Genomic DNA, 246838 nt, shown 5'->3' with positions numbered 1-246838 from the left:
AACACCCTGTATTTTATATCACTATTGAAAAGTACCGTTACCGTACTTCAATTTTTAGATAACATTCCCTATGTCTAAATTTATAAGTTTCCGAGATATTTTCATTTTTCAATGGACCAGTAGCGTGGCCACCCAAATCACCAGAATTTAATAAACTGGACTGATTTTTTTGGGGTTACGTTAATAATGAAGTTTATAAAATACCACCAACAACAAGGGATGAGATCAAAAATAGAATACAAAATGTATTTCGATGTGTTAATTTACAAATGCTCCGTAGAGTAAGTAGCTCATTCAATGATCGTTTTTAGGCGTACATAAATGTGTCAGGAGATAATTTTGAACACCTTATGTAATTAAATATTAAAAATATTTTATTAAAAGTAGCTTCTAATTTTTTCAAACATGTTTTTTTGCAAAATGTATTACTGATAAATTATGTTTCGTCCTTTATTTGTTACATTGTTACATTTACATACAAAAGTAGTGTTTAATTGTCTTCACAAAATATTGTATTTTGTGTTTGTGTGTTTTTTTGTAAAATTTATTACTAATTTTCTTTGTTTATTTGTTGCATTTACATAAAAAGATAGTTTTTAATTGTTTCAAAAATGTTGCATGTAGTGGTTGTGTTTTTGTTTGTAAAATGTATTACTAATAAATTATTTTTATTTCTTTATTTGCTACAGTGTTACATTGATTACCGGATTGATAATCGGTAATCTTCAATTGTCAATTCAGTCATGGCTTACTTCAAATTTAGATAAATTTAAACACCTAAAATAATTTGCTCTAAAAAATGAAAATATCTCGAAAACTAATAAATTTGGGCATAGGGAATGTTATATAAAAATTAAAGTACGGTAATGTTACTTTTCAATAATGATATAAAATACAGGTTGTTCCATTTAACATTACTGAGAAAATAATGTACTTGCGTTTTGACTCACCCTGTATTTGATATAAAGAAAATTAGCAATATCAATAATTCTTAAAAATTTTGACAATAAATAAAAAATATGGCATTAATAAACCATTGCTGTTGTGCTTATTTTTATTTATACAGGGAGTTGAACTTGTTACGATTTTCATACAAAATTGGTTATAACTTTGTAAATACCCTGTATAACATAACAAACCTTTATATTTTTGTGATGGAGAAGTTAACAGAATTTCGAATATAAAATAAAATATAGGGTGTTCCATTTAAAAAAACATAAGTTAGGTCTGCCACTGTGTTATCGAACACCTTGTAATATTCTAACTAATTTTGTAATGTGAAGCTCAAGGGTGGCTAAAATTTTTGTTATTAACTTTTATTGCTATCTATTACTATAGCGGAGCTATTGAGCTTTACCCTACTAATCAATCACCCTGTATACATATACAGAGTGTCCCCGATAAGAGTGCGTTCCTTTAAGGTATGGATATATTACACAATGTAGAACAAAAAAGTTCTATAATATTTTTTTCTAAAGTTAAAAGTTTACAAAAAAAATTACATTGTTCGCCATATAAGCGAACTTTTATTTTCATAAAATTAACTAATTTGGCATCACTGTACAAGAACTGTTTGTGATTTAGTTTATTGACACCACAAATGTAGGTCAGACAGGTACACCTGCAAAATAATTGTACCACCCCATGTTTGAAAATCCAACAAAACAAGAATTTGTTTAGGATGAACAACTATTTTTGAATTGTGATTGTCTATGCTTAGATTTTTGTATACATAGTTGTCAGATTTCAATTTGCATACTAAAATGTATTTTGGTTTTTTAGCCAAACGGTTGCATTTAGAAAAAAATGTTATAAGACTTTTTTGCTCTACATGGTGCCTTCTACCTATACGTTGTTCTGAAGGTATTTCCTTGTGGCATTTTTATAATCAACTATTTATAATGGGAAATAAGCCATAATTTTACCAAAAAAAGATTTTATTAACGTTTCGAAGCCCAAATCGGGTTTCGTTGTCAAAATACAAAATACTACTAAAATAAACAAAAATGTTGTTGATAAGTAAAAAAAATCTTCTAATAATTTATTTAATCTGACTCATTTATATTGGCAAGATTTTATTAACGATTTATTTTATTGATAAACAATAAATGAGTCAGATTAAATAAATCATTAGAAGAATTTTTTTACTTAGCAACAACATTTTCGTTTATTTTAGTAGTATTTTGTATTTTGACAACGAAACCCGATTTGGACTTCGAAACGTTAATAAAATCTTTTTTTTTTCGTAAAATTGTGGCTTATTTCCCATTATAAATAGTTGATTCTACCTATACCTTTAAGGAACGCACTATTTTCGGGGACAGCCTGTATTGTAAATAGTGTTTGGGAAATGCAACAACCCTGGCGTAAACCTTTGTTCATCTTGAACTTGAACACTAACTAACAATAAGCAACAAAACCTGATGACCGATGAAATATTAGAAATGAAAACTTTGAAAAGACAGCACAAGGATAAAGATAACAGTGAATATAAAGAAAATCACAAACAAATGAGAAAGATAGCGTAGACAAAGGAGATGTTTACAAAAACATGTGAAGGAATAAAAGGCTTACAGAAAAAACATGATGACAAACTTCTCCATCAGAAAATAAGGAAATTGTTGGAAATAGAAATAAAGGACAATGATAAACATATAATATAGAAAATCTATTCTCAGACAACAGGGGACCAGATATCGACAGACGTTTAAAAATTGATAATAATTTACCCATTCGTAACATTAAAAATAAAATATGCATTAAAAAACATGAAAACTGGAAAAGTACCTGAAACCGATAAAATTCGTAGTGAAATTATAAAGCTCTTAGATGCCCTTACAAAATATTGTAGCTTGTCTCAATAATCACTTGAGAGCAAAAAAAAATCGACTCCCTCGATGAATTGTAGTTTATGCTTAGTAATTTCATGTTATTTCTTTGTATTAAAACAACTAATGCAAAAAAAATGTTGTCTATTAGAGAGCTTCCAAAAAATAATTGTGTTGTGCAAATTGACAATGTGTTGTAAAATTTGTTTTCTTCTTCGTGGCGTAGGGAATGCAGCAAACATTGTAACGGACAAGTAAAATTTAATAAAAAATTTTGTCCTGGTAAAAGGTATATTAGATTAAAAAGCCCCTATAGGGCTTCAAACATATAAACAAAACGTTTTCGCTCTGTAACAAGAGCATCATCAGTGTTACAAGCACATGGTGAGCCACCCAAAAATACAAAGGTTGAAACCTTTTACAAATAGACTAAAAGTCTTATATAAATATAAACATCCTAAAATCCAAAGGATGGATAAAATTCCTATGGATGCGGCTTTAGGGCAACATATGACTCACACAGGTGGTAAGTGGGTCAATTAATTAGGTCATTGTGTTATAAGAGGTGACAGGCAACTTGTCACCTCTTATAACACAATGACCTAATTAATTGACCCACTTACCACCTGTGGGAGTCATATGTTGCCCTAAAGCCGCATCCATAGGAATTTTATCCATCCTTTGGATTTTAGGATGTTTATATTTATATAAGACTTTTAGACCTTTGTATTTTTGGGTGGCTCACCATGTGCTTGTAACACTGATGATGCTCTTGTTACAGAGCGAAAACGTTTTGTTTATATGTTTGTAGCCCTATAGGGGCTTTTTAAACTAATATACCTTTTACCAGGACAAAAAAAATTTATTAAATTTTACTTGTAATTTAATGGTATACAGCCAGCTACAGGAATTTCTTCCTTGTGGATTGTAACGGACATGTTCTACGCAATTTAGACCTCTATGAATTTGCCGGTGGTCGTCTCAGTCGCTTTTCAAACGTTTACCTGTGTGCACACTTCGAAGAGCAGTAAGTGAATATTTTACAAAATGGATACTTCAGCATTGAAGGCGGTCCAGGTAATTGCATAACTACTAGAGGGATATAGCCAGACGACTCTCGCCCGTCACCTCCTTATGACGAAGCCGGCAGTCTCAAGGGCTTACCGTCACACAGTGGTTCCAAATGCTGAAAACGTGGTCATGAGGCGAAAATAAAAGTCCCTATCTAGGTGTTTTCATGTTTACAGTTGTTTTCTCATACTATCGTACAGCCATAATGTGCAGGTATAAGGATCAGACAGGATGTATTTTGGTTCATAGCTCAGGAACAAGTGAGCCATGTCCGAGGTTATTTTGGCCGGCAGAGAAAGTGAAAAAGAACGCGTATATTGAAAATGCTGTAAAACGTTTTGCAGTTTATCAATTTTATCGCTGTAAAGATTTTTCTTTTTTAAGTATGTAGTTATATAAGATGTAAGTTAACTTAAGATTTAGTAACAATAAATGCCCTAAATTTGTTAATGCATAAATAGTGAAAATATACTTGAAATAATCAAAATGTTGTAAAGATACACTAAAAAAGTACAAAATTCTGCATAATTCTGCGACTAATGCTTATTAATCTTAAAATATATAGTAAGGAGATACAGAATCACTTTGGTATAGCTGCCTATGCATTGCTAGCAGTTGTTTGAATACAAAAGTGGGAAATGACGCATATTACATGATTCTAGCGATTCTTGACTATGTATGGGCGGTTGTACATAAGTAATTGGTTCTGAATATTGCCCTTAATAAAGAAAATGTATTGGTAATGATCAATTTTAAAAGCCCCTATAATATAAAATTTTAAAGAAATATGCGTTTAAAATATAATTATTGAATTTCTTTCGGTCATATTGGATCTGCCATTTTGTTTAAAAAAAAAGGTATGTTAGATTTGTAATTAGCGCCCTTAAACTACCAAATTAGACAAAAAAATTGGGTTTTGATTGATATTTTCAATTTCTTTCCGCCATGTTGGATCCCCCATTTAGTTTTTTTCAGAAAAAAAATGTCAGATTCGTAATCAGCGATGCCAAAAACCCTTAAGAACGAAAGTAATTCCGAAGTGTATAAACAATAATATGCTTTAAAGGTTCATGTCCACGTTTTCGGCATTTGGAACCACTGTGCGTCGACACCAGATTCGAGTCGTCTACTGTAGCTACGACTGACTTTTGAGGTGTGGATATTCTTCCGCATTCTAAAAATTCCACGGACTGACTAAGTTAGAAATGAAGAAGTTTTAAGATGTATTCACAGAGATAATAATTTAAAAATAAAAATCGACCTGTTTCGGGATTTATGTCCAAAATCACCTATTCACGAAAAAATGAATTGGTTTCTTTCATTTGCACCATACTGTATATTGACCTCACTATACACTTTCCCAGTGACAGTTATCTTGTGTTCCAATCCAGGCTTCTGCCATAACGTTTATCGTTGATGTGATACCGTTTGAAGTACAATTATCGGGTGCTGGAACTTTTCCAACATCGCCTACTAGCTTTTGCCAATTTCTTTAACAAGCAACTGCACTATCAACTGTACTATAAATATATTTGACTCCAACAGAAAAACTATACATTATGGGGTATGATTTATTGGCGTATGATTTGGTATGTAATACAAATATAAATATGTTCCCAGTAAATTAAAGTAAAAGTTATATATCAGATCAGATTAGAATATATATGAATATTGCTCTACGAAAATATAAATATCATACATAGTTCTCTTTACAAATGATGCGAGATAAAATTATGATGCACATATTTGCCAAAAGAAACAATACCGTACAAAACCAATTAGTAAAGCTAATTTCCTTATTTTTCTCACATTATTTGACCTTTTGTTAACATTCTTTAATGTTTGCTGCCACGTGTGCAGGTGAGCTGTACGCCACGACACCGTCCAAGATGGCCGCTGCGTTTGGTTCATTGATGTCATGTACTCAATCCAACATGGCGGCAGTTAGCTGTCAACAGAATAGGGCTCTCAGTTGGTTTTTACATTCACCAAACTCTTATTTTATGTTTACTAAGGAGGTAAAACTTCTCTTGTAGGTAGATACAAAGTATGTCAGTTTGAAGCCAAGATAAAGACACCATTATAGTCTAATTGTATTCTTTTAACATCGACTTATTGTCGACATTTTTGTAGCCGAAATGGCTTAATTTTTGTAATGTTAAGATCATTCGACCTAACTATGTAGCTAGTTCCAACTACTTTGGATCTGAAGTTTCAACCTGATGATGGACTGATTAGTCCGAAAACGTTTGTTTTGTACTAGTGATGTACCCACTTTAATCCAACTTGGAACCTTTTTGAAAAAACTTTAATAAAATTATATACCATCTACCTCCAAGAGAAGTTTTACTTAATAAATTTTTTATTATGGTATACAGCCAATGAGAGGAATTTTTCCTTTTATCTTATTTTATGCTCGGTTTGCATTATTTCAGTACTACAACATTAAATGGCAGCTAAAAAAATGTGAATAGGTACTGGATCCGGTTCTACTGTTCAATCCGACGCAACTGGAATCATGCAGAAGGCTTATCCATTGCTGGTAAAAACGTTATACATTCAACACATGTTACTGTTTCATGTGGATAAGTTTTTTTAACGTATTCATGGCGAAAAAGTTAAATAAAGAACAGAATCTATAGTTTGTCACTTAAAACAGAGAACTGCTTTCTTCTTGAAATGATTTTTACTGTGATATTGACATTTCAAGAGCTTTTTCGACCACTGGACTAGCCTTCTACTGGAATAATGTGAACAGGGCTTTAAGTTTTATTGACTAGTACTTAATATAATTTTTATGTTACGTTCTATTTATTTTGGCAAATACGCTATATTAGCAAATAAAAATTGATATCACTACAGTTAAATACTGTTCAAACAATACTTAAAACGTTGAAAACTAGAAATCATTCGAGATATTGATGTCTTTAAGCGTTTGTTAAATGTTATATTGCTTATAGCAATTGTAATAAGATCTAAAAAATTCTAACAATATTTTAAGTCTACGCAGTGCCTATTCCTATGGCGACACCAGCTACAAACGATATCATAAATATATGCACTTCTCGCAGCTGGCAATTTTCACCAGAGTACCATCGCTTCGCTTTCTTCTGTCCCTTTTTAGCAATGTCCTTTGCTTGGTCTAACTTTCTATCAACAAACCGTTCACCCTATAAAAAGTCTTCATTATATTTTTTGCTGTTCTATACTGATCCGCAAAAATAACCGGACCTATACCTCTACACTTCTCCAAGAAATTAACGCAAATTCCTAAATATGTTGTCCGATTTGAGTGATTTTTTAATATGTTATAGCCTTATTTATTAACAATATCGCTGTAATAATACTGTTGCTAGAAAGGTAAACTGTCATTGTATATCGAGTGTACCAATCAAACTGTATTTTTTTCTCAAAGTTCGCAACAGCCTGTGGAATATCCTAGCATTTAAAAAATACTGAAATTAAAACCCAACTACAGCCTCAGATTTTCTTAAAATTTTGTTTTTTGACTCAGTCGCTTATGTTGGATAATAAAAAAGTTAGGTACTTTAACAACTAGCGATGTTTTTCATCAATATGTCCTCATTTTCTGTTCAGTTTAATAAACAAGCCTACAGTAGGCTATCAGAAATTAAGAATTTGATAAATGTCAAACATTATCAAAGAGCACAAATTGTAATAGATAACGAACCCAGTCCAGAAATTGAAATCAGAAGAGGAGTTCGGCAGGGATGTATTATGTCTCCATTACTCTTTAATGCATATAGTGAAGCCATTTTTGAAGAAGCATTGCTATCTCAAAGTGAAGGAATAATAATTAACGGAAGATCTATTAACAACATAAGATATGCAGATGACACCGTGATTATGGCAAGCTCTGCTGAACAACTCCAATTACTACTAAACAAAACAAACAATTTCTGTGAAGAATATGGACTAAAAATGAATATAAAAAAGACCAAATACATGATAATAACTAAGAAAACAAACATACAAACAAGCATACATTTGGGAAATGTACCGATAGAAAGGGTTGATAAATACAAATACCTAGGAACCTGGATTTCAGAGAAAAATGATCAAACAACAGAAATAAGGACCAGGATAGAAATAGCAAGAAATGCGTTTGTAAAAATGAAAACAGTTCTCTGCAACAAAGACCTTAGCTTAGAACTGAGAGTAAGAGCTTTGAGATGCTACGTGTTCTCAATACTACAATATGGACTTGAAAGCTGGACATTAAAGCAAGAACACATAAATAAGCTACAGTTATTTGAAATGTGGTGTTAGAGAAGGATGCTTAGAATAGCATTGACACAGAAGAAAACGAACACGGAAGTATTGCGAGAAATGGGTAAAGAATGCGAAATAATAAACACAATAAAAATAAGAAAGTTACAATATCTGGGACACGTAATGAGGGGGCCGCGATATGAAATGCTAAGACTGATAATACAGGGAAAAATAAGAGGCGGAAGGAGTATAGGAAGAAGAAGAGTGTCATGGTTAAAGAATTTAAGGGACTGGTTTAGATGCAGTTCTATAGAACTCTTTAGAGCAGCGGTGGATAGAGTAAAGATAGTGATGATGATATCCAACCTCCGATTAGGAGACGGCACTTGAAGAAGAATACCTTTCACTGTTTAAAGAACTTCCACGTAAAGGAACAAGATCTGTCCTTGCTGTTAAAAAATTCCTCCCCAAACCGTTATAGACCTCCATTATAAAGTCGTTCTGTATGTTACACTTGGCATAACGCTCATTTGGTCTTGGATTACTCTTAAACGTCGATCGGAACTATAGAAGCAAAATCTGAATTCATCTGTAACAGAAAGTTTTCCAGTCGTCATTATTCCAGTTTACATGTACTCTGGCTTATTGCAATCTAGCTTTGCGGTGGTTTGCAGTTGGGCCTGTAGCTGATCTTCGAATACGCAAGTTATGTGCTACAAGACGTCTCCTAACGGAATCAATGCTGGATTCGATATTATGAACTGCACTAAGTATGAACAACAAAAAAAAATACGGACTTAATTGAAACATTAAATAATAAATCTACTAATTTTCACAACAAAGCAGACACTTTTGACTGCTAAAAATTTGACACTTTTTATCAAATTGTTAATTGCTCATAGCCTACTTTAGGCTTGTTTATTAAACTAATAGACCAGGGCGCATCTGTAAAAATATTAGTACATTTGGACGTTGAGAGGTGACTCAAATTTTTTTGCAGAAATTGCTTGAAAATAACTCAAATAATAATATTGGAGTTATCCTCCCTCTCAAAAAGGTCCGAAATGGTGTTTAAATAATCAAAATGTCAAAAAATGAAGGAAAAATTCGATTTCTTTCTTCGTTTTTTGATTATAACTTTAAAAGTATTCATTTCCGAGAAAACTTGTACGGACATAAAAGTTGCGTAATTAAATTTCATACAATATAAAATTGTAAAAATTGAAAAAAAAACATACAAAAACAAGTATTCGGATTTTACGTTTTTCAACCATTTATGCTACACTTAGAACCTTCATATTTCACCCAGAAAAACTATATGATACAGTAAAATAATACTGTAAATTTCATTAAGATCGGTTCAATAGATTTTGCAATCCAGCTTTCGCAAAAAAATTCATTTCTTCAAAATGTTACAGGACTGAAAATAAAGCAGATAGCAAGTTGAATTTTTTTTTGCTTATAGAAGTGTAATGTACCTTTCATTAACAATTTGCAAAACTAAAATCGATTAACTACCACGGCGTCAGGATTTTTTTTAAATAAACATTAATTATTGGTGCTACGCGCAGGACAGCGGATAGTTTGCTCTGATTGGGCATTCCAATAACCTTTGATAATTATTAATACATTTTAATTTTTATTACATTTCGATATAAATAAATAAATTTGTTTATTGCAAAATAAAAACACATACTCTATCCTTTGAAATAACACTTTTTTAGCAAAAACTTTCTTTGTCCATATATTTTAACTTAGAGAATAAAAGTTTATTATTTTTAAACATATGCAATTGTTTAAACAATATTTCACAAACAATAATAAAATTAGTTTGATTTTTGTGGAATTAAAATATTAAAATACAACAAAATATAGAGTAAGAAAATAATATATTATATAAAGATTGGAAGAAATTTTGGTGGAAATCAACTTGTGTGAATCGAACACCGCTGTCCTGCGCGCAGCACCAAAAATTATTTATTTCAAAAATTTTTGTGACGCCGTGGTAATTAATCGATTTTAATTTTGAAAATTTGCAAATTAAAGGTACAGTACACTTATATAAGCAAAAAAAAAATTCAACTTGCTATCTGCTTTATTTTCAGTCCTGTAACATTTTGAAAAAATGAATTTTTTTTGCGAAAGCTGGATTGCAAAATTTATTTTGCCAAATCTATTGAACCGATCTTAATGAAATTTACAGTATTATATTACTGTATCATAAAGTTTTTCTGGGTGAAATATGAAGGGCCTAAGTGTAGCATAAATGGTTGAAAAATGTAAAATGCAAATACTTGTTTTTGTATGTTTTTTTTTCGCAATTATTGCTATTTTGCAACAAGGGTGACTATTTCTTAAATTTTTAACTAATTCTATATTGTAGGAAATTTAATTACGCAACTTTTATGTCAGTACAACTTTCCTCAGAAATGAATAGTTTTAAAGTTATAATCAAAAAACCAATAAAAAAATCGAATTTTTCCTTCATATTTTGACATTTTAATTATTTAAACAATGTTCCGGACCATTTTGAGTGGGAGGATAACTCAAATATTATTATTTGAGTTATTTTCAAGCAATTTCTGCAAAAAAATTGAGTCACCTCTCAACGTCCATCTTAAAACAGATGCGCCCTGAACTATAAGCAGAAAATGAGGATGTATTGATGAAAAACATGTCTAGTTGTTAAAGTACCTAACCTTTATTGTCCAACACAAGCGAATGAATCTAAAAAAAGAATGTTGAGAAAATCTGAGGCTATAGTTGGGTTTTAATTTCAGTATTTTATAAATGCTAGAATATTCCACAGGCTGGTGCGAACTTTTAGAAACACAGTTTGATTGGTACACCCGGTATACAATGACAATTTACCTGTCTAGCAACAATATTATTACAGGGATATTGTTAAAGAATAAAGCTATTATAACATATTAAAAAAATCACTCAAATCGGACAACAGATTTAGTAAATTTGCGTTAATTTCTTGGAGAAGTGTACATTCGTGTTGACACGGTTATTTTTGCGGGACAGTTTTTTAAGAAATTGAAAATAATTACAAAGTGTTATTGCTAACGGGTGTTTATTTATTATTCAAAACAATAATAATATAGCATGAAAAGAAAATAGGAACATTAAAAATGGTTTTAATGGTTTAAATTCTAATTTAAAAGTATGAAGTAAAGTATTTTGTAAACTAATTAATGTCATTCCGCCTATATCAACTTTTTAAACATTTTACAGTCTTTCTCAGGTGATATGTACAGTCGGTGATCAAATTATTAAAGCACATTGGTAAAATTGAACTTGTTGCTTCAAAATGACTTTATAACTACCACAAGAGATACATACAGTTGTAGACTGACGACATTGCTGGTAAAGCACAACTCGGAGACAATTTTTTGTCAGTGTTGAGACATTGGTGAATTTACTCTATAAATGCGTTGTATGCGTAGTCCTCCTCCCCGTGGTGCACCCTGGGTAACGCTAAATGGACTAGACCCTATTGGACACAGTAAATGTTCCTCAGAAAATACCATCAATTTATGACCTCTGACTTTTCAGATCTATTGTGGTCCTCTAAGATTAGATTACATTCTCTAGCCTGACTCTTTTTAAAAGATCTAATAACTTCGAGACTAAACCTTCCTTATAGCTCTTTGCTGGTGGCTTTTATTCGCCTAATGCAAAAATCCGCACGTTTGCCAGACTGTCACAATGACACAAAATGTGCTCTGCCGTTTCTTCCTCTAGGTGATACAATCTACACAGGAAATCATCTGAAAAACCCATCAACTTTAACAACCTATTCAGCTTACAGTGTCCTATTAGCAGACCAATGACTGTTTTCCTGTTTTTGTTTGTAAGGTCTGCCATAAATTTTGGCGACTGTTCTATAATAAACTGTTTCGACTTGCTTTGTCCAGATGACTTCTTTCACTATTCCAGAGGTCCTAATTTATTTAGAACAGTTGGTTGATTGATATCTTAATAGAATTTTGATATAGGAATGAAACAGAAAATTTATATAAAACTTGCCAATAAGTTAACGGGTAATCACGTGTGTATAACATAATAAACTACTAAAGACATATTGTGTAGTAGTTACAAAATCTTTTTCAAACAAAAACTTCCATTCTACCCCACATCTCTATCATTTGACCACCCTCTGCAGATAAGACTTGCACAGTATATAAGCAAATTTGTAACAACATAAACTAAGAGTACAATAAAACTAAATCAAAATAGGAAAATAAAACTGTTCTTCTTGTAATTTATATTTGAGCTTCTTCAATTTGAGGCTAAACCAATTAGAAAACCACCAACAAATCCAGAAGAAAAAGGAGTGTTATTTCTAGCAAAATGCTTTACCTAAAATAACACATGAAAGAGATAAGTAAAATCATGAAAACCAAAATTAACCAACAGTATACAGAATGATTAATGACTAGTATTTTATCTATGGATTCTACAGATGAAAAATTAAAATTTTTGCTTAATAACTGGTGATCAAACATTAATATGTATGTAGTTATTATGTAAATAAATAAGTCAGTATGTTTTAAGTTATTTGCAATTGAATTCAGTACCTGTTAATTATAGTTGAATATAGTTAATTATAGTTGATATACAATGTAGGTTGATTGTATGATTATGAGTTATGTTACATTATTTTTGTTAAGAAGTATAATAATGATAAGAATAATGAATAAGATAATTGAGTTATCCATCAACAATGAGTTTATTTAAGTCATTTCTAAATATTGAATAGGTTATGGTCCCAGGAGACTCACAAGAGGATTTTCGAAATTTGAAGGTAAGACCTTATTAAATGAAAAGAAAGTATTATCAGTGATTGAAAGTTTAGACCCAACAGAGAGAGACAGAGAGAGAGAGAGAAAAGTTTACAGATGATGCAAAAGCAAAGTAAATTATAGTTCAGTGTGTTACAGATAAGTATTTAGGCCTTATAAAAGATGCCAATAATACCACTAACGCTGAAAACACCCAAGGAGATTTTTGAGAGAAAAACTATATTCACCCAGCTTGCATTAAAAAAGAAGCTGTTGACTTTTAAAAAAATGTAAAAGAGATCAAAATTTGCAAGACCATTTTATGAATTTTGACAGAATTAATAGAGAACTGAAAGGTGTTTGTAGTAAGATAGATAAGAATCAGACAAAGTATATTCTCCTCCCTTAACCCTTAATGAAGAGTAAGCATCAGTAATTACTGCCATATAAACATTAAACACTGAGGTCACTATGGATTTTGTTAAATTTAGATTATTGGCAGTGGTGTCATGGCAAAATTAGCAGTGCCGGAACGCACTGCTAATTTTTGTTTACAAAACCTAAATTCTCTATTTATTTTCTTTTCTTTTCTTAACCAGTGTGGGAACCGCGTTCCCACGCGTTCCCACACCATGACACCACTGATTATTGGATGAAAAGCTGATGAAATTTGATAAAAACAAATCACCTAATATAAGCCATTGAAAAACAATTCTTGTGACAAGGATCTGGGTGAAGTGAAGACTTTTTAAGAATGACAATATCAAGAGAAAGTGGTACTCTGGTATTAGAACAGTCCAAAATGATATTAAAAGGTATTTAATTCATTTGGTAGGAGTGATTCTAAATGTGCTGCATCACGAATGGAAACAAATTTTTATATAGATAACCCTCTAGAAATAATTTATTGATGTTAACTGATAAGCAACTACCTCTAGACCTGATATGTTCGCTGTTTCATATTTCAGTATAGTACTTGGTAAACCAACACAACAAACTTTGAAAGCAGTTAAAAGAGCACCGTGCTATCTGAAAGAGGCACTATGAACGCTCTTTGAAGTGCAAAATCTGAACACATATCTGCAGCTACTTTAGCTCAAAAATTGATATATTTGAAATGGATTTTATCTGATTTTAATGTACCGGGTGTCCCAATAAGAATGGCTCTCGGCCATATCTCAGGAACCGTTTATAGTACAGCTTTGAGAAAAAAAAAATTTATATTAAAAGTTGTCTCGGGAAAAGCCTGGAAGTTATTTTCATAATTGTAGGTTCACCGCTAGAGGGCGTAATTGAATATCAAAAATTAAAAAATCTAACTTTTACAAAATTTGCCTAATGAAAGTGTACTGGAAATCCGATCATCGTATTCTTCATAAAATTCTGCGCATATTTGATTTCACAAGTTTAAGTCTACCTTTGCAAATAAGAGGTAGGGGTGAGTGGGAACCTTGTTATGAAAAAATGGCTGTAAGTCCGGTTCTGCTAAATTGAATTTTGCAAACTTGGTCTTGTTGAAAACAAATCTTTTCCGTCAATGTAAAAGTTATAATTTCGAACCAGCCTAATAAGTAATATGACAGCTAGGAGGCGTTATTTAATTTTTTTCAGAAATCTAGTTTTCTTTGGAAAATATTAAATACAAGTATGCATTTTTAGCAGGTAGCAGGTAGGAACTCCTGTTGGATAGTCCTATCAGGGAAATTTAATCAATCCCTGCCTTCTGCAGATTCCAGGTGTTTCCTGACCCGGGAAACTAGTACCTGCTAAGGGTCCCCTGTCCAGGGTCACGGATGAAGCCCACAACGGCATCCAGGGCGGAGAAGAAGGTCTTCACAACGGTCTGGATGACGGAGGTGGCAGCCCCCTGGTTTTAGGGCTTGTATAAAATCGAACCTGGAAATCGGCAGCTGGTTTTTCAGTATCTGTATTGAGTGGAAGTCATTTAGGCCAGAACGGTCAATACAGAATAGTACTCGGTGCGGTGGCAACCACTTAAACAGAGTGTACACAGCGGTGTAGAAAGCCAAGGGAATGACTACTACACTTTTTTTCCCAGGTTAATCAATATGGCTGAGGAAATAAACGATGGCCCCGAGTACGGGCGCTTCTTAAATGGGGCAGGGGTGCGAAGAATCTCCCGCTTGGCCAAATTTGATATACAGAGAAGTTGTAGAATAGGCACATGGAATGTGCGGAGTTTATATGAACCAGGAAAAACACACAATGCCATAAATGAGATGAAAAGGCTGCAAATATCAATTCTGGGTATCAGTGAAATGCGATGGCCCGGATCTGGCCAATGCCATGTGGATGATCATGAAGTATATTATGCAGGAGAAGAGAGTAATTACCATCGTCATGGTGTAGGCTTCATAGTCTCAAACGAGGTTAGCAAATGTGTTAGGGCCGTATGCCAGGTATCTGAACGAGTCATAATGATTCAGTTGAACGCGAAACCCAGAAACATAAATTTAATACAAGTGTATGCACCGACAGCGAAAAGTGAACTGGAAGAACTTGATAAGTTCTACGCCGATGTAAAAACTGTTACCGACCAACTCAAGACTAGAGATCTCACCATTCTGATGGGTGACCTTAATGCTAAGATAGGAAAAGGCAGACAAAGTAATATTATTGGCTGTTATGGGCTGGGCAATAGAAATGAAAGGGGAGACTATTTCGCAGATTTTTGCAAAGAACATAATCTATGTATAATGAATACCTTTTTCAAATGACCTAAAAGGAGATTATATACGTGGAAATCTCCAGCAGATACCCCCAATAATATCGTAAGAAACCAAATTGACTACATAACCATCAGTGAGCGTTACAGAAATGCAGTAAAGTCTGTAAAAACCTATCCTGGCGCCGATGTGCCATCTGATCACAATCTATTGTTAGCCGAAATAAAATTAAAACTTAAACGGATAAAACAACCACGATCCTCTAACAAACTGGATACCGATTTTATTAGAAACAACAGTCAGGGGATTTCAAACAATTTAGAGAGCAATTTTGAGAATAGCGAACAACAAGAATCCATCGAGGATCATTGGAACCAAATCAAAACGATTATAAGCAACTCAACTCCAAACTTCAAAGAGAAAAATCAAAAGAAGCAACAGTGGATGAACGATGAGATTTTGAATTTGATGGAAAAAAGACGCAAATTTAAGAATCAAAACATCGAAATGTATAAACGCGTTAATAAAGAGATAAGGACTAAAATAAGAGCGGCAAAAGAAACATACTTTGAAAAAAAAATGTTTAGAAATTGAAGAGTTGCAGAGAAAACATGATTCATTTAATATGTATAAAAAAATAAAAGAACTCACCGGTCAGAACAAAAAACATGCAAATAACATCGTTGATAGAGACGGAAAACTGATTATCACTGATTTGGATAAAATAGACAGATGGAAAGAGTACATTGAGGAACTGTTTAATGATGAAAGGCCCGAGCTTGAAATTAACGAAGTAGTTACAGGACCTGACATAACTATGGACGAAATTGAACAAGCAATAAGATTAGCAAAGACCAAAAAAGCGACGGGACCAGACGAAATACCGAATGAAATAATAAAGCTCTTCGAAAATTCAGGTAAAAGATCTCTCCTTCGTCTTTTTAATAAAGTTTATCAAACTGGCTATATACCAACGGATTGGCTGCTGTCGACTTTTGTGACGATACCTAAAAAAGCAAACGCGAAAAGATGTAGTGACTACCGAACCATTAGCTTGATGAGTCATGTTTTAAAGATATTTCTACGAATTTTGCACTCTAGGATGTACCAAAAAATAGAAGAACAGCTTGGTGATACACAGTTTGGACTCCGCAATAACCTTGGGACCAGAGAAGCACTGTTTAGTATTCAGGTTATGGTACAGAGATGCAGAGATGTCGGACATCCGGATTATATGTGTTTCATTGACTTTGAGAAGGCCTTTGATCGGGTAAAACATACGGAAACTATTCTTCAGAAAGTGGGTATTGATGATAAAGACCTACGCATTATCAAAAATCTTTACTGGCATCAACGTGCAAACATCAGGATTGGCTGAGACACGTCTGAAGAACTTCAAATACGAAGAGGAGTAAGGCAGGGCTGCATTCTGTCCCCACTAATATTTAACATCTATTCTGAGTTTGTTTTCAATAAAGCAGTGGATAATGCTCAATGTGGTATCAAAATGAATGGCGTCAATATTAATAATTTGAGATATGCGGATGACACGGTGTTAATTGCGAGCAATTATGAAGAACTTCAACATCTGATTAATAGGATTACCACAACGTGTGATGAATATGGACTCAAGCTAAACACCGCAAAGACCAAGGTGATGGTTGTCAGTAAGACGCCAATACAACCGGAAGTAGTATCAGCTTATGGTGAACAATTTGAGAGAACTAACAGTATCACCTACCTTGGTTGTAATCTAAATGAGAACTGGGACATGAGCAAAGAAATTAGAATACGTATAGAGAAGGCCAGAGCTGCATTCTTTAAGATAAAGAAACTTTTATGTGGAAACAACATTACTTTGAATCTTAAAATTAGATTAGTGAGATGTTATGTGTTCTCTACTCTTTTGTACGGTGTCGAAGGTTGGACTTTAACAGATACTCTTCTCAAGAAATTGGAAGCCTTTGAAATTTGGGTATACCGAAGAATCCTACGAATAAGTTGGGTGGATAGAGTTCGTAACGAAGTTGTTTTGCACCGGATGGGAAAAGTCACACAAGTCGTCAGAACAGTTAAAAATCGAAAACTTGAATATTTTGGCCATGTTATGCGACACCCAGAGAGATATAATATACTCCATTTAATAATACAAGGCAAGGTAGACGGAAGAAGAGGGCCAGGTCGAAGAAGAACGTCATGGCTTAAAAACCCGAGAGAATGGTATAACAGATCCTCTGCATCCCTTTTCCGAGCTGCCGTTAACAAAATTGCTATAGCCAATTTGATAGCCAACGTTCGATAATCGAGCACGGCACATGAAGAAGATGCATTTTTAATCCTGTATCATAAAATTAGATTAAATTAGCAATAGAATAGCGAAAACCGCATGTCGATACCTTTTTTCTATCTCGAGATATCTTAAGACGCGTGTAAATTTTAAACATAACTGTTACTGTCACTGGTAAACTAAGTTAAGGAAAAGTAGTGTGCTATGGAAAATACAAAGAAACATTTTCCAGATGTTAACGTATATATATAATTAATTAAAACAACAATCAGACAAACAACACAAAATATAACAAAGAAATAAACACAGCTACTTAGTGACGACCTAAATGTTCAAATTGTTGCCCATCATTTTCGATCAAGCATTTAAATACTACATTATAGACTAAGAGCCGCTATAGGTGAAATTTCTTAATCATTTTAGGCACGACGGGACCCTATAACTTAAATAGTAGAACCTAAAAGAAAAGGTTTGAACACTGTGCCGTCACTTTTCAGTGGCACATGCGTCGACAGTGGCGCATCAAACTTTTCACTTATGGACGGGATACATAAATTAAAAAATACCTTCCCTCACTACCAGGATTCAATTTTTTTCATTTATTTAAGTTCTATGTGATTGAGACATAAGATTCATCGTAATTTTAACCCACCACCCCCTTCCCCCTGCCCCCACCATCAAAAACTTTATTTTTCGATTTTATTTTTTTTTGGTGGGATGCAATCAATTTTAAAATTTCACAAAATTCACACGCATAGTTAAGGCTTTTATAAAACACGTCAATTTTTTATAGACCTGTAGGTTATGTTTACATAACCTCAAAAAAATTTTTAAATTTTTTTTTGGAAAAAAATATATACCTTTTTTTTGGGGATAGCTACAGATCTAATTTTTTCTTAGTCTTGTGTATTTTATCAAACACTATATTTTTAAATTTTTTCAGATTTTTCTGTAACGCTGGTCACCTTCAAAAATCCAAAAAACTGTTTTTTAAGGGGGTTTTGGGGGGTTTGAACGAGTTTCTCCCATTTTTAAATATTCTAAAGGACTCACTTACTTCAAGTTACATATATCCTATAAAATCGAAATTGATTTGATATATTATGAAGTCTATAAAATAGGGAAAATCCCCCAAAACCCCCCAAAAAGCAGTTTTTCGGATTCTTGAATGTGGCGAGCATTACGGAAAAATCTAAAAAAAATTAAAAATATAGTGTTTGATAAAACACACAAGATTAAGAAAAAATTAGACCTGCAGCTATTCCCCAAAAAAAGTTATACGCTTTTTTCAAAAAAAAAATTGTTTTTAAATTTTTTAAGGTTATGTACACTCTACCTACGGGTCTGTAAAAAATAGATATGTTTTATAAAAGCCTCAACTATGCGTGTGAATTTTTTGAAATCTTAAAATTCATTGCATCCCAGCAAAAAAAAATAAAAACGAAAAATGAAGTTTTTGATGGTGGGGGCAGGGTGAAGGGGGTGGTGGGTTAAAATTACGCTGAATCTTATGTGTTAATCACATAGAACTTAAAAAAAAATAAAAAAAATTGAATTCTGTTATTAAGGGAGGGTACCTTTAAATTTATTTATCCCGTCCATAAGTGGAAAGTTTGATGCGCCACTGTCGACGCATGTGCCACTGAAAAGTGACGGCACAGTATTCAAACCTTTTCTTTTAGGTTCTACTATTTAAGTTATAGGGTCCCATCGTGCCTAAAATGATTAAGAAATTTCACCTATAGCGGCTCTTAGTCTATTACTCGAGAAATCATTTCGAGAGCAGAAATTGAGACTTATGTTCAGTCTACTCTAGAAAGAGTAAATGCTTGCATCGAAAATGATGGGCAACAATTTGAACATTTAGGTCATCACTAAATAGTTGTTTTTATTTCTTTGTTATATTTTATAGTGTTGTTTGTCTTATTGTTGCTTTAATTAATAGGGCTTTTCAACGCTTCTCATTTGTTTCGAGCCTCTGTCATAAAATCGTATAATTCGTGTATAATATTAATGCACCACATATGACAGAGGTTCGAAAGAAATGAGAAGCGTTGGAAAGCCCTATATTATATACGTTGATATCTGGAAAATGTTTCTTTGTTTTTTTCCATAGCACACTACTTTTCCTTAACTTCATTTACCGGTGACAGTAACAGTTACGTTTTTAAATTTACACGTTTCATAAGATATCTCGAGATAGAAAAAAGCTATCAACATGCGGTTTTCGCTATTCTGTTGCTAATTTGGTCTATTTTGGTAATATAGGATTAAAAATGCATACTTGTATTTAATATTTTCCAAAGAAAACTAGATTTCTGAAAAAAATTAAATAACACCTCCTAGCTGTCATATTACTTATTAGGCTGGTTCGAAATTATAACTTTTACATTGACGAAAAAGATTTGTTTTCAACAATACCAAGTTTGCAAAATTCAATTTAGCAGAACCGGACTTACAGCCATTTTTTCATAACAAGGTTCTCACTCACCCCTACCTCTTATTTGCAAAGGTAGACTTAAACTTGTGAAATCAAATATGCGCAGAATTTTATGAATACGATGATCGGATTTCCAGTACACTTTCATTAGGCAAATTTTGTAAAATTTAGATTTTTTAATTTTTGATATTCAATTACGCCCTCTAGCGGTGAACCTACAATTATGAAAATAATTTCCAGGCTTTTCCCCTAGACAACTTTTAATATAAATTTTTTTTTCTCAAAGCTGTACTATAAACGGTTCCTGAGATATGGCCGAGAGCCATTCTTATTGGGGCACCCGGTACAGTGTAAATCAAAACTTATGAGTACAGTAGTAACGTGTCAGTCTTTTGAAAATTGTAAGTGTGCGAAGCACATAATTAATTAAAATTTGAAAGTCTGAATATGAAAGAAATGATGGTCAGTTTGTCTTATCAGAACTTCAAAATCTTAACACATTACAGTAACTTGTTGATTTTTAAGACAGTATATTTTTGCCAATCCTGGACTTTTAGATAACAACTCTCGCTAAAAGTTGCAGTAAATAGGTATGAAAAAAGGAAATTGTAGATAAAAAGGAAATTTTGGTAACTGCAAAATATACAACTGGTATGAATTCATATCAACAAAAGATTCTGTAAGAGGAAAGGTTTTTATAGTGCAGTCATTGAAGCTTTTTAGCTCAGAAATTTTTTACTATGAACCGATTTACATGAAATTTTGGAATTAGGCTTATCCTACCCTTAACTTCAAAAGTGATATTGACCCGAACTCCGTTTTCACCCTGGGTTGGTTGCCACCCCTTTACGCTGGTGGAATTTTTTTTCAAAATAACCTCAGATATAGATAGAAGACCTAATTTTAAGCAACAAATGTTGTATAAAGTTTTTTCCAAAACCCAATACTTTTCAAGTTATTGGCAATTGAAAATTCGGAATTTTCTCACGATTTTCAACAGTTTTTTGCAAATATCTCCAAAAGTACCTATGCATTTTAACGATAATGTTATACTGAACAAAAAAATGCTTGTAGCAGGTAAAAAAATGAACAAATTGGTTTTTTAAAGAGTGTTCTGAGTGCAATATTAAGCGAGATATTGAAGATCAAAGCCGTTTTTTATTTTGTGTGAAATTTAATCGATGTATTCATAGTATTCAATGCCATCGAACGGAGAGCGAATAAATTTTATGCTTGCTAATGAGAAAAGATTTTATAGTGCTTAAAATAAGCTTTAAAATGAGCACTGTTAAAAGTCTTTTGTAAGTAAAATGAGTGAGATGTAATGAAAAAAACAGAAACATCTAATGGTTTTTTTTTAAATCAATGGATTTGATAAGTGCCATTTCCACCAAAATTAAAATTAGTGGTATTCCGTCTAGAATCAACGTTAATATAAAGAGTTTGATGGATTCTAGCAGTTTCGTTGCTTTGGGACACATATTTTTTGAAAAAAAAATCACGATTTTAAGAAAAAAAAAATTTCGAATTTTTAAAAAAACCACCTTCTTTTCATAATATCTCAAAAATTATGAAAGATACGTAAAAAAGTGTAATAATAAAAAAATAGGTTTTTTTTGACAAAAATTTTGGTTTGTTTGTTTTTCCTCTCACACAAAAATTGACGAAGATATGATTGATTAAAGAGCGCGCGGTAGCGCAACCACAGTCTCTCTCGAGCCCTTTAACCCTTCACCGTTTCAAAATAAAAGGTTTTTCACTACATATTATACAGAAAAAAGTTGTAGCTCTTTTAATTACCTTCAAAATGGTTTTTTATAAGTTGTGATAGCTTCAAAATTGAAGTAGTTATGGCCCAGAAACTAAATCATACATATTCAATGTTTTAATTTAGGAGTAGTTTTAAGGGTTAAAGAACTTGAGCATATGATTTTCCAGCATAGCTTTTTCGAGAACGTGGAACGATATTTAAATCCTTTTTAGTTTATTAAAAGAAATTTTTTATACAATTTTTAATCGATGGGTTGATTTTAAGGGTTGAAAGGGGTTAACAATTAAATAATTACGATAGAGAACGTAAAATATTATTTACTCTATATTAAGTCTTCTTGTCAAACCAAATTAATTTTTTGTAATTTTTTTCTATTAAGGGGTTGTTTTTAAGGATTGAAAGGGGGTTCACAATATGATAATTAAGATAGAGAACGTAAAATATCATTTTTACTCTATATTTAAATATTTTTATGTCATACTAAATTAATTTTTTGTAAATTTTTTCAATTTAGGGGTTGTTTGCAAGGGTTGTAAAGGTTTTCAAGGGGATGAAAATGAGTTTAACATGAGGTTATTGTGTTAGAAAACACTTCACAATGTCACTCAAATAAAAAACGGAGTTCAGGTCAATATCACTTTTGAAGTTAAGGGTAAAAAAGCCTAATTCCAAAATCTCATGTAAATCGGTTCATAGTAAAAAATTTCGGAGTTAAAAACCTATTTTAGGCTTCAATGACTGCACTATTATGCTTCAATAAGAATCTGTTACACATATTGCAAGACCAAGAGGGCGATGGGAGGATGATGTGGATCAGGACGCAAGAAATCTCCTTGGCAATCGATGCTCGAGTAGAATGGCTACAAACTGAAAAAGTGGAGAGGTTTATTAAGGGAGGCCAAGGCTCAAAGGGTACCCCCCGTTAAGATACGCAAAATGCCCTCACTCTCAGAATTCAATTTTTTAAATTTTTTTTTACGTTCTGTGCAATTAAAAAATGAGATAACGCAGATTTTTAGCTCGTCACCCCCCTTACCCCTCCCCCCACAGCCAAAAACGTAGATTTTTAGTTTTAATTTTTTTTAGTTCGGTTACAATTGATTTAAAAATTTCAAAAAATTCACACATGTAGCTGAGGCTTTTATAAAACATGTCTATTTTTTATGGATCCTTAGGTCGAGTGTACATAACCTCAAATTTTTTTAAAACTATTTTAAAACCTATAACTTTTTTTGGAGGGGGCTGCAGGTCCAATTTTTTGTTGGATTTTGTGTATTTTAACAAAAGCTATGTCCATGATTTTTTTCAGATTTTTCCGTCAGGTGCGCCATCTTGAAAAATCCGGAAAACTGTTTTTTTTAGGGGGTTTTTAGGGATTTTCTCCATTTTATAGACTGCAACATAGATCAACTCAAGGTTTTGATAATAGATTATGTATATGTAATTTGAAATAAATGAGTATTTTAGGATTATCAAAAATTGGGCGAAACACCTTTAACCCTTAAACGTTCAAGGGTGGGCAAAAAATGTCCACCTAATGCGTACTCCCTTGTAACATATTTATTACGTGTTTAAAAATTTTTCAAAAATTATTTATTGTTAAAAATACAACCCTTTATCGAATATTAATTCGGTTTTACCGATATTTTTGAAAATAAAAGTAATATCTTGAGTTAAATTATGGGTGGGCATAAAAAGTACACCCTTGGTAAAACTTGTTACTAAAGGTTTCTCTATAATTTCTCGTTGGTAGGAACATAATCCATATAATTATCGACGTATAATTACATTATCGACATAATTATCAGCCAATGAGGAGGCTGAAAGGAAGAATGTGGAGAAAATCGACAAATCTGAATTAATGGCTTTTACTGGTATGTTAATTTTGATGTACATTATAATTTTGTTGTAAGGTTTGTAAATTGTTTATATTAATATTTTAGAAGATGCCGTGTTTATTAAGCATATGATTCTTAAGCTTAATCCATTTCCAACAGCTCTCAATAAATATATTAGCTATTTTCGAGGTGGACATTTTTTACCCACCCTTGGGCGTACATGGAACCTAAAAAAGGTTGGGCGTTTAAGGGTTAAACCCCCCAAAAACCATGTTTTTTTAAGTTATGTAAGGGTTTTTGCGGTCTTAATGATATTTTTTGAGATCGATACAGCCTGAATATTTTTTTTTTCATTTTTTTACGTTATAGGTATGTGATTAAAAAATAAGACTAATCGCATTTTTAGCCCACCACCCCCTCCCCCTGCCCCACAAAAACGTCAATTTGTCTATTTTTTTTTTGTTTAAAGTTGCAATTAATTTAAAAATTTATTTTTTATAGACCCGTGTAGGTCGAGTGTACAATACATATAACCTCAAAATTGTACATCTCTCTCTCGCGGACGGCCGCTTCAATACATTCTTAGCTCTCATTTGTAATTATTAAAAATAATAGTTAGTAATAAAATAATGACAAAAATTTCTTTAGACTATTGGAGGGGGGCTTTAAACTTTGAGTTGGTCACTTTATGACTTTCATAATAATAATTTTTAATTGAGTTATTAAGCCTTGAAAATGGCCATTTTCGCGTTTTTCAAATTTGAAATTGCATGTAACTCGACAACAGTCAATTTTATAGAAAAATCACAGGATACCTTTTTTGCTCAGCTTGATCCAGATAATCTAAAACAAATTTGTCCGAAGTGAAAAAATTGATTTTTTGAATTCGTTTAAAAAAATGTTTAAACAAATTTCCGACCGCGGTACTGCCTGGCATCTTGTGGATTTGTTATAAGGACCTGTTTTTGAGTAAGTTTGTGCAAAAAAATTAATCGGAATAATTTACCTAACGGGACAAGCATACAGCGTGGGCTATTTGCATTATGAGCCAAACGTAGATGGTTTGTAAAATACACAAAACAAAAAAAAAATTAGCAGCCATCGCCAAAAAAAGTTATACGTACCTATTAAAAAACAAAAAAAAAATGAGCTTATAATATGTACACTCGACCTTCGGGTTCATAAAAATATATGTTCTGCAAAAGCCTCAGCTGTGCGTGTGAATTTTTTGTAATTTATTATTTAATAATTACTAACTATTCTAAATGCGAAATAACCCACAATTTAACTAAAAAATTATTTTATTAACGTTTCGACGTCCACTACGGACGTCGTTGTCAAAATACAAAATATTAATAAATTAAACAAAAATGTTGCTTGGTAAAAAAATCTTCTAATAATTTAATTTAATCTGACTTATTTATATAGATCGTCCCAAACCATTTTTTCAGTGCGTCACAGATTATCGAATTCTCTCTATCGCATTACAGATAGAGAAAAAAACCATTTTTTAGTTAAATTATGGCTTATTTCCCATTTAGAATAGTTAATTATAAAAATGCCACAAAGAAATAGCTTCAGTCAGAACAACATTTATAATTTAATTGCAAACCAACTTAAAAAAAATAAAATCGAAAAATTGACATTTTTGGCTGTGGGGGAGGGGGAATAGGGGAAGTGGGCTAAAATTGCGGTGAGTCCTAATTTTTTAAAATCATATAGAACGTAAAAAAATAAAAAAAAATATTCAGTCTGTATCGACCTCAAAAAATATAATTAGACCCGCAAAAATCCTTAAAAAATTTAAACATGGTTTTTGGGGGGTTTAAAAGTGTTTCGCCCAATTTTTGAATATCCTAATATACTCAGTTATTTCAAATTATACATAATCTATTAACAAAACCTTGAGTTAATCTATGTTGCAGTCTATAAAATGGAGAAAATCCCCAAAACCCCCCTAAAAAACAGTTTTCCGGATTTTTCAAGATGGCGCACCTGACGGAAAAATCTGAAAAAAATCAGAGAGATACCTTTTGATAAAAGACACAAAATTAAAAAAAAAAAAAATTGGACCTGCAGCCCCCTAAAAAAAAAGTTATAGGTTTTAAAAAAGTTAAAAAAAATTTGAGGTTATGTATACTCGACCTAAGGATCTATAAAAAATGGACATGTTTTGTAAAAGCCTCAGCTACATGTGTGAATTTTTTGAAATTTTTAAATCAATTGCAACCCAACTAAAAAAAATTAAATCTAAAAATCTACGTTTTTGGTTGTGGGGGAAGGGGTAGGGGGGTGGCGAGCTAAAAATCCGCGTTATCTCATTTTTTAATTGCACAGAACGTAAAAAAAATTAAAAAAATTGAATTCTGAGAGTAAGGGCATTTTGCCTATCTTAACGGGGGTACCCTTTGGCCTATAGAGCCATATGTTCATTTTAGGATCCATCGGATGGATGGAAATTTTCTGTCAAAAAAAAAAACAGTAAGAAAGGTTCCATTTGGATAATCTTATAATTTAAACACGCAGTTACGAAGAAAACAGAAGATCGCTTGCATCAAAAATATTGAAGATATTAAAACTGATCTAGCTACTTCTTTTTCTATAAAAAAAAACAAATCATTACTCAGTGACTATTACATACTCCAATGACTGTATTCAAGAACATACTGCTTAAGAGACACCTTTCGTTTTGTATGAATATTTGTTGATTTAAGAAAAAACAATTGAAAAGAACAACAATACTGAAACACATATTAAATATATCCCCAGTTGTTCAGCACAATATTAACATTTTCCACTACACCCTTATGATCACATCCTCAATAAGCAAGTTTAAATACAATTGAATGGATCCGCCAAATACGGTTGTAAGGGCCACATTATTCTTTGTTAAAATTATAATAATTGTTAACTTATACATTTTAAGGGTTTAAACAGTACCTACACAATACAGTTTGTTACAGACTGTAGTACAATTCCTTAATATGTATAAAGTACCCCGTACAAACCTTATGGAAATTAGGTCCCAGTGGATTTCGTTCATACTTTGGGAAAATACTCTTTGAAGCATCCTGATAAATAGTTCTCATGGGCACAACTCAATCGTATGAAGGATTTTCAAGATATAGAGGCACAAACTCGGAAAATTATAAGATTTACTGGGTATTCCAATTCTCTGAGTTACTGGCTATCTGGCAACATGTAGAAGTTTGGATCAAGGAAAAGTACTAGTAGTCTAAGATTTTTTTCCTGGCTATCCAATGGCGACCTTTACTTTGACTTTGACTTTCAACGGATGTCATCTTCTGAGTTTCGAGGGTTTTCGGCATTTAATTGATGCAAATGAATTACTGGAGGGTTTTTTGAGGTGGCTAAACACGAATATGCCACCAGAACCGACTCCCGGAGCATCTGGTTTTCAAGGTCAATGAAAGGCGCTCCTGGAGTTTCGAGGGTCTTTGGCACTACATTAATGCAAACGGATTAGTTATAGGTTTTTGGGATTGCTGAACACGAATATGTGATCAGCGCAGACACAGGAGCACCTGGTGCTTAAGACAGGTTATCTTCTGGAGTTAAAAACCTAAGAGTAATCCATTTGATTCCTCCGAAACTCCAGAAGATAACCTGTCTTAGGCACCTGGTACTACTGTGTCTGTGCTGATCACGTATTTGTGTTCAGCAACCCCAAAACCCCATAACTAATCCGTTTGCATTAATGTAGTACCAAAGACCCTCGAAACTCTAGGAGCCCCTTTCATTGACCTTGGAAACCAGGTGCTCCGGGAGTTGGTTCTGGTGGCATATTCGTGTTTAGCGACCTTAAAAAACCCACTAGTAATTCATTTGCATCAATTAAATGCTGAAAACCATCGAAACTCTAGAAGATGATGTCCCTTGCAGTGGCCCTGGTCACCACGTCCTCCGGAGGTCAATTCTGATGGCATATTCGTGTTTAGCGATCCCAAAAACCCATGAGTAATCTATTTATATCAATTTAATTCCAAAAACCCTCGAAACTCTAGAAGATGACGTCCGTTGAAGATCAAGGTCAAAGTAAAGGTCGCCATCGGATAGCCAGGAAAAAATCTTAGACTACTAGTACTTTTCCTTGATCCAAACTTCTACATGTTGCCAGATAACCAGTAACTCAGGGAATTGGAATACCCAGTAAATCTTATACTTTTCCAAGTTTGTGCCTCTATATCTTGAAAATCCTTCATACGATTGAGTTGTGCACATGAGAACTTTTTATCAGGATGCTTCAAAGAGTATGTTCTCAAAGTATGAACGAAATCCACTGGGACCTAATTTCCATAAGGTTTGTGCGGGGTACTTTGCCATTATTATAATTTTAGCACTTTTTGTTCAATTTCTTAAAAATTAATAATATGTAGCTTACAATGTTATTCAGAGGACCAATTCAATTTTTATCTATATTTTTTGTTAATTTAACCTATTATCCCTGTATTTGTACAAAATTTACCTTATCCATCCAGGATACTGCTTCTCCAGTTAGTTGTTCTTCTACTTTATCTGCAACTTGATCTAGGTTTCTATTAACTTTGTCCCAATTGACTTTAATGTAACCCTTTTCATTAGCTATTTGAAGAAGAATAATTCCTCCACCTAATGCCATTGCAGCAGTTTTTCCTACTCTCATAGATAAGAATCCGGTTACCCTACACATGAAAAATACTGTCAAATACTACAGATTTGAGTCTTTATATTGCAGTAGACAAACCAAATAGAAAATAACTAAAGCTATGTCTAATTTGAAGTGTCAATTTAAATTATATACAGTTAAATTTCCAAAAATACAAGGGATTTAGAGCCAGACTGGAACATGCGGGAGAAATGGTAGAAGATATAGCTATACAAACAGAGTTAAACAATAAATGCATACTGTCCCTGACACCATTTCTCATCATAACACATTGGTTCAGGAAGAAAATAAACAATACAAAAAAAAAGGTATTAGGTGGAACTTTGCATAACCAGTTGAACGACTTGAAGTTCGTTGATGACATTTATCTCTTAACCAAACATAGCACCCATATGCAGAAGTTGATCGACAAGCTGGTAAAATACTCCAACATAATGGGCCTTAAGATAAATACAGAAAAAATGACGATCTTAAAAAACAACAGCCAAGAAACTAAAATTAAAATAAACGGATGACAAAGAGAGGAAATAGATAATTATACATATCTGGGATCAATCATGGCTGTAGTGCATCAGATGTAGTAAAGGCACAACATGCATAATATGCATGTTGTGCATAGTATGCAGTTATAATATTATTATAACTCCTTAAAGAAAACCTGGTGATATATTTAACAGAATTAACCACAATCAAAATATTTAACAGTTATATTGTATGGTGCAAAATCTTGGAAACAGGAAGAACCAACTACAAAAAATTACAAACCTCTATAAATAAATGGTTGAGAAAAATCCTAAAAATATACTGGTCGGATACAATAACAAACATAGAACTATGGAGAAGAACAAAACAAGATAAAATAACAGTCACAATTATTAAAAGAAGGAAATGGAAATGGATTGGACATACTCTAGGGAAGGCCCAAAATAATATAACCAGACAGACACTCGAATACTAACCAGATGGAAGAAAAAGAGGAAGACCTGATAATAGCTGGAGAAGAACTGTAACAAGAGATCATGAAAGAATTGGCCCAAGATGAACAGAGGTCAAACAGAGAGCGCAAAATAGAGAGGAATGAAAAAACTCGTAGAGGAAATTTTAAAAGAATAAAACAGAAGAGGATGCACTGATTCAGCCAATCAGACATCTTTAACTTTTGGCTAAGAAACACAAGAGCGCCAATACTCCAAATTTATTCATAAACAAAATTAAGTCTGACCTCAGATCATTTAGTCTAAGTTTTCATTCTGTTGAAAGAAAAGTAAAATGTTGGAAGAATTACAGACAGGGCTGTATTGTAACCACTGCTGTTTAATATAATATAGAGAAGCCATCTTCCAATAAGCTTTAGGCGAGTGAAAGGATGAGATGATCATAAATGGTGAAATCCTTAATAATGTAAGATATGCTGATGGCACTGTCATATTTACTTCAACTCTACAAAGTCTGACAAACATACTGGAACAGCTGAACGAAAAGTATACCATATATGGTATTAAAATGAAGGGGAAAGAAAGCAAAATTCATGGTCATTACAAAACATTCAAAAGACAATGAGACAATATCTAGACAGAAAGGGTAGACAAAAAATACAAATATCCAGGAACATTGGTTAGTCAAAATGCTGAACAGACACAAAAGATTAAAAGCTGTAGAGAAATAACAAGGCCACAATTTGTGAAAATGAAACATCTATTATGTAGTAGAGACCTAAACATGAATCTAAGGATAAGGCTGTTGCGCTGCTAGGTTTTTACAACTTTGCACTACGGATCTGAGGCCTGGACATTGAAGCAATTAGAGATTAAGAAATTGGAAGCTTTTGAGTGTTGGTGTTATCGAAGAATGCTACGAGTATCATGGTTAGACAAAATTCGCAATATTGAAGTCCTTGATAGGATTAATAAGACTTTATGCAGGGCAGATCAACAACAGATGCAATTTTCATTGTAAGGCAACTGATGGAAAATACAGGAATAAAGAGACCAACGCTCATATGGTATTCATTGATCTTGAGAAAGCATATGATAGAGTTCCTCGAGAGATTCTGTGGTGGGCACTCAATAAGAAAGGAGTCTCTACGAATATGTAAAGATTGTGAGAGATATGTATGAGGGAGTAATGACTAGTGTTAGGATAGGTGTGGGAGAGACTGATAAATTTCAGGTGAAAGTAGGATTGCACCAAGGCTCGGTGCTTAGTCCTTACTTATTCTCATTAGTTTTGGACCAGATAACAGCGAAACTACAGGGTAGTATTCCATGGTGCCTAATGTATGCTGATGATGTAGTGTTAAGAGGAAATAGTGAAAGAGACTTAGAACAAAAACTGGAACAGTGGAGACAAGCTCTGGAGGAAAAAGGTTTAAAACTTAGTAGGACAAAAACAGAGTATTTGGAATGTTCATTTAAAGATGGAGTTACTACAAATAAAATGGTATCTTTGGATGGTGAAATGATTGTGAAAAGCAATAGTTTTAAGTACCTAGGATCAGTATTACAGAGTAATGGAGAAATAGATGGAGATGCATGCAGTAGAATTAGGGCTGGATGGATGAAGTGGAAAGAAGCGAGTGGTGTGTTGTGTGACAGAAAAATTCCAATGAAGCTGAAGGGAAAATTCTATAAAACAGCCATAAGACCGGCTATGATGCACGGAACTGAATGTTGGGCAGTGAAAAAGAAAGAGGAACAACGAATGCATGTGGAGGAAATGAGAATGCTTAGATGGATGAGTGGAGTGACAAAGAAGGATAAAATTAGAAATGAGTATATTACGGGAAGTCTAGGTGTGGCACCAATTGATGCCAAAATGAGAGAGCATAGGTTAAGAGGTTTGGTCATGTTCAACGTCGAGACGTTAATCACCCAATACGAAGAATAGCTGAAGTGCAGAATCCTGGAAGGAGTAGGAGAGGAAGACCAAAGAAGACCTGGGGGGAGACGATAAGGCAGGACATGTTGGTAAAGAGGATTAACATTGATATGACCCAAGATAGAATTGTGTGGAGAAATGCAATTAGGGAAGCCGACCCCGCATAGGGATAAGGCAAAGAGAATGATGATGATGATGATAGGATTAATAAGAGGGAAGAAATATATGATATACAATTAATAAGGATGATGCAGCCAAAGAAGATCTGGAGAAAATAGGAGTGAGACAATGGGAATTAGTGGCACAGGACCGACAAACATAGAAGGCAACAGTAAACGCAGCAAAGACTCACGAAGAGTTGTAACACCATTGATGATGATGAAGAAGAAATGTATAGAGTATAGACAATTAAAAAGTGGAAGCTTGAATATTTTGATCATATAGTAAAAGGATCTGGTTATAGCCGTGTTTGATTATAGCCGTGTTTGGTCTGCCGCGTTTGATCATAAAGGCAAAATAAAAGGTAAAAGATATGTAGAAAGAAGACGAACCCCTTGGGTATGAAATCTAAGGGATCTAACCAACTATTTAGAGCAGCTGTAAGTAAAATAAGAATTGTCATATTGATATCCAACCTTCGATAGAAGATGAAACCTTAAGAATAATAAGAAGAATTAAAATTTAAACAGCAGATTAATATCCTGTCATACTTATATTAAGGAAATCTACCGCCATAAAATTCGTAAGTCAATAAGAATTTACATGAGATATCAATCATGTGATGCAAAGTAATATAAATAGAACATTAGTAATAAAGTTTTTATGTCTAGACTTGAATAACTTCTGTAACCACAATAGAGATAGATTTTTAAACTATATTCCTAATAACTACACTGAAGAATAAGTACTGTATGATAGAGGAGGATGCTTACCATCCAGAGGAGGCCCCCAAGATTATTTGCTTAGTAGCAGAGCTCTTGCTAACATCTCCTATAAATCTTTTTATAGCAGATTTGGCTCCTTCTACATCGTCCATGGCTTTCTTGCTTCTATCGCTGGAAGAGGGATTCTCTTTTTTTATTATAACTGGCATATCTTATAAAGGATTATTTCTAGTTTGACATAATCTTTTCAGGCAATGTTTACAAGTCATAAAAATGACAGCGCGATGTTGCCGATTTCGTTTCCGCAGAAATCGTTAAAGAATATTTTTTCAAAATATAAAAATAAGTACTTAATTTAATCAATATAATTTGTTAATAAATTATGTCTAAGCAGAAATGCATTCCAAATTAGTAAAAAGATAATATTTTAACAACTGGAATTTCAAAACTCATGAAAATGAGCACCCAGTGTTGCCAGTCTTTCCAATTTATACCAAAAATAACTCCTTTTTTGTAGGTCAAATAATTATTTCACAATTAATTAATTATTTTTGGGCATGACGCTAGCCGACAAAAAAATGCAAATTACTTATTTTTCTAATAAAAATTAATGTAATAGATACGAAGGGGGGTATGCGGTTTGAATGTTTGAAATCAAAATATCAAACACATTTTTGTGATTTTTTTTTAAACTGGTAGAATTATTTTATTTTTAAATTAAATAAACATATTCAGTACAATTCAAGGAATACTCATAAAAATAATTCACGGCAAAATATTGAAAAATAAGCAAATTTTTACAGACACCTCAAAAAAATGGATTTTGAGTTTTGAGGTGGACATCAGAACTCGTCAGTGGATCATGTGAAACAACAATTTAAAAAGATTTTATTAGCTTATCATTTTCTCGAGGTAACGTTGTCGATCTTTTTAGTTTTACCGATTTTTAGTTTTTGGTATCACTCGGAGTCAAAATAACGAAATTTTTATAACAAAATTTTTATACCAAAAAGGCCTTCGACAGAGTCAATTTCGACATTTTGCTTGCAAAACTACTAAATTTAGGATTTTCTAATGAGGCCATAGAATAATGTATATAAGTTTTTTAAAGGATCGAAAACAAAGGGTGAAACTATTTAATTTCCTATCTGAATCATTTGAGGTTTTATCAGGTGTCCCCCAAGGAGTGTTCACCATTACTATTTAATCTCTTTATAAATGATATTTCCGATAATCTTGAATCATCAGTTTTACTTTTTGCAGATGACTTAAAGTTATATAGATGTATAAAATCTGTAGCTGACATACATACAGGGTGAGTCATGAGGAACTGTACATACTCCTACCTCGTATAGAGGCCCCTATGGGAAATAACAAATGACCATTAAAAAGCGTCTGCTCCCATTTTTTAATAATATACAGGGCGAGTTTCGCATTTTGACATAAATTTGTATTCGTCATAATTTTTGAACGGTCAGATCGATGTGTCTCTTATTTTGGTGAATCGTTACACTATTACCACCTAATCAACTGATTTATTCAAACTAGAAAAAAATCAGGTCCGGCTTTAAAAAATTAGTTCGTTTAGGTCTTAGAAAAAATTTCACCCTGTATACGCTTTTTGAAAACTCTAATATGAATTTTACAAATTAGACGAATAGGCAAATAAAATGGCGTATTTATTTTTTCCCCACATGATTACTTAATTTTTTATAAAAAAATCAAATTTGACTATGCATTAAAAGTTTGGTAAAGTGAACCATAGATTTAAAAAAAAATAACTTTTATTACAAAAATTAATAGTAGTTGTAATCGCGCGTTATCTAAACGCGCGTTAAGCGCGTGTCATGTCCGTTTTCTCGTCTTAATATCAAATACCTATCCACTGATTAGCAAACGTGCAAACGCCTTCTAATATTATAATTTGTACCGGTAAATTTTTTAAGTCCCGACAAGAAAAATCAAGGAAAGTTTCAAATCTGGACAGAATATTACAATCCAACAATTTTTCACCCCTAGAGAAAGTTAAACAACTTACGGATACTGCAAAAGAGGTATTCGATATTATATTGTTTAAAAATACAATAAAGCTTTTTTACTGAAGGGGAGCTACACTATAATATATCTCATAATTATATCTCATATCTCTCACTATAGTAATGAATAAGCCTGTATACACGGAACCATAATATATGCAGGCTTACTCATTACTATAGTGAACAATATGAGATGTAATATATGAGATGTAATATATGAGATATCAGGGCCGCCGCGAAACTGTTGGCCGCCCGTGTGCAACTTAATATTTGCCGCCTCCCTTCCAACACTTTAGTCGTTTGAACATAGGAACTTTGTTTTTAAACCAAGAGGATTGATTCAAATTTACCGCGCTGTAATGCTTGTTTGTAATTGGTTCAACCGCAGGCATGTTTACTCCACTGTTATAAAATTTTGACACTAATGAAATTTATCAAATTTTGACATTATTGACATTTCATAGGTTAATTAAGTTATATCAGCGATTTTTTGTGTTTTTTGTGTTATTCCTTTAATTTTTAGATTTTTAGTCTGCCTTTATATAAAAAGCAGTTGTTTTTAAAACTATTTAGCGACGTATTAGTAGGTATAATATAATACTTATGGATAACCGTCAAAGGGCGATATGATCAGCCAAAAAAGAAGATGTATTTGGTGATTTTTCTCATGACTTTCTTGGGTGTGAATCTGTCTTTTTAGTTTACTCCTCCTGTTTAAAAAATAAACATAGTAAATGTGGAGGAGACCGTAACGCGTATATGAATAATAGGGCTTTTCATTCACAGTCATTTTTTTCGAGCTTCTGTCAAATGTCGTATAATCCGTGTATATTAATATTATACATAGATTATACAACATATGACAGAAGCTCGAAACAAATGACAATCGATGAAAAGCCCCATTGCTCGGATCTCGACGTTACTTTTAGGCCTGGATCCCGCGTACCAAAAAAAGTTATTATTATTATGTCAATAATAATATACAGAAATGCAATCTTGCACTAATACCTACATGTGAAGTTTTTTTACAAGACTACTTATAACATTCGGCATGCTTAATTGTTTACTAATACATATATTTAAATACATATAGGTCTGGATCCCGCGTATGAAAAAAAAGTTGATTAATAGCAAGCTGAAAATTTGTTAATAGCTTAAGGGTGTCTAGTCGGACAAACTTTGATATACGGAAACACTGGAACAGGGGAAGTTTTAATTGTGGAACAGGTTAAAAATTTGGAACGGTCAGACCACAAAAACGGCACATGTATTTTGTCCGACAGAACAGACTTAAACTCTCCGAACAGAGATTAAAGTCTCATGCAAAAATCAGACTGCTATTTATCACCAAATGGGCGTTTTAATGAGTGGAACATGTAGAATATGTCAAATGACAGGAATTATAACAGGTGATAAATAGCAGTCTGATTTTTGCATGAGAATTTAATCTCTGTTCGAAGAGTTTAAGTCTGTTCTGTCGGACAAAATAAATGTGCCGTTTTTGTGGTCTGACCATTCCAAATTTTTAATTTGTTCCACAATTAAAACTGCCCCTGTTAGAGTGTTCCCATATATCGAAGTTTATCCGACTAGACACCCTTAAGCTATTCACAAATTCTCAGCTTGCTATTAATCAACTTTTTTTCATACGGGGGATCCAGACCTAATACACATTTGAAATACAGTAGTCTGCAAAAGAAACGGGCACACTACTATTATGTATATTACATACAAAATCGTTTATCAAAAGCTCATCGTTTCTCAACTTGGACTGAACTATAACCCATCTATTACCATACATAAGCATAAAGGAACAATATTATAATACAACCATCGAGTAATAAAAAAATAATTTTTTATTACTTAATGAGAGCAGGTTAACAAGCACTCTCCTAACAAATCATAAATGTTCAGAATTTGAAAAAAAGCGTATATGGACCACGTAGATAAAAATATCTTAAAGTCCGAAAGTCGCCAGCCACTTTGAATTAAAAAGCATTCCCGGAACTACTTGCGGCATTTTTGTTTAGATTGTTTGGAATATTAGAGTTTATAGAAATATCTGGATCATTACTATTTAATTTTTTTAATTTATTTTCGTTTTAAAAAAATTATTATCATCAGTGGCCTGCTTTTGGCCGCCCCTAGTCGGCCGCCCGTGTGCGATGCACACTTTGCACACATGGTAGCGGCGGCCCTGTGAGATATAATATACAGGGTGGAAGGCACTTATGGAATAAAATTATTTCTGTCCTTGTTTCAAAAAATTATAAAAAATGCTGAAACCCGTCGATTTTTAAATAAAAATGTGCATTTTTTAAACATAAATTTAAATGTACAGGGTGATCCTTGCAAGTCTAACAGAGTCCATAAGCTTTATTTTTAATGAAACACCCTGTATATTCTTATATTTTTAAAAGCTGCTTAATAACCTGATTTCAACAAACTATATCATGTAGGGTGTATTACGAATAATACAGGGTGAAATTTTGAAATTAAAGAGTAAGGAAACCACTTATGGAATAAAATTGATTGTCTTTATTTTAAAAAATTATAAAAAATACTGGGACATGTCAAATTTTAAATTCTATGGGCACTTTACAAACATAAATTAAAATATACAGAGTGATTCACGCAAATACAGCGTAGGTAGTCCATGATCTTTAGCTTTAATGGATCATCCTATATATTTTTATATTTTTAGAATCTGCTAAACAACCTCATATCAAAAAAGTGTATACCTATTATGTAGGGCCTATTATAAATAATACAAGGTGAAATTTTAAAATTTTTTGTAATTTTCGGCAAGATATAAAATACCTACATAAAATTTTAAAATTAATAATTTATCATGCTTTAAATAATGGTATATATTTTAAATTAGCTAAATAAAGGCATAAATTTTCTAAACTAAGTAATAAATCTATTGGGATTTGTATTTAATGTCTTGACAAAATTTATAAATAATTTCAAAATTTCACCTTGTATTATTCATAATGGACCCTACATAAAACACTTTTTTTATATGAGGTTGTTTAGCAGATTCTAAAAATATAAAATGTACAGGGCGATCCATTAAAAATAAAGATCATGGACTATGCTGTACTTGCGTGAATCACCCTGTATATTTAAATTTATGTTTGTAAAGCGCCCATTTAAATTTAAAAGTTGACGTGTCTCAGTATTTTTTATAATTTTTCAAAATAAGGACACAAACAATTTTATTCCATCAGTGGTTTCCATACTTGTTAATTTCAAAATTTCACCCTGTATTATTCATAATACACCCTACATCATATAGTTCGTTGAAATCAAGTTGTTAAGCAGCTTTTAAAAATATAAGAATATAAAAGGTGTTCCATTAAAAATAAAGCATATGGACTCTGCTAGACTTGCAAGGATCACCCTGTATATTTAAATTTATGTTTAAAAAGTGCACATTTTTATTTAAAAATCGACGGGTCTCAGCGTTTTTTATAATTTTTTGATACAAGGACAGAAATAATTTTATTCCATAAGTGCCTTCCACACTATACCGGGTGTCCACTTATATTTTCCCCCATTTTAACTGCCTATAACTTCTAAACGGCTTAAGATAGAAATGTGCGGTTTTCGATGAAATGTTTTATTTTAGTAAAAGTTTTGTCTGAATGGATTGAATTTTTTATATCACTTTCAAATACGAAAAGAAAAATGGCGGATTTTTGAAAAAAACGTTGTTGACTTTTTTTTAATGGAACACCCAGTATATCATTTTTTTGTAAATTGAAAGAAAGGTCATTCACCTATCCAGCGATATAAAGTTTTTCAAAATCGGTTGTCAAATCACTGAGTATTTAATTTTTAAAATGAGCGGTGCAACGTGGATATCACATACCTAAATAACATAACTAAGCAAAATGATATTATGTTATGTGATTTCCACATTGCATCTTTCATTTTAAAAATTATTTGCTCAGTCAATTGACAACCGATTTTAAAAAATTTAATATCGCTGGATAGGTAAATGACCGTTTTTTCAAATTACAAAAAAATATACTGGGTGTTTCAATAAAAAAAGTCAACAACGTTTTTTTTTTCCAAAAATCCGCCATTTTTTATTTAAAAGCGACATAAAAAATGGTCATTTACCTAAAAACTTGAAAAAAACGGTCATTTCTCTATCCAACGATATAAATTTTTTTAAAATCGGTGGTCAAATGACTGAGCAATTCATTTTTAAAATGAGAGATGCAATGTGGAAATCACATAACATAATATCAATTTGCTTAGTTATGTTATTTAGGTATGTGATATCCACGTTGCACCTCTCATTTTAAAAATTAATTACTCAGTGATTTGACAACCGATTTTGAAACACTATATCGCTGGATAGGTGAATGACCTTTCTTTCAATTTACAAAAAAATATACTGGGTGTTCCATTAAAAAAAGTCAACAACGTTTTTTTCAAAAATCCGCCATTTTTCTTTTCGTATTTGAAAGCGATATAAAAAATTCAGTCCATTCAGACAAAGCTTTTACTAAAATAAAACATTTCAGCGAAAACCGCATATTTCTCTCTTGAGCCGTTTAGAAGTTATAGGCAGTTAAAATGGGGGAAAATATAAGTGGACACCCGGTATTATAGTATAGCTCTCCGTCAGTAACAAGCCTTATAGTAGTAATTATTGGATTACTGAAGGGGAGCTACACTATATTATATCTCATAATTATATCTCATATCGCTCACTATAGTAATGAATGAGCCTGTATACACGGAACCATAATATATATGCAGGCTTACTCATTATTAGTGAACAATATGAGATGTAATAATATATGAGATGTAATATATGAGATATAATATATATTATAGTATAGCTCTCTGTCAGTAACAAGCCTTATAGTAGTAATTATTATTGGATGCTATTAGATAGCACTAAATATAAAATAAGATTTTAATTATTTTTTCAGTAATAACACAATATTTGATTTTTGAGATTTCTGTAGGTGTTCATGAAAATTTTAAAATAAAAATTGTATAAAAATAAATATCTCGTTAAAATAAATATTTCTTATTTGCCAAATCTTCGGTTCGGCGCCCTTTTGGGCACCCGCGTGCGTCGCACGCATTGCGCGCTCGATTACGGGGGCCCTGAAATTGGTGCTATAAATATTAAACCAAGTAAATTGAACATATTGTAAGGTACCTGTAAATATTTTTAAATGAATAATAAAATTATGAAAATATCCACTTTAACAGCAATAAAGAAGACTGTTAAAACTTACCTTTAAGAAAATCTACGTAGAACTAAGAGTATAAATCTCCTATTCTGCTGGTCTGCATCAGCAACTGGCGTTTCTCTGCATCGTTTCAACCCTAGTTCGCGTGAATCACTCCGGATATCTTCTTATCCCGGCGGCGACCAACTCATTCTGACATTCTGACATATATACACACCATCACAAAACAGTTTCTATTAGGTTTCCATTAAGTTGTCTAAAGGAAAAATGTTGATGATTCCTAATCAATAGTTGTGCTGTTGTTATATAAGTTCCCTGCATGTTAGCGATTACATTTTTCGTCTCCTCTTGGTTGGCCTTTTTTTATCCTACTTCTTCATTTCCGCTTTCTTTTTAATGTCGAAATTTCTCTTTTAGACAACTTTTTGGAATTACCTGCCGGATCAGCCTTTAACAACTTATCCAAGAGTTTCAAAAGACTCACAGATTAGTCACCCTTATTGACCACTTAGAAACTGTCAATGATTCACTCTTATATCTCACAATTATCTCAAAATATCTTACTCTGTGGAGTCCCTACCTTTAATAAATATTTCAATATTTGATCTTAAATTATTATATCATTGTTATTATATCATTATTATATAATATCATATGTTAAATTATTATATCAGTAATTTTGTATTTCATTTTATATTATTTAAACTTTTATCTATCTCACATCTCCACCACAAATGAGTATACTCCTACCTTTACCGATAATAACGACCCGACATTAAGGGCACTGCATTGGACACTGTAACAAAGAGAATATTTGTAAGTAGGTACATACAGAGATAGGGTAGCGGGTAGACTCTCTTTACTATACCAGTAAAGACAGGTATGCTTCAGGGATGCGCCCCTGCCCTTGCGTACGCGAGCTCGACTTTTTCTCCCAATCCTCTTCCGGGAGAGAAGCGGATCCTAGTCCCTATATCCTACCCACCAACCCAAACCTACCCAAATCCTTCCCTCCTCAACCCGCACTGGACCAGCGTGAGGAGATAACGGTCCAAACCTTCAAGTCAATGGATAGCACAAAAAAGAAAAGGCCCCCAGTCCCCAGCACTTCCCAAAGTCTTGATCAAGGCAGCGATCAAACAACAGACGGAAGAGGGGGTGCCAAGAATCCCTGGGCAGGACCCGGCTGCCACAAGATGACAATTTGGCTATGTTCTTACAATATTCGAACATTGACGGACGAAAATAGATTCCCAGAAATAGAAAATGAACCAAAGGATATAAAATGCGATATCCTGGGTATATGCGAAACCAGAAGAAAAAGTTATGAGTATGTAATACTAAAAAGTGGCACACTTTTATGCATAAAGGTGGCGAATACACTGGAGTGGGATTCTTGGTAAAACAAAGCCTCACACAGTGTATCGAAGAATTCAAGCCCATATCAGACAGAGTAGCATATCTTATCATCAGAATTAATAAAAGAACCACGCTGAAAGTGATCCAAGTATACGCCCCAACCCAAAACCACGATGAAGAAGTAGTAGAAATATTTTATGATGAAATAAGAACAGCTATAGAAACAAATAAAGCAAACTACGAAATACTATTAGGAGATTTTAATGCTAAATTGGGCAAAAAAGAAGAAGATTATGAATATTTAATTGGCAATTATGGCTACGGGAAAAGAAACGATAGAGGAGAAATGCTTCTCAATTTCATGAATGAACATAACATGTACTCAATGAACTCCTTTTTCAATAAAAAACCAAGCAGAAAATGGACATGGATGAGCCCCGATAAAAAGACAAAGAATGAAATAGATTATATCTTAACGAAAAATAGAAACCTAGTAAAAGAGGTATCGGTATTAAATCAGTCGATATAGTTTCTGGACACCCTGTATAGATGTGTAAATATTTTCTTATTAAAATGCATATAAAACGGTTACTTATTTTGTCTTGAAAAATAATAGGTAATTGTACTTGTTTTTTGTTACATAAACTACTAATCAGTTGTTGCTCTAAATTATAAAAATTAGAAAAATTTCCATTGGATTGACCCTCCAGAAAACTTTTTACCTACGAGCGGTTAGGATAGCCGATTAGCTGTTTATAACAATGTTTTTATAACAGGCTAATGGGTGGCAATATGTAAAGAAATTTGCAGACAAATGAAATTATTTTATGACCTGTGTCGGCAAAATATTGAATTCGTCCTCATAACAAAGTAATAAAGTGTATTACATGACAAACCTTAAAAATATAATAAACAGCACTATAGGCGCCTTCGAGGCCTTTGTCGACAATCCACAATAGCAGACATAATTTAAATTTTTAGGAAATTGTAGGTAAAAATTTATTCGTTGACATGAATATTCTATAAAGCGGTACTATCTTACTAAATCTTATTCCAATAAACGGATAAATTTATTAAGGAGTAAATGGAAACGTTTCGGGACCTTCGGGAATTTTTATTCCATATACCGGGATATTCCTATAAGCGGTACTCTAATAAGCGGGTTTGACTGTAATTAGAAATCTTTACTGGAATCAGAGCACAAATCTCAGAGTTAAAGGTGAACACACCGAATGTGTGAAGATCATACGTGGAGTGAGGCAAGTCTGTATTTTGTCTCCTCTAATCTTTAATCTCTACTCTGAAAGAATATTTATCGAAGCTTTGCACGAAACTGAAAAAGGTATTCTACTAAATGGGTACCGGCTAAACAACATCAGATATGCAGATGACATCATAGTATTTATGGACTTTAAAAAGGGGTGAACCCTGTAGTTGGCTGTATACCTTCAATATAACAACGTGGAATGAAGTAAACACTTCTGTTGTATGTAGGCATATGAATTTATTAAAAATTCTTAAAATTTATCCACAAAAGAGTGGAAGTACAAAACGTTTTCGGTCAAACTGACCATCATCAGTGTAAACCTGGAAATAAGTGAACCACTACGATAAAAAGCAAAAGGGTGAAATTTTGACAGTTGAAAAAATAAGAAAGTGTGGTTACTTACGTCCAGTGTACAAGTAATTGTAACTAGCCACTTCATTAGGTGTAAAAACCTCTAAATTACATTATCGTTACATTCTATATTAAAAAGTAGTCGAAATAAAGTCGATGTCTTAAGATTTTAAAGATCACATGCACATGTGAACACAAGTACCTTGTGCAATTTTCGAGCAAGGATGAAATACATTCACATGTGATCTTTAAAATCTTAAGACATCGACTTTATGTCGACTACTTTTTAATATAGAATGTAACGTTAATGTAATTTAGAGGTTTTTACACCTAATGAAGTGGCTAGTTACAATTACTTGTACACTGGACGTAAGTAACCACACTTTCTTATTTTTTCAACTGTCAAAATTTCACCCTTTTGCTTTTTAATCTTAGTGGTTCACTTATTTCCAGGTTTGATGATGGTCAGTTTGACCGAAAACGTTTTGTACTTCTACTCCCTTGTGGATAAATTTTAAGAATTTTTAATAAATTCATATGCCTACATACAACAGAAGTGTTTTACTTCTTTCCACGTTGTTATTTATGGACAACCTAGAAGACCTTATGAATAAAATCACGAATTACAGTCAACAATATGGACTCAATACTCAATATAAACGTAAAGAACACAAAACTTATGATCATTAGCAAGAAAAAGGTAACAGAAGGTCAACTCTATGTCGACCAAACCCCTTTAGAAAGAGTGAAGCACTACAACCCAGGCAACCAAATAACGTTTACAAAACGTTGAAAAGACGTCATAGTTATCACCAAACCACGTCAGTTTATCACATTTTTTCGACGTCGAAAGTCACGTGAATATTTTCCACGATAACTGACGTCATTTTTATCACGTTTTAGATATGTGATATCAAAAACGTAGTTTTTGTCGTTCTTTTTAAATTATTTTTCATTTTATGGTTTTAAAAATACACAATAATAATTATTCGTATGGGCATTGTTGGTATTGCAATTTTTCATTTAACTGTTTTAAATTTACCTTATAGGTTAAAAGTAAAACCAAATGAAAGACCTTATAAAAAATGCATAGAATTACAATCAAATTACAATACCCTCAATGCAACATTATATAATTTTAACTTTTTATATAGGTATACTTACTGTGTCAAAACTGAAAAAACATATAAACTAATAAATAATTTATTAACAAATTATCCAGCATAATATCTTAATTTAACGTAATGCTGTCCATTAATTCAAAAAGAATCGTGAACAACACACACAATAATTAATTCATTAACAGAAAATAAACACCAAAACAGCAAAAGTCTTATTTTACTTGTATTTTACCATACAAAGCACGTAAACAATAAATGAAGTTTGGAGTCAATGTCATGTCAATATACAACATTATACATTATAAGCATTAACTAACTGTTTAACCTCCTCTTATTTTTGTGACGTCCGACTTGAGCTGTCTGAAATGAAAACGTGTTTTAAAACGTATTTTAACGTCATTAATCTTACGTATTGAAAATCACCTACAAAAGACGTTTATACGACGTAATGTTCAAACACGTGTATATATTCAACCAAAAACTGACGTTTTCTTGACGTTATTGACGTCACTTGGTTGCCTGGGAACTACCTCGGCACCATAATAAATGAAGAATGGACCAACAACCAAGAGATAAGAGCGCGCATCGGAAAAGCTAGATCAACCTTCAACCGTATGATGGCCTTTTTCAAGAGCCACAACCTTTCTCTTGGTATAAAAGTAAGAATGCTGAGATGCTACGTCTACTCTGTTCTTTTTTATGTTGTTGAATCGTGGACCTTGAACGAAGATATGTGCAGAAAATTGGAAGCATTTTAGATATGGTTAGGTATATAGGAGAATACTTAAAATCCCCTGGACTGACCGAGTCACATTTGAGGAGCTCCTCAGCTCCTTTTCGCCTCCTGGTAGAAGTTTCTTACATTTTTATTATATAATAATAAATATGTATATAAATGTAATATAACATATATGTTCATATTATAGAAGAAAATGGCTAGATTATGTAGAAGATATAATATAACAATGAATGTTCAGTGCAAGGACAGGAAGAAATGGAAGAGAGTCACGGCGCGGCGGTAGCAAAAAGACACAGCAACCTGTAAACGGCTGTAATCCACATCACCCAAGAATAGGATTTTGAACGCCATATGGCGTTAGCTATAATCCCTAGGGATTGTAATTGTTATGTTTAAGGAATGAATGAAACAAACACTAAAATGCAAACTGAAAGAAAAAGAGACGTCCCTTGAAAAGATAGAGCTAATTTTAATGTCGAAACTAGCAACAAACGTAAAATAACTGGAATGGACAATAATAATAATAGTAACATAAGTTATTAGGTAGGTATAGATACAAGAAAAACGTCAGAGAAGTTATTACTCAAGAAAATTGTTAAGAAAATGAACATCCTGTACATATAATTACCTAAAATCAAATATTTTAATAACAACTTACCTACCTTTTAAAAAATCAGATGTATGTAGATGTATTTGGAAAGCTAGATACTATTATTAATGCTATTTCACTACATTATAATATGTAGTTATATTATATTTTATATTATAACTATTGTATTTTTCGACCCGTATAACGACCAAATTTACTCATTTATTGTCTTATCATTAAGAAACAATCACAATATTATTGTCTTTTTACAGCGTACACCACAATCTTTTTAAAACAACCGGGTTCGTGTGAAAATTTTAAATTAAATATCAACTACCGACACGGCACAAAAGGAAATCTGTAACAAGCTAGAACAAGCTAGAGCGGCCATACTTGCTCCTTGCCCAATCACTCTGAGCCCGAGGGTCAGTTTCGTTGATTGTTGATGCTTAATTGTTTTCCAGTGGTTACTTGTTTTTTTGTATAATTTTTTCAGATGCATTTTTGTATTGTTTATGCCGATTTAAGCGAGTTATTTGGTAGTGTCAGAATATATTCGAAATATATTGCAGGAAAGATAGATGGCGCTAGATTTCTCAGATATGCAATTTACACAAAAAAAAATATTAAAATAATAACATCTTAATTTTGTTTTTAATATTTTCCTATGTAATTAAAAATATAATAAATGTAAATAAAAATATAAAATTAACAATTCTTAAAACAAAAATGTTTTAGTCTTGATTTTTTCGGATGTTGGCAACCAGTATATCGTTTTTGTTCTTCAGTGTGTCATAGAATGTTAGTTAGCTTAATTTTTGATACAGAATCCTTGTGTTTGTATCAATCGCCTGTTCAGCTATTTTAGTTTTAATTTTCTACGCTTATTGTAAAGTCTTCTTTGACTCGCTTCTTCTTGATGTGCCTATCCGTGACGAATGTTGGCGATCACCATGGCAATTTTTATCTTACCTGAAGCAGTCCGGAAAAGCTGGACAATATGTTGTGTTGAATTAGCTTCTAAGGTTCTACAACCAGGATGTTCTTCTTCTTCCTGGACCCCACTTTCTAAATATTTTTCCTTGCAGGATGGATTGTAGGAGGAATTTCACATAATGGGTCCGAAGTAGGTATTGTAACTTTCGAGATTTGATGGTGGTCAGTATCTCTCGGTTCTTCTTCTTTCTTCTGAGGAGCTCCTCAAATGTGACTCGGCCAGTCCAGGGAATTTTAAGTATCCTATATACCTAACCATATCTAAAATGCTTACAATTTTCTGCACATATCTTCGTTCAAGGTCCACGATTCAACAACATAAAAAAGAACAGAGTAGACGTAGCATCTCAGCATTCTTACTTTTATACCAAGAGAAAGGTTGTGGCTCTTGAAAAAGGCCATCATACGGTTGAAGGTTGATCTAGCTTTTCCGATGCGCGCTCTTATCTCTTGGTTGTTGGTCCATTCTTCATTTATTATGGTGCCGAGGTAGTTCCCAGGCAACCAAGTGACGTCAATAACGTCGAGTAAACGTCAGTTTTTGGTTGAATATATACACGTGTTTGAACATTACGTCGTATAAACGTCTTTTGTAGGTGATTTTAAATACTTAAGATTAATGACGTTAAAATACGTTTTCATTTCAGACAGCTCAAGTCGGACGTCACAAAAATAGGAGGAGGTTAAACAATTAGTTACTAATGCTTATAATGTATAATGTTGTATATTGACATGACATTGACTCCAAACTTCATTTATTGTTTACGTGCTTTGTATGGTAAAATACAAGTAAAATAAGACTTTTGCTGTTTTGGTGTTTATTTTCTGTTAATGAATTAATTATTGTGTGTGTTGTTCACGATTCTTTTTGAATTAATGGACAGCGTTACGTTAAATTAAGATATTATGCTGGATAATTTGTTAATAAATTATTTATTAGTTTATATGTTTTTTCAGTTTTGACACAGTAAGTATACCTATATAAAAAGTTAAAATTCTATAATGTTGCATTGAGGGTATTGTAATTTGATTGTAATTCTATGCATTTTTTATAAGGTCTTTCATTTGGTTTTACTTTTAACCTATAAGGTAAATTTAAAACAGTTAAATGAAAAATTGCAATACCAACAATGCCCATACGAATAATTATTATTGTGTATTTTTAAAACCATAAAATGAAAAATAATTTAAAAAGAACGACAAAAACTACGTTTTTGATATCACATATCTAAAACGTGATAAAAATGACGTCAGTTATCGTGGAACATATTCACGTGACTTTCGACGTCGAAAAAACGTGATAAACTGACGTGGTTTGGTGATAACTATGACGTCTTTTCAACGTTTTGTAAACGTTATTTGGTTGCCTGGGTTGTATAGTGCTTCACTCCTTCTAAAGGGGTTTGGTCGACATAGAGTTGACCTTCTGTTACCTTTTTCTTGCTAATGATCATAAGTTTTGTGTTCCTTACGTTTATATTGAGTATTGAGTCCATATTGTTGAGTGTAATTCGTGATTTTATTCATAAGGTCTTCTAGGTTGTCCATAAATAACAATGTGGAAAGAAGTAAAACACTTCTGTTGTATGTAGGCATATGAATTTATTAAAAATTCTTAAAATTTATCCACAAGGGAGTAGAAGTACAAAACGTTTTCGGTCAAACTGACCATCATCAAACCTGGAAATAAGTGAACCACTAAGATTAAAAAGCAAAAGGGTGAAATTTTGACAGTTGAAAAAATAAGAAAGTGTGGTTACTTACGTCCAGTGTACAAGTAATTGTAACTAGCCACTTCATTAGGTGTAAAAACCTCTAAATTACATTAACGTTACATTCTATATTAAAAAGTAGTCGACATAAAGTCGATGTCTTAAGATTTTAAAGATCACATGTGAATGTATTTCATCCTTGCTCGAAAATTGCACAAGGTACTTGTGTTCACATGTGCATGTGATCTTTAAAATCTTTAGACATCGACTTTATTTCGACTACTTTTTAATATAGAATGTAACGACAATGTAATTTAGAGGTTTTTACACCTAATGAAGTGGCTAGTTACAATTACTTGTACACTGGACGTAAGTAACCACACTTTCTTATTTTTTCAACTGTCAAAATTTCACCCTTTTGCTTTTTATCGTAGTGGTTCACTTATTTCCAGGTTTACACTGATGATGGTCAGTTTGACCGAAAACGTTTTGTACTTCCACTCTTTTGTGGATAAATTTTAAGAATTTTTAATAAATTCATATGCCTACATACAACAGAAGTGTTTACTTCATTCCACGTTGTTATATTGAAGGTATACAGCCAACTACAGGGTTCACACCTTTTTAAAGTCCATAAATACTATGATGTCATCTGCATATCTGATGTTGTTTAGCCGGTACCCATTTAGTAGAATACCTTTTTCAGTTTCGTGCAAAGCTTCGATAAATATTCTTTCAGAGTAGAGATTAAAGATTAGAGGAGACAAAATACAGACTTGCCTCACTCCATGTATGATCTTCACACATTCGGTGTGTTCACCTTTAACTCTGAGATTTGTGCTCTGATTCCAGTAAAGATTTCTAATTACAGTCAAACCCGCTTATTAGAGTACCGCTTATAGGAATATCCCGGTATATGGAATAAAAATTCCCGAAGGTCCCGAAACGTTTCCATTTACTCCTTAATAAATTTATCCGTTTATTGGAATATGATTTAGTAAGATAGTACCGCTTTATAGAATATTCTTCATGTCAACGAATAAATTTTTACCTACAATTTCCTAAAAATTTAAATTATGTCTGCTATTATGGATTGTCGACAAAGGCCTCGAAGGCCTATAGTGCTGTTTAATATATTTTTAGGGTTTGTCATGTAATACACTTTATTACTTTGTTATGAGGACGAATTCAATCGTTTGCCGACACAGGTCATAAAATAATTTCATTTGTCTGCAAATTTCTTTACATATTGCCACCCATTAGCCTGTTATAAAAACATTGTTATAAACAGCTAATCGGCTATCCTAACCGCTCGTAGGTAAAAAGTTTTCTGGAGGGTCAATCCAATGGAAATTTTTCTAATTTTTATAATTTAGAGCAACAACTGATTAGTAGTTTATGTAAGAAAAAACAAGTACAATTACCTATTATTTTTCAAGACAAAATAAGTAACCGTTTTATATGCATTTTAATAAGAAATATTTACACATCTATACAGGGTGTCCAGAAACTCTATCGACAAACGAAGACAGGCGATTCCTCAGATAATTTTAAGATATTTTAACCCAATTCACCTAGTCCGAAAATGCTTCCTAAGGGAGCTAGAGCTCTTTGAAGATAACGTCTTGTAATTAGTTTTTCTTAAATAACTACAGAACGCTTCTATTGAGGAAAACGATTGGTACACCTATTTATCTCTCAGAGATACATCGACTTCATGCATTGCGAATTTCTAATACCGGTCATAGACGTCCGTCTTGGGTAGGGCAACAGGTACTTTATCGCATAACTTTTTTTATCTTTAAGTTTTAAGCATATTTGACTCTGGATTAATAAATTGTGAGGTGTTCTACAACTAAAAGGTGCTCTTGTTTTAGGTCGATAGGATACACCGTTTTCTAGAAAAATCGATTTAAAAATTTTTCTTTTTTTGAATTTCCAAAAAAAAATAAAAAAAAACTCGTTAGAAATCCGAAAACTGGTACGTTTATTTATATTTCAGAGATAAATCGATTTCAATAATTGTGAATTGCTAGTACGGGTCATATGCGTCCGTTTTGAGTAGATCAACGGTTATTTTATCGCATAACATTATTGCCTTTAATTTTTAAGCATTTTTGACTCTAGATTATTAAGTTATGAGATATTCCAGTACTTAAAGTTACTCTTGCTTTAAGTCGGTAAAATACACCATTTTTTTTTTTAAACTTTTCAATTTTTATTCAATTTCAAAAAACGAGAAATTTTCAATTCGATTTTTCTAGAAAACCGTGTGTCCTACCGACTTAAATCAAAAGTACCTTTTAGTACTAAAATACCTCACAATTTAATAATCCAGTATGAAATAGGCTTAAAAGATAAAAAAGACAAAAAAGTTTTGTGATAAAATAACCGTTGCCCTACCCAAAACGGACGCCTATGATCGGTACTAGAAATTGTCAATTAATGGAATCGATTTATCTCTGGAAGGTAAATATACGCACGGATTTTCGTTTTTCTAAATTGAAGCGTTCTGGGGGTATTTAAGAAAAACTAATTACCAGACGCCATCTTCAAATAGCTCTAGCTCCCTTAGGAAGCATTTTCGGACTAGACGAATTGAGCTAAATTGTCTTAAAATTATCTGAAGAATCTCCTGTCTTCCTTTGTCGGTAGAGTTTCTCTACACCCTGTATATTGTATACATTTCATATTAATTCCTGTATGCATCCACATTATACAGGGTGTTTCATTAATAATTGTCCATATAGTAACTGGAGAAACCTTAGCACAAAATACGAAGATTTAACCTAAAACACTTAAATAAAATGTGGTTCCTTACTGAGTTACAGGGTGTTTTATCTAAAAATTTAAAAAATAATTTTTGCTCAGCATTTTAAAACTATTCGTCGTATCGTTTTCATACTTGGCAGGAAGTATAAATACTGTACAAGCTACTAAATTATAATAAAAAAACGTTTCTAGCTACTACCAGAGGCGTACGACAGCGGATAGTGAATGGTTGACCCTTCTCAAATTCTACGCCACTGGAGGAATTACTATTTTAGTGCCATTTTTAGATTCTCTAATACTTTCTACGTAAATAATATACTCTTCATTGGTAACGATGAAGTTATTAGTTTTCGAGATATTTGAAGTTAAATATGAAACGGCACAGTTATTTTAATTAATTTATGATATGATTCATATGATAAAAATTTAAAAATTATTTGTACCCAGTACTTCAAAACTATTTGGCGTATCCTTATCATACTTGGCAGAAAGTGTAGGCACTGTACACCCTACTAAATTAAGATAAATAAACGTTTCTAGCTACTACCAGAGGCGTACGACAGGGGATAGTGGCTGGTTGACCCTTCCCAAATTCTAGGCAACTGGCGAAATTGCTATTTTGGTGTAATTTTTTGATTTTCCAATACTTTTTATGTAAATAATATACTCTTCATTCGTAACGATAAAATGATTAGTTTTCGAGATATTTGAAATTAAAAATGAAGCGACACAATACATTAATCAAAATAACTGTGTCGTTTCATTTTTAACTTCAAAGATCTCGAAAACTAATGGCTTTATCGTTACGAATGAAGAGTATATTATTTTCATAGAAAGTATTGGAGAATCCAAAAATTGAACTAAAATAGCAATTCCGCCAGTGGCGTAGAATTTGGAAAGGTTCAACCATTCACTTTCCCCCGTCGTACGCCTCTGGTAATAGCCAGAAACGTTTGTTTAACGTAATTTAGTAGTTTGTACAGTACCTATACTTTCTGCCAAGTATGAAAAAGATACGTCAAATAGTTTTAAAATGCTGAGCAAAAATAGTTTTTAAATTTTTAGATAAAACACCCTGTAACTCAGTAAGGAACCACATTTTATTTAAGCGTTTTAGGTTAAATCTTCGTATTTTGTGCTAAGGTTTCTACAGTTACTATATGAACAATTATTAATGAAACACCCTGTATAATTCAATTTGGTTTTTAATAAATAAGTACTTAATACATAGTTACACTACTGTATTCTTCTTCTTCTTGTGCCACTCCTATCGGAGATTGGAAATCATCAAGGCTACCCTGACTTTGTTTACAGCTGACCTAAAAAGTTCATTAGTGGTGCAGCCAAACCACTCTCTCAAATTCCGCATCCACGACATTCTTCTACGGCCTGGATTCCGTTTTCCTTCTATTTTTCCTTGCATTATATTTTGAAGTAATGCGTATTTATGACCTCTCATCAGGTGACCCAAATACTCGAGTTTTCTTCGTTTTATCGTTAATAAAATTTCTGGGTCTCTACCTATCCTCTAATACTACTGTATTATTGACATCAAAAGTCCTAAAACCATATAAATATACATGTTAACATAGTATGTACTATCATTACGTATATTCGGTACATTTATTTCGGCTAGCCACCAACGATCGGTTATTAGAATATTCCGGTTATAAGAACATTTTTTCTTGGCACGAAGGCTATTCCAATAACCGGGTTCGACTGTATTTTCAGTTCTTGGTTGTTAATTCCTGCTTGTTTTAGTATTTGCATCATCTTGTCGTGCTGTACTCTATCAAACGCTTTCTCGTAATCAACCAGACATGCTTGTTTTTTGTGTTTTTTATTATTAATAGTATATATATATATATATATATATATATATATATATATATATATATATATATATATATATATATATATATATATATATATATATCAATTTACAAATTATTGGGTTAACAGCTGAAATGGAAGACTCAGTGTACTCTTTTCTACGATTCCAATATTTCGTTAACAGTCGTTAACATCATCAGGGACGTTGAAATAATATTAAAGGTATAATAGTGAAACTGGGTATTAAAAAATAACTCACCAGTTTGAGATTTTAGTCAACGATGTTATAAATGTGTAAAAAAGCGGCATTAACAAAAAGAATTGCAGTGAATGTTATTAAAAATTAAAAATATAACAAATAAAAAAGATAAAAATGGAACTATAATATAAATAACTATGCTAAAAACCACTAATTATTAAAATCTTTTAAATTTGTCGCACAGAAAGGTATTAGAGACAATTATGTCAATATACTGTCAATTATGACAGAAATAGGTAGTATATTATGAACTAGAATCTAAACTAAAATCTTTATTGACATTTAAGTTTTTATCAAGTTCAAGAAGGAAAGAATATATCTCTGTTAATTGCTTAATATCTGTTCTTTTATTAATTGTTTGTTCATTCTGATAAATAAATGCCATTTCAAGAAAATTTCTTTTGTGATAGTTCTTTTCATTTGTTAAAATTTTTACAGATTCAAAGTCCATATTATGGCTTTCATTTACAACATGTGTAGCTAAAGAGCACCTGTCTGGATATAATCTACAATCACTTTTAAAATGTTGTAAATGAAAGCCATAATATGGACTTTGAATCTGTAAAAATTTTAACAAATGAAAAGAACTATCACAAAAGAAATTTTCTTGAAATGGCATTTATTTATCAGAATGAACAAACAATTAATAAAAGAACAGATATTAAGCAATTAACAGAGATATATTCTTTCCTTCTTGAACTTGATAAAAACTTAAATGTCAATAAAGATTTTAGTTTAGATTCTAGTTCATAATATACTACCTATTTCTGTCATAATTGACAGTATATTGACATAATTGTCTCTAATACCTTTCTGTGCGACAAATTTAAAAGATTTTAATAATTAGTGGTTTTTAGCATAGTTATTTATATTATAGTTCCATTTTTATCTTTTTTATTTGTTATATTTTTAATTTTTAATAACATTCACTGCAATTCTTTTTGTTAATGCCGCTTTTTTACACATTTATAACATCGTTGACTAAAATCTCAAACTGGTGAGTTATTTTTTAATACCCAGTTTCACTATTATACCTTTAATATTATTTCAACGTCCCTGATGATGTTAACGACTGTTAACGAAATATTGGAATCGTAGAAAAGAGTACACTGAGTCTTCCATTTCAGCTGTTAACCCAATAATTTGTAAATTGATAATTACTAATCAGCTGTGATCATTTCTAGATATATATATATATATATATATATATATATATATATATATATATATATATATATATATATATGTAGTTAATATAATATAGTTTCTGTTCTCTTCGTTTATTTTCATTTTAATATTTTCTATCTCTTTCGTCTAACTCTTTGCCGGTTTCTTTAGTTTTCCTTAGGTGCCTTCCATTGGTTCCATTCCGTTATACCCTATGAATTTTGAAGATTTGATGTATAATAATAGTGGACTCAAACTGTCTTCTTGCTCTATCCCTTTTTTGATTTCAAAACTTTTCGGTATATTTCTATTTACGTGAATTTCTGCAAACGCTCTGTTTCTCCTGTGACTCCTCATGTAGTTATCTCCAATTTTTACGACAATTTGATTCCAGAACAAATTTTTAATCACATGAATACCTTTTAATGGCATAAATATCTGTATTAATTTTACATGCTGTTCTTTATCGAATGCTTTATCGAAGTCCACAAAGCAAGCAAATACATATCTTTGACCACTGCATTTTTAAATAGAGTTCCTCCCTGGTTCCCAAAGCATTTCTAAAACAAAATTTGGATCATCGAGATTTTTGCATTTGCGTCTAATTCTGTTGTGAAATATTCTTGGGAAAATCTTAGGAATGTGGCTCATTAGGCTAATTTTAATCGATATTTAGAGCATTGTCTTGCATTGTGTTTTTGTGTATTGCAACAAGGATGGACTTGATCCATTCTGTGGGAATCACTCGAGTGTTATACAGGGTGTTAGTAAATAAGTATGAAAAATTTTAAGGGCTAATTCTACATGAAAAATTAATGCCAGTTTGCTCTATAAACATATGTCCGCAAATGCTTAGTTTCGGAGATACGGGGTGTTGAAATTTTTATTTCAAACTGCCAATTTATTTATTTCTCTAAGACCAGTTGAGCTATGAAAATGAAATTTGGTGAGTTTTAGGAGGTAGTTATTACGAATTTTATGACATACAATTAAGAATTTTGTATTTATCATTGGCGCGCCTACGGGCAATGGTCTGAATTATTTTAAAGAAAAAAATAGTACGCCACTGAGATATTTCGAATTAAAAATTATTTTTAAATTCCACGTCTAATTTATGATAAAAAACCTTTCTTGCCTTTTTTCATATGATGCACCGTTTTTATGCAGAAAAATAAAACATCTTGGCGCATATTTTTCATTTCTTAATACATCATCAAGAACTATCCAATATAATAATACTAAACTAGAACAATAACAGAAAATATTACTAATAAGATTTCAACTAGGTGCAAAGCTGCAAGAAATGTTTAAAATGATCTCCTTTACAGATAACAGAAGAATTTTATATTCATCATTGGCGCGCGTACGGGTAATGGTCTGAATTTTTTGAAGAAAAAAATAGTACGCCACTGAGATATGTCAAACTAAAAATCATTTTTGAATTCCTCGTTCAATTTGCGACAAAAAATCTCTCTTTCCTTTTTTTCATACGAGGCGCCGTTTTTATACAAAAAAATAAAACATCTTAACACTTACCAAGTATTTGAGGTAGTTTCCATATGCATAGAAACTTAGTTCAAATACTTTGTAAACGTTAAGATGTTTATTTTTTTTGCATAAAAACGGCGCCGCATATGAAAAAAAGGCAAGAAAGATTTTTTGTCGTCAATTGAACGAGGAATTCAAAAATGATTTTTAGTTTGACATATCTCAGTGGCGTACTATTTTTTTCTTCAAAAAATTCAGACCATTACCCGTACGCGCGCCAATGATGAATACAAAATTCTTAATTGTATGTCATAAAATTCGTAATAACTACCTCCTAAAACTCACCAAATTTCATTTTCATAGCTCAACTGGTCTTAGAGAAATAAATAAATTGGCAGTTTGAAATAAAAATTTCAACACCCCGTATCTCCGAAACTAAGCATTTGCGGACATATGTTTCTCGAGCAAACTGGCATTAATTTTTCATGTAGAATTAGCCCTTAAAATTGTTCATACTCATTTACTAACACCCTGTATATTGCATTAAAAAGCTTTACTACCACTTTTATATGTCAGCTTCGTGTATTAACTTCAGCAGCTCAGTTGGTGTGTCATCTGGACCAACTGTATTATTATTAAGGGAAAGTGGGGGAATGGTGCGCAGCTGGTAATCGTGAGCTGCATTGTATTTCAAATTCTGTGGATGATTTTAAGAACTCAACAAGTCCTACACCTTTTGGATTATCTCGTGAACGGTTGACGCCATTATCTTTAGTCGAATGTTGCACGTGGACTAAGTGAGATCCGATTATTGAAAATCCCAAGAATTCTTTTAGTTTTTCTGCTCCAAAAATTAAGACGCCAAGTTCGTAGGTTTTATTAAGTTGCTTTGAGGTTACTATTGATTTAAATCATGTTGTTTTCCGTACATTTTGGTGCATCTGTTGGTTTATATGATTTAGTAGTTTTTTTGTTTGTGACGACGTTTGCTATTTAAGGCGTAAAGGGGGTAATAGTGCGCAGGAGTGTGCATGATTCCCCCACAAACAATGAAGTGGTAAATAATGAAGTTACCATTTTCCTTTCCAGAGGCCACAAAACTACACTAGAAAATCTATGACTCTTACATATTATACTAACGAAGATTAAAGAATCCTCTGTATGCAATCAGAAATGACGGCAAAAAGAAGGGAAACGATAAAAGCTTTCGACATTCAAGATCGACTTCAATAAAAAGACGAACGGGTTTATATACAGGGTGTCTGCGTAACTTGGAACCATATGGGAAACTTTTTTAATATCAATTTTACGAAAAAAAGTTATTCTTTATAAAGTGCTGTGCATAGTCTAAAACCTAAGACGCAATCATCAGATATCAAATTTTGTCAACAGTATACGAGGTATGTCAAAAAATATGAATTTGGCTCAAGAGCAAACTACCTTTTTATTTCAAAATATCAAAAAATTTTATTATGAAAAGTTATTTATAATTAAAAACCATATTCAAATATGCAATAACAGCCTTCTACTTGAAAATAAAATTTCTGAAATTTTCCCAAATTACCGATTCCGAACATCATTTTTATTTATTAGACATGTAATAACCCTTTTATTAATAATTTTAGGAAAAAAAGTTGTTCCTCATAAAAATCTGTACATGGTCTAAACCTCAAGATGCAACCATCAGTTATCCAAGTTTGTTAATTTTATACGAGGTGTGTCAAATAATATGAATTTAGATAGAATTTAAAAAGAATTCTTTCTAAATTCATATTATTTGACACACCTCGTATAAAATTAACAAATTTGGATAACTGATGGTTGCCTCTTGAGGTTTAGACCATGTACAGATTTTTATGAAGAATATCTTTTTTTCCTAAAATTATTAATAAAAGAGTTATTACATGTCTAATAAATAAAAATGATGATCGGAATCGGTGATTTAAGGAAAATTTCAGAAATTTTATTTTCAAGTAGAAGGCTGTTATTGCATATTTGAATATGGTTTTTAATTACAAATAACTTTTTATAATAAATTTTTTTGATATATTGAAATATAAAGGTAGTTTGCTCTTGAGCGAAATTCATATATTTTGACAAACCTCGTATACTGTTGACAAAATTTGATATCTGATGATTGCATCTTAGGTTTTAGACTATGCATAGCACTTTATAAAGAATGACTTTTTTTCGTAAAATTGATATTAAAAAAGTTTCCCATATGGTTCCAAGTTACGCAGACACCCTGTACCTAAAGGAGTTACATATGTAGGCTCTGTCTGTTGATGGTGGAAGAACTATCATGGCCGTTTATTGCATGAGTGCTGGAGAAAATTATATTCCACTCATATTGATCTATCACGAGTTAAACCAGAAATTAAAATAAAATCTCGAACAATCGAAAAAACTCACCAGTGAAGATAAAATTGGAGAACGCCAATGAAAAAAGATGATTAAGGGACGTGAATCTCAAGAGAAGACAGGAACAGAAGCAGCAAGAAAGGGAACTGTTCAAAAATGATTTGTTAAAAAATTGCTAGATATCTCGCCAGACAGAAAAAAACTTGAAGGCAAACAAAACAAGAAGAGAGTGCAAAAGGAGCTAACACCTGAGTAGTCTGATGTAACAGACACTGATTTGTCAGATATTATCGATGAAGACAAATTATATGATATACAATTAAGTTTCATTGCACCACCAGAAAACCAGTTGAACCTAGAAACATGTATTTGCTGGAAAACAGAAAAGAACAATGTTTAAAGAATTTTATAAAAACATTATTCAGTGCGCACCATTTGCCAATCCGTGCGCATGATTACCCTCATGGATGAGGAATCGTGCGCAAAGGCCCTTCTTTTCGTTTTTTAATATTTTTCTTTAGTACTTTGTATTTCTCTAAAACCTATTTTAAAAATTCAAAGTAGAATAATTAGAGCTTACTGTAACATACTAGCCGTTTTCTGCTTAAGTGCGCACCATTCCCCCACTTTCCCTTACCCAGATTTAGCTATACGGCTCTCACTCCCTCTAAGGGGAAAATTGACTCATCCCATATACCTACGGTATCAAAATGATTGAGGTCTGGTGGGACTCCTTCCGTTTGATCCAGCCCTAGGTGACTTTGTTATGCTGGAGTATCCCCCAAAAATTTTCGTACACATCTGGCCGTCGAGAGTGGTACAGCTCTCTTCATGGTCCTACAAAGATGATCATTTGGAACCAGCATTTTGATGTTTTCGAGGAGGTTCTTCGGAATGACTCCAATAGTAGACATAATAACAGGTATTGTCTGGGTGCTTTGCATTCTCCATTGTCTTCGTATTTGAATTTCCAGATCTCTGTACTTGGCAGTCTTTTCAGTACGTACATTTATTGTTGTTAGGTAGTGCCACATCAATTAGTATTGTTTGTCTTATTAATTTATGAACTAGTACGAGATCTGATCTATTATGTGCCACTGTTTGATCTGTGAGTACAGTGCAATCCCAGTATAGCTTGTAATTGTCATTCTCAAGCATACTCTCAGGAAAATATTGTAAGGAAAGAATTTCAAACAGACGCTCCCCACGCCTAGAAATTTCCATTCGTTCCAGAGAACGGTAGGCGTGCCGACAGAGCATGGACGAGTGGTAGAGATGAGAGTGGATTGTTCCAGAATAACGGCTAGAGTATATAACGACACGAATTTTGTAAATACAGTTAGTTTAAGCTAGAGATTTGTAAAGAAAACTTATATACATAAATTAATAAAGTCGTATATAAACACGAACGCTCGTTTGAATATTACAGTATTGATAGTATGGGAGATGGTCCGTGTGGAGGAGTCCCAGCCTGAAAGCTATCTCTTGGTGAAGGATCTTTACTACTGAGTCATTACGTTCCTTGTATGCAGTTGCAGCAAATTCCTGGAATCCCCCTGTCAGATGTTGGGCTTGACATCCATAACGGCATTTGTCGTTTTTGACCTGAGTCTTTGACGATATATTTCAGGTAATTTTTGGTTGGTATAACGTGATCCTTAAGGAATATCTAGTAATAGAGAGATATCGCAAATGCATTTTTATCGCACACTAATAGCGGAATACGCTATTTTGACATATACGCAAGCGCAGAGTGAATGTTACGCTAATACCGGATAACGTGTGCCGCTATTTAGGTTGAAATAAGGGACTGTAATAACGTTAACGCTAATTTGACATTTGGGATGAAACATAAAAATAATTTATAGAATACAAATTTTATAAACTAAAATCTGTGAATCATCTTGTTTTTTTTGTGTTGAGAATCACGTTGCGTTCTTATTTTGTCTACAATAGACTACTTTTTGTGGTTAGGATATTAGTTATTCAGATATTTGATATTATTTTGATACTGATTATTTATATTTATTGTTGGTTAAATCATTAAAATTAAAATGCATGTCAACCTGCTCAATATCCAAATTCATTTTTCAATAAAAAAACAATTAGAGTATTCCTCAACATGAATTTCTAGGTTACATTTTAATCCCAAAAGTCAGTTGTCATAATAACGTTAAACCCCGCCCCCCCAGAACATTTGCGATAACTCTCTTGATGCCTGTGTTGGAATAGACCGTTATCCCTTATTTACGTCTTGACAGGCTAATAACGTTTGCCTTTGCAATATCTCTCTAATAACCTCCTGTTTAAGGGATCGTCTTTCCTGATGTCAACTAATAGTTCGACGCTGTATTGTCGATATAGTCTTGGTTGACCTCATTGGGATGTCGCCCGTACAGAGGTTTACCCATCTAGGTGCGCATTTTTTCGTCCTTAGCAAGGTGGTTTATGCGCATATTATTATTATTATTATCTACCTGTATTATATTATATAAGAAGTATATTGGATAATAACAGAATCTTAACAATGGTAGGATCGCCATATGGTGGTTGGGGTTATTTACCCCCGACGAGGGGGTTGATTTGTAAAACACTATTTATCAAACATGTATTTATTTGCCAACACTAAATATACCAGTGACGAGTTGGTGGGCAAAGTCTATATTCTAACTTGATGTCTAAATAATGAATGATGAATAAAGTATGATCTGTGCAATACTTTCTCCGTATCTATAAATAAACTCGAAATTGTTTTGTTATGATTTTGACGACACGATTGTGACCGTGAAATACTCATAATATCAACATCGCTGACTGAGGTGTTCTCGAACCGATTGGCCTACATTGTGAAATAAATGTCACCTATAAACAATACTGTTTGTTTAAGGCCTTTAAAAATTAAATCGATATGAATTGCTCTTATTTTTGAATGCTAATATAAATCCTGGACAATGGTATTTCATGAAAAATAAAACAAAAAATATATTAAACAATTTATTTAAAAAGGTTTTTATGAAAAAAGCAAATACAGACCAATTTTTACACGTAACTACAGTTTGAAGAGATCTAACCTAGATGAGTTTTCGGCACATTAAATAAAAAATTATCAGTAATGTTAGATACTATTTTTCTAAAGGATTTTGTACAATTCCTTCAAAGATTATATTTTTAGTGTCTCTGTGATAGATCATAAAAACAAACGGTCTGTCAGCCGCAACTGTCACTGGCTGCATCAGGGGAATTATCATGGCACTGGAGGATGCTGCGGCAGTTGTTCCTTTTTCGTCTACTGTGATTTTGGTCTTGTGTAACAGGTTGTTTATCATACCATGGTGGCCTTCTATCATTTTGGTTAAGTTAGCGCGGGAACCAAATATTTCTCGGATTTTAAGCTGAAAGCAGAACATTTTTTAGTAAAATATGTAAAAAATAGTTTTGGTTAATATTTATCATATTTAATAATGACAATCACCAATAGCAATAAAATAGAACGAGAAGTTGAAACGCGGATAATGGCGGGAAGCAGATCTTTCTTTGCAATGCAACACCTAATGAAGTCAAATGTTCTCTCGCGAAGTCCGGATATATAAGACCATATATGACCAGCAGTCGCGTATCGAAGCGAAACATGGACGCTAGCAAAAAGAGAAGTAAATAAGTTGCTGGTGTAGGAACGTAAAATCCTTCGAGATATATATATACTCGTATAGTCCTTACAGGGCAGCGTGATAAAACGAATGTAGGTGATGACTAAATATCGAGCTAGAGTCTCTTCGGAAAGGAAAATATAGTCCGATATATAAATGCCAAGTTGTTCTGAAGCTATTTCCTTGTGGCATTTTTATGATTAACTATTTTGAATGGGAAATAAGCCACAATTAAATTGAAAAAATAATTTTATTAACGTTTCGACGCCCAAATCGGGTGTCGTTGTCAAAATACAAAATACTACTAAATTAAACAAAAATTTTGTTGCTAAGTAAAAAATTCTTCTAATAATTTATTTAATCTGACTCATTTATATTGGCAATTCAGACATATATTATACATTTTAAAGTAGAAGACTTTAAAATGATATTGCCAATATTTATGAGTTGCGTTCCTGGGACGACTTTACTGAAAGATAGTTCATTCGATTACATGAAATCAACCCTAACTCAAGAATATCCGTCACAAAAAAATCATAGCATGTGATCTGTCTCTAAAAAGACAACCAAATGCAACGATGACAGTAAAATTCTCGCGTTAGAGATTCCATAGTAAATCACAAGGGAAAACCAGGAAAAAACCTCGTGATACTATCCCGACGTCGTAAGTATTTGGTCTTACATTTAATTTACTCTCAAAAAAATTAATACCAAATTCTGACTTTAATATGTTTAAATTATAAATAATATTAATAATACATAGATATATAAGTAATACTAAAATATAAAATATGTACTAACTCGATATGATATTGGCTTACTAATCTTGGTATTTTCTTTCTACTGACTTCCTCTTTCAGTATGGGTAACCACATCCTACTGCATTCTACCGAGGAATTTGTGACACAATTGGTTTCATTTAGCATAATTAGAGCTGCTTCTTTGATTTTTCTCTTTTTACTATCTGATTCTTTCAGGGCTATACTTGAATCTCTTCACTGAACTCTATGTTCATTATCCCATGCGTGTTAACATATTTGAGATCTATCAAATTCTCTATTTTAATATAAGACTGATGTTCACTTATTCTAACGGTTAATGGTCTTGATGTTTCACCTAAATAAAATTGTTCGCATTCACAAGGTATTTTATAAATGCAATTCTTTGTTCTTTCTTGTTCATTGTTAGGTTTAGTGTTAGATAGAATAGATCTCAATGTGTTTGTTGTTTTGATGGAATTATATTTATAATTTTTATAGCAATGGGCTCTTCTTTATCTCCATTATTGGCTAATATATTTATGAAGGATTTAAAATTTAAAACCCACAGTATGGTGGAGATATGTAGATGATGTGTTTTCAATATGGCCTCATAGATCAGAATTGTTGGATACGTTCCTGAATATTATAAACGATCAAGAAGAGACAATAAAATTTACAATGGAAAAGGAATACAATAACACCCTGCCTTTCCTCGATGTTTAAGTCTCAAAGAAGGATACTGGACATGAGACTCAAGCGTATAGAAAACCAACACACACCAACAGATATCTCAATTACAAATCAAATCACAACATCAACGTTAAAAAGGGAATCATTAAATCCTTATATGATAGAACTAAAATTACTTGTTCTAACGAAAATTCATTTTTAGAAGAAAAACAATTGTTAACATCTGTTTTATTAAAAAATGATTATCCTTTATCGTTTATAAATAAGGAATGGTCAAGATTGGATCGAATGGAATAGAAAAACTTAGAACGGGATCCCACAACATTCACAAGAAATAATACGAGGAAAATATTAATACCATATATAAAAGGACTATCCGAGAAACTTAAAACAATAGGAAATAAATTCAACATTTCAACAACATTCAAAACAACAAACACATTGAGATCTATTCTATCTAAAACTAAACCTAACAATGAACAAGAAAGAACAAAGAATTGCATTTATAAAATACTTTGTGAATGCGAACAATTTTATTTAGGTGAAACATCAAGACCATTAACCGTTAGAATAAGTGAACATCAGTCTTATATTAAAATAGAGAATTTGATAGATCTCAAATATGTCAACACGCATGGGATAATGAACATGGAGTTCAGTGAAGAGATTCAAGTATAGCCCTGAAAGAATCAGATAGTAAAAAGAGAAAAATCAAAGAAGCGGCTCTAATTATGCTAAATGAAACCAATTGTGTCACAGATTCCTCGGTAGAATGCAGTAGGATGTGGTTACCCATACTGAAAGAGGAAGTCAATAGAAAGAAAATACCAAGATTAGTAAGTCAATAACATATCGAGTTAGTACATATTTTATATTTTAGTATTACTTATATATCTATGTATTATTAATATTATTTATAATTTAAACATATTAAAGTCAGAATTTGGTATTAGTTTTTTTGAGAGTAAATTAAATGTAAGACCAAATACTTACGACGTCGGGATAGTATCACGAGGTTTTTTCCTGGTTTTCCCTTGTGATTTACTATGTGCTTTACTGTCATCGTTGCATTTGGTTGTCTTTTTAAAGACAGATCACATGCTATGATTTTTTTGTGACGGATATTCTTGAGTTGGGGTTGATTTCATGTAATCGAATGAACTATCTTTCAGTAAAGTCGTCCCAGGAACGCAACTCATAAATATTGGCATTATCATTTTAAAGTCTTCTACTTGAAAATGTATATGTCTGAATTGCGAATATAAATGAGTCAGATTGAATAAATTATTAGAAGAATTTTTTACTTAGCGTTAACGACCCGTTACTTGTTAACGACACCCGATTTGGGCGTCGAAACGTTAATACAATTATTTTTTCAATTTAATTGTGGCTTATTTCCCATATAAATAGTTAATCATAAATGCCAATAGACTAAGATGGGCAAGCCATGTGATACGCAGTAATGACAGTCGCCTTAAAAACAATGTATTTTGGCAAAGACCAGATGGGAGAAGATTAGTAGGACGACCTAGAAAAAGGTGGAAAGATGCAGTCAGAGAAGATCTGGAGAAAATGGGAGTGAGACAATGGGAATAGTGGCACAGGACCGACAAACGTGGAAGCTAATAGTAAACGCGACAAAGATTCACAAAGAGTTGTAACGCCATTGATGATCATAATATTTATTCATGACAGCAATACTATCTTTTTAATAATTATTGTTATACACTTTTAAGAAAAGCAGAAAAAAGTAAAATAATGTCAAGGAATTATAAATATTAAATGTATATTTAATGCATGTGAACCCCCTCGCGAGTGATCTATTTAACACAGTAGGTGAGGTGCGCCGCTTAAAAAAATTTAAAAAAACGGACCTGATAAGCAGGTTTAACTAAGTGTACTCAGAATAACAAACAAATAACGGTTTTAAATAAATAGGTTAATTATGTAAAGGAAATAATTCACTGGAAATATTTCCTACATGTCCAATGTAAATATCCGACCATTTACTTATTGTCCTTCAATATTATATATGTGACAGATTGTAAATATACTGGGAGTTAATAAAAAAAATGTATATTTAGTTTTCGGCATTAAATGCTAGTAATTTATCTCAAGAGAATTATCTCAATAAATATTCCGAATATAACTTTCAAGTAGAATTTTGGACTATTACAATAAAACATCAAATGAATAGGTAAAATGCTTGCAGAAAATTAAAAGACCAGCCTTGAAAACCACAAAATATTAGGAGTTAAAGATATTAAATGCTCACGTACTTAAAAACGCAGACGGAAAAATTTCTGATCACGAACAACAGTGCAAAGAATGAGAGATGATACATCAGCATCAGTGTTCTTTTTGACGATGTTTTTCGAGAAAATGCTACACATACACATACTACCTGTGACAACCAGTTAGACAGACGTCCTAGTATACTGAAGTCAGAAATCAGAAAAGCAATACGGCAAGCCAAAATTAATAAAGCATCTGGACCAGATCAAATCCCTGCTGAGCTACTTAAACTTTTGGGAAAACTACTCTCTTTAACAAAATTTACAGTGAAAGAAAAATGCCAGATTATTGGTTGGAGTCACTGTTTATAACCAAAGAAAAGCAGGCCCATCAAATGCAGCGATTTTAGTCTAATCAGTTTATGAGCCACACTCTCAAGATACTTTTATGACTTATAAATGTAGAACCGAGTTTCCTTTTGTGCATAAGTATAATAGTCTAGTCGCAACATAGGGGGTCCCGTGGACACTTTTAGTTCGCCGCGATTTGATGATGGTATTATAGGTTTTTTGAGTCGCAGAATCCAATGGAAGTGGCCTGGAAGCCCAAATGTGGTGCGTTTAATTGTTATTAACAAATTATGGTAAAATTAGATGTTTTTCAGGAATTATTAGAAGCCCTGTAAATAAATTGATAGTGTTAAGGTCTTCTCTGGTGTATTTTTGGTTGCTGAATCGAATCCGACTAGTCGCGATTACTCAAAATATGTTCTTATTTTGTTAATAACAAAATAATAGTTTATTCGCCAAAAAGCTCGAAATGCGCTATCTACAGCAAGTTTGTAGTCTATTTTATAGTATTTTGATATGCTAAATCGATTGCCGCTAGTCGTGATAGCTTAAACCACGCTCCGACTTTGTTATTAATAAATTATTGCAAAAATAACGGTACGTTTATACTACGTTCACTCACGGTTTTAGCCAGGGGTGGGCAAATACTTTTAAGCGCGGGCCAAAATGAAATTTTAAAAATATGTCCCGGGCCGGAGCAGTGGCGGATCTAGACATTTGCCTTGGGAGGGGAAATTTGCCTTAGGGGGAACTTCCAATGAAACACCAACCAAAAGACATAAAAAAGATAAACCCAAACCACATAAAAGACATAACCTAATAACTTACATAGATACATATTAAATTCCATTAATTTTCCTAACTAGCGTGTTTATTGGGTTGAATTTGTCTGTCTGTGGTTAAAGTTTCATATCAGCTAATATATTTTTTTGTTTCAACAATTTTTTATTCATTAATTTTGGACCTTGTTAGGGGAGGAAATTTCTCCTTTTTTCCTCCCCGTAGATCCGCCACTGTGCCGGAGGACTATACCCATTGTGTACGCTAATGTTTTTGGTTTTTCTCCGCCAAGAAATTTTTTTGACAAAAATACTATAAGTATCATTTTAAAGCATTTGGAGAAAGACATTTGATTGTTAATAATAATAAATTGTCTTAACGACGTTCTACACCTTCGTTGCGGGGTATGCCTCTCAGAGGAAAGGGGGGAAACTTATATGCAAGCAAAAGTTGGTAACAATGCATTTATAGCAGAATACTCAAATCATATGTTTCAGTATTGAATACTTTATAAAAATAAATTCTAATAAATGACGGAAATTACGGAATTAATTACGGAATTAATTATAATAAATAAATTAAAAATAAATGGTACGGTAAACAATTCTAATTTTTTAATATGTTATTCCTTACAAAAAAACCTTTAATTTAAACACAAATAATTAAAAATCGTAAATTTGGGTCAAAAGTTATTAACTTTTTAAAAATTCCCATAAGAGCCCATGTTAAAACTTAACTTTGACCCTTAATAGTAATTAAACGGCACGGTAAAACAATTTTTAAAAAATCAAGTCTTAGTTTTTTGAAGTAAACTATAACATACTAAAATTTCATGCAAATCCTTAATTCTTTGCCGAAGGTGTAGAACGTCGTTAAGCCATAACAAGGATATAGATAAAATTAACTTCAGAAATTCTATCAAGCATAGAGTAATCAAGAGCAGCCTTTTTGAAGATGCGGATATTTCTGAGTAACCAAAGATTAAATCTGCAAATCTAATATCGGATGGTAAAATGTTATGGCAAGTCAACCATTATAGATGAAATTCAAAGGAGACAACTGATCTGGTATGGTCATGTACGACGTCAATGGACGACTACAGGCTGCCAAAACAAATTTTAAAATGGACGCCAAGGGAAAGAAGGAAGAGAGGAACGCCGAAGCAATCCTGGCTAGGCGGCATTCAGAAGATAATGTTGGAAAGGAACCTTAGCCCTGACGAATCCAACGACGGACGAAGCTGGAAACTGGCAACCGGAAGACGGAGAACGCTATAAAAAACCGGGATAATAATAAAAAATATTATGTCCACTCTCTTCTTCTTTGTTGTATTGTTAATGCTGACTTAATGAAAAAGCTGCAAGCTTTAGAGGTGTGGCTTTTTAGGGGAATTATGAAAATACTATGGACCGATCATATTACGAACGAAATGGTGTTGCACAGAATAGAAAAGAAACATAGAACTTTTGACCATCATTAAAAGGAGAAAGACATAATTTGAAATTAAAAATAACACTAAATTTTCTCTTTTTTTCACCTCTGTGATAAACATTATAGAAGTTTTTAGGGACTTTCGGCCCTCGGTAATGATGTAATATTTCATTCTGCGTTTAAATTTTTCAAAAATACTTATTAGCTTTTTCAGGATTCGAAAAAATGAATGCATTACGGTCTTAAAAAAAAATTGCTTGCGGGATTTCTCAATGGGCCGGATAAAGTAAGCAAAAGGGCCGGATCCGGCCCGCGGGCCGACTTTTGCCCACCCCTGGTTTTAGCTCTAAATTTTAAAAAACCTGTTGGATTGACATGAAATTTGGCATACACGTAGCTAACCTGTCAAACAAAACAAGTGATATTGTGCCGATTTCCGCTTTTACCCTGGGGGTGAGTGTCACCCCTTTTCGGGGGTGAAAGAAGAAACCTTTAATATAAGTCCGGAAGTGGATAAACTGATTAATTCTAAGCAAAGTCTGTTCCATACAGTTTTTTCACTAAGTCAATACTTTTCGAGTTATTTGGTTTTTTTTGTTGAAAAATGAACATATTCACTCGCAAATAACTCGAAAAGTATTGACTTAGTGAAAAAACTGTATGAAACAAACGTTGCTTAGAATTAATCAGTTTATCCAATTCCGGACTTATTTTAAAGGTTTCTTCTTTCACCCACGAAACGGGGTGAAACTAACCCCCATGGTAAAAGCACACATCGGAACAATATCACTTGTTTTGTTTGACATGTTAGCTACGTGCATGCCAAATTTCATGTCATTCCAATTGGTTTTTTAAAATTTAGAGCAAAAACCGTGAATAAACGTACTATAAACCGTTATTTTTGCAATAATTTATTAATAATAAAGTCGGAACGTGGTTTAAGCTATCACGACTAGAGACAATCGATTTAGCGTATAAAATTACTATGAAAAGACTACAAACTTGCTGTAGATAACGCATTTTGAGCTTTTCGGCGAATAAACAATTATTTTGTTATTAACAAAAATAAGAACACATTTTGAGTAATCGCGACTAGTCGCATTCGATTCAGCGACCAAAAATACACCAGAGAAGACCTTAACACTATCAATTTATTTACAGGGTTTCTAATAATTCCAGAAAAACACCTAATTTTACCATAATTTGGTAATAACAATTACTTACTTACTTTCCGTGTCCGGAACACCAATAACTTTAAATTCTGTATTTCCAATGGTTGGCCACATAGATGGCCCTGTCATTTGCTATAATTAAGTCTTGTTCTGTGCAGGTCTCTCTCATCTCTGTGCATGATAGTAGATGCCGGCTGGTCTGAACCGCGACACAGTCGCAGGTATCGTCCTCCTGGTATCCCCATTTTTTCAGGTTACTAGCACAACGTGAAACGCCGGTTCTTAGTCTGTTTAGCGCTTTCCAAGTCGGATACGGTAAATTGTGTCCAGCAGCCATTTCCTCCGAGGGAGGAAAATGTGTCGCAGTAGTTGACGCTTGCCATAGGTGTATTCGGCGCGTCTCTGGCGCTTCGGGGATGGATCTTGATGTTTTCAGGAAGCTTTTCCGAGATCTTAGTCTGCTTGGCTGAGTTTGGTGGTCATATAAGGGGTGTCTTCGGTCCGTCTCCTGCTTTTTCCGTTCTACCTCTGACGTGACCTTTCTCCTGATTGGTGGTGGAGCAATTCCAGCAATGGGGTATACCTCTTCGATAGGTGTCGGTTTCAGGCAACCCGATATTATACGGACCGTTTCATTTAGAGCCACGTCGACGTTCTTTGCGTGAGCAGAGTTTGCCCATACTGGTGCTCCAAACTCCGCGGCCGAAAAACATAATGCCAAGGCAGAAGTGCGGAGAGTGTGTGGTTGTGCTCCCCATTTTGTATTAGTTAGCTTGCGGATGATATTATTTCTGGCACTTACTTTCTTCTTAACATCTTGACAGTGGTATCGGTAAGACAGAGTTCTATCCAGACGGACGCCAAGGTATTTTGGCGTCTTGTTGTGTTCCAGCATCTGACCACGCCATTCCACCTCCAGCGACCTTCGGGCATGCTTGTAATAACAATTAAACGCACCACATTTTGGCTTCCAGACCACTTCCATTGGATTCAGCGACCCAAAAAACCTATAATACCACCATCAAATCGTGGCGAACTAAAAGTGTCCACGGGACCCCCTATGTTGCGACTAGACTATAATGGGTAATAAGCAATTTTTATTTAGAAATGGTCTAGCAACTAGAAAGGCACTATCTTTTATGCGCATTCTCTTACAAAGCCGACAGTTCAGAAATACGTTTATGTTTGTTTCATGGACTTCGAGAAGTCATTCGACCACGTGCGCAAGACGATACACTTTTTGATTGCCCGTGGGCAGCAGGGCTTTTGACCACTACGATATAAGACTGCTAAAATAATTATGTTACAATTACGTAGACTCTATCCAAATTGGAGATAGTCGTATTAGAAAACTACTAATCAAACGTGGAGTACGACAGGGTTGTATTTTGTCACCCAGTCGTTTTAATCTATACTCTGAAGAAATCTTTAGGGAAGATTTGGAGGAAAGAAAAGAGAGTAAGACTATGTAGAAAAGTAATCAACAATATCAGATATGCTAAGGATACAGCCGTTCTTGCAGACAATTTATAAGATGTCAAGACATTAGTAAATCTAGTCAGTGAATCAAGTTATCGGAGAAACCTTAAAATGTTACAGGTCAGATAGTAATAACGGAGCAAAGTAGAATAATGGCCATTGTTAATTCTCATTAGTTGTTAAAAAACTCTTTTATGCATAAATGTACTTACAGGTTTTAAAAATTCAACCAAATCTGCTGAATACTCGAAGCTAAATGTTGGTAGTTCTAGAACAATCTCGGATTGATTTAGACTCTCCAAAATGCTCGACAGTCTAAAGTGAGGTAAATCCCGAATCACACTCCTTACATTTGAATCTGAAGATGGTAAGATCAGTAGCATGGAGAATTTATCCTGAAAATTAAAATACGGTTAATATTATATACAATAAATTATAATGAGTCATCGAAATAAAAACGTACCCAATTCAACATATAAAAACATAACCTAATTGAAGATACAATTATTATTTAATTTCACGAGACGGGCAACTGAATATAGACTCGGTAATAAAATATTGTTTCAAAGAAGTTCATGAGTTCGAGTACCTATGTATTACTATATAATAGTGATGTTGATTATAGTTACTGTCGAGTATTCGTTACAAATCGTTACTTTTGTATAAAGTAATCATTTACAGTATTCGTTACTTTGATTACTATGATTACTTTTGTTACTTTTGTATTTGAGTACCGGTAATCATATCGAGAATCGTATTTCTCAGTAGGTAGGTATTTTGTATAAAGTAATCATTTTTTACAGTATTCGTTACTTTGATTACTATGATTACTTTTGTTACTTTTGTATTTGAGTACCGGTAATCATATCGAGAATCGTATTTCTCAGTAGGTAGGTATTTTGTATAGGTATTGCGATATAACAACGACCTTCACCGATATGTTTAAGGAATAAAAATGATTTGATTACTATGATTACTTTTGTTACTTTTGTATTTGAGTACCGGTAATCATATCGAGAATCGTATTTCTCAGTAGGTAGGTATTTTGTATAGGTCTTCCGATATAACAACTACAATAATCGAAGTCGTTACTCGCTTTGATACGATTGGTACAAAATAACGAAGTAATCAGAGTAATAAAAGTAATCAAAGTAGATATAATAGTCGTTACTCGCTCTAATACGATTGGTATGAAGTAACGAAGTAATCAGAGTAATCAAAGTAACGATTTGCCTCTCTGTATAGTAATCGTTACTTTCGGTTTTCGTAAGTAACGAGTACTTTGTAACGAATAGATACTTTTTCAACATCACTACTATATAACAAAAGAGAAGAAAACGTAGAAATTGAACAGCGGATCAAATACACCTTCAGGACTGCAAAGTTGAAGCCTTAAGTAATGGCAATGGCAATCTAGCATACGGCTCCTTAGGGTAAGAACAGAACAAGTGGGTCGCGGTGGAGGTGGAGGTCGCGGTCGATGTCGATATCAATGTAAAACAAACACATTGTAGTGAATGGAAGAGAACAGAGCAGGTAAGTCGCGGTGGAGGTTTAGCGCGATGCCATCCAGGAGGTTTACATCGATGCTTTTGAAAATAAAATGAGTTTGTTTTACATGGATGCCCACTGCGCGTCCTACAAGGATGCTTCCCTGTGATTGGTCCGTTCGAAGCCAAGTTGTCATTACCTGCGCTATCTCAGTTGATACTTTTTATATAATCCCTTTTTTGTATTCAGTTTATTTTTGAATTTATAAAGTAATTAAATTCAGTAAATTTTTGAAATATGGAGGATCTGATTATTTACAGCTGACATTTCATCACTATCATCACTTGACTGACACAACATCGCAAAAGCAAAGTCTTTTTGTCATTCAAATTTCATTAAACTACTTCATTTGATAGTGGTTCTAGCTCGACTGACAGCGCAGGTGACATCCTTGCTATGTGCTGTCGACATCGACCGCGACTTAACTAGTGGCATCCACCGCGACCTACACCTCCACCGCGACCGACTTGTTCTGTTCTTACCCTTACAGTAGTGAAACCTGCATGATAAAAAAACAGGAAAATATGTTGAATATTTAAGAGCGAACAGTTTTGAAACAAATCGTGGGAATTAACAGATGAAGGATGCCCTTGGTGGAGAAAAACAGATACAGAAACTAGAGAGTTATACGAAAAACCTGAAATTAGCCAGATTATGATAGCAAAAGCACGAAAGATGAGCAAAAGACCCCATTTCGAGAGAACTAGGGAGAGGAGAAGGGGAAGATCACGAAAAGCCACGGAAGTGGCTTTAAGCTTATAAGAAGGATTTACAAGAAAAAAATAAAGGTAACGAACAGGAAAATTGAGCCATGGACATAGTAAAGTGGAGAAAAATAGTTTAGAAACTTTAGAAACCTTTATTGACGCTCTCTATGACTTCATTCATGATTAGATTAAATAGCATAGGACTTAGTGAATCTCCCTGTCTTATTCTATTGCCTGTATCTAGAGGTTTCGTAAGTTTTCCATTTATCCTTACTTCCATCTTACTGTTTTGATAGACGTTTTCAGTTCTTTTTATAATATCCAGAGGGATCTCTTGTACTCTAATGTAATCTGTGTAATATACATCGCACCTACGCTAAAATGTCACAACTCAAAAAAAATTAAAACGGCTTTATTGCACCAACAGTTTAATAAAACTACATCTATCTCAAAAAGTGTTACGTTTATAGTTCAAGTATTTGTCGTAGATGACACTAGAGTCATTATATGATTAAACAAAATCAACGGTGCACCGAAAATAAACAGTGTCATATATCGACTTGTGCAAGGCATTTGTCCATCTAAGATGTGTATAAAGCGTGGTTTGTAGAGTTAAGACAGTATATGTGATTAATTTATCTAAAACAATCTGCTTATGTGCTCAAGAAAAGTGACACATTTATCACTTATTTTCATTTCTTTTTACAGTATTTTTTGTTTAATGTTGTTACTTGTATTTAAAGTAACATCATTAAAAGTCTGTTAACCAGATAATAATAATAATAATATTTTATTGTGTACTGCAAGAGCCACTTTTGATAAATAATATTTCGTAAATTTTTCATTATTTTATCTGTATAGTGTAACAACTCAAAAAAAATTATTTTTTTAAAATATTTTTAGCAGAATTAATACACTATTTTGTAGTGCTTCAAAAACCTTTGTAACTGACTAAAATAGTTATTATACTAATTTTAATATTTTTGAATTAAACCCGGAAAAGTTTCAGCAAAAATTTTAAACGTTGTTTTCTCGATACTTTGTTTTTTGACTTATGCCACTGTTTGAGTGGAGGTGCGACATAACCACTGTAATCTGTTTTATGACGAACATTGCATCTGACACGACCTTCTGTTAAACGTCCACTATACTGCTCGCGAAGTCGATCGAAGTTCAGCGAGTACGAGCGTGTAGACAGGCACCTCATGCGACTTCGCTGTGCCTGGCCTACTTCCATTCTGTGGCGGTTTTTGCAACCAAGTCAAAGGAATCGAAGTCCTTATCGCCCGGCGTGGATGTGTTCCTCGCGAAGTAGAACGAGTGTGTAGTAACGGGTACTTCGGACTTCGGCCAACTTTCCCGAAGTAACTTCGCGAGAGTGTGGTGCTCGCTTTACGAAAACCTTGTTGAACATTGGCTATGTTTATGAGTTGTTTATTCGTTGTTACAAAATTTTAGTTGTTAAGTTTCAGGGCACTGTTCAGCAATTTGATACCTCTGTAGTTTTCAGGTTGTTTCTAATCATTTTTTTTTAATAATAAGATTAGACCCTCCAAAAAATGGAAATCAGGAATTGTACAACTGGCCCATGGACTCGAGTATAGTGGAGGGAAGTCGTTGAAAATCTCCAAACCATAGCCCTATAAGGCCTGTTGTGCTGTATAATATGTAAATCTTAAGTAAATATCTAAACTTACGTGCATAGAAATCGACCCACTTAAAAATTTGGTCATTTTTGATGTCTCATATTTCCTAAACCTGTTGACCGATTTAAGTGATTTTTTGAACATGTTATAGCCTGATTCTTTAAAAATACCACTGGAATAATATTGTTGCTAAACAGGTCAATTTTAATTGTATATCGGGTGTACAAATCAAACTGTGTTTTTTCTCAAAGTTCGCATCACCCTGTGGAATATTCTAGCACTTATAAAATACTGAAATTAAAACCCAACTATAGCCTCAGGTTTTCTTAACATTACGTTTTTTGATTCATTCGTTTATGTTGGGTAATAAAAAGTTAGGTACTTTAACAATGTAGACACGTTCTTCATCAATACACAGTGTTTTTAAATAAGTGCGACAAACTTTAAGGGCCAATTCTGCATGAAAAATTAATGATAGTTGGCTTTATAAACGTATGTCCACAAATGTTTCGTTTCCGAGATACGGGATCTTGAATATTTTCTTACAAACTGACGATTAATTTTTTCATTTAAAACCAGTTGAGATTTGCAAATGAAATTTGGTAGGTTTTAAGAGATAGTTATTGCGGATTTTTTGATATAAAATTAAGAATTTTATATTCACCATTAGCGTGCATACGGGTAATATGATCGGTCATATTACACGTATGCGCGCTAATAGTGAATATTAAATTCTTAACTGTATGTCAAAAAATGTGCAATAAGTATCTTAAAACCCACCAAATTTCATTGGCATATCTCAACCGGTTTTAAAGCAATAAAATAAATCGTCAGTTTTTAAGAAAAAATTTAACATCCCGTATCTCTGAAAGGAAACATTTGCGGACATACGTTTATAAATCCAACTGTCATTATTTTTTCATGCAGAATTATCCCTTAAAGTTTGTCGCACTTATTTAGAAACACCGTGTATTGATGAAGAACATGTGTAGTTGTTAAAGTACCTAACTTTTTTATTACCCAACATAAACGAATGAATCAAAAAACAGAATGTCAATGAAACCTGGGGCTATAGTTGGGTTTTAATTTAAGTATTTTATAAATGCTAGAATATTCCACAGGGTGATGCGAACTTTGACAAAAAAACACAGTTTGATTGGTACACCCGGTATACAATGAAAATTTACCTGTTTAGCAACAATATTATTAGAGTGGTATTGTTAAAGAATCACGCTATAACATGTTTAAAAAATCACTTAAATCGGCCAACAGGTTTAGGAAATATGAGACATCAAAAATGACCAAATTTTTAAGTGGGCCGATTTCTATGCACATAAATTTAGTTCAAGATGGAATTTTATTGGAAGTGGGATATAATATATCAAAAATTTATAAAGAATGTGAAAGATATGGAAAAAAGAAATGAAAAATCTGAATACTGGAAAATATGAGAAATATAAAGTATCTTATGCAAAATATACTGAAAGCATGGTGAAAAATAAATGAAAAATACGAAAAATATGAAAATCTGACAAATATCAAACATGCAAAAAATAAGAAAAGTAATAAAAATACGAACAATATTAAAAATATGAAAAACAAATAAAAAGTATTAAAAATATGAGAAAAATGTGGGAAATTTATGAAGAGTATGAAAATGTATGAAAAACATAATTTGTTCGATGGCTCTACTCATATATTATTATTTTATACGCTGTATATAAGAAATACATTACCTGATAAGGAATATCCACAACATTGGCTCGCAAACGGGTGATGTAATTGTAATTGAAATTATGTGAAATGTGCATCATGTCAACATAAACACATCCCCTAGGAGTGTGGAAACATTTTCGTACACTTCTTTTATCAAAAGCATATTTCCACTGTGCTTTAAAGAACAGGGCGTTTGACAGCACCACGTAACAATCAGGAACTATCCCCTCTGAAAAAATTGTTAATGTTCATTTAAACTGTAATTATTGAATGTCACGACAACAACTATAAATTATTAGATCATAATATGTTTCAGGAATATTAAGCTTGATAGCTACCTATTCTCATGGATTTTGAACGAAGATATGTATCGAAAATTGGGAGCATTTGAGATGTGGCTATATCGAAGAATTCTTAAAATCCCATGGACTGATCGGGTCACAAATGAGGAGGTCCTTAGGAGAATGGGGCAGAACCGAGAGGTACTAACCACCATCAAATCCCAAAGTTGGAATACCTTGGACACATTATGCGAAATGAATCCAGATATGCCTTCCTACAAGCCATCCTGCAAGGAAAAATATTTGGAAAGCGAGGTCCAGAAAGAAGAAGAACATCCTGGCTAAAGAACGTCAGAACCTGGTGTAACACAATATCTGTGCACCTTTTCCGCGTTGCTGCAGATAAAGTGAAGATTTCCATGATGATCGCTAGCATTCGTCACTGATAGGCACATCAAGAAGAAGAAGCTTAAAAAGAATTCCAAGAAAAACTACACTTCTCCACGAAACACAATCGCAGGCAACCAAGAGACGTCATATAACGTCGAGGAAACGTCAGTTTTTGGTTGAATATACACACGTGGTTAAACATTACGTCATATAGACGTCTTTTGTAGGTGATTTTAAATACGTAATATTAATGACGTTAAAATATTTTAGACAGCCTAAGTCTGACGCCACAAAATTGGGAGGAGCTTAAAGCTTGTTTGTATTGACTCCAAACCATTTCGTGTATAACGTTAAATAATGTTCATAAGAAATTTATCATTTATTGTTTACGTGGTTTGTGTCTTGTGTGATAAAATAAGATTTTTATTTAGATATTTAGTGAAAGAAATGTGAGATTTTTATTCGTTTTTGCAGTGAGTTAGTTTAATGCAGTGATTCTTCTTCACAACTATTTGAGGTTATGGTTATTTATTTTTTATGTTTATTTTCTGTTAATGAACTAATAATTATGTGCATGCTGGATAATTTGTTAATAAATTATTTATTAGTTTATATTATGTTGTTTCAGTTTTGACACAATAAGTAGATATATATATATATATATATATATATATATATATATATATATATATATATATATATATATATATATATATATATATATATATATATATATATATATATATATATATAAGTATTAAAGACGTGATTTTACCGATGTATAAAAGTCGTCATCTTTTTGACGTTTGAAAATCGTCAGAATTATGACGTCAAATCGATGAAACAAATACACGTGATTTTCAACGTTAGTATTACATCATAGAAACACGTAAATTGGTCATTTTTATGACGTTTTATTTACGTTATAAAAACGTCGTTTGGTTGCCTGGGATTTGGCTTCTTAAATGGACTGGGAACCCGGGACGCACTCTTTGCACTAAATGTATTATTTCAGAAATGCCGAGATAAAAGGAAGACGTATTTGCTGCATTTATTGATTATGAAAAGGCATTTGATAGAGTACAGTATCACAAATTAATTAAAATATTGATGGATAAAGGAGTTGTTAGCCAATACCTACGAATCATAGAAAAATTATACTGAAGCTTAACAGAAATATGTAAAATGCAAAGAGGTGCCAGACACTGTTGTTCAATTTATATTCAGGTAGAATGTTTAAAGAAGCGCTGCATAATTTGGAATGGGGCTTGAAAGTTAATGGAATTCTGATAAATACAATCAGATATGCAGATGATACAGTTATTTTAAGTGATGATATGAATGAATTACAATGCCTTTTAAATGCCATTGACACAGTGGGAAGAGATTTTGACCTAAACATGAACTGTTCAAAAACAAAATGCATGGTGTTTAGCCGTTTGGCATATCAAGATTCACGGTTATATGTTGATGGTCATATAATCAAAAGAGAATACAGTGTTTAAATATCTTTGATGCCATATTACTAAATAACTAGATCCAGATAAAGAGATAAAATCTAGAATAGAGATAGATCGCACAACATTTTTAAAAATGAGGTAATTCTTCTGTAATGATAACTTGCAGCTTCAGCTTCGAAAGCGCATGATTAAATGTTACATTTGGTCAGTCCTCTTGTAAGGTGTCGAAGTATGGGTATTAAGAATATCCGCCATTAATCGTTTGGAGGCCTTTGAAATGTGGCTGCACAGACGTACACTAAAAATACCATGGACGGCTATACTGACAAATGTGGCAGTCCTTAAGAGAGCAATTGCTACTCGCTAGCTGCTTCATAACATCAAATGTAGAAAGATGGCCTATTTTGGACACGTAGTAAGGGGGGAACCGATATAATATTCTTCAACTTATTATGATGGGTAAAATCGAAGGATGCAGATGAATTGGTAGAAAATAGGCCACTTGGTTGAAGAATATCGGGGAGTGGATAGGAATAAAGAAAGCAGAGCAACTATTTAGAACAGCTCGAGACAGAAACAGTTTCGCCATGTTAATCGACAACGTCAAGGGGACTTGATAGGGGCACGTTAACCTTTAACTACACGCGCTGGCGTATTTTATACGCCAGATATAAGAATTCTACTGCAAATATTTAAAAATTTAATTTTTGACCTAGTTTATCTACACTTAGGTGCAAAAAATCGATCCACTGAATATTTGGTCAATTTTGATGTCTCGAATTTCCTAAACCTGTTGTCCGATTTAAGTGATTTTTTTACCATGTTATAGCCTTATTCATTAACAATATCGCTGTAATAATATTGTTGATAGACAGTCAAACTGTCATTGTATACCGGGTGTACGAATCAAACTGTGTTTTTTTCTCAAAGTTCGCATCAGCCTGTGGACTATTCTAGCATTTATAAAATACTGAAATTAAAAACTTCAGGTATAAAAACTATAGCCTCAGGTTTTCTTAACATTCTGTTTTTAGATGCATTCGCTTATGTTGGATAATAAAAAATTTAGGTAATTTAACAACTGGCTATGTCCGTCATCAGTACAGGGTGTTTCGAAATAAGTGCGGCAAACTTTAAGGGGTAATTGTACACATGAAAATAATGACAGTTTGCTTTATAACCATATGTCCGCAAACGCTTCGTTTCCGAGATACGGGATGTTCAATTTTTTTTACAAACTGACGATTTATTTATTGCTTTATAACCAGTTGAGATATGCAAATCAAATTTGGTGGGTTTTAAGACATAGTTATTGCACATTTTTTGACATACAATTAAGAATTTTATATTCACCATTGGCGTGTATTCGGGTAATATGATCGGTCAAATACCCGTTTGCGCGCTAATGGTGAATATTAAATTCTTAATTGTATGTCGAAAAATGTGCAATAACTACGTCTTAAAACCCACCAAATTTGATTTGCATATCTCAACTGGTTTTAAAGCAATAAATAAATCGTCAGTTTGTAAAAAAATTGAACATCCCGAAAACGAAATTTACCCCTTAAAGTTTGCCGCACTTTTTTCGAAACACCCTGTACTGATGACGAACATGGCCAGTTGTTAAAGTTCCCAACTTTTTTATTATCCAACATAAGCGAATGAATCAAAAAACAGAATGTTAAGAAAACCTGAGGCTATAGTTGGTTTTTAATTTCAGTATTTTATAAAAGCTAGAATAGTCCACAGGGTGATGCGAACTTTGAGAAAAAAACTACAGTTTGATTCGTACACCCGGTATACAATTACAGTTTACCTGTCTAGTAACAATATTATTACAGCGATATTGTTAATGAATAAGGCTATAAATAACATGGTAAAAAAATCACTTAAATCGGAAAACATGTTTAGGAAATTCGAGACATCAAAAATTACCAAATTTTCAGTGGATAGATTTTTTTGCACCCGAGTGTGTGTAACCTATCCCTAGAATGTGCTTTACAATTGGTTTTAGTTTCGTTATAATCGGTGTTCTGAGAAGGTCGTAATTACCAGTTTATTATTTATTTCCGGTGATGTGCCAAATGTGCCACGATTGTGGTAATGTAAGGACATCTTTTAATTGTTTTTTTAGTCATCATGGCACAAAATATATTTTTTTTTATAAATAATATTTTTTCTCATGTAAAATATCATTCGTTGTGGAGAGGTAAAGAGTAGAAAAAAGACAACATATTATTTGATGAGAACGGCGGAAGAAATATCGTAAAAGGACTCCATGTGGAGGTGAACAGTAGAATAAAAGAGGACTTCTACTAAAAAACTGGATGATAAGAAAATAAAGTCCAGAACAAGGCGTAAAAGTGTACCGGGGTGTTTTAAAGAGTCCAGATTATAAACATAGTTGTGACATTTTCATTAATAACAATACTTACGTGGTGAGATGACATCGGTTATTTCGCCATGAGTGGAGTCAGATATCCATCCATTAATGACCCTAGCAGCATAATCTGAATTTGAAAAATCTAAGCTTTTCAGGTAAGCGTTGTAATACTTTATAACGACATTCTTATAATTATCAACCAGTCGATGTTTTTCAGAGACAAATATGGCATTATGGCTTTCTAGGACACTATTTGGCGTAGATCTTTCCTAAAATGAATTTAATGCTTTTATAATGGTCGTTTTTTAGAGGTAAATATCATATGATAACACTTTTTTAACTGGCGGTCAATTTGACAGCTGTCAAGTGATTTATTTTTAGTGAAAAGGCAGTTTATGTTTCCTCTAGATTCAGAGGCGATACACAATCTCCAGACAGCTGTTTCTGCCTTACGGCGTCCTCAGTGGAGCTGGGCGCACACTAAAGTGCATCGAAAAATGCGAAAAAAAAATTTTTTTGCGATAGAAAAGTAATACCTCACAAAAGTTGCCCAATCAACTGTAAGTATTTTGGTAAAATTTTTTCGAAATTGAAAAATAACTTCTGGCCCCCAAGACAATTAAAAATTTTGAAAAAATGTTAAGGACGAAAAAAATTTTATTTCGAAACGAAAATGTAATACCTCACTAAAGTTGTCTAACACACTATATAGTATTTTAGTAAAATTGCGTTGAAATAAAAAAATATTTTCTGCCTCCCACGGCAACTAAATATTGATACATTAATATGCGAATTTCTATTGTAAGGGAAATGTAATACCTTTCGGTTTAAATTGGAAAATAGTTTCTGGTTTCGCAAGGCAATTAAAAATTTTACTTAAGAAAAGTATACTAAAACATTTTTTTTATAACAAAATAGCCTAACTTATCGTCTCCCTGACGTCACCCAAGCTTTTAATACTAAAATAAATATAAAGCAAAGTACAAAATTAGGTATATAAATATTACAAAAAAAATATGGTAAAAGCATTCTATTTGAAGATGTCTTCCGATTTAGCATTAAAGTGAGGAATAGTTTTTCTTTAATCAATTCGAGTTTTTATAAATCCATACCTCGAATACGCTCCACAAACTGCTAGAGAAGCTTGTGTGACAAGCTTGGCACATCGTTCTACACATTGTTTGTGGCAGTGATATTTCTCAATCTCAATGTTAAAATGGTCTAAATTAGGATTCTTAATAAAATCTTGCAGATTGTCACTCGAAAATCTAGAGAATATAGGTGGTTCTGTAAGGTGATATTCTTGTTAGTTAATTAACTCGAAGTAGTCATTTGAATCAAAATTTTTATAGGAGAAAGTTTGAAGACCCTCACGTTTTTTGATTTGGTCACTGGCAAACTTCTTTTGATGTCCAAGGGGTAGATCATTTGAATGTCGCAGACATACAAACCACTGAAACGGTTTTTTGAGATGTTCTTCTAATAGGCGTATTACATCACCCTTAACTCTAGTATTTACGACTAGTACATGTGACGAGTTTCGTCACATGCAATAGCTGGATTTGATACTTTCTGGTATACCAGACAGAGGATACCCATATCCGAAATACTTGCACCCTGGCTCATGCACAAGTGTTATGTGTTCTTCCACGATCGATTGACCATAAAACTCGGTACTGTTTTTTACTTGAGCTAAATTTTTGTCTTTGCGTCGGTAACTTTCTTCTTTTACCGTTGTTCTCTCTGATTATATTTGTTTTTGTTTTCTCTATCAATCGAGCTTTTCACCATTTTTCTGGGATCTCTTTGATTTAATAGAAATTCGCGCTCATCCAGAAGCACTTTTTGATAATTGCTACAAAAACAATTAATCAGAGTGTCACATTTGCATGCTGCAAGATCGAAACATGTATTTTTACTTTTGTTCTTAAAGCAGTTAATTTTTATTTTTGTAAAATTCACTGTTTTGCCTGCTCTTAAATGGTTTCATAAGTTTCATATATTTGTCATGATAGGCTTTTAAAAGCTGAATAATTCTTGTAGAATAATTCTATGTTAAATTATTGGAATTAGAGCCTTTTCCATATTTCCTCCAATTTAATTGCAACCTGTTCGGCAATACCAGAAAATTCTGGCTCTTTCTTGCTAAGTTTTTTATCCTCTTGCAACCACAAAACTTCATCGCTTGTTTGTAATTCAGTAAAACATTTTCAGGTATATTTGGCGGTTGCCCAAAAATGGGGCGGTTCACAACACATCTTGATTTTATTCCCCATGGTCCTGGTTTATCTATTTTAAAAATCTTTAATTTACAAACAACAATAATAACAAAGTAAGGCATCGCACCCAACATAAGTGAAAATTACACGCACGGACTCACGAAGAGGGGCATTTCAAAGGGGTTGGGGAGACTGAAAAAACAAATAAAATTTTAAAATATCGTTTAAATTTGTAGTTGACAACATTTTAAATTTTCTTTAATTAATCATTGATCTTAGATCGAGTTAGCACACATTTTATTCCAAATATGTGATGTATCGAGCTCTCGGATTATCAAATCACGAGATTAACCGCGTAGTGTAAAATAATATAAATTGAAATTTTCATAAAAATCAGATATTTAATAAAATTCAATGTCGTTATGGGGTGGGGAGGGGGGCAGAAAATTCGCTTAGAAAAAAAATTAAAAATACTAATATGCTGAAAAATAACACTTAACAACTTTTTCACGCTATTAGATATAATATTTCCAACTTTTATTTTTTCGATGCACTCTAGTGCACACCTCTGAATCAAAACGAAACCAAACTGTCTATTAAAATAAAATTTCAAGAATAGTTTAAAAAATACCCTATTAGGACACTGCAACGACATCTCTAAAATAAAAGAAAAAAGCCCCAGATACAAAATTCACTATTAAAATAAAAATTAAAATATTAAATAATTATTTAAATCTGAAACTTTTCTTATTGGAACCCCTTTCTGATAACATCCTTAATCTCTGACTTTTACGATTACTTATACGACAAGAGACGACGAATAAAGAAAGCGAAAAGGACTCTAACAATATGCAGTCACATTCTGCTTTCATTTTATGAAAAGACAGTTTATGTTTTCTTTTGATTCAGAAGCGATACACAATCTCCAGACAACTGTTTCTGCCTTACGGTATCCCCAGTGGAGCTGCGTGCACACCTCTGAATCAAAATAAAACCAAACTGCCTATTTAAGTAAAATTTCAAAAATAGTTTAAAATCCACTATTATGACGCTGCAGCGACATCTCTTAAAGAAAAGAGAAAAGTCCCATATACAGAATTCACTAGATTTCTTTTTAGTTTGGTTTGGCATTTCAACATGAATAGACTGACACTGAACAACGCTTCCAAATTGTGCAAATTTATTTTGAAAATCATGGTTCTCTTCGAAATACGTATCACGCACTATGTCCATTTTATGGGCAACATAATGATCCATCAGAGCAGTTAATTTGATTAACCATGGAACGTTTTTTCACCACGTTTAATCTAAATGATAATACGCATCTACAGAGATGTCCTACAGTGCATACAGAAGAAGTTGTTGCTGCTGTTGAGCTTAGCATAGAGAAAGACCCGAATCAGTCTATCTGCCATCGTGCACAGCAGTTGGATATATGTGTCCATCCACTTTATGAAAGATTTTGCGGGAAGATCTTGGTTTGCGTGCTTAAAAATTCCAATTCGTGCAAGAATTGAAACTACACGATCACCTAGCAAGGCGTAGATGTGGTGAATGGGCCATAAGAGATTGCCGTTGATCCTGATTTTCATAAGTGAATTTTGTTCAGCGATAAAGCTCTCTTTTGGTTAAATGGTTACGTGAATAAACAAAACTGCCGTACTTGGAGTAAATATAATCCTCAAGTGTGTGTTGAGACATCATTACATCCAGAAAAACTCACTGTTTGGTGTGCTTTATGAGCGGGTGGAATCATTGGTCCGTACTTCTTCAAAAACGATGCTGGCCAGAACGTTACAGTCAATGATGAGCGCTATAGACCCATGATTACTGATTTTTTCATTATTCAATTGAACAACGATAATATGCCGGATCTGTGATTTCGAGAAAACGGCGCAACATGTCACATAGTTCGGGCCACAATTGATTTATTGAAGGAAACGTTTGGTAACCGCATTGCTTCATGTTTTGGACCCGATGCATCAATAAATAATCGAAAAATATTCTATCGATGCATCTCAGCTTGCCTATCCGAATCGTCATCATTTATGTACTTGTATACTGGGTAAATACAGTGTATAAACAAAATAAACGGTTTCGTTTTGATTTAAATCGAGTCTCTTGCCCTCTGACACCGTGTTTCGGGGTCTACCCTTTATCAAAGAGGTTTCGCAAGAAGACTGATCTGAATCAAAACTCACCGAGAAGATGGTGTAAATATTCACATATTTACACCGGAGTATGGTTAGACTGACCTCTAACGGGGAACGATGAAATAGATAAAAATGAATGTCGACGACGGTTCCAGCAAGCTGTTAGCCCAGACAAATAAATATCAAACGGACGAAACTTAGGAAAAATATTCCTGCGATGCATCTCAGCTTGCCTATCCGAATCGTCATCATTTTTGTACGTGTATACTGGGTACAGTGTAAAAACAAAATAAACGAAATAAAATAAGTTATCAATCAAGTAGCACAGAAAACGACAATAAATATCGTTCCCATACCACCAGATTGACAACAGGTGGAACTTTCTCTGGTTACTACCCCCGTGATTTTCAAAATATATAAATCATACGGGTGCCGAGACCAAATTAAGATGAGGGAATTTTAAATAATTTACGTCCCATCTGCTCAGCGTGGTAAAAGTTCCAACGAGAAAGATTCCTTAGTACTCCACAAAAGAGTAAATGAATTTTAAAATGTTGAATGGGTTGCATGTGAGAGTTCAATATAAATGAAGTAAAAGACAGATGTACTCTCAATCATTTATTGTAACTTCCGACGACCGGTTTCGCTCTTTAAAGTATGTAGAGCATCTTCAGGTCAACGGTTACAAGTCACTAAATGATTCGGATACAAGGAGCTACTACCTCAGTATTCATTAACATGATGTTTTGGCTTAAGTTATGCTAACGGGATATGGTGGAATAGACGGAGAATGTTGCAAAGGTAAACAAGTTTATGGGATTTGGGAATTCTTGACGGTGAAGAGATAGTTGTTGAAAGACAACCAACAAATATGTGCCTGTTATTATGTTTGTGAAGTAAACTATAGTGAATGTCATATATATAATTTTTTAAAATGTGATGGTTTTAATGGTTTTAAAGATTTTTATTTCTATTTATTAAGAGATTTTGTTTTTATTTATTAAAAGACTTCTATTTATTAGTGTATGTTTTAGTGTAAGATTAACAACGTTTGAATCAAGACGGGTCGAATGTGTAATATGTATGTTAGATGTGGATGTGCAGCTGTAACCTAAATTGTTAAGGTCAGTACTTCTTGATGTTTCTAATGAAAGGAGTAGTGGTCGTACAAGGGATTACCAATCAGAAAGCTTAAAAGTTGTAGCTAAAATATTAAATTAGCAGTCATATAATAAAAACAGTAATAAATGTGAATTGATAGACAACAATGTAGGTACATGAAACTGAGATATAAATTAAAGGGTGGAGAATTAGAGTAGAAAGAAAGAAAGATAGAAATTAAAAATTCAGTTGAAAGTAATTGATTGTAAATTGAGACTATGTTTGAATGATATAAGCAGTGAAGAAATATTAATAAACTATTGAATCAGATAAAAGAAATGAATAGTAATAAATTATATTTTGGGGGTATACCTACATTGTATTTTAAAATTCGTCAATAAATAAATAAGTAGATTCACATCAAAATTAAAATAAAACAAAACACAGGACACAAGACGATACAACAAATAATGTGGGAATTTAAGATTGGTCAGGAGCACTGCATTTAATTTATTTAATTTATTTTATTTTATTTAAATTAATTTTAAAATGTATAAACATTTTTAATTTCTTTGCAATCCGTAAATGCAGGATATCCGAGGCATTTCTTTCTTTGCAATTCGGAACGGCCCAAAGCGAAATACCTGGTTAAATTGGACAGAAGAGGATATGGGACTACTGATAAGGGGAAAAAATCCCCGAAACCGGTATAGACTCTTCTTGCACTCTCCGATTTAACTAGAGTATAATGTTGCTGCATTTTCGGATTGCAAAGAAATTAAAAATGTTTATACATTTTTAATTCATTTACTCTTTTGTGGAGTACTAATGAATCATTCTCGTTGGAACTTTTACCACGCTGAGCAGATGGAACGTGGATTATTTAAAATTCCTCCATCTTAATTTCGTCTCGGCACCCGTATGATTTATAATTTTTGAAAATCACGGGGGTAGTAACCAGAGAAAGTTCCACCTGTTGTCATTCTGTTGGCATAGGAACGATATTTATTGTCGTCTTCTGTGCTACTTGATTGATAACTTATTTTGTTTCTCGGTAGATGTTTCTAGGATATCCGCTGCATTTCTTTCTTTGCAATTCGGAACGGCCCAAAGCGAAGTACCTGGTTAAATTGGAGATAAGAGGATATGGGACTACTGATGAGGGGAAAAATCCCCGAAACCGGTATAGACTCTTCTTGCACTCTCCGATTTAACTAGAGTATAATGCTACTGCATTTTCGGATTGCAAAGAAATTAAAAATGTTTATACATTTTTAATTCATTTACTCTTTTGTGGAGTACTAATGAATCTTTCGCGTTGGAACTTTTACCACGTTGAGCAGATGGAACGTGGATTATTTAAAATTCCCCCATCTTAATTTCGTCTCGGCACCCGTATGATTTATAATTTTTGAAAATCACGGGGGTAGTAACCAGAGAAAGTTCCACCTGTTGTCATTCTGTTGGCATAGGAACGATATTTATTGTCGTTTTCTGTGCTACTTGATTGATAACTTATTTTGTTTCTCGGTAGATGACTCTAGGATAAAACAAAGCGAAGTACCTGGTTAAATTGGAGAGAAGAGGATATGGGACTACTGATGAGGGGAAAAATCCCCGAAACCGGTATAGACTCCTCCTGACTCTCCGATTTAACTAGAATATAATGCTGCTGCATTTTCGGATTGCAAAGAAATTGAAAGTGTTTATACATTTTTACAAAATAAACGGTTTCGTTTTGATTCAAATCGAGTCTCTTGCCATCCTCTGACACCGTGTTTCGGGGTCTACCACTTATCGAAGAGGCTTCGCAAGACGACTGGTCTGAATCAAGACTCACCGAGAAGATGGTGTAAATATTCAAATATTTACACCGGAGTACGGTTAGGCTGACCTCTAACGTGGAACGATGAGATGAATAAAAATGAATATCGACGACGATTCAAGCAAGCTGTTAGCCAAGATATATAAATATAAAACGGACGACACTTAGGAAAAATATTCCATCGATGCATCTCAGCTTGTCTATCCGAATCGTCATCATTTTTGTACTTGTATACTGGGTACAGTGTAAAAATAAAATAAACGAAATAAAATAAGTTATCAATCAATTAGCACAGAAAACGACAATAAATATCGTTCCTATATTACCAGATTAACAACATTTGGAACTTTCTCTGGTTATTACCCCCCGTGATTTTCAAAAATTATATATTATACGGGTGCCGAGACGAAATTAAGGTGAATGAATTTTAAATAATTCACGTCCCATCTGCTCAACGTGGTAAACGTTCCAACGAGAAAGATTCCTTAGTACTCCACAAAAGAGTAAATGAATTTTAAAATGTTGAATGGGTTGCATGTGAGAGTTCATTATAAATGAAGTAAAAGACAGACGTACTCTCAATCATTTATTGTAACTTCCGACGACCGGTTTCGCTCTTTAAAGTATGTAGAGCATCTTCAGGTCAACGGTTACAAGTCACTAAATGATTCGGATACAAGGAGCTACTACCCCAGTATTCATTAACATGATGTTTTGGCTTAAGTTATGCTAACGGGATATGGTGGAATAGACGGAGAATGTTGCAAAGGTAAACAAGTTTATGGGATTTGGGAATTCTTGAGGATGAAGAGATAGTTGTTGAAAGACAACTAACAAATCTGTGCCTGTTATTATGTTTGTGAAGTAAACTATAGTGAATGTCATATATATAATTTTTTTAAATGTGATGGTTTTAATGGTTTTAAAGATTTTTATTTCTATTTATTAAGAGATTTTGTTTTTATTTATATTTATTAAAAGACTTCTATTTATTAGTGTATGTGTTAATGTAAGATTGACAACATTTGGATCAAGACGGGTCGAATGTGTAATATGTACGTTAGATGTGGATGTGCATCTGTAACCTAAATTGTTAAGGTCAGTACTTCTTGATGTTTTTAATGAAAGGAGTAGTGGTCGTACAAGGGATTACCAATCAGAAAGCTTAAAAGTTGTAGCTAAAATATTAAATTAGCTGTCATACAATAAAAACAGTAATAAATGTGAATTGATAGACAACAATGTAGGTACATGAAACTGAGATATAAATTAAAGGGTAGAGAATTAGAGTAGAAAGAAAGAAAGATAGAAATTAAAGATTCAGTTGAAAGTAATTGATTGTCAATTGAGACTATGTTTGAATGATATAAGCAGTGAAGAAATAATAGGTTTGTTCTAGCAAACAGTCAAACTAGTCAGAAACCGTCAACAAACAGTTGGTCAGTGAGAAAACATAATACAGTCACCAGTGCTATGACTGATGTTAGAACAAACCTATTAATAAACTATTGAATCAGATAAAAGAAATGAATAGTAATAAATTATATTTTGAGGGTATACCTACATTGTGTTTTAAAATTCGTCAATAAATAAATAAGTAAATTCACATCAAAATTAAAATAAAACAAAACACAGGACACAAGACGATACAACAAATAATGTGGGAATTTAAGATTGGTCAGGAACACTGCATTTAATTTATTTAACTTATTTTATTTTATTTTATTTAATTTTAAAATGAAAATTAAATTTTCAATTTCTTTACAATCCGAACATGCAGGATATCCGCGGCATTTCTTTCTTTGCAATTCGGAACGTTCAAAGCGAAGTACCTGGTTAAATTGGAGAGAAGAGGATATGGGACTACTGATGACGGGAAAAAATCCCCGAAACCAGTATAGACTCTTCCTGCACTCTCCGATTTAACTAGAGTATAATGCTGCTGCATTTTCGGATTGCAAAGAAATTGAAAATGTTTATACATCTTTAATTCATTTACTCTTTTGTGGATTACTAAGGAATCTTTCTCGTTGGAACTTTTACCACGCTGAGCAGATGAAACATGTGTTATTTAAAATTCCCTCATCTTAATTTCGTCTCGGCACCCGTATGATTTATAATTTTTGAAAATCACAGGGGGTGGTAACCAGAGAAAGTTCCACCTGTTGTCAATCTGGTGGTATGGGAACGATATTTATTGTCGTTTTCTGTGCTACTTCGATTGATAACTTACTTTAGATGGCCCTAGTTCATCCGTGACATTTCTTTCTTTGCAGTTCGGAAGGGCCCAAAGTATGATACCTGGAGAAGTCGGAGAGATGACGGTATGGGACTACTGATGAGGGGGAAAAGACCTCCGAAACCGGTATAGACTCTTCCTGCACTCTCCGATTTAACTAGAGTATAATGCTGCTGCATTTTCGGATTGCAAAGAAATTGAAAATGTTTATACATTTTTACAAAATAAACGGTTTCGTTTTGATTCAAATCGAGTCTCTTGCCATCCTCTGATACCGTGTTTCGGGGTCTACCCCTTATCAAAGAGGCTTCGAAAGAAGGCTGATCTAAATCAAAACTAATATAAAGAAGTTATACTTACATTAAGATTATTTAGAAGTTCTACAAGAACACTTCTGACACCTTTTTGATTAATATCAGGTATCCTCAGTGCTTCACTTATTTCTTCTGCACAAGTTCCTTCTGCTCCTTCTAAAATCATTGCTAATGTCGTTTTGATGCTAGCGGGAGATATTAATACGTTCGTGGATAAATCAGAAAAGGACTAAAAAAAATATTGTTTATAAATTTATTTAAAAATAAATAAATAGTGATAGTGATAATAATTATTTTACAAATGTTTTATTTATGAAATGAGAAGTCCCAGATCCGAAAACACGACCTTAATATTTGCCTTCTGCAATTTACAAGGCAGGCAGACGACGAACAAAGAAGACGAAAGGGACTCTACAATATGCAGTCACTTTCCGTCCATTCGTCTATGTAAAAATTCCAACGAAAGTTGGTTCAGTGTAGTCACAATATGAAGCTCTCGTGAAGCTCTTTTTTCACTTAATATACTAATACAACGGTGCCTGGACGTCAATCAAGATATATGCGTGTTTTACAGACTATACTAAAACAAAAGTACGACATGAACAATTAATGCATGCCCTGAAATCAAAGAAGATTGACAATGACATACTATATATAAGCAACGGGCAAAAGTACGTGTTAACGATCAGTTCTCAGAGGAAATTGACATCAGACGTAGGGTGAGACAGGGATGCGTGTTGTCGCCAATTCTTTTTAATGCTTACTCGGAAGAGATCTTGAGGGTGAAACAGCTGGAATAAAGGTAAATGAAGTTCCCATTGATAGAAAACAATATGTAAGAAATAAAATAGAAATGAAAGTCATTGGAATTATAACAGAACCCATAGAAGCAAACGGAGGAATCAGGCAAGGAGATTCACTAAGCCCTCTACTATGTATGCAATAATAAAACAAATAAAGAAAAATAGAGGGTACAAAATAGGCTATAGAGAGATGAAAATACTGTGTTACGCTGATGACACCGTGTTAGTAGCAGAGTGCGAAGACGACCTACAAAGATTACTGCACGAATTCAACATTAACGCAAAAGAAATGAATATAAAAATATCAGCAGAAAAAACAAAAAGCTTAGTAATATCCAAAGAACCAATAAGATGCAAATTGTAGTTAGACAATCAAATTATACAACAAGTAATGACTTTCAAATACCTGGAAATTAATCTATCAGCCAACAACAATATCGAAGAAGAGGTAAAAGACCAAATAAATGCCTAAACGACACAATTTGGAAAAACAAACACCTAAGAGTGGAAACAAAGGCCCGAATATATAAGTCAGTTATTAGACCAGTTATGACTTACACGGGCGAAACAAGACTAATATAGATACAAGCAAAACACAAAGACATCTGGAGACCAACGAAATGAAGATCTTAAGAATTGCTGGAAAAGGACTACAGGACAGGGTAAGAAGTGAGGAAATCAGACGCATATGTGTGGTAGACAATATAAATACTGGGTAAAGAACAGAAAAGAAGAGTGAAATCAACACATAAGCAGGACGTCTGAATCAAGGATAGTAAGAATAGCCAGGGACAAGTCACCGTTAGGCAGAAGAAGTATAGGACGCCCAAGGAAAGTATGCGACATCAATGAAAACACCGGAATCATTGGAGTTTTGGGTGTATAGAAGAATTCTGAAAATATCATGGATAGAACAAGTCACCAACAGAGGTTCTGAGAAAGATGAATAAAGAAATGGAAGTCTTAAATACCATCAAAACAAGAACATTGGAATATCTCGGACATATTACACGTGGAGAGAGATACAACTTGATCCAATTGATTATGCAGGGAAAGATTCAACGAAAAAGAAGCATAGGGAGCCTCAGAATATCATGGCTGCGCAACCTGAGAGAGTGGTATGGATGTACATCAAATGAACTTTTCAGAGCAGCCGTCTCTAAAATGCGAATAGCTATGATGATTGCCGACCTCGGACGCGGATATGGACTTGAAGGACACATACTATTTTACAATGAAAAGTATACTTACATATAATAAGTCAATATCAAACAGATTGAATCTATATGCAATCTCATCCATTTCTACATCTGGAGGTTGATAGTAGTCGGGGTCCAGATTTGGATTCAAATTAAGACCTTGTACATTGCTGGGCTGTTCATTTTCAGTATTTGGTCTATTTGGGCGATTCTGTTGGAATTGTACATTGTCGGGTCGTTGACTTTCAACACTTGGTCTATTTGGACGAGGCTGTTGGAACTGTACATTATTGGATTGATCAATTTCATTATTTGGTCTACTTGGGCGAGTATTTTGGAATTGCACAGCTTCAGTAGCTGAAATATGATGATTAATATTAACCTACATGTATATTAAAATAAATTTTAAACAACTCTAAAAACTATATTCCAGTAAAGAAAAAAACAGCTGAAAATATCTTATACGCCAAAAAATACGTCAAAAAATGCGCAATAACTACCTCTTAAAACCCATCAAACTTCATTAGCATATCTCAACCGGTTTTAGAGCAATAAATAAATCGTCAGATTGTAAGGAAAATTTAAACATCCCGTATCTAGGAAACGAAGTATTTGCGGACATATGTTTATAAAGCAAACTGTCATTATTTTTTCATGAAGAATTACCCCCTTAAAGTTTGTCGCACTTATGTAGAAACACCCTTATTGATGAAGAACATGACTAATTATTAAAGTACCTAACTTTTTTATTATCCAACATAAGCGTTGAATCGAAAAACAAAATGTTAAGAAAACCTAAGGCTATAATTGGGTTTTAATTTTAGTATTTTATAAATGCTAGAATATTCCGCAGCGCGTGGAGAACTTTAAAAAAAAACACAGTTTGATTGGTACACCCGGTATACAATAACCATTTACCTGCCTAGCAACAATGTTATTACAGCGATATTGTTAAAAAATAACGCTATAGCATACTAAAAATCACTTCAACCGGACAACAGGTTTAGGAAATGCGAGACATAAAAAATAACCCATTTTTAAGGTGGTGCGTTAATTTCTTGCAGTGGTGTATTTTTATTAAAATTATAAAAGACCATAATTATATAAAACCCATAAATACAAGTAAGAATATAAAAAAAATTAAAAATGAACAGTTTTGGTATTTCTTTTGTCTAGACAAGGACTGTCTGGTAGGAGCACCCAAACGTAGTTATCCATCATGTTCTCATTATATTCTCCTTGATACCATTGTTCGAAGTTTATTATATCTTGGTGAAAGCGTTTCACGACATTGAAGCTGTCAAGCATAGGAAGTTTCGGAAAAATTGTTTTAAAAATTAAAAGGCCTCAGAATCTTTATGAACAGCCTTTACACTCTGCTTCATGAGACTCAATTTTACGTGTACTGGAGGCATTAAAGCATGATGGGGCTCCTCATTTGAAACTCGCCCCAATGTGACCATGAGTGCTGCTGATAGTGTACTACAATGGCTCTACTATCCCATAAGCAAAGGTAACATGGATATTTAGTGTATCTGCCTTGCATTCGTACCAGAAAACTAACCATTTTGTTTGAAATCCCCTATCACTGGCCAGGCGTACTCTACATATTTTAAAACTTGAAGCACCATTTTAACGATTTCATAATTTTCTTCCTCTGGCTCATTAAAATGAGTCAGAGGAAGAGATGGAAATATATTTCCATTGTGAAGAAGAACTATTTTAAGATAAAAATAAAAATGTATACCATTTTTATTCAGTTGCAATGCGAAGGCAAAACAATCTTATTAAACGCTTTGATTTAGTTCAATAGATTGCGTCAACTCTTTGGATGTTAATTTGACTACCTTTTCTTCCATGCAAATGAATGAAAATTTGCAGACATATGCATTCGCGGGAACAATACACGAATAGACAACAAAAAAATTTTGTTTATGTTTATTAATTGTTTAAATAAAAAAAAACTATTTTAATGGAAAAAGGCCTAAATTCACTTGTTTTTTACAATGTAGAAACTTGAAACTTTTACGGATTGTAGCTAATGATATAACCTATACATAATTTCACTTTTTACGTTAATTGTTTACGTTATGCGTCATAAATAAACAATAAAGTTTTAAATTTTGAACACTCATATATTTGTTTACACAGTACGATGCAAATGAAAGGAATAAATTCGTTATTTTGTAAAAAGGCGACTCTAAGGAAAAATCCCGAAAGAGGTCGATTTTTATTTTTAAATTACGATATTTTGACATATATGTCATACTAGTGACGTCATCCATCTGGGCGCGATGACGTAATCGATGATTTTTTTAAATGAGAATAGGGGACATGCGATAGCTCATTCGAAAGGTCATTCAATTATTTATTTAGTAATATAAAAATCTATATAATTATTTATACAGGGTGTCCAAAAATAATTTTTTTATTAAATTATTTGCCAAAAAAAACAATGTATGTAATTTATTAGGTCTGTTCCAACCAACAGTCAAACTAGTCAGAAATCGTCAGCAAACAGTTGGTCAGTGCAAGAACATACTACAGTCATCGGTGCTATCTCCTCTACTCGCGCTGGTCAACTTTTCTCTGATAGTTTCTAACTGGTTTGACCGCTAGTTGGAACAAACCTATTATTAAACACTTTTCTTTAGTTCAATCGTTTGTGTCAAATATTTAGCCGTTAATTTGACTGCCTTTTCTTCAATGAAAATGAATTAAAATTTGCACACATGCATTCGCAGGAACAATACACGAATAGCCAATAAATTTTTTTTATGTTTATTAATCGTTTAAATAAAAAAACACGATTTTAATGAAAAATGCTTAAATTCCCTTGTTTTTACAATGAAGAAACTTGAAAGTTTTAGAGATTGTAGCTAGTTATATGAACTATACATAATTTCACTTTTTACGTTAATTGTTTACATTATGCTTCATAAATAAACAATAGAGATTAAATTTTTTTGCTGATTCCGACTAATTTTCATGTTTGTTAATCATTTTATGTTTTATACATATATTTTAATAAACATGTTGATATATTTTAATGTTTGAAAACTGTAAGACTAAAAAGTAAAAAATAAAAAAATATAAAAAAAAATTTTAGGAAACGCTTTTCTTAAGTTATGAGTGATTAAATTTAAAAATATTATAAAAAAATCAACTAAAAAGCAAAAAATAAAAAAAAATTGAAACACATTCGTTAAAGAAAAGCATGGGGCGCATCTTCATCGAATAAACGGTTTTCGCCCCACGCTTTTCTTTAACGAATGTGTTTGAATTTTTTTTTTATTTTTTGCTTTTTAGTTGATTTTTTTATAATATTTTTAAATTTAGTCACTCGTAACTAAAGAAAAGCGTTTCCTAAAAATTTTTTTTTATATTTTTTTTTTCACTTAGAATAGGAAGCGCAGTCCAGCACTCTGAATCGATGATTTTCGACTCTTAGTGGAGTCATCATCGGAGAGGCCTAGGCCTGCTGCTCTCTACTCGAAGTGACCAACCATGAAAGTTTATCCCCACACTGCAACTGACGTGTATGCATTAGGTGACTAGCGTCATCTGGTAATTGAGAGGTTAAGTTTTCAATCCTAATAGCAACATTAATAATATTGAAAAATATTAAAAATATTACTACATAAAAGATTTTTAAATTGAAAACTTATTGGTCCATTTCCCTGGTGACACCTCCAAGGCTTCTACAATATGCAAGTCAGATGGATGCTGCAGTGAAGACAAAAGGGAAGGAATTCTACACTCTGCAATTCACAACCCCCGTCTGCAGCTTGGTAAAGTTCCAACGGAAAATGGACCTAGTTACTCTATAGGAGTAATACTAATATAAAATAAAAAGAAAAATGTATACCATTTTTATTCAGTTGCAATGCGAAGGCAAAACAATCTTATTTTTCACTTAGAATAGGGAGCGCAATCCAGCACTCTGAATTGACGATTTTCGACTCTTATTGGAGTCATCATCGGAGAGGCCTAGGCCTGCTGCTCTCTACTCGTGACCAACTAACCTAACTATTTTAAAGTTCTTGTAGAGCTGTCAAACAAAATTTTTTGACTCTTGTTTTAATGAGTCCGTCACAGATAGAGCAAAAAGTGCCCACGTCATTTTTACACTTTTTGTAAGATTGTATTTGCCGTTTATTTTTAATAATTATAAATTTAAGAGATGACACCATATCTTCTGGTGTACATTTGTATGTTAATAGATATAGATATAGGTATTTTCCTGAAGTGCCTAATTTAGCTAGTTGATTGACTTTTTCGTTATTACCCGACCGAGACTGACTAAGAGACTAGAGATATTACTCCAGGGTAATAAGCTAGAAATAGACCATGTTCGGGACGCTCACAGATCCAGGTAGCTGACTACTTATTTAGTTATTGTAGACCTATAGGAAGAAAACCTACCTTTTTCCTACCTAGAGTTCGCGTCCGCTTTTTAATTATTAACAATTTAGTGCAAAAATCGCGATTTTTTCGATTTTTTGCACCCCATTCAAAAACTAAATAGTTGACATAAAATTACAAAACTAAATTTTTTAGAACATTAAAAAACCTTCAAAGTGCCGGTTTTTGAAAGTTAAAAAGTTAATTTGTTGCTACGCAAACTGCAAAATAAGTGAAAATCGTTATTTGTTAACTTTTACTAAAACTACCTTAGAACTTTAGTGTTTCATCTAAAGTTTAATATTGGGGTACTTAACAAAACCTCAAAAGTTGAGACCGATCCATTAATTAGTTTAAGAGTTATTCTAATTGAAGACCTTGGGACCAGAAGGGGACAAGCCACAATTTCGTGAAAAATGAGTTAAAGTAGAAATCACACACTTTAAGACCATATTAATGTCTCAAACAGAAAATTTCAGCAGTTTTCTCATAGATGGCGCCGCTGTAGTTAAGTCCCGTTGTGTCACCATTACTTTATATTGCAACAGAAGGAGACAAGCCACAGTAGTAATCAACATGGCGGCGGAACATTCCCGTGCATGTAAACGGAAAATAGACTTTTCTGAGTTTGATTCTGAACACAGTGACCAAGATCTGTTTTTAAATAAAAGCGAAGATGACAAAGACTATACAGTATCCGGAAGTAGCAGAGATTGGGAAAATATAAACTCAGGAACAGTAAGTTTATTTACTGTGTGGCTTGTCCCCTTATGTTATATTTTTCGAACCTAAAAATATTAGGATTGCTCTAAAGGTTTTTTGTGGCTTATACCTTTTTAGTAAAATACCTACTTCATTGTAAGAAAATGAATAGGTATATACCCCCACAAACTTTTCAGAAAAGAAGGCGCCTTCTAGATGATGACACAAGGATACCCAACGACATAAAAAATTAAGCGAAAGACAAAAAAAATCTAGTTTACGAATATGTATATAAATACAAAAGGGAAGAAAATAGAACCAAAAAATTAGGTGCACATTGCGGTTGCAAAAAACAGTGTAGGCAGAAATTGGTGCTTGCCAACAGATTCTACCAGATACTAAGAATAATGAACCACTGGAAGACATTGAACATTTGGACGACTTTTCAAATATTGAAAATATTGCCAACTGAAATATTTAATTGTTGCATTTTATGTTCATATTTTAGAATATAATTTTTTATACAAAAGGGGATAAGCCTCATATTTTTTCAAAAAATGTTCAGAAACTCAAAAACCGTTAAATAAACATTTGTGTTACTTTTATTGTGTATTTAATATCATATTTCCAAAAGATTATGGGCCTTATTACCAAGAAAAATTTAAAAATTGGATTTCAGGATTTGAAAATAAGTTTAAAATGATGTTTTCTCCAAAATATTGTTTGGTTGCATGGCCCCTTCTGGTCCCAAGGTCTTCAATTGTTTATCACAGAGACCTTTATTTTGCAATAACGTAAGACAGAAAATAATGAAGATATGGCAATTCTGCGTATGCTAAATGAAAGTAGAAAACTGATGCTATCAAATGTACTAAAAAAATATACAATTTATCTAATATAGTCAAAAATCCTAATGCCAAATTTGTGAAATTTTGTAGTTTATAAACATTTAGAATAATTTTAAAAGTATTGTCCGTAGAAAAAATCATTTTACATATTAGCTGGCATTTTACACGAATTTTTAAAAATGTAGTTCAATTGGTGGCTAGTCGTGGAAAGTGAAGGGGGAGCTGGGAGCCGACAAATGCACGAGTTCAAAAACTAAAAAATGCAACTTAAAACTACTATCATTTTCTATATCTCGGGATCTACTGAATATATTTCGATCGTTTTTTTAATTTGTATGTAATTTTTCTGTACATTACAAATATGCAATTTGTTTAGACATTTATTAATTACTAAACAGTCTAATTTGTTTAAAAAATTTTTTGAAAAAATAATTTTTTCCCAAAAATCCATGATTTTAATCATACTATCGTTATTAATCATAGAAAAAGTTAAAGTATACTTTAATAAATAAATTATGTTAATAAATAATTATCTAATAAAAATCATTTATTTATTAAAGTGTACTTTAACTTTTTCTATGATCATTAATGATACTATGATTAAAAAAATAGATTTTTGTAAAAAAAATATGTTTTCAAGAATTGTTTAAACAATTTGGACTGTTTATTAATTAATAAATTTATAAAAAAATTGCATATTTGTAGTGTACGTAGAAATTACATACAAACTAAAAAAAGAAAGATCAAAATCCATTGAGTTGATCCGGAGATACAGAAAATTATATTCGTTTGAAATTGCTTTTTCGATATTTTAACTCGGTGGATTTGTAGGTTACCCTTAGTACCTAATCGTTTAAACTACATTTTTGAAAAATCGTAGAGGGTGCTGTGAAGGTACAATGTTTGTGCAAATAAATTTTTTAAGAAAAAATACAAATCCCATTCTATAAGATGGCATTAATGAGATTCCCTAATTATTATAGACAAATTAGCTGTGAATTAAAAAAAAACATATGGCTAACTTTGTCCCAAATGAACCCAAGCTAAATTTTTTTATTTGAAAATTCGTGTTAAAATGCTATCTTTTCTAATATATAAAAAGATTGTTTTTACGGACAACATTTTTAAAGTTATTCTAAATGTTTATAAACTACAAAATTTCAAAAATTTGGCATTAGGATTTTTGACTATATTAATTATTTTTTTATCTTTTTTTAATACATTTTGATACTATCACTTTTCTACTTTCATTTGGCATACTCAAAATTGCCTTATCTTCATTATTTTCTGTCCTATCTTATTGCAAAATAAAGGTCTCTGGGATAAACAAATAACTCTTAAACTAATTAATGGATCGGTGTCAAATTTTGAAGGTTTGTTAAGTATGCCAATACCCAACTTTGGGTAAAACACTAAAGTTCTAAGGTAGTGTTAGTAAAAGTTATTAACAAATAACGATTTTCACTTATTTTGCAGTTTGCGTAGCAACAAATTACTTTTTAACTTTCAAAAATCGGCACTTTGAAGGTTTTTCAATGTTCTAAAAAACTGAATTTTGTAATTTTATATCAACTATTTAGCTTTTCAATGGAGTGCAAAAAATCGAAAAAATCGCGAATTTTGCACTAAATTGTTAATAATTAAAAAACGGACGCGAACTCTAGGCAGGAAACAGGTAGGTTTTCTTCCTATAGGTCTAAAATAACTAAAAAAGTAGTCAGCTACCTGGATCTTTGAGTGCCCCGAGAAAATCCTTATTACTCTGGGCTATATTATAAATCATAAAATGTCAACAGAGCGCCAGAAACCGAACAGAATCGTGACAAATCTTAGAGAAGGCCAGGATCCACAAATGATTATCCAGGCAAAAAAGATGATGAATCGTACTGAGAAAATACGGAGAAATAAAGTCAGTCTGTAATACGTCGAATTTACAAAAACTGTGATTAAAAAGAATTTGGGAATCACTTTCATGAATATAGTAGATTCCTCTGAAATCATTACAGAGAAATTTACTTTAAATGAAAGTCAACTAGGGATGGTCACAAGCTCGAGCTTAGTCGAGCCTCGAGCCAACCGGTTTGTTTCTTGCGAGCCGAGCTTAGAGCCAGTCGAGCTGAATTCGAAACGAGCCGAGCTTTCCTTAACGAGCTTGTCAATATTTTAGCTGATGCTTAAATGCCTTTTCTAATTCATTTATTTCTGCTGCGACTGATGCTTTTGTTTGGGAATAAGTAATTCAGACTACAAATATGTATTTTCTATATACAGTGTGTCCGTAAATTACTACGAATGTTACATTTTACATTTATTATTATATTTCGAGCTCGGCTAGGCTCGGATTGAACGAGCCACCAGCCGAGTCCACACGAGCCACCAGCCGAGCCGACACGAGCCATGATCTCAACTTGCAGCTCGAAATTCAAGCCGAGCTTTTATACCTATCGAGCTCGGCTCGAAATTTCGAAATTTAGAGCCGAGTTATTACATCCATAGTTACAATTGCATAGTAACTAATAAGTTTAAAAGTTAAGCTGCTGCATGTGATACCCAACTGTAGCTAAAAATAATAATAAAAATACTACTAGTGCAAAGGGTACTGTAATTTCTTAGTTATTGATTAAGAAAATCTTCTACTGAATAATATGATCTTTCAGATAGGTAGGCTTTTGTCATTTTACGGAATTTGGGGAAAGATGATGCAGATCTAAGTTGTAGAGGAAGATAGCTGTAAAGTTTTTTTGCGGTATATAATATAGATTTCTTTACTAACTCAGATGACGGGGTCGGTAAATAGACGACAAAGGTAGAATTTCTCCTGAAATAGTCATGATTAGGTCTTGGTGGAAAGACATGTAGAGGTTTACGAATTAAACAAGCAGTTTCTAAGATAAACAATATACAGCAGAGATAGAAAGTAGCATTTAATATTTCACTATCAATATCAGACATCGTATTATGCACCTACTTTAGCCACAAAGTGTAAATAAAAATAATATACCAAACAACCCAGCAAAATACTTTCGTACAACTCGAATTCTTAGTGTGTGAAAGGACAATAAATTCTGAACGTACGTCAAAACAACCGTACGTCAAAACCACCGAACGTTCAAATTATTAGTGTGTGAAAGGAGCGGTAGACTGCACCACAAAGTTTGTTGTTTTTTTTAAACGAGTTTTATTTAAACCGTTGGAAAATCCGCATTTTTTATAAATCTCTAGTGGTATTTCTTGTTTCTAAAAAATTGCTCCGATCCGGGGATCTATAACGACACCAGAAATATCTAAATATTCAGTGAATTTCATATGCAAATCATGTAACTGGAAAATAATACCATAACATATTATATCAATCTGACAGCTTTTAAAATACAAAGGAAGAAAGTTTGTGTTAAACATCATTTATAACGTCATTTTTATGACGTATGTATACGCATGGTGTTGATTGTCTACATGAATTAAAGACTAAATGATGATATGAGGTAGAATTTGTTTTCTAAAATCAACATTGAATGTAAAACCAGAATATCAGGATTTTAGAAATGCGATGATTCAACAAAGTTCCTACTAAATACTGGTTTAAAAATTATGCGTTTCCGCGTAGATATTATACTAAATTTCAATAAGACATGCAGTGAATGTCAACAACGCAACAATTTTAGTTGTTAAAGGTGTTCAAAATTTATCTACTCGTTCCATAGTAACAGTATATTATTAAAATCATTTGATCACTTTTTCTCTTTTCTGGATTATTAGTTTTTATTGTATAGTTTATAAATTATTGTAGTCACTGAATACATAGATAGTGAAAAAATAATCGTATTAATTAAATTAATGAATAATTTACGCAATTATACAAGTAACTGTTGTCCAAAAATATTCAAAACCTGAACGAAATAGCCATCTCGTTCGTTGCTGACGACAACATCGCTGTCAACTAATGTTTACATCTATACTAAAATCACAATGAAAATGCACTCGAAATAAACAAACCAAGGCACGCTGAATGTTACGAGGAGCATTCCTGAATCATGATTTACAATGTATAAACTTTGTAAATCATGATTTGGTAAACTATAGGTAAAGGGAGAGTGTTTTTTATATATAAAAAATTGGCAAACTTCTATATCGTGGGCGTACTGGGAAAATCCACTAACTCACAAAAGTAAAGTTTTGAGAAAAACGCATTTAAACATTATTATAGCTTATTGCTTACGTCTTAAAAATCGGGTACACTGGCTGTTCAAGTTTTGGTACCTGGGTACGATTTTGATGGATGTTACCCGGCCACAGGGGGTGTGCACAATATGTACATAAAAAATATTTGGAAAAACAATATTTTATTCATGAAAACTTAGAAATATATGTAGTTGATTTTCTTCGTCATTGAATGTACCGATTTAAGCACGGTGGATGACGAATTTGGAGATATACGGTTTTTCCTCTTAACATTTTGATGTTTGTAGATTTAATGGTATTGAAATGCCAAAATTGACAAAAATATAATTAGTGGATTTTCCTAGTACGCCCACGATATATATGATCTATTTTTTGTTGTGCAAGATTTTAAAAAATTTCAATGTAAAAGAAAAATTTAGATCGCAAAATTATTATGCGAAATATATTAAATCGATTTTAATGAAATTTGGTGGACTGATTTACTATATTTTAAAAATTTTCTAGGCGAATTATGAAGGTTCTAAGTGCAATCTAAGTGGTTGGAAAACGTTGAATAAAACAGTTTTGTTTTTCCTTTTTTTGTATTTATTGCTATTTTGCTGTGAGATTAATAAACTAAAACATTTTTAACTAGCCGTATCTCATAGAAAATTCAATAATCGTTATTTTATTTCCTTTCCTACAATTTTGCTCTAAAATGAATCGTTTTGAAATTATAAGATAGAAAGTAGAAAAAAAAAATGTTTTAGTAATTTTTTAAAATTTAAATTTTTTTTATTAATATTCCCGAGCGATTTGAGAGGGGGGATATGTCAATTATTATTACTGAAGTTATTAAACAACTTTTTCTGCAAAAATCTGAATGACACCTCTCACATCCACCTCAAAACAGATCAACCCAGGTCTATAGGACCATAGAAAGAAGATTGTGTGAAACACATGCATAAAGTGTCTTTTTCGTGCATTGAATTTTTCAGCGCTTGATATTAAGATTTCAGTTTACGAAAAAATATCACTTAAAAATTTGTTTAAAATATTGTTGTTTAAAATATAAATTGATTTTTAAAAATCATTCAATGTAAATTACAAATAGATAAGACGAAAACGGCGGGTTCGTTGGAAAAAATATTCCCATGAGCTTTTTTTGCATAATCACATTCGTGAGACACCCCAGAATAAGGTTCAAGAAGTCGCCCACGCGAATATAGTGGTCCAAATTTTTTTAATTTATTTTAACAAATTGCAAAAATCAACATTTTTGGCCCGCACAATTTTTTTTAGGTTTTTTGGACCATTCTGGACAAAAAAGGTATCCTGTAATTTTTCTCTATAGTTGATCGTTTTCGAGTCATAAGCAATTTAAAATTGAAAAAAAAAAAACGAAAAATGGCGATTTTCAAGGCACAAAAGCACGAATAAAAAATATTATTTTTCATGTTACCAAGTGTCTTAATTAAAGTTCAAACCTTATTGTATCCGTTCCCGATGAGTATTTTGGGCTTATTTTATTTTAAACTATTCTTATTTAATTGTTAATGCAGCGCTTATAAGAGGGCGGGCGGTCGAGCTGTCGCGCGTCTGGACTATTTATTATATCAGGGGTTCCCAAACTTTTTTGTACCACGCCCCTTTTGTTGAAACGAAAGCTTCTCGCGCCCCCCCCCTTACAATAAATTGTATGCGCCTAAATAGGAACAAAACAAAAAAAATAAGTATTAGCTTGAAAACAAAACATTTATTTATTCTGCCGTAGGATACAACAATATCAGTTTCCATAAAATACAAAAATTATTAATAAAAGAAAAATAGATTAGGTTGGTTAGTGAAATGGATGTGCCTGCATTTTATTTACTAGTATGCCTATTCGTGGCTGAGTTTTAGTAAGTGCACAGCACAAGTCACTAGCAACATCATGTTTATTCCAATACTTTGTTTTAATTGCCACAAGTATTGAAAATCGCACAAATAGTTACTTGAAAAAGGCAAATATAAATGAAGACCTTCCCGTGATACACTAAGATACACTTTGAAATATTTTAACCAAAATGAAGGTTTGTCCACTATAACAAAGTATTTGGCAGAGAAATCATGCAAAAAATCATTTGGATTTATTTGCAAAGCATCTTCTTGAAGTGATTCATGCAGGGAGTCTATGTTGACATGGAATGGATCAGTTGACATTCTGTAAATAAAATTGTCACAAGTGTTTGGGAAGTATTTCTGGAACTCTTCAATTAGGCTCTCCAAATGGTTTGATATTTGGATTTACAAACTTGATCCTTTCAAACTTGATAAATATCATTGAAGCGTGTTTCTTCTGAGATTGGCTCTACTTTAGAGAATTTTGAATAATTTCAGGGGTTTGTTGATATTTTACGCCTCCAAAGTTGAGTAACTAAGCCTCCATTACAATGAGTAACTACTATATTTGAGTCTCCACCCTGCAGTTTTAGGTTAAGGCTGTTCAACGAGTCAAAGATGTTTGACAAATAAGCCAATATTACTTGGGTACAATGTTTTTTGAAGGCCATGTTTAGCTCATTTTGCTTTTGATGTTCCCAGGTGATTACTTCAACTCAAAGGTCAAATAATCTTGCCAAAATGTTTCCTTTTGAGAGCCATCGTACTTCTGTATGAAGTAGCAGTGTTTTGTGATCACTTTCTAAATATTCACAAAAAGTTTTAAACAGTCGAGTATTCAACGCACTGTTTTGTTTTATGTACTTCACTACTTTAATACACAACTTTAAGACAGCCATAAGTTCATTTGGAAGGGTTTTTGCTGCCAAGGCTTGTCGATGTATAAAACAATGTATCCCAATCACATCAGCATTTTTCTCTATTACTAATTGCAAATAGCCTGAGCGAAAACCAAGCATTGAAGGTGAGCCATATGTACATAAACTGATTAATTTTTGCCAAGAGAGTTCATGTTTGTCAAAAACCTCTCACATTGCTTTCATAACGTTAATAGCTTTTGTCGTAGTCTTCAGTCTCCAACTCTGTAGAAAAAAATAGGTCGTCTTTCATTTTTTCGTCTTGAATATACCGAACATAAACAATTAACTGATAACATTGTGCTATGTCAGTACTCTCGTCTAGCTGAATAGCAAAAAATGGCGATTATTTTACTGCATCAACTACCTGGTTTTGTATGCTTTCGGTCCTATCATCAATGCGGCGTTTCACAGTGTTGTCAAAAAGAGGTATTTGAGATAACTTTTGCTTACTCTGCGTTACCAGACACAGTTTAACAAGAGGTTTTATTTGAATTTTAGAAAAATAACTAAATTTAATTTAATGTTCAACTTGTCTCGCGCCCCCCCTGATATGACCTCAAGCCCCCCAAGGGGGGCGCTCCCCCCAGTTTGGGAACCCCTGTATTATATTATGTATCTCGGGCGTTCTCGTCGCTTTTACAAATATAAATACGTTTTTGGTAACCATGTTTTTTAGTTTTTATAAATCAATATGATTTTTTGATCTTTATTATAATTTTTGAAGGTAAATAATTAACAATTAAACAATTAATAAAGCGTTCTAAAGGTTACAAATGTGTAGCAAAATTTATTTGAAATTCATATTTTTGCGTTCATCTACATTGGAACCACATAAAGGTACACAAGTAACATTACTCTTCTTACAATTACATGCTTTGGTTTTACAAGTTTTTGTACAATTGCATCGTAATAAGCTAGAAATAGACCATGTTCGGGACACTCAAAGATCCAGGTAGCTGAATACTTTTTTAGTTATTGTAGACCTATAGGAAGAAAACCTACCTGTTACCTGCCTAGAGTCCACGTCCGTTTTTAATTATTAACAATTTAGTGCAAAAATCGCGATTTTTTCGATTTTTTGCACCCCATTCAAAAGCTAAATAGTTTCCATAAAATTACAAAATTTAATTTTTTTAGAACATTAAAAAACCTTCAAAATGCTGATTTTTGAAAGTTAAAAAGTTAATTTGTTGCTACGCAAACTGCAAAATATGTGAAAATGGTTATTTGTTAATAACTTTTACTAAAACTAACCTAGAATTTTAGTGTTTCACTCAAAGTTGGGTATTGGGGTACTTAACAAACCCTCAAAATTTGAGACCAATCCATTAATTAGTTTAAGAGTTATCCTAATTGTTTATCTCAGATACCTTTATTTTTCAATAACATAAGACAGAAAATAATGAAGATATGGCAATTCTGCGTATGGTAAATGAAAGTAGAAAACTCATGCTATCAAAATGTACTAAAAAAAAGATAAAAAAGTTATCCAATATAGTCAAAAATCCTAATGCTAAATTTGTGAAATTTTGTAGTTTATAAACATTTACAATAACTATAAAAATATTGTCGGTAGAAAAAATCATTTTACGGATTAGAAAAGCTGGTATTTTACACGAATTTTTAAAAATGTAGTTCAATTGGTGACTAGTAGTGGTAAGTGAAGGGGGAGCTGGAAGCCGACAAATGCACGAGTTCAAAAACTAAAAAAGGGAACTTAAAACTACTATCATTTTCTATATCTCGGGATCTACTGAATATATTTTGATCGTTATTTTTTAATTTGTATGTAATTTTTCTGTACATTACAAATATGCAATTTTTCTAGACATTTATTAATTTATAAACAGTCTAATTTGTTTAAACAATTTTTGAAAAAATAATTCTTTCCCAAAAATCCATGATTTTAATCATACTATCGTTATTAATCATTGAAAAAGTTAAGGTATACTTTAATAAATAAATTATCTTCAATAAATAATTATCTAATAAAAATCATTTATTTATTAAAATGTACTTTCAATTTTTCTATGATCATTAATGATATTATGTTTAAAAAAATAGATTTTCGTAAAAAAATATTTTTTCAAGAATTATTTAAACAAATTAGACTGTTTATTAATTAATAAATTTATAACATATTTGTAACGTACGTAGAAATTACATACAAATTAAAAAAGAGAAAGATCAAAATCCATTGAGTTGATCCGGAGATACAGAAGATTATATTCGTTTGAAATTGCTTTTTCGTTATTTTAACGTGGTGGATTTGTAGGTTCCCCCTAGTAATCGTTTGAACTACATTTTTGAAAAATCGTAGAGGGTGCTGTGAAGGTACAATGTCTGTGCAAATTTTTTAAGAAAAAATACAAATTCTATTCTTTAAAATGGCATTAATAAGATTCCTTAATTATTATAAACAAATTAGCTGTGAATTAAAAAACATATGGCTAACTTTGTCCCAAATGAACGAAGACTAAATTTTTTTATTTTTTAAATTCGTATTAAAATACTATATTTTCGAATATATAAAAAGATTGTTTCTACGGACAACATTTTTAAAGTTATTCTAAATGTTTATAAACTACAAAATTTCAACAATTTGGCATTAGGATTTTTGACTATATTATTTTTGTTAACTTTTTTTAATACATTTTGATACTATCACTCTTCTACTTTCATCTGGCATACTCAGAATTGCCCTATCTTCATTACTTTTTGTCTTATCTTATTGCAAAATAAAGGTCTCTGGGATAAACAAATAGAATAACTCTTAAACTAATTAATAGATCGGTCTCAAATTTTGAAGGTTGGTTAAGTACACTAATACCCAACTTTGGGTGAAACACTAAAGTTCTAAGGTATTTTTTGGTAAAAGTTATTAACAAATAACGATTTTCACTTATTTTGCAGTTTGCGTAGCAACAAATTAACTTTTTAGGTATTTAGCTTTTGAATGGTGTGCAAAAAATAGAAAAAATCGCGATTTTTGCACTAAATTGTTAATAATTAAGAAACGGACGCGAACTCTAGGCAGGAAACAGGTAGGTTTTCTTCCTATAGGTCTACAATATCCAAAAAAGTAGTCAGCTACCTGGACCTTTGAGTGTCCCGAGAAAATCCTTATTACTCTGGACTATATGTTAAAAAATCCAGTACCTAATGAACTGATTCAACGATGCAAATGTACAAAAACTTGTAAAAGTAAAGCATGTAATTGTAAGAAAAATAATGTTACTTGTGTACCTTTATGTGGTTGCAATGTAGATGAATGCAAAAATATGAATTTCAAATAAATTTTGCTACACATTTTTAAACTTTCGAACGCTGTATTAATTTTTTAATTGTTATTTATACCTTCAAAAATTATTATAAACTATAAACATCAAAAAATCATATTAATTTATAAAAACTAAAAAACGTGGTTACCAGAAACGTATTTATATTTAACAAGTATAAAAAAGCGACCGAGCTACATAATATAATAGAGTAGAGACGCGCGACAGCTCGAGCGCCCGCCCTGTCATAAGCGCTGCATTAACAATTTAAATACAATAGTTTTAAATAAAACAAGCCCAAAATACTCATCGGGAACGGATACAAGGTTTAAACTTTAATATAGGTACTTGGCACTCTGAAAAATAATATTTTTTACTGGTGCTTTTGGGCTTTGAAAATTGCCTTAACTATTTATATGGGAAATAAGCCACACTTAAATTGAAAAAAATAATTTTATTAACGTGTCGACGCCCAAATCTGGTGTCGTTGTCAAAATACAAAATACTACTAAATTAAACAAAAATGTTGTTGCTAAGTAAAATATTCTTCTAATAATTTATTTAATCTGACTCATTTATATTGGCAATTCAGACATATCACCGCCGCCTACGAAAAGTATAACTCGAAAAATGCCTTAAGAAAAGAACTTTCAATGAACGCCGCGAAAAATATTATTTTCGATTATATGCTTGTGACAATTATAATCCCTAATAAACGAAAAAATTTATTTGTTGAGGAGTATCAGCAAAAAAACATCATTACTGTTTGTGGGTCCACGAAAATTATAATTATTAAAATGTTCTCAGAATAATAGTTTTCGTCGGCAGAAACAGAAAGGGAAATAATTGTTTTCGTCGGCATCTATTAAGAACTAAATCTTTTCGTTATAAATATTTTGGGAGTTAGATAGTTTAGATAATCTTCGCGGACACGCATATAAAAAAATTGTATCGCCAACACTTATCAAAGAGTTATTATTTTCACTGGAAATGTATTAGGAATCTGACAGTAAAAAGAGAAAAATCAAAGAAGCGGCTCTAATAATGCTAAATGAAACCAATTGTGTCGCAAATTCCTCGGTAGAGTGCAGTAAGATGTGGTTACCCATACTGAAAGAGGAAGTCAATAGAAAGAAAATACCACAATTAGTAAGTCAATAACATATCGAGTTAGTACATATTTTATATTTTAGAATTACTTATTGTATATCTATGTATTATTAATATTATTTATAATTTAAACATATTAAAGTCAGAATTTGGTATTAGTTTTTTGAGAGTAAATTAAATGTAAGACCAAATACTTACGATGACGGGATAGTATCACGAGGTTTTTTCCTGGTTTTCCCTCGTGATTTACTATGGAATCTCTAACGCGAGAATTTTACTGTCATCGTTGCATTTGGTTGTCTCTTTAAAGACAGATCACATGCTATGATTTTTTTGTGACGGATATTCTTGAGTTGGTGTTGATTTCATGTAATCGAATGAACTATCTTTCAGAAAAGTCGTCCCAGGAACGCAACTCATAAATATAGGCAATATCAGTCTTCCACTTTAAAATGACAATAATGTCTCCTAGTTTAAAATGTATAATATATGTCTGAATTGCCAATATAAATGAGTCAGATTAAATAAATTATTAGAAGAATATTTTACTTAGCAACAACATTTTTGTTTAATTTAGTAGTATTTTGTATTTTGACAACGACATCCGATTTGGGCGTCGAAACGTCAATAAAATTATTTTTTTCAATTTAATTGTGGCTTATTTCCCATATAAATAGTTAATCATAAAAATGCCACAAGGAAATAGCTTCAGAACAACATTGACAATTGCCATTCTTCGTTTTTTTTTTCAATTTTAAATTGCTTATAACTCGAAAACGATCAACTTTAGAGAAAAAATACAAGAAACCTTTTTTGTCCACCATGGTCCAAAAAACCTAAAAAAATTTGTCTTGGCCGAAAATATTGCTTTTTGCAATTTGTTTAAAAAAATTTTAAAAAACTTGGACCACTTTTCGCGTGGGCCACTTCTTGAACCTTATTCTGGGGTGTCTCACGAATGTGATTATGCAAAAAAATCTCATGGGAATATTTTTTCCAACGAACCCGCCGTTTTCGCCTTGTCTAAAAACAATATGCCAAAATTTGTTTACTCCATAAAATGAAAACACAGTTTTTCTTTACCTGATTCCACTACAGGTTTTACTTTAAAAAGACCTGGAAACCACTGACACAAACGCCCACAATCGTTTTGAGCTAGTACAGGTGAGTATATATTACCTGCTAATCCTGCTATACACAAAAACAGAACTAACAACATTTTAATCCACTATGTTTAAAATATAAACAACGATTTTTCTTTTTGCACATCTGCTTTACTCTTGCGAAGCACTACCAGTGTCACCCGCGTTAAGAAGTTTCGTATAGTGTTTATTAGCTCTTTTACCTTTCGCGTCAAGATTCTTAGTATTTAAACTGGCGTAGACTGACTCTTTTTACAAGGTATCAAAAACCAGTGTAATTAACAGGTTTGTGAGTCATTATACTTTTACAGCTATTGTTCGAAGATACTAATCCGTTATCGACGATCAACATTATATTTTATAATTAGGTATATCATATAATTATTAACTAATGCATTTTTAATAGACAAAACTACTTTTCTATAGGTCGTATCAGTTTTTATTCAATTGCCATTAATACACATATTTTCCCAACATTCTCAATTCACACAATAATAGTCCAGGGTAATAAGGACTTTTCAATGACACTTGAACAGCCAGGGCCAGGGTACTGAAGCGTTTTTTTTGACAGGTAGTAGTTGTAAGAACAAATTGTAACTATTTCCTGCGTAGGATCTGGCGGCCATTTTTATTTATAAATAATTTAGTGTCAAAAAATGGTATTTTTTCCTTTTTTTTTTGCCAATTAATGGAAAACAGTAAGCGTTATGGTTTCTTAGTACAGACATCTTCGAGAGAATGGAAAAAGCTTTAAAATGGCGTGTAACAAAGTTTAATACACTCATTTATTGTTAATATCATTGCGAAAAAAGTTCGCAATTAGAAAAAATTAAGTTCGCAATAACTATTGTAAAAATAAGTAAAGAGTTTTGAGATTTTTGTCAAATGAGGGTTCTTTGGCGCTTAATATGTGACAAAAATTTCAAAGCGATTCATTTAATTGTTTTAATTTTATTCAAATTGTTTATCTCAGGGAGCTCTTTTTTGCAATAACATAAGTCAGAAAAAAATAATGTTAGAACCATTCTACAGGTGTCAAATGAAAGAGCATGAGGTATACATACTTTCAAATTGGTTTATAAAAAGTGAATAAAAAATGCATTTATTAGTAATAAATAATTATGAAAAAGTATGTTCAATTTTTCCTTATAAACTTTTTATTTTTCTGTGTAATAAATTATATATATTTATTACAATTTTTAATCAATTATCATATAAATAACATTACTTAGTAGTTATACACCTAAATAACGGTAAAAAATATATTTTTTTGAAAAAAGTTGTTCAAAAAGTTAAAGGGTTCAAAAAAAGAAAAATTGACAATACTTTTGCGTAATTATTTATCACTAATAAATGCATTTTTTTTCACTTTTTTAAACCAATTTGAAAATCTAGTTCATGCTCTTTCATTTGACACCTCTAGAATGGTTCTAACATTTTTTTTTCTTATTTATGTTATTGCAAAAAAAGCTCTCTGGGTTAAACAATTTGACTAAAATATTAACAATTGAATGAACCGCTTTGAAATTTTTGTCACATATTAAGCACCAAAGAACCCTCATTTGACAAAAATTTCAATGCTCTATACTTATTTTTACAATAGTTATTGTGAAATTTTTTTTTTTTGAAATTTTGAGTTTTTTCGCAATTATATTAACAATAAATGAGTGTATTAAACTTTGTAATACGCCATTTTAAAGCTTTTTCCATTCTCTCGAAGATGTCTGTACTAAGAAAACCATAAGTCTTACTGTTTTCCATTAATTTGAAAAAAAGGGGAAAAAGGCCGTTTTTTGACACTAAATTGTTGTTTTTATAGGTATTACCTGTCAAAAAAACGGTTCAGTACCCTGGCTGTTGAAATCTCAGGAACAGGGTATATTTTTGTCTTATTACCCTGGCCTATAATGAGAACTTTATAAATAAAATAACACCTTCTATCCATTTAACGAAACGTGGTCATTTTGTACTCTAAACCGAGTAAGGTATGAAAAAGAAAAGAAAATAATCGTTTTCGTTTTGATTCAATTCGAGTCTCTTGCCATCCTCTGACACCGTGTTTCGGGGTCTACCCCTTTTCAAAGAGGCTATGCAAGTAGACTGAATTAAATCACAACGAAACGAAGAAGAACTGCATATATTAAAATATTTGCAGCAGAGTGTGGTTAGACTGTCCTCTAAAGGGGAATGACGAAATGAGTAAAAATAAATTTCGACTACGAGTCAGTATTCTGTTGACCGAGATACAATAGTACCAAGCGGCGCCGCTAGGAGAACACTCCAACAATGCGTCTCAGATTACTTTAACGAAACGTGGTCATTTTGTACTCTAAACCGAGTAAGGTATGAAAAAGAAAAGAAAATAATCGTTTTCGTTTTGATTCAATTAGAGTCTCTTGCTATCCTCTGACACCGTGTTTCGGGGTCTACCCCTTTTCAAAGAGGCTATGCAAGTAGACTGAATTAAATCACAACGAAACGAAGAAGAACTGCATATATTAAAATATTTGCAGCAGAGTGTGGTTAGACTGTCCTCTAAAGGGAAATGACGAAATGAGTAAAAATAAATTTCGACCACGAGTCAGTATTCTGTTGACCGAGATACAATAGTACCAAGCGGCGCCGCTAGGAGAACACTCCAACAATGCGTCTCAGATTACTTTAACGAAACGTGGTCATTTTGTACTCTAAACCGAGTAAGGTATGAAAAAGAAAAGAAAATAATCGTTTTCGTTTTGATTCAATTCGAGTCTCTTGCCATCCTCTGACACCGTGTTTCGGGGTCTACCCCTTTTCAAAGAGGCTATGCAAGTAGACTGAATTAAATCACAACGAAACGAAGAAGAACTGCATATATTAAAATATTTGCAGCAGAGTGTGGTTAGACTGTCCTCTAAAGGGGAATGACGAAATGAGTAAAAATAAATTTCGACTACGAGTCAGTATTCTGTTGACCGAGATACAATAGTACCAAGCGGCGCCGCTAGGAGAACACTCCAACAATGCGTCTCAGATTACTTTAACGAAACGTGGTCATTTTGTACTCTAAACCGAGTAAGGTATGAAAAAGAAAAGAAAATAATCGTTTTCGTTTTGATTCAATTAGAGTCTCTTGCTATCCTCTGACACCGTGTTTCGGGGTCTACCCCTTTTCAAAGAGGCTATGCAAGTAGACTGAATTAAATCACAACGAAACGAAGAAGAACTGCATATATTAAAATATTTGCAGCAGAGTGTGGTTAGACTGTCCTCTAAAGGGAAATGACGAAATGAGTAAAAATAAATTTCGACCACGAGTCAGTATTCTGTTGACCGAGATACAATAGTACCAAGCGGCGCCGCTAGGAGAACACTCCAACAATGCGTCTCAGATTACTTTAACGAAACGTGGTCATTTTGTACTCTAAACCGAGTAAGGTATGAAAAAGAAAAGAAAATAATCGTTTTCGTTTTGATTCAATTAGAGTCTCTTGCCATCCTCTGACACCGTGTTTCGGGGTCTACCCCTTTTCAAAGAGGCTATGCAAGTAGACTGAATTAAATCACAACGAAACGAAGAAGAACTGCATATATTAAAATATTTGCAGCAGAGTGTGGTTAGACTGTCCTCTAAAGGGGAATGACGAAATGAGTAAAAATAAATTTCGACTACGAGTCAGTATTCTGTTGACCGAGATACAATAGTACCAAGCGGCGCCGCTAGGAGAACACTCCAACAATGCGTCTCAGATTACTTTAACGAAACGTGGTCATTTTGTACTCTAAACCGAGTAAGGTATGAAAAAGAAAAGAAAATAATCGTTTTCGTTTTGATTCAATTAGAGTCTCTTGCCATCCTCTGACACCGTGTTTCGGGGTCTACCCCTTTTCAAAGAGGCTATGCAAGTAGACTGAATTGAATCACAACGAAACGAAGAAGAACTAACATGTTTAACATTTAATGTTTTTACATTATATGGAATGTTTGACTCAACTTTTCGTGCAATATGAAAGTCTTAAGGCCATTTTCGCAAAAGTTATAGCACATTTTTTATTTTTGAAATTTTAGTCTTATTTTGCACTTTACGAAACAAAAAAGGATCGGACTAAAATTCAAAAAGTGCCATTTTAAACCTTGGCTCATCTACAAAAAGAAAAATATTATAAATAAGATATTTAATTAACCTATTTTTTCCTGTAGCGATTTAAACGAAAAAACTGCCATTTTTGACCCTTATTTGTTAATAACTAAGTTTCTCGTCCGAACTGTGATGGGCATTTTTGTATTTATAATGTATTAGGTATATAGTACCAAAAAAATCCATTTGCAACCTGGCTGCTCAAGTGTCCCGACAAAAACCTTATTTCTCTGGACTAATACTAGTTTATCCTGTGACATTTAGGACAAACTAGTTTATCCTAACGCGTTCAGGATAAACTAGTTTGTCCTGAAATTGGGTTTGGCCGGTAACATATACATTACTCAATAAGAAGCGATCCACCTTCTGATCTTTTTTCATATTCGCGACCGATTCCTCACCCATGATGACAAAAAAAAATAAGGAAAATGGTCATTGTATGCTACTCAGCTACTGTAAAAGCCACGCAGTGACCCACTAGTGGGTCGCGACCCACCGGTTGGGAAATGCAGGTCTATTGCATTGGATTCTAAGACTAACGTAACCAAGATTTGGTTCATCAAAGTGTGATGTTTATTATAACGATTTTTACTAATTATTACGGATATTTTTTAATTTCTAGTTAAAATTTTTTCCTTGTACATTTTGGTATACATTTTTTCTAGCTTTTAAATCTGAAAACTTTGGTATGTTTTCGGTCATATTTATATTTTTTGCAACTTCGTGTATCATTGACAAAATTGTCAAGCTATTTAATCCTTAATTTCTCATTATTGATCTTAAATATATTTTAAATAGTTTCATTTTACTGAACTATTCTAAAATCACAATAAAGATGCACTAAATAAACAAACCAAGACACGTTGAAGGTTACGAGGAGTGCTCCCAAATCATGATTTACAATGTATATTATACATTGTAAATTCCAAATCATGATTTACAAAGTTTATACATTCTAAATTATGATTCGGGAGTGCTCCTCCTTTTTTAAATTATACAAAAATCCCCAATTACTGAAAAAATCATTACCCAAAACGTTCTACCAAGGAATAATTAAATTTACTTACTAAAAGCAATTGCCTGCATCAATGTTGTGTGGTAAAAGTGATAAAACTTCTTAGTCTTTATTATTTTTATTAGTAAACTTTTGTTTTTGTTTATTAATCTTTTTGTTTTTGAGTTAATATAAATTTTGACTATACCAACAGTTTTCTTATAAATAATATTACAATTATTCAATTCATTTTTAATGAAAAATTATCAATTTTAATTTATAAACTCTAAAAAAATGATGAATGTAAAAAATATGTTGTTATTATATCGGGTCCCTCAATATATGCCGCCCCTTTACATGGCACTATCTAAAATAATCAGTATTTCTTAGTGACTTCAAAGATTAAAAGATACACAGGGTAATTTGTTTGAAATAAGAAAGTTCATTAGATTTCCAGAAGATTGGAAGAGCTGACAACAATGCAAATAACACCATAATATCGGCCGCATCACAAGACACTAACCCTCGTTTTACACACTAAGAATTTTGAACGTGCGTAGGTTGAAATGAACGATGACATTCTAATAGTGGCTCGAGCAATCATATGGAACCTTTCTCCCTTCACAGAACGTTTCAAGCCATCGCAAGTTCAAAATTCTTAGTGTGTGAAACGAGCGATACACGCCAAAATCTATAAAAACCTTGCAACAGCTTTCAGAGATAATTGATTGAGGTGTTCCATTCTTAAATCTCACCCTGTAGCATAGGCGGCTCTAGAAACAATTTCCTGGGGGGGGCTAATTTAGTATGGACATACCGGGGGGTATGGAACACCCCCAGAGAGGGGGGTCCGAAAAGTTTTTTATAATTAGGTACCTGGAAATCACGTTTTTCGCCATTCTAGCACTTAAAAACTGGACCAATCAATGCTTGTTTTTGAAAAATAAAATCTATAATAATTGTCCTGCCTGAATTAAGTTATTCCACCTTTCTTAAAATTAAAAACATACCTAGTTTAGCAGTACACTGTAGGATTACACTTAAATTTTGAAGGTACAAAGAGAAGACAAAAAATGAACGAGTTTATTGTTATTTAAATTGTCACGGTACATTTTAAATTAAAAATATTAACTATTATTATGTCAAAGTATAAACTAAAGTGTCTATATCAAGTGCAATTTTCTTTTCTTCATTGCGAACCTTTCTACAATTTCGTGGGTTTGAATCTGTTCTCTTAGTATTGTCTTCTCTATGTACCACAAAGATAAGTTTGAGAATCTCGCTTGCAGCAATGGAGTTCTCAGCCAGTTCTTGATCCTCCTCATAGCAGAGAAACTTCTTTCGCACGAGGCTGAGCTTATGGGAATAGAAGCAGCTAGTTTAATTGTCTGAAATAAATTAGGAAAAGTTCCTTGCTTAACTATTTCCCTCAACTCTTCGAACTTTACTCTGACACGAATGATCTTTTTGTCCTTTTTATTTCCTATCAAATTCTTTTGTGGTTGTGACAATAATCTAGATTTAAGTAAATTATTAGCTACTGCCATTTCTGCTTTAAGTAAAGTAGTGTCTACTCTGAGTGCCCCATCATAATGTTCAAGAAAGGCTTTCGATTTTTTAAAACTCAAATCGAACAGTCCATCAACAGCTTCAGCGAACTTTAGTTGTTTACATAAGAAAAATTAAGAAGTTCTTGAAACGGAAAAATGTATTTATACACATTGTTATTATGCTTATTGCATGATATCTGTAGTTATAGAAAAGTTAAAAGAGTTGTTATTATCTAGCGAAATTGGCCTTTTGCCTTTTTGTTTTGTTAAATTCCACTAATTATTGTGCTTGAGCCTAATTTATTTCGTAGTTTTGTTTTGTTTAAGTTAAATTCATAAAATAAACTTTCCACACTTGCATTTCTGTCTGTTAATGTAAATAATATACAAAATTTGTAAGCTCTGGAAAGACAATACTATTGTCACCTTTTTTGGAGTTTCTTCGCATCTTTCATTTAACTTTCTTCCAAAATTCATTTTCATTTAAGGAGAAATCAAAGTTTGAATATTTTAATTCTCTAAACACTCTAATCTAAAGTATTAATGTAGTTAACCAGATTTGGAAACATTAAGCCTAGGTTACTTTTTCTAACAAAACCAAAAATTTTTTGGGGGCGTAGCCCCCCCCCCCAAGTATATGAATGTATAATGATTGTATATATGTATATTAAAGAGAAAAACAATAGCAATATTTTAAAAGTATAGAAAAAGGGTTTCCTTTTTGTCTTTTGAAAAGGTTTGTAGGTGCTTTGTACAGATTCTATATACACCCTGTACATGTACAATGATTTAAGGCGCGATATTTTTACACTCAAATATCACTATGATTTCATTCACTCAAGTTTTCAAATTTGACAAAAAACACCAAAAAAGACATTTGACAAATGATCACCCTCATTCTTGGTGGAAGTACTATTTTTCCTTCAGATTTAAGTAGGTACTAAAGAACAAACAAAAACAGTCCCAAAAGTGTGATCTTAAATTTAAATATCAATGTTTTTTTGGCATCAAACACGCATATTTTCTGTGGAAATCGACAAATAATAGGTTTGTTCGTAGAACGATCAGCAACCGTTGCCAACCGTCCGACGCAAGCGCGTTCGTAGTCTACGAACTCGAACTGTTAACTGCGCAGCGCTAACTGTTAACTGCGCATGCGTCTGATGGTTGGCAACAGTTGCTGATCGATTGGATCGTACTACGAACAAACCTAATAATTATTAGGGAGTTTTTGTGCACACAAATACGTAAACGTAACCCATCTTTTTGACATATACGCTTGCGCATTAATGGTTGAACTCCCGTATCTCGATGCGTATTACCTAAAGTAGCGCTCTGATACGTACGTGAGAACGCATCCCTATCGAGACGAAAGTCACCGAATGCACACGAGGATCTTGCCCGATTGGCGATTACCTACCAATGGCTACCAAATGAACATTTCATCAGCGTACTACCCGTTTATAAATATTTAAGGTTATATTGGTTATTGGTTTAGTCTAATTGAGTAAAATTATTCTGTGTTTGTAATTGGAAATTGGAACTTCATAATAGATTTAAAATTTTATTGTTTTCAAGTTGTCTATTAATAAAGCAAAACAAACAAATCTTGTATTAATTTAAGAAATACTGTGATCACCACAATTAATAACTTGATAAATAAATGACCTAATTTCTGTAAAATTTTAAAATAAATATGAACAAACTATTTACATTATACTGGAATTCTGATGTAGGTACAATAATTTACAACTAAAAAGTAGGTATAAACAAAAATAAAAAAATTTTAACCTAAGGAAAAATAATATTTTTATATTTAAATAGAAGCAATAAAAACCATACAATTTCATCATTCATTTATCTTTTTTTACATTTGTATATTAATTGTATATTGTGTGAACATTGTTTTATTTTTTTAATGTCAACGGAATTTAAAAATTACTTTACGATTTGCTTTACGTTACGTTAAGGCAGTCACAAAAACTACCTATTTTAACGTTCATCCTCTACGACACGTTAGTGGCTTTACGTATACGGAGATGCGTACGTTACGTAGCAACAAAAACTCCCTATTGTAACGTTACTTATATTTTGCTAATAAACCCTGTGGACTCTGTGGTTGCAGCGAGCAAAATAAACAAAATTATCTATACATTTTTTTGTTTTTTATTATGTATATGATTCACAAAATCCAAAAGTTAACCTTTTGTGATATTATTAAAATTATCAATAATATATTTTTTGTTTTTTATAGATGATTCACAAAAACCAGAAGTTAACCTTTTGTGATATGTATTTTCCGCATGCATGCGACGACTCTGCCTGAAGATGTAGATGTAGATCCGACATTCAACCTTGGAAATCCCCGTCATACGTAAACAACGGTTAAATTAGTTCGATACAAAATATTAAGGATTCCCGAGAATCACGTATATAACAAGTTGTAATTATTTATAGATGCTTTTTAGGTACATTAATATTATTGGAATGGTTAAATTATGAATACGACAAACATGGAAAACTCCTAAAACCCACGAAAAAAATACAAAACTGGTGTGAATGTGAATATTTGATAACACTGACTAACGACTAACCGATTAACGGAAGACTCAATAATTTCAGAAATTTGTAATAAAAAATTATGTGAATTTTAATTCAAAAACTCTGACGATTTATCAGTGATTAGTGCAGCCAAGGTGGTCTTATTCACAGTACTCTAGGGCAGGGGTCACCAATTATGTTCCCTGAGGGTCCTTTTCGCAAACCTATGACACTTACGGGTCCGGATTGAATGGAACCTGTGCCTAAATGTTCTGATTCGGTTTATTTACGGTTAAAAAATATCCCTTTTAAATAAATCAGAAGGGTGTCGGGCAAAATTCTTGGACAGAAATTGTTTTTTTAACAAATTCAAAACATTTTGACCTTTTTTCCCCCGAAAATAATTATGTTTATAACATTTTTGGGGAATCTTAAACAAAAAAGATCTTCGATTTCGAGTTTTAAGCGATTTAAAATCTGAAAAATGCGCAAATAAACATTTTCCAAGCTTGAAAACTCATGTGTAAATTATTATTTTTGAGGTCGTCAAGTACCTAAAATGAAGTTTAAACGTTCAATTTCGGGCTTATTTCAATTTAGACCGTTGTTTTAATTGTTAATTATACGCGTCCACTTACCCTTAAGCCGCCTCGGCGGCGCTTCGCACTATATGGTGCATATCACACTATATTATTGGAGTACTTAATTAGCACATTGGCAATAATTAACTGAATAAATAAATTATCAAAAAAAAACTATATTAAATTATAAGATTTTAGTAAATTTTCGCATAAGTACGTAAATAATATAATTTCGCATAAGTGCCTATAATATGTATACGTGCGGCAGAGACGCACGTAAATACATAAAGTGCGACTCGCGACGATTAACAATTAAAAAACAAAGGTCTATATTGAAATAAGATCCGATTACTCATTAGAATATTGAAGTTGAATGTATAAGCTTCAATTCAGGCACTTGTTAACCTGAACACTAATTTACACATGAGTTTTCAAGCCTCGAAAATGCGTTGCGTATTTTCGAATTTTTCAGATTTAAAATCGCTTATAACTCGAAAACTATCAACATTTGAGAAAAATAACAAGAGACCGGTTTAGTTAAGAATTACCAAAAAAACCCTAAAAATACATTTCTCGGACCAAAAAGGTAATTTTGAATTGTTTAAAAAAAAATGTTTCCTATGTAAAAAAAGGTGAGATTCATCTGTTAGCTGAGATGTGTACCGATTTTTAATAAAGTTCATTATTGAAAAAGCTGCTTCGCACACATAAATTGTGCCCAAAATAGTACAAAATTTCATGGCCAAACATTTTCAAACTTGCCAAACACTATATTATGCTGAATTTAACCGCGGTCCGCCAATTGGTCTCTAGGGTAATAAGATAGAAATAGACCATGTTCGGGACACTCAAAGATCCAGGTAGCTGACTACTTTTTTAGTTATTGTAGACCTATAGGAAGAAAACCTACTTGTTTCCTGCCTAGAATTCGCCCGTTTTTTAATTATTAACAATTTAGTGTAAAAATCGCGATTTTTTCGATTTTTTGCACTCCATTCAAAAGCTAAATAGTTGACATAAAATTAAATTAAAAAATTTAATTTTTCAGAACATTAAAAATACTTCAAAATGCCGATTTTTGAAAGTTAAAAAGTTAATTTGTTGCTACGCAAACTGCAAAATAAGTGAAAATCGTTATTTGTTAATAACTTTTACTAAAACTACCTTAGAACTTTAGTGTTTTACCCAAAGTTGGGTATTGGGGTACTTAACAAACCCTCAAAATTTGAGACCGATCCATTAATTAGTTTAAGAGTTATTCTAATTGTTTATCCCAGAGACCTTTATTTTGCTATAACATAAGACAGACAATAATGAAGATAGGGCAATTCTGCGTATGCCAAATGAAAGTAGAAAATTGATGCTATCAAAATGTACTAAAAAAAGGTAAAAAAAAATTATCTAATGTAGTCAAAAATCCTAATGCCAAATTTGTTAAATTTGGTAGTTTATAAACATTTAGAATACCTTTAAAAATATTGTCCGTAGAAAATAGTTATTTATGATATAAATGTTAAAAGTACAATTTTAAGGCACGCATGTGAAAGTTTGCAGAATGAGCGAAGCGAATTCTGCAATTCACATGAGTGCCTTAAAAATGTACTTTTTAACACGTATATCATACAATATTTTTTTCTACAAACGTCTTATATATCAACAAATATAATTTATTCATTCTCAATTACAGAACAATATCTACAAAAACTTTTACTTGAACTTGACTGACATTCCATTTTTATATTTTTCTTGCTGCCTATCTTCTAACTGCCTATACTGTCAATAGATAAATCATAACAACTATAGAATAATAACATCTACTTTTATTGTTGTATATTCTAACAAATTTTAATAGTTTTTTTGTACAAACGTGTTAAAAATGCAATAGTACAGTTAAAAATAAATTTTAACAAACCTTTTAAACCACCTTTTTCAAATTGCGCAAGTTGTACTATTAATATTAATGTTAATAAATGAAATATAAATATTTTGACGTTTCACAATTTGACAATTCACTTTTAACTGCAGTGCCTTAAATTTTTTAAAGCACTAGTGCTTTAAAGTAGCATTTTTAACGCTCCTATGGAGTGCTAAAAATTGCATTTTTAACACGGTTGTAGAAAAAATCATTTTACTTATTAGAAAAGCTGATATTTTACACGAATTTTTAAAAATTTAGTTTAATCGGTGCCTAGTCGTGGTAAGTGAAGGGGGAGCTGGGAGCCGACAAATGCACGAGTTCAAAAACAAAAAAAGGCAACTTAAAACTACTATCATTTTCTATATCTCGGGATCTACTGAATATATTTTGATCGTTATTTTTTAATTTGTATGTAACTTTTCTGTACATTACAAATATGCAATTTGTCTAGACATTTATTAATTAATAAACAGTCTAATTTGTTTAAACAATTTTTGAAAAAAAATTTTCCCAAAAATCCACGATTTTTATCACACTATCGGTATTAATCATAGAAAAAGTTAAGGTATACTTTAATAAATAAATTATCTTCAATAAATAATTATCTAATAAAAATCATTTATTTATTAAAGTGTACTTAACTTTTTCTATGATCATTAGTTATACTATGATTAAAAAATAGGTTTTTGTAAAAAAATATTTTTTCAAGAATTGTTTAAACAAATTAGACTGTTTATTAATTAATAAATTTATAAACAAATTGCATATTTGTATTGTACGTAGAAATTACATACAAATTAAAAAAAGAAAGATCAAAATCCATTGAGTTGATCCGGAGATACAGATATTCGGTATTTTAACTCGGTGGATCTGTAGGTTCCCCCTAGTAATCGTTTGAACTACATTTTTGTCCCAAATGAACCCAGGCTAAATTTTTTTATTTGAGAATTTGTGTTAAAGTACTATCTTTTCGAATACATAAAAAAATTGTTCATACGGACAATATTTGTAAAGTTTTTCTAACTGTTTATAAACTACAAAATTTCAAAAATTTGGCATTAGGATTTTTGACTATATTAATTATTTTTTATCTTTTTTTAATACATTTTGATACTATCACTCTTCTACTTTCATTTGCCATACTCAGGATTGCCCTATCTTCATTATTTTCTGTCTTATCTTATTGCAAAATAAAGGTCTCTGGGATAAACAAATAGAATAATTCTTAAACTAATTAATGGATCGCTCTCAAAGTTTGAAGGTTTGTTAAATACGCCAATACCCAACTTTGAGTGAAACACTAAAGTTCTAAGGCAGTTTTAGTAAAAGTTATTAACAAATAACGAGTTTCACTTATTTTGCAGTTTGCGTAACAACAAATTAACATTTTAACTTTCAAAAATCGGCGTTTTGAAGGTTTTTCAATGTTATTAAAAACTGAATTTTGTAATATTATGTCAACTATTTAGCTTTTGAATGGAGTGCAAAAAATCGAAAAAATCGCGATTTTTGCACTAAATTGTTAATAATTAAAAAACGGACGCGAATTCTAGGCAGGAAACAGGTAGATTTTCTTCATATAGGTCTGCAATAACTAAAAAAGTAGTCAGCTACCTGAATCCTTGAGTGTCCCAAGAAAATTCTTATTACTCTGGACTATAGATAAATACACTACTCCAAGAACTTAACACACCTTAAAAATGGGTCATTTTTCATGTCTAGAATTTCCTAAACCTGCCTTCCGATTTAAGTGATTTTTTTCTTTAACAATATCGCTGTAATAATATTGTTGCTAGACATGTAAATCGTCATTGTATACCGGGTGTAGGGGTGTACCAATCAAACTATGTTTTTTCTCAAAGTTCACCACACACTGTGGAATATTTTAGCATTTATAAAATACTGAATATAAAACTCAACGATAGCCTTAGATTCACATTCTGTTTTTTGATTCAATCGCTTATGTTGGATTATAAAAAAGTTAGGTACTTTAACAACTAAAATAGCCATATTTTTTATCAAAGGTGTGCGACACACTTTAAAAGGTAATTCTACATGAAAAAGAAATGACAGTTTGCTTTATAAACTTAAGTCCTGAAATGCTTTGTTTCCGTTTCCAAGATACAGGGTGTTGAAGTTTTTCATACAAACTGACGATTTATTTATTGCTCTAAAACCGGTTGAGATATGCAAATATAATTCGGTGGGTTTTAAGGGGTAGTTATTGCGCATTTTTAATACACAATTAAGAATTTTATATTCACCATTGGCGAGCGTACGGGTAATGTGACCTGGGTGCACCAATGAAAAATATAAAATTCTTAATTGTATGTCAAAAAATGCGCAATAACTACCTACCTCTTAAAACCTACTAAATTTCATTTGCATATCTCAACCGGTTTCAGAGCAATAAATAAATCGTCAGTTTGTAAGAAAAATTTCAACATCCCGTATCTCGGAAACGAAGCATTTGCGGACATATGTTTATAAAACAAACTGTCATTATTTTTTCATGTAGAATTAACCCTTAAAGTTTTTCGGACTTATTTAGAAACACCCTGTATTGATGAAGAACATGGCTAGTAGTCAGGCCCGACCAGAGGGGGGGCAGGGGGGGCAGGGGGGGCAAAATCCCCGGGGCCCGGGGCCCAAGGGGGCCCGGGCCCGGCCGTTAGCAAATTTAAAAAAATTCCTTTTATTAAAATATTTTACAACAGATTGAATTTGCTTGCGGTTTTAATTATGAAATTATTATAAGGAATATTATGCATTTGGAAAAGGCAATAAGGCAATAATATAAGTTTAAGATCTACTATGGGTCAACAACGATTATCTGATTTGGGACTGTTAAGCATAGAGTCGAAACTTGCAAAAACTCTTGATTTCGACCACGTGATCCAAAACTTTGCGGATATGAAAGCAAGAAAAGTTATGTTGTAACTAACAGTTCTATTGTAAATAATTAAAAACAAAGTTTAATTGTTAAAACTGTTTTAATTTTCTTCCTTCCTGTGTCAATAGCATGAGTGTTCACTATTACATATCCCAGTTTTAGAGTTATCAGATTTTTGGGAATTTTCGTTCAACTGGGTTTGGGGGGGGCGGCCGGGTCTCATCCCCGGGGCCCGGCCTGGCTCTGGGCGGCCCTGCTAGTAGTTGTTAAAGTACCTAACTTTTTTATTATCCAACATAAGCCAATGAATCAAAAAACAGAATGTTAAGAAAACCTGAGGCTTTATAGGTCAACCTATAGTTGGATTTTAATTTTGAATATTTTATAAATGCTACAATATTCCACAGGGTATGGTGAACTTTGAGAGAAAACAGAGTTTGATTGGTACACCCGGTATACAGTGACAATTTACCAGTCTAGTAGCAATTTTATTACAGCGATATTGTCAAAGGATAAGGGTATAACTTATTAAAAATCACTTAAATCGGACAACAGGTTTAGGAAATTCTAGATATCCGACGAAAATGACCCATTTCTAAGGTGGTGCGTTAATTTATTGGACTAGTATAAGTATGGTCTTATTTGTCTCAGGAAATGTACCTATTATAATATCTATAATGGGATGTGGAAATAATAAAAGTGACTCATCTTTATAATTGGACTGCAATGCACCACAGCGGCAAAATTTAATTGTACCTATACATTATTTCTTTATTTTTGTTAAAAGCTTATATACGCCGCTTTGTAAGACATTGAACTGAACTGTAAGTTCCACCCTCAGCGTCCAAAATGATTTTTCGAAAATACTCACAGAATTGATAATAATTGATGGTATAAAGTATAAGTATTAGTCGAGGCATTCAAGGATTGGAGTGTCGATTTTTTTGCAGTAAGACGGATTTTAATGCGGATTGGTGCGTTGGATTCGTGAGAATGTCAGGAAATTTTGTGAACTAATGTAATGAATAAGAAATCTCAAATTGCATTTGTGCATAAGAAAAATGCATTTCAAAAATTCATTTCGGTAAACGGTGGGAAAAATTGACGCAATTTTCTTACTCGGGGGTTTTTGGGGTCGTTGAAAACGAATATGAGGTCGGCGAGAGTGTGCAAACTACCTGGTGCCTGCAGCGGGTGTAATAAACGTCTTCCTCTGGAGTATTGTGGTAATTTATCATATAATTGGTTAAACTCATTACTCGGGGGATTTTTGGGGTCGCTGAAAATGAATATGAGGTCGGCGAGAGTGTGCAAACTACCTGGTGCCTGCAGCGGTTGTAATAAACGTCTTCCTCTGGAGTATTATGGTAATTTATCATATAATTAGTTTAAACTCGTTACTCGGGGGTTTTGGGGTAATTTATTTTCTTCGATGTAACTATAGTGATCGAAAAGGGTGGTATTTTTATTATAAATAAACATAAATTTTTATAATAATATATTTATGGTTAAAAAAGTTCATTATACAAAATTTATCGTAATTTATCTTTAAAATTCATTTTCTTCATCATTATCATCTTTTTCTTCATTATTGCCTTCCTCTCTCGAGTCTAATGCAATATTTGTGCAATCAGAGCCTGCACAATTTTTTCAGGTTAAATTACAAACTAACCCATGCTTCCTACACCTGCATGAGTTGCCGCAATCTGACTTACAACTACAGAATATTAAATTTAAAATTTTTGGAGGCCCAGGTGGCTGAGTCATTCTAACTGGAATTAATACATTATTTTGTAATTCCCATCCCCAATCGGTTGGGTTTATGTTACTGTCCTCTCCATGCAGCCAAATTTGTGTTTGTAAATATACCCTTTTTAAATGCTGGGTAAATGCATCAACAGATGAAAGAATTTTTCCAATGACAATCTTTTCATTTTTGGCAATAGCCATTGAGTACATTCTCTATCTAGTAATTTTCTCTCAAGGCAAAACCACATCATCCACTTGCGCCTTAATTCAAACTGCTTTAAATGATATGAAATTAGAATTTAGTCGTTGCGATATTTATTTTCAGCAACCCCAAAAACCCCCGAGTAATGAGTTTAAGCCAATTATATGATAAATTAGCACAATACTCCAGAGGAAGACGTTTATTACACCCGCTGCAGGCACCAGGTAGTTTGCACACTCTCGCCGACCTCATATTCATTTTCAGCGACCCCAAAAACCCCCGAGTAATGAGTTTAAGCGAATTATATGATAAATTACCACAATACTCCAGAGGAAGACGTCTATTACACCCGCTGCAGGCACCACTTAGTTTGCACACTCTCGCTGACCTCATATTCATTTTCAGCGACCCCAAAAACCCCCGAGTAATGAGTTTAAACCAATTATATGATAAATTACCACAATACTCCAGAGGAAGACGTTTATTACACCCGCTGCAGGCACCAGGTAGTTTGCACACTCTCGCCGACCTCATATTCATTTTCAGCGACCCCAAAAACCCCCGAGTAATGAGTTTAAGCCAATTATATGATAAATTACCACAATACTCCAGAGGAAGATGTTTATTACACCCTCTGCAGGCACCAGGTAATTTGCACACTCTCGCCGACCTCATTTTTATTTTCAGCGACCCCAAAAACCCCCCAGTAATGAGTTTAAGCCAATTATATGATAAATTAGCACAATACTCCAGAGGAAGACGTTTATTACACCCGCTGCAGGCACCAGGTAGTTTGCACACTCTCGCCGACCTCATATTCGTTTTTAGCGACCCCAAAAACCCCCAAGTAAGAAAATTGAGTCAATTTTTCCCACTATTTACCGAAATGCATTTTTGAAATGCATTTTTCTTATGTACAAATGCAATTTGAGATTTCTTATTCATTACATTAGTTCACAAAATTTCCTGACATTCTCACGAATCCAACGCACCAAACTGCATTAAAATCCGTCTTACTGCGCCAAAAATCGACAGTAAGGCCTATTTTTGTGCTTCAATGCCTCGACTATATTTTCAAATAGGCGAGGCAACGAAGCATTAAACCTATACTAAAATCATAATAAAGATGCACTAGAAATATGTAAACAAACCAGGACACATTGAATGTTACGAGGAGCACTCCCGAATCATGATTTACAATGTATAAACTTTGTAAATCATGATTTGGGATATACAATATAGGAAGGGATATCCAATAAGTTAGTTAAACTTATACGAATGACTTTGGAGGGTTCCAAAGCTATGGTGAGAATAGAGAATAGATGGAGATATGACAGAGGCATTTGATATTGACAATGGAGTTAGGCAAGGTTGATGCCTTATCAACAACACTTTTTAATCTAACTTTAGAAGCTAGAAATTTTTATATGAACCAACAGCTGTATTAATACAAGATATATGCAAATCTGCGCATATGCGGATGATGTTGCCATAATAAGCCCAACAAAAGGGTATTAAGCGAAAAAGCTTATAGAACTGAAAAAGGAAGCTACTACGTTTGGTCTATATATAAATGAAAGTAAAACAAAAGGTATGAAGTGCACAAAGTCGAATCAACATGAGAATCTGAAGGTAAACAATCATACCAATGAATATGGCTCCAATTTTCCATACCTAGGCTAATAATAAATGACAACAACAACACCAGTCAAGAAATACAGGCACATATTCTGGCGGTAATAAGTGTTTTTATGCATACAAAGACTTGATGAAGAGTAAGTTACTAAATCGTGAGTCTAAGCTTAGAATCTACACAACAGTTATTGAATCGGTGTAAACAAAAACGTTCTAAGTCATTTTTTTTATTTTTTACATTGTGATGGATAATATTATATATCATATATATTTACAAATTATTCTGTACTGAAAAACATCAAACATTACAACCAAAAGTACCAAAAACACTCCCAAATTTCTTAGTATTTCTTTTATTAAGTAAACCGCGTCAACCATGAAAGGTTATTGGCGGGGAAGAGTTGTACATAAAATCAGATGTTTGCTTATAACAACTAATTACAATTGAGAGCTTAAGCTTATTTTTATATTAGATTGTACAATTTAGTTAGTTTAGAAACTTTATCACATTTACTATAGTTCAGAGCACTTTTCAGATCACTTGGTCAATCACTTTGAAGTCGTTCCAGGTGATAGAGTAGGCAACTAACAATAATGTGTTCGATTGTCAGAGGACTATCACAAACATAGCACAGTTTTTGTTGTTCTTTCTTCATTAGGTACTGGTGGGTTAACCTGGTATGTCCTATTCTCAAGCGGTGTTGTATGACTTGATCTCGTCGTTTTTGTGGCATTATCCCTCTTGGTGACAAATTTGGGTTGATGCGTTGTAGTTTGTTGTCAAGTTTTTTTCCATCTTTCGAGCTATATTCTCATTGAAAATTCTTTGATGGTGTTTTGAATGTCGGAATGAGGAATTTCTAGGAGCTCTTTATCTGGTCTATTCGTATAGCAGGCTTCTTTAGCTTCCCGATCAGCTTTTTCATTGCAGTCGGAAAAATGAAAGAATACCCATGAACGAACATATAAACCACGCTGTATTTTGCAAGTACATGTACCAGTGCAAGTACATGTAACAATAATTATTACATGTACTTGCGCTGTCCAATTTTTTGTGTGACACGGTGACAGGAAAATACAGCGTGTTTTATATGTTCGTTCATGGGTATACTTTCATTTTTCCTACTGTACCTATTATGTCTACATGAGATGGAATCCAAACAAATTCTACCCGTTTATTCTTACTGTAAAGTTCTTCTAGATCAATTTTGGCATACAATTCGGCGGAAGATACGGAGTACTCCTTAGAGGTAACTGGAACTGATGTTTAATTGTTTCGTCAACGAAAGCTGCGCCTTCCATTTCCATTTCAGAAGTTTTTGACGCATCTGTATATATTTGGTAATATGTTTTGTACTTGCCTTTAATCTCTTGAAACCGTTGTAGAGTTATATTTGATGAAGTATCAGATTTAGGATACAGTAGAAGATTTGTATTACATTTGGGGAGTTTTTATGGTCCAAGGAGGAGGGTAGTTTATTTCATTGGAAATAACTTTCGGAACATTGAAACCTGTGATACTTATACTAAATGATGCAGAAACAAAGGGTTGTGTTCAAAAATTAAATGAAAATTGTCAGAAAATGTGTAGGAGTAAGCAGGGTTATTAGAGTTTGCTCCAATTTTTTTTATTTATCGTTGGAAGGAGTATTTTCCTGTGATGCGTCAGTATCTTCAGAGGTGTCATCCTGAATACTAAAATCTTGGTTTATTTTACTAAGTAGTTTTTTCTTGATTTCTTGTAATTCTAGATTTAATTGCTCTTTCGTTCCAGATGGGATATATTTCAGTTAGCATATGTCCCAACCCGTGTATATCCTGTGTGTATTCTAGGGCCAGTTCTACTGGGGTGGAAGAACCGTGAACGTCTTCTAAGAATGCTAGTAATTGGATGTAATTTAGTAAATATGGTGGTGATGCATCCTGGATAAATTAATTGACTTGTTGTAATAATGACTCAATATTAGTAGTTTCTGAAGTGGATTTGTCTAATTTGATAATTTTTTTCTTCTCTTTAATTTGCACTGGTTTTGGTTTCGTCAATTCTGTTGGTATAGTTTCTGTAGGAGTGGAGCAAGTTGGGGATGACACTTCCGAGTGAGATCGTTTATTTTTATTATCGGTATCAGTGCTGATTTGAGCATCCATTTCTTCTCGAGATTCGTCATTTACATGTGTAATTTGATTTTGTTCGGGGCTAGTAGATGGTATTTGTGGAAGAAAATTTTCCTCCGTTTGGGGCTTTTGAGTATTTTGTGGATAAGAGGGATTTGAGGTACAGTCCGAGGAAACGTGACCAGTTTGGTGGCATTTGTAACAAGTTAGTTTATCGGAAAGAAAAATTCGGTACGAAATATTTTCAAAATTGCGTATCAGTGTATGTGCGCATCTCACCGGTAAACAAGGTAATGTGTGTGTGTCGTGATGCTTTGGTCACTGGACCTTACATCTAAACAATTTTACTTATTGTTACATTGTAAAACAAAATGTAAAAAAACTTGGATGTTAATAATAAAAAAAAAAAAATTCAAAATCAATTAGGACGGAGTCGGGTACAGTAAAATTGTCTGTAGGTGCAAAGTAAACTTGTCTTCGAAAACTAAGTACATGGCTGTATTGCGGGTCTTGTATTTCAGCTCTAAGGAACAAAATCGGAGTAATTAGTTTACGTGCTTTGATTGTATGTTCTCCAATTTTAATTTCACCATGTTGACTTAGAAAATCATCTACGACTTGTATGCTTGAAAGGTAGATGCATATTCTTCCGTTTGACATTTTGGATGAGAACAGTACATTTTTTGGATGGACTATAGTTCCTACTGCAATGGTGTACCCTTCTGTTCTTATTCCGTCTACTGCCGGTAAAATTATGGCCTGGTTTTTTGACCCCTGTAGTCAGAAGTACCACCTGCCATTTTGTCAAATTTATTGTTCTATCTTTTTTTAAATTTAAATTGAACTTTCATTTCAATAATTTTAATTTGGGTAGGACTGACTCTGTTTATTTAAAAGTAAATAGTCGATCTAGCAATTAGCAAGATAATGCCAATAGTTGAAACTAGTTTTTAAATAATTAATAAATACGAAATATAAATATTGCTCTTCGTATGTATATATAAACAATGCTTGTAATATTGTAATCAAACTACTGCAAATTTACTACTGCAAAACTACAGCTATTAACAGATCACTGTACACTGTACACTGCTTCTATATATTTCGGTTTATTATTTAAATTTACAATGTTTCTTCTCAAAACTATAAAAGTTTTGGAGCTCAAAGTATTTCGAATTTTCTACCTCTTCTTAGTATTTATTTAAAGGGTTATTACAGATTTATATAGGGTTTTTTCTAGTGTTCTGCAAAAATGGTTCCCATGACTTTGAACGTTTTTGTTTACACCGATTCAATTAGACCAGTGGTGACTCTCTCCACCACTGATGAAAATTAACTGAGAATATTTAAGCGCAAAATACTAAGGAAAATATTTGGACCAACACATTGTAGCGATGGTTCGCGGAGTATTAAAATGATCCACTAGCTGGATGAACTAATGCAGAGCGCAGATAATGTTAGATTTGTAAAGTCTTAAAGACTAAATTGGCTTGGTCACTTAGAAAGAATGCCAGATAATCGAGCTGTGAAAGTAATCCAGATATGGAAGCCCTAAGAAAATATAATAAGAGGAAGGACCCGTAAAAGATGGATAGGCGACGTAGAGGGGTATCTTAAAACAATGAACATCAGGCAGTGGCGAAGGAAAGTATCCGACATGGCAGAATGGAAGAACATTGTTAAGCAGGCCAAGACTCACGTAGCGCCATTAGAAGAAGAAGAAGAATTATCTATAGATGCTTTTTAGGTCCTCTTCTTTCAAGCCATATCCGCGGCATAGGTCGGCAATCATCATAGCTATTCGTATTTTAGAGACGGCTGCTCTGAAAAGTTCATTTGATGTACATCCGTACCACTTTCTCAGGTTGCGCAGCGACGATATTCTGCGTCTCCCTATGCTTCTCTTTCTTTGAATCTTTCCCTGCATAATCAATTGGAGCAAGCTGTATCTCTCTCCACGTGTAATATGTCCGAGATATTCCAATTTTATTGTATTGATGGTATTTAGGATTTCCATTTCTTTATTCATCTTTCTCAGAACCTCTTTGTTTGTGACATGTTCTGTCCACGATATTTTCAGAATTCTTCGTACACCCACAGCTCGAATAATTCTAGTTTTTTCTTTGATGGAGCATTCAAGGTCCAATCTTCCATTCCATAAAACAAAGTCGAGAAAACGTAGCACCTAGGCAACCTAACTCTTAGTTCCAACTTCAAATCTCTTGTGCAGAGCACTTTTCTCATTTTGTTAAAATTTGCTCTAGCTTTTTCTATTCTGATTTTGATTTCCTGTAAGTAATCTCCTGTGGAGTTAATCGTTGTTCCAAGGTATGCATATTGTTCGACTCGTTCGATATTGGATCCGTTTATGAAGAGATTTTCGTTATTTCTTTGAGTTTTCGATATTCTCATAAACTTTGTCTTCTTGACATTCATTGTTAGCCCGTATTCTTGTCCAAACTCTGCTATTCTGGTCACCAGCCTCTGAAGATTCCCAATATTTTCAGCTAAGATGACAGTGTCATCCGCATATCTAATGTTGTTAATGGGAACTCCATTTACCTTTACTCCAGCTGTTTCACCCTCAAAAGCTTTTTTCAAGATCTCTTCCGAGTAGGCATTAAAAATAACTGGCGACAACACGCATCTTTGTCTCACTCCACGTCTGATTTCAATTTCATCTGACAGCTGGTCGTTAACACGTACTTTTGCTCGTTGCTTTTAGTATAAATTCGATATAATCCTGAGGTCATTGTAGTCCAGCTTCTTTGATTCCAGGACATGCATTAATTGTTCATGTCGTAGTTTGTCGAATGCTTTATTATAGTCAATAAAACACGCATATACAGTCGAACCCGCTTATTAGAATACCGGTTATAGGAATATCCCGGCTTAAGGAATAGAAATTTGATGTCCCGAAACGAGTCTACTAGCCACCAATGATCGGTTATTAGAATATCCCGGTTCTAGGCATACTTTTGATTGGCACGAAGGCTATTCCAATAAGCGGGTTCGACTGTATATCTTGATTGACGTCCAGGCACCTTTGTATAAGTATGTTAAGTGAACAAAGAGCTTCACGAGTTCCCAGGCCTTTGCGAAACCCAAACATTAATATTATTGGAATGGATAATTTATTAACTTGACAAACATGGAAAACTCCGAAAACCCACGAAACAAATACAGCTGGTACTGGTGTGAATGTGAATAATACATAATACATTTTTGATACCACTGACTAACGGAAGAATGATTTTCAGAACCCTGTCATAAAAAATAATGTGAATTTTAATTCAAAAACTCGGACGATTTATCAGATATTAGTGCAGGCAACGCACGTAGTCTTATTTTTTTCCCAGGAAATTTATTATGTTGGTTTACACTAGTCCCTAGACTACTAGACCATCGGTTCTCAATCTGTGGTACATGTACCACTGGTGGTGGTGGTACATAATTATTTGCGGTGGTACACAAAACACAAAAAAAATTAAAATAGTAGTATGTGCTTAGTAAGTCTTGATAATACATAATACAGTCTAAAAATATAGGTGGTACCAAAAATAATAAAAATAACTGTAGGTGGTACATGACTCAAAAAGATTGGGAATCGCTGCACTAGACGATACAAAAATGTCACCAAAAAAGAAAGCTTTCCTAAAATACAAGTCTGAAAAAACGAATGACTCATAATATGAAGACTATAAAAGAGTAAGAACTGAAACTTATCAATTGGTAAGAAAAATAAAACCAGATTACTGGGAAAGATTCACGAAAGGACTAGAGACGGATTTCTACGGACAACAGAAACAAGTATGGCGCTTCATAAGACAACAAAGAACTACTTGAAATAGAACAAATAAAAGACGATATATGGGTGGCCTTCCTGACAGAAATGTTTAAAAAAGAAAACGAAAAATCTTTACCAGAAACGCCAAATAACGTTTGGTAAATAATGGGCCATAACTTAACCTTAGATTCCTGAGGTTACAATAGGTCGATTTAAGCTAACTTACCTTAGTAAGAAAGTTGATAATAACCGAAATACAGGGTGTCAAAGTTCAACTTTATTTTATTTATTCTTGAATGTTTCCTAACAGGCATTGGATAATAACACGAAATTTGGTAAGCGAGGGTTTTTTGGGACAAGAAATCTAAATTCGCCACCAAAAATGATGTATTACACAAAGGGGACCACATAGGACTTTCAGCGCTCATTTAATAGGTTCAATTTTTTTATTACCCACTATACATACTTTTTGAATCAAAACTGTTATTCTTTTAATATTTTTATTTAAAGGTATACTACATTCATCTCGCTAAACTCAACCGTTTTCGAGATAAACGCATTTTAAATCTGCGAGGCAACACAATTTTTTGCATAATATCATTGTAGTTACACCCGAAAAATAACTTAAAACCATAAAAATGTCCAAAAATGTATCGTAAATTTCTTCAAACGGAATTTGCGATGCATCGACATAAATATGAGGACTGGCACAATTATTATGGTTTCAAGTTGATTTTTCGGGTGTAACTACAATGATATGCAAAAATTATGTTGTATCGCAGACTTAAAATGCGTATATCTCGAAAACAGTTGAGTTTAGCGAGATGAATGTAATATACCTTTTTTTAAGTAAAAATATTAAGAGAATAAAAGTTTTGATTCAAAAAGTATGTACAGTGGGTAATACAAAAAATTGAACCTATTAAATGAGCGCTACAAAGGGTATGTGGCACCTTTTGGGTAAGACATCATTTTTGGTGGCGAATTTAGATTTCTCATCCCAAAAAACCCCGCTTACCAAATTTAGTGTTGTTATCCCATGCCTGTTAGTAAATCATCATCCAGCCTCAAAAGTCCACTGCTGAACATAGGCCTCCTCCCCTCGTTTCCAACCCCATCTATCCTGCGCCGCCCTCATCCAGTTTTTATTTACCTTTCTTAAGTCGTCAGTCCATCTTGTAGGCGGTCGACCGACGCTTCTCTTGTCTTCTCTTGGCCTCCATTCCAATAACCTCTTCGTCCATCGCCCATCTGTCATTCTGGCTACGTGTCCTGCCCATCTCCACTTCAACCTGGCTATCCTCTCGATGACGTCAGTCACCTTTGTTCTTCTCCTGATTTCTTAGTTTCTGATTTTGTCTCGCAGAGTTATTCCTAACATTGACCGCTCCATTCTTCTCTGCGTGACTCTTAGTTTGGTAGCCGAGGCTTTAGTTAAGGTAAGTGTTTCTGATCCGTACGCCAAGACTGGGAGGACGCACTGATCGAATACCTTTCTCTTTAGACATGTGGGTAACTCACTTTTAAAAGTTTCTCTCAGTTTTCCAAATGCTGCCCACCCAAGACCGATTCTTCTCTTCAGCTCATGAGTCTGGTTATCCCTGCCAATCGTAATTTCATGTTTCAGGTATTTATATCTATCTACGAGTTCTATTTCCTTCCCACCAATACTGATGTTCTGGTTGGGTACCAAATTTGTCATTATTTTTGTTTTTGAGATGTTTATATTTAAACCAACATTTTCTGTAGCTACAACGAGTTCTTGTACCATCTCTCTTGCCATACCTAGATCCTCAGCTACTATGACTATATCATCGGCGAAACGTAAGTTGTTTAGGTATTCTCCATCTATTTTTATTCCCTTTGTCATCCAATCCAAACTCTTGAAAGCATGTTCTAAGACCGTATTAAAAAGTTTAGGTGACATTGGGTCTCCTTGTCTAACCCCCCGTTCTATTTTTATGCGATTACTGTTAGTATGTAATTTGACAGTGGTTGTTGCCTGTAAGTATATTTTGTGTAATAATTTTGTATACCTATAATCTAGCCTGCATTCTTTAAGCGCCTGTAATATTTTGCTAAGTTCAACTGTATCAAAGGCTTTATGAAAATCGATAAAAACTAGAACTAGGGGTTTATTGTATTCCACTACTTTCTCTATCAGGGTTTTTATACTTTGTAGATGGTCATTTGTTCCGTAATTTTTTCGGAATCCTGCCTGTTCTCTTGGTTGATAAGTCTCTAACTTTCTTTCCATTCTCTTAACTATTATTCGCGTAAATAACTTATATAAATGGCTGAGGAGGCTAATCGGTCTGTAATTCTCTAAATTGGCTTTGTCTCCTGCTTTGTGTAATAGAATCATAGTAGCGTTGTTCCAGTCTGTTGGAATATTGGCGTTGTGAAGGCAGATATTGAAAAGTTGTTTAATTTTTTCAAGTAGTATATTTCCTCCAATTTTTAGTGCTTCTGATACTATTCCATCTTCACCTGGGGTTCGATTATTTTTCATTTTCTTCAGAGCCTCTTTGATTTCTGATTTTGTTATATCGGGCATTAAATCCGATCCTTGATTTAATACTCCAGTTTTTACTGTAATTGGAGGTTGCGCATTGTCATCTTTTTTTCTTGATTTGTATAACTCTGTGTAGAACTCTTCGACTATTGTTAATATTTCATCTCTGTTTGTAGTTTCTTTTCCAGTTCTGTTTCTTAGTTTGTTGATTTCTATTTTTCCTTTTTGTACGCTTACGTTCTTCAAAACTTTCATGTTCTTATTTTGCTCTATTGCTTGTTTTGTTTTTTCTACATTGTAGTTTCTTATGTCTTTTCTTATTGACTTTGTGATAGTCTTATTTATTTGATTTAGCGCTTCTTTGCTGGAACTTGTATCTCCTTTCATCTGTCGTCTTAGTTCTATAAGGGTTTTAGTAGGTTGACTTAGTTTTTCATCTTTTTGGTTTGTTGGACAGTATTTAGTTTGAGCCTGTTGTATTGTGGTGATTATTTGCTTGTTCAGTATATTAATGTCTGTTGTTGTTGTATCTTTCAATGTATCATTAATATATTTTTCGAACTCCTGAATATTAGTTGGTTTTACCCATTTCTTTGGGTGTTTCTTATTTATCATTTTGAGTCTTTCCTTTTCGATCGATATCGTTATTTTAGCTCTTACTAACCTGTGATCACTGCTTGTGCTGAACTGGTTTAACACATTTACGTCTTTAAATAATTCTTTTTTATTTGTTAAGAAATAGTCGATTTCGTTCCTTGTTTTTCCATCTGGACTTTCCCAGGTCCATCTTCTGTGTTTTTTCTTTTTAAAGAAGCTGTTCATTTGATAGAGATTGTTTTCCAAAAGAAAAGTTAACAGTTGTTTGCCTCTATCATTTCTGCCTTCGCTTCCAAAATTTCCCAATATTATTTCAGAGGGGTCTTCCTTGGTACCTATTTTGGCGTTGAAATCACCGCCTATTATTAAGAAGTGGCCAGGATTTTCCTTGATTGCACAGGATATTTGGTCGTAGAATATTTGGACTTCTTCATCTGAATGGCCTGTAGTAGGTGCGTATACTTTAATGAACTATGTTAGTAAATATTCAAGAATAAATAAAATAAAAGTTTTACTTTGACACCCTGTATTTCTTGTGACATTCTTTACCAAACACCCTGTATAATAAATAATATAAAAAATGACAGGTCGATTTTTTTAAATGGTAAAGTACATCATGTGACACCGCATTTAACAGCTTTTAAAATACTGATTACAAAAATGTATAATACTTTAATCCTTTTTGAGAGCGTAGGCGCAAAATTTCGGTCGAACTCTTTTTAAACGCATTTATGTTTTTTCGAATGAAAGATTAGATTATTACCTAGGGCTTACAGTTCCTTAGAATAAATAAAAAGTTTCTTCTGAATGATAATATTTGAAATTAAAAATCACACTAAATTTTCTCTTTTTTTCACCACTGTGTCTTATTAAAATAAACATTATAGGAGTTTTCAGGGACTTTGGACCATCGAGAATACTGTAATATTTCATTCTGCGTTTAAATTTTTCAAAAATATTTATTAGTTTTGTCAGGATTCGAAAAAAATGATTGCATTTAGAAATAATTTGACCGAAATTTTGGGCCTACGCTCTCAAACAGGATCAAAGTATTATACATTTTTGACATAAGTATTTTATGAGATTTTAAATGAAGTGTCACATGATCTACTTTCCCATTTAAAAAAGTCAAAATTATGGCTGTCACCTGAAGAGGGATCGCGTAAAGTTCGAAACGTTGGTGCTATAATATACTACGGTTAGTTTAAAAATCGACCTGTCCAAGCGTTTTGCTTATAGTCTTTAAATGAACAAGTTAACAGGGGGGTAACACTTATTCCACCGCACTGTATATATTATCAATGGTTTTTATTAAATCCAGTGATATTTCCTTTTCGTGTAGTGTCTAATGGGATGGGATATTTCCTTTAGTGTATAATGGGATGTGGAAATAATAAAAAATGACGCATCTCTAGTATTGGACTGCAATGCAACACAGAGCAAAATTTAATTGCATACATTTCTTGAAATTTCTTTGTTTTTGTTAAAAGCTAATAATATAAGCTTTGTAAGACATTGAACTGAATTGTAAAGTTCTACCCTCAGCGTCCAAAATGACCAATTTCTCGAAAATACGCATATGATCATTGATGGTACATTTTCAAATAGGCGAGGCAACCTATTTTAAGCATTAAACCTATACTAAATTCACAATCAAGATGCAGTAGAAATAAACAAACCAAGACACTTCAATGTTACGAGGAGCACTCCCAAATTATGATATTCAACGTATATACATTATATAAATCTCAAATCATGATTTACAATGTTTATACATTGTAAATCATGATTCGAGAGTGCTCCCCGTAACATTGAAGTGTCTTGGTTTGTTTATTTCTACTGCATCTTGATTGTGAATTTAGTATAGGAATTTTGTGCAGTAAGATGAATGGTCATGCAACGTATTTTATTCGATTCGGGAGAGTGTCATTAAATTTTGTGAACTAAATTGATCTCCGGGAGATAAAAATGCCTGAAAATGAATGCATTTAAAAAGCATTAGAGCCGACCTTTTGCGCCTACGCCCTTAAGTGAATAATTACAACATGATTCTCATACCCTTAGCTCATTCTCCATATCTTCCAGGATTTTTGAAAAAACTCACACTCTTTTTTAACCGGTGTTACCTTAGCCATAAATTTCATCCATAAATTTTTTTTTCATATTTTCACAAAAATTTGGTATAAATTTATCAAAAATGAATAAAACAGATAATATTGACAAGAAAAATGTTATATATGTTATATATGTTTGGAAAAAAAATTTAAACGGGCGATGTATTGACGGTGAGTAGATAATGCCACTCAAATTCAAAAATCCTTTATGGATGGCACGTTAGTCAACTTTTTTTTTTCAATTTTTTGTTAAATTCTAGAAGTACATATACTAAAGCATAACATATAAAAAAATCGTGATGAAGGTATTTTCCAAAACAAGCGAAAAAAATTATGAAACTTAGATGTATTGCGCGCTATTCGTTAATACGTCTCAAATTCAAAAATCCTTTATGGATGGTACGTTAGTCAACTTTTTTCTCAGTTTTTTGTTAAATTCTCAAAGTAAATATAATAAAGCATAACATATAAAAAAAACGTGATGGAAGTATTTTCCAAAACAAGAGAAAAAAATTCTGAAACTTACATGTATTGCGCGCTATTCGGTAATACGTCTCAAATTCGTAGCCTCAAAGCCCGCAATACATCTAAGTTTCAGAATTTTTTTCTCTTATTTTGGAAAATACCTCCATCACGTTTTTTTTTATATATTATGCTTTAGTATATATACTTCGAGAATTTAGCAAAAAATTGAAAAAAAAAGTTGACTAACGTACCATCCATAAAGGATTTTTGAATTTGAGACGTATTACCGAATAGCGCGCAATACATCTAAGTTTCAGAATTTTTTTCTCTTGTTTTGGAAAATACCTCCATCACGTTTTTTTTTATATATTATGCTTTAGTATATATACTTCGATAATTTAGCAAAAAATTGAAAAAAAAAGTTGACTAACGTACCATCCATAAAGGATTTTTGAATTTGAGACGTATTACCGAATAGCGCGCAATACATCTAAGTTTCAGAATTTTTTTCTCTTGTTTTGGAAAATACCTCCATCACGTTTTTTTTATATATTATGCTTTAGTATATATACTTCGATAATTTAGCAAAAAATTGAAAAAAAAAGTTGACTAACGTACCATCCATAAAGGATTTTTGAATTTGAGACGTATTACCGAATAGCCTGCAATACATCTAAGTTTCAGAATTTTTTTCTCTTGTTTTGGAAAATAACTCCATCACGTTTTTTTATATGTTATGCTTTATTATATTTACTTTGAGAATTTAACAAAAAACTGAGAAAAAAAGTTGACTAACGATCCATCCATAAAGGATTTTTGAATTTGAGACGTATTACCGAATAGCCCGCAATACATCTAAGTTTCAGAATTTTTTTTGTCTTGTTTTGGAAAATACCTCCATCACGTTTTTTTTATATGTTATGCTTTATTATATTTACTTTGAGAATTTAACCAAAAACTGAGAAAAAAAGTTGACTAACGTACCATCCATAAAGGATTTTTGAATTTGAGACGTATTACAGAATAGCCCGCAATACATCTAAGTTTCAGAATTTTTTTCTCTTGTTTTGGAAAATACCTCCATCACGTTTTTTTTTATATATTATGCTTTAGTATATATACTTCGATAATTTGGCAAAAAATTGAAAAAAAAAGTTGACTAACGTACCATCCATAAAGGATTTTTGAATTTGAGACGTATTACCGAATAGCCTGCAATACATCTAAGTTTCAGAATTTTTTTCTCTTGTTTTGGAAAATACCTCCATCACGTTTTTTTTATATGTTATGCTTTATTATATTTACTTTGAGATTTTAACAAAAAACTGAGAAAAAAAGTTGACTAACGATCCATCTATAAAGGATTTTTGAATTTGAGACGTATTACCGAATAGCGCGCATAACATGTAAGTTTCAGAATTTTTTTCTCTTGTCTTGGAAAATACCTCCATCACGTTTTTTTATATATTATGCTTTAGTATATATACTTCGAGAATTTAGCAAAAAATTGAAAAAAAAAGTTGACTAACGTACCTACCATCCATAAAGGATTTTTGAATTTGAGACGTATTACCGAATAGCCCGCAATACATCTAAGTTTCAGAATTTTTTTCTCTTGTTTTGGAAAATACCTCCATCACGTTTTTTTTTATATGTTATGCTTTATTATATTTACTTTGAGAATTTAACAAAAAACGGAGAAAAAAAGTTGACTAACGATCCATCCATAAAGGGTTTTTGAATTTGAGACGTATTACCGAATAGCCCGCAATACATCTAAGTTTCAGAATTTTTTTCTCTTATTTTGGAAAATACCTCCATCACGTTTTTTTTATATATTATGCTTTAGTATATATACTTCGAGAATTTAGCAAAAAATTGAAAAAAAAAGTTGACTAACGTACCATCCATAAAGGATTTTTGAATTTGAGACGTATTACCGAATAGCCCGCAATACATCTAAGTTTCAGAATTTTTTTCTCTTGTTTTGGAAAATACCTCCATCACGTTTTTTTTATATGTTATGCTTTATTATATTTGCTTTGAGAATTTAACAAAAAACTGAGAAAAAAAGTTGACTAACGATCCATCCATAAAGGATTTTTGAATTTGAGACGTATTACCGAATAGCCCGCAATACATCTAAGTTTCAGAATTTTTTTCTCTTGTTTTGGAAAATACCTCCATCACGTTTTTTTATATGTTATGCTTTATTATATTTACTTTGAGAATTTAACAAAAAACTGAGAAAAAAAGTTGACTAACGATCCATACATAAAGGATTTTTGAATTTGAGACGTATTTCCGAATAGCCCGCAGTACATCTAAGTTTCAGAATTTTTTTCTCTTGTTTTGGAAAATACCTCCATCACTTTTTTTTATATTTTATGCTTTATTATATTTACTTTGAGAATTTAACAAAAAACTGAGAAAAAAAGTTGACTAACGTGCCATCCATAAAGGATTTTTGAATTTGAGTGGCATTATCTACTCACCGTCAATACATCGCCCGTTTAATTTTTTTTTCCAAACATATATAACATATATAACATTTTTCTTGTCAATATTATCTGTTTTATTCATTTTTGATAAATTTATACCAAATTTTTGTGAAAATATGAAAAAAAAATTTATGGATGAAATTTATGGCTAAGGTAACACCGGTTCTTTTGAATGTAAAATGTGAAGTTTTCGACATGTATTAGGAAGTGGAATTCGAAATTTGGTAATCGAAATTACAATTCATGCTAATCTTAAGTGCTAATCATTATTTTCGTGCCCAAAAATTGTTTCGTGACAATTGCTATAATAGACGGAGAGCTAGAGCCGAAAAATCATCGTCATAATTAATATTGAATTTTTCCTGTGAGATGTGTCCATTGTATATAGACAATTATGACCCCTTTCAGGCTGACACCTCAGTGGATACAGGAACAAGCAATAAGGGATGAAAGGGGAAAGTCGGTGTAGTCATTAAAGGTTTTCACCTCCTATTTTGTTGAACCTCCATCGATTTGCATTAGAATTGGTAACTAGTTAGAGCATACATCAAAATACAAAAGTGATTTGATGCCAACTTTCACTTTTACCCTGAGGGTGGATACCACACCTTCTCGGGGGTGAAAACTATTTTATTAAAAATAACCCCACAAATCGATAGAGGGACAAATTGTAAGCAAAATTTGTTATATCAAGTTATTAAAATAAATCAATACTTTTTGAGTTATTAAAGATCAAAGATTTGAATTTTTCGTGAAACAAATGCATGGTGTAAAGCGGATTTTCATAAATAATTCAAAAACTGTAAGTTTTAAATAGTTATAATTACCAAAATTGAAGATAAATAAAAAATCGAATAGATTCTTTACATAGAAGACCTTTTTATAATTAATTAAAAGTGAGTTATAGTATAGTTCATTGAATATATATTTTTTTCGGCTAGTACTCAAATCTAAGTATGAGTATTCAAGCTTAAATAACGGGAAAACGATGCATTTTATAAAATATACATACTTATTAAAAGCTTGTCAAAGTACTCAAGAATACCTATCAAGTAAGCTCCAGATGAAGTTGATAACATCAAAGCTTAGCAAGTGATGAAGAAAATAAGAGAACCCTTTCGAATTTTTTAGGAAAAAGTGAAAATTAAAACATACTCTATTTATATATTTATTTTGAAATTAGTTAACAGAATAATTTTCAAAGGAATTTCAGGAATAAAGTTAGGATTATCATTTAAATATTAAATTTTAATTTTAATTTTTAATAATATTTAATTTTTCTTTTGCAGTTTTCAATGTTTTTTCACTAATTAATTTTCACAGCAGTATCTGTATCAATTGTACAATTTATTTTAAGCACGTAAGTGTATTCCGTTGAAATGTTGAAAACAGTTATATTTTTTGGAGTATATAAGATATATTCAATACAAAGGCCGACTCCGAAAGGACAGTAGCCAGTACCTATACAATAGCGTCTATTTAAGAGCACATGCGTAAAGTTACGGATGATAATAAGAACATATTAATTAATTGTATGTGAGCAAAATATTATTTTTGAATTATTTCGATATTTAATTGAATTTTTCTATCAATATAAACTGAATATGTCCAGAAACTGGGGGGTGTCCAATAATGGGTACATTTGACATATTCCGATACATTTTTGCTAAATTTTACATAAATGTCTTAAAACAATTTAAAAAACATATAAATAATATAATATCTAATTAAGCCCAAATCTTTGGAGCCTAAACTTTGAAAAATGTTTGTAGTATAATGTTTAATGGTATCAACTTCTCCGGGAGCTCATTAATTTGATACATATTTCTGAGTACTTTGACAAGGGTTTAGTAAATATATTTTATAAAATGTATCGTTTTCCCGTTATTTAAGCTTGAATACTTATATTTGAGTACTAGCCGAAAAAAATATACATTCAATCACCTATAACTCACTTTTAGTTAATTCTCAAAGCTTTTTCGAATACGAAATCTATTTTACTTTTCATTATCTTAAATTTTGATAATTATAACTTTTTTGATAAAACTTATAGTTTTTGAGTTATTTATGAAAAACCGCTTTACACCATGCATTTTTTTTACGAAAAATTCAAATCTTTGATCTTTAATAACTCAAAAAGTATTGATTTATTTTAATAACATGATATGCATAACATTGTCCCTCTATCGATTTGTGGGGTTATTTTTAATAAAATAGTTTTCACCCACGAGAAGGGATGGTATCCACCCCAAGAGAAAAAGTGCAAGTTGGCACCAAATCAATTTTGTTTCTTGAGATATGCTCTAACTAGTCACCAATTTTCATACAAATCGATGGAGGTTTAACAAAATAGGAGGTGAAAACCTTTAATGAGTGGACTAACTTTACCCTTTCATCCCTTATTGCTACTTCCTGTATTCACTGAGGTGTCAGCCTGAAAGGGGTCATAATTACCAATATACAATAGACACATTTCACATGCCAAACTCCATATTACTTATGACGATGATTTTTCGGCTCTAGCTCTTAGACTATAACTCTCATGCACTGAGGCTGAAAAACATTTGCGTCGATTGCATTCACGGGAAAACTTTTAGAGAATTATTCGGCATCAAATATTTCTTGGTGATTTTTTGTCCGGGATTTTTTTGGGGATATTTTGTCCAAAAAAAAAAAAAATTTGTGGGTATCATTATTTTTCCGTGATTTTTTTGTGGGGATTTTTTGTCCAAGGATTATTTGTCCGGGGATTATTTGTGGAGATTATTTGTAGGGAGTTTTTGTTGGGATTTTTTGTCCATGGATAATTTGTGGGGATTTTTTTCCGGAGATTATTTGTCCCAGCTTCGAACTTTTTGCGTATCTTACGAATATGCTATATTTAAATAAATAAAAAGTTAAATCAACTACATATTTAATTTGTTTAAACAATTATTTTTTAATTTTTTTATTTTTGTTAGTAATATTTGAGGTAGTTTTATTGTAAAACATAAATAATTATGTTATGAAATTTCGAGCACATTTTAAGCACCACAAGACCTAACATTACTATTACAGTCATGTAATATGAAGGTTCTAAGATCATTTTAAAAAAATTATTAACAAAATTTATAATGGGAAATAAGCCACAATTTTACCAAAAAAAGATTTTATTAACGTTTCGAAGATTTTAATTTTATTAAAAATTATTAACATTATTATAAAAAAACGAAATATCTAACTTATTTTGCAAATGTTCTAAACAACAAAGAAACATAGACAGAAAAATGTTTAAAAAAGGCCATTTTGAAAGTTTTTATATGACTTAAAACTTTCTTAATTAGTTTCAAACGTGTCACTTTTTGCTGATAGACGAAAAAAAAGCGAAAATTAACCGTTTTTTTAACTTTTTTGTTTGTTAACAACAAAATAAGTTTACAGGACAGCAGAAAAAATAAAGGTTCTTGTTATAGAGGTCCATACCAATCAAAAATACTGTCTTTGCCTGGCCGGTTCAATGTCACAAGAAAAATCTTATTTATTTCCCTGGACTACAGACATCTAATTAAAATTAAAATAATATTGACTGAAATTTTTAATTATAGCCTCAGAGACAGGGCACTGTCTGGATGATTATTTTTTCTTTTTCATTCCAGGTTTTAGGCATGTCGACTTTTCGGGCATCAACATTCACTTCATTATATTATATAAGAGACATATTATAACACTTGCTATTCTTCCATGAAATTATGGGGAAAAGGTATTCAGTGATTGTTAGGTATACAGTTTTAATTCACTATACAGGGTGTCCCAGACTAATTTATCCAGGCTATATCTCTTAAACGAATAGAGATTTTCGAATAGGACAAAACCTGGTCTATGCCATTTGTAATATACTTTAATATGGCGTAGAAAAAATCATCCCCTAAATATTCATCCCTTAGTTACAACCCCCAACTTTTTTTTTCCATAGTAGTGCCATTTAATACTATATGGATTTTATTTATTTTTTTGTCTCTGAAATCTACAGGAATTGATTTAGTCTCATTGGGTTTAGTCCCTTTTGCAGTTTTACTTTTGTTTCAATTTCATCATCAACTACTAATATATTTGTATCATCAACAAACGTAGCAGAATATAGATATAAAGAATGTGTAACTGTTAACTATCATGAAAAATAAGTAAAATAGATAAAAACTCACGATTTTTTTCTTCTACTTCTTGACTCCAACGATTCGGTACCTCTGACGGGTCCACCGCATCTGGATTTTCATATTGTCCAACAAACAATATGGTACCGTTGGGACCATCAACAAAGAACATGAACGGATGTGATGCATTGAATATCATCGTATTTTCGGCGAATTTATTACCCACGTTGACAGCTGAAAAAATATATAAAATATAATAATTATGTTCATTTGCGTATTACTTCTATACCACAGGATGTGGGTGAAAAAACGTGATATAATTCAGGAATTTTTGAAACATACCAGGTGTTGTAAAGGACGATGGCAGGAATAACATCAATTAAAATGTAACCAAAAATTTTGTGCGGTTTTTTATTTATGACGTTTTTCATTTGTTAAATTTTCAATTATTAAAGGTTTTTAATTTTGCAGCTTAGGATATTCATTTTGGAGAAAAACTTTTAAATAGAAAATTGTAGTAAATTAAAAAATTTGAGTTATGGCAAGTTTAATTTTGTTAATACGTTATTGCAAAACAGCCTGCGAAAGGTCCAAAATGGCCGTTTTTGCAATTGCGTTATTTATTGTAAAAATAACTTTTATGTATTTTTAAGGCTTTAAAATGAAGATCTTTCAAGACCAAACCTAAAAAAATTGTAGGGCCCGATTGTTGCTTAGATATTATAATTTGTTTATCCCAAGGGGTCAAATGTCGAAAGCTATAACTTTAAAAAAAATCTTAGAGAGTTAATCCACGATCCACTCTCCTTCTAAAGACTTATATTTTCATATTCTGATGTAAATACATGCGTATAAGATTTTTCAACCTCTTAGTTCGGGTTTGAAAATAAGGGGGCAAATTTCGTTATAAACATTTAGAACTGAAGCCGCCCCTGTACATCCTATGAGTTTCTAACTTGCAGTTATTGTTGCTGAAGACAAAGTAGATATTCAAAACAAAATAAAAATTTTCTACGACCAACTGAAGCCGAGATAATTGTTTTTGTTTTCTTAAATCGTAGTGACTTTATTTATAACAATTAAGAAATTATTTCACTGTCATTGACTAAAGGAAGACTTATATTATCCTAAAATACAAATTATTTTAACCGAAAATTATATTTAATTATTAAAAATGATTTTTAAAGTGTAGTGGAGATTTATTTTTCGTTACGAATGTGATTTATTGTGTCGGTTGCCCTTGGCAACGGTTAGCAACTTATAATACATTGAATAACGGTTTTTGCTTAAATTTTAAAGCACCGCTTGGACTGACATGAAATTTTACAAACACATAGATAACATGTCAAAGAATAAAAATGATATTGGGCCTCTGTGTGCTTTTGTCCCGGAGGTGAGTTTCACCCCTTATAAGGGTGAAAAAATATATGTTCAAAATAAGTTCGAAAATAGATAAAACGTCTAATTCTAAGCACCTTTTCAACAAAAAAATACGCTTCTAGGCGGTTTTTGACAAATAACTCAAAAAGTAAGTATTTTATTGAAAAAAACTTTTTCTTAAAAGTGTAGCAAATTAAAAATTGAAAAAAAATGATCTATGCATGAATTCTCTAGACCCAGTAGATACAAAGTTCTAGCTAATAAAAAATAGGTTCATATCCGTCAAATTTCAAAGTGAATTATTTCAACGTAAAATAAATAAAAAATCATGCACTTTTTGGAGAAAATCATTACAACTTTTTTAGTGTTTAAAAAATACGTATATCTGTTTTTTTTTTAGTTTATAGCATTAAAAGTAAGCAAGTTACGCTGAAAATAAAGTTAGTCTCTTTTTTTTTGGTCAAAAAAAAACTCGGGAAAGTCTCCCCCTAATTAGCATCAAAAATGAAATTATTTCATTTTACTTCAATATTGTTTTACTCGTGTATGTGTCGTTTATGTCTGTAAGTTTCATCGGTTCAACGTGCTTATTTTTGAAGGGGCTGTAGTTAAAAGGACTTGAACTAGTCAATAATCACGGGTGTATGCAAATTAGAACAGCCGTGTCTTAACCAAGTTTTGCCTTGAAAAAAAGCAAAAAATCCAAAATAGTCAGAAAAGCAAAAACTACATTCTTTTTTTCTTTGTGATTTTTGGTCACACTAATAAATTTTAAGTTATTTTGAAAAAAAGATTTTTTTCAAAATTAAAAATTAAAACAGATTTATTTTAAAACCAATTTTTTTTAATAAGCCGTTTGAACCAATGATACTTACAGATCATATAAATAATATATGAGCACAGTAACTTGTGAAGCGATAATGATTAATTTGATTTAAGATGGTAATTAGGGGGTGACTTTCCCGAGTTTTTTATAAAAAAAAAAGAGATTAACTTTATTTTCAGCTTAACTTGCTTACTTTTGATGCTATAAACATTTAAAAAAACAGATATACATATTTTTTAAACCCATTAAAAAAGTTGTAATGATTTTTCTTCAAAAAGTGCAGGATTTTTTGGTTATTTCACGTTGAAATAATTCACTTTGAAATTTGACGGATATGAACCTATTTTTCATTAGCTAGAACTTTGTTTCTACTGGGACTAGAGTTTCTACTACTACTACTTTCATGCATACGTCATTTTTTTCAATTTTTCATTTGCTATATTTTTGATAAAAATGTTTTTTTTTCAATAAAATACTTACTTTTTGAGTTATTTGTCAAAAACCGCCTAAAAACGTGTTTTTTTTTAAATGAAGGTATTTAATATATAATCTCGAAAATAACTCGAAAAGTATTAACTTGGTGAAAAAATGCTATAGAACAAAAAGTGCTTAGAATTAGACGTTTTATCCATTTTCGAATTTATTTTGAACATATATTTTTTCATCCCTTATAAGGGGTGAAACTCACCCCGGGACAAAAGCACACAGAGGCCCAACATCATTTTTATTATTTGACATGTTATCTATGTGTTTGCGCAATTTCATGTCAATCCAAGATGTGCTTTAAAATTTAAACAAAAACCGTGATTCAATGTATTATAAGTTGCTAAGGGCAATCGACACAATAAATCACATTCGTAACGAAAAATAAATCTCCACTACAATTTAAAAATCATTTTTAATCATTAAATGTAATTTTCGGTTAAAATAATTTTTATTTTAAGATAATATAGTTGTAAAAATATACCACACCCAATAAATTTAACATATATATTATCACAAATTAATAATACAGAATTAATGAAATTGTTTATACAACATATTAAAAATATAAAAATCAAATTATAAACTAACTAACGTAAAGACCGAAATTAAAATCTATTATAATATACATATTAAGTGAACCTATGTTTTTGCCTGATGTGGTATTCCCACTGACCAGTGGTCAAACCTTATAAATTATGTAGGATAAGTAGGATAGAAAATGTTAAGTAGATTCTTTTTCTTCAAGTGCCATCTTCGTTCCGAAGGTTGGCAATCATCAGAGCAATACGTATTTTGTTTTTTAAGTTAATTAGATAGGTATAGGAAAATATATTGTAAAATAAATGAGCAAAATTGGTGAATCGGAGAATGAGCCTTGAAGGGCCCGTAGTCATACAACTTCAAAGGAAAAAAAAGTCTTCCTTTAGTCAATGACTGTGAAATAATTTCTTAATTGTTATAAATAAAGTCACTACAATTTAAGAAAACAAAAACAATTATCTCGGCTTCAGTTGGTCTTAAATTTTTTATTTTTTTTTAATCTTTACTTTATCTTCAGCAACAATAACCTGCAAGTTAGAAACTCATAGGATGTACAGGGGCGGCTTCAGTTGTAAATGTTTATAACGAAATTTGCCCCCTTAATTTCAAACCCGAAATAAGAGGTGGAAAAATCTTATACGCATTTATTTACATCAGATTATGAAAATATAAGTCTTTAGAAGGAGAGTGGATCGTGGATTAACTCTCTACGATTTTTTTTTAAGTTATAGCCTTCAGCATTTGACCCCTTGGGATAAACAAATTATAATATCTAAGCAAAAAGTTCACCAATCGGGCCCTACAATTTTTTTTTATTTGGTTTGAAAGGTCTTTATTTTAAAGCCTTAAAAAATAAAATTTATTTTTACAATAAATAGTGCAATTGCAAAAACGGCCTTTTTGGACCTTTCGCAGGCTGTTTTGCAATAACGTATTAACGAAATTACACTTGCCATAGCTCAAATTGTAGGTTTTTCTATTTAAAATTTTCTATTTAAAAGTTTTTCTCTAAAATGAATATCCTAAGTTGCAAAATTAATAATCTTTAAAAATTGCAAATTTAACAAATGAAAAACGTCATAAATAAAAAAATGCACAAAATTTTTGGTTACATTTTAGTAGAAGTTATTCCTGCCATCGTCCTTTACAACACCTGGTAGGTTTCAAAAAATCCTGAATTATATCCTGAAATCGACCTATTTTACGCCCACAGCTTGGACTGTTAGTAGAGGATCCGATATCCGTAATTTAGTATGTCAAACATTATAAAAAAAAACAAGGAGTGCTCGATATAATTATTTTGCCCTGACTATAATTAATTAATAATAATTAAAAAAAGATTTTTTTTACAAATTATAAAAGACTTTCGGCTCGTGCACATATTATTTAATATTTTTGGATCGTTCGAAACAAAAAAGGTCTTTTGTAATTTTTCTCTTAGTTCATCGTTTTCGAGTTATCAACAATTTAAAACTAAATAAACGTTTAATTAACGGTAAATAAACGTTTCTGGAAACTACCAGAGGCTTCCGACAGGGGAAAGTAAACGGTATACTCTTCCCAAATTCTACGCCACTGACGTAATCGCTATTTAGGGCGTAATTTTTAGATTCCTCAATACTTTCTATGTAAATAATGATATTATAATTAAAGAATAATAATAATAATAATAATATTTACATTTACACTTCATATAATTCATCTGTAACAATAAAATCATTAGTTTTCGAGATATTTAAGTTAAAAAATGAAGCGATCAGGCGCGGATACAGGGGGGGGGGTCAACGGGTCCATGGACCCCCTATTGTATTTAGTCTATAAGTATTTTTTATTATTTATTATTTTTTTCTGTTAACTCTAAACTTTAAGCCATCAGTGCAACACTAAATTAAACGACAACCTCTTCCAAAGAATTGAAAGAAGCTATAAAATCTAATAAAACACCCTTCTCTGAAAAATAATCTGCAGGCGCATTTGTTTGGGTACCGGTGGAACCATAAACAACGGAAATATTTTTTTCGATTCAAAGAATAACAAGAATGATATTTTAAAATGCAAATACATTACACTGGGTATAAACCTTATCTCATGAAAAGTCACGTTTCAAATTTGCTATACAATAAAGATATAAAAATTTGTATTTTACTAGATAATCCATGCGTACCTACCCATTGATGGATTAGATGGAGAAAGGTTAATATTTATGGTAAAGAACGACCAGTGAGATTAATAGTCGTGAATTGTCTATCATTCCTTTTGATACTGTAGGTGTCTGGGATTATAGTGTATTTATCCTTAAAGTAAGTGTAAGTCCTATGGCTAAATCTGGAAATATAATATTTGTATTTGAGGTAAGTCTGGCCCCCTATTAGGAATTTCTAGATCTCCGCCTGGGCACAATACATTAATCAAAATAACTGCGCCGTTTAATTTTTAACTTCAAGTTTCTCGAAAACTAATGAATTTGTCGTTACGAATGAAGAGTATTACTTACAGAGAAAGTATCGGAGAATCGAAAAATTGCGTTAAAATAGCAATTCCGCCAGTGGCGTAGAATTTGGGAAGGGTCAACCATTCACTGTCCCATGTCGTACCCCATTGGTAGTAGCCAGAAACGTTCATTTATCATAATTAAGTGGGTTGTACAATACCTACACTTACACTTTCTGGCAAGTATGATAGGGATATCCGCAGAAAGAGAGGAAGACCCAAGAAATCTTGGAGAGAGGGAGTAACGAAGGCGATGAGCGCAAGAGATCTTAGAGAGGGCCAATGGGATGATAGAGTGTCATGGAAATTAGGCATCGGACAACGTCGCAAGACGTTTTAAAACCGATTATATATATATATATATATATATATATATATATATATATATATATATATATATATATATATATATATATATATATATATATATATATATATATATATATATGACAGGGATATGCCAAATAATTTTAGAGTACTGGGTATAAATTGTTTTTACATTTTTAAATAAATATCCTGTAACTAAGTAAGGAGCCACATTTTATTTAAGTGATTTGGGTTAAATCTTAATATTTTCAGGTGCAGTATCTACAACTCAGAGATTGGACATTCTTAATCAATCACCTTGTATATACAGGGTGTCCAGAAACTCTCCCGACAAACGAAGACCGAAGATTCTTCAAATAATTTTAAGACAATTTAACCCAATTCACCTAATCCGAAAATGCTTTCTAAGGGAGCTAGAGCTCTTTGAAGATGGCGTCTTGGAATTAGCTTTTCTTAAATATCTCCAGAACGCTTCTATTTAGAAAAACGAAAACTAGTACTCTTATTTAATTTCCAGAGATAAATCGATTCCACCAACTAACTCGGGTACTCACCGATGTGGTACAAAAATCACTAAAATTGAAATGGGAATACGCTGGACATGTAGCTAGGAGCGATCTTAACAAATGGCACAAAACAATTCTAACCTGGAGACCATACGAACACAAAAGACCCAGAGGCAGACCTCCTATGAGATGGACAGATGATCTGAAACGAACTGCCGGGAAAAATTGGCTACAAGTAGTGTACAACAAAAAACAATGGAAAGGAAGACTTGAAGACGCTTATGTTCAGATGTGGACGTGAATGGCTAGACAAAGAGGAAGAAGAAGAAGAAATCGACTCCATCAATAATTATGAATTTATTGTGCCGGTCATAGGCGCCCGTTTTGGGTAGGGCAACGGTTATTTTATCGCATAACTTTTTTGCCTTTAACTTCTTAACATTTCTGACACTGTATTATTAAATTTTAAGGTATTCTAGTACTAAAAGGTACTCTTGCTTTAAGTCGGTAGGATTCACCGTTTTCTAGAAAAATCGATTTGAAAATTTTTCGTTTTTTGAATTGGAAAAAAATTTTAAAAAATTTTTCAAAAAACACGGTGTATTTTACCGACTTAAAGCAAGAGTATCTTTTAGTACTAAAATACCTCATAATTTAATCAAGTGTCAAAAATGCTTAAAAATTAAAGACAAAAAAGTTATGCGATAAAATTAATAACCGTTGACCTACCCAAAACGGACGCATACGACCGGTACTAGTATTTTGCAATTGAGGAAATCGATTTATCTCTGGAAGACAAATAAGTGTACCAGTTTTCGTTTTTATAAATAGTTTTTTTTGAAAAATTTTTTTCAAATTCAGCCAACGAAAAATTTTCCAATCGATTTTTCTAGAAAACTGTGCATCCTACCGACTTAAAACAAGAGTACCTTTTAGTACTAGAATACCTCACAATTTAATAATCCAGTATCAGAAATGCTTATAAGTTAAAGACAAAAAAGTTATGCCATAAAATAACCGTTTCCCTACCCAAAACGGGCGCCTATGACTGGTACTAGAAATTCATAATTGATGGAATCGATTTATCTCTGGAAATTAAATGAGCGTACCAGTTTTCGTTTTCCTAAATAGAAACGTTCTGGAGATATCTAAGCACAACTAATTCCAAGACGCCATCTTCAAAGAGCTCTATTTATAGCTCCCTTAGTAGGAAGCATATTCGGACTAGGTGAATTGGGTTAAATTATCTTAAAATTATCTGAAGAATCTCCGGTCTTTGTTTGTCGGGAGAGTTTCTGGACACCCTGTATAAATGGTATCTAACAAATTAATAATTACCTGATGCTGAGAAGATTTCACTTCCTTCTTCATCAACTTCTATTCCCGATTTCTGAACAATGTCAGATACGTATAGACTCCTTCTTAAGGTCCTGTTGGTTTGCACGATGCCTGTAAAACTGGCCGTGTTTTGGAATGCTTCGCGTAGTCCAAACTAGAAATGAATAAGAATATATAGTACATTTAAATAATATACCTATGTAAATACATTAGAATAGCATATATTAAATCTACAAAGTATGTGGAACTTTAGTCTTTGTTTATTTCTGAAGACTTTGCGCTAAATTGAAATAAATGTGAGAATTCTTGATGAAAGTTATACCATCTAAAACTGAAGATATATACATCTCATGAACAAGCTAAATTTTCCCGAGAATGTCAATTTTGGGACCACAAAAAAGATGCAAAAACGTTTGTCACTCCTATCCTCGGTCTTCCCCTTAAAATCCCCCTCGTAGAGGTGGAAAAACGGAAAATTTCGATTTATGATGCCGTAGATAAAAAATTTTCAAGCAAGAAATGTAGCTGAGATCAATTTGAACAAAAATGTTTATTAGCATTTTTTATCTATAATGAAAGGTTCTTTTAGAAACATCGCTTGAAGCGATCGGCGATTTTGAATGTCGATGCGTGTGTGAAATCAATTTTTTAAATAAAATTTGTATCAATTCGACGGTAAAAATTCGATATCTCTTGATCAGAGTGTCCTAGTAATCCTTTGAAGGTGAAGAGTGCATATTTTGTATGCAATTTTTGTATTTTGCCTCAAACGAAATCAGTTTCTATAAAATAAAACTATTAAATAAATAAAAGTTGTACAATTTTTGCCATTTTTTACGATTCTTATGAGATTAATAAAATTGATCACTTCAATTGACCGCTCACTATAGAATTTCCATTAGGTACTAGAACCTACCCTCAAAATATCTAACATGAAATTTCGATTTTGAGCTTTGACAACAAATATGAGGCATTTGAAATATGTCTAAAAATCGTTAAATTTAAAATTTTACTTACAAACGACCTACCACAATAATATAGAGAACCGTCACTGGACGGTACCTAACTCACTTTAATCTACTTTCAGACTATTTACTTATTCCTCCCAATGCCTTCTTCGTGGAAACATTTTCAGTGACGTGAGATTGGTAATGTGAAAGTTTAAATTTACCGTTTTTAGGCATGTTTCAAATGCCTCATATTTGTTGCTAAAACTCAAAATCTAAATTCCAATATTAGTTTTGGAGATTAGGCTCTAACAATGGAAATTCCATAGCGACCGGTCGATGAGACTGGTAAATTTTATCGATCTCATGATAATGATAATCATCATCATCATCATCATCAATAGTGCTCTCTCTCTTCAATCCTGACCCCCCGGAGGGAGTGTAGTGGTCGACGTGATGTCGTGTATTGTCCGTCTCCAAAGATCTCTGTCTCTGGTCATTTCTTTTAACTCATGCATATGTCTTTTGCATATTCCTGTAATCTGATCGATCCATCTTGTTGGGGATCTTCCTCGTGATCTTCGGCCTTCCACTTTTCCTTATATAATGAGTCTTAACATGTTTTCTGTGTTGGCTCTCATAACATGTCCAAAGTATTTTAATTGTTGGAGATGGACTTTACTGGAGAGCCGTTGGCTAACTTTTAGCTCTCTTAAAATCGAATTATTTGTTCTATGGTCGGTCCAAGGAATTCGTAGTATTCGTCTCCAACAGAACATTTCAGTGGCGTCTATCTTTCTTCTTTCCGAATTTCTCAGGGTCCAAGATTCACATCCGTAAGTCAGTATTGGGAATATTAAGCAGTTGATCAACCTCATCTTTAACGCTCTTGAAATTTGACAGTCCTTCCATATTGTGATCATTTTTGCTGTGGCGACTTTTGCTAGATCACATCTACGTTTTATTTCTTCCTGTAGTGACCCTGTGTTTGTGATTAATGATCCCAGATATAAGTATGAGCTCACAACCTCAAACCGATCAATTGTGGTTATATGTGGATGATTGTTATGTAGTCTATCTACTATCATGATCTTTGTCTTTGATATGTTTAATTGCAGACCAAATATTTGACCTTCGTTTTCAACCAGTCGCCGTATAAGATCAATCAGCTTTGCTTGACTATTTGCAAGAAGGACTGTGTCATCTGCGAAACGTAGGTTGATTATTTTATGACCATTTATTGAGATGCCTTTTTCCCATCCTTCAAGTGCTCTTCTCATAATATGCTCTCCATATATATTGAATAATTATGGAGATAGTATACATCCCTGTTTGACACCCCGTTCTGGATGAAATTCGTTTGAAAGTGTGTCAAGCACTTTAACTGATCCGGTAGTGTGTTCGTATAGTTCAGTTATAAGCGAAATAAGGTGTTGGGGTACGCCCACTTCTTTTAGTATTTGCCATAAGTGTCTCCACTTGACCCTGTCGAACGCCTTACGATAATCTATAAAGCATATGTACAGTGGAATATTGAATTCCCTAGATTTTTCGATTATCTGTCTTATATTTAACAGGTGTTCTCTAGTACCTCTACCTTTGGTAAATCTGGAATTTCTCTTTGAAGGAATGTTTTTAGTCTCTCGTTGATTATATGTAGCTTTATTTTACTGGCATGTGATATAAGAGAAATAGTTCTATAATTGTCGCATTTATGGAAGCTGCCTTTTTTATGAATTGTGGTTATTGTAGATTTTGTCCAGTCTTCAGGCCGTTGTTTTGAATGCCATATTTGGTTACAGAGTAGATGAAGTAATTTTACGCCAGTTTCTTCTGTGGCTTTGAGCATTTCTGCTGTTATCATATCTGGACCTGGTGCTTTATTATATTTGAGCTTACTGATCGCGAGTCTTACGTCATTTTCAAGTATATCAGGTTCTTCTTCCACCTCGTCAGAGATTTGGTTAACAGGTTCTTGGCGTTGATCATCTTTATGTAGGTCCCTGCAATACGATCTCCATGTCTCTGCTATATCTTCTCTGTTTGTTCTCAGAGTTCCAGTGTTGTCTTCAATGGCCCAAGTTCTGGCTTTAAAGTCTCTTGTTAAGTAGCGTATTTTTCTAAATAGATCTCTGGGCTGATTATTCTGATCATGTCTCTCAATTTCTTTGCATATACCCTGATAGTACTGGTTTTTGTCTGTCTTGCATCTTCGTTTTATTTCTCTATTGAGGTTTCTTAAACTAGCTTTTTCCTAGCAATAGTGCTACAGCCCTATAAAAGAGCCTCGACTTTCCCAAGTCTATTATGGCAGTCAGTTCTATCCATAGCCAACTGTTGCCAGTTTGCTGCGCCGATTTTTCTACCATCCTCATCTACACCATCTTTCCATCTGAGTTTTGGCCTACCCCTATATCTACTTCCCACAGGTTGTGACATAAGGATTCTTCTAGGAGGGTTGTTCTGCTGTGATTTTGCTAGATGTCCTGCCCATCGTATTCTTCCTATTTTTATAAGAAATACTACGTTTTTACCACCAAATATATGTTTATATCTGTGGAATATCTCGTAGTTGTACCTCCTCCTCCAAACACCATTTTCAAAGATACCACCGAATATTCCTCTCAGGATCCTTCGTTCAAATATAAGCAGAAGGTTTTCATCTGTCTTTGAGATGGTCCATGTCTCCGATCCAAATGCCAGCACTGGTTGTATAAGGGTTTTGTATATGGTTATTTTTGTTTTTTGGCTTAAGTTTCTCAGTTTCTACTTCTCATATGTCTACTCGTACTTAGTCCAAAATAGGATTTGTTTGCTAGGACTATCCTTCGCTTGATTTCTTTCGTCATGACGTTCTTCTTGGTGTTCGGGGAGCCTAAGCATGTGAATTTGTCCACCACTTCAAAAGTAGAGTTATCAACCGTGAATTGGTGACCCATGTTTCTGGCTCTATTGTTGGGTGTTGATACCATCATCTTAGTTTTCTCCTCATTTACTTGCAGGCCCATATTTTTGAGGCATTTGAGAAGGAGGTATACATTTCTTCTAGATTGCGTGTTGTGCGGGCAATTAGCACCATAATATGATAATCATAATAAATGGCAAATATCTTGCAACGTTTATTTATTTAACAGCTTTATAGAAACTAGAAAAACGCTGAAAAATGCATACGAAAGCTGCATTCGTCAGTTTCAGGTTTTTTCAGTATAAACGAAAACTAATTTATCAACTTCCACATAATTTCTAGACACACCATAATAATAGAGAATATAATTACCTTTTGAAGAATCTTTCCCAACTTGATGTCAAAATTGAACTTAAACTTTGGAATAGTAACCTCAACAACTTGTTGTGTCATTTGGAACTTTATAGTTCCTATTTTGTTTATGTCCACATTTTTGATAAGGCTGCTTAATCCTCCCAAAGTGTTCGGTAGGACTATATACATGGCATAGTCACTTCCCTGTAAAATTAAGGTAATTAATTATGTGACAAATTATATATTCTGGGGAAATAAGATTTTTCTCAGGACTGTGAATAATCCGGGTATCTGACAACTTCTTTAGTTGTGACAGACCTATAGAAAGAAAACCTACCTGTTTCCTGCCAAGAGTTGGAAGCCGTTTCTTAATTATTAACAATAGGGATGTTCACTAATTTTTAAATATAGTTAAATACAATAGATTATAAGGTATATAAAAACGTAGCAATCATAAAACTGTTTAAAAATGTATATTTTTTAAAATAAATGAGTTCATAATGTCGATTTTCTTGAAGGCTAGAAAAACGGCTCCTTGCAGCGAGGCTGCGGCCTGTGACGTCAGTAGTCGTATCGGCTTTGATCGAGCGCTAGCTTTGTATACTTATTTACGAAGTGTATTTGAATGTACGCAGTTTTTTACGTATTTAATTAGTAAAAGTGAAGCCAAATAAGTGGTGTTTTGTTCCTGGGTGTGTAAATACATCAAAAAACAATTCTGACACGATTTTTATTACCGGTCCAACCAATTTAAAACAGAAAAAGAAATGGTTTGTTGCAGCTAGAAGGGACATTACGGAAGTGTCAATAAAAACCAAGTTTTTTTGTTGTGAAGATCACTTTACTGTAAGTTATGGATCTTTTTCTAAACAAATAAGTTTTTAAATTACTCATTTTTACCCAATTCTATATGTTTTAGATTTAAACGCCGCAAACGAATTTAAAATTGCCATGATGATAGCCAACATCCACAACGGACAAGGCATATGAAGAAGAATAAAAATATTTTTGATACACCTAAGCAAGGTAAAGTAAAAACAGCCAATGTAGCCACGCATGCATACAACTTTCTCTATTTTTTTTTGTAGAGGATTAAGCATTTATTTTTGGGTCTAGGACGTTTCATCGCCGCCGTTTCGATGCCGCCAGTTCGATGCCGATGCCGGCCGATTCATCGCCAGTCAATTAATCGCTATCTGATATATTTCCGAATTTTCGACAGTTACAATTATTAGTTATTTTTAGTATTAATTAGGAATTCTAGGAAATGCAAGATATGACGGCGATGAAATGGACTGGCAATGAACCGGCGGCATCGAAACGGCCGGCGATGAACCGGCGGCATCGAAACTTCCTATTCCGTTTATTTTTTTAGCTTAAAGAAGACATGGAAAATTATATGGAATATACACTCAATAAAGTTGTGGTTGATTTATTTCTTTAGAAGATGCCAAGAAATCATACCATTGTTACATCTACACTACAGTCGGTAGGTTATACGAATCGGCTTTCCGAAAACCTTCTTCCATTTTTTTTGTTTATATTTGTACCACCCAAAATATGTCCTTGCAAACAGTCTATCCACTTTAAACTAAACAAATTCAAAATAAAAATGTATACCATTTTTATTCACTGCAGCATCCATGTGCTTGCAAATTGTAGAAGCCTTGGAGGTGTCACCAGGAAAGTGTACCAATAAGTTTTCAATTTAAAAATCTTTTAGTAATGTTTTTAATATTTTCAATATTATTAATTTTGCTATTAGGATTGAAAACTACTTCATCTTTTAAACAAATTCACTATAAAACTCCACTTTAACCCTGATAAAACAAGAAGAGAACAAAATAAAATGACCTGAAACGTCAAACAGGTAAACAATAACACTGGGAGAATGGCGCGCACTTGGGGTATACGACTAGTGACGTCAGGCCAATAGAGAAGCGTTCTGGAAATTTAAAATAATGCTAGATTTCTAATTTAGATTTTTTATAGAAAGGCTTTTTGAATTTTTTTGAAATTTTAAGCAATTATTCCTAGCGTGTTTCTTAATCGTTTTACATGTTTGAAATGACTTTTTAATTTTTTGTGAACATCCCTATTGTTACAACCTTGTAACATGTCAATAATATATTTCTACTTACACGATCTTAATATAATTTATCGCATCTTCTACTACTTTATACACGTGTTCGGACATCTGCCCTTTTAAATCGAATATGAGAAAAGTCATTAAATTACTAATCCGTTGGAGTTCTCCGTATCTCCGTTAACTGTCGCAAACCCTTTTACTTCGAAACCTTCACGATGTGAAAACAAATTCATAATCTCGATCCTGAGTGGTTTTTCTCTCTTACGCGTTTTCGGCCTTTATAAAAACAATTTATAGTATAAATTCACCATATATGGATTAACATAGCTGGGATTAGAAGCTCAAGCTGGGTTTGCTATTGCATGTTTATATTCCCCAAACTACTAAAAGCTCTTTTTGGTTCCAGGCCGCCCTAAAAGGTTTATTTATTATAAAATTTAAACTAGACACGCACAAAAGTTAATTATTGGTTTCCCCCTCGTTGTAAAGGTCTGAAGAAGCCGATTTCTTATGTTGCTCAGGTAGTCAAGTTGGTTACTAACAAGTCACAGAGTTAGTCGGTCGCGTTTAATACAACTCAGTGCATTTTAGTCTTAGTGTACATACTAATGTAGTCTAAATTTACAATTTTCTCGCTACTCTCGTTTCGTCCATAGTTTGGAAAATCTGCAGCTCGAAATAGATCAGTTGTTGACGTTAGACCAATCCACTTCCTAAGATTGGCCAGCCAGGATATACGTCTACGTCCAGGGCCTCTCCTGCCCTCAATATTGCCTTGTAGAATCAACTGTAGCAGTCGGTATTTTTCATTACGCATAATGTGGCCGAAGTAAGCCAATTTTCTGTTCTTTACGGTGTTAATTATTTCTTTGTCTTTTCTTGGCCTGTGGAGAATAGTTATATTAGTTGTGTGGTGTATATATGAGACCCTCAACATACGTCGGTAGCACCACAATTCAAACGCCTCTAACCATTTTATGGCATCTTCTGTCAGGCTTTAGCTTTCAACTTCCGTAGAGGAGGACACTAAAGACGTAACATCTAAGAATTCTTATGCGTATATTGATACTTAAAGACAAGTTGCACAGAATTTTCCTAAGACTGTTAAAAGAGCTTCTGACTTTTTCAATACGAGTTTTTATTTCGTAGCTATGATCCCAAGTATCCTTAATGTTGCAGCCCAGATAGCATATTTTCTGTACGCTCTCTAGGGGTGTATTGTTTACGGCAATTTGGGCGTTTACGTTGGTGTTTTTACTAATGATCATTATTTTTGTCTTCTTACAATTTAGTTTTAGGCCGTATTTGTTACATGCTTCTACAACATTCTTCATGATCCTTTGGAGCCCCTGCGCACTATTTGCCAGCAATACTGTATCGTCTGCATATCTAATATTATTTATAAGTTGTCCATCTAATGCAATACCATCTTCTGATTCGTCCAAGGCCTCTCTAAAGATGTTTTAAGAGTATATGTTAAATAATGCTGGTATACAAGCCTGTCTATCTCTTTTTTTCGACTGTGAAGATTTCGGACAGTTCATTTTCGAATCGAACTGTTGCTTTTTGTTGGAAATATAAGTTTGAGACGAGTCTTATATCCTTATCACCGAGTCCTGATGTTTTTCGGATATCGATTAGTTTTCCATGTGAGACTTTATCAAATGCCTTCTCGAAATCTATGAAACATGCATACACATCGCAGTTGACATCCCTGGTTCTCTGTATTAGAACTTGCAAGCTGAAAAGTGCTTCCCTCGTTCCGAGTCCTGCTCTGAATCCAAGCTGAACTTCACTCAACAAGTACAGCTGAGTGAAGTTCACTTCTTCTAATTTGGTGTATATGCGCGAGTGAATGATAGTAAGGAGTACTATAAGTACATGGCTCATCAAACTAATTAATCTATGTCCTTCACATTTTCTAGCGTTGGCTTATTTGGGAAGTGCAAGCAATATTGATAGTAGCCAGTCTTATGGTAAGTAACCAGTCTCGTATATGTTGTTGAATAACTTCGTAAGAGCTGTAATTTGATGTGCCTCTAATAGTTTTAAAATTTCACCATGCACCTCATCAGGTCCTGGTGATTTCCCATCTCTAATCCGCTTAATAGCTATAGTTACTTCTTCGTTTGGTATTTCTGGGCCGTAGGGATTGTCTATTTCATACGGACTTCGTGCAGTATCTTCGAATAATTCTTGCATATATTCTTTCCATCTTCTTAATTTATCTTTAATTGTAGTCAAAATCTGACCTTCGACATCTACGACTATGCCTGTATTGCGTTGTTTTCTGATGTTTTGTACTTCTTTAATCTTTTTGTGCATATGGAAATCGTCATGTTTGCGTTGTAGTGTTTCAATTTCCGTACATTTCTCCATCAACCATGCTTTTTTGCCCCTTTTATTTCCCTTAGTATACTCTTATTATGCAACTTTTTGTATTCATCGTCATTTCTACCTTTTAATTTCCTTCGCTCTTCCATCTATTAACACACTTTCATGCGATGTCTTCATTTCGTTCCATTGTTCTTCTATGCCACTAGAGCGTCTTCAACTATTTTCGCAAAATTTTTATTAATCTCTGTTTTTACTTTTTCCTGGATGTTATTTTCTTTCAGTAGTTTTATATCTATCTTGGGTTTCATTTTCTTATGAATTATTTTGAGTCGTATTTTGATATTTGCAAGTAATAGACTATGATCTGAGAAGACATCGGCGCCTGGATATGTTTTTGTTGAGGTGACAGAATTTCTAAACCTTTTGCTTATGTTGATAAAATCAATTGGGTTTCTTATGATTTTCCCTGGGGTATCACCTGGTGCTTTTTTGGATCAGCCTTCTTGGATGCAATTTAAAAAATGTGTTCATTACAACCATATCCGTCTCTTGGCAGAATTGTATCAGCCTTTCTCATCTTTCGTTTCTTGTGCCAAGACCATATGACCCCACAACATTCTCAACTGTACCTTGTCCTATTTTGGCGTTGAAATCGCCCATGATAATAGTTAGCTCATGTATTTTTGTCAGCTATAAAGAGTTTTCTAGAGTCTGGTAGAAATTTTCTATGTCTTCTTCAGTTGATGGGGATGTCGGTGCGTAGACCTGAATGATATTTATATTAGAGGGACTTGAATTAACCTTCAATAGCATAAGGGTAAGAACAGAACAAGTGGGTCGCGGTGGAGGTGGAGGTGTAGGTCGCGGTCGATGTCGATATCCATGTAAAACAAACACATTGTAGTGAATGGAAGAGAACAGAGCAGGTAAGTCGCGGTGGAGGTTTAGCGCGATGCCATCCAGGAGGTTTACATCGATGCTTTTGAAAATAAAATGAGTTTGTTTTACATGGATGTCTACTGCGCGGCCTACAAGGATGCTTCCCTGTGATTGGTCCGTTCGAAGCTAAGTTGTCATTACCTGCGCTATCTGAGTTGATACTTTTTATATAATCTCTTTTTTGTATTCAGTTTATTTTTGAATTTCTAAAGTACTTAAATTCAGTAAATTTTTGAAATATGAAGGAGGGTCTGAATATTTACAGCTGACATTTCATCACTATCATCAATCACTTGACTGACACAACATCGCAAAAGCACAGTCTTTTTGTCATTCAAATTTCATTAAACTACTTCACTTGATAGTGGTTCTAGCTCGACTGACAGCGCAGGTGACCTCCTTGCTATGTGCTGTTGACATCGACCGCGACTTAACTAGTAGCATCCACCGCTACTTACACCTCCACCTCGACCCACTTGTTCTGTTCTTACCCTAACTCTGTCTGATATGGGCGTTAATCCTATTACTGCTTTGGCTATTTCCCTTTTTACTATCATCGCTACGCCATTTCTGTGTCTTGTTGTGTCATCCCCCGAATAATAGATGTGGTGTTCACCCATAATTTTTATGCCAGAATTTGGCCATCGAACTTCACTGCTTCCTAAAATATCTATGTTTAGGCGAGTTATTTCTTGAATAATATTTGCTGCCTTGCCTGCTTGGTACATGCTTCGAATATTTCACGTACCGATCATTTTCACTTTTGGGACATTATTGGCTGACCGGGGGATTCTTAGCACCCTCTCCCCACTTAAGGGTTACCCGGGACTGAGGGCCGTTTGTTTTGGGTTTTCATCCATTGTGGTGTCCTAGGGATATCCTTACAGATCTTTAATGTGGTAGTCATCCCGTGGCTTTCCACATCTCAATGCCGTTGGCTAATTTAGCTCATCCGTCTTCGGAGTCAATTTCCCAGCTTCAGGGCAATGAAGTGCCCTACCAAGTGTCGCTTCTTCCACCCGTAGCTGTTGACCAACAAATGGGGGATTACTTATACCGGTAATCGTTCGGTTAGTAGAGGGTGCAGTAGAAGGAAATATAGTGACCCGTCTGCCTTCGGAAACCTAATCGCCATTCGGGGTCAGAAGAAACAAGAGTTAGCCAAGAGAGGCTGATAGAAAAGATTGAAAGACATTTCACTCAAGACAAGTTGAAAAAAAGTAAAATGTGAAGGCCCTTATGATCCGCCAGGTGCCTTTCATAAGCGTATTAGTATTAATACACTTTGTGTTCCCGCTCATGCTTCGGGGTGTTGACTACAGACTGTATACTGTATGGCTCGTCCAGCATGCCATAGCATGGAGGATGGGGTACACGACATTTTTACAATGTAGATACTCCAACTCCACGGCCTGACTACTTGCAAAAAAATAAAAAAGTAAAAAGTAAAAGTTATTGCATTTGTTTATCCCAGAGACTTTTTTGCAATAACATAAGACAGAATATAATGAAGATATGGGAATTCTGCGAGTGCCAAATGAAAGTAGAAGACTATACTATAAATATTTTTGAAAAAAAGATAAAACATTATTTATTATAGTCGAACATTATAATAGTCGTAAAATTATTGACATTTTTAGTTTATAAGCATTAAAAAAAATCTTTTTAAATATTCGAAAAGAAGATTATTTTTCCACAAATTTGAAAGAGATAGATATGTAGTTATTTTGCGACGATTAAATAAAAAGTAGATAAAAACAAAGATCCTTTGTTTAATTCCCACTAATTTGTTTACAATAATTAAAAAAACGTAATACGTTTCTTTTTACAGATAAAGACTCAAAGTTTCATCATACAGTAGACGATTAATTAGAATTGAATCAAAAACTACATTTCTTTGGGAAAAATAGATGTTTTTAAATGTTTAAATAAATTACATTGTTTGTTAATTCATAATATTATTAAAACACTGCATATTTGTAATGTACGCAAAAAACATACGAATTAAAAAAAGATCAAAATATATCTATCAATAATTAGAATCCGAGATAGAGAAGCTTACAGTATTAAGTTTACTCCTGTCTAACCCCATGTCTGAAATTATGAGGGTTTTTGAAGTTATACTTCTTTAGGCGCGATTGGGAGTGAATTTTTATTATCCTGCGCGCATGTGCACACAGACAGTATGGCGTTAGTTGCTAAATCTTTTAAGTTATGTATATATCAGTGCAAAAAAGGTGTGAAAAGAATATATTAATGTTTTTAGTAAATATATTTATTATAATTTTTGTGTCTTTGTTTTGTCTTCCTCGGGAGTAAGATGAGTATTAAAAACATTTTTATATTTGAGACTTCGAGACTTATAACAAAAATTGAAGAAAGACTTCTGTGTAACAGGTATATTTATTAAAACCCCAATAAAGGGCTAAATTTAAAGACAGAACGTTTTCGCTCTAAAGAGAGCATCATCAGTGTTCTAAGCAAGCTCTATATGCTAAGCCACCAAAAATACATAGGTTAAAACCCTTAAAACGCCGACCAAAAGTCTTACATTGGCGTGTATTATGTTAAACCCTGGCGATGGGTGAAAATGAAAAAGATATACCTCACAGCATTATACGACTCTACCACGTGTATGTGGGTAGTTGAGTTGATTTCTCTGTCTTCACAAAGAGAAAGGTGAAAGCCAACTTGGTCGGCGTTTTAAGGGTTTTAACCTATGTATTTTTGGTGGCTTAGCATGTAGAGCTTGCTTAGAACACTGATGATGCTCTCTTTAGAGCGAAAACGTTCTGTCTTTTAATGTAGCCCTTTATTGGGGTTTTAATAAATATACCTTTTACACAGAAGTCTTTCTTCAATTTTTGTAATTAATGGTATACAGCCATTTACGGGAAATTTTTCCTTATGGATTATAACAAACTTCGTCTGTTTGTTACCGTTAATTGTCATTATGTCCGAGAAACTATATATAGAGAGGTCGTGGCGTTATTGGTAGAGCATTCGGCTACAGATAGAGAGGTCTTGGGTTCAAATCCGGACCATTCCTATTCTTTTTTTTTTATTTTTGGAAAGTGGTAAGCATTAAAATTAGTTTAATATTTAATAAAATAAAAATAAACTGTTTAAAGTATATTTATTTCGTTGACATCATATACATAATAGAATTATAACTTCTTACGTGCGTACAAAGTACACACACACATTCTTTTTTAAATACTCGAATACCCAACTGTGCGTGAAATATCAAAGTTCTAGGTTAACTTTAATAATAGTTAAAAACAAAATAACAATTTTGCCTTATTTTCCAGTTTGCGAAGCCAAAAATTGACTTTTAACTTTCAAAAATCCATTTTCAAGCTTTTTCAATGTTCTGAAAAAACTCTTTTTATAATTTTATGTCTAAATTAGACTAATACTTTTTTGCACTAACTTGTTAATAACTAAAAAAAAAGGCTCCGAACTCTTGGCCTTCCCATAGGTTTACAATAACTAAAAAGTTGTCAGATACCTAAATTATTGGAAATCCCGAACAGACTCTTTTTTATCTTATTTCCCTGTAATGAATCAATTTCACCACTCACCTTGTATTCCAACCTGACAATTTTCGCATCCAAAGATCTGTCCTCGTAATAAAGAAATTCGTCAGTGGTAGTCATGTATTGAACTAATTTTAAGTTTCTGCTAGATCTTATATTATCAGGAGATGTATAGAAGTTTCCAAGCGTTGATCTATTTTTATCAAATTTACGAGTCCATGTTCCTTTGAAGTAAATGGCATTGGTAATTATCATTAGTGCTTGCGACAGATCATCTAGAAATATAACAAACTAACTTTAAAACTTGTAAAATCAGCTAAAAAATTGTATTAACAAAATCGTCTGAGAAGCTCTAAAAGTGTTGCAAAAAAAACTTGTTCCATAATAAACGATTTTCGAAATAAAACTCACACAGAGAAAATCTAAATGAATACTTTGTTAATGTGAGTAAAAATATAACATAAACTATTTTGCCACAACAAGATCCCATTTCCTATCTCCCTAGTTCAAGAAAGGTATAGAAATCATTCTTTAGAAGACCAGTTGATAAATCTGAACTGATCCAAACAATCAATAGTATCAAAAGCAAATCTTTCTGTAGTACTGATGGACTATCCATAAAAATTTTCTCAAATCTCCCAGAAAATGTGTTGGGAGTCCTCATCTCACTAATTGATTATTCTTTTGAGAAAGGTAAATTTCCAGAGTGCTTAAAGACAGCCATCATTATTCCTCTTCATAAGGGTGGTGAAAAATCTAATGGCTGCAATTATTATAGACCTATTGCATTACTACCGTACTCTGCAAGATTATTGAGAGACTCATAAAAGCCCGACTTATGTCCTTTCTCGTTGAAAACAACATTTTATCACAAAATTAGTTCGGCTTTTTAAATAATAAATATACCACTGATGCCATGTTTTCTGTACTACATGAAGTTTATCAAGCACTGAACAAGAATCTGCACACTGACACTGTTTTTTCTGACTATGCCAAAGCTTTCGATTGTGTAATTCACGATATTTTGATAAAAAAAACTAAATTTCTGCAGAATTCTAAGTATTTCTTTGAACTGGTTTCAATCTTACTTGGATAATAGGAAACAACTAGTTAGAGTAAATGATACAGACTATAGTCTCAAAAACATTGTATGTGAGGTACCACAAGGTTCAGTATTGGGCCCTCCAATTTTCCATATCTTTATTAATGACATCACTAGTTTAAAAATCGATGGAAAAATTTTTATTTTTGCTGATGATACCAGCATCACTTGAAGCAACTCAAATATTGCAACTCTTCATGCTACTATAACTTCTGATCTACTCACAATAAAAACCTGGTCCGATTCTAATTTACTTTCTTTTGACGTAGATAAAACAAAAACATTATCCTAGAAAGCAGCTCTTCAACCCTTACCTCTTAATAACAGCCAGATCAGTATCGTAGATTCTGTAAAATTTTCTTGGTGTTTTTTAGATAGCAACCCTAAATGGTCCCTTCATATCGATGTGTTAAGTAAGAAACTATCATCAGTTTGCTATGCCATAAGACCTGTTTCGAAGAAAATCAATTTAGCGTCTTCCAAATTAACATATTTTTCTTTGTTCAAGTCGCATCTTCGATATAGTCTTCCTTTTTGGGGTTCTGGTACAGCTGTCCAATCCGATGTTATTTTTAAATTGCAAAAAAGAGCAATAAGATATTTGTTTGGCCTCAGAAAAACAACACATTGCAGAAGCTGCTTTAAAGATCACAAGATTTTAACACTTAAAATCTATTTCTCTTATAAAACCGATTTTGTGAGGGGGAAGAAATATCTTCATAAAAGTGGGATTTTTATGGTAAGTTGGGGGAAAAATCTCGCTTGAAAGTTGGTAACACTGAGGGGCAAATAAATACAAATACTTACCAGCATTGACTATTTTCTTCACTTTACCATGAGTAAGCTGTTCCACCCACGAATTAATATCTTTACTAGCCTTTTCCTGTTTGTCAAAGTTAGTCTTTATGATGTCTGTTTTGAAGCTTTTTCTTGCAAGGTCTTCGAATTTAGATAAAACGTATAGACCTTCATCTACAAACATCGATGTCCCAATGTTGAGCATATATTCAGTTCTGTCTGCATTCTGTAATAAGTTTTTATACATGTATAATTAATAGATACGCAAAGAAAAATCCATTCACTCACGGTAAAATATTGCAAAACCTCCAAATTGTAAAGAACCGCTTGGATTGACACGCAATTTGGAAACACATAGCAAACATGTCAAAGAAAAAAGTGATAGTGTGCGGGGTGTGGTTTTGCCCCGGGATGAGTTCGACCCTTTCTTGGAGGTGAAAAAACATACGTTCGAAATAAGTCCGGAAATGGATAAACTGAGTAATTGTAATTTACTTCCGTTGTATAAAGTTTTTTTCTACGACCGTTTAATAATATGCTCATTATTCGTTATTTTTAAATAGATAATAATACCCATTACATTACCCGTGAGTAACAGTTCATTACTCTCGGGCTCAAGTTACTCACGGGTTGTAGTTAGATTCAAGTCGAGTCAAGTGTTGCATGGCACTTTTAATATATATATTATTAGCAAATAAAATTACTTAAACTTGTTTATTTAAGAAAATATTCATTGTAATTTATATCAACAATAATTGTTGATATAACTCCGGATGTTGTAACTCCGAAAAATGTTTAAAGGATAATTAACTGTAACAATGGGTAAGTATATTTTTAGTTTTAAATTTCAACATTTGACATTTTAAGATTGACGTTATTAAAAGGTAAACATAAACAAAGGGTACTAATTCCGTAAAGGAGTTTACGGATATGAAATTTATATCAATGAATTCTGTTTCACTTACGGTTGATTGTACAATAGATTTTTAATGGGAGCAAACATTCTTTTCCATGTAATTGCCTTAAAATATGTCTTATTTTTAAAAGCCACCGCCATTATATACCATGACACTAATGACCAGTGGCGGTTCTAGACCAAAAAAACTGGGGGGGGGGCAAGGGAACACAACCGGTGAATAAACAAGATAACGTGCCTTTTTAACGAAGATAATAGTACAAAAGTCCTGTAAAAACGGGGAGGGCAGCTGCTCCCCTGCCCGGGCTAGAACCGCCACTGCCAATGACAACTGTTTCATAAGCTCAAGAAGGGTAATTCTAACAGTGTTGCCATATTTATTTAAAATACGTTTTCTTATGAAAAATAAAATCTTTTGATTTTAAATAATGTTAGTAGTTGATAATGATATTTTTCTACTAATCCAAATGAAGAAAGGTCGTAGAAAAAGTACAGTGTTCTACTCGCATGTAATGGCTATTACTCACTCTAATGAATTACGACACTCGCCTACGGCTCGTGTCGCAAACTTCATCATCGTGAGTAATAGCCATCATTACATACTCGTTGAATAATATACTATTCACTAAGTCAATACTTTTCGAGTTATTTGCCAGTCTTCTCCTTCTTCAAGTGCCATCTCCGAGACGGAGGTCGGCAATCATCATAGCTACTCGGACTTTAGAGATGACTGCTCTGAAAAGTTCATCTGATGTACAGCTGGTTCCAAAAGAAACTGATACGACTCTTAAAGCGTATTTTGTAGAAAATTGAGCAGTGTACTTTCTTCTTCTTCTTCTTTTTGTGTTTGGTCTCGCTGCAAGGCAATTACCAGCCCGATTTTGTAGGCGATCTTGATGTAGTCTGGCTCTAAGCCATATCAAAATAGCTGACTATGTTCTTGTAAAAAGCTTTTGATGAGGTGTGATATAATTAATATGAGTTTAATTATATTTAATTTATTATATTTTGAAGGATAAATACTTATTATTTACATACTGCCACTGTCACTGCCAAATCTTAAAATTTGTCAGATAACTTCAACCTCAAAAAATGGCTGTTTGTTTGTGTATTTTATTATTTGTCTGTCATAATAAATATAATATAATGTCAGACCAATCATACACTGCTCAAAATGATCAAATCTTACTAGGAGTCGTATCAGTTTTTTTAGGAACCAGCTGTACATCTGTGCCATTCTCTCAAGTTGCGCAGCCAAGATATTCTGCGTCTCTCTATGCTTCTTTTTCGTTGAGTCTTTCCCTGAATAATCAACTGGAACAGTTGTCTCTCTCTTCACGTGTAATATGTCTGAGATATTCTAATTTTCTTGTTTGATGGATCTTCGTTTGTGACGTGTTCTGTCCACGATACTTTCAGAATTCTTCTGTACAATCATAACTCGAATGATTAGTTTTTTCATTGATGCCGCATTCAAGGTCCAAGCAATTGCCAGTGAATATGCTCATTTTCAACAAAAAAAAAACACGTTTTTAGACGGTTTTTCGCAAATAATTCAAAAAGTATTTTATCAAAAAAGATGTTTTTAGCAAAAATGAAGCATATAAAAGTAAACTTCAACTTTTTTAAAGTGTTACCAAGCTTTATTTTTTAATTTTAAAAAGCTTCTAGTATCAAAAATAAACAAGTTATGTTCGAAATAAAGTTGACCCCCTTTTTTGGCAAAAAAATCATGAAAATCACCCCGTAATTTTCTCCCAAATGAAATTAATCGTTATCGTTATCAGTAAGTTTCATCGGTTCAAAGCGCTTATTTTTGAAGGGGCTGTAGTTGAAAGTTGAAAGTGTAGTTCAATTTTTGTCTTACAGAAAAACAAAAAATCCAAACTATTAAGAAAAGCAAAACCTCCATTTTTTACTATTTGAGATTTTCGGTATCACTAATAAATTTTAAGTTATTTTGAAACGAAGACATTTTTTTCAAAATAATAAAAAAATTTACTTTAGAAGCAATTTTTTTCAAAAACATGTGCTTTGAACCTATGAAACTTACATATTATAAACAATACAATAAAAGTAAATTGTAAAGTGGTAAAGATTAGTTTAATTTAGGAGAATAAGTAGGGGGTAATTTTCACGATTTTTTTTATCAAAAAAAAGGGACCAACCTTATTTTAAGTGTAATTTGCTTAGTTTTGATGCTAGAAACTTTTTTAAAAAACAACAATAAAGCTTGTTTTAAACACTTACACTTTGAAAAATTTCTAACGTGTTTTTCCTGAGAAGTGCTTAATTTTTTGGTCATTTCCCGTTGAAACATTCGATTTGGAATTTGACGAATAAAAACCTATTTTCATTAGCTACAACTCTGCTACAACTAGACCGAGTCTATAGACTTCATACATATACACTATTTTTTTCACTTTTTTATACTCTTTATTTTTGCTCTGAACACGTTTTCGATAAAATACTTACTTTTTCAGTTATTTGCGAAAAACCGTCTAAAAACGTGCTTTTTTTTGTTGGAAAATGAGGATATTCACTCGCAAATAACTCGAAAAGTATCGACTTAGTGAAAAAACTCTACAGAACAAAAGTTACTTAGAATTAGTCAGTTTATCCACTTCCGGGCTTATTTTGAATGTATACTTCTTCACCCCTGAAAAGGGGTGAAAACTCACCCCGGAGCAAAAGCACACATCGGCACAATATCACGTTTTTCTTTGACATGTGTCTGCCAAATTGTATGTCAATCCAAGCGGTTCTTTAATCCATTAACGCCCAAGTTTTTTTTTATTTAAAAATCTTTACTTTTAGAGTTAATTTGATGAAAATGTTAATAATTTAATTCAAAAAAAAACAAGTTCTTCGGTTTCCTGTCCTTTTTTTTTAAATATATGGTGTTACCATATGGTAACGCTGGGCGCTTAAGGAATTTTTAGGATCGTTGAAACCAAATTTTTAAAATTTTTTTAAATATTTATTTGAGAATATTTTCATCGTCTGGTGTGGTATCCTATAAAACAATTAACACACAAACCAACGTTGCATTTTTTACACATTGTTCATCCAGATGTTGTACATCTGTCTCCAGTGCATCGCCTTCTACTGCTTGATGTAACAAATGGTCGAAGCGATCAAAACGAAGATCTGGCAAGTTCTGTCTATGTAGACTAGGTCTTCCTGTATATAAGGGACGACTTCCATATCTTGCGAGAAGAACTTGGGCCAATTCTCTCCTAAACGATAGCAAGGATATATTTTTTTTATTTTTTTTATATAAATGCCATGAATTATGGACTGCAACATCCAACAACCATGTTACAATTTCCAGTACCATTTTTTACTGCAAATTGCTACTCGGTAGGTTGAAATACCTTGATCCATCCAGTCGGTACCCACCATATTTTGTTGTATTCAGCAATATAGTGAGGCCGACTTACTTGAATGTGGCCTTTTTCTTCATGAGAAAATCTTTTTACCATGCCCAATTCTGAACCACCACAACTCGTAGATGCTATTGTAACAACAGAGTTATCTTTCCATCGCACCAGTAACACTATCGCTTCTGCTAACAAAAATCCACGACTAAAAAAAATAAGATTATGACTCCGTAAGCGCCCACCGCAACCATATGGTAACGGCGTACTTTGACTATTCCTACCGAATTCGCTACATTTAATTGTTGATAAAATACAACAATTTATAATAAGTTGGGGTATAATAAACTTAGTTTTTTTTTAAATATGCAAATATATTTAGTAGAAGACTATTAAAAATTGCTTACGCAAAACGGACGTCCATCTTTTTCTATAAATTTAAACCACACTGGCATATGATTATCTCTCGACGGTTGAGAAAAGGCTAAAATACGAATCCGTTACGTTTTATGGGTGCCTGAAGTACTCCTAGAAACGATGGTTCTCAAAATATGTGGCTGACTAATTCCATGGGCATACCGCAGAATTTTTAAAAATCATGTGTTTTACGTTACCATATGGTAACGCTGGGCGCTAATGGGTTTTAAAATCAAGACCAAATACCGTGAGTAAATGGACTAATAATACCTTTACATATATAATGATTACAGTTAAAGTTTATTTGGTATTGAGTGTTCAAGTTGGTACAAAATGAAATTCCTTAACAATATTTTTATATCGATAATTATTTATTAAAAGGTTGAAGACATACATTATACAGGGTGTTTGGTAAAGAATGAGCCATAGCTTAACCTCAGCTTCCTGAGGATACAATATGTCGATTTAAACTAACTTACCTTAGTACAAAAGTTGATAATAACCGATACAGGGTGTCAAAGTTAAACTTTTATTTTATTTATTTTTGAATATTTCCTGATAGGCATGGGACAAGAACACGAAATTTGGTAAGTGGTGGTGGTACTGTAAACACTACTAAATTATGTTAAATAATCGTTTCTGGTTAATACCAGAGGCGTACGACAGGGGAAAGTAAATGGTTGACCCTTCCCAAATTCTACGCCATTGATGAAACTGCTATTTTAGCATAATTTTTAGATTCGCCAATACTTTCTATGTAAATAATATACTCTTCATTCGTAACAATAAAGTAATTAGTTTTCGAGATATTTGAAGTTGAAAATGAAAAGCACACTTATTTTGATTAATGTATTATGCTCCTTCGTTTTTAGCTTCAAATATCTCGAAAACTAATGACTTTATCGTTACAAATAAAGAGTATGTTATTTACATAGAAAGTATTGGAGAATAAAAAAATTACACTAAAATAGAAATTCCGTCAGAGGCGTAGAATTTGGGAAGGGTCAACCATTTACGTTCCCCCGTCGTACGCCTCTGGTAGTAGCCAGAAAGATTTGTTTAACATAATTTAGTAGGGTGTACAGTACCAGCACCACTTACCAAATTTCGTGTTGTTGTCCCATGCCTGCCAGGAAATATTCAAAAATAATTAAAATAAAAGTTTAACTTTGACACCCTGTATTTCGATTATTATCAACTTTTGTACTAAGGTAATTTAGCTTAAATCGACCTATTTTAATCTTAGAAATCTGAGGTTAAGCTATGGCCAATTATTTACCAAACACCCTGTACATAGGCGTGGCGACGGGCAAACTAATAAATAAGCGAATAGTCTAGGCGCCACAGGGGTCACCGTGTCCTTTTCAATTCTGATGGACAAACTGAACGGTTTCTTATGGATTTTTGGCTGCTGATTACGAATTCCGAGGGTAAATTTCGATCCAAGTGGTCAAAAAATTGTTATAAACAATTTAATTGTTTATAAATTGTTTATAAGGCTCTGGCTCATAAACTAAGAGATAAAAAATAATGTTTCAAATAAAATTTATTCGTTAATAAAAAACGAAGAAAATAACGTTTACTTAACTTAAATCCAACAATTATAACTCAAGATATTGTAAAATTAGTGCGCAATGAAAATTGCAAAATAAGTATTTTTCGAAGCTTTATCGATCGTAACTCGGCTTCTACGCATGGAAATGAGCCTTAGAAGGTCTTATGATAGTCCAGGATTACTAGGGCTATCTTCTCCCGGTAAGGGTGGTTAACCCTTATCCGAGGGGTGGAATGATTAATAGTCGTTTCACTGTTGAAGTTGTTTTATTATACTCGCATGAGTACAAGCTGGTAGCAACCTACGTAACGTCGTCTCGCGGAATGTAGATGACACTATCTTTTAATGTGAATAATCTTACATCTAATAAAATAGAATGACGAATGTGGAATGTGTAATGAGGATTCCCTTATTATGTTTTGGTTGTATAAATATATTTAAAAGTGCAAAGTCAGCGTCGACCCTGAAAAGTGTTTATAGTGGCTGTATGTATACTTACACCTCACGATCTAGGTCAACAATGTTTATGTAACGAAAGAAGGTTGGAATTGTTTATGATGACATTTAAATAACCGAAAGAAATTAGCGTAGATAATTAAAGGGTGTTTTTTAAAAGATATCTAATGAGTACAGATGAATTATTGTACACCTTTCCCTCCTAAGAATTTTCTGACTACGGGCAGAAAATTTTGCAAGTAGTGCTACCAACCCATACTGTGTTGTAATCAATACAAAAAATTTATTTTATATACAAACTTCCTAAAACTACGTAAATACATAAATAAAAATAAAAATGTTCGTTTAACAACATTGTTTCATCACACTTGTCACTCACTGTGTTTTCGGATTGTAAGCATATAATCTATTCTTATGTATTTCCTTGATTTTATTGTTTTCTATTCTGATTTTACAATTAACGTTATTTACTTCTGTTATTGTGAAAGGACCTACATAAAGACTATCAAACTTACCATTCTCTTCCCTTTTTACCAGGACTAGGTCTCCTATTTTAAAGTTTTGAGGTGTTGCTTTGAGCTTATTCTTTTCTTGCCGCACTTTTTTGTGTTTTAATAAGAAGGTTCTGGCTCTCTCGTGTGCGCTTTGTAGTTTGTATCGTAACTCATTGTAGTAGGCATCTATATTGTAACATGGTTGAATCTCCTGTGTAAGGTCTTCCGGTAGGTTAACCTTCCTGCCATATAGCAGTTCGAACGGTGTGTATCCATGATACGCGTTAGGGGTTGTATTGTAGCAGTATGTGAATATTCTGCAACACACATCCCAATTTTCTCTGTCTTCGTCTATGAATGCTCTTACGTACTCGTTCAACGTTCTGTGTAGTTTTTCGCAACTTCCAATGGACTGTGGGTGGTATGCCGTTGAAAAGTTGTGCTCTATTTTTAATAGCTTTGTTAATTCCTGCATTACTTCGTTCTTATACTCTGTGCCTTGGTCTGTTCTTATTTGCTTCATGAGTCCGTATGTTGATATGAAATGATCAAAGATTCCTCTTGCTATTGTCTCTGCTTCTTTATTGCACACTGGTATGCTGACCGCGTATTTTGTCAGTTCACACAACATTGTGATACAGTATCTATTACCTTCATTACTTCTAGTGAATGGACCTATTGTATCTATGTATACTATGTCCCATGGTTTGGAATATGTGTCCGATATCACGAACTCTTCGACATGTGTTCTTTTCGGTTTGTTAATTTGACATTTGTGGCATTGTTTAACGTATTTTCTTACGTCTTTTTCCAAATTTTTCCATCGGAATCTTGCCTTTAGCTTCTTTATTAGTCTATTATTCCCTACGTGTCCTCCGAACATCGGGTGATTATGGTATTCTTCTATTAATCTGTGTTTTTCTTTGTCATCTTTTATTGTTTCTGGTACTTCACATATGTATATTTCTATATTCTTCAATTTTTTATTTCCTTCTTTAATAAATTCATCAATTGTGCACAATTTAAAAATAATATCATTTACGTATATCTTTACTTTACGTACTGCATTCTCTACCGCCAGCTTATCAAGCTGTGCCAACGCTTGGTTTAAATCGAAATGATCCAATCCTGTGGCTATGCTTTTGCTGCATTTTATTTTGTTTTTGGCCCTAATGCTCAGTCTTGGTGAGATTAGTTCTGCTCCAAAGGACAAAATTGGTAGTCTATGCGCCTCTAAATTATTTAGTACCTTCCTTACTGTCTGTTTGGTGGCTTCTGGCTGTAGTGCGAGTTCACTTTCAGCCTTTGTTTGTCTTGCTTCCTTCTCCTTTTCTCTTGCTTGAGCTCTTGTTATAGCTAGTATATGGGTGTTGTCTATGTATAGGTTCTTTAGTTGATGCAATGTTATTCTTGAAAGGCTGTCTGCGTAGTTACTTTTCCCTGTTATATACTCTATTTCGAAGTCATATTCTTCTAGGTCTAATCTGATCCTCGTGAGTTTTGAGGTTGGTTCTTTCATTGCAAATAGGTGTGTCAAAGGTTTATGGTCTGTTTTTACTTTGAATGTTGGTGCTCCATATAGATAACATTTAAAATAATTAATTCCCCAATGAATCGCTAGTAATTCCTTAACGATTATAGGTTTATTACATTCTCCTTTACTAAAACTTCTTGATGCATATGCTATAGGTAGGTCTATTCCGTTGTAATCTTGACTTAGGATTGCTGAACAACTCTCATTGGATGCGTCTGTTGTTAGAATAAACTGTTTGTTGAAATCAGGATATTTTAAAAATGGTGGTTTCGTCAGAGATGCTTTAAGCTTTTTGAATGCTTTTTCACACTCCTCAGACCAAAAAAATTCTACTCCTTTCCTCGATAATCTGTTGAGTGGTCTACATATTTCCGCAAAATTTTTAATAAAACGTCTATAATAGTTGCAAAATGCTACAAATCTCTTTGTTTCTTCCGCTGTCTTAGGTGTCGGATATTGTTCAATTGCTGCATACTTCGCTTTGTCGGGTGATACTCCCTCTTGAGAAAGATCATGTCCTAAATATGTTACTTCCCTTCTAAAAAATTGACATTTTCCTGGGTTAAGTTTCAACTTGAATTTTCGACATGTCTCAAATGTCTTTTTCAGGTTGTCTAGGTGATGTTTTTCGGATATTCCAATTACTACGATATCGTCCATGTAAAGAAATGCTTTGTCTGGTGTTAATCCTGAAAATGCTATTGACATCATTCTTGAAAAGCTATTCGGGCTTACATATTTAATCCAAAAGGTAATCTGGTAAATTGAAATGCTCCGTTTTCCGTGCTAAACGATGTGTATTTTCTCGATGACTTTTCTAATGGTATTTGATGAAAACCTGACATTAGGTCTATAACTGAAAACCATTTTGCTCTTCCTAGTTGATCTAATATCGAATCTATTCTTGGTAATGGGAATTTGTCTGTAACTATCTTCTTGTTCAATTGTCTAAAATCTATGCATAATCTCCATGCTTTTCCTCCATCTATAGCTTTTTTCGGTACCAGTACTACTGGGCTGTTGTACTCGGATGTAGATGGTTCTATGATTCCTTGGTCTCTTAGTTTTTGTACTTGTTGATTTAATTCCTCTGTTTGCGCATGAGGTGTCCTATAATTCTTGATATATACCGGAGTTTGGTCTTTAACTCTTAGTTTCTGTTCGTAGAAATTGTTACAGGTTAACATATCATGCCTTAGGGCGAATATGTCTGCATATTCTTCGCATAACGATACTAAGTTATCTCGTATATATTCTGGTATGTCTAATTTCAGTGATTCTCGTAATTCTTTTTTCCTATCCTTGCTGTCGTTGACTAGTCTATATATATTGAATAGTTTAATGTCCAACGTCCTGATTGTGCTTGCCTCTACATTTACTGTTTCGTATGTTGTGTTCAAAATTTTGATGTATGGATTATTACTTGAAATAATTGCTCTTGCTATGAATATTCCTGGTTGTATTTCCTGTTGCTCCACTATCCTGTCGTTCCTTAGCGTTTGAAAAATTTTGACTATTCTGTAAATTTCACATCGGGGTGGTATTATTATGGTGTCATTATCTATATTATCCAGAATTTTCGTACTAATGTAACAATCGTTGTCCTCTTTAATGTGCATTTTAAGGTTTGCGTAGTCCAGTATACATTGAAAGTTAGAAATAAAGTCTCTCCCAATGATTCCGTCTGTTGGAATTGGAAAGTTAGGTTCTACCAATTGAAAGATGTGTTCGAATCGAGTTCCTTTTACTTCTAGTGTTGTCTCAACTTCTCCCATTGTTTGCAACTCTCCTTTAGTGACTCCTTTTATTTTCGCCTTTGTGTTTGGTTTCACCTGTTTCTTCATAAAATCTTGTGAACATTTTAGTATTGAAATATCAGCTCCTGTGTCTATGATAAAGGTGCTTGTGTTTTCAAGGATTCCTGTTTTCATTCGTACAAAGTTCGTTAGGTTCAGGTCGAAGTTGTAAATGTTATATTTTATTTCTGCCTGTGTGCTTCCAACTTCTTGTTCATTCAAAACCCCAACTGCTGGTTTTCTTGTTCTTCTTGACTGTCCTCTATCTCTAGTAACCTTACGTTCCTGTTACGTCCTCCTCTCTGGTTTCCTCTGTATGTTTGATTGTTAAATTGTCTGTATCTTCTGTTCGAATAATTTCGTTGATTGTCCGTTGCTTCTCCTTCGTTCCGTTGTCCGAAGTTATTTCTTCTTCCTCTGTCATATTTGTTATGGTATCCTCTTCTGTATTGCTGCTGTCCTCTCCTATTCTCGTAGTTTGTCCTATAATTTAAGACTCTTCCTTGTGCATTTTCTTCAGTCGTATCGATCGATAAAAATTTAGATACTACTTCCTGCGGTGATGTAAAGTTACCTGCTTCCAGTATTAGCTTAGCTTTCTTTGCATTAACGTTTCGTTTCATTGTTGGTACTACTGTTTCCGTCGTATATTTCTTCGCTAACTCCAGTGGCATTCCTTCCGCTATGTATGCTACTTTTAATTGTTCTGCTAACTCTTCCACTTCAGATGCGTACACTGCTGCATCTCTATGCCCTTGCCTTTTCTTGGCTAATTTGGCTATTCAATTCTTCTGATTATCACCTCTTAGTTCTTTCTTCAGTGCTTCAGCTATCCGTGGAATCGTATCTTCCGTGGTTATTAAGTTCCTAGCCTTATTGGTAAGTCGTGTTTTTATTAGCGTTACAGCTGTGTCTTCATGACCTTCTGCCAATTTTCCAAGTAGTTCTAATGCGTCCAAAAATGGTTGTAATTTCCCTGCGCTTCCATCGAACTCGTTGGGCAATATCTTGCTTGCGATATTCAAAAATTCATTGATTGTCAGAGCCTTGTTTAATATTGTTATATCTTGTTTTATGTCACCTTTTTCCTCTTTTATTTCGTCGTTAATTATTTCTTCTTCTACTTCCTCGTCGCTTTTTCCTTCTTCTACTTCCTCGTCGCTTTGTTCCTCTTCAACTTCCTCGTCGATTGGTTGATGTATTGAATTTGGAACCACTGTTCTTACATTTACTGCTTGAAATGAGCGTATAACTTTGTCTCTGATTTTTCCAAAATATTTGTTGCACGCTTCCCTCTGTTTGTCCGAAAGTGCTTCCCAGTTTTTCTTAGTTAAGTGCGTGAACTTGTTATAGGATTTAATTAGCTGTGTCGTTACTTCTTCCTGTATGTCCTTAGATTTCGGTACTTTTTTCTTTAAGACCCTTCTGCTCTGTCTTCCTACTTCTTGTGCAAGTTCCTCAACTATTTTGACAAAATCTTCCCAAGTAACTTTGTTGCTACTCATTTATACATAATTTTCTATCCTCAGTTCCTGCACTTCTTAGCGAAAATATAAATTCGATAGTCTTACGGTGTATATAGATATGTGGTATATAGATATATAGTAAAAAATAACGAGATAAAATAATACGTCAATATATGGTAAAAATATGTAAAAAAAAAATTGCAATAATAATAAATAATAGTTCAAAAATAAATAACGTTATATTAACCCTTGTAAATAAGTAGTTAGAATAATAATGTAAATGTATTCTGCATATAGCGTATATTTGTTATATATTTATATCGTATATTTATATTGATAGTGTATATTTACGATAGCAAATATTAAAATCATAAAAAAAATTGCAAAAATGTACCCTCGTAATAAATAATATAAATAATATATACCTCAAATAATAATGGTAATATGCCATGTGAATAACTTTAATATGTGTTAAAAAAAATTCCAATAATACCCATAAAGATAATTAAAAATAAATAGATAAAAATACTAGAAATATACCTTACATTACTGCTATATCATTCATTTGTTAAGAAATATCGTGGAAATACCATAAGAACAAAATATAGACTCACCACTTTAAACGTTTGTGTTCGTATCACCAAAAGTTCTCGATGCACGTTCCATGGCATTGTCCATTGTCCCACGATGTTCCATCTCCATACCATTGTCCATTTAGCTCCATGTCAGGCCTGCTGTCTCCATCCTTTCTACATACCACACTGTATTCTAGGGTGGTCGAGGTACCAGAACATTGACGTTTTTCTCCATTTCTCGTTTACCAGTCCTGTGACGTCTTTCCAGTCTTTCTTCCCTGGTCTTGGATCGCCATATGATAGTCCAGGATTACTAGGGCTATCTTCTCCCGGTAAGGGTGGTTAACCCTTATCCGAGGGGTGGAATGATTAATAGTCGTTTCACTGTTGAAGTTGTTTTATTATACTCGCATGAGTACAAGCTGGTAGCAACCTACGTAACGTCGTCTCGCGGAATGTAGATGACACTATCTTTTAATGTGAATAATCTTACATCTAATAAAATAGAATGACGAATGTGGAATGTGTAATGAGGATTCCCTTATTATGTTTTGGTTGTATAAATATATTTAAAAGTGCAAAGTCAGCGTCGACCCTGAAAAGTGTTTATAGTGGCTGTATGTATACTTACACCTCACGATCTAAGTCAACAATGTTTATGTAACGAAAGAAGGTTGGAATTGTGTATGATGACATTTAAATAACCGAAAGAAATTAGCGTAGATAATTAAAGGGTGTTTTTTAAAAGATATCTAATGAGTACAGATGAATTCTTGTATAGTCTCATTTTAAAGCTTCATTAATGGGCTTCCAAACAAAGTTTATTAAATTACTTTATCTTCATTTGTGTTAAAGTTATACCCGTTTGAAGTTATCATTTTCTTAAAAAAATTGTACATTAATTTGTTTATAAGTGTTTCAAGTAAATTTGAGCTGTAAACATTTATACTTTAATTAACGATAATGATAGAAGAACTCAAAAGGAATAATTTGAGTTTAAGAAAATGTTCGTAAGTTTATTTTTGGTCAAGATATCGATATTTTAATGGCGCGCTATGAGACGCAACATTGGCTCACAGTCAAGTATTTTTCAACGCTTTATCGATCGTAACTCGGCTTCTACGCAGGCAAATGAGCCAATATGTGATATCCATATAAAAATGGATCGAGTTATTTTGCATCATCATCATTGCATATAAAACGAGCATTTATGTTGTTGCGGCATACACACACTTGACGTGCCTGGATGATGCTGCAAAAAATCTAGATCCACTTTATATGGATACTGTCCACTATCCACTGGAGATCTATATGATATAGATTATATCTATTATCATATAGATAATTAGACTCTGAAGCCCCAGAAAGTTTTAGTTTTACTGCCTACAAGAACAGACTTAGTACCACCATGTAGGTAACTGTAAAAATTGCTCTAAGAACTTAAGAACTTATGCAGTAAAAGATGTAAGAGATGTAAAAAAGCTGAGATTCCCTGTACTTATATCTCGATTCAGATGCATGAAACAAAAAGTTTGTAAAAATAGGATTAATAAATAATATCAACTTACTTTTTAGTTCTATTTCTGAAATATTAGTTTTAAATGTTTTATTTTCTCATTTAGTACAAAAAATAGAAGACAAAGTAAATATAATGAAAGGCGATACGAGGTACAGTATGATGATTTAATTATAAGAAATATATGATAAAATTTTATTCTTCAAAAATGAAAAATGAAGATAACGTATATATACATAGAAATTATAATTTGCATCGAGAAGTTAGCGCGTGAACCTTTACGCGGTGAGCCGATCTTGCGCCTCAGAACGCACTACATATTATAATATCGATATCTTGGCCAAAAATAAACTTACAAACATTTTCGTAAGCTCAAAATGTTCCTTTTGAGTTCTTCTATCATTATTATTAATTAAAGGATAAATTTTTATAGATTAAATTTGCTTGAGACCCTTATAAACAAATTAATGTACAATTTTTTTAAGAAAATTATTACTTCAAATGGGTATAACTTTAAAACAAATGAACGTCAAGTAATTTAACAAACTCTGTTTGGAATCCTATTAATGAAGCTTTAAAATGAGACCTTCTAAGGCTCATTTGCATGCGTAGAAGCCGAGTTACGATCGATAAAGCTTCGAAAAATACTTATTTTGCAATTTGCAATTTGCATTGAGCACTAATTTTACAATATCTTGAGTTCTAATTGTTGGATTTAAGTTTAGTAAACGTTTTTTTTTCTTCGTTTTTTATTAATGAACAAATTTTATTTAAAACATTATTTTTTATCTCTTTTAGTTTATGAGCCAGAGCTCATAAACAAGTTATAAACAATTAAATTGTTTATAACAATTTTTTGACCACTCGGATCGAAATCCACCCTCGAAATTCGTAATCAGCAGCCAAAAATTCATAAGAAACTGTTGAGTTTGTCCATCAGAATTGAAAAGGACACGGTGAGCTCTATTTGGCGCCTAGACTATAAGACACGTTGAATGTTACGAGGATCACTCTCGAATCATCATTTACAAAGTATAAACTTTGTAAATCCTGATTTGGGATTTACAATGTATATAAATTGTAAATTATGATTTGGGAGTGATCCTCGTAGCATTCAACGTGTCTTGGTTTGTTTATTTCTAGTGCACTTTTATTGTGATTGTAGACTGTAGTATCGTTAATTATAATTATTATTATGTACTTACATAAAGGGCAGCGACAATTTGGCTGTAATTGTTCCTGACATATTCTTTATTTTGATAATTTAAAAGTGTTTGGAATTCCCTTTCTGTCTGTCCGGTAGATCCTTGATATAATAGGGATAATATGATTTTTAGGCTGATGGGAGATATCACTACGTTTTTATACTGGTTTGATAGCTCCTTAAATAAAAAAATTTACATATATTAATACATAAATTATTATACATTCATCGGCAAAATTAACCACCCACCTTGTATTTCTTTTAATTTGCAGAAATTATCAATCTTGGACCACTTTATTTTGAAAGATATGGTGAAAACTACCTTTGACGAAAAAATTACAATAAAATTGTTGAAAAAAAGTCGTTTATCAAGGGATGCTTAACAAAAATCCCATGTTTATAAATCTTCGAAGAAAATTCAAACAAACATAATTTTGAAAATCATAGTCTAATTAAAAAAAATACGAGTATTAAAATGGGTGTTGCCGCCTCTGGCCCTTAGGCTAAGGCTCCACGGGCGGGAAATTGACGCTAGCAGTAGCAGTAAAATGAACTTAAGGTTCCGCGGAACGGAATAGGGATAGCCGAACTGTACCGACTACACGACTTGTGCGTAGTCGGTTCAGTTCGGCTATTCCCATTCCGTTCCGCGGAACCTTAAGTTCATTTTACTGCTACTGCTAGCGTCAATTTCCCGCCCGTGGAGCCGTAGCCTTAGGACTTCTTGAAACCGGTTCGGCAATCTATTCATGATATGTATTTTGGATATCCGATTGGTGCTCTTACTCGTTTTTTGAGGTTGTCCCAAATGTGTTCAATAGGGAACTTGCACATCAAAATATTTTTGCATAAAATTGTTAATTTATGTTTAAAAATGTTATATTTAAAATATTACGTCTTAACAATGAATGGTGTACGTACAACAACTGATCAAAGTTCCGCGCCCAAAATTTGCGTTTCAAACAACTTCAAAAGCGCGAGCTGGGGTCTGACGTCACCAACCACTGCCTTCTCGTTCGCCCGTTCGGTGAGCTATTGCATTGAAAGCATTCTGCGATTGTTAGTTGTGCGTGTCGAATAACTGTGTTGTTTGCTCGGTGTTTATATTATTGTATTTAGTGTATAATATACTTTATCAAAGTTGAAAACAAATCTGCGTAGCGTAATATAAGTACTATATAGTACCTGAATTCCAAAGCACAACAGTCAGAACATCCAACAAACAATTTTTTATTCTACTAGTAGAATCAAAACGTCTATTAAAATGGCTCAAGACATGCTTGCGAGATAAAAAGGATATTTCACAAAGTAGCAAAGGTCTTTATGTCTGTGAGGATCAATTCGATGTGAGTAGTCGTATTTATCTAAGTAGGTACCTAATAAGCCATTTTCTATTTCAAGAAAAAATATTATTTGTCGTTTCATGAAATGTGCCTGCTTAAACTTGTTTATTGGTTGCAGTTGGAACAAGACATGGATAACTATATATAATTCAAGATTATGGGTGGTCCCAAAATTATTAAGTCAGGTATTCTCCCGCACATATTTGATTGTCAACCAGACAGAAAACGAGCTTTTTTTCAGCCTGTGAGGGAAGCAGCCCTTAAAAGGGTTAAATGACAGCTTCTTGAAGATGACGTTTCTACATCTAAGTCTGTTCTAGAGGACAATGATAATAAGAGACAGTGTTATACTAATTTCACAAACTTAGTTCAATCAGGACCTGAATTAAACCAACCAGCTTTACCTCAAAAACGGCATCTCAATAAAGGTATTCAGTGTAAATTTCAAAGGAGTGTTACAGTCGGGTTGTCGCCATTGCAAATACATAATAGGGATGCAGGAACTTCACCTATAAAAGACTTCAAACAATATTTGAAGATACAAAAAGTGAACCAGGAAGTTCTGTATTTGAAGATAATAGTGAATATAGTGGTAGTGATGACTATTGGTACAATGAACGTGCTTCTGTATCTTGTGATGAAGATGCGAAAGAAGAGGAAGCAAAAAAATTTAAAAGTTTGTCTCTGACTTGTACAGCGATGAAGTTTCAATACAGACCTAGATTGTATACGTTTCATTTTATACGTTTTAGTTAATGGAAAAATATTGTAAAACACAAAAAATGCATCTATTTTTAACTCTAAAAAAGATAACAGGACACACATTTATGTCTCTTGGAGATGATTTCGTCATAAGCGAAAGAAATGCTTCGAGAATATTTGCAAAATATGTTCCATTAATTAGTAAATATTTAAGATCTTGTATTTTTAATCCCCAATTTAGTTCAATTAAATTAAACTTACACTTAGCATTTCAATTAAAGACGATTAAAATGTACTATACAATCCCCAGAATAACCTAATCGCTTTGTTTTGAAAAACCCTCATGAGTAATATTACTTATGCGTTTTAAACCCTTTAGAAAGAAGCAATTTCTAAAGATTTATAAATTTCATTTTGAAACTAAATAAACTGATTGTAGAACTATACAAGAGTACAAATACTACCTGGTATTTTCCAATTAAATGCTCTTAAATGCGATTAAAATGTAATATACAATTCCCGTAATACTCTAATCACGTTGTTTTCGACTCCTAGTCCGGTTGACCGTGGTCCGTGACGTCAGACCAATCCAGACAGTTAGACGTCAGAAGGACGTTCAAGCAAGCGCCTCCTAAGAAATTTGAATTTCATAGCATTTTCAAAGCCTTGTAATAAACGTATGGGTTTAAATATTTGTTTTTTGCATGCAAGCGTTTTAAGATCATGTTACCTTATGTTTTTTAATATTATTTTAATATTTAAAAATTTATGCAAGTTCCCTATTGGATTAAGATCGGGACTGCGTGTCGGCCATGGTAAAACTTGAATTCTGACCTCCCGAATCTTGCGGTATGGCAACGTGCATTTTCATGTATTAATCTTAAGTTTTCACTAACAAATGGTGCGAAAGGCATGACATGGTCTTGGAAAACTTCTTCCACGTATCGTTGAGCATTCATACTGCCTCTAGCGAACACAACAAAATCAGTACGAGTTCCCCAAATCATTATTGACGCTCCTCGGTAAGTCACTGTTTCGCTTATAGTGCATGGATCAAATCTTTCATTTTGACCATTTTGACGCCTGTAGATACGCTGACGTCAATTTGGACTTCTCAGGGCTATTTTGCTCTCGTCTAAGAATAGTATGTTTTTCCGCCATAGTCCAGGCAGCATATTCGCGCACAAAATTAAGGCCGTCCGCACATGGAGCGACGCTCGAAGTAATCGACTCGATTCCAATCGCGTAGATCTCTTCCCGTCACTTAAGTTCCTTCGTTGTGGCATTGAGTTCCGTACACGGAGTGTTTAGGATTGCAAATCTCCTCGTCTTTTACGACTCTCGTTCCGTGCGATCTGAAGCGAACGATAAAGTTCGAGTGAGACGCACGTTTACAGTCATTATTTTATTTGTTTGCTTCGTTTTTGTTGATTTTTTCCCTAAATTAAATTTTAGTCTTTTTAAAGATCGGTGAATGTTATGTTCGTTGATTGTACGGTACTATTAGCTTTGTGAAATATATTGTTTGTAATGTAAAATTCTGAAAACATTGAACTTCTGTTTCTAGGTGTTTATTATAAAATTCGTTGAGGAAGTAGAAAAATACCCTCAACTGTATAATGCAACTGTATAAAAATGTAATAATACCGTACTCTTTACAGATCGAAATAGTCGTTTAGGTTACTATATAAAAAATGCGTTAATTTATAAAAAAGTCTGCGGGTGTATAAAACTGTCTCACGGAATCTTCTGATCACATCCCGTACCGTAGTTCAGCCCGTACAGTAGCTCAAGACGGATGCGGTAGAGCAGTGGTTCCCAACCTTTTATGTCTGGCGACCCACCTTCTGAAGTTTTTTCATATTTGCGACCCATCCCTCACTAATTATGATAGAAAAAAATAAGGAGCACAGTCACTGTACGCTACTCAGCTACTGTAAGAGCCACGCCGCGACCCACCTTAAAGCCGCCCGCGACCAACTAGTGGGTCGCGACCCACCGGTTGGGAAACGCTGCGGTAGAGAATTGGCACTAGATCTCCCAATCGGTTATCCAAAATATCATGAATGGATTGCCGAATCGGTTCCAATAAGTCCTAAAGGCCAGAGGCGGTAAACACCTATTATTAATGCTCAATTTTTTTTTAATTAGAGTTAAACCAGGCAGTGTCGTCGTCCCCGTTAGGTAAATTATTCCGATTCGATTTTATTGCATAAACTTGCTCAAAAGAGGTCCTTATAACAAAATCACAGAGTGCCGGGAGGTGCCGCGGTCGGAAACTTGTTTAAACAATTTTTTAAACAATTTCAAAAAATCAATTTTTTCACTTCCCACAATTTTTTTTAGATTATTTGAGTCATTCTGAGCAAAAAGATCTCTTGTGATTTTTCTCATTGAATGTTATTGAGTTATATGCGATTTAAAATGTGAAAAACGCGAAAAAAAACTATTTTCAAGGCTTAATAACCCGGTTAAAAATAATTATTAACATTAAAAAAGCACCGGGATATGATCTTATCACAGGAAAAGTGCTTCAGGAATCAACACCCAAATGGTTTAAATTACTAACATTATGTTAGTATATCTTTATACCCAAAGATCTGGAAAGTAGCACAAATAATAATGATCCCCAAACCAGACAAGAAATTAGAAGAAGTTACCTCCTATCGACCTATTAGCTTGCTACCAACTATCTCCAAAATTTTCGAGAAAATATACGTCAAAAAGCTGAAGTCAATAACAGAAATGATGCACTTAATTCCAGACTATCAATTTGGATTCCGAAACAAACATGGTACCACCGAACAAGTACATAGAATAGTTAATAGTTAATAAGATTAACGATGACCTCCAACAAAAACGTTATTGTTCTGCTGCCTTTATTGATATGTCACAAGCATTCAATAAAGTATGGCATATTGGACTCTTCTAAAAAATTAAGAAGCTACTCCCATATCCCCACTTCCTGTTACTAAAATCATACCTAACCAATAGACACTTCCTTATCAGACAAAACCAAGAATACTCTCCTCTGAACGCCATAAAATCAGGGGTACCACAGCGCAGTGTACTCGGACCTATCCTGTATTTGTTGTACACAAGTGATCTTCCTACTACACCGATGGTTACAATAGCCACATTTGCGGACGATACAGCTGCTCTCTCTTCACACGAAGACCTAAAGATAGCATATCAAGACAACTTCAAATCTGCCTTAACAAAATACAAAAATGGCTATCGAAATGGCGCATGAAAGCAAATGAACTAAAATCTACACATGTAATATTTACACTCCGTAAAGAAACTTGCCCACCAGTACAACTTAACAACAACAATTTACCTCAAGCCGAAGATGTAAAATACTTGGGAATCCACCTAGACAGAAGATTAACATGGCGAAAACATATTTTTACTAAACGCAAACAGTTAGGACTAAAGTCGTCTATACAGTATATACTGGATCATCGGCAGAAACTCTAAGTTAAGTTGTCTCTAGAAAACAAATTACTGGTCTACAAAGCCATTAAAAAGCCCATTTGGACCTACGGTATCCAGCTCTGGTGAACACCTTACTTAGCAGCATAAATATAATACATAGGTTCCAAAACAAAACGATAAGGCTGATTCTTGATACTCCGTACTACGTGCCCAACTCAGTGATCCAACGAGACTGAGCAACTCCAACAGTGCAAGAAGTAATAAGTGAATACGAGTATAGTGTAACATATCGCGAAAGAGTGTCTTACACATCCTAACGAGTTGTTCAGAAAAGCGGTTGTTTGAAGACTTGCATGAAGAAAGAAGATTAAAAATTCACACCAAGAGACTTAAATAATAGGTTAATTAGGTAAATAGTAAATAGTAGAGGTAATGCCATAAAGGTAGCAATAGCTACATTATAAAACAGAGTGCTTACTGAAGCATCCTGTACACGTCATAATTATTTGTCAACAAAAACGCTTATTGTCATTATTAGTAGATTGCTGAATAAAAGAGTTAAAAAAAATTATTATGAAACTGACCAAATCAAAGTTTAAAGCCCCCTACATGATCCTGAAGAAATTTGTGTCATTAATTTATTAGACAAGGGCGCATCTGTAAAAATATTAGTACATTTGGATGTTGAGAGGTGAGTCATATTTTTTTGCAGAAATTACTTGGAATTAACTCCCATAATAATAATTGAGTTATCCTCCTACTCAAAAAGGTCCGGAACATTGTTTACATAATCAAAATGTCAAAAAATTAAGGAAAAATTCGATTTTTTTCTTCGTTTTTGATTATAACTTTAAAAATATTCACTTCCGAGAAAAGTTGCACTGACATAAAAGTTGCGTAATTAAATTTACTACAATATAGGATTAGCTAAAAATTTAAAAAATTGTCACCCTTGTTGCAAAATAGCAATAATTGCGAAAAAACATAATAAAACAAGTATTCGCATTTTACGTTTTTCAACCATTTATGCTAAACTTGAAACCTTCATATTTAATCCAGAAAAACTATATGATATAATAAAACAATAATGTAAATTTCATTAAGATCGGTTTAACAAATTTTGCAAAATAAATTTTGCAATCCAGCTTTCGCAAAAAAAATTCATTTTTTAAAAATGTTGCAGGACTGAAAATAAAGCAGATAACAAATTGAATTTTTTTACATATATAGAAGAATACTGTAACTTTCATTTGCAATTTGCAAAATTAAAATCGGTTAACTATCACGTCGTCAGGAATTTTTTTAAATAAACATTAATTTTTGGTGCTACGCGCAGGACAGCGGATACGTTTGCTCTGATTGGGCATTCCAATGACCTTTGATAATGATTGATAAATTTTAATTTTTAGTACATTTCGGTATAAATAAATAAATTTGTTTATTGCAAAATAAAAACACATACTCTGTCGTTTGAAATAACACTTTTTTTAGCAAAAACTTTCTTTGTTCATATATTTTAACTTAGAGAATAAAAATTTATTATTTTTAAACATATGCAATTGTTTAAATAATATATCACAAACAATAGTCAAATTAGTTTGATTTTTGTGGAATTAAAATATTAAAATACAACAAAATAAAGAGTGAGAAAATAATATATTAGATAAAGATTGAAAGAAATTTTAAAATGATTGAAAGAGATTATTTGCGCGCTGTCCTGCGCGTAGCACCCAAAATTAATGTTTATTTAAAAAAATTCCTGACGACGACGTGGTAGTTATCCGATTTTGATTTTGCAAATTGAAAATGAAAGGTACAGACTACAGAGTTCTTCTATATGTAAACAAAATTTCAACTTGGTATCTGCTTTATTTTCAGTCCTGCAACATTTAAAAAAAATGATTTTTTTTTTGCTAAAGCTGGATTGCAAAAATTTATTTTGCAAAATCTATTGAATCGATCTTAATGAAATTTACTGTATTTTTTTATTGTATTATATAGTTTTTCTGGGTAAAACATGAAGGTCCTACGTATAGCATAAATGGTTGAAAAATCTAAAATGCGAATACTTGTTTTTTTGATGGGTTTTTCGCAATTATTGCTATTTTGCAACAAGTGTGACAATTTTTAAAATTTTTAACCATTCCTATATAGCAGGAAATTTAATTACGCAACTTTTATGTTGGTGCAACTTTTCCCGGAAGTGAATACTTTTAAAGTTATAATCAAAAAACGAAGAAAAAAATCGAATTTTTCCTTCATTTTTTGATATTTTGATTATTTAAACAATGTTCCGGACCTTTTTGAGTGGGAGGATAACTCAATTATTATTATAGGAGTTAATTCCAAACAATTTCAATAGGAGCAAAAAAATATGAGTCACCTGTCAACGTCCATCTCAAAACAGATGCGCCCTGGACTATATTACTAAGCTGTTATTTTTAATAATCCACAAGGAAAAAGTTTTCCTGTAGTTAGCTGTATACCATGTGATACAAAAAACAGTAAATCCTGTATAAAAGGTATATTTAAATATACCTTTTATACAGGATTTACTGTTTTTTTTCTGTTATTTTTAATTATTATCAATGAGCGCTCAGAGCGTATTGAGGCAGCCATCAATGTGAGTGCGAGTAAGATGCACCATTGGACTGCCGGAATAGTGCATCTCTTTCGCACTCACCATTGACGGCCGCCTAATACGTGCATAGCGCTGACTGTTAATTTAGGGTGGGCTTTAAACTTTGATTTAGTCACTTTCTAACTTTCATAATAATAATTTTTAAGCGAGTTACCTATTAAGTATTGAACACGGCCATTTTCGCGTTTTTCAAATTTTAAATAGCATATAACTCGACAACTATCAATTTTAGAGAAAAATCACAAGAGACCTTTTTTGCTTATAATGACCCAAAGAACCAAAAAATAATTGTTCGAAGTGAAAATATTGATTTTTTGAATTTGTTTAAAACAATTGTTTAAATAATTTTCCTACCGCGGTACCTCCCCGCACCCTGTGGATTTATTATAAGGACCTCTTTTTGAGTAAGTTTGTGCAAAAAAACGAATCGGAATAATTTACCTAACGGGGGCTACGATACAGCCCTTGTCATGCCTGGTCTAAGTATAATTTTCAAAATTATGTTTGTTTGAACTTTCTTCAAATATCTTTGAACATTGGATTTTTGCTAAGCATCCCTTGATAAACGACTTTTTTTTAATAATTTTATTGTTTTATTTTCCTCATACGTGGTTTACACCATATCTTTCATAAAATATGATAAAAGATTGACAATTTCTGCAAATTGAAAGAAATACAAGGTGCGCAATTAATTTTGCCGGGGGTGTATATTTACTAAAACTACTGTACCTGTAACAATCTCCAATCAAGAGAATCTGTAAAAACAGAATTATAGAAGTCAATGTTACTGATTTCGTAGAAACCACTGGCAGAGATCCGACTAGATAGGCAGAACAACAAACCTGCAACAAATAATTCCCAAATTTAAGTATTCAAGAAAAAATACAAAAAGTTATTATGTTGAATGGGTTGCACGTATGAGTCACGAGAAATCAAAGTAGACTTAAGCGACGTTCAGACACAGCGATAAGTCACAGCAACTAATTGCGATGACAAGTTACTGTGATTTGTTGATGATTGAAACGCTGTTTAGACGCTGCGATAAGTTGCTGTGATTTATCGCGATGTGATAGACCACAACAAGTTGAAGAGGGGAGCATTGTGTACATTTTAGACCCTTCAATGAATTAAGCGGCGTTCAGACACAGCGATAAGTCACAGCAAATAGTTGCGATGAAATTGCTGTGATTTGTTGATGATTGAAACGCTGTTTAGACGCTGCGATAAGTTGATGTGGATTTATCGCGATGTGATTGACCACAACAAGTTGAAGAGGGGAGCATTGTGTACATTTTAGACCCTTCAATGAATATAACTAGTTTTCATCCTAAACAAATAGATCCTGTTACTTTTTTCATAACAAAAATATAAAGGTTGTTATACAGGGTAATTACAAAGTCATAACCAATTTTATATGAAAATCGTAACAAGTTCAACTCATTGTATAAATAAAAGTAAGCACAATGGCAATGGTTTATTAATGCCATATTTTTTTATTTATTGTCAAAATTTTTAAAAATGGTTGATATTGCGTATTTACTTTATATCTAATAAAGGGTGAGTTAAAACTCAAGTACATTATTTTTTCAGTAAAATTTCAATGGGATACCCTGTATTTTATATCACTATTAAAAAGTACCATTACCGTACTTTAATTTGTATACAATATTCCCTATGTCTAAATTTATTAGTTTACTTTTATTTTTCTTTGCGTTTAAATTTTTCAAAAATACTTATTAGTTTTCTCAGGTTTCGACAAAAATGAATCCCATTTAAATAGCTTTGAAGCCGAAAGTACGTACCGAAAGTTCGTACCCATCCCCTTAATGGTAACCATTTAATTTGATAGGTAAATAAATTCTAATTCGGTATTATTCTACCATATTGATGCAATCCAACTCCAATTTCGATAAATCGGGTACCGTTTAGACACGACGATAAATTAAAACAACTCGATCATCACAACAAATTGATTCAATCCGATACCAACTTCAACCCAATTCCAACTTTGATAAATCGCTGGATGCACCGTTTACACACAACGATAAGTTGCAACAGCTCGACTGATACGGATAAGTTGCTTGATTTGTCGCTGTGTCTAAACGACGCTTTAAATTGGAGCTGGAAGGTGAGACAATAGAACAAGTAATGGAGTTTAAATACCTAGACATCACACTATCTGGCTACGGAAGGTTCGAAACAGAAGTGGAAGATCAAGTTAATAGAGCAAACAGAGCCGCAGGTTGCCTGAATGACACAATATGGTGAAATAAAAATATCGGAAAAGATATGAAAGGCAGAATTTACAAAACAGTCATCAGAACAATAATGACATACGCGGCAGAAACACGACCCGACACAGAGGACAAAAAGATTGCTCGAAACAGCGAAGATGAAAACCCTTCGAAAAATCGATGGTGAGACTTTATGGGACAGAGCTAGAAGTGCAGATATACGACAGAAGACAGGGTAAGAAACAGAAGAATAGAATGGAATGACCACATAAACCGAATGACAACAGAGTAGTCAGGACAGCGAGAGACAGTTTCCCAATAGGCAGACGATCAGTGGTAAGACCACGGAAACGATGAAACGACAACTTACTAGAGGTACATTGAAAAAACAGACAGTCATGTCTATACAAAAAGAAGAAGAAGAATAATTTATGAAAATTTTGATAATAAATAAAAAAATGGCATCAATAATCCATTACTTTTATGCTTATTTTTATTTATACAATGAGTTAACTTGTTACAATTTTCATATAAAATTGGTTATAACTTTGTAAAATACCCTGTATAACATAACAATCCTTTATACATTTGTAATGGCGAAGTTAAGAAGATTTTGAATATAAAATAAAATACAGGGTGTTCCAATAAAAAAAATTAAGTTTGGTCTGCCACTATGTTATCGAACACCCTCTGTAACATTCTAATTAATTTTGAAATGTGAATCTCAAAGTTGGATACAATTTTTGTTATTAACTTTTATTGCTATCTATTACTATAACGGATCTACGTAGCTTTACCCCACTAATCAATCACCCTGTACATTTAATTGGATATGTAAATAAATTATAATACGGTAAGATTCGCCTAAATTGATGCAACCCATCTCCAATGATAAATCGCTGTACTGTTTAGACACGACGATAAATTTAAAACAACTCGATCGATAATAAGTTGATTCAACCCGATACCAACTTCAACCCAACTCCAACTTTGATAAATCGCTGGATGCATCGTTTACATACAACGATAAGTTGCAACAGCTCGACTGATATGGATAAGTTGCTGGATTTATCGGTGTGTCTAAACGACGCTTTAGGATGAAAACTCGTTATAATGTATTGAAGGATGTAAAGTGTGCACAATACTCCCCTCTTCAACTTGTTGTGGTCAATCACATCGCGATAAATCACAACAACATATCGCAGCGTCTAAACAGCGTTTCAATCTTCAACAAATCACAGCAACTTGTCATCACATTAAGTTGCTGTGACTTATCGCTGTGTCTAAACGACGCTTAAGGCAACTAAACGATGCCGATACAAGGAATGTTTTTGTATTCCCGTGAAAACATACGACTACAACGAAATTACTCGAAATTACTCGAAATTACAACGAGTATTTCGCATTTTGTCTTCTCTTCCTCTCTAAACCATGGAGCTTTCTATTTTGATATGTTAGTGTACGTTCCTTTCATCTCTCCAAGTGATGCTGTTGCTGCGTTAATTATGTTATGTTTAAGTTTTTCCTAGCTTTTTTCCATGTTATCGTTTTCTAATATTTCATTCAAGTAAAATGTATACTTTAGGACAGATTGGTAGATGATACTCGATTTACTACATATTTATAATTATTTATTCTTATGATTGTTTAATTAAAAAACTGTAGATATTAAAATTTAACTCTAACTTTAATAACGTGAGATTATTTACTTATCTAAATGAATTATTTGTAAGAGTTGTCCTGAATATGTCATCATATTGTATATATTACTATCGAACTAAAATGGTCTTATCTCAATCTTCACAGATTCGTGGTTGTTATCTGCTGAATATTACCACGTCCGGACTAACCTAACCGTATCTTATATTTTGAAATATCATTAAACGTATTTACAAATACATACATATACATTTTATTAACGTTTCAACGCCCAAATCGGATGTCAAAGCGTTATAAAATACTTTTTTTAGTTAAATTGTGGCTTATTTAGTGGCAATAGTCCGTCCGCAATAACTTTTCCCATGCGGTACGATTCATTTTCAATCAAATTAAGTCAAAACAGAAAGTGAAACGTACGCCGATGTGTGTAGTATATAGTATACAGTATACAAAATGTATATACACATCGACGTTCGTTTCAATTTATGTTTTGACTTAATTTGATTGAAAATGAATCATACCGCATGGGAAAAGTTATAGCGGACGGACTATATATTTTTATTTTTTATTTAGGTAAGATAAATAAAAGTAGACTTACATATACTCACAATCAGTTTAATATTACCTACGACGACCGGTTTCGCATACTACAATGTGCTATGCATCTTCAGATCTTCGGTAAGGCAACTAAACGATGCCGATGCAAGGAATGTTTTTGTATTTCCGTGGAAACACACAACTCCGTTAGTGCTGTTTCACATTATAAGAATTTTGAACGTGCGAAGGATTTCTCGTGCGGTAGTTTTGACGCACTTGTCCTTTGCACACAATAAGGATTGAGTCGCACGAAGATATTTTGCTGTGTTGTTTGGTATATTAGTTTTATTTACACTTTGTGGGTATTTGTTTTGACAACAAATGGGTATTTGTTGTCCATACTTTTGTCCTAATGTACTGTAATGCGTATTTAATTCATTTGCATTTTCTATCTGTCAGTTAATATTTCTTATGTTTTTAATTAAAAGTCTTAATTTGTTTTTATAATCGTTGTTTTACTAAGTTATTTGTGGGATCTTGGATTAGCTCATCTAATTAGCTCATACAATACAGTCCCTGGCCATATTATTATGACCACCTATGAATTTTTACAAAAATCAACTATTCCACTAAGTACGTTTTGTTTAAAAATATAATTTTTAAATTTAATTTTGTTATGCAATGTTAATGTTATTCATTAACTATAATATATTTAATAATATACAGCAATAAAATATTTAAAACTTAGGTATTATAACATATATGCGGCAGAAACAAGATCAGACACAAATAGAACGTTACAAATGATGCGAACAGTTGAAATAAGAACACCAAGAAGTATTTAAGGCAAAACTCTACGTGACAGAATAAGAAGTGAAGATATCAGACAAAACTGTGGAATATAGGACATTGGAAGGTGGGTCAGACAGAGGCGAAGATATTGGAACAAACATATAAAGAGAATGGAGGACAGCAGACTCGTTTAAAGCGCAAAAACGAATAACCCAGTAGGTAAAAGACCAGAGGGTAGATCACCAAACGATGGCGAGACTGCTGGACCTCATCGTCCAGGGAAGACTTGACGGCAATGAACAGGCAGTATAGCCCGATCAAAGAACAATCTGACCCAAAAAAAATAAAGGAAGGATGAAAATTTGGGAATAGGTAGTTGAAATTGTCTATTATTATATAAGAAAAAGTTTACAATTCTACACCCCTTCTCGGGGGTGAAAAAATATACATTCAAATTAAGTTCGGAATTATATAAAATGACTAATTCTGAGCAACTTTTGCCCTATAGAGTTTTTTCACTAAGTCAATACTTTTCGAGTTATTTGCGAGTGAATATGTTCATCTTTAAAAACTTAAAAAAACATGTTTTTGGAGAGTTTTTCGGAGATAACTCAAAAAGAAGGGATTTTATCGAAAAAAATATTCTTAGCAAAAATATAGCCTATAAAAAAGTAAAAAAAATGGTGTGTGCATGGAGTCTGCATACCTACCAGCAGCGGAGTTATAGCTAATGAAATGTAGGTTCTTATTCGTCCAATTCCAAAATCGAATATTTCGAAGTGAAATGACAAAAAAACGGAGCACTTTCCTGGGAAAACTCATTTTAACTTTTTTAAAGAGTTTAAAAAAGGTTAATTTTTGTTTCTTAAAAAACTTTTATCATTAAAAGTAAGTGAGTTACGCTTAAAATCAAGGCACAAAATATCCATGATATTTACATAAATATAAAAATATCGCATATACAGGGTGTAACGAAAATACAGGTCATAAATTTAATCACATATTCTCGGACCAAAAATAGTTTGATTGAACCTAACTTACCTTAGTACAAATGTGCATATAAAAAAAGTTACAACCCTTTGAAGTTACAAAATGAAAATCGATTTTTTCCAATATATCGAAAACTATTAAAGATTTTTTATTGAAAATTGACATGTGGCATTCTTATGACAGTAGCATCTTAAGAAAAAATTATAGTGAAATTTGGATACCCTATAAAAATTTTATGGGGGTTTAGTTCCTTTAAACCCCCCCAAACTTTTGTGTACGTTCCAATTAAATTATTATTGTAGTACCATTACTTAAACACAATATTTTTAAAACTTTTTTGGCTTAGTACTTTTTCGAAAAGTCAGTTTTTATCGAGATATTTTGAATATTTGTCAAATCCACCACATATTTGTATATGGTTAAGTACGATTATGGAGACTTGGTAATAATATGAAAATTTATGTATGATTTACATTTTTAGGTATATTTTGAACCGTATTAAAAAAGAAGCCATATCTCGATAAAAGTTGCCTTTTCGAAAAAATACAAAGAGACAAAAAAGTTTTAAAAACATTTTGTTTAACTAATGGTATCGCAGTAATAGTTTAATTGGAGCATACACAAACATTTGGGGGGTTTAAAGGAACAAAACCCCCATAAAATTTTGATGTAAACATATTAAAAAAGAAGTCGCAACTCGATAAAAACTGCCTTATCAAAAAAATACTAAGAGCCAAAAAAGTTTTTAAAATATTGACTTTAACTAATGGTACCACAATAATAATTTAATTGGAACGTACAGAAAAGTTTGGGGGGGTTTAAGGGAACAAAACCCCATAAAATTTTTATGGGGAGCACAAATTTCACTATAATTTTTATTTAAGATGCTCCTGCCATAAGAATCCCACATATCCATTTTAAATAAAAAATCTCTAATAGTTTTCGATATATTCGAAAAAATCGATTTTAATTTTGTAACTTCAAAGGGCTATAACTTTTTTTATGTGCATATTTGGACTAAGGTAAGTTAGGTTCATTCGAACTATTTTTGGTCCCAGAATATGTGATTTAATTTATGACCTGTATTTTTGTTACACCCTGTATATGATATATATATCCGATATATATCCAAAATGTGATATTTATATGATATTTATGATATTTTGGAAAACATTTCAATAGAGAAACTAAATTGATCAAAATAAGACTCTAAATGTACAATGTAATAGTATATATTTATACTTAAAAAAATACAAAAATATAAACGTACGTATGGTAGTATGTATGTTACATAAACGGAAAACAAAATGATACGAGTATCCAAGTAACAACTAAATTAAGTAAAAATATTGAAAACATTAATTTAAACATATAGGTATTTCTATTTTTCCAAAATAACTTAAAATTCTGAACAGTTAAAAAATAAAATCAAAATTTAGAAAATTAATTAAAATGATGGTTTAACATCGGAAGTGTCTGATTCAAAACCAGTAAAGCACCCAAGACTTAATTCTGCCTCTTCATTTTCCCTTCTTTCAGTTTCTTGTTCAGGCCAAATCCATTCCAAATTGTCATGTTTTTGGTATGAAGAACTGTATAAATATTTAAACATGAATACAAATTTAGCAGCCTTTTCGGTTCCTAAATTATTTCGTAATTTGGAATGCACCGTCCAAAGCTTGAAAAGCACCTTTCAATGCCTGCCGTTGAGGCTACTGCTGTAAGTAATTGATTAATTCGTTCGATAAATATGTTTTTATCAGGCCAAGCAGATTCAGCGATTGGAAGAGACTTCCGCGGTAATAATGGAGATGTTTTTTTGAAATTTGGACCATACATGGAAGACGGAAAAGGTTTAGACTTAGAAGTTAGAGCCATTAGAAACGGAACAAAATCTGTGTTGGTTGAATTAAAATATTCATAAGCCTGTTCTTTTTGTTCGGCAGTAAGTCTTTCTCCCAAAAAGCGATGGTCTCAGTTAGTTTGCCAAACAATGAGGCAAACCTAGAGCCATATTCCTCCTCTTGTAATAAAAGTTCTTAATTTGAATTGGTTGATCACTCAGATATTTTTCCAGTTGAATCCAAATTTCTATGGCGACAGCAATTGTCGTTGATTTTAACCTTCTTATGTAAAAATTAGTACGAAATGAAGTACTGATATATATCACGAATATATATATATATATATATATATATATATATATATATATATAATATAAATATCATGATATATATCACTATATATATCGTGATATATATTAGTGGATATATATCCTCGCGCCCTGCTTAAAATATTGTTGGTCGCTTTTATTTTTTGGTAAAAAAATCTCGAAATTCACCCCCTAATTGGCATTTAAAATAAAGTTAATCGTTACCGCCTCACAAGTTACTTTGCTTATGTATTCTTTATAATGATCTATAAGTTTCGTTGGTTAAAAGCGTTCATTTTTGAAAAAAATGGTTTTAAAAAAACATTTTTTTCTAATTTTGAAAAGAATTTCATTTTTGTTTTCAAAATAACTTAAAAATTATTAGTAATACCAAAAATTTCAAAGAGTAATAAAATGTACGTTTTGTATTTCTGAATATTTTGAATTTTTTGTTTTCCCGGTAGACTTAAAAAAAAGGTTAGGTTTTAAAAATTGGTTATGCTATGACTGTTCAAAATTTGCATACACTCTTGATTAGTGACTCGTTCAAGCCATTGTAACTACAGCCTTTTCAAACACACGCTCTTTAAACCGATGAAACTTACAGATCATATAAATGCAAGACAATAGCGATTAATTTTATATTGGATGCTAATTAGGGGGTGATTTTCACGATTTTTTTACCAAAAAATAAAAGCGACCAACAATATTTTGAGAGTAAATCACTTACTTTTAATGTAAAAGTTTTCTAATAAACAAAAATAAACCTTTTTTTAAGCACTTTAAAAAAGTTATAATGAGTTTTCCTAGGAAAGTGTCTCCGTTTTTTTGTCATTTCACTTCGAAATATTCGATTTTGGAATTGGACGAATAATAACCTACTTTTTATTAGCTATAACTCCGCTGCTGGTGGGTATGCAGACTTTACGCATACACTATTTTTTTGACATTCTTATAGGCTATATTTTTGCTAGAAATATTTTTTTCGATAATATCCCAGGTAACCAAATAATATTTACAAAACGTTGAAAAGACGTCATAATTATCACCAAACCACGTCAGTTTTTCACGTTTTTTCGACGTCGAACGTCACGTGAATATGTCCCACCATAACTGACGTCATTTTTATCACGTTTTAAATACGTGATATCAAAAACGTAGTTTTTATGTCGTTTTTTTAGATTATTTTTCATTTTATGGTTTTAAAACTACACAATAATAATTATTCGTATGGGCATTATTGGTATTGCAATTTTTCATTAAACTATTTTAAATTTAGCTTAAGGCTAAAAGTAAAACCAAATGGAAGACTTTATAAAATGTTACAATACCCTCAATGCAACGTTATAGAATTTTCACTTTTTATATAGATAGGTATACTTACTGTGTCAAAACTGAAGCAAGAAATGTCACATTTTACACATATTGAGATAAACACGAATAAAGGTTTAATTCTTATATCTAAAGACTACTTAGGAAATTCTTAGCAGAATTCTAGCAATTCTTAGTCTATAATCTTAATATAATATTAATCTGTTTTAACTTATTAATTTAATAATGCACCAAAAAACTGCTAACATTCCTTATTTTTGTTCAGTGGCGTGCGGACAATCCTGGTCCTTCACCGGGATACAAATTCTTAGAAAATTTATATAGACTGATATTTCTGGTTATTGTTCTGAATCGATAGTCTAGTCGATAGTACTCAGTTTTTGCTACCACATGGCGAGAAAAGCCAAAATTCATGAAAAAGTGACACTCCTTGTTTTTCCCCTGTATTCTTCATATAAACTAATAAATAATTTATTAACAAATTATCCAGCATAATATCTTAATTTAACGCTGTCCCTTGAATCAAAAAGAATCGTGAACAACACATAATAATTAGTTCATTAACAGAAAATAAACACCAAAACATAACCTCATACAGTTTTCAAGAAGAATTATTGTATTAAACTAACTCACTTGAGAAAAACAATAAAAAATCTCTTAATTAACACGTTTCTTCAACTAAATATCTAAATGAAAAGTCTTATTTTACCACACAAAGCACGTAAACAATAAATGAAAAATTTCTTATGACAATTTAAGCTGGGCGGAGGTAAATTCCTCACCAACCAGTAGAACCATATAATCCGACAGGTATTTTCCTCACCAAGTTTAAGGGTTCGTATTAATCCGGTAGGTATTTTCCTCACCAACTCACTCAGGTAATAAAATAAAAAATATAGATGTAATTTAAGAATGATTATTATGAAAGCATCCGAAATCCGAATAAAAGACATTCATTTCCTTACGTTGTAATAATAGTTTATAATATAGATAATGTGCAAAACGTATAACTTATTATTTATTATTTACTATAATAAGAAACACACTTTACAAAATCCATTATAGTCATTTGATTAGACTGATAACTTATTATAGTTATTAAGGTACCAAGGGTATTATAAGGATAATAACGCTTGAGGTCAATAGTGTATAGACCGAGGGCCTTCGGCCCGAGGTATATACGTTGACCGAAAACGTTATTATTTTATTATTATAATACCCGTGATGCCTTCAACGTTTAATGTCCGACTAAATTATTCTTTATATGCAAAAAATTTGAATAAATTTTGAATTAATTAGTTTTCGAATAAGTACATTTACCAGAAATAGTCGTAACGTAATTGTGGTAACCATAGTTTTACTTAGAGTTTTATTTGTCAACTTGACAGTATTTAACTCGTTATTTAAATTTAATAGGCGATAGGGCGTTATTTTTCTATAACACCCCCTTGGGCGTTATATCGTACTTAATAGACTTCGAAATAATGTCATTATTTGTCAAATAATAGACCAGTCGTACGTAAATTTTCTACATTTTTCTCAGCTTACTTGCAGACTGCAGTAAAAAAAAATCATTTTATAATTTGCATAACATTAAATCAAACACAAAACAATCTGATACGTCTTCCGGTTTTATATAATGTAAGGCCAAAAGTATGTTTGAGCCTACTTCATAATCATTTGTATATTCTGATGTTAAATCAAGAGACTGAATTTTCTATACCAAGTTTGGTGTACTTAGGTGAAATCTTCAATCATGTATTTCAGTGTTTGGACACATTTTAATGATTGCATTATGTATAAATATAGCCTTTTCAAAATCTACAAAGACTTTACTAGGATTAAAATCAATTTCGAGAGCTTTAAAAATTTCTGATTTTAACAAATAGAAAATATTGTTTTAAGTTTCTGTTTTTTTTTTGTTTGACAGTAAACAGTATAATAAAGAAATATAATGCTCATTAATTGGCCCATAAATAGTGAATAATTGCAAATAATATGTGGTACGGTAATTGTGCCATACATATAATATACAAGAGGGGCAAAATTATGGAATAAATTAATTGTCTCTAAAACGGACGATTTTGGAGAAAAACCCCGAAACAGGTCGATTTTTATTTTTAAATTACAATTTTTTGACCTATACATATTTCCATAGTAGTAACGTCATCTAACTGTGCGTTGATCACGTAATCAATGATTTTTTTAAATGGGAATAGGGGTCGTTTGGTAGCTTATTTGAAAGGGTTATATTCTCTATTCAGTAATATAAACATTAATGTAATTATTGATTGATTGATTGATTGATTGATGACGTCACTAATATGAAATATAGATATGCCAAAAAATTGTGACTTAAAAATAAAAATCGACGTGGTTCGGGGTTTTTTGTCCAAAATCGTCCATTTTAGAGAAAATGAATATAATCCATAATTTTGCCCCTCTTTGTATAAAATGCATTGTTGCTAAAAATCTAATATTTGTTTCACATTCACAACTAAATACAGTTATCTTACTTTTGACCAGTGATATGGGAGATCCCACATCACTGCTTTTGACACAGTTTATAAAGAGAAAATTTTCCTCCTTGGTTGTTTTTTGAGCACAGCTCTTCATAAAATTCTTGAACCTCATCAATATTGGAAGGAAGTCGACCAGGCATCATTTTCGTCGATAATTATATATATTTTTTCTTATGTAACAGACATCAATCGTAGTAATTGTTTCAGGCAAATTAGCTGCAAGCTCTTGGCGAATGATTTTTGGCGGTTTTTCAGTATATTCTCTTCGGCTCTACGTTTACAAGAGTTAGAAACAATTTTTCGATCTATCTTCTGCAGATCCGGTTCATGATTATGTTGTAGGCTAGATACTTCTAGTTATTGTAAAATTTGCCCCAGTAGTATTCAGTTTCGCACTAAAAGTTATTTTATTGCCTCCAGAACACTTCTTCACTTTCTAAAACTTTCACCTTATAAAAAATAAAATTTTCAAATACCGAGATTACTTTCTATTAAACATGCCATTTTTGTCAAAATTCCAATTATGACTAAAAATAAAATACTATAAAATTAATTAATTAATTATTATAGGTACCTACTGTAATTTTATAGTAGATAAATAATTTCCTTGAATGTTAGTAAAATCTATCTGAAACAACCATTTCAGTTTTGGTGAGGAAAATACCTGTCGGGTTATGACATACCCTTCCAAACTCAGGTATAAGATTATTTTGGTGAGGAAATTACACCCGCCGTTTAAGCTATACACGAAATTGTTTGGAGTCAATATACAACATTAAACATTATAAGCATTAACTCTTTAATTTTCTCCCATTTTTGTGACGTCAGACTTGGGCTGTCTGAAATGAAAACGTATTTGAACGTCATTAATCTTACGTATTTAAAATCACCTATAAAAGACGTTTAAACGACGTAATTTTCAAACTCGTGTATATATTCAACCAAAAACTGACGTTTCCTCGACTTTATTGACGTCACTTGGTTGCCAGGGATCCTTACTTTTTGAGTTATTTGCGAAAAACTGTCCAAAAGCGTGTTTTTTTTTTGTTATAACTGAACATATTCACTCGCAAATAACTCGAAAAGTATTGACTTAGTGAAAAACTCTATAGAACAAAAGTTGCTCAGAATTAGTCATTTTATCCAATTCCGAACTTATTTTGAATGTTTTTTTTTCACTCCTGAGAAGGGGTAATCCCCTCCATTTTTTTAAAATGGAGGGGGTGTAGAATTGTAAACTTTCTCTTATATAATAATAGACAATTTCAACATTTCAACTACCCACAGGCCCGGCCCTAGGAAATTTGCCGCCCTGGGCAAGATCGGCGACTGCCTCCCCCCTTGGTAGACCCAAAAACTCAAAAATTTTACAATGACTCTTAATTTACTGAAGTCTATCACTTAATTCATTAACGGTTTTTTTTTATAATTTTTTCTATAATTTTTAAATACAAGTCAACTTAATATCATTTTTCACTTTTCTCTTATTATTGTGCCTCCGATTTTCGGATTGTTGATTTCTAACTTTGATGATAGCTCTTTTGCGTCTGTCAAACAGCCCTGGAATTTTAAATCACTTCTGGGAGACCTAAAATGGATTGCCGTTTTATTCTAATAAACTTACAACTTGATATACTCCCATATCAATACCTACTCTGCAGTGATTTGCCGACTACGTTGATGCGAAGTGAAGTGAAAACTCGTCGTTTATACCCCGTTTAGGCTTAAGCCTCTTCAGGGTGAAGGATCCTCCTTTTCAGGAGTGTGGGAGATTGCGTCGATGGTATGTGGAGAAGCAGAATTGCTAGTGGATTGGGTTAAGAAGGTGGTTTTAGCGCAGAAGCTGTAGGAGCGAAAGATAGAAATTGCCATGCTCAGCAAGCGACCAGTCAGTGAGGGGGTTCCAAATCTGTCACCTTAGAGGAACGGCTCTTAGATCAGCGTGTGGGGATGCAGTTGTTTATCTGCGATACATTAAGGGAGTTTGTTCAAGTATTTCGTAGTACTCATCGGGAAGTTCGTTTCTGGCCAATTGTAGAAGATTGGCCGGAGGGAATGGAACTTTGTTTTTGGGAGTCCCGGTGAGTATATGCCCTCGCCGATTGCAAGGGGTAATTAGGACATTTTTAGCCCTTTGGTTGTTACCATTAATCGTTCGTATGACATATTTGTTGCTGAGAGAACGGATTCTCTCATTTATGGGAGGTAGTTTAGCGAGTGGATGTACCAATACCGACGGATATCTCCAGTGTTTCCTGAGGCACTTTCTGAGAATTCTACGCTCGCATCCGAGGATTTTATTAGTATATTGTTGATTTAGCGAAGCATAAAGGAGCGCTCTGTAGTCGATAATGGGCCTTATGAAGGTTTTATAGGTGTGCAGGAGAGTCTTGCTAGATGTACCTCCAAACGTTCCAGATAACGCCCCAAGGAGTTTAGCTCTGTTTCTTACCCTGTTTAGGGTGTGTTGGATGTCGATGTTCCAATTGAGTGTCCTGCTGAAGTGGACTCTCAAATAGACCACCGACGGACGATATTCAAGAGTTTCTCCTTGAAGGGTTATTCTGGTTGTTTCGTACCTAGCACTAGATGCGAAGTAAAATGTCATGCCATATTACCACAGAGCAAAGAAAAGTAAAATCACTAATTTGATTTGCCAAACAGCTATCATGAGCAACCAAAGTTAAGTGTCTATAACCAAAAAGTTAAGTATTTTAAACAAATACGAGAGTGAAAAGCTCATAAATCATATAAAAAACTTCAATATGGCGTTCGCTGAATATGTCTATCCTTATTGGTTGCTTAGAAAATTGCAAAATAAATCATAAATTTTGAGTTTTTATAAATATTCATAACTTATGTAAAAATTAACTTAGAACGTTCTTATTACACGGAATGCTGAGACTTCTGATGCTTAAATTATACCCTAAATTTCAAAGGAATTGGTCAAATAGTTTAAAAGGTATTTAATTTGTTTATCCCAAATTAATTTTTTTTGCAACGCTATAAGTCAGAAAATGATGAAGTTACAGTAATACTTTGGACAGTTTATGAAAGAAAAGGATTTATACTATTAATTTAATTAAAAAAAATGACAAAAAATAATTCTAAATTCTGAAAATTATTTTGCAAAAACATGAAAAAAGCGGGGGCTAACTTCGTCCCTAATTGTCCTAGGACAATTGTTTTTCTTTCTAAGTGTGTGTAAAAATTCACTCTTTCCAAATATGAAAAAATTGTTTATAAGTAATTGTTTATAAGTAAGCAAAAAATCGACGTGTTTTTGCAAAATAATTTTACACTGTTTAAAATTAATTTTGTCATTTTTTTTAATTAAGTCAATAGTATAAAAATGTTCTTCTTCCATAAACTGTCAGAAGTCTTATTGTAACCTCGTAATTTTCTGACTTATAGTGTTGCAAAAAAAATGAATTTGGGATAAACAAATTAAATAACTTTTAAATTATTTGACCAATTGCTTTGAAATTTAAAATATAATTTAAGCACCAGAAGTCTCAGCAATCTGTGTAATAAAAAGGTTCTAAGTTAATTTTTACATAAGCTATGAATATTTATAAAAACTCAAAATTTATGATTTATTTTGCAATTTTCTAAGCAACCAATAAGAATAGACATATTAAGCGAACGCCATATTGAAATTTTTTAGACGATTTATGAGTTTCTTACTCTTAAATTTGTTTAAATTATTGCTTAACTTTTTGGGTATAGACGAAAAAAGCGAAAATTTTGCGTTTTTTGATCTTCATTTGTTTATAACTATGTATATCATCAAAATCTTCTGCACGAAACATAAAGGTTATTAATATAGATGTCCATACTACGCAAAAAATTTGGTTTCGGCCTGGAGGGGGATGTGTCACGAGAAAAATCTTATTTCTCTGGACTATAATATTAAAAACATAATTTACTATTTCCTTAATATCAAAAATTGTCTGCCCTCTAAAATTTGCCGCCCATAATTTTGCCGCTCTGGGCAACCGCCCAGTTCGCCCACCCCTGGGGCCGGGCTTGACTACCCATTCCCAAATTTTCATCCTTCCTTTATTTTTTTGGAGGTTTTCGTAAATTTTTGTGTTCCTTGATCGGGCTAGTAGCCTACTATCATAGCATGATCTATCATGCTAGAAAGAAGAAGAAGAAGATAATGATTGTTTTGGAGTAAATTCTTCAAGAATACAATTATCAACTTAAGAAGCGTCAATTAGCAACAATTATCAACAACTAGAAATATCTCGAGAAATGAAACTTCCCGGAATATCACAAATCATTAAAATTCCCAAGGAAAAAGTAAGGAAACTGTTGTAAATACTTTGTTGATTATAATTTACAATATAAGTCCTTTTATTTCGCAAACATTGGAAAATATTTTGATGCCCGCTCGCTAAGCGTTACATTTTTAGTGTCACAAAATATAATAAACACTACATTTTGTCTCTAATAATAACCTAATAATCTACTATAGAAGAAACAATAAAAGTACAAAGATATTAACCTAAAATGTTGACAGAACTTTTAATATTTAAAACCACTTACCTAGAAGAAAGAGAGCCATTGTTAAACGATAAAAACAACAGTATAAACAGAAGTTATCGTTTAGTTTTCTCCACTAGCACACTTTTAATTTTGAAACTGAATTCGAATGATACACAATAAACAATTAGTTTCTACAATTCATGTACATAAACTTTTCAACACTTTGCACATCTTCCTCAACTCTACTAACAAAATACAATAATATGTAAATAAGTCTGGTATTTTGAACTCGCGTCTCACGTCGTCGGCACACGGTTGCAGTAGTAGAAGAAATACACAACGTTGTCAACTTTTTCGTAAAATTCATTGGGGTTTTTAAAACCAAAGCTGATAAAATGTGTTTATAAAAAGGAAATTCCAATAACATAGTAATCAACGGTGTGTAATGATTTTTTTTTGACGAAACTGGAAATGATTTGCTTATGAAATAAAAATACCAACCAAGGTCAAACTGCTTAATAAATTTCTCAATATTCCCGGTTTAATAAAACATTCAAGGCGATATTATTACCTATATATGTATAATATATTATACATTATAATGATTGATACTAGTTGAATTAGAAACAACAACTGAGAACTCTCATAGAAATCTTATAAGATCAGAAAGTTACAATATCTCGGCCACGTTATGAAAGGGGATAAATATGTGTTGCTACAAACCATATTGCAGGTTGCACGGGAAAATAAATACAGGGAAACCGAAGTATTGGAAGAAGACGTATATCCTGGCTCAACAATCCTGGAGAAAGTGGTATAATTGCAGTTCCATCGACTTGTTTAGAGCAGCAATCTCAAAAGTGAAAATAGCTGTGATGATTACCAACCTCTTTAGAGGAGATGGTACCTAAAGAAGAAGAAAAGAACTCCCAAAATAATAGTTACTCTACACCTTTTGGGCTATCCCTAAAAATACAAACGCTAAAGATTGCACTGAATATAATATAGAACACTACCATTAATAAGTCATGTTCTCAAATTATTCTTGAAAATAATAAATGGTTGTGTAAATAAAAAACTAGAAGAAGGAATAGATGATTGCTAGTTTGGGTTTAGAAACGGAGTATTAGAAACCAGAGAGGCGTTATTAGCTTTTAATGTGATAGCTTAAAGATGCATGGATATGAATGTGGATGTGCATGTTTGTTAAATTGATTTTGAAAAGGCATTTGACAAAGAAGGACATGAAAAATTAGTCCAAATTTTAAAGACAAAATACATAAACAAAAGGGACTTACTAATAATAACAAACCTTTACTGGAGTCAAAGAGCACAAATTGTAATAGATAACGAACCCAGTCCAGAAATTGAAATCAGGAGACGTGTTAGGCAGGGATGTATTATGTCTTCATTACTATTTAATGTATATACTAAAGTTATTTTTGAAGAAGCATTACTATCTTAAAGTGAAGGAATAATAATAAACGGAAGATCTATTAACAACATAAGATATGCAGATGTCACCGTGATTATGGCAAGCTCTGCTGAACAACTCCATTTACTACTAAACAAAACAAACAGTTTCTGTGAGGAATATGGACTGAAAACCAATATAAAAAGACCAAATACATGATATTACCTAAGAAAACCAACATACAAACAAGCATACATTTGGGAAATGTAGGTACCGATAGAAAGGGTTGATAAATAAAAATACCTAGGAACTTTGATTTCAGATAATAATGATCAAACAACAGAAATAAGGTCCAAGATAGAAATAGCAAGAAATTCGTTTAAAAAATAAAGCAATTCTCTGCAAAAAAGATCTTAGATTAGAACTGAGAGTAAGAGCTTTGAGATGCTAACTGTTCGCGATACTGCAATATGGACTTGAAAGCTGGACATTGAAGCAAGAACACATAAATAAGATACAGTCGTTTGAAATGTGGTGTTACAGAAGGATGAGAATAGCATGGGCACAGAAGAAAACGAACACGGAAGTATTTCGAGAAATGGGCAAAGAATACGAAATAATAAACACAATAAAAATAAGAAACTTACAATATCAGGGACACGTAATGAGGGGACAGCGATATGAAATGCTAATAGTGATAATACAGGGAAAGATAAGAGGCAGAAGGAGTATAGGAAGAAGGAGAGTGTCATGGTGAGAATTTAAGGGACTGGTTTAAATGCAGTTCTATAGAACTCTTCAGAGCAGCGGTAGATAGAGTAAAGATAGTGATGATGATATCCATCCAACCTCCGATTGGGAGACGACACTTAAATAAGAAGAAGAAAACTCCTTCTATCCTTTCAAGCAGGTAAAACAAAAATTGGAATCCTCAAAATCGGGCATGCAATCAAAAACCATGTCAAAGAAACCACTTTATTGCAATTGACGTTTCGCTATGCTCTCCATAACTTCGTCAGGCATCTACAATGAACGATTACAAGTAAAAAGTAGTGTCTTATGTTTTCTGACGATGTAAAGCTGTTTAGAGAAATTCAATCCTTGAATGATGCTGTTCTGTTACAGGATGATCTTAAATCGTTTTATGATTGATGCAGTTTAAACAAAATGTCGCTTAAATAAACAAATGTCATAAAATGATATTTTCGAGGCAAAGAAAACCAAAATTATATTTGTCTACTCTATAAATAACTTGCCATCAACCTCTAAAAATGAAGTACCAGACTTGGAAATCTGGTTAGAGACCAATCTGTCATTCTCAAGCCACGTCAACCAACAAACACGGCGATGAAAGTACTGGGATTTATCCAACACACATCTGTAGACCTGTCTTTATTCACATTTAGAAGACTTTATCGTGGCCTCGTTAGGTCCAGATCCACTGTAGCGTATGGATCAGTTCTATGGCACCCATGATACAACTGTTACATTGAACAGATTGAAAGGGTCCAAAATAAATTTTTGAGGATAGCAGGTTTTAGGAGTGAATACGGGAGAGAGGAATATGACTATCAGATATCAATTTTTGTTTGCTGCACAAAATCATTAATGCTATTATAGGTTGTCCTCAATTGTTATTACTCTTTTATCTTAAACCGTCTACACACGCTCTGACACAAGCACCTGACTGTCGGGGCTGAAAAAGTAGGTCTGACTGTTAAAACGTATTTAGGCTTGTCGCACGACAAAAATGAATTATCCTGACAGTCAGACTAACCGATTTTGTCGAGTGGTCTTGCTATTCCAACATCCTGACAAATTTATCGTGTCAGGACGTGTGCAACGTTGTTGGCCTGATTTCTGACTCCAACACGGATGAATAATTCGACGGTTAAACTGCAAAACCTCGTAAGTCGATTTTTGGTCCATTGTGACTTTTATGCTTTGTTGGTTTATACTATTACATATCTTTTAAACTACGAAAGCTTGTAAGTCAATATTTAAATTTAATGGTTTTAGCGACATCTACAAAAACCTCGTAAGTAAGATTCTAAGTTACAATACCTCGTAAGTCACTTTTTGACAAAAAAAAACAATATTACTGAATTTTACTCAATGGTAATGGGATCGTTACCTAAAAGGACCCTACACACAATAAACGAATAAATTGAACCTTACATAAAGAAGCCAACATGTTTTTCGTCTCTCCTCTAAAGTTACATAAAACTGACTTACGAGGTTTTGCAGTTTAACCGTCGAATTGTTAATCATCTATACGGATTGCTTTTGTAAAGCGGTGGACACAAATTACGTGTTAACTGTGTTAAGGTTTATAATATTGAGTACATAATTTACTACCTGGTGCTATATATTTTAACATATTGCACTTTTTATACTCCCAATTATGACGTTAGAAATTAAAAAATACGGCTTATACACAGTATGTTTAGATAAAATGTAAGTATATATAATAATTTTACGTTTTGTCAGATACTTTTGTCAGGACGTGTGTATATGCGACCCCGACAAAAATGGTAGGGGAATTTATCGTGTCAGGAGGTCAGGTTGTCAAGTTGTCAGTGCGTGTGTAGGCGCTTTGAAAGTACCTAGTAGAAACAACAGAAAATCGGAAATATTTTCAGTGCCATTTCACCACACTAACTATGGTATTAATGAACCGATTACATGATTGGTCCATTAATAAATAAACAAATAAACATTAAAATATTGACCAATTAAAAAAGGACTGTTGTTGCACTGGTTTGACAACAAGGAGGATTCAGACCCAGCAAATCTTGCACCGGTCAAGTCCTCGCACTAACAGAACCCATTGAAGAGAACTTCGCAGAAAAACTTATAACAGGGGCTGCTTTCGTGATCTGACAACAGCCTCTGACACATAAAGATACGTATCCATTACGTTGGTGCTCCGTGCTCCGTGTAGCAGTTTCACATAGTGCATACGTTGGTGCTACCGCTCGGCGATCCAATCGGTGGCGGTTTTTCTGTAGAGGAGCGCATCCCGTATCCACTGTAGCTGCTACACGGAGCACGGAGCACCAACGTAATGGATACGTACCATTAAGACACAAGATATTGCTCCACAAATTACGACACTCTCAATGACCACCATCTAGGTAGGGTCGTACATTCTTTACTGCAAAAAGACGCTTTTTCGCCATGCTGGAGGGCAAAGTCAGTAGATGAAGAGTTCGAAAGAACGTCCTCCCACAGGAAGTGTTTTAGCAACAATGCTTTTCAATAAATATACAAACGACCAACCCACGCCGAATGAAACCAAGCACTTCCTCTATGCCGACGATCTCGCAATATATGACCAAGCAAACAATTTTGAAGAAGTAGAAGAGAAACTCAAAACTGCCTTAAAATAATGATTGCGTACTACGTACAGAAGAGACTGAGACCCAATCCTTCTACAACCCAAATCTGTACCTTCCACCTTCACCATGGTAATACATTAGAACACACAGGCCAACCTAAATATCTTGGAGTAAGTCTGGATCGGTCCCTCAGCTACAGACAACGAGATCGTTTTTATGCAGGACAGAAAATTAGGACGTTTATCGACGATAGGAAGATAGGACGATCTTTCTGCTCGCTACTCAAAAATACGGTATGTGCCAAAACAACACTGAAATCAGGAAGCCTGTGAAATATAATCGCGTCATATGAAACAAGTGACAATAGTTGTCATGGTATTTTTAAACATTGTATATTCTAACAAACTGTCAAAAAGATTCGAAATGGTGCTTATAACGGAAGAAAAAATATTTATTATCGAGTATTATTTCCGCTCATACGGGAATGGACGATCAAATGGACCTAGTTTGTTATTGGTTGCCAATTAATTTCGGGAAGAGTTTCAGAAGAATGCACCGACTAATAAGGACTTGTTAAGAGTCGTTGCAAAATTTCGACGAACAGGAAGCGTTCTAACTCAACGCAAAAGCTGTACTGGTCGTCCAGTTACCGTGACAACAAATGCGAACCAAGGAAGGCTATTTCAACAGGTGTTAGAATCACCAAAAAGGAGTCTCCGCAGAACATCTCTAAAAATGAATTTGAGTGAAACGTCTACCCGAAGAATGTTTAAGAAGATTGGTGGTTTTCCCTATAAAATACAGATTGGGCAACACTTGACAAGACAAGAAATCAAGAGTTGTTTATTGTGCTTCAGTCGTGGTAATGGTTTATGAACAACCCCTATTTTTTTCTAATGTGTGGTTTACAGACGAATGTCACATCCATCTGAATGGATTTATCAATCGACAGACAAATCGTTTTCTTGCTTTTGAACGACCAGACATCATTTTAGAGAAACCTCTTTATAGTGACCGTGTAACGATTTGGTGCGCAGTATCAGGTAATGGATTATTGGGCCCTTACTTCTTGGAAGACGAGCGTAGAAGACCCGTTACACTAAATCTTGACACCATTTTTTATTGATCTCATACAATTCTGTCGTGCCAGAAACATATAGTTGAATACCCAACGGTTCCAACAGGATGGAGCTACTTGTCATACCACGAGAGAATCCTTAGATCTGATTCGAGAAAATTTTGAAGACCGCGTAATTTCCCGTAACACGAATTTTCCTTACCCTGACCTAACCTGATTCACCTGATCTAACAACTCTTGTTGCTTACGTATCAGCGGCGGCTCGTGGGTCAATCTTCAGGGGGGTCATTTTGGTTTGAAAACTTCAAACTGTTGATTTTTTAAAGTATTTAAAAGATCTTTTAGCATTTATATTTTAGATAAAAAATACAGACTTAGATAAAACTCAATACTATTTACCCTAGTTTTCCGAAAATTAAATTTGTCTTTTTTTAGAGTAAATCTTTTGAAAAATATAGGAAAAATGGTATGAACAGGTTATTGACTGATATATAGATAGGAATATTTATAGTATAATAAATTGTAAATTTATTAAAACGAAACTTACTTTAAATATTTTTATATTTTAAGTCAATTCTTCTATCCTTTAGTTCTGCAAAATAGTCTATGACCTTCTCATTGAAATTTGGAATGCTCTTGACAAGCGCTTTCTCGATGCTCAGCATAGACAAGGCACTAAGTCTAGGTTGTCCCATCGTATTACGCAGGAATGTTTTTACTCTTTTTAAAGTAGAAAAACATCTCTCACTTTCCACGGTTGTCATAGGGAGTGTGCACAAAATATTTAATAACTTCACTGCTTCAGAAAATGTTTCAGACAAATTCATGTTAATAAAAAGCTGAAGTATGGCTACTGCACCAGCACTATTGCGAAAATCCTCACGACAATATAAGACTTCAAGTTCCGATTTTAGTTTGGAAATATTCACTGTGGGATAATTAGCCGTCACCATTTTTAAAATATTTTGCGGAAAGTTGGTAGTGTATGCTTCAAATTTCTCTATGTAGAATAACTGTGAAATCATGAGATGATCATTGAAACTAAACCTGTGATTTATTTCAGATATAATAATATCACAAATTTCAAGTGCAGTTCGTCGCTTTGGATCCTCTGCAGTAGTTTTTCTTTTTTTTGCTGTTGATGTGCTTGGTACTTCTGATTCCAAAATAGTATTTCTAATTATTTGGATATTGTTGTTAAAAGACAGGATACAATTTTTGACAGATATAACATCAATGTCTCGCATTTGCAATTGTTTAAACAATATATCAACATGGGGCATTATTTTATGGAAAAAATTTAACCAAAATAAAAAATGCTCATCTTCCAAATGTCTTTTTAAACCAGTTGCTTGATTTATATTGTTACCATCTTGCTCCTCATCAATAATTTCCTCTAAGCAAGATTTTAAATCATCTTTATAAGTGTATACAATTTCAACACATTTTGTATTGAAAGCCCATCGAGTAGGCGCAGCTTTAGGTAGCCTTACTTTAACCACTCTATCCAGAACCATCGTACGTTTTGGAGATCGGCCGAAAAAGGACGAAAATCCGTGTAAATTTGCAAAAAATATTTTTATCGGTTTGTGTTGACTCGCCGCTTTTTGGAGGATAAGATTAAATTGATGGGCATAGCAGTGAATGAAGTGTGCATTTGGGTATATTTCTTTAATTTTTGTTTGTACTCCTCCCAGTTTACCGCTCATGACTGATGCACCATCGTAACTTTGGGCAATCAATTTTTCAGGTGCTTCATTAATTTTTAATAATTGAAGTTCTTCCAATATTACATTAGTTAAATGTTGTGCTGTAGTACCTAGGGGGTTAACAAATTTCCAAAATCTTTCATGTACAATACCAGTTAATACATATCGCAATATGATAATCATCTGCGTTTTATTGGAGCTGTCTGTGGTCTCATCTACTTGAATGGCCACAAAATTTGTCTGGCCAATCTCCTTCATGATATGAGTATGCACAATGGCTAACATTGATTCTAAAATATCGTTCTGAATTGTTTTCGATGTTCCTTTAAATACTGTACTTTTTTCAATGTGTTCTTTAAACATTAAATCCAGTTCAGAAACAAAATCGATAAGGCCCAGAAAAATTCCACGATTATTGGAGCTGTCACTTTCGTCATGACCGCGCAATGCAATTTCGAAAACTCCACAAAATTTTACACAGTCGATTAGTTTGTTTAAAATATACCTATTTTTAGATACCAATTCATTAAAGTCATGCACAGATTTACGATATACACTATCAAGTTGCTGTCTTATGTTAACACGTCCTAAACTTGCGTAACTCATTGATGAATTTATATGAGTAGTTGAAGAGGCATGTTTTGTAATTTTCACTTTTAAATGCTTAATGTCAGTTACTCCATTTTTCGCCCATACAGCGTCATTCGAAAACAGTAAACACGGATAGCAAAAAAATGCATTTCTCACACTGCAGCCACAAATCCAATCACACAAATTGTACATTGATTCTTTAAAATATCTTTGAATGTCCTTACCCCTATCCTTTGTTGTTTGTTTTAAATTCATGTTTGGTTTTGGTCGACCACTTTCTTTTTTCTCAAGCCGCCGTTCATAATTTAGTGTTCCAGCAGATTTTAAGGCAATTATTTCGTCAACAACACTCATCTTGTTTTTGTTACAATCACAAAAAAATCCAACAAAACAAAATAAATTACGCAAATACGCCGCGATCGATATAGACCTGCCGTGAAGTGCGGTCAGCAGACGGTAACTAACTAAACGTGAGGCCGTCGACTCTACTAGAGGTATACGACGGAAAGGTCACTCCCACTCTCGCCCACGAAATTGCTATCTGCCGTCTCTTTTCTATTTTACATGCATTTGTCCATAAGCCATAAGAACTGTATATAGACAATTTAAAATACGGCCCAGCCACGGGCTTGTGTATAGCGCGAGGCGCGACGTTATTATATCTATTATATTTGTTTTGCCAATGCAGACTGCTGAGAGAGAATTTTATATTTCAGAGTGAAGTTTTAGATAAAAGATATTTTTAATAAAATTGGTATTTTTATGAGATTATTTTAGGGGGGTCATTGACCAATTGACCCTAAGGAGGAGCCGCGCTTGTTACGTATGCTGAAACAAGCCGTTTTTACAGAAAACCCACCGGCAACTATTGATGAACTCCGTGAAAAAATTTTGAACTTTTTCAGAAGAATGCAGCAGCCTATTTTTAAAAACATGTTAAGCAATCTTGTTAAGCGTTATGAGTACTGCTTGGAACCCAATGGCGAGCACTTTGAACACATTTTGTATAGAAGCAAAACTTAAAATTCGCATAATTTGAAATGTTGGTATTTAATTTTTCATATTTAATAAATCTTTAGTTTTTCAGTTTCGTTTGTTTTGACGCATACTGTACTTTAGACGTTTAGAACTCTAAACTCGGAGTAATTGCACGTAATCTCTCTGGAGAATGATTACTCAGATATTTTTCTTTATTTCTCCCTTCCTTTTACCCTATCAGAGTGTTGGATTTGGGCTAGCTATTTTAATTTCCATTCATCCATCTCTTTTATTCTTTTCTGTGTCCTGCCATTATTTTATTCTAGTGATTTTTGTTTTACTTTTTCCACCTCTGCTACTTGCTGTATCCATTTTTTCTTGGTCTGCCTCTTTTCTTTTTACGATGTTCTTTGCTTCGTGGACTTTTCTTGTAATTCTGTTGGACTGAATCTTCATCAGATACCCATACAAGTTCATTTTTGTCTCTTTGTTATTTTATTTTTTTATTGGTCCTTGGTTGGTCATTCTCCTAATAGTCTCGTTGCTTCATCTATTCCATTTTGTCCTTCCAACTATCCTTCTTAGGTATCTCATCTCCATTGCATTTATCCTGCTCTTATGTTTTTCCAGAATGGTCCAGTTTCCACTTGCAAAGAGCACAGTCGGTATCACTATTTTGTTATATATTTTTATCCTTATCTCTCGTGCAATTTCGCTTTTACCCAGTATTGGGGCATAGTATAACTTCTTTTGATTTCTTTGCTCTATTTGTTATTTCTCAATCTATTTTTTGTCGTTAGTAATTATACTTCCCGGGTGTTCGTAAGTTGTAAGTATTTCCAATTCTGAGTTCTTACATATACATATTATCTTTAGTACTTCATTATCTTCCTTATCTTCTTTGTCGCTGATTATCATTATCTTACTTCTTTCCTCGTTCATTTCCGTTTTTAGTTCTTCTATTTGTTCTACCCATATACCCATTTACTCAGATATCATCTGTGTAAAATGAGCAAAGTCGATATAGAAACATGCAGATTCTGCGAAAATCCAGACGAAAATGGACCCTGGAGCAGGGTTTCACAGTAGAAGAACTATTTCGCGCAGCAGCCGATAGAGAAAGGATTCAAGAACTCGTAAACATGATGACGGCGAACGTTCTGAAGTCGGACACGGCACCTAAAGAAGAAGAAAAGCAGGGAAATTGTTCACAAATGCGATAGATCTCTGAAACAGATCTTTTTTAAAACCTGATCAGACATGTAGTCACGTAGGTAGTTCAGAAGCAGATTTTTTAAAAATCTAGGTCTTTTATACCTACTAAAACATAGATATAACATAATTAGTGTGACCGAATAGTCAGTGGCGTAGCTGATGATTGCGGGGCCCCCGCGACAATTTTTATGGTCCCCGTATTATAAACATAACGACAACTAATAACAGTATAATTACTAAAATGGGTGTATATAACAATATTTGGCCTTTCTTTAATAAGTCTTCATTAGTTAGTGTTAATAGATTTTTTGGGAATAGACATGAAAACCTATTATACATGAATCTTAATCCGACAAACCTATTAGTAAGTTGTTGCAATATTATATCTAAAATTACATTGAAAACATTAACTACAAAACTTTTTTTGTTAAAAGTTATTTTTTCGTCTCATCTGAGCTCATCGTAAAATTTTTTTATACGTTTTATCCGTTTATTTTTAAATTCCCGTATAATACCCCACTATTCTGCTATTCCTGCTGCGTTTGCTAAAGTTTCGGAAAACGAATTTCTCATTTCTAGAAGATTATCACGAGATTTTTCAAAAAGGTGAAGGGCTACCGTTAACTCTGCCGTTTCAGATTGCAAAAGTGTTTATGTTAGATTAATAAAGTTAAGTATTTTAGATTGAATATTAATGTTAACGACAAATTCAAAATTATTCATAATATGCTCTAATAATTCATTAACTTATAATTTTTCATCGTTTTTTAGATAGCAATGAAATTTTCGTTAAACATTTCATTACTTGTCGGAAAGCTCGACGCAAAACCATAACAGCATCATGTCTGGATGACCACCAGGTTTCACGTAACCTTTTAAGTGTTTGCAAACGCATCCAAAGTCATAATAGTACATAGTACATCCTATCTTTTAATACTTGCACTAAAAAAAACATAATTTTTTTAGTTATATCCTAAAGAAACCAACTCCTGTACACCAAGAACGGCATCATTCAACACTAGGTTCAGGTTATGGGATGCACAATGAACATAGGAAGCTGTTTTCCAATATCAGTTAATACGCCTTTGTATGCCTGAATATACACCACTCATAACGCTTGTCCCATCATACCCCTTTCCTCTGCAGTTGTGTACGGAAAGGTGCTTTGATTGTATAAATTTTAAAATTTCATTTATAAGACCTTCTGCACTTTGGTCTAACATGCGAATAAATCCCAAAAAACTTTCAACAACTTCTGCTTTAGAAGATAAATTATTTTCATCGCAAGTTACCTACCGGAAAATAAAATTAAGCTGATCGTGTTTCGAAATATCTTGCGTGGTATCAATAATTATTGAATAAAAACCTTTTTTTTTAATTAATTAATCAATTTGTTTTCAGTTTCTTAAGCTAGCAAATTTATAACTTCGTTTTGTATTTGGGGGCTCAAGTAATTTGTTTTTTTTTTAGTTATTGTTTTTATCGATTAATTTAGCTAAAACAGTATCATATTTAGCTAGTAAGAAAACCACCGACAAAAAATTACCTTTTTGGGATTCACTTTCATCTAAACTACCAACATGTCCAAGAAGTTGCGTCGATTACCGGCTTCATTATTTCCTTCCAAATTCCCTATTTTGATGCTTATTAGGAAAATATGTTTTGGTCCCCAATTTAAAGAAAGTAGAAGTCTTAAGCCTGAAGACTTTAAGGGGCCCCTCCTAACGTCGGGGCCCCCCGGGCCTGTCAGCTACGCCACTGCGAATAGCCCGAAAAATCCGGGACGTGGCCCGAATTACGGAGTCCGGTCCCGGCGTCCCGTACAAGGCTTCCGGGCCATCCGAATTTTTAACATTTTGGTAAAATTCTATTTTCAAATTTTAATTACGTTATTCTTCTAAGAATTCACATCAAATTGAATTGGTGGGACGAAAAAGTGGACAATTTCTAGAGTGTAATAATAATACCACATTCAAAACACATGCATTTTATATCGTGGTATTATAGTTCTACGAAAACTCAAACTCTGGACTTTTCCCGTTTCTGTATTTTAATTATCGTCTTCCGAAAAGACGATTCAAAAACATGAATATCTAATAATGATAATTATATTTTTATATTAACCTAACGTTCTATTTACATGAAAGTCCAACATCAGTTGATTTTCTAATTTTTCCTTTTTTGAGAACGATTTCTGGATTGGAAGTCGAAACGTCAAAAACTAACAAAAATGTGTCATTAGTTACAACCCATCCCATCAAAGAAATTTTTGTCAACATAAAAATGTTAAATAATCAATAAAATGATGATATTGAAGTTCTATATTTAACAAAAATTTTTTTGTCCCGATTTTTATTGAAAAGTCCCGGATTTTAGGTATTTTTTCAGCCTTGTCCCGAATTCAATTGAAATGGAGTTGGTCACACTAAGCATAATATGCACACAAAAAATCTTTCATGTCGCTGTATTTGAAGTATTTTTTTAGTATAACAAATATCTTGATAGTTATTAAATATTAAAAACAAAAATCTAACTTGTGAATGTTAAAATGCCACTACATAATAATATAACAATATGTAAATTCAAATAATATGGCAACACCGCTGGAACTATAATGGTCATTGGTCCAGCGCACGTCACAGGAAAAACCATAAACCTAATGAGTCTTTGCCTGCTAATCACATTTATGTAGGCATCCATTAATGCCAAAAGCCAAAATATCAACTTGATTAAAATCCATAAAAATACAATTTTGTTTGCAGATGAAAAACAGGTTTTTGTCTTTGAATATTCGAGCACTGTTAACATATTAATGATGCAGGAACATTATTTATTTTATTTATTAGTGAAAATACCCATGTTTATGTATCTTAAATAGGAAACGCGAATGAAAGAACTAACTTAAATGGTTTTTTTTAGTATTATGAATCTTTAATATTGTAGTTTTTATGTTGGTTAAACTTTTATCATGTTTTTATACAGGTTTTTGTCTATTATAACGCATTTAATTAAAAGCAATAATAATAAGAGCATTAAAACGGTAATAGAAAAGGAAAAGACTATCGAATACAATCGACCACCAGTGGCGTAGCTGACAGGCCCGCAAGGCGGGGGGGGGCGACGTTAGGAGGGGCCCCTTAAAGCCTTCAGGCTTAATACTTCTACTTTCTTTAAATTGGGGACCAAAACATATTTTCCTAATAAGCATCAAAATAGGGAATTTGGAAGGAAATAACGAAGCGGGTAATCGACGTAACTCTTACTCTTTTCGGGTGCAATTTAGCGTTTCGTACTTTCGTGGACATATTGGTAGTTTAGATGAAAGTGAATCTCAAAAAGATAATTTTTTGTCGGTGGTTCTTTTACTAGCTAAATATGATCCTGTTTTAGCTAAATTAACCGATAAAAACAATAACTTAAAAAAACAAATTACTTGAGCCCCAAATACAAAACGAAGTTATAAATTAGCTAGAGAAACTGAAAATAAATTGATTAATTAATTAAAAAAAAGGTTTTTATTCAATAATTCTTGATACCGCTCAAGATATTTCGAAACACGATCAGCTTAATTTTATTTTCCGGTATGTAACTTGCGATGAAAATAATTTATCTTCTAAAGCAGAAGTTGTTGAAAGTTTTTTGGGACTTATTCGCATGTTAGACCAAAGTACAGAAGGTCTTATAAATGAAATTTTAAAATTTATACAATCAAAGCACCTTTCCGTACACAACTGCAGAGGAAAGGGGTATTTATTTATTTATTTATTTATTGAAATATACATCCACCAGGTATAAACCCATAAAGGTGTACATAAGAAAACTACATACATTGACTGAACACTTGATGACAAAATATAAAATAAAATAAAGAATAACCAAAAATGTTTCTGTTGTGAATACACATACACAATAATAAACAAAGACCTTAATAAAGAAAAATAACATGGCATCAATTCGATAAGCTATTGCGTATTTCGCGTTTAAAGATGTTAAAACTAAGAAAAAAAATGTCCACAGATCTTAAGTTATTGACACTTCTGCACATACTTTTTATCGGACAATAGAAATTATGTTGCGAATTAGGCACCGAAATATGAAAAGTTACACCTGAACGTGACACAGCTCGTGGTACATTAAAGTCTACAAGACTAAGCAAAACATCGCTATTAATTAGGCAATTGACAATTTTGAAGATGAATATTAGGCCGTTTATTTCACGCTGCTTACGCAGTGAATGGAATCCAAACTCAGAAAGGAGTAAATTATAGCTATAGCCTCTAACCGGATATCTGTTATATTTTTTGAGGTAACAATATCTTAAGAATCTTTTTTGAACAGATTCAAGATTAGAGACAAGTTCTGCATGATTAGGATTCCATACCACGCTGCAGTAATTAAGTTTACTACTAACTAGTCCAAAATATAAACTACGCAAAGCTTCCACAGACGTTACATCTCTGCAGCTTCTAATAATATATCCTAAAGATTTGGTTGCTTTAGAGACCACGGTATTAATATGAGTTGAGAATGTTAATTTACTGTCAAATATAACACCAAGATCTTTAAACTCTGAGGTAGAAGACAGTAAAATGTTGTTGACCTTATAATCGAAATGTATGTTATTGATCTTTCGGGTATAGGACATTACTTTACATTTCTTTATATTTAAGGATAGTTGATTATCGAAACACCATTCATTAATGGCAGAGATATCCTGTTGAAGTTTAACGCAGTCGGAAATATGGTTAATTTTGCGAAATATTTTCATATCGTCCGCGTACAACAGTGTTTCAGAGTCTACGATGGAGCAGATATCATTAACAAAAAGGAGAAATAATAAGGGACCCAGATTTGACCCCTGAGGTACTCCAGACGTGGCAACAAAACGAAAAGATCGAAAGCCTTGATATTCTACGAACAAACTCCTATCAGTTAAATATGATTTCAGTAATATTTGAAAGTTATTGGAAATTCCAAACTGATCTAATTTTGTTAGCAATTTATTGTGTGAGACTCGGTCAAATGCTTTACTGAAATCAGTGTATATGACGTCCACCTGTTGTCTTGAATCTAAAGCTGACGAAACATATTCTGTAAATATACAAAGATTTGTTGCCGTACTCCGAGCTTTCACAAAACCATGTTGACTGCTGGTAATCAAACAACGCACATGAGCATACAAGTAATCTGTCAAGATAATTTCGAACAATTTAGAGAATGCTGATATAAGAGCGATAGGTCGATAGTTAGATATATCAGAGTTTGAACCTGATTTAAAAATAGGACAAACTCTTGTATTTTTCCACGCAGCTGGAAATGTTGTTGTCTTAAGAATGAGGTTAAAAATTACAACAAGTGGTTCTATGAATGACTCGACGTGACATTTAAGTATCGAAACAGGAAAATTATCAGGACCGCAGGAAAATTTATTTTTTAATTTCTTTGCACCTTCTATAATATCGTTACTGGTAATTTTACCGATATTAAAGTAAGAACTTGGATTATAATTAAAATAAGATGTAACAGAAGGAGAGCTATTACTATCAGAAATATAAACACTCTTAAAGAAGTTTGCAAATGCGTTTACTATATCTTGACTCGTGGTAAACTTATCACTACCGTATTTCATCAGACCAGGTATCCGTGATTTATTATTTTTGGCATTAACAAAGTTCCAAAATTGTCTCGCATCTGACTTAAAAGAATTTTGGGATCTTTCAATAAATTTTTTATATTCTAGTTGTATTTCTAATTTAATAGTTCTCCTGAGATCTTTAGCTCGTTGGAGGTAAAAACAATATTTACTTCGTCTATACATTCTCAGATAATGATGTTTACGTTTAACTTTGGCGATTATTTCAGATGTAAACCATGCTGGATATTTTTGAGATCTAGTTGAACTAAGTGGAACACATTTATCTATAATTTCTTGGAGAGACAAACTAAACGAATCTACAGCAGAATCTACATCTGAAAAATGTTTTAAATGACTCCAGTCCATTTCGGTTAAAAGTTTATTAAATTTATTTACGTTATATTTTCTAAAATTAAGACGTTTCTGATTCGGAACAAAATATTCATCTTCTTTGACTTCATACGGAAAATAACAAGTTAAAGCAGGATGATGATAATCAATAGGAACTAAGGCATTGACTTCAGGTGTAACTTCGCAACTAAAAACTGACGGTGTTACAATCAAATCTAATATCTTTCCATGTATATTTTTTATTTTGTTACATTGTACAGAATCTGTATAGTTTAATAGTTGAACAAATCTATTAATTAAAGGAGTTATTTGACTATTATTAACATAATATGCCGCAAGATCTGTTAAATTAAAATCTCCAATCAAAACGACCTCATGAGTTTCATGGAAAGTTTCAATATAGTCAAAAAAATCAGAATACTCACTAAATGTCACGTTAGGTGGGATATAAACTGTTATAAAGAAGATTGGTTTGATATTGGTTTTGAAAACTTTAACACATAAAACATCAATTTTTTCTATAGGAAACACTACACTATGTTGTTCTGAATGACACACGTTATTATTTACAGCAAAAATCACTCCTCCTCCAAACTTGCCAAAACTTCGATCTTTACGATAAACTGTGTAGGTGTCTTCAGGAAATAGTTCACTACTGCGTACTCCTTCTCGAAGCCAAGATTCTGTGATTGCAATAATGTGATATTGTGATATTAGGACATTTTGAAAAAATATAGTTGTTTTCGAATTTAGACCGCGACAGTTTTGATAGTATACAAAAAGGCTGTCATTATTTTTCGGTGATCCAGTGGATGATACTACAGGTTTTTTGAGACAATAAATGGTAGATTATTTTTGTATTTTATAATCAAATTTTTTTCACCTGCTGCCAAACGATCGCTAAGTTCCTTTTTGATTTTTGAAGTATACTCACGTTGCATAACAGTTTGATCTGACCTCATATATATATTCTTATAACAGTCTAATGATTTGAGTTTGGGATTTAGCTTTAAAAAATTAGTCACTTGATTACTATTCGGAAACGTAACTTTAATTGGACGACATTTATTTGAGTTGGCTGACGGTTGTAGACCTAAACGGGAAACATGTAAACCATTTAATTGCGGATTTCGATTCATTGATATAGCTGTAAACATATTTTCAATATAAGCTTGCAAATGAATTTCAGTTTCAGGAACACCAAATATTAAAATATTACTTTCTTTTCTTTTAATTTGGTTCAACTCTGTCGTTATTTTTATCATATCAAAGGAATCCCCTTTTTTGTTTAAGTCAATTAGGCTTGCCTTAATTGTCTGTATTTCGACTTCGTGGTCAGTTTTTATTTTTGTTATTTCAGTTTTTAGGTCGTCGATCTTTTTCTCATAAACATCAAGTTTGCTATTTAAAATTTGCACTATACCAGCAGAAACACTATCGACGATGGATTTAATAAAAGTTTGATCTTGACAAAGTTGTTTAATAGATACGTCGGCCGCACTTCTTATTTCAAGTTGCTGTTCCCTGGTTAATGGCATTTTTTTACAAGGAAACGATGCTGATTGTCGAAAAAGAAAAAATTAAGTGAAAATTTAGTAGATACTTTTAACTTTTTTAGAAGAAGATTGAAAAAGTTCGAATAATAATATATTAACAACACTTGGTTAATTAACAGTAACACAGCAGGTCAACATACGTGTTCACTCAACGGTGGTCGAACTACTGGTATGATGGGACAAGCGTTATGAGTGGTGTATATTCAGGCATACAAAGGCGTATTAACTGATATTGAAAAAACAGCTTCCTATGTTCATTGTGCATCCCATAACGTGAACCTAGTGTTGAATGATGCCGTTGTTGGTGTACAGGAGTTGGTTTCTTTAGGATATAATTTAAAAAATTATGTTTTTTAGTGCAAGTATTAAAAGATAGGATGCACTATGTACTATTATGACTTTGGATCCATCGCGTTTGCAAACACTTAAAAGGTTATGTGAAACCCGGTGGTCATCCAGACATGATGCTGTTATGGCTTTGCGTCGAGCTTTCCGACAAGTAATGAAATCTTTAACGAAAATTTCGTTGCTATCTAAAAAACGATGAAAAATTATAAGTTAATGAATTATTACAGCATATGAATAATTTTGAATTTGTCGTTAACATTACTATTCGATCTAAAATACTTAACTTTATTAATCCAACATAAACTCTTTTGCAATCAGAAACGGCAGAGTTAACGGTAGCCCTTCAACTTTTTGAAAAATATCGTGATAATCTTCTATAAATGAGAAATTCGTTTTCCGAAACTTTAGCACACGCAGCAGGAATAGCAGAATAGTGGGGTATTATACCGGAATTTAAAAATAAACGAATAAAACGTTTAAAAAACTTTTACGATGAGCTAAGCTGAGGCGAAAAAATAACTTTTAACAAAAAAAGTTTTGTAGTTAATGTTTTCAATGTAATTTTAGATATAATATTGCAACAAATTACTAATAGGTTTGTCGGATTAACATACATGTATAATAGGTTTTCATGTCTATTCCCAAAAAATCTATTAACACTAACTAATGAAGACAAACTAACTAATAAAGAAAGGCCAAATATTGTTATTTACACCTATTTTAGTAATTATACTGTTATTAGTTGTCGTTATGTTTATAATACGGGGGCCCATAAAAATTGTCGCGGGGGGCCCCGCAATCTTCAGCTACGCCACTGTCCACCACTCGTTTTGGCTTTTGTAGATTTCCATAAAGCCTTTGACACGGTAAAAGTTGACAACATTCTGGAAGCACTACAAGCATTGACTACCGATACACAAGGTTAATTTGCAATACATTCAAGAACGCAACTATGTGAAACTACATAAAAACACGGACCATATCCCAATCGGCAGAGGAGTCCGACAGGGCGATACTTTATCGCCTAAACCAGTGGTCGGCAAAGTGCGGCTCCGGAGCCGCATGTGGCTCTTTGGCTCCTTAGGTGCGGCTCTCACACAAATTTTATTTAAAAAATCTTGGTAGGAAAAAAAACTTGGTAAGAAAAACGTTACATCTTATTCTGATCAATTGGCTTTCGTCAAACTTACAAACTTTAGCAGTTGTCAAAATCCTCTTAATGCCACGAAACCTGAGTTGAAATTTTCTTCTTTTGAAATTGGCATTAATTGCTTTGAAATACAATTTTTGGATTTAAAAAACAAGGAGGTATTGTGGCTGTAAATTCGAACGTCTTTGTGTTGAATTAGAATTTGAGACGAAAAAAATGTTCACAACACAAGTTGTCTGCTTTGAATGACCTGGTCATTCAAAGGAAGACATGATCACTTTCAATGCTTGGAATAGTATTCCTGATTATTATGATCAGCTGAAAAAGCTCAACTTTGCTGTTGTTTAACTTTTTGGTTCTACATATCAGAATTTTAAAAAATTGGATTTTGCGCCAAAATTTTTGCAAAAAATACGGTGTTGTAGGGTATAAAATCCTACAAAACGAAAGAAAATAGAAGTTTCTACGATGATTAGAAACGGAGATGTCGCAAAAAAAAAACGAAAAAACACGTTTTAATTTTTTGGGGAGTTATGGATGGGGGAGGGGGCGTATATGCTCTCAACAGGCTGTTGAGAAGCAAAATATATCCCGAGGAGCAAAGTAAAGTACCTACCTACAAAACTGTAATAAGGCCAATCGTAACAAGCATCTGAGACATGGACCACGTCAAAGAAACAGCAAGAAATGCTGTTAATTTGGAAGCGAAAAGTGCTGTGCAACATTTTTGGTGGGAAGAATGGACAATGGATGCGAAGAACAAACAAGGAGCTATCAGAGCTTTAATCAAGAACCTAATATACTAACAGTAACAATAGCTCAAAATATTAGATGACTGGGTCACGTCCAGAGAATGAGTTCAGCGAGAGTTCCAAAAATGATAATATCATTAGTCAAAGAAGACGACAATACTGAACATAACCAACTGGAAAAGGAAAGCTAACGATAAGCGAGACTCGAAAAGAGAATAGTACATCAAGCCGTGAGCCTGCCAGGCCTGTGTAGTGTTCATATATTATGGATAAGGGGGGGGGGGATGTAAACATTTTTTTGGTCGAATACTTTTTGATGTAGAACATGGTTTTTTATTTTTGGAATATCGCTGGGAGCATTTTTCACTATCGTAATCGACTAGACTAGACCCTTTAATTTTATTTAGTGTAATAAAAGTTTGATGAACAAGCAGATTTGGCTCCCAATTTTTTTTAAATTGTTGTAATGTACATATTTGGCTCTTTGGCTAAAAAGTTTGCCGACTGTTTACCGCAGTACTAGAATATGCTTGTAAAAAAACTTAACTGGGAAGAGCGAGGCCTGAATATTGACGGTAGAAGATTAACAAATTTGAAATTCGCAGACGACATAGTGTTATTCTCTGACAATCTTAAGGAGATATGTACAATGCTACATGAACTTCAGTTAGTGTGTGCCAGTGTAGGTCTTAAAATAAACATCTCCAAAACAAAATTCATGACAAACCTAGTACCTAGCGGAAATATCAATATTGGAGACAACGAAGTAGAGCTAGTGGAAAAATACATATACCTTGGACACGAAATAAAGGTCACAAGAGACAACCAAACATGCGAACTACGTAGAAGAATAAACCTAGCATGGGCAGCCTATGGAAAACTCAACGACATCTTTAAAAGCGATATACCAATTTCTTTAAAACGTAAAATATTTGACCAATGTGTGTTGCCTGTGATGACTTATGGTGCCGAAACTTTGACATTGACAGCTAAAACTTCTAAAATGCTGCAAATAGCCCAGAGGAAAATGGAAAGGTCAATGCTGAGTATATCGCTTCGTGACCGAGTTAGAAATGAAGACTTAAGACGAAGAACAGGAGTTACTGATGTAATTTCCCGAATTGCTACCCTGAAATGGAACTGGACCGGACACGTCGCCCGAATCAGTGATGGGAGGTGGACGAAGAGATTACTTGAGTGGAGGCCGAGATTAGACCAAAGGAGTAGAGGAAGACCACCTACTCGTTGGACTGACGATCTCAAGAAAATGTCAAGAAATTGGATGCAAAGTGCTCAAAATAGAGCACAATGGACAAAAATGAGGGAGGTATATGTCCAGCAGTGGACGCAAAGGGCTTGATGATGATGATGAATAATGGAGCTTTATAAAAGTGTTATTAAGGCGCGTCCTCACTGGTAAATTTTTCGTGCGTATTGAACTAATGGTTCGTCGCAAGAATCGAAAATTTTTACAAGTGATGACGCGGTGCTCAAATCATTTGGCAACCGATGATGGAGCGTGTGCGTCGAAAATTATTGCGTCCGATTTATGCGACGAACACGTCCACATTAGCAAAATTTACCTCGAGCACGCAAATATTTGCGACGAACAGCTGGTTCGACACAAACTTTTATCAGTGAGGACGCGGCATTAGGCGAAGCAATGAAACAGTAAAAAGCCCAAAACCTCCCAAATTTCCGCAGTTGGATGAATCCTAATGAAACTATTCTCATTCGATTTTCGATATTCAAATTTGATACAAAATAAATGCAAACACGTTACTCGTGCTTTTGGGGGGGGGGTCGCTGAACACTAATATACGTTGGCGTTGGTCTCCAAGGCATTTGGTGCCCAAGATGGGCCTCGTTTCCTGGAATTTATGGAAATTTGGAATGGGCAACACTATCCCTACTCCAATCATTATAGCTGATTAGTGTTTAAAGTAGTTTTGAAGTTAAAAGTTCTTTAGCGACGTTATGCACTTTTTGGATGGGGAAAAAGCATTGAATTCGCGACCGTCATCGCGAGATATTAGTAATTTATATACTATAGGTTGAATTGCGTATAAGTTCGAACGAAGTTATAATGGTTGGAGGAGGGATAGAGTGTGTATTGGAGGAGCTTGCGAAGCAAGCGCATGAGGGGCCACACTGTCCCTACTCCAATCATTATAAGTGATTAGTGTTTAAAGTATTTTTGAAGTGAAAACTTCTTTATCGATGTTGTGCACTTTCTGGATGGGGAAAAAGCATTGAGCGACCGTCATCGCTTCGCCGAAATAAATTCTGTACGTTTATGTATTATGCGTACCTATGTATATGTATATATAAATAGTATAGGACACATCCAATGCGTATATAATATAAGTATAGCACTTCTCTTTGGATGGAGAAAAATCATTGATCTCGCGCGCGATCGTCATCGAAACGGCGAGATATTAGTAATTTATATACTATAGTAGCTCCATCAGGGAACGCAAACTTTTACGAAAACCTCCAAAAACCACCAAACGATGGCGAGACTGCTGGACCTCATCGTCCAGGGAAGACTTGACGGCAATGAACAGGCAGTATAGCTCGATCAAAGAACAATCTGACCCAAAAAAAATAAAGGAAGGATGAAAATTTGGGAATAAGTAGGTAGTTGAAATTGTCTATTATTATATAAGAAAAAGTTTACAATTCTATATCCCCTTCATTTTACAAAAAATTGGAAAATACGGGGTGAAAATTTTTTTCTCGGGGGTGAAAAAATATACGTTCAAAATAAGTCCGGAATTGGATAAAATGACTAATTCTAAGTAACTTTTGTTCTATAGAGCTTTTTTACTAAGTCAATACTTTTCGAGTTATTTGCGAGTGAATGTGTTCAATTTTAACCAAAAAAAAAATGTTTTTGGACGGTTTTTCGGAGATAACTCAAAAAGTAAGTATTTTAGCGAAAAAAATATTCTTAGTAAAAATATAGCTTATAAAAAATTTTAAAAAACGGTGTATGCGTGAGATCTGCAGACCTAGTAAAAGCAGAGTTGCAGCTAATGAAATGTAGGTTCTTCTTCGTCAAATTCCAAATCGAATAATTCAATGTGAAATAACCAAAAAACGGAGCACTTTCCGGGGAAAATTCATTACAACTTTTTTAAAGTGTTTAAAAAAGGTTTATGTTTGTTTTTTTAAAAACTTCTAACATTAAAAGTAAGTAAGTTACGCTCAAAATATTGTTGGTCCCGTTTATTTTTTGGTAAAAAGATGGCGAAAATCACCCATTAATTAGCTTCTGAAATAAAATTAATCGTTACCGCTTTACAAGTTACTTTACTTATATAATGTTTATATTATTTATAAATTTTATTGCTTCAAAGTGCTTAGTTTTGAAAAAAATTGGGTTTAAAATAAAACATTTTTTTTATTTTGAAAAAAATCGTAATTGTTCATGGAATTAACTTAAAAACAATTAGGAATACCAAAAATCTCAAAGAGTAATAAAATGTACCGTTTTACTTTTCTGAATATTGTTGATTTTTTGTTTTCTTTTTAGACAAAAATTGGTTATGCTGTGGCTGTTCAAAATTTGCCTAAACTCGTGATTAGTTACTCGTTGGAGCCATTTTAACTACAGCTTTTTCAAAACGAAGCACTTTGAACCAATGAAATTTACAGATCATATAAATAATACATAGGCAAAGTAACTTGTGAAGTGGTAATGTTAAAATGTATATGTGATGCTAATTAGGGGATGATTTACGTGATTCTTTTACCAAAAAATAAAAGGGACCAACAATATTTTGAGCGTAATTCACTTAATTTTAATATAAAAAATAAACATTTTTTTGAACACTTTAAAAAAGTTAAAATGAATTTTCTCCTAAAAGTGCTCCGTTTTTGGGTTATTTCACATTGAAATATTCGATTTGGAATTTGACGAAGAAGAACCTACTTTTCATTAGCTGCAACTCTGCTCCTACCAGGGCTAAAGACCTCGTCTATACACCATTTTTTTCAATTTTCTATGGGCTATATTTTTGCTAAGAATATATTTTTCGGTAAAATACTTACTTTTTGAGTTATCTCCGAAAAACCGTCCAAAAAGATGTTTTATTTTGTTAAACATAAACATATTCACTAGCAAATAACTCGAAAAGTATTGACTTCGTGAAAAAACTCTATAGAAGAAAAGTTGTTTAGAATTAGTCATTTTACCCAATTCCGGTCTTATTTTGAATGCATTTTTTCAACTTCGAGAGGGGGTATTCCCCTCCATTTTTGTAAAATGGAGGGGATGTAGAATTGTAAACTTTTTCTTATATAATAATAGACAATTTCAACTACCTATTCCTAAATTTGCATCCTTCCTTTATTTTTTTTTTGGGTCAGATTGTTCTTTGATCAGGCTATAGGTTGAATTGCGTACAAGTTCGACCGAAGTTATAATGGTTAGAGGGATAGAGTATGTACCCGTAGACGCTTGCTTCGCAAGAAGTTTTCACTTCTGTTGGAACTCCACCGGATGCTTTAATTTTTTTTGTCTGGTGATTTTTTTCCACGGATAATTTGTGGGGATTTTTTGTACGAGATTATTTGTCCTAGCTTCAATAAAACTGTTGACCGCTTTTCTCAGGTGCTTAATTCCAATACAAAGACTAATTTTACTGATGCCATAAAGGTACATATCCACTATGTTCGCGAATCTCTTGCGCTCCACGCTCCCTGCAACTGCTCCAATAGATACGGTATGTGCTACATATAAACCGCCACCGATTGGCAGCTGAGGCGAAGAGCGCACCATTGCACGGTCCGGGAGCGCGAATTTATCCACTCTGTGGAGCAGTTGTAGGAGCGTAAGAGGAACGCAACCATAGTGGATACATGCCTTAATATTTTTACTCGATTTGGTTTGGACGAGCATACCCAGAAATAAGAACTCCTCATAGATTTATTACAAAAGATGTCGTCCTGGCAATAAACTCGGTGATCCTATAGTATGTGATCTACCTCGAGGATGCGGTCTACCAGTGCATATTGTAGTGTGCGGTGTACCTACCTACCTGAATCTGAAAATTCCGGAAGGATTCGCCCAAATTAATGAAATGTAAAACAACTCTTGTAGAGAACAATATTTAAGTATTCACAAGTAATAAAAATTTGGAGGTAAATAAATGTAAAGTGAAGGGACTAATAAATAATAATTTACAAATGATGCATCAAAACTTTTTGACAAAGAAAAATTATTTGTAACCTAATTATTTACAAAACGATACAGCCTAATTATTATTAAAGAACGAATTAATTCATCTTAATTTAAGAGAGAAAGGCATTGAATGATTCTACATTAAAAAAGGCATGCAGGCACCCTACCCAAGAATATTATGATGTTGTTTATATAAGAGTAAAGAAATAAGTTTATTATATATTCTTGAGAATGTTATTATGTATATTACTACTTAGTAACATACATTTTGCCTACAAACGGTTTGCTGCTTTTCAGTATTGTGTGCAAACCCTTCTGAGAAAAGATTATGGTGTTGTTTGGCCGCACAGGTAGACCGCAAGCTATAGCAGAATTGCGACGGTAGACCGTATACTACCATAGTGGCACCATAAACTCTACCAAGCAGCCCTTTCAGCCTGTCATTAGCGGGGATTTCCTTGTTCTCTTTCTGACTTTGGTTTAGTAGAGTTCATTCAATTTGTGCAGTCGATTCAAAACGTTTAAACTCAAAAAATAATAAAAGTTGTGAAAAATTGAGTGAAAAATAAGAGAGTACCTCAATGGAGCTATGAAAAAAAATTAAATAAAAAAGGAAGAAGCTTTTGAAGAAGACACCAAAAATTTCTTCATTTTTCCATCAACCAGATTCCCAACGTACTAGGTCTCTATCTACTAGTTTCACATCCAGTGTATCATCTCAAAAGCGGATCCAGAGAGGGGGCCATGGGACCATGACCATGACCCCCCCCCCTGGAAAATGGCCGGCATGGCAGTAAAGTAAAAGCGTCCCTATGACTAACAAAAACGAAGGTTATTTTATTATAACTTGAATTTTATTTTATTCTTAAGGTACGTATAGATATGCAAGCTGCGGACTTTGAGCCGTGAGTGCACCGCGCGTTCGTGGCGCCGATAGAAGTCGGATAGTGCGCCACTTGAAAACACGTACTAATCTAACAAACGCGCCACGAACGCGTAGAGCACACACGGCGCGAAGTGCGCGGCGCATATCTATGTATACGTACCTTTAGATTAGTACGTGTTTTGAAGAGGCGCACAAATGGAGCAATTCAAAAGAAACGTCAAATCAACATATGTATTTCGTCCCTTCTACCCTTGTTAGCTACCACAAACGGAAATTGTTGTCAGAAAAAAAGTTGGACGTCTCATCAAAATGAACCTACTCACGATAAATTAGCTTATTAGTAATAAATGGTAAAAATGGACCTGGAATACCGGACTAATATTAATTTGTAGTGTGTGTGCAACATTGTTCTTGTCCGTTTATAAAAATAATATGTTTCTTCTAATCACCTGGAGGTAGGCAACTCACATTTATTCATGTAGAAATCCCACCTACACATACACACACCCGAACTTATATGGAATCATCTGATATTTCTTATTATTTCGTGCGAATTTAAAAAAACAAACACACGAAGTCAAACATAATTTCTTTTAAAGTAATTTAATAACAAATACGTAACAACCAAATAAAATAATAAAGTATTTAACAAACAAATTGAAACTAGTTGTTTTAAAGGTATATTCAATCAACGTTTAAAGTCAATAGAATAAAAAATTTCAATGTAAAACTAATAATTTATCACCTCTAGTCCAATGCGAGCTTGAATTTGCGTGGCAACGCTCCTAATCAAATTAACAACATTTTGTTGTGGTAGGTTGCTCCATCCTTTAAGAGCAGCTTGTACTAGCCGTGCGGTGTTTTGTGGATTATCCCGGCGAGCTCTAATTTTTCTTTTAAGTATATTCCACAAATAATATATAGAGTTAAGCTCGGGTGAACAAGCAGTCCACTCCAAACAAGGGATACCTTCTGCTTCAATGATGTCTCTAGTCATTCTAATGGTATGTGGAGGTCAATTATCATGCATGAAAATTAAATTTTCTTCTGTTGCATCTCTCCAGAGCCTAACTACAGGTTATCAACATACCTGTGAGAAGTTTAAGTTGATTGGATGAAAATTAAAGGAGTTATTTTACAGATCACAATTCCTCTCCAGAACATTACACTTCCCCTTGTATATTTGTGAACAGATCTGACAGTTTTCGTTCTTGCTTGTCTTTTTCGACCTCTAAGTACACGATTTTGTGGGTCATCTGATTTTACAGCAATCCTGCCTTTTTCTGAAAATAGCATATTTTGTCAATTCCCAATGTTCTAGTTTTGGTGGTGAAGACACCAATGTAGGCGATCAATATTGTGCTGCCTGGATAACTCGGGAACTCTTAACTGTATCCTGCTGTATACTTCTTTGCACGAACTATTCTTCTTATCGTTTCAACTTAAACAGTTAAACCTGTAGCTTCCAAAAGCTGCCTTTGGAGCTGCTGGTGAGAAATGGTTGGGTGTTTTCCAGCTGATTGGACAATTAAACGATCGTGGCGAGCCGTTATTACTTTTTAGCGACTTTCTCTTGCTTTATTTTTAAGCTTTCCTAGTTCCTGTTACCTAGCATAGGTTTTGGACAGAACGCCCTGTGTTACGCATAGCTCTACAGCTATGTCCCTCTGAGAACATTACTTTCTCCACAAGACTAATATGTTTCCCCGTTGTAAGTTATATAACCCACATGATGCATATTTTCGTTTTTGGACGCAAAAGTTAGTTTATTTATTTTCGTTCAATTTGCAACTCAGGCAAATAACCTATGCCGTACCGAGTTGTACTATCTGATTGTCTTATAGATTTGTTAATTTTCAATAAAAACCTTTATTCTTCGCAACAATAACAAGTTTTTTCAAAAGAAATAAATATTACTTTGAAATACATGGTGATTTCATATAGGTTTGGGTGTGTGTATGTACATAATAACGCTGGCCTTAGTCCAGGTAACTATAAGACAAAAATGACTACTTTAGTAAAATGTTTTTGCAATAATTGCAAAAATGTCTTTTATTGATTTTTTTAAATCAATTATATTTTATTTATATTTTTAGAAATATAAGTCTTCTTCTTTCATGTGGTTCCCGCTGAATTGCTGTATCACTATTATTTTCTGAGCAATAACCTTGCAAAAAAGCTCTGTGGGATAAACAAATTGAATAACATTTAAACTAATAATTAACCAATCGTTCTGAAATTTCGTACATTAAAAGGGTTTTTATGACTTAACTTTTCATGCAACATCAAAGTTATAGCAAATTTTTGATTTTCAAAATTTAAGCCTTATTTTGTAATTTCAGAAGCAACAAATGACCGGACTAAAATTCAAAAACTTCCATTTTAAATCTTTGCCCATCTACTAAAAGATGAATACCCTAAAATAACACTTAGAAAAACCATTTGTGCTGTGAAATGCTATGATGAAATGAATCTCAAATCTCAGAAGAATTCGAAGTGAAAAAGGGGTTCATCAAGGAGACCCATTGCCCACTTAGTTATTCAACATAGCTCTGGAAAAAATTGTGAAGGATAGTGGGATAAGTAGGCAGGCCCGGAACTCTTTTCTACAAGGAACACCAATGCTTGGCGTATGCTGATGAATGATGATGTGGTTTTCATTGCAAGAAGTAAAGAAGATACGACAAAAAGACTGTTTCGGGCTAGCGCTAAAATTGGACTGAAAGTGAATACAAATAAATCCAAGTAGGTACATGGAAATTGCGAGAAAAAAAAGAAAGAAACGGCATGGGACACTTTAAGTTAGAGGTGGAGGATGGATCAGAGGTAGAATTTGAAAGGGTGGATGAATATATGTATTTGGATAAACTTATCGATCAGACATGTAAGGAAGAAGCAGAAATCCAGTTAAGACTGACCAAGAGTGATAGATGCGCCGGGACTATGAACAAAATACATACATACATAATCGATGATCCTCTTATACCGGAAGGTGTCGAGGTGTCTTCTTTACTCGTTATTCTCTGCGAACTTACGCCACTTTTTTCGGTCCCTATCTAATTATTTGGCTTCCTGCCACGATTTTCCTCTATTCTGCAATATTTCCATCACACTTGTACTCCACGTTTTCCTTAGTCGGCCTCTCCTGTTTTTTCCTATCGGCCTCGCTTCCCATGTCATTTTAACCTGTCTGCCGTCGTTCATTCTAAATAAGTGCCCAGTCCATTTTAACTTCTTTTCATGGATTTTTGTCCTTTAATGATTTTACTTTTAATTTTTTTCTAATATTGGTCTATCGTAACTACGTCTTTTATTGGTTCTCCTAGCTCCCACGACTTTTCTTAAATACCTAATTTCGGCGGCTTGCAATCTCTTTTGTTGATTGTCGCTCAATACCCAATTCTCTGCTCCATATGTAGTGATAGGTATGTAAATTGTTTTAAATATTATCATTCTGCTTTTCCTAGTTATTTCTTATTTATTTAAGAAGTTCTTATACAGCGAATGATATGTTCTCGTGGCTGCTTTTATCCTATTTCCAATTTCGTCTTCTTGTGTCCCCTTCTTATTTAAAATTATTCCAAGGTATTTAAATGTATCTACTTGTTCTATTTTTTGCCTTGGATTTCAATATTTAGCTTAACATCTTTCTTGGATATTGCCATTACTTTTGTTTTTTCCATATTAATTATTAGATTGTATTTTTTTAATTCTGCCTCCCAGATTCTTATGTTCTCCTCCAGAGCTCTTTCAGTTCTTGCCACAATAACAATATCATCTGCAAATACACAGGCTTCGATTTTTATTTGTTGTAGGTTTCTGTATCCTAAGGTATATTTTTTTGTTTTTGGCCAGCACTTTTTAATTACTTCGTCTATTACACAGATAAACAGTAGGGGGCTCAATACCCCTCCTTGTCTGACTCCGTCGTTATTCGTAAATTTGCTGGAAGTAATATTGCTTGTTCTTACCTGATTTATGGTATTGCAATACAAACTCTGGATTGTAGTTATCAGTTCCATATCCATTTCCTTATTTATTGTCAAGCTTTGCCGTAGTCCCTCTTTGCCATAAAATAATTAAGGCTAAAGAAATATCTCGTAATACAAAAATAAGAGTATACAAAACGATAATTAGAACTACAATGATATACGGGGCCGAGACATGGACTATGAATAAAACCATACAGAATATAAGCCTGAGAAAGAAAGATACTTCGCAGAATTTTTGGCGGAAAAGTAGTTGATGGAGAATGGAAAAGACGAAGGAACGAAGAAGTGTACCAACTGTATGCTATATAACTTGCCGATATTAACAATGGTCATAAAACGCAGACTAGAATGACTAGGTCACCTAGAAAGAATGCAGGAGGGTAGACAAGTCAAGAATACTGATTAGACAACACCTTCTTCTTCTTCTTTTTATGTAGACATGACTCTGTCTGTTTTTCAATGTGCCTCCAGTAAGTTGTCATTCCATCTTTTTCGTGGTCTTCCCTGATCGTTTTCCTATTGGGAAACCGTCTCTCGCTGTCCTTACTACTCTATTTGTTGTCATTCGGCTTATTTGGCCATTCTATTCTACTCTTCTGTTTTTCACCCAGTTATTAATGTTGTCCACGTTGCATCTCCGTCGTATATCTGCACTTCTAGCTTTATCCCATAGTGTCTTGGCATCGATTTTTCGCAGTTTTTTCATCTCTGCTGTTTCTAGCATTCTTTTTGTCCTTTCTGTATCAGGTCTTGTTTCTGCCGAGTATGTCATTATTGGTCTGATCACTGTTTTGTAAATTCTTCCTTTCACTTCTTTTCCTATGTTTTTATTTCTCCATATTGTTTCATTGAGGCAACCTGCGGCTCTGTACTCTGTTTGCTTTATTCACCTGATCTTCCACTTCTGTTTCGAGCTTTCCGTAGCTAGATAGTGTGATGCATATATATTTAAACCCTATGACTTGTTCTATTATTTGACCCTCCAGCTCTAATTTACACCTAATGCTTTTACCCAGATAAAGACCAAGTCACTGCTATTATTTTTAAATCGAGCGATTGTCTTTCTAATATGACATAACAACTCATTGTTGTGTTTTTTGGTTATTGGTTGTGATATTGCCTCAAGAGCAGATAAAGAATCTGATAGTATAACCGTGTCTCCAAAGTTCTGTTCAACCGCGTAAGTTAGGGCTCTTTCAATAGCATAAAGTTCGGCAGTGAAGATAGATGTACATTTAGGTAGTCCAAAAGAATTACCACTTTTTATATTAGAAACATAATAAACGCTACCTACACTATTACATTTTTTTGAACCATCTGTATAGATGTATCTATAATTAGAAAATTCAGATAAGATTATTTTTATAATTTTATTGTTTTGGCATGGTAAGTTTCTGTATGTAGGTTTTATGATCTTTGGAAAGATTGCGATTTCCTCAATAGAAAGGCTATACATATATGGGTAATATTTGTTTAGTGTTAATGCTAAAGTTGTTAGTTTCTAGATAAGCATCTGTAAGAGGGGGAGAAGTTTTAACTCTCCAATAAGAATTTGTTAAGTTATATTCAGTGAGACTGTTAATTTTACTTAATAATTTATGTGAGTCTAAAGTCCTGGTCTTTAATAGAAATTTATTATCACATATTATCTGATATGTAAAATAATATAGAAATATGTAATAGAAATATCTAATAGAAATATCTAATAGAAATATATAATAGAAATATCTAATATAGAAATTTCACATATTATCTAATAAAATATTTTTAAATTATTATGAAAACTTTGTTTTCATAATTTTTCGTAAATATAACAATTTTTTTTTCAAAAATGAGAACTTTAAACCGATAAAACTTACAGATCATATAAACAATACATAATATACAGGGTGATTGATTAGTAGGGTAAAGCTCAATAGCTCCGCTATAGTAATAGATAGCAATAAAAGTTAATAACAAAAATTTTAGCCACCATTGAGCTTCACATTACAAAATTAGTTATAATGTTACAGGGTGTTCGATAACACAGTGGCAGACCAAACTTATGTTTTTTTACATGGAACACCCTATATTTTATTTTAAATTCGAAATCCTGTTAACTTCTGCATCACAAAAATATAAAGGTTTGTTATGTTATATAGGGTATTTACAAAGTTATAACCAATTTTATATGAAAATCGTATTAAGTTCAACTCCCTGTATAAATAAAAATAAGCAAAACAACAATGGTTTATTAATGTCATATTTTTTAACGTATTGTCAAAATTTTCAAGAATGGTCGATATTGCTAATTTTCTTTATATCAAATACAGGGTGAGTCAAAACGCAAGTACATTATTTTCTCAGTAATTTTAAAAGGAACACCCTGTTTTTTATATCACTATTGAAAAGAACCATTACCGTACTTTAATTTTTAGATAACATTCCCAGAATTTAATAAACTGGACTGATTTTTTTGGGGTTACGTTAATAATATAATGAAGTTTATAAAATACCTCCAACAACAAGGGATGAGATGAAAAATAGAATACAAAGTGTATTTCGATGTGTTAATTTACAAATGCTCCGTAGAGTAAGTAGCTCATTCAATGATCGTTTTTAGGCGTACATAAATGTGTTAAGAGATAATTTTGAACACCTTATGTAAATAAATATTAAAAATATTTTATTAAAAGTAGCTTCTAATTTTTTCAAACACGTATTTTTGCAAAATGTATTATTGATAAATTATGTTTCGTTCTTTATTTGTTACATTGTTACATTTACATACAAAAGTAGTGTTTAATTGTCTTCACAAAATATTGTATTTTGTGTTTGTGCGTTTTTTTGTAAAATTTATTACTAATTTTCTTTGTTTATTTGTTGCATTTACATAAAAAGATAGTTTTTAATTGTTTCAAAAATGTTGCATGTAGTGGTTGTGTTTTTGTTTGTAAAATGTATTACTAATAAATTATTTTTATTTCTTTATTTGCTACAGTGTTACATTGATTACCGGATTGATAATCGGTAATCTTCAATTGTCAATTCAGTCATGGCTTACTTAAAATTTAGATAAATTTAAACACCTAAAATAATTTTCTCTGAGAAATGAAAATATCTCGAAAACTAATAAATTTGGGCATAGGGAATGTTATATAAAAATAAAAGTACGTTAATGTTACTTTTCAATAATGATATAAAATACAGGGTGTTCCATTTAACATTACTGAGAAAATAACGTACTTGCGTTTTGACTCACCCTGTATTTGATATAAAGAAAATTAGCAATATCAATAATTATTAAAAATTTTCACAATCAACAAAAAAAATATGGCATTAATAAACCATTGCTGTTATGCTTATTTTTATTTATACAGGGAGCTGAACTTGTTACGATTTTCATACAAAATTGGTTCTAACTTTGTTATAACATTACAAACCTTTATATTTTTGTGATGGAGAAGTTAACAGGATTTTGAATATAAAATAAAATATAGGGTGTTCCTTTTAAAAAAAAAGTTAGGTCTACCACTGTGTTATCGAACACCCTGTAACATTCTAACTAATTTTGTAATGTGAAGCTCAAAGGTGGCTAAAACTTTTGTTATTAACTTTTATTGCTATCTATTACTATAGCGGAGCTATTGAGCTTTACCCTACTAATCAATCACCCTGTATATTATATCAAGTGATTTCTGAAACGTGGCGAATAATTTCATTTGGGATGCTAATTAGGGGGTGATTTTTACGATTGTTTTACCAATAAAAAGGGACCAACTTTATTTTGAGCGTTACATACTTAATATTGATGCTAGAACCTAAAAGTTACAAAAATAAAGCTTTTTTAAAAACTTTAATAAAGCTGTGATGAGTTTTTCCCGAAAAGTTCTTCATTTGTTGGTTATATCACGTTAAAATATTCGAATTGGAATTTGACAAATAAGAACCTACTTTTCATTACCTACAACTCTGCTTCTCCTGGGTCTACAGACTTTGTATATACACCATTTTTTTGTCAGTTTTTGATAGGCTATATTTTTACTACAAATATTTTTTTCGATAAAATACTTACTTTTTGAGTTATTTGCGAAAAATCGTCTCAAAATCTGTTTTTTTTTTGAAGAATCTTTAGCGGCGAATCGATTGAGGGTAAAATTTGATTGATCCGCGCGCATGCGCACACCGACAGTATGGTATTAGTTGTTATACGGGCTCTGATTGGGTGTTGAAATTTTGAAATGATCTGTCAATAATTGTTCAATATGGAGGTTTTCGGTAAACAAAAATATTGTATAATATTAGTTTTTATTGTTGTGAGGACAGAAATAAAATCAAATTTATAATTATAGTGACTTTTTAAATAGTTTTGAAAAGCCGCAGGTACGTAATTCTAAATGTTTCAGTTGGAAATACCTAATAGTTTCAATACCTATCTATTTGGAAAATGTAAACAAAATAATGTAGTTACCTATTAGTAGGCAATGCTTTAATTTACATAATCTGATTACGAACAAACTTTCTACAAATCTTCATCTCATATATCGTTTTCTTACTCTATATTTTGTTGTATTTTATTTCGACAAAAATTAAACTAATAATTTTATTAAATTCATATAAATTTATGGTGTAAACGTTTAGTTTGTGTATATTCCCACATGACGTATACGAGAGTTTGGTGCAGTTTGAAATGGCGTCAACTTTCGTACGGCGCGGTAGACGTGAATTGGGTTCAAGCCCCAAGCAAGTTATTATTTTTTTATTTTTTTTATAGATTTTATGATTGTAAGTATATTATTATATAATTTTTGAAGATATTCTTCTTTTTTGAAAGTGGTAGATAAGAAAGTTAGTTTGATTTTTAAATAAAATAAGTACAAATAACCTTTTAAGTATATTTACTTCGTTTAAATTACCTATTATATAATAGAAGAATATCTTCTTACGTGCGTACAAAGTACACACACATTCTTTTTTTTAATTTATTCAATATTGCGTTTATTAGATATTATCACATCTCTAAAGTATTTTTGTTGAAAAATTAACGTATTCACTCACAAATAACTCGAAAACTATTGACTTAGTGAAAAAACCCTATAGAACTAAAGTTGCTTAGAATTAGATAGTTTATCCAATTCCGGACTTATCTTGAACGTATGTTTTTCACCCCCGAGAAGAAGTGAAACTTACCCCCAGGGCAAAAGCACACATCGGACAATAGGAATCACTTGATATGATATATTTTATGATATATGATGATTTATATTTAGTGTTTATTAAAAACTTTTGATATACAATGTGTGTTTTCATTGGGCGGGCGGGCCCGCATCCCAACTGGAACCAGGACCCGCTGGTCTATCAGTACGCTACTGAGCAAGCGAATAGAGCAAACAGAGCCGCAGGTTGCCTGAACGACACAATATGGAGAAATAAAATATCGGAAAAGAAATGAAAGGCAGAATTTCCAAAACAATCATCAGGCCAATAATGACATACGTGGCAGAAACACGACCTGACACAGAGAGGACAAAAACATTGCTCGAAACAGCGGAGATGAAAATCCTTCGAAACATCGATGGTAAGACTATGGAACAGAGTTAGAAGTACAGATATACGACGGTGATACAAGGTGGAAAACATTAATAGCTGGGTAAAAAACAAAAAAGTAGAATGGAATGACCACATAAGGCGAATGACAACAAATAGAGTAGTAAGGACAGCGAGAGATGGTTCCCCAATAGGAAAACGATCAGTGGGAAGACCACTAAAACGAGGGAACGACAACTTAATGAAGGCACATTGAAAAACAGACAGAGTGATTTCTATACAAAAAGAAGAAGAAGAAGAAGAAGAAGGGAGTCTTTCTGTAATCTACGAAACAGAGTGTTTAATATCTGATCACGTGTTCCTTTTCCTGGTACGAATCGGCATTATTCTTTGGCTATATCTGGAAGTTGAAAGTTCTTTAGTCGTTCATTTATTATACAGTATGTCCCTGTAAGTTGTATCCATATGGAAAACTTTTTTATTATTAATTTTACGAAAAAAAGTTATTCTTCATAAAAAGCTGCATGGTCCAAAACCTAAGATTCAACCATCAGATATCAAATTTTATGAATATTATACGAGGTATGTCAAAAAGTTTGAATTTCACTCAAGGGTAAAGTAGTTTTATTTTTCACATTATTGAAAATTGCTGTTATGAAAAGTTGTTTGGAATTAAAAACTATATTCTAATATGCAATTACATCCTTCTAATTGATTTTTTTTTTTTTTTTTATTATGGATAACTAAGATTATTTTCAGTAATTTTAATTCTAATAACTCTTTTATTATTAATTTTACGAAAAAAGTAATTCGTAATAAAAAGTTCTGCATGGTCTAAAATACTCTAAAACCTAAAATACAACCATCTTATGTCAATTTTATACGAGGTGTGTCAAAAAAGATAAATTTAGAGCCAAATAAGTAAAGTACCTTTATAGTTCAAAATATTTCAATAAGAAGGATGTAATTACATACTGAAACATGGTTTTTAATTCTTAATAACTTTTCATAATAACAATTTTCGATATTGTGAAAAATAAAGGTAATTTACTC

General features: G+C 32.9%; 3 protein-coding genes across 4 annotated transcripts; all 3 read right to left on the bottom strand.

Annotated features, from left to right (window-relative positions):
• Positions 1–5456: 5456 nt before the first annotated feature.
• Positions 5457–32768, bottom strand: LOC114335310 (FUN14 domain-containing protein 1B). 2 transcript variants are annotated; one of them, XM_028285531.2, is made up of 3 exons: positions 32421–32768; positions 28432–28627; positions 5457–7069 (listed from the first exon to the last, which is right to left on the bottom strand). In XM_028285531.2, exons 1-3 carry the CDS (start codon positions 32579–32581, stop codon positions 6902–6904), a joined length of 525 nt encoding a protein of 174 aa, XP_028141332.1. In that variant the 5' UTR covers positions 32582–32768; the 3' UTR covers positions 5457–6901. The 2 variants fall into 2 exon arrangements, with proteins under 2 accessions (XP_028141332.1, XP_028141334.1); XM_028285533.2 differs by lacking the exon at positions 5457–7069 and adding an exon at positions 11195–12500.
• Positions 32769–60628: 27860 nt separating this feature from the next.
• On the bottom strand, positions 60629–210429 carry LOC114335311 (uncharacterized). Its single transcript, XM_028285534.2, has 14 exons — positions 210136–210429; positions 194093–194205; positions 185241–185417; positions 169940–170156; positions 168076–168305; positions 159145–159330; positions 154921–155074; positions 147079–147261; positions 92232–92536; positions 90224–90406; positions 80379–80595; positions 75833–76041; positions 70405–70587; positions 60629–61039 (listed from the first exon to the last, which is right to left on the bottom strand). Exons 1-14 carry the CDS (start codon positions 210152–210154, stop codon positions 60770–60772), a joined length of 2646 nt encoding a protein of 881 aa, XP_028141335.1. The 5' UTR covers positions 210155–210429; the 3' UTR covers positions 60629–60769.
• Positions 210430–212464: 2035 nt separating this feature from the next.
• LOC126893012 (uncharacterized) lies at positions 212465–227925 on the bottom strand. Its single transcript, XM_050662950.1, has 3 exons — positions 227271–227925; positions 225752–227070; positions 212465–212512 (listed from the first exon to the last, which is right to left on the bottom strand). Exons 1-3 carry the CDS (start codon positions 227923–227925, stop codon positions 212465–212467), a joined length of 2022 nt encoding a protein of 673 aa, XP_050518907.1.
• Positions 227926–246838: the final 18913 nt, after the last annotated feature.

Source organism: Diabrotica virgifera, chromosome 10, assembly GCF_917563875.1.
Source record: "Diabrotica virgifera virgifera chromosome 10, PGI_DIABVI_V3a".
Classification (NCBI taxonomy): domain Eukaryota; kingdom Metazoa; phylum Arthropoda; class Insecta; order Coleoptera; family Chrysomelidae; genus Diabrotica; species Diabrotica virgifera.
The sequence above is the reverse complement of the archived record's forward strand: the minus strand, read 5'-3'. Positions and strand labels throughout refer to the sequence as shown.

Excerpts from the sequence above, each read along its gene's own strand:
- LOC126893012 (XM_050662950.1), bottom strand. The coding sequence starts at position 227,925 with ATGCCATTAACCAGGGAACAGCAACTTGAAATAAGAAGTGCGGCCGAC. Across the intron at positions 227,071-227,270 it reads TAGCGATCGTTTGGCAGCAG|AATCTTGGCTTCGAGAAGGA; the intron begins GTGAAAAAAATT and ends TTGCAATCACAG. Across the intron at positions 212,513-225,751 it reads CATTCATAGAACCACTTGTT|ATGCCTGACGAAGTTATGGA; the intron begins GTAATTTTTAAC and ends CGTTCATTGTAG.
- LOC114335310 (XM_028285531.2), bottom strand. The coding sequence starts at position 32,581 with ATGCCAGTTATAATAAAAAAAGAGAATCCCTCTTCCAGCGATAGAAGC. Across the intron at positions 28,628-32,420 it reads TTGGGGGCCTCCTCTGGATG|GGTAACCGGATTCTTATCTA; the intron begins GTAAGCATCCTC and ends TTTCATGTGTAG. Across the intron at positions 7,070-28,431 it reads CAGTATCCTGGATGGATAAG|GGTGAACGGTTTGTTGATAG; the intron begins GTAAATTTTGTA and ends GACTTTTTATAG.
- LOC114335311 (XM_028285534.2), bottom strand. Across the intron at positions 185,418-194,092 it reads TTGATTGGAGATTGTTACAG|GAGCTATCAAACCAGTATAA; the intron begins GTACAGTAGTTT and ends TTTTTATTTAAG. Across the intron at positions 168,306-169,939 it reads GAAGAAAATAGTCAATGCTG|ATGATCTGTCGCAAGCACTA; the intron begins GTAAGTATTTGT and ends TTATATTTCTAG.